At 39.8% G+C, this 288,358-nt stretch overlaps 7 protein-coding genes and 1 long non-coding RNA gene across 14 annotated transcripts; 5 read left to right on the top strand and 3 right to left on the bottom strand.

The window, feature by feature from the left end:
- Window positions 1–63,239: 63,239 nt before the first annotated feature.
- MIS18BP1 (MIS18 binding protein 1) lies at window positions 63,240–98,791 on the top strand. The gene is made up of 17 exons (XM_081314268.1): window positions 63,240–63,297; window positions 69,475–70,056; window positions 71,304–71,435; window positions 73,626–74,041; window positions 76,396–76,487; window positions 77,414–77,544; window positions 78,674–78,764; window positions 80,612–80,766; window positions 81,526–81,692; window positions 87,280–87,388; window positions 89,639–90,515; window positions 90,850–91,016; window positions 91,569–91,708; window positions 92,608–92,753; window positions 93,161–93,245; window positions 96,168–96,225; window positions 98,244–98,791. Exons 2-17 carry the CDS (start codon window positions 69,486–69,488, stop codon window positions 98,330–98,332), a joined length of 3,426 nt encoding a protein of 1,141 aa, XP_081170394.1. The 5' UTR covers window positions 63,240–63,297; window positions 69,475–69,485; the 3' UTR covers window positions 98,333–98,791.
- Window positions 98,792–103,359: 4,568 nt separating this feature from the next.
- On the bottom strand, window positions 103,360–158,027 carry FANCM (FA complementation group M; the record flags this gene model as incomplete). Its single annotated transcript, XM_081334263.1, has 23 exons — window positions 103,360–103,495; window positions 104,090–104,381; window positions 106,965–107,319; window positions 108,419–108,940; window positions 110,090–110,196; window positions 111,214–111,367; window positions 112,126–112,260; window positions 115,196–115,261; window positions 115,357–115,433; window positions 116,842–118,693; window positions 124,336–124,488; window positions 125,822–125,979; window positions 132,573–132,807; window positions 134,083–134,289; window positions 138,446–138,630; window positions 139,103–139,201; window positions 140,448–140,564; window positions 147,079–147,211; window positions 148,543–148,674; window positions 154,051–154,209; window positions 154,844–154,921; window positions 156,160–156,332; window positions 157,571–158,027. 23 exons carry the CDS (start codon window positions 158,025–158,027, stop codon window positions 103,381–103,383), a joined length of 5,961 nt encoding a protein of 1,986 aa, XP_081190389.1. The 3' UTR covers window positions 103,360–103,380.
- Window positions 158,028–158,678: 651 nt separating this feature from the next.
- FKBP3 (FKBP prolyl isomerase 3) lies at window positions 158,679–165,713 on the top strand. Its single transcript, XM_081331800.1, has 7 exons — window positions 158,679–158,896; window positions 160,173–160,274; window positions 161,801–161,908; window positions 162,688–162,823; window positions 163,399–163,466; window positions 164,499–164,596; window positions 165,501–165,713. The coding sequence occupies exons 1-7, from the start codon at window positions 158,795–158,797 to the stop codon at window positions 165,553–165,555; spliced, it is 669 nt and encodes a 222-aa protein (XP_081187926.1). The 5' UTR covers window positions 158,679–158,794; the 3' UTR covers window positions 165,556–165,713.
- Window positions 165,714–166,244: 531 nt separating this feature from the next.
- Window positions 166,245–190,996, bottom strand: PRPF39 (pre-mRNA processing factor 39). 2 transcript variants are annotated; one of them, XM_081331764.1, is made up of 14 exons: window positions 190,800–190,996; window positions 187,996–188,359; window positions 184,687–184,812; window positions 183,906–184,024; window positions 183,080–183,247; window positions 179,725–179,893; window positions 178,216–178,323; window positions 176,205–176,369; window positions 175,757–175,883; window positions 174,846–175,114; window positions 170,708–170,892; window positions 170,355–170,429; window positions 167,549–167,669; window positions 166,245–166,949 (listed from the first exon to the last, which is right to left on the bottom strand). In XM_081331764.1, exons 2-14 carry the CDS (start codon window positions 188,323–188,325, stop codon window positions 166,893–166,895), a joined length of 2,019 nt encoding a protein of 672 aa, XP_081187890.1. In that variant the 5' UTR covers window positions 188,326–188,359; window positions 190,800–190,996; the 3' UTR covers window positions 166,245–166,892. The 2 variants fall into 2 exon arrangements, with proteins under 2 accessions (XP_081187890.1, XP_081187891.1); XM_081331765.1 differs by lacking the exons at window positions 166,245–166,949; window positions 167,549–167,669; window positions 170,355–170,429 and adding an exon at window positions 173,756–173,870 and having other exon boundaries at window positions 170,707–170,892.
- Window positions 190,997–191,005: 9 nt separating this feature from the next.
- TOGARAM1 (TOG array regulator of axonemal microtubules 1) lies at window positions 191,006–235,448 on the bottom strand. 4 transcript variants are annotated; one of them, XM_081331731.1, is made up of 22 exons: window positions 234,253–235,441; window positions 230,457–230,508; window positions 227,977–228,111; window positions 226,650–226,940; window positions 224,699–224,961; window positions 224,025–224,257; window positions 222,584–222,684; window positions 219,906–220,067; window positions 219,078–219,176; window positions 218,307–218,482; window positions 217,038–217,194; window positions 216,187–216,264; window positions 215,347–215,506; window positions 214,955–215,060; window positions 211,318–211,553; window positions 206,173–206,331; window positions 205,052–205,178; window positions 204,268–204,383; window positions 202,802–202,991; window positions 195,294–195,513; window positions 194,015–194,101; window positions 191,006–193,503 (listed from the first exon to the last, which is right to left on the bottom strand). In XM_081331731.1, the coding sequence occupies exons 1-22, from the start codon at window positions 235,408–235,410 to the stop codon at window positions 193,250–193,252; spliced, it is 4,560 nt and encodes a 1,519-aa protein (XP_081187857.1). In that variant the 5' UTR covers window positions 235,411–235,441; the 3' UTR covers window positions 191,006–193,249. The 4 variants fall into 4 exon arrangements, 3 of the variants coding, with proteins under 3 accessions (XP_081187857.1, XP_081187858.1, XP_081187859.1); XM_081331732.1 differs by having other exon boundaries at window positions 215,347–215,500; XR_014026982.1 differs by having other exon boundaries at window positions 193,267–193,503; window positions 194,015–194,165; window positions 234,253–235,448.
- On the top strand, window positions 222,789–226,656 carry LOC308670331. Its single transcript, XR_014026997.1, has 3 exons — window positions 222,789–222,848; window positions 224,221–224,330; window positions 226,599–226,656. It is a non-coding gene; the product is annotated as an uncharacterized lncRNA (long non-coding RNA).
- Window positions 235,449–235,937: 489 nt separating the features above from the next.
- Window positions 235,938–248,320, top strand: KLHL28 (kelch like family member 28). The gene is made up of 5 exons (XM_081331788.1): window positions 235,938–236,027; window positions 237,875–238,773; window positions 240,464–240,907; window positions 242,471–242,679; window positions 244,138–248,320. The coding sequence occupies exons 2-5, from the start codon at window positions 237,875–237,877 to the stop codon at window positions 244,299–244,301; spliced, it is 1,716 nt and encodes a 571-aa protein (XP_081187914.1). The 5' UTR covers window positions 235,938–236,027; the 3' UTR covers window positions 244,302–248,320.
- A 944-nt stretch (window positions 248,321–249,264) lies between these two features.
- Window positions 249,265–263,116, top strand: LOC308662532 (thioredoxin-related transmembrane protein 1-like). Of its 3 annotated transcripts, none has more exons than XR_014025223.1 (9): window positions 249,265–249,450; window positions 251,263–251,378; window positions 253,277–253,322; window positions 253,630–253,758; window positions 256,327–256,372; window positions 257,475–257,576; window positions 257,665–257,734; window positions 258,946–261,394; window positions 262,746–263,116. XR_014025223.1 is itself a non-coding variant. In XM_081318454.1 (9 exons), exons 1-8 carry the CDS (start codon window positions 249,275–249,277, stop codon window positions 259,110–259,112), a joined length of 852 nt encoding a protein of 283 aa, XP_081174580.1. In that variant the 5' UTR covers window positions 249,265–249,274; the 3' UTR covers window positions 259,113–259,138; window positions 259,466–262,653. The 3 variants fall into 3 exon arrangements, 2 of the variants coding, with proteins under 2 accessions (XP_081174580.1, XP_081174579.1); XM_081318454.1 differs by lacking the exon at window positions 262,746–263,116 and having other exon boundaries at window positions 258,946–259,138; window positions 259,466–262,653; XM_081318453.1 differs by lacking the exon at window positions 262,746–263,116 and having other exon boundaries at window positions 258,946–262,653.
- The last annotated feature ends 25,242 nt before the right edge of the window (window positions 263,117–288,358 follow it).

The raw sequence follows: 288,358 nt of genomic DNA, 5'->3' as shown, positions 1-288,358 counted from the left end.
GCACCTGAATAGAAAACAAAGCCAGAAAGGTAAGAACCTCTGGCCCAGATAATTGGTACCAAGGGGTGTCTTAGAAGTCACTACCTGGTGGACTGAGCACTCTAGTCTGGCCACATGTAGGTGGAAGAGGAATGGATGATTCTAAGCTTGCTCTTGACTCACTAATTCTTGAGAACATTAAAGAAATGGAAGAAAATGATGAAATCAGTGAGGAGAGTAACAGTGATGTAATACAACATAAAGAAAGTGGAAACACTGCCCCAGTAATAGAACCGGATGTTCCAAAGGTGGAAGCTTCATCTAAACAGTATGTAGATCAAGAAACACAATCTGATAGCAAAGTTAGCATTTTCAGACGAAAAGAATTAATAGACCAAAATGATCAAACATGCACTCCTCCTACCTATGGAACCACTAGTATAGACTCCTTTAGAAAACAGTCCAAAAACAGCCAACAATTTGAAACTCAGGAACAACAAATCTCAGGCCAGAAATCCCGCCGCAATAGTCAGAAGCTACCTGGACAGGAATCCCACCATAGCACTCACCTCTCTGACCAGGAATCCTGGCATAGTCAGCATCTCTCAGGCCAAGATTCCCGGCGTGGCAGTCAAGTGCTACCTGGCCAGGAATCCCATCGCAGTAGTCAGCACAGTCAGCATCTCCCATGTCAAGAATCTCGGCGAAGCAGTCATGTTAGTCAGAAGTCTTCTAGAACACAACCTATGAATGAAGCAGAAACAAAGGAACATCCAACTTGGGTCAGTCAAAGGACAGGGAAAGTGATGAAATGTGAAAGCCAGCAGACAAGTAGAGTTTGGGAGTTCAAACCACTTGCTGATATTCTTCAGCCTTTTAATCAAGCAGTTCATAAAAGCAGAAGTATAAAGAAAGCAGCTGCTCACATTTCTTCTCAGCTTGTAGGGCAAGAAGCAAGGATCAGCAGCCAAGAGCCAGGGAGTCAGACTTCACAACAGGGTACTGAACAACCAAAAGAGGTTGTGTCTTGGATTAGCAAAAGAGGAAAGTTAGTAAAATGCACAAGTCAGCAGACAAGTAGAATCTGGGAACATAAACCCCTTGCAGAAATCCTTTCTAAACAACAGGCACAGAGCATCAGAGATATTAGAGAAAAAGTGATAACAGAAGATATGGTTCTTCCCAAGGAGCCAGAAAAAGAACAGACAGAAATAGCTAAGACACATCTTATTAGCCAGGAAAGCCAGAAATTTCAGCAAGATGGTCAGAAAATAAAAGGACAGGAATCCCAGCAAGTCAGTCAGGAATTAAAAGGAAAGGAATCCCAATATGACAGACAAGTAAAAGATTTGATGGCTGCAGCTGGAAAACTGGCAGATGTAACACTACAGACTGACAGCAGTGTGAGTATTTTCAGACGTAAAGAACTGATAGACCAAAATGAACAAACAGGTTTATCTTCTGGCAGTTCATCAAGCAGCAGAGGATCTATGCAAAAGTTTGTAGAGGAAAGACTGCAAAAAAAATCCCAGGTCAGAACTCAAAAGGAAGGGCAGGAATCAAGACATGGCAGTCAAGATATGGAAAGTAAGAAGTCACTGCCTATCACTCTAGAAGCCAAAGTTCAGGAATCCAAACATGAAGAGGAAGAATCAGAAGGTCTAGGATTTGTGGATGACAGGAAAAAAACAGATGCTAAAGTTCAGGAGCCTTCAGCAGCATCTGGCATTGTTTCTGATGAAAAATGTATCCGGGTAATCGGAAAAAGTGGTACACAACTTAAATGTACAAGTCAGCAGACAAGTGAGAGTCTGTTCAAAGACTATCTGATAGAATTATATGGTTCGGTTCCTAAATGGAAAAAAAGTCAGCCCCCTGAGAGAAATGACTTTCTGAGGGAAGATCAAGAATCAAAAATAAGAGCAGAAGTACAACAGCACCTCATGCCAGAATCCAAAAAGAGCACCCAAGAGCCAGTCTTGCTAGGATCCAAAAAAGCCAGCCAACAGTTGGAAACCCGAGAGTCGAGAAAGAGTCTCCAGGAGCCAGAGGTGCCAGGGTCCAGAAAAGTTAGCCAACAGCTGGAAGCCCGAGAGTCTAGAAAGAGTATCCAGGAGCCAGATATGCCAGAATCCAGGAGAGCCAGCCAACAGCTGAAAGTCCGAGAGTCCAGAAAGAGTATTCAGGAGACAGAGGTCCCAGGATCAAGAAAATCTGGGCAACAGCTAGAAGCCCGAGAGTCCAGAAAGAGTATCCAGGAGCAAGAGGTGCTAGGATTCAGAAAAGCTAGCCAACAGCTGGAAGCCCGAGAGACTAGAAAGAGTCTCCAGGAGCCAGAAGGACCAGGATCCAGAAAAGCCAGCCAACAGTTAGAAGCAAGAGAGTCCAGAAAGAGTCTCCAGGAGCCAGAAGGACCAGGATCCAGAAAAGCCAGCCAACAGTTGGAAGCACGAGAGTCCAGAAAGAGTCTCCAGGAATTAGAGGTGCCAGGATCTAGAAAAGCCAGCCAACAGCTAGAAGCCCGAGAGTCCAGAAAGAGTCTCCAGGAGACAGAGGTGCCAGGATCTAGAAAAGCCAGCCAACAGCTAGAGCCCCGAGAGTCCAGAAAGAGTCTCCAGGCGACAGAAGGACCAGGATCCAGGAAAGCCAGCCAACAGCTGGAAACAAGAGAGTCTCGAAAGAATCTCCAGGAGACAGAAGGACCAGGATTCAGAAAAGCCAGCCAACAGCTGGAAACAAGAGAGTCTCGAAAGAGTTTCCAGGAGACAGAAGGACCAGGATCCAGAAAAGCTAGCCAACAGCTAGAAACAAGAGAGTCCAGAAAGAGTCTCCAGGAGACAGAAGAACCAAGATCCAGAAAAGCCAGCCAACAGCTGGACACCCGAGAGTCTCGAAAGAGTCTCCAGGAGACAGAAGGACCAGGATCCAGAAAAGCCAGCCAACAGCTGGACACCCGAGAATCCAAAAAGAGTCTCCAGGAGACAGAAGGACCAGGATCCAAGAAAGCCAGCCAACAGCTGGAAACAAGAGAGTCCAGAAAGAGTCTCCAGGAGACAGAAGGACCAGGATCCAGAAAAGCCAGCCAACAGCTGGATACTCGAGAGTCCAAAAAGAGTCTCCAGGAGACAGAAGGACCTGGATCCAGAAAAGCCAGCCAACAGCTGGAAATAAGACAGTCTCAAAAGAGTCTCCAGGAGACAGAAGAACCAGGATCCAGAAAAGCCAGCCAACAGCTAGAAACAAGAGAGTCTCGAAAGAGTCTCCAGGAGACAGAAGGACCAGGGTCCAGAAGAGCCAGCCAACAGCTGGAAACAAGAGAGTCTCGAAAGAGTATCCAGGAGACAGAAGGACCAGGATCCAGAAGAGCCAGCCAACAGCTAGAAGCTCGAGAGTCCAGAAAGAGTCTCCAGGAGCCAGAAGGACCAGGATCCAGAAAAACCAGCCAACATCTGGAAGCTCAAGAGTCGAGAAAGAGTATCCAGGAACCAGAGGCTCCAAGATCCAGAAAAACCAGCCAACAGCTGGAAGTTCAAGAGTCCAGAAAGAGTCTCCAGGAGCCAGAAGCACCAGGATTCAGAAAAGCCAGCCAACAGCTGGAAGCTCAAGAGTCAAGAAAGAGTCTCCAGGAGCCAGAGGTGCCAGGATCCAGAAAAGCCAGCCAACAGCTGGAAGCTCATGAGTCCAGAAAGAGTCTCCAGGAACCAGAAGTACCAGGATCCAGGAAAGCCAGTCAACAGCTAGAAGCACGAGAATCTCAAAAGAGTATCGAAGAACCAGAAATGCTAGGATCCAGAAGAGTCAGCCAACAGCTGGAATCCCAAGAGTCCAGAAAGAGTCTCCAGGAGCCAGAGGTGCCAGGATCCAGAAAAGTCAGCCAACAGCTGGAATCCAGAGAATTTCAAAAAAGCATTCAAGAACCAGAGGTTCCAGAGTCTATAAAAGCTAGCCAACATCTGGAAGCACAAGAGTCTCAAAACAGTATCCAGGAGCCAGAATTTCCAGGATCCAATAAAGTTACCCCGCAGCTAGAAGCTCGTGAGTCCTGCCAGGAGGCAGATGTACCAGAGTCCAGAAAAGTTACACAGAAGCAATCACAGCAGAGTAGACAACTGTATTTAGCTGATTTGACTGAACAAGTAGGTGCCTCTGAAAGCCAAGCAACTCTACAAAGATTCACTGGTTATTTAGATAGGGAGAATAAAGCTTTGCAGACAAACAGCATAATTTCTATAGAAGATGGAATGTGGCTAAACAGAAAAACAGGCAAGCTTTTGGTAAGTCACACTCAACAAACCCAAAATACCTCATGTCTGGCCCCTAATAAAAGAGCAGCAGAGGATGGAAGAATGGCAAGTCCATTTGGACCTGGGAGCCCTACTGAAGGAGTAGGGCTTCAGTTTGAAGAATTAAATCAGATCAGTACTACAGATGAGGAAAAGACAGATCAGGTCCAGCAGCAACTTTTATGCAAAGAATCCCATCCTGGTAGTGAAGACGTTTCTGGCCAGGACCAGACCCCATTGGGGAAAGAACTTGAATCTGACATCCAGCAAGCTTCAAGTCAAGAACTGCTCAGTGACACACAGAACCCACAAAATCTAGAGCAAACTGAGCGAGAAGAACATGAGTACATAGATGATGTTGAACAATTGCTAACTCAGCACTTGAGTGAAGCAACACTAGAAAGTATAGCAACTGCTGAAGGAGATGATATATCTCTACTGACATATAGCGCTGTTTCCTTAGAGGAAGGATGCTGGGTCAATAAAAGAACAGGCAGAAAAGTGGTATCTCAGAATCTGCAAACAGAAGAATCTTTATTTCAGAAACATGAAAACACAGAGGAAACCCAGAATGGTGACAACCCACCAGAAGACGGCATGACTGAAATAAGTGACACAAGTGGGTAACACATGACAACATAAGGAGATGAAGGAATGGAGAATTATCATGATCCCTAAGGCTACTATAACCAGTGAGTAATTAACTCTTGGCAGAGTGATAGGCAGCACTGCCTTTTCCCTAAAGAGACGAATGGTATTGGAGATTTGCTCTGTTTTATTTTAAAAAATTACAAAGTGTATGGAAAGGGGATACTAATATTTTAGGGGACATATTGGGTCTCTTTCATCAGAAAAGCAAAGATATAGTCATGAAGAAGCAGACTTAAAATAGGATTTCTTTAAGTAGAATAATTATCCTTTGGGGATGGATAAAATATCACTGCAAGTAGATCTGTAAAGATTTAGCTAATTTTCATCAATTAAAAAATTGAAACTACCCCCACACACACATACAAAAAAAGCCTTACAAAATATAGTGCAAATTGTAGAATTTTAGATATGAAAAGAGTGTTTGGTAATTTCCTCTGGAATTATATAAAATATACAATTATATTTGCATTATGCAATTTTTACATAATGAAATATGTGAACTGTTGAATAAAAACTGAATCAAAACATCAATTGACATAGGTTGCATTGAAATGTGTTGCTGATTCCTATGAATTTCAGCCTATGTAAAAATCCTTCAAGGATACTGGAGAAGATGAAAGAGAGGGGAAAAAACAGCCATAGATATGGAAAAGAGCCCCATTTATAATTAATGTACATCACTCAACATCTGTTCTATCAAGAGGGGCTGAACTATTGTCCACAATGGCAGATAAGGCAGTGGTCAGTGGTCCTTCAAGGCTGCAGGCATCAGTGATTATTGGTATAGTGACAATTTAAAAATAAATACAATTGTTTACAATTATTATGTTTACAATTATTATCATTGTACAACCTAAGGGAACAATGGACGGGGAAGAGGATAGCAGAGAGTTTTCATCATCCTCATTTTTATTGATGTATAAAGTATAAATATAAATAAAAGTAGATCTCACCACTGAGTTCAGGACACCCCAAATCCCTAATTGTAAATGTCTGAATGAACCATGTTAAACAGCTTCTTAAATTTCAGTAGAGAAGGAACCAGCCTGAACTCAGGACTACCCAAAGGAGCCAAGCAGAAAGTGCTCCAATCCACATTTGGTGATGCAGAAGATTCTATCTGTATCCTCAGACTCCATAGGTTGAAAGAAATCCCAGATGACCTTGTAAGATGTTTCCCTGATTATTTCATTAGATTGCTCAAGTAGCATCTAATTCAGAGCAAATATAAGTAATTATATTTTATAAGAATCTGTCAAATGAGTCACAGAAGCATGTAGAAAGGTCTTCTGGCTAATTCTTCCACAATAGATTGTAGGTTATCCTCAACAAGGTTGATAAAGGAGATTCTGCAAATGCTTTCTGTACCACTGTGGTATTGGCACAAGCATGAGATACACCTGTATTTAATTATGTTCACTCATAGTCTTCTCCTGTTATCACTTTAGCCATATTTTTTGTTGCCCAGACAAGGGAGCACTTTGGGATTAGTGAAAAAGAGAGACCATTTAGGAGTAATCATCTACAGTATTTTTGATGACTTCCATGGTAGAACTAAAAGGGATGTGGTGGCTCAGTGGGTTAGGATGCTGAGCTTGTCGATCAGAAGGTTGGAAGTTTGGCGGGTCGAATCCCGAGTGCCGCGTAGTAGAGTGAGCACCTGTTACTCGTCCCAGCTTCTGCCAAAATAGCAGTTTGAAAGCATGTAAAAATGCAAGTAGAAAAATAGGGACCACTATGGTGGGAAGGTAACAGTGTTCCGTGCGCCTTTGGCATCTAGTCATGCTGGCCACATGACCACGGAGATGTCCTCAGACAAGCGCTGGCTCTTCGGCTTTGAAACGGAGATGAGCACCGGCCCCTAGAGTCGGAAACGACTAGTACGCATGTGCAGGGGAACCTTTACCTTTACCTTTTTATGGTAGAACTAGCTGCAATATACTGGAAGAATCCTCACTGATCTAACTGGATTCAAAAGGCACTTGGAGTTGACCATTCAGAGGTATCTGGAATTCTGAGATCTATGAGAGATGTTTTACCTAAAGTGAAACCAACAGTTCAGTTTTACATGAAACTAAAAAAAACAGCATAAATTTTAAGACTGACAATATTTATTTTTATTTTTTTATATTTTTCCCCACTTAAGTCCCCCAACAACAAAAACAAACTAATTTGGTTTTGGAAAAGCAATGAGTTTCAAAAATTGTACAATGTACAACTTCTTTTTTTATTACAAGTTTTATTGGTTTTCTTAATATTTACATATACATGTATTTGTGAAGCAATATGGTGGTTGGGTAGTCAAAAGTAACAAATAACAAATTGTTTGTAAATAGTTCAGGTTGCATCAATAAAGATTCCCTCTCTGATTCCCTTAGTTTTCACATAGTTAAAGTAATCAAGTTAATACATTTCTACTTGTGACCTAGTCAATTAACAAAATTTTCAATATAATTTCACTAATACATATCAAAATCCTGTTTTTAAGTTTTACCTAATTGCAATAAAATACTCTAAAGTAGCCTATAATATACAGAAAAAAAGCTTAATTTTGGGGTAACTCACAATTCCCTATTTCAATAAAGAATAATTCTCTTGTCTACAAAACTTACGTTGTTCATTACAAAACATTCTTATGATTTACCAGTAAAGTCTAGTTTTCATCTTAACAAATCACCAATTATTAGAAAAATATTTTTTGTCTTAATCGTTCAACAATTATTAAAATACTATCTTTTGTTATAAGATTCTAAATTCTATGTTGTTGTTGTTGTTAGCTGCGAAGTCGTGTCCGACCCATCGCGACCCTATGGACAACATTCCTCCAGGCCTTCCTGTCCTCTACCATCTTCTGGAGTCCATTTAAGCTCACACCTACTGCTTCAGTGACTCCATCCAGCCACCTCATTCTCTGTCGTCCCCTTCTTCTATTGCCCTCGATCTTTCCCAGCATTAGGCTCTTCTCCAGTGAGTCCTTCCTTCTCATTAGGTGGCCAAAGTACTTGAGTTTTAGCTTCAGGATCTGGCCTTCTAAAGAGCAGTCAGGGTTGATCTCCTCTAGGACTGACCGGTTTGATCGCCTTGCAGTCCAAGGGACCCGCAGGAGTCTTCTCCAGCACCACAGTTCAAAGGCCTCAGTTCTTTGGCGCTCAGCCATTCTTATGGTCCACCTTTCACTGCCATACATTGCAACTGGGAAGACCATAGCCTTGACTATACGCACTTTTGTTGACAGGGTGATGTCTCTGCTTTTTAGTGTGCTGTCTAGATTTGCCATGGCTTTCCTCCCCAGGAGCAAGCGTCTTTTAATTTCTTGGCTACAGTCCCCATCTGCAGTGATCTTGGAGCCCAGGAAAATAAAATCTGTCACTACCTCCATTTCTTCCCCATCTATTTGCCAGGAATTGAGAGGGCCAGATGCCATGATCTTGGTTTTCTTAATGTTAAGTTTCAACCCAAGTTTTGCACTCTCCTTCTTCACCCGCAACAAGAGGCTCTTTAGTTCTTCTTCACTTTCTGCCATTAGAGTGGTATCATCTGCGTATCTTAGGTTGTTGATATTTCTTCCGGCAATCTTAATTCCAACTTTTGATTCATCTAGCCCTGCCTAAATTCAAGATTTTACAGGATGCCAGGGAAAGAGGGGGACTCAAGGCGCCGAATTTGAAATTGTACTATGATGCGGCTGCTTTGACCTGGGTTAGTGATTGGCTTAATTTAACTAACAAGAGAATACTTCATCTTGAGGGATGGGATTTGGTATATGGATGGCATGCATACTTGCTTTATGATAAGAAGGTAGACAGGGCTTTTAAATCCCATATTCTTAGAAGTGCTTTACTGCGTGTCTGGAAAAAGTACTATAATAAGTTAAATTATAAAATACCGATTTGGGGAATTCCTGGACACGCGATAGAGGGTGTATCTATGGGAGTGAGTATGGATATGGTTTCTTATAAGGAACTACTCAAATTGCAAGGGAATGATTGGCAACTTAAATCAGCAGAGGAGTTAAGACAAGAAAACATAAATTACTCTTGGTTTCAATATACCCAATTGAAAGCTAGGTGGAAGTCAGATCAAAAGGTTGGTATCACAATTACAGATCAAAATTTAGTAAAGCAAATTAGAGATTCAAAATGTGCACATATAAAGAGGATATATAATGCTTTAATTGAATTGGATTTGGAAACGGAATTGGTTAAAGATTGCATGGTAAAGTGGGCACAAAATATTCAGGAACCAATCTCGTTGGACACCTGGGAGATAATTTGGGTTAGAAATGTTAAATTTACCCAGGCTCAAAATTTAAGAGAAAATTTTTACAAAATGTTTTATAGATGGCATCTGGATCCCAAGAAGTTGTCCAACATGTATCCTAATCTGCAGTCTAAGTGTTGGAGGTGTGGTAGCTTAGAAGCTACCTATTTCCACATGTGGTGGACTTGTAGAAACATAAAAGCCTTCTGGATTAAAATTTGGTGGAACATTCAAAAGATTTTTAAGAGGAAGATAAAGTTTTCCCCGCAATTGTTCTTACTGGGTATTGTTGTAAATTGTGATGTCAAAGAGACTAATCTGATGTTGAATATGATAACGGCAGCACGGTTACTGGTGGGACAATATTGGAAGAAGGACAATCTGCCCACGGTAGAAGAATGGGTGTTTAAAGTTTCTAATCTTGCAGAAATGTCCAAGATTTCTGCTTATTTAAAGGATCACTCACAGGAGAGATATATTTCAGTTTGGAGGAGATGGATAAATTATATTGAAAACAAATATGGGACCAAAAAGTTCCATTTAGCTTATGAGTAGAATTTAGTGGGATATTGTTATTGTTAGTAGTTATGCTAAGAGAGAGTTAAAGCGCAGTACGAATTTGGTTGATTGTATATTGTGTAAATTTTTATTTAGAATATGATTGTTGTAACTATAATCCTGTATTTAGCTCTGGGAAGTGGGGGAGAAGTGGGGGGGTTGGGGTGGGAGGGATTTGGGGATATATTGTAAAATATTGTAAAACTCTTTAATAAAAAAAAAAGTTTCAACCCAAGTTTTGCACTCTCCTTCTTCACCTGCAACAAGAGGCTCTTTAGTTCTTCTTCACTTTCTGCCATTAGAGTGGTATCATCTGCGTATCTTAGGTTGTTGATATTTCTAGCCCTGCCTTTCTCATGATGTGCTCTGCATATAAGTTAAATAGGCAGGGCGACAGTATACAGCCTTGCCGGACTCCTTTCCCAATTTTGAACCAATCAGTGGTTCCGTGTCCAGTTCTCACTGTTGCTTCTTGACCCGCATATAGGTTTCTCAAGAGACAAATAAGATGGTCTGGTACTCCCATCTCTTTAAGAACTTGCCACAGTTTGTTATGATCCACACAATCAAAGGCTTTAGCATAGTCAATGAAGCAGAAGTAGATGTTTTTCTGGAACTCCCTAGCTTTCTCCATGATCCAGCGTATGTTGGCAATTTGATCTCTAGTTCCTCTGCCTCTTCGAAATCCTGCCTGTACTTCTGGTAGTTCTCGATCCACATACTGCTGAAGTCTTGCTTGTAGGATTTTAAGCATGACTTTACTAGCATGAGAAATGAGTGCAATGGTGCGATAGTTTGAACATTCTTTGGCACTGCCTTTCTTTGGAATTGGAATGTAAACTGATCTTTTCCAATCCTGAGGCCACTGTTGAGTTTTCCAAATTTGCTGGCAAATTGAGTGTAGCACTTTTACTGCATTGTCTTTTAAGATTTTGAATAGCTCAGCTGGAATACTGTCACTTCCACTAGCTTTGTTGTTGCTCAGCTTTTCTAAGGCCCACTTCACTTCACATTCTAGGATGTCTGGCTCGAGGTCAGTGACCACCTCATTGTGATTATCAGGAACGTTAAGCTCATTCTTGTATAGTTCTTCTGTGTAATTTTGCCACCTCTTCTTAATCTCTTCTGCCTCTGTTAGGTCCCTGCCCTTTTGGTCCTTTATCATGCCCATTTTTGTATTAAACGTTCCCTTCATTTCTCCAATTTTCTTGAAAAGATCTCTGGTCCTCCCTATTCTATTGTTTTCTTCTATTTCTTTGCACTGTTCATTTAAGAAGGCATTCTTATCTCTTCTAGCTATTCTCTGGAATTCTGCATTCAATTGGGTGTATCTTTCTTTTTCTCCCTTGCCTTTCGCTTCCCTCCTTTCCTCAGCTATTTGCAAAGCTTCCTCAGACAGCCATTTTGCTTTCTTGCATTTCTTTTTCTTTGGGATGGTTTTGGTTGCTACCTGTTGTACAACGTCGCGAACCTCTGTCCATAGTTCTTCAGGCACTCTGTCTATCAGATCTAATTCCTTAAATCTATTTGTCACCTCTACTGTATATTCAACAGGGATATGATTTAATTCATACCTGAGTGGCCTAGTGCTTTTCCCTACTTTCTTCAGTTTAAGCCTAAACTTTGCAAGGAGAAGCTCATGGTCTGAGCCACAGTCAGCTCCTGGTCTTGTTTTTACTCACTGTATAGAGCTTCTCCATCTTTGGCTGCAGAGCATATAGTCAATCTGATTTCTGTGTTGACCATCTGGTGATGTCCATGTGTAGAGCCGTCTCTTGGGTTGTTGGAAAAGAGTGTTTGCTATGACCATCGTATTCTCTTGACAGAATTCTATCAGCCTGTGCCCTGCTTCATTTTGCACTCCAAGGCCAAACTTGCCTGTTATTCCAGTTATCTTTTGGCTTCCTACTTTAGCATTCCAATCCCCCATGATGATAAGAACATCATTTTTTGGTGTTAGTTCTATAAGGTGCTGTAGTGCTTCATAGAACTGGTCAATTTCATCCTCTTCAGCACTGGTGGTTGGGGCATAGACTTGGACTACTGTGATATTGAATGGTTTGCCTTGGATTCGAACTGAGATCATTCTGTCATTTTGAGGATTGTATCCCAGTATTGCTTTTCCTACTCTTTTATTGACTATGAAGGCTACTCCATTTCTTCTGAAGGATCCTTGCCCACAGTAGTATACCTGATGGTCATCTGAATTAAATTCACCCATTCCTGTCCATTTTAGTTCGCTGATACCTAAGATGTCAATGTTCAGTCTTGTCATCTCTTGTTTGACCACGTCCAGCTTTCCTTGATTCATGGATCTTACATTCCAGGTTCCTATGGAGAAAAAATCTTTAAGCATCGGACTTTCCTTTCACCACCAGACATATCCACAGCTGAGCGTCCTTTCGGCTTTGGCCCAGTCGCTTCATTCTTTCTGGCGCTACTAGTACTAGCCCTCTGCTCTTCCCCAGTAGCATATTGGACGCCTTCCGACCTGAGGGGCTCATCTTCCAGCGTCATATCATTTTGCCTTTTGGTACTGTCCATAGGGTTTTCATGGCAAAGATACTGGAGTGGTTTGCCATTTCCTTCTCCAGTGGATCACGTTTTGTCAGAACTCTCAGCTATGACCTGTCCGTCTTGGGTGGCCCTGCACGGCACAGCTCATAGCTTCATTGAATTACGCAAGCCCCTTCGCCACGACAAGGCAGTAATCCATGAAGGGGATAAATTCTATAGTATAGTTCAAATTTTATTCTAAAAGCTTAATTTTGTTTTCCTTTAAAGATCTAAAACCTAGATGTAAAATCAGTTTATATATGACTTGACAAATATTTAACACATATATCTCCCTTGCTTCTTAGCTAATAAAGAGAGAAAGAACCTGTGGCTCAGGAAGTTAAAGCAACTGCCTAATATATAACCAGCCCAGGTTCGAATCTCAGATAAAAAGGGTATGACTAACTGATGAGAACATAAGAAGTTCGAAATGATCATATTAGCCTCCCTAAATTCTTTATTAGCAATTTGAATTGTTGTTAGTTGCGAAGTCGTGTCCGACCCATCGCGACCCTATGGACAATGTTCCTCCAGGCTTTCCTGTCCTCTACCATCTTCTGGAGTCCATTTAAGCTCACGCCTACTGCTTCAGTGACTCCATCCAGCCACCTCATTCTCTGTCGTCCCCTTCTTCTATTGCCCTCAATCTTTCCCAGCATTAGGCTCTTCTCCAGTGAGTCCTTCCTCCTCATTAGGTGGCCAAAGTATTTGAGTTTTAGCTTCAGGATCTGGCCTTCTAAAGAGCAGTCAGGGTTGATCTCCTCTAGGACTGACCGGTTTGATCGCCTTGCAGTCCAAGGGACTCGCAGGAGTCTTCTCCAGCACCAGAGTTCAAAGGCCTCAATTCTTTTGCGCTCAGCCTTTCTTATGGTCCAACTTTCACTGCCATACATTGCAACTGGGAAGACCATAGCCTTGACTATACGCACTTTTGTTGACAGGGTGATGTCTCTGCTTTTTAGTGTGCTGTCTAGATTTGCCATGGCTTTCCTCCCCAGGAGCAAGCGTCTTTTAATTTCTTGACTACAGTCCCCATCTGCAGTGATCTTGGAGCCCAGGAAAATAAAATCTGTCACTACCTCCATTTCTTCCCCATCTATTTGCCAGGAATTGAGAGGGCCGGATGCCATGATCTTGGTTTTCTTAATGTTTAGTTTCAATCCAACTTTTGCACTCTCCTTCTTCACTCGCAACAAGAGACTCTTCAGTTCCTCTTCACTTTCTGCCATTAGAGTGGTATCATCTGCATATCTTAGGTTGTTGATATTTCTTCCAGCAATCTTAATTCCAACTTTTGACTCCTCTAGCCCTGCGTTTCTCATGATGTGCTCTGCATATAAGTTAAATAGGCAAGGCGACAGTATACAGCCTTGAGCAATTTGAATAATTTACACAAATAATGAGCTGTCATAAGTTGTGACTATAACCTGTGGATAGCCTTGAGTTAGGCCAAGCAAGCAAGTTAGGTCAAGTCATTTGAATAGCAAGGCATATTCAAATGACTTGACAAATATTTAACACACACACACACATATACATATACATATACATATACATATACATATACATATACATATACATATACATATACATATACATATACATATACATATACATAAGATTCCCCTTAGTCCACCAAAAGAGATTTTTTAAGCTCTGTCCTTGCAAATCCCAAAAAAGAGATAAGTCTAAATTTTTAAATCTAACTCTCGCCTTCCTTTTGTGCCAATCAGACTTCCATCTTAGTACCTTTGAACGCTAAATTGGAGCATATAGGATGGGATAAAAAAATAAAAGAAAGAAATTCTTCTTATCTTATTTTTTGCTTTTCTTTCAGAAAATACTTCACGGCATGCAACTATCTGTTTTACAGTACAAACTGAAATCCAAGCAAAGACCCAATTCCCTTCTCTTAAGCTGCCACCCAACAGCAAAATCAACCACAAGAGAATGTCAACAAGAATTATCTCACTTTCTGCTAAGCTCCAACAGCAAGTTCAAGCATTAGGTGTCCATCATCTGAGAGAAGTGACTGCTCAACACAAAGGACATGCTTGCTACTTAAAACTTCTCAGTGTTGATACTCTACCCATTTATCTGCAGTGTCTGTCCAAAATATGTATGTAAGAATGAGACGAGAGAACAGACCTACTTCAGTCAGGTCAGATTATCTATTTTAAGAACTCCTTACAAATAGGAAGATGAGGGGGCAACAGCTGATATACATGTTCCACCTAAGTCTTCTGCCAAGAAAGAGATTTCTGTTCTATCTCCTTTTCTAGGTGCCATAGAATTTTAATAGTTTTAATTTATTGTGTTTCTGAGTTGACTTTATGGTTGGATGATGGAGGGAATTGCTGTTTCCCCTCTTTTTACATAAGATCAGTCTCCATCACTGCCTCAGTTTAAGAACTACTCTTAAGCAGGAGTTCCTGGTGGTGTTTTCCACTGGAATTTTATGCAAGTGTGAGACACTTTGGAGGCTGACAATCACTGGAGAGACCAGTTGCCTAGATGCCTGCACAGTTCCATAATTTATACCATCACAAAATCTAAGTCAGTGCCTTAGTCCAGTATCCCATCTGTGAAAAAAAACCTCATAGGAAGTTTCTTCTCTTCCAGAAAAAAACCCAAAAGGCAATTCATTTCCCTCAAACAGAATGAATATGACCAAAAATACAAAACAAAACTATAAAGTAACTTTCAGTACAGCATTAGATTTGCTTCAGTTGCTATAGGGGTTGACTCTTCTCTGTGGGTCCAAACTTTCTAGGTGGATGTGGTCTAGCACTGTTGATGACTTTAGACCCTTTAGACCTTCTGTATAGTCCTGCTGCTGCACTTTGGTTAAAGCCCTAGTAGGACTAATTTATCAATGGTCTATAAAAAGGGGAAGGAGTGTCATTTTTATTATATAATGCAAGTAATAGTAAATTGCAATGTTTGACATCAACTGACCATTGCATTTGGGGGATTTTTAAGATTGCAGCCTTAAAGCATGGGTCAAAAATGAGTCAGCAAACTCAATTTCTATCCAAAATCATCACCATGTCAGCTTCTGAGGATGGATATCTGACCCCAGTAGAAGAGGTAAGAAGTAGAAGCAACTGGTTGTCATCAAATAATTAGTATTTCTTTGGCCTTTGCTGGAGTTCAGGTGGTTGCAAGTAATATTTAGAGTTAGGAGAAATTAGCACTTCCTTCCATACTGAATTTTGCTACTATTGTATTCCGCTGATGATCCATAAGAGTAATATATTTAGTCTGGAGATTGCACAAGTCCTGGGAGGAACTAAGGAAATATAGTGGTTGACATACCTAACTACTCCTGGAGACTGTAGCTCTTACAATATCCTCCACCACTCAACAAACTGTCCTTAGGAGAAGAACCTTCCAAAATGTATGAAACTCTGCATTTTTAAAAGCAGTATCCATGGTAGGAGATACTGACCACTTCTTTCCTTAAGCAGAGGGCAAGCATCTCAAGCAATAGAGATTGCAAAGCTGGAGGATAGAGAGGTATGTTATGCATCTTATATTATATCACCTAAACCAACTTGCCGCTCTATGTGACAAAGGACCTTTTTCTGCTGCTAGTCTAGATGACATGAGTACATAGAAAAGATTAGAGGTATCTGGACTTTCACTTCAGATAGACAAATACTTCGGGCCAGTTCTGCATAGAGAACCTATGAGTTTAGAAATTCCAACAAATTTGATGTGGACCAAGTTAAGGATACCATGTTGCTTCAAGAACTGCTAGTTATGATATGTCTTTGATGAGATAACCCAGGGGTCTTCAAACTTGGCCCTTTTATGACTTGTGGACTTCAACTCCCAGAATTACTCAGCCAGGCACGCTGGATTCAACTCCAGTGTTGAATAAAGCCTGACAATGCTATATCACAAACATTCCATTCTTATGACAGAATAGGCTATGCTAAAATAGACCTGAATAGTTCAGGCCTATAGGGGGCATTGTGGCTTAGCAGTTAAGACACTGGACTGTCAACCAGAAGGTTGGCAGTTTGAGGCCCAAGTACCATGTGACAGGATGAGGTCCTGTTCCTGGCCCAGCTCCTGCCAACCTAGCAGTTCAAAAGCATGCAAATGCAAGTAGATAAATAGGGCTCTTCCTTGGATTTGGGAAGTTGTTGGCCAGCACTCTAGAGATGCCATGCGGAAGATATCTTCACTTTTTTTTATTTTTTTTAATTTTAATTCCATTTATATCCCGCCCTTCTCCGAAGACTCAGAGCGGCTTACAAACTTAGCAGTAGCCTTCATTCTATGTATATGCCTGCTTATTAAGGCTTTCACATAACCCCCAAGCGGCATTATTACAAAGTCAGCTTAATTGCCCCCAACAATCTGGGTCCTCATTTTACCTACCTCGGAAGGATGGAAGGCTGAGTCAACCTTGGGCCTGGTGGGATGCGAACCTGCACTAATTGCAGGCAGCTGGTGTTACTTAAGGAGGCATTAGCCCACTGCTCCACCAAGGCTCTGTTGATAGCTCACATTTGCTTGTCCAAGAGAAGCAGGATTTTAGATCTTTCTGTTTCCATTGTTTAACTGGCTGGACAAATATATAGCACCCCTCAGGAGCATTATACACCAAATATGTATTTTCCCAGCGTCTTGTGCCAACAGCATGAACTCAGGAACAGATGCAGTTGATGTTTTTAATGCATGCTAATGCTTCTGTAGACAGGTTTTAATCAGAGTTTGATATCCAAATTCAGAACTCTCCATAATCCTGGTGGGTAGATGTGGTTTTAAAAGAGCCTTCTATTGAAACTCACCCATTGGAAAAGAAGTCAGAATTCACTGGGGAAGTTTCAGGATGTTGACAGGCTGCAGAAACTGCTCACTCATACACCATCTAGCCCATGAATCATCAGATGAGGCATCACTAAACAGGTATATTCTGAATTTCTCCCCTCTTTTATAACATACTGCAAAACTATATTTGAAATTCACTAAAGGCCTGACTCACTTTCAGTGGCATCTGAGTTTACCTTTACTGTTTTGTTTTGTTGTTGTTTTTTTAAAAAAATACACTTTAAAGAGAGAAACGCAACAGTATTTCAAGCGGTTATAGGTGGTGTTCTTTACCTGACTTTTTTTTTTAAAAAAAAAACCTTATTAACCCAAGTAGTTATAAATGTTTGAAAAGTATTAGTTATGCTATTGCAGAAGATCTATTAAGGGCAACGAGGTGATAGCCCAATTCCAGAAGATAAAATAAATGTTTTTGTATCTTCTGCTTATGGACTGAGTACCAGGAGGGCGTACTTACTAGATGCCAGATAAATCTTGTTGCCGTCTTGTTGCAGCCAAGATATGTGAATGAAGTCCAGGTTTCACACAATATAACAACTAAGCATTTAGCATTGTTATAAGAGGCCGAGGGTTCTCTGTCAGAACTAACTTAAAATGCTATCCACCAAACTTTGAGAATGTACATCACTCTGCATCAGCAACAGTAAGTTAGACAAAGTATGACACTGGATCCATTGAAGAGAGAGGGAGAGAAAGAATATGAGGGAAGATACTACTTTAAAATCTGAACAAGTTCTGTAAATACAACTTGGTTGTCTCTGGTATAGTCTGAAGACCAGATGAAGATGACCTTATGTGGAGTCAGCATAAAAAAAGAGTTTCTGGATGCCATGGTTAGGTGTGAATGAGGAAAGGCCCTTAGGTATATTTTAGATAACCTCAGTTGTTTAAACTAATTCAGGCTATCTCGGAAACTGAACAGAGAAAAGATAATCTAACAAAGCTGAATATAGTCTCTTTCAAAAAATGTCCCTAAATATAATTAGTCCTCAACTTACGACCACAATTGAGCCCCAAATTTCTGTTGCTAAGTGAGACATTTGTTAAGTGAGTTTTGCCTCATTTTTGTGGTCTTTCTTTTTGCCACAGTTGTTAAGTGAATCACTGCAGTTGTTAACTTAGTTACATGGCGGGTGAAACGCATCTGGTTTTCCCCTTGATTCTGCTCATTAGACAATCACAAAAGATGGTTGCATGATCCTGAGATACTGCAACCATCGTAAATATGCGTCAGTTGCCACATGTCTGAATTTTGATCACATGACCATGGGGATGCTGCAATGGTCATGTGAGAAATGGTCATAAGTTGCTTTTTTCACTGCCGTTGTAACTTCGGTCATTAAATGAGCTGTTGTTAAGTCAAGGACTACCTGTATTATGATGCAGCAAAGAGAAACTGAAGATTGTTACCAGATGTGAGTTGTCAACTTTTTGATAAGGATTATGAGATTCACTATATTTACAGAACTTCACTTCACAATATCCTCCACCTTTCTCTTATTTTTCCTAATTTCTTTTCTGACATTCTGTTCTTCCTATCTATGCACAGAGAGAAATTCCAGTAATTAATATGCCTCCTTCCAATCACAACACACATTTCAAAAGGAAATTGATGCCGTTTTCTGTATGGCGATCAGCTAAGCATAATCTTATTTTATTTATTTTATTTAGTTGCATTTGTATACCGCCCTTTCCCTGAGGACTCAGGGCGGTTTACAGGGAATTAAAAAATCCAACATACAAAAGTTAAAACCATATTAAAAAATATTAAATTGACCCTGTACACAATTAAAACCCCAATTAAAAATTTCTCCTCAGCCTGGGCCCGAGAGCTCAAAGAGCCAGGTCTTCAGGCCCCGGCGGAATGATCGGAGGTCGGGGGCAGTTCTCAGCTCCACCGGCAGCTGGTTCCAGAGGGCAGGCGCTCCCACTGAGAAGGCCCTATCCCTGGGTGTCACCCGCCGGCAATCTCTCACCGGCGGAACCCTGAGCAGACCCTCCCTGTGGGAGCGCACTGGGCGAAGGGCGTTTGATGGTGTTCCCTCAAATAACCCGGACCCAGGCCATGTAGGGCTTTATAGGTAATAACCAGCACCTTGAATTTCACTCGGAAGGCAACCGGAAGCCAATGCAGCTCGCGGAGTAGAGGTGTTACATGGGAGTATCGGGAAACCCCCATTACAACTCGCGCGGCCGCATTCTGCACCAGTTGAAGCCTCCGAGTGATCTTCAAGGGCAGCCCCATGTAGAGAGCGTTACAGTAGTCCAAACGGGAGGTCACAAGCGCATGAGTGACTGTGCGTAGGGCGTCTCGGTCCAGATAGGGACGCAACTGGCGCACCAGGCGAACCTGTGCAAAAGCCCCCCTGGTCACGGCTCCTATGTGATCTTCAAAATTGAGCCGTGAATCCAGGAGGACGCCCAAGTTGCGAGCCCTATCAACGGGGGGTAACACCTCACCCCCCATCATTAGAGGTGGAATAACTTGGTTAACCCGAGACGCCGATATGCACAGCCACTCAGTCTTGGCGGGATTGAGACGAAGCCTGTTTCTCCCCATCCAGACCTGAACCGCCTCCAGGCACCGGGACATCACGGAGAGGGCATCACTGGGTTGGTTCGGGGTGGAAAGAAAAAGTTGGGTATCATCAGCGTACTGGTGATACCCCACCCCAAAACCACGAATGATCTCGCCCAGCGGCTTCATATAGATGTTGAACAGGAGAGGTGAGAGAACCGACCCCTGAGGGACTCCACAAATGAGAGACCTCGGGGCGGATCTCTGCCCTCCTGTCAACACCGACTGCGAGCGGCCCTGGAGGTAGGAGGAGAACCACCGTAGAACGGTGCCTCCCACTCCCAACCCCCTGAGACGCCGCAGCAGGATACCATGGTCGATGGTATCGAAAGCCGCTGAGAGATCTAATAGGACCAGGACAGAGGAGCAACCCCTGTCCCTAGCCCTCCAGAGATCATTCACCAGCGCGACCAATGCCGTCTCCGTGCTGTGTCCGGGCCTGAAGCCCGATTGGTACGGGTCCAGATAATCAGTTTCCTCCAGGAACAGAGGGAGCTGATGCGCCACCACACTCTCAACAACCTTCGCCAGAAAGCGAAGGTTGGAGACTGGACGATAGTTGTTTAAAACAGCCGGGTCCAAAGCAGGCTTCTTGAGGAGGGGTCTCACCACCGCCTCCTTCAAGGCGGCAGGGAAGACACCCTCCTTCAAAGAAGCAGTTATTACTGCATGGAACCAGCCTCGTGTTCCCTCCCGAGCCGCATAAGCTAGCCAGGAGGGGCACGGATCCAACAAACAGGTGGTGGAGCTCAGTCTCCCCATGATCCTGTCCACATCATCAGGGGAAACAGGGTCGAACTCAGTCCAGATAACATGCTCAAGACCGCCTGATTCCTCCACATCAGACTCTGCCCAGTCAGAGTCCAAGCCGGTCCGGATCCGAGCGATTTTGTCCGTCAGATGATGACTGAACTCCTCGGCTCGTCCCTGCAAGGGATCCTCCCTCACCTCCTGGTTAAGGAGGGAGCGAGTCACCCTAAACAGGGCGGCCGGGCGATTATCTGCGGACGCGACAAGGGCGGCAAAGTAGTTAGACTTTGCCGTCCTTATCGCCGCAAGATAAGACCTTATAAAGGTTCTTAACTGCAATCGGTCGGATTCGGATCGGCTGGATCTCCAACCGCTCTCTAGACCTCGTCTCCGACGCTTCATCTCCCGGAGCTCCACCGAGAACCATGGAGCCCAACGGGATCTGCGCCGAGTCAGAGGTCGCATGGGTACAACACAGTCGAGTGCCCTGGTGGCAGCCGTTTCCCAGGCCTCCACCAGAGCCTCGACTGGGCTGTGGGTAAGGGTGATAGGTATCAGCCCAAGCGCCCTCTGGAACCGGTCCGGGTCCATTAGGCGCCTGGGGCGGAACCACCTGGTCGGTTCCGCCGCCCAGCGGCGGGGGATGGCATGACGGAAAACCAGCCTCAGGAGGTAATGATCTGACCATGACAGAGGGGTGATGGACGGAGAACCCCCTCCCAGATCATCCAACCACTGTCCAGACAGGAACACCAGGTCGAGAGTATGATCCCCCTCGTGAGTAGGGCCCTCAATAACCTGGGTCAGGCCCATGGCTGTCATGGAAGCCATGAACTCCCGAGCTAACTCCGACGACCCCCCCAGTGATGGCAGGTTGAAGTCACCCAGGACTATAAGCCTGGGGAACTCCACCGCCAACCCTGAGAGGGTGTCGAGCAGCTCAGGCAGGGCTGTTGCCACACAGCTGGGCGCCAGGTATGTGAGCAACAAGCCCAACTGAACCCGAGGACCACATCTCAAGAGGAGGGATTCACTCCCGGCCATCTGGACAATGGTGGCCTCCCGGGGACACAAAGTCTCCCGAATAACCACTGCCACCCCACCACCCCTGCCCTGAGCCCGTGGCTGGTGCAGCACCCGGAAACCTGGCGGGCATAACTCGGTGAGAGGCACCCCTCCCTCCGAACCCAACCAAGTTTCCGTGATGCACGCCAGATCCGCACATTCCTCCTCGATCAGATCACGGATGAGGGGAGCTTTGTTAACTACGGATCTAGCGTTAAAATAGACCAACCTGAGCTCAGGGGCCTGATCACCCTCATCCCCGGGTAGGAGGGTGCTAACCGGAGGGTCGGAGCGCGCCACCGCTCGGAGATAGCGGGGGCGCGATCCCAGATGTTGATATGGCCCTCCGCGCAAACACCTGCTGCCATTCCCTATCGCCGTGGGGATTTGAAGCCCCACCCCCACATTCCCAGAACCAGCAGCCACCTCCCCCGACCCCGTCCCGTCAGGACCTCTAACAGGACCAGACTGAGTGCCGGTTAAAGATTCCCTCCCTACCCCCCCCTCCCTCCCCCTCCCTAACCTCTTAAAATAACCGGCTAAAAATTTTATCAGGGGCCTCTTAGCATGTCTTGACTCGAGGCCCCTATCTAAGCCCAGCCACCTCTCGGAATCCCAAAGCTTGGGATCGTCATTAAGGGGAGTATGGAAACAGGCGACAGGTCGCGCCCATGAGGCAGGAACTGCCCTAAGGGCATACAAGTCCGCTTCGGAGTAATAATAAATCATACTGCGCTGAGATAGTCTTTTAGGGCAGATGTTGTGTCCAAAGGATCGCTCAATGATGGTGTATAGATGGTAAAAAGTCCAGTAGGCACCTCTCCTAGTCTGCAAAGCCATCTCAGCTCTCACCTGAGATGGAAATCCAAGGGACAACCTCAGTCGTCCTCTCACTCCGGCTGAGGAGTCCAATCAGGAGCAGAGAGAGAAAAGGGGATCCTGAGCCAGGGCCACCCCAACTGGTCTCTCACACCAGTGAGGTGGTTACTGGCCAGTCCAAAATCGTCCTCCCACCACGGTCCGGTCCCAGCCACACTGGACTATCAATAGGAGGGATCTTAGTTCCCATCAGGCATGGAGCTAGCCATAATGCCTGCCTGTCAGCCGGAAAAATAAGAACAGGCAGGCCAGGCCTCTGTCAATCCTCGCATCTCCGGCCAGCGCCACCAGTCCGGGGGGGGGGAAGAACAGGAACATTCTTTCCCAAGCACCCATCCGCCAGTCCAGGCAATCTTCTAACGGCGGAGAGAGGCAATCCCAGCAGATGTATTAAGTCCGGGAATTCGCCAACATGTCCGCCGGGGCCGATGACCAGGCCCACCATCTGCAGCCACCATCCGGGAGGAGAAAAAGGCTCCGCGCCGCCAAAAACGGCGCCAGCCAGCTGGTGATCGTAAGAAGATCTCTGACCGGTGGGGATCGTCGCCGCTGCCCCTCCGACAAGCAGAGGGTATTCACGGCGAACAGGCAGAAAGAAGGAAGGCAGGGCAAGGCGTCCCGGACTTCTCGGCGCCATAGCGGAGAACAGCAGGTCGGCAGGCAGGCAAAGTCTCAAACGCCGCAGTTCAAATCAGAAGCCGCTAGCTGGGGGGGGGGCTGAGCACCACAAAAAAGCAGCGCCCAGCAGCTGTTTTAAAATCCCCCCAATCCCCAGAGACGCCTCGGCAAGCCGGCAGAAGAGGGAAGCAAGGAAGGCATCCCGGACTTCACATCGCTGTCGCAGTGCTCAACGCCATAGCGAAGCTCGGCAGATCGGCAGGCAGGCAGTTCTCAAGAGCCGACAGTTCAGAGCAGCAAGCTGACAGTTCGGAGGGGGGGGGGCTCAGCGCCACGAGGAGCAGCGTCCAGCAGCTGTTCCAGAGTCTGCTGGAGTGATGTGCTAAAGGTGTCTGACAGGCAACAAAAATAAATGTGCTGCTTGGTTCTGTATTAATTTTTCACCTAATTTTCATCACCACAGGGTATCAGATTTGTATCATTCACTGGTACCCTGTTTCTTGTCCTATGATTGGTGTCAAATTCTTTGCAATTCTATTTATGGCAGTTCTTAAATTCCAGATGCTTTCAGATTACCTGTTCTGTGTTAACTGTTTTTTCAGGAATCCACAAAGAAAACACATGGATATCTAGCACAAGGTCATTTACAGCCATTAAATATGAACCAGAAAACTTTACATTTATTCAGGAAGTCAAAATATGCACGTTTCTGATTACCTGAGTTGATACAACAGACTTAGTTCTAAAGCCGGTTTAGCAAAACACCATTCACACAACATGCTAAGCCCAAACCAATAAATTATATGTCTGGTTCCAATATGCCCTATCATAATGCTTAACCAAAAACTCCCCAAATCCATTTTAGCCTAATTTAATGTATTCTGTAAACCTGTCACCTCATATTATGGATATGTGTATAGGGGGAATTACTATTTTATTTCTCCTTGGAGCTAAGGGCAATTATTTCTTATCTATTATTATTGTAAGTATGGCACATGATAATTAAATAAATCATTCTAGACCGCCCTACTGACTCTTACTCTTGAAAAAAGTATTGAACCAGGAAAGTAGAGTCAACATTGAAAGCAGGTTTGTTTGTTTGTTTTTTCCTGGAGAACAATACAGGTTCCATATTCTGGTGACTATAAGAGAGGCTGAGGGAAATATGCTAGAGCACAGGTGTCAAACCTGAATGTGTCACATGAGGTATCATGACATATCACAAGGTTTTTTGCCTTTGTGGAGCTGGGATGAGTGGCCTGCAAATGATGCATCTGGCCTTGGGCTGCCATTTTGATATCCATGTGCTACAAGGACTATGTGAGCTTACTACAGGAAATATCAATTTCCACTCCAATGATAGAATCCAAATCCTAGATCCTGGTAGATAGATTGTGGATGACTTGGGGCTCATGTTACTGCTGATAAATGTCAGGTCTGTTGATGTCAGTCTTCTGAGGTAACCTAGAGAAAAAAACATGCACCCAGAAATACTAATTCTAGCTTTATTGTAAGATTACATTAATAGAATCTTGAAGTCCTAAAGTACATCTCCCCTCCCTTCCCCTTTACAGTCCAAGAAATTAGAAAATATCCCTTCTTATATATTTGCCACCCCACAGTCCTTCTACAAGCTCAGCCGCTGCTGGTATGATCATAGTCTAATCTGCAGAAATTCCACCTGTCTCCGTAAAGTAATTTTTGCATTCTATAATAAACTTGGTTGCTAATGAATAGATGACTCTGGCATATATTACTGAAACTTGGTTGTGTGAAAGTGGTGATATTGCCTTCTTGGAAATCTGCTCAGCTAGTTTTCAGAACTGGCAACAACTATGAGGTCAGGATCAAGGTACTAACACTAATCTTACAGAATGGTTTGTTTATGCCATTGTATAATGAGATATGAGGGACGCGGTGGCTCAGTGGGTTAGGACGCTGAGCTTGTCGATCAGAAGGTCGGCAGTTTGGTGGGTCGAATCCCGAGTGCCGCGTAACAGAGTGAGCACCTGTTACTCGTCCCAGCTTCTGCCAACCTAGCAGTTCGAAAGCACGTAAAAATGCAAGTAGAAAAATAGGGACCACTACGGTGGAAAGGTAACAGCGTTCCGTGCGCCTTTGGCGTCTAGTCATGCCGGCCACATGACCACGGAGATGTTCTCGGACAAGCGCTGGCTCTTCGACTTTGAAACGGAGATGAGCACCGGCCCCTAGATTCGGAAACGACTAGCAAGCATGTGCGGGGGAACCTTTACCTTTACCTTAGAATGAGATATGAGTAATGAGGTGTGAGCATCTGCATATTAAGTTAAAGTGAAAAGATAAGGCAAATATTCTGGTGAATCAGCTGACCTGCTACTCAGGTTAGCATGTTGCATGGTCTCAGTTTGATTAACTTATGGTTTGAATTGGTCAGACTCCCCAAATGGGTCAATAGAGATTAAGTATATTATGTGAATGCTCTTATGTCACCTAAAATCTTCAAATGTAAGAGCTGGACAGGACCTTGGAGATCATATTGCAATCCCCTGCCTAGTGTCCTGATAACTCATTCTTACATTCTTTGACCTAGTCCATAATTTCTATTTGACAACTGTTTTAGTGATAGTCTTTTGCTCCCCTAGTGAAATAGTCACAATAGTTATTTGCCTTTTCCTGTGAGTAAACATCAGTAGTTCCCTGTGAATTCATATCTTGGGATCAGTCCTAAGAACTAAATGGCAACATGGTGAAGCATCATTTTGAGTGAAGAGTGGCATAACACCTGACCTTGAGTTGCTGCTAATGAACTAGTTTAAGGAAGCAGCCAACTGGAAAGCTGTAACTATAATTTTCTGAAGATGCTGAAGATTCAAGGCCTCAGGGGTAATCTTTCATCAGTTTCTGGGATATAATTAACTGTCTACATTTAACCATGATTAATAGATTTCAGATTCCACAGGGATACCAAATTTCTTTTAGATGTCATGTTTTCAGAAGAGTAGATGTCTGCTTGAAAGGGGAAAAACACCCTCAAACAAAACCCACCAAAGTTGTATTAGTTTGTTTTCTTTTTGTAAAGAAGAACATATTCTGTACACACTTGCAATATGAAGTGAAGCAGAACCCAACTTCTATGATACTGGGTGCCAAAGGTCCTATAAAGGTCCTTCTTCTAACTGTTATTGAGTTTCTTGTAGGGATGAAGGGCCATAAATGCAAATAAAGCAAAAAAAATATTTCAATACATTCAAATATAGGTCTTTGAATTGCTGTGGCAACAAAACAGAACTGTGACTTTGTCCTGAAAATAAAAGAAATTATTTCCAAATACAGAGAAGTCCAGATTTCCCATAGGCTTTTGTCTCAGGTAGAATTGCAATGATCAAAGAACTATAGTTTTCTCTTTCCTGAAGCAGCACTTTTTTATAACCAAAGCTCCCCTGTTATATTTCTGCTCCCCCTCCCAATCCAACCAGCAAAAATGACCATGGTTCCCATGGGACATTTAATTGTTTAGACTATCAGAATTTCTCCACACCCCCTCCCATCTTTGTGGCAACCTAGAAGGAGCAAGATGGTTGCAGCCAGGTTTGTTGTAGAGTTGACAGTGTTAATGTAATTCTTGTCCTGTGGCAAGTGGATGTGAGTTGGCTGTGGCATGTTGGCTGTGGTGAGTTGTCATAAAACAGGACAGCCTAATGTAAGTCTCATCATACCATTGCGATGCAAGCTCCACCCTTCATAGAATGTTCCAACGCTGCATGCACACCCATAGATTGTAGCACAACAGCATAATACTGCTTTCATCTTCTTGACAAAAGCAACTGGATCCTATGCACAGTTGTAAACCTGCATTGTGTCGATGAAGATTCAGATATGTTCCTCTGTGCCTCCAGATAACAGGACTGGGAAAGCCCCTCTACTTATACCTGGACAATGCCTTCCAGACTATGGGGTCAATAGTTAACTCTGTTCCCAGATAGGAGGAATCCCAAAGCTTTATTTGGCAATGGGTATTTTAACTTATTGAGAGCACATCAGGGACACGGTCACAAAATATCTACCATAAGCAAAGTTTATCCAGTTTGTTCACAAATTGTAAACATTTTACAGAAAGCAAGCTAGTGCTACTCCTTGCTACATGTTCCCTATTACTATAGCCTACCCATTTTTTCTAGGCAGGTAAAAGGTAAATGTAAAGGTTCCCCCATACATGCGTGCTAGTTGTTTCCGACTCTAGGGGCCGGTGCTCATCTCCATTTCAAAGCCGAAGAGCCAGCGCTTGTCCGAGGACGTCTCCGTGGTCATGTGGCCGGCATGACTAGACGCCAAAGGCACACGGAATGCTGTTATCTTCCCACTGTAGTGGTCCCTATTTTTCTACTTGCATTTTTACGTGCTTTCGAACTGCTAGGTTGGCAGAAGCTGGGACGAGTAACAGGCGCTCACTCTGTTATGCAGCACTCGGGATTCGACCTGCCAAACTGCCGACCTTCTGATCGACAAGCTCAGCATCCTAACCCAATGAGCCACCGCGTCCCTTCTTTAGGCAGGTAAAAATACTTCCAAACAAAACACGGACCTCTAGCTAGCTACCTTTTAAAATATATAATATACACCCGGAATGTTCATGGGTAGAATTTGATTGATGGCATGCTAGTTTCCCATTAATTTATGAAATTATGGTTTCTGAAAAAAATTGAGAGAGGTAAGAGGATTTGCAAGCAGATACTTTGGTAACCAGCTTTGGTAACCAGCTTTGCAATACTTTGAAGCCCACAGGGTCACTTTTAAGCAAATAAGATGATAGAATTCTCACCCCCCCCCCAGGCCACCTACCATCTTGGTTTTTAGTTTTTCTGTTCAATTTTTTCTATTGGTTTCTAACACTTTTTAACTTTTTATTATAAGCTACCCAGAGTCACTATATCAATGAGATGGGCAGTATACACATTTAATACATAAATAAATCCTCCCTGCAAATTTCTGTTTGACATGGAATTTTAAACTGCAGCTACTTACTAACTAATTACTGTAGTTATATTTCTTTATAGTGCTTATCTCACATTTTTATTGGTTAAAAAAACAAAAAAAACAAACTGAAGCTGAGTGGGATGTGCATGTTACATGAACGACTGTTGAAAGCAAAGGGAAAACACTACAGTGGGATCCAGTTAGATTCCAAAAGGCTATGGAGAAGCACAACACGAATGGAAGAGCACTGCCTGAGAACAAGGACATTGGGATGGGGAAGCAATTTTACAATCCTGAAAAAGTCAGAAAGTATACAACTGTGTGATTTTTCTGATTCCCCCGCCTACACACACATACTCTTGTGGTTGTTGTTGTTAGCTGCGAAGTCATGTCCGACCCATCGTGACCCCATGGACAACGTTCCTCCAGGCCTCCCTGTCCTCTACCATCTTCTGGAGTCCATTTAGACTCACGCCTACTGCTTCAGTGACTACATCCAGCCACCTCATTCTCTGTCGTCCCTTTCTTCTCTTGCCCTCAATCTTTCCCAGCATTAGGCTCTTCCCCAGTGAGTCCTTCCTTCTCATTAGGTGGCCAAAGTTTTTGAGTTTCAACTTCAGGATCTGGCCTTGTAAAGAACAGTCAGGGTTGATCTCCTCTAGGACTGACCGGTTTGATCGCCTTGCAGTCCAAGGGGCTCGCAGGAGTCTTCTCCAGTTCAAAGGCTTCAATTCTTTGGTGCCCAGCCTTTCTTATGGTCCAACTTTCACAGCCATACATTGCAACTGGGAAGACAATAGCCACATTTTTGTTGGCAGGGTGTTGGCAGAGACATCACCCTGCAACACATACTCTTATATAAGAATAGGTAAAGGTAAAGGTTCCCCCGCACATGCGTGCTAGTCGTTTCTGACTCCAGGGGCCGATGCTCATCTCCGTTTCAAAGCCGAAGAGCCAGTGCTTGTCCAAGGACGTCTCCATGGTCATGTGGCCAGCATGACTAGACGCCAAAGGCACACGGAACGCTGTTACCTATTTTTCTACTTGCATTTTTAAGTGCTTTTGAACTGCTAGGTTGGCAGAAGCTGGGACGAGTAACAGGCACTCACTCTGTTACACGGCACTCGGGATTCGACCCGCCAAACTGCCGACCTTCTGATCGACAAGCTCAGCATCCTAACCCACTGAGCCACTGTGTCCCTATATAAGAATATAAGCACATAAACAATGTCCTGCTGGATGGGACCACTGGCCGATCTAGACCAGCATATTGTTCCCACTGTTTTCAACCAACTGCACAAAGAAACTCAGTAGTCTCCCAGAAGGTGGCCTTCAAAGACAGTTCCATTGCCATCCAGGCTAATAATATTTGTTTGTTTGTTTGTTCATTCATTTAATTTATATATTCATGCCTAAGGCAGAACTTGAACTCACGGTGTCTTGCTTTCAAGCCCAATGTCTGAGCTACTAGACAAACTGGTTGGCCCTATGATTTTCATCAATTAGTCCAACCCTTTCTTGAAGCCAGTCAAGCTGGTAACAGACACCACAACTTGTAAATTTTAAAGTTTTAATTGTGTAAAAAGAAAAACAAAATAAAAACATCATCCTTTTGTCTGCCTTGATTCTTCCAGAATTCAATTTTCATTGGGTGACCGCTGGTTGTAGTATTTTCAGAAGAAGAAAACAGCTTCTCCTTGTCCATTTTATCCACTGAATAATTTTGTACACTTCAATCATGTTTCCCCTCATTTGTCTTTTTCTTCTAGACAAGAAAGCCCCAAATATCTTTCATCACTGAGCAGCTGCTCCAGTCCTTTGATCATCTGAGATACTGTTGTCTCATCAGCCCTTCCTAGATATGAGCCAGACTTCTAAACCTGGATCCTCAAAACTCATTTCCTTGTATCTTGTTTTCATTAAGATTAGGTCAGAAAATTTCTTCTGTAGCTAAAGACAATTTATTCCAAAATTCTCATAATATGCTAAGACAACAGATGAGCAGTACAACAGGCTGAACTTTACACTACACGAGCCTAAAAGGTTTTGGGGTGAACCCAGCCAGCAATCATCCAAACTATCCATCTCTTTTCCATTACCTTCTCAGGGAATGAATTAGGACATTCTGTATGCAAAATTAATGCTTTAGCATTTTAATACTGTCCTTCCCTATACTAATGGTCTTTAACTGGGCTTCCATTTCAAAGCTAAAACTAAATGCTCACAATATGCAGCCAGAAGAATCTCTTTTTTTTGCTTTAATTTTCTGTGGTGAAAAGTTCAACATAATTGAAAAGCTGACATACCATATTGAATGAATGTTGACTGATCCTAATTTCAGTCTTTTTCCATTGTCCCAATGAATTTTCTTCTAGATTAGAGGTTAACTGTTTTGAGCTTTCTCTTTTGTTTTTCTCTCTACAAGCCTTTAAATAAAAACACTGATGGGATTTAAAAAAAAATCTCAGCTATCAAACAGGCATTCACAAAATCCTGAGTTCTATGTCATGATAACAATATCGAGATTAAAATAGATCAGCTCCCAATTAAAAATCATGGTATTTTATGCTGTATGGAGTCTGCGATTAATGAAAATGTTATCATATTAATACCCTGTGAATAAAAGGTGCGGAAAGCAGTTTAAGAAAATGTGAAACAAGCGAAAATAAAAATAATTTTTTGAACAGGAAGAGATGAACAAGATCTTGGAGTCCTAATGGACAATCACTTTTAATATCAGCTCAGCTGAATAGAATAGAATAGAATAGAATAGAATAGAATAGAATAGAATAGAATAGAATAGAATAGAATAGAATAGAATAGAATAGAATAGAATAGAACAGAACAGAACAGAACAGAACAGAACAGAACAGAACAGAATAGAATAGAATAGAATAGAATAGAATAGAATAGAATAGAATAGTTGGAAGGGACCTTGGAGGTCTTCTAGTCCAATCCTCTGCTCAAGCAGGAAACCTTATACCATTTCAGACAAATGGTTGGCCAATCTCTTCTTAAAAACGTTCAGTGTTTAAGCATTTGCAACTTCTGGAGGCAGGTTGTTCCACTTATTAATTGTTCTAACTGTCAGAAAATTTCTTCTTAGTTCTAGGTTGCTTCTCTCTTTGATTAGTTCTATCCATTGCTTCTTGTCCTGCCCTCAGGTGCTTTGGTGAATAGCTTGATTCCCTCTTCTTTGGCAATTCCTGAGATTTTGGAACATTGTTAGCATGTCATCCCAAGTCCTTCTTTTCATTAAACTAGACATACCCAATTTCAGCAACTGTTCTTCATATGTTTTAGCCTCCAGTCCCCTGATCCTCTTTGTTGCTCTTCTCTGCAGTCTTTCTAGAGTCTCAACATCTTTTTTACATAATGGTGACCAAAACTGGATTCAGTATTCCAAGTGTGGCCTTACCAAGGCATTATAAAGTGGTATTAACACTTCACGTGAACTTGATTCTATGCCTCTGTTAATGCAGCCTAGTACTGTGTTAGCTTTTTTGGCAGCTGCAGTATACTGCTGGCTCATATTTAAGAAGAGATTGGGCAATCATTTGTCTGAAATGGTATACTGTAGGTTCTCCTGCTTGAGCAGGGGGTTGGACTAGAAAACCTGCAATGTCCCTTCCAACTCTGATATTGACTAATGAAAGGGAATATTGAAAGCAGAGAGTTGGGATATGGGGTGTGTATGCTAATGACTTTGTTTGGCAGGACTCACTCACCAGATTAAAGATTGAACCTGCTGAGACTGGAATCAAAGGATAGGAGACAAAACCATTATTAAAATACAGGACATGTATTTTCCATATTTAAAGCTGAGAAATGAGTAGCAATAAGTCCATCACTACATAAGGGCAGGAGAAAAAGATTTAAGACTTAAATCCAGAAGTTCATATATACTAGATCAGATTGGCAGATTCCTCACTAACTGGTTTTCATTATAAGGGCTTCCTGCATCTACAGTAAAATTAGTGTTATCATACAGTACTTTGTCCTTTTCTATGCTAGCTTCTGAATTCTGGTTAAATTTCTATATTTCTGGGCATTTATTCCCATGTTCTGTGTGAAGCTCTGACATCATACTAAGCCATAAGCAAGCCATAGGCTATTAAACCTTGTCTTAGACATTCCAATGGCTAAGTTCATAAGGAGGAAAATCTACTGGACATATGCTCTACCCTCAGGCATTAGGGACCAGAAGAGTGAAATCCCTTTTCAGTTGTTTTGTTATGTTGCTTCGTTACCATTTCATATTTTCTGTTATATGGTTTTTTTAATTGATGATTTATTTTTAGGCTATACATTGTTCAGAGTCACAATGTTAGAATTGTGTAGCATTGTAAATTTTATAAATAAATTTGCAAACCTCAACTATTTTTATAGCCCTATAAATTCCTGGAGAGGTTGGAGCCAAATTTTCTGTCTTTGCTAAAGCATAATGGGACACAAAGCACCCATTTCATTCATTTCAAATTTGGCTAAGAAGAGGATGAGTATATGGTGAAACTATATGATACAGATGAAAAGAATCTAAGTTTCTTTATGGATCACAAGCTGAACATGAGCCAACAGTTTGACCCCATTGCAAAAAAATAAATAAAATAAATCCTAGTCTGCCTCAACAGAAGCACAGTCAAGAACTTGCTCTGTAAGGGAGATGGGCAATTTCCAAATTTGTGTGTGTGTGAGAGAAAGAGATTCTAGGCAACACATTTTAGGAAGGACAATGACAAATAAATATGTGCCCAACCAACACAATTAAGAGTTCTGAAAGCAAAAACAAAAAGGGGTGGGAGGGAGGCTGAAGGTGTGCAGTATGCTTTGTTGGAAATGTAAATTTAGTGGCACAGATTCATCATTACTTCTTACCTGCAGACCACAAGGTGGTAGTGGTATATTGATAGAGAATTTAGAATTTACAGTGTGTCCCTCTTTCACTCCATCACTCTGATCATTCTTTGTCTAAGAGATGGTTAATTTCAAGTTGTTTTCTTCAAACTTTTTCCCCAGGCATAAATGTATAGAGCCAATGCCCCACCCACCACACTCTCTTCCTGGTACAATATAGCTGGTTAGGTGCTAGTTTTTACACAACCCTGCAATACATTACCCTAAAATTACACTCCTTTCTTGGACAGTTATAAAATCATCTTCACTAATTATACACACATAGCAAACACTTTGATCTCTACCACGTCTAGCGTGGAGAAAAGGTAGGTGGGGGATACAAAATAATTGTCTTCAAGTACCTGAAGGGCTAATTGTAGAAGATAAGGCAGAATTGTTCAGGATTATTCTAGATGACTTGGCTTTTAAAACACAACAGCTTAAATTACAAAGAAGTAGATTTTGGTCAAACACACAAAAAAATCTAAAGAACAGACGGCCTGAGGAAGTGGTAGACTCTCACTGGAAAGGTTTAAACAGAGGCTGGATGGAGGATTCTTGCACTGGGCAGAGGGCAGGACTAAACTACCTCCAATATCCTTCCAATTCATATGTCCAATGTCTGTTGACGTTTTAGAGCACTTAATGTAAGCTACATTTACTGGTAGTCTTCAACGTATGACCACAATTCAGCCCACAATTTTTGTTGCTAAGAGAGTTGTTAAATGAAATTTGCCCCATTTTAGGACCTTTATTGCCACAGTTGTTAAGTGAATCATTGCAGTTGTTAAGTTAGTAACATGGCTGTGAAGTGAATTTGACTTCCCCATTGACTCTGCTTATCAGCAATAGCAATAGCTATAGCAATAGCACTTATATACTGCTTAACAGTGCTTTACAGTTATCTCTAAGCATTTTGCAGAGACAGCACATTGCCCCCAACAATGTCGGTCCTCATTTTACCGACCTCGGAAGGATGGAAGGATGGTGAGAATCAAACTGCTGGCAGTTGGTAGAATTAGTCTACAATTTTGCATTCTAACCACTGGCCTCCACGGCTCTAGAAGGTCACAAAAGGTGATCACATGACCTGGGACACTGCAACCATCATAAATAGTCTGAATTTTGATCACATGACCATGGGGATGCTGCAGTGGTTGTAAGTGTGAAACATGGTCATAAGTTGTAACTTCGAACGGTCACTAAATGTTATAAGTCGAGAACTACCTGTATATGTGCAAACTACCTATATATGGTTGCAGATCTAATTGCAAATTTGGGAAGATAATAGTTGTATATTCAATCCATCATCATCAGGAATGCCACCTTAATACAGTAGGTGAAAGGAGGCATTTCTGCTTTGAACTCATAATATGGGCCTACTTTACATTTTGAAGTAATCATTTATAGTGAACTTTATTAGCTATTGCTCTTCCATTTGTGATTCTAGCTCCTGTCTCTATATAGTTTCACTTGCAGCTAACTCAATAGACTGCAACCAATAATGGACAGTTATCCTTTTCTCTAAATTTTGCAAGGTAGATTTATACAAAAAAATTACATGCAAGTATTTGCATGTTAGAGAAAGTAGCATACAAAAATACATACAATTTATTTATTTAAAATCTTTGTATAGCTGCCCTTAAAATTAATTCTGACCACTTTACAAAGCAACACTGTATATACAATGATAAAGCCAGCAAGAATAAAATTAGAGAAAAGAAAAACCTGGTGCCATCACTGTGCTTTCCAGATGCAATCCAAATTCTCATCTCATCCTGACATCCCCCTTGTACACTGTATGGAAATCATGTACCAAATAAGTGTATGAGGGATAATTTCATATACAAATATATGCACATTTTAATGCATTCATACATTAATGCAGAAATCCAACAGAATAGTCACACTGATCCAAAACTGATAGGTTTGTTCATTCCGAACTGTCTTATTATCATAATAAGGTATGGCAATATATTATTTTTAAAATTCTTTTCCAGCACATGTCTATACCGTAAAAGAAGATACAGTCAAGAATTGCCTGACTGCTTAATTGGTTTTTTCTCTGTGAGTTCACCTGGATTACTGCCAACTCAATCAAAAATTGAGGAATTTTTTTTTTGGCACCATCGGTACTATTGCCCTTAGAGTACAGAAAGTGCTGTAGAATGTTACATTTTATAGCTCTTGGTTTGGAAAGCTTTGCTGGTAGGCAAATCTTGTCCCTGTCAATGAGATGACTTTATTCAACTAAAAATAGAACTTTTGTATATTATATACAAAGTTGGGCATTAACTCTGACTTGAATTAAAGCAGAAATGACCATCTTTTCCACGTCTGGAGATCTTGCTGGCCTCTAAGTTCTGTTCCATAAACTGTATTTTGTACAATCTGACTTCTAGAGGAGTGTCTTTCAAGCTTTCCACTGGTAAACAATTAGATAAACATTCAGAAAATGATGGCACATTCTAACAACAGTGGAACCATGATCCAGAGATGTGGGAAATTCCATTTCATTTGATGTATTCAGATAAGCTAGATAGCCTTCTTTCAGGGATGCTTCAGGGATGCTTCAGGGATTTCTGTAGTAAGTAGAGAGTTGGATTCAGTCACCTAAATGAGCACCTGCAACCACATGGTTCTCTATTTCTGAACTAGATATATCAGATATAGGTATATCAGATAGAAGCATTTGGACTTACAGCACAGTAACAGCTTAGAGCAGTATCTCTCAACCTCAGCAATTTTAAGAGGTGTGGGCCTCCATTCCAGAATGGCTGGGGACTTCTGAGACTTGAAGTCCACACCATCAAGGTTGCTGAGATTGAGAAACATTAACTTAGAGAGCTATTAATTCCCCTTCCCTCAATGGCATCCATGCTGCAGGTGGGTGGAGTCCCAAAAAGTTAAGATGGTAGTCACAGCAATGTAACTGAAGCCCTTCCCCTCTTTTTTTTAAAAAAAAATATGTGTCAACATTGCATACACATATACATTTCACTCATGCTGCCACAACCACTATCTTGGATGTTTTTTTTTTTTTTTGTACTCTTCTTCTCCCTCCCATGATTGCTACTATCTCTCTTGCTTTACATTATAGATCAGGGGTAGGCAGAAACTGGGTCCAACACATTACTTTGAAGGTATATATGCATGCATGCATAAACTTATGTAAATTGGGGTGGGAATAGCAGTCACCTTCAAAATAAAAGCAATGCAGTTGTATTGCATGCATGGTGTATACTTATTTACATTTCATTTCTAATTTCCAGTTTTATTCATGTGGGTGAGACATTATCTTTTCTATTATGGCCCAGCTCCCTCCCATCATGGTCTTGTGTCCTCCTCTTTGTTCCCAGGATCTATTAAACATTAGGCAACCTTATGGTTTCAGAGATTTTGGGTTATAGTTTTCATAGTCCCCTTGCCATTGGCTACAGCAGTGAGAAATGATGTTATTTGAAAGCCAAAGTATCTTGGAGTCATTAGTTTTCTTATGTCTGCATTAAAACCACTCATATTTTCACTTCTCAGTAAAACAGTGCATTCCAATTACAAAACAAAACCCCCATAATGAAGCAGCAAGCCACGTTGGGGGAAAAAAGTCTTTTGCCAGCCAACACCATGTGGTAAGTTACCAGGATTTGCAGAAGAAAATTACTGTGTCCAAAGTGCTTTTCCCCCCACTTAAAATAGAAAGTCAGATGCAAATATTTTAGAATCTCATTTTTGCAATTTAAACAAGGAGGCCATAAAAATTATGAATTAGTGTCATCCAATTCAGTATGCAGCTAAATCTTTCCTCAGCCAGATAACATTTCCATATTTCGACCTATAAAATGTAAACAACCAACACAATAAAAACAATGCCAAAAAATACTCTTTCCCTGCTCCATTTCATGACATGCAAGGATTTTTCTTTTCTTTTGCATACAGCTTAAAATTTACATGAGTAAGCAATAATTCAGAATAATCCAGGAAAATATACTGCCAAATCATTATACTCATCATTATAAAGCTAGCAAGGTGGTAACATAGAAGAACCCCAAAAGCCAGAAATAATGAGGGTGCCAAATACCTCCTGATGAATAATTCACTCCACCTGTTCTCAACAAATCTCTTCCAGCCACCTCTACTGCAACAGTGTGGAAGGAGTACAAATTGGTGTTTTCAGCTGTGAGTCTTATCTTTTACTTAGCTCATTTGTTTTCAGTAATCACTCCTAAGCAGTTAGGTTGTTTTCCAAGAGGAAACCCCAGCTAAAACCACAATAATGGAACATTAATTCATGTCCTATTTGAAGCTGCTAATCACCTTTCCATCCAAGTCAGCCTCTAAGATAGCCACTACCAAATTGTTTTAGCAAAGTTCTTTTACTTTAGAACAGGGGTATCAAACTGGAAGCCGGGCCCACCCCATTGCTGGCAATGGCAAAACTGTCCTGATACGTTGCACGACATCACATGACATCACGAGTTTGACATGTCTGCTTTAGAATAAAGGTCAGGATCTTAGAAATTATACATTAGCATTTTCCAATCTATGTCTTTCAGCTGATTTGCCAAAAGAGCTGACACAGTGCTAGGCTAGAGGGATAGAGTCAAGATCATGTGAAGTGTTAATACTTTATGATGCCTTGGTAAGACCACACTGGAATACTCAATCCAGCTTTGGCTGCCACAATGTAAAAAAAATGTCAAGACTCTAGAACAGGGCTTTTCAACCAGTGGTACGGGTACCACCTGTGGTACATTGGCACCTGGCAGGTGGTACACGACCATCCTAGAAAAGTGGTAGCAGGGAGAGGAATGAGCTGAACTGGTGGCAGCACTGCACAAGCCTGAGCGAGAGACATCTGGAGCTTCACGGCTGTCAGGGCTCAGCGGAAGTGCCAGGATCAGTGTCGCTTTACAGCTGATTGGTGCTTTTTGGGGCTGTCAGGGCTCAGTGGAAGCACCAGGATCAGTGCCAGGCTCCAGCTGGAGCTCGGCGCTGATCCTGGTGCTTCTGCTGAGCCCTGAAGAAGCACCAATCAGCTGGAAAGAAGCACTGATCCTGGCACTTCTGCTGAGCTCAGAAGAAGCGCCGATCAGCTGGAATGTTGCAGCATTCATATTTATGACAGTCACAGTGTCCCAGGGTCATGTGAAGTGAACAAAACCTGCTGTAACCACCCAGAAGATGGGGGGAATAAAAACCAAACACCCCCACCCCCACCCCTGCTGCCAATCCTCAACACAAATGCAAACAACAATGAAAACTTCGTATAGGAGGAAGAGCACCGCCGGGCAGGCAGGCAGGTGTATTGCTTGACTGTGGTTAGGGGGAGCACTTTTTTCAGTGCCATTGTAACTTCGAACAGTCACTAAGTGAACTGTTGTAGGTCGAGGACTACCTGTACTTCATCACTTTTTTTCCTTTTTTGGGGGGGGTCATCAAGGTTTTGACACCTTGCTAGGTGACTGGTGGTACTCAGATGTTGCCATATCCTAAAAGTGGTACAAGGGGTGAAAAGGTTGAAAAGCCCTGCTCTAGAAAGCATGCAGAGAAGAAGAACAAAGATGATTAGGGGAATGGAGTCTAAAACATATAAAGAATGAGAGCTGGAATTGGGTATGTCTAGTTTAATGAAGAGAAGGACTAGGGATGACATGATAGCAGTGTTCCAATATCTCAGGAGCTGCTACAAAGAAGAGGGAGTCAAGCTATTCTCCAAAGCACCTGAAGGCAGGACAAGAAGCAACAGATGGAAACTAATCAAGGAGAGAAGCAACCTAGAACTAAGGAGAAATTTCCCAACAGAACAATTAATCAGTGGAACAACCTGCCTCCAGAAGTTGTGAAGGCTCCAACACTGGAAGTTTTTAAGAAGAGATTGGACAACCATTTGTCTGAAATGGCATAGGTTCTCTTGTCTGAGCAGGGGGTTGAACTAGAAGACCTCCAAGGCCCCTTCCAACTCTGCTATTCTGTTATTCTGTTGTGATTTGGATGAAAGGTTGTAGCATTTCAAATCGCTCCATTGGCTGGGAATTCTTAGAGCTGTGGTCTAAGAGTTACTACAAAAGCTACAGTTCCTAAGACAATATTTTATCAAAATCATTATTTCCCATTTGACACTTGACTAACCAACAGTATTTATAGTTTTGGTCCCAAATGGCCATGAGGTTGAAATTATGTGCCTTGTCCACATGTCTGGGAAAGGATTTTATAAGATCAAAATATACCTAGTCCATTAAAAAAAACCCACAGCAATATCACATACAAATCTCTCTCTTTCTCCATTTTGGAATCTGGATTTCAGGATCCTACAGGTTGTCCACCCTCAGTCTAGGGTAATATTATTGTTAGCATTACAAATTGCAGATATTTGCATATCTTTGTTTGCTACTATCCATTACTAAGGTTCTACACCAGGGGTGTCAAACTCACAATGTCACGGGACATGTTCTGACATATCATGACTTCTTTTTCCATTGCCGGCAATGGGGTGGGTGCAATTTCACCATGATGCATCTGGCCCACAGACCAGCAGTTTGACACCCCTGTTCTACACCACAGTTAGTTCATTTGGTAGAAACTAAGGGTAGCTTTACATAATGTTTTCTTCAAGTTGCACACTATCACAGCCTTCTCCTTTCTGGTGACTCCAACTCTGCTAGAATTAATTTCCCATAACCCCCACCTAAAATGACTATGTTGGCTAGGAATTCCTGGGACTCATACCACTCAGAGTCTATATGAAATGGGCAATTAGACCTGTAAATAAATAAATACACCTGGGTGGTACCAATTTAGGGAGCACTCCCTGTGCTATGATGCATATACAAGACACTGTTAGTCCAGATGACTTTTAAAAATCCTTTCTTTTTCAAAGTGCTACAGTTCTGCTGCTTGGTAAAGAGGCCAACCATCAAAATGAGAAGTGACTTTCTCCAATCATCAGAGCCTCTGTAAGGACAGGCCAATAAGAAACATGCATCATGATGTCATGCTACAGACGATATTTCTTTTGTACTTGTAAGCAATACTGAAACAGAAGTATAAAGGGCAGAGCTTGTGTCACAGCATCATGACACATAATTTGGCCTTGGGTGCCATTGTGTTCAGGATTGGACACCTATGCCATCATGGCAAGAACTGGTTGTAGCTTAAAAGTTTAACATATTTACACTTAGATCACTACGACAAGGTACTGGGAGCAGCTTAGCTGTTCCAGTGCTGAAGCAGCATTTTCCCTCTTAAGCAGCCAACAAAACATGTGCTTCATCCATCATTTTATAGGGGTCCTATCAGGTGGTCCCCTAGGGCAGGAGTGGGGAACCTTGGCCCTTTCATGACTTGTGGACTTCAACTCCCAGAATTCCTGAACCAGCACGAATACTGTTGCCCACTTTCAGCTGATGTAGGTATGACCCCTCACCTCTGGTCCTTAAGTACTGTCTTTCAGAACCTTTGTGCTTTGGGCAGTGTGGCTCTACCCTATACATGTCAAGCTTGGGGTAGCAGGCAGAGTGAAAATGAAGAGAAAGAGCTGTCTCTCCTCTTTGCTTTTTCAACTGCAAGTTTAGTGCTCTTCCAGAAGAACACCCTACAGCTTTGTAAACATGAGTTTAACACTCTTTTGGAAAAGCATGAAGCCTGCGTTCAAAGCAGCCAATACAACTGCAAACAGGTTATGGGGAGGCTTGTCCACTCTGTAAAACAGCAAAGAAAGTATTAGCTCATGCATTCCCCCTCCCTCCCAATGTCTATCCAGTCGTTGTTTCAGCTGCCATGTAATAGGAATTTATTTATTTATTTATTTATTAATGGGATTTATATCCCGCCCTATCTCCCGAGGGACTCAGGGCGGCTAACAACAAAAAAACTTAAAGGTCTCTGTACAGTAAATTAAAAATAAAATTTGAAATAAATTAAAATAAATTAAAGAATAGAGTTAGAATTGTAAATATAATTAAAATCCCTGTCAGTCTAGGTCAGCCAGGTGGAAAAGGAGTTGCTCCAGATATGCCCAGAGAGAGGGTAGGTAAAGTTCTCCTTCCCCACCCCTCCTTTACTTGCCATCGCTCTCAGCTTCAAAACTCATAACCGGGTTGGGAGAAGTGATGGGCAAAGGGATGAGTTTTGACTGATGCTGTAATTGGTGAATAGAATAGAATAGAATAGAATAGAATAGAATAGAATAGAATAGAATAGAATAGAATAGAATAGAATAGAATAGAATAGAATAGAATAGAATAGAATAGAACCGAACCTTGGAGGTCTTCTAGTCCAGCCCCCCGCTCGAGCAGGAGAACCTATACCATTTCAGACAAGTGACTGTCTAGTCTTATCTTAAAAACCTCTAGGGATGAAGCACCCACCATTTCTGAGGGCAAGCTGTTCCACTGGTTAATTGTCCTCACTGTTAGGAAGTTTCTCCTTAATTCCAGGTTGCTTCTCTCTGTGGTCAGTTTCCAACCTTTGTTTCTTGTCCTGTCCCCTAGCGCTTTGGCGAATAGTTTGATGCCCTTTTCTTTGTGGCAGCCCCTCAAATTCTGGTGAGTGGCTAATAGCAATAAAAGCAATAAAAAGGTATGTGGATGACACCATGCGGGAAATGATACCATCCTCTGGTTATAAACCAAAATAGAAGGAATTGGGATAGAGCCGGGATAGCAAATATGGCCCCTTTGTGACCTGTGGACTTCAACTCCCAGTTGAACTCCACAGATCGTAAAGAGGCCATAGCTGCCCAGCCCTGTGATAGGGGCAGAAAAATCTATGTTGATATAATTTTGGCAGTCACACAAATGGGAGCCATACGGAGCCAAAGAGAAGAATCTTTAGTGTGCTTTGTGAACCTAGCTAGTTTGCTTAGATTATGATTCAATATACTATACCAACTCAAATTATGGATTTTAGTTACTAAATGAGGTGAGAGCTCAGCCTGTATCCAACAATTGTAATTGGATACACACACACACACACACAGAGAGAGAGAGAGGGGGGGGGAGGGAGACAGACAGACAGACAGACAGACAGACAGAGAGAGCAATCTTTCTTCTGACTAGAAAAAAATTTATGTGTCTCTCTTTATTACATTGAAATAAAATATAAAGAATTTGCACAAATAAAGTATTAGATGGTGTTGTATAGAAAAATGTATATATGAAGGGGGTTATACATTTGCAGGAAATATGCATACCAAATTCATTTGACAGCTATTTAAGATTTTTTGGAGTTCTTTTTTTTAAAAAAATGAGTCTTGAAGAAATTAGAACACACAGTAAAAATCTATAAATACATGTGATACTGACACAGACCAAGCTTTCCACTGATTCATACATCCCCATTCCTGCACTTGATTGGATACCAGAGTCCCCAGTCATGAATATTAAAAGCAACTTAATTTGGATGATTGAATATGATTACAGAGCTTGGCTTTTCTCAGGGCGGAATATGAGACACACAGCCCAGCACAGAAGAAATTCTGATGCAAAGGAATTCAACTGGACGTTAGAGAATAAATATGCCTAGTAGCTATGGCAACTCACACAGAGGTTATCCATTTCTCTTCTTGCCCTATTCATGCTTTTCAGCAGCTGCTATCAAAGGATCATTATTAAGGCTGCCAGAACTGGGCTGCAAAAATCCTGATGAGCAGTAGGTGACAGCAGAATTTTGGATATCTTTTTGATGCCCTCTACTGTTCATCTGGATTTTTTCAGCCTATATTTGGCAGTCTTAATTACTGTCAATGAATCATTTCCAGTTATTGCTAATACAGTTTGAGAAATATTTCCACTACAAGATGTTCAAATTGTTTGTCAAGACTCAGAATGAATTGGCTTCCATGCCAGGCAATTACAACAGGAACTTTTAAATATGAATCTGCATAGTGTCCATAGCTCAAAGCTGGGACAGGTACTTTGCATACAGGGATTCCACATTCCAGCTGAGATCAACTCATAGCCTTTTTAGTTTAAATGAAAATGAAAAATTTGCTGAACTACCACCATCTTGGTAAACAATAAGAGCTACTGGGACTTGTAGTACAGAAATGGCTTGGAGATTACAGGTTTCCCACTCTGCCTTAAAATTAGACATCTTTAGATATTTATATTTAATATTATCCAAACCCAGGTGAAGCATTTAATCTGTAGATAATTCCCATTTCTGGTCTTGAGACTGCAAGAGAAATCAGTAATCAAAAACTCACTCTAGCACAAAGTATGAGTGTCAAGAAACATAAAATAACAGTAATCTTTCAACATATTTAGGGAAATTACATAGTGCCAGAAAAATTGATAGCTGAAAGAAAGCATATTGATATTTTGCAATCAGGTCACTTTGAGATCACCTTTGCTAATGAAACAAAGTTGGATCAAGAAGTTTTGCTTTTTTCTTCTTCAAAGCTGGCAGCACAGTGGCTCAGAGGTTAAGACACTGGGCTTGTCGGTTGGAAAGCCAGGAGCCCAGGTTCGAGACCTGAGCACCATGCAACAGGGTGAGCTCCTTGCCCCAGTTCCTATTAACCTAGCAGACTGAAAGCATGCAAATGTGAATAGATAAATAGGTATCACTTTAGTGGGAAGGTAATAGCACTCCCTCACGTCATGGTGGCCAAATCACTGCGGAAATGTCTTTGGACAGCGTTGGCTCAATGGCGTTGAAATGGAGATGAGCATTGCCCCCTTACCATATTTCCCTGAAAATAAGCCCTAGCCTGATTCTTTGGGGTGGGGTTGATGTAAGCCCTACCCAAAAAATAAGCTCAGCGGTGGGCATGGCTAGCATAAGCAGTTGTGAGCGTTCAGGGGCCAATGGTGTCCAGCAGTAGCTCCAGCCTGCCGGCCCCTTGGCACAGAGCAGGTAAGTCTGCACACAAAGGCAGAGGTGAGGGGTAAAGTACTTGGGCGCCTATGGGGCACTTGGGAACTGAATGAAATGCTTCATTCCCAAGCATCTCATAGGTGCCCAAACACAGCTCCACCTCCTCCACCATCTGCCTCACCTCGTGGTGGTGGCACGATGTGGCAGGCCATGTGGTCTGCTGCCACGAGCGGCTGCAGAAGTGGGCTGGCAGTCATGCAGCCTCCTGCTGGATGCAGCTGTCAGTGCCCCCAACACAAGGCAAGGCAGGTGTTGGGGAAAAAAATAAGACATCCCCCAAAATAAGACCTACTGCCACTTTTGGAGACAAAAAATATATAAGACTGGGTCTTATTTTGGGGAAAACATGGTAGTCGGCAAAACCTAGCAGAGTAAAATCTGCAGGGACTCCTTTACCTTACTTTTTACTTCTTCAAAGCCATTGATATTTGGCTTAGCCCAGGAAATCCTAGAGAATCTGTAGCACAACAGAATTGGGGAATGGAAGGCCTCTTTCAATTTTCTAATATCAGATCATCAGGTCGTCCAAAATGCTTGACTGCTTATTGATATGAGATAATGGCAGACAGAAGACTCTCAGATAGTGACCACACAGAGAAGGAAAAACTTACTGCAGCTGTTCTACTGAAACAAAAACTTTTTTATTAAAGAGAGAGGGAAATTCAACTGTAAAAGTTGTAAAAAAGAAAATAAGAGAAAGTGACAAGTATTACACTATATAAAGCACTTTAAAATGCAAATAGAAAAATAGGGACCACTACGGTGGGAAGGTAACAGCGTTCTGTGCGCCTTTGGTGTCTAGTCATGCCGGCCACATGACCACGGAGACGTCCTCGGACAAGCACTGGCTCTTCGGCTTTGAAATGGAGATGAGCACCGGACCCTAGAGTCGGAGACAACTAGCACGCATGTGCGGGGGAACCTTTACCTTTTATGATATCCTTTAAATTAGATTTGGACAATCAAGGAAAGCTTGCTTTTAATTAGATAAAAATCCAGGAATGAAGGTCTGTCTCCTATCTATTATAAAACAGTTCTGCCGCTTTAAAAAGGATTATCTTTTTTTGTTGGAGCAGAGTTTGGGTTAATTCCATCTTCAGTTACCATTGTTAAAAGACTGCTAATTAACAGCAGTTTTTGCGCCCTTCTAGGATTATTTAAAATTTTCCTTTAATTCACGGAATTTTTTTAAAAAATGTGAAAATGTGCAGATGAGTTCATTTGCCATCAAAACCAAGCAAATGCTATGTTTGAATGAGCTTGTCATTTTGTTCAGATCCTTAGGGTTGCTTTGTTGATAAGAAACCATACTCCATTACTTATATATTGCCATGATTAAAACAGTTCTTTATTTATTTCATCAAATTTATGGAGCTGTCCAACTCAACAAACTGGGCAGCTTGCAATAAAAAACAGCTAATATAAAATTCCACAATAGCAAGAGCAGATAAAAATGACAGAATAACGATCTTCCCAAACAATGTAAATAATATTCATATGGGATATTTTGATATTGGCTTTTCAAAGTGAGGGAAGAGAAGAGACTAGCTGAGCGGACCTTCCTTCTTTTGGGGTGTGTGTGTGTGTGTGTGTGTGTGTGTCAAAATGTGAAACATCTAAAAGTGATGATGGACATGGAAGAATCCTCAAGTTATTTTTAGTTGTACAAACCGTCCTGTATGAAATATTAAAATGGTATATTTCAGTGCACATGAGTCCTACTTTGGTTTGTGTCTTATCTTGTACTTTCCATTATGCTATCTTCTTCCAGGGTAAAAAAAAAATGAGAAAAAAATAGTGCAAGATCAAATCTGGGTTGGTCACCAGGACCAGGGGTTTACTCTTCTGAGCTTTGGGATTCATGCTGAAGCCCATCTTTTGGGAACTTCTCTCTACTGGAATATGTGCTTTTGGCTATTCTGTGAGTCATATTGATGTGGTGCCTTCCTTTTGGTTGATTGGTGTGTTGGTGGCTTGTAATTCCCTGTTCTTTCTTTGTGCTGCCAAGCCCTCAGATCCTAAGTACCTGATACGCTGATGGTAAATAAGCACTCCTGTTGACTGATAAGGGGCCCATGGTCCTCAATGGAATTGCATCTACATGGAGGGAAGTGTGTAGTGGTGTGCCCCATGGCTTTGTTCTGGGCCCAGTACTTTTCAACATTTTCCTCAATGATTTGGATGAAGGGATAGATGGGGAATTCATTAAATTTGCAGACAACACCAAGCTGGCAGGAATAGCCAACTCTCCAGAAGACAGGCTTAAGATACAGAAGGATCTTGACAAACTTGAACATTGGGTGCTATCTAACAAAATGAAATTCATTGGTGAAAAAAAGTAAGGTTCTACATTTAGGCAAGAAAAACCAAATGCACACGTATAGTATAGGTAGTACCTTGCTCAATAGTAGTAACTGTGAGAGGGATCTCGGAGTCCTAGCAGACGATCACTTAAATATGAGCTGGCAGTGTGTTTCAGCTGCCAAAAAAGCCAACACACTGCTAGGCTGCATTATCAAAGGGATAGAATCAAGATCACGTGAAGTATTAACATCACTTTACAATGCCTTAGTAAGGTCACACTTGGAATACTGCATCCGGTTTTGGTCACCACGATGTAAAAAAGATGTTGAGAGTCTAGAAAGACTACAGAGAAGAGCAACAAAGATGATTAGGGGACTGAAGGCTAAAGCATATAAAGAACAGTTGCTGGAATTGGGTATGTCTAGTTTAATGAAAAGATGGACGAGGGGTGACATGATAGTAGTGTTCCAATATCTCAGGGGCTGCCACCAAGAAGAGGGAGTCAAGCTATTCTCCAAAGCACCTGAAGGCAGGACAACAAGCAATGGATGGAAACTAAGCAAAGAGAGAAGCAACCCAGAACTAAGGAGAAATTTCCTGGTAGTTAGAACAATTAATCAGTGGAACAACCTGCCTCCAGAAGTTGTGAATGCTTCAACACTGGAAGTTTTTAAGAAGAGACTGGACAGCCATTTGTCTGAAATGGTATAGGGTTTCCTGTCTGACCAGGAGGTTGGACTAGATGACCTCCAAGGTCCCTTCCAATATCATCATCATCATCATCATCATCATCATTATCATTATCATTATTATTATTATTATTATTATTATTATTATTATTATTATTATTATTATTATTATTATTATTATTATTATTATTTCACTGGCTATCTTTATACCTGCATGACCAATGATTTAGTTGCTGCGAATGTGTGTCCTTGTTCATTGCAATGTAAGGCTACCAATGAGTTTAGGTCTCCTTGTCTGACCGCTTGCTTGTGTTCTTCCATTCCAGTGGTTAGCTTCCTCCCCATCTGTCCTGTATAGTCACAGGGGCAATTCATGCAACATTATCCTGGGACATGTATATTTGCCTTTATTCATAAAAAAAGAAAACAAAAGGAATTAAAGGCATGGGGAAAGAGAAAGGTAATAGAATTAAATGTAAATTATACTGGTATCATTCACTAAATAGTACCTTACCTTTCTCTCCTTGCACATATCCTGGTGTCCACCATGTCATACCATAAATATATATTCTTTAAACTGTTTTTTGTTCGTTATTTAAACTTCTCACATCTTTTTTTGAGCATCTGAAAATGCAAGCAGTCTTTTGATAAAGATTGTAAGGATGTCAGAAAGACAACCTTAATTTAGTTTGGCTTCTTCACTGGTAATATTTGTACTCCCCCAAAAGTAATATGTTCAGTTAGCAATAAGATTTGATTTCCAGTAGAAATCAAATGAAGGAGCTGTGTTAAGCATTAAGTGCTAAGCATTTTGTTCACACAACATGCTAAATTCTACATATGGTTGACAATGCACAAATGTTATTGCCACATAATAAAGTATGTCTGAACATACTATGCCTGCCACATTTAACATACTAAGATCATCAGGGGTATAGAGACAAATAAAACCCCTTTTCCATACCTTTAAATGGTTCACGTACAAGGAAATCAAGGTAATACAGTCAGTCCTCATTTAATAACATTCATTTAGAGACTGTTCAACATTATGACAGCACTAAAAAGATGAATTACAACTGTGATTTATGACTGGTCCTTGCACTTATACCTGTTGTAGCATCCCTGCTGTCATGTGATCTTAATTTAAGTGCTTGGCAGCCATCGTGTATTTGCAACAGTTGCAGCATCCTGTGGTCACACGATTGCCATCTGTGACCTTCTCAGGCATTTTCCAACAAGGAATCAATTGGAGAAGTCCACAGGAGGTTGTAAGTCATGGTCACATGATGTCTCATTTAACGACTGTAGCTGACTCATTTAATGATTATGGCAAAAAAGGTGATCAAATCAGGGGTAGTTACATGGTGCCTCATCTAATGACCACACTGCTTAACAATGAATATTCTAGACCCTAGTATGGTCATAAGTTGAGGACTGCCTGTAGTATGCAATTGGTATTCATGTTAGGAAGTTTTAAGGTAGGGAAACTGTCACAGGTTCTTTAATGTACAGTATACCTAAGTGAGTGCGCACCAAAACCCAAGGTCCCTAGGCCTGACCATTCAATGTCTTAAAAGACTGTGTGGGGAACAAAGTGCCTTATATGTACAAAAAGTGCAAAAGCTAAGTATATAAGGCAACAGCATATATTACATTAATAAGAAATGGGCATGTTGTGTTAGGCATGTTTATAATTAACATAACCATCGCAATAGTGCTATTTTATTTATTTATTTGAATTTCTGAAACATATTTCTATACATAGCAATCAAAAGACTCTCAGAAAAAAGTACAATTTAAAACATCTCTGATAAAAAGACTAAACGCAATAAACTATACAAAGTCCGATTATACTGGGAGACAGATCTTACAACCAATTGTTGCTGAATAAAAATATTTCTCTTTATCTGTTGGTTCACTGGGCATAGAACTGTTACACCACAACCCTGGGCTCCCACAAAATGCTGAACTACCCACTTACCCAGTGCCCTTTTAGTCTAGTGTCACCTGTTGTGTAAACCCACCTTTTCGTATTATGATAATACTGTAGATCAGCGTTTCCCAACCTTAGGAACTTGAAGATGCGTGGACTTCAACTCCCAGAATTCCCCAGCCAGCTATGCTGGCTGGGGAATTCTGGGAGTTGAAGTCCACGCATCTTCAAGTTCTTAAGGTTGGGAAACGCTGCTGTAGATCCCTGACAGTGTCTTTGTGAAATTGGAAGTTTGAAGATGAATAGGAAAGGAATCCAACTAGGAAAGAAAAAGATCTCCATCTAGTGGTGGAGACACAAAATACCTCCTTCCACTCTACCCATTAGCTTGTTGCAAGTAAAATTCTTTTTATGGCACATTATATTATGCACTCAATTCTTTGCTTTAATACTCCTTTGAGATCCATACCCCTTTTCCCCTTTCTTTCTTGTTTGCAATTATACAGAAATAACATGCACATCGTAGATTGGAATAAGGGATCGTTCCTCATTGTACAGCCATTCCTTTGGGTTCTTGAAGCAGATACGTGGCAAATGTGTGGAGGTAAGAAAGGACCAGCACTTAACAGTTGGGAGAAGAAAAGGGCTGGAGTGAAGAAACAAAGTAGGGAGGAACAGGTGTCATGCCAATAGGCAGACCAGGATGTTCTGGTTTCCCTAGAATAAGGTAAAGGTAAAGGTTCCCCCGCACATGCGTGCTAGTCGTTTCCGACTCTAGGGGCTGGTGCTCATCTCCGTTTCAAAGTCGAAGAGCCAGCGCTTGTCCGAGGATGTCTTCCGTGGTCATGTGGCCAGCATGACTAGACGCCAAAGACGCATGGAACGCTGTTCCCACCATAGTGGTCCCTATTTTTCTACTTGCATTTTTACGTGCTTTCGAACTGCTAGGTTGGCAGAAGCTGGAACGAGTAACAGGCACTCACTCTGTTATGCGGCACTCGGGATTCGACCCGACAAACTGCCGACCTTCCCTAGAATATTTCCCTCCTTTTTATAGTTTATAGTTATAGTTATAGTTTATTTGATTTATATACCGCCCTTCTCCTTGGTGGGACTCAGGGCGGTTCACAGGGCATACATAAGAAACACTATACAAAAATTAAAAAGAATTAAATCCATGCCCAATTAAAACAGAAGTACAGATTAAAAACAATTAAAAGCCCATAATCCCCCATCAGGCCAGACCAGCTAATTCGAACAGATGGGTCTTCAGGCCCCGACGGAAAGTTCGAAGGTCTGGTGCCATCCGGAGCTCCACCGGCAATTGATTCCATAAAGCCGGAGCCCCCACAGAGAAGGCCCTCCCCCTGGGGGCCACCAGTCGACATTCCCTGACTGGCGGCACCCTGAGGAGGCCCTCTCTGTGGGAACGCACAGGGCGGAGGGGAGTCGATGCCGGCAGCAGGTGGTCCCTGAGGTAACCCGGACCCATGCCATGTAGGGCCTTAAAGATCGTGACCAACACCTTGAACCTCACCCGAAAGACAACTGGTAACCAATGCAGCTCGCGGAGCAAAGGTGTAACATGGGAGTACCGGGAAACTCCCAAGACAACTCTCGCGGCCGCATTCTGTACCAGTTGGAGCCTCCGAGTGGTCTTCAAGGGAAGCCCCATGTAGAGAGCATTACAGTAGTCAAGGCGAGAGGTCACGAGCGCATGAGTGACTGTACACAGGGCATCCCGGTTCAGATAGGGCCGCAACTGGCGCACCAGGCGAACCTGGGCGAAAGCCCCCCTAGTCACGGCCACTATATGCTCTTCCAAAGTAAGCCGTGAATCTAGAAGGACTCCCAAGTTGCGAGCCCTATCCACGGGGGGTAAGAGCTCACCCCCCATAGAAAGAGATGGAACATTTGGAATGTCCCGGGATGCCGGAATGCACAGCCACTCAGTCTTGTCAGGGTTGAGCTGAAGTCTGTTCCTCCCCATCCAGACCCGAACCGCCTCCAGGCAACAGTTTTAGCAGTAGCAATAACACTTAGACTTATATACTGCTTCACAGTGCTTTACAGCCCTCTCTAAGTGGTTTACAAAGTCAGCATATTGCCCCCCAACAATCTGGGTCTTCATTTTACTGATCTCAGAAGGGTGGAAGGCTGAGTCAACTTTGAGCCAGTCGGGATCAAAGGAATCAAACTCCTGGCTGTGTGATACTGGCCTGTAATACTTCATTCTAACTATTGAGCCACTACATCTCTTATAGTAACAGCACCTTATATATTCCTTCAAAGTGCTTTACAGCCCTCTCTAAGCAGTTTACAGATTCGCCGTGTTGCCCCCAATAATCAGGGTCCTCATTTACCAATCTCAGAAGGGTGGAAGGCTGAGTCAACCTTGAGATGGTCAGGATCGAACTCCTGGTAGTGAGCTGAATTAGCCTGCAATACTGCATTTTAACCACAGAGCCACCAAGGCTCTTTGCCTTCTAGACAGTCTGGACAGGTCTCTGCAGTTTTCTTGGCAAGATTTCAGAAGTGGATTGCCATTGTTTTCTTACCAAGGGCTGAGATTGACTAGCCCAAGGTCATCCAGCTAGCTTTGTGACTAAGGCAGGGCTAGACTCACAATCTCCCAGTTTCTACCCTGCTACCTTAGCCATTACGGGACAGGAAGGCCTCAAGGGACATTTCCATGGGTTCGCAATGGGTCAGACATGACTTCGCAACTAACAACAACCTTAGCCATTGTACTTAACTGGCTCTCTTCTAGCTGTCAAGCCCCATGGGCTTGCCACTTCAGGGAAGGGAAAGGGAGACAGCCGAGGGAGCTCGCGGTTGGACGGCAAGCTGCTGATGTCATTGCCTGATGACCAGGGAATCCCCCTCCGCCTGACCACCGAACAGCTGAGGCTCCCGGCTGCATGCTGACTGCTCTCTCTCCGGCCGCCAAACAGCTGAGGCTCTCAGCTGCATGCTGGACTGCTGGAGATGACGCTGGAGGGGGGAGGCAAATGCCAGCAATGCTGGTTTTAGGGACGGGCGCCAGATGCTGGCTGGTTGGATGGGGGGTGCAGCTAAGGGGATTGCCTGTATATAAGGCGCTGGGAGCAGGTCACTCCCAGTGCTGACTTTATTTGCTGTTATTTGTCATCAATAAATACTGGTCAGAACGTTCCTGCCTAGCAAACTACCTTGTTGACCATCATTTATCATTTGTGGAACCAGGGCTGGTAAGGACTCTGACACTAGCATTAGGAGGTATTTTTTGGATTTTTCTTTATCATTTTAGCTAAGTTTTAAAGCGGTTGAAATAAATTCATGAAGAAAGAGAATAATTTTACCGAGGGCTACCATCCATGTTACTTTAATGAAACTTATACTTTTCTGACATCTATCGTCAGCAGATTTCTTAAGTTAATGCTGTACTTTCTCTAAGGAAATAGCCATACAAGTATTCCAGGGCAGCACAAAGTGATGTCTATAATGTATTCCAAAATGTCTGTTGCTGAAAAGGGGAGAGTACTCTGATTTTTCTGTAAATTGGGATTATTTGTGATGTGAAGCAATCAGATGCAAATTGTGATTGTGGTGATAAGAACTCTTGCCTGAAGTCTCACAGATAAGATCAAAGCAAAGAACTTGGTAAAGTTCTGATTATTAAAAGATTTAAATATATTAACAGATTGATTTAAAATGTCTGAATGCTGCTGTGTGTGTGGGGGGAGTGTATTCCTCGGAAGTATGAGTGATGAACGTTAGGAGTGCATGCCAAGATTATATATATTCAAAGCAGAGTCACCTAAGATATGAAGGCTATTCCAGGTACTGGGCTAAAACAAGCAGTCATCTATATTGGGCAGCACAGCAGTGATAGAGGAAGATGTTGGGGGCAGATGATTACTTAGTGACAAGGCATTCATATTGTGTGGAAGAAGGTAATGATAAGTCACTCCTCTATTTTTATAAAGAAAATACATTGATAGAAAATATGATCGATTATACACTATTAACTGAGGGTCCCTGAGCTTTGATGGTGTTCAAAGAAAAATCAGGTCCAGTTCCAAGCTAGGGCAAAGGCACTGAAAATGGAGGCAGGCTGCAAGAAAGAAGGTCTCTGTTTATTTGGTAGCCAGAAACTTCAGTGACAGCAGCATGTTTCTGGGGTGGCTCACAAAATGGGGTTGAGAGTAGGTGGGTTTTTATACATTCTTTGGGGCTTTGTGATTGAGATGGCTGTTCCTGTGGAAGAATATGTCCTTTAATATTTTAATGGCTGTTGCCAGATTCCTGAGGGATCATGTAGGGGTCATGGCTAGCTCTTCAGGCAAGAGGGGAATTGCAAATCCTAGGTGTTTTGTTTGTCTGAGCTAATCTTGTCGATTTAGGCTCCCTGCCTATTGTGTTGCTTATTTAGGGTTTCTGGCTGTTCTTTGTTTAGGAAAAGTGTGGCCCAGCTTTCTGAATGGATGCAAAATATCCATTCCTAAAGAGTAGCATCTTCAAACTTCTGCTTGAGACTGTTTTCCTATAGCAGGAAGACTGGGGCTGCTTTCTGCCTTTGTTAAGATTTTTCTCCTCTTCTCCTTTAGGGAAAATAGTCTATCCTGCCTCTTTTAATATCCTCCAGAATATTTTTATTCTGGGGAGGCGGGACATTCCACAATGGCACCAAACGTGCTACTGAGGAAGAATTAAGGGAGAGTTCTAATAAAGGAGAATATTTATAGCTCAAGGTTGAAATAAAGGTGTTGTTTTCTTGCAGAATATCCAAGTTACTGGAATGGAATGCAGTCAGTAAACAAGAAGTGTGTATTTTTAATAGATATTTTATTAACTTTTTATTGTCACATATCTTTAGTGCTTAATAATGTGTTGTCTGGGTTCACATATTTAACACTGATAGTAATACAACTTCCATTTTTACTCTCTGTTCCACTTTTCTAGCCATTTATAAAAAAAATCCCATGTTTGAAAATATTCTGCACCTTCTTTCCCTTTCATTTTCAATGTAAGCTTATCCATTTCCACACAATCCAAAATTTTCCTAATTATATCCAAGAAGCATGTATTTTGTACACTATCCTTAATTTCACATGACTAAATAATGCTTAGGATCATCCAATGCAGATTAGAACCCTACATGAAAACAGAGATGCCAGATGTTCAAGCTGGCTTTAGAAAAGCCCGAGGAATGTGAGGCATTATCGTTGATGGACACTCAATAACCGAGAAAGCCAAAGAATACTAAAAAGAAGAAATCAATCAGTTGTGTTGATCATACCAAGCTATGGAATGTGCTTAGAAAAATAGGAATCCCAGAACATCTTATTGTCCTCATGAGAAACTTAGATAAACTTATATAGAGGTCAAGAAGCATGGCGAAACAGAGAGGTTGCAGGTTGTTAAAGGAGTGCAGCAAGACAATGGGCAGAGGGCTGCTAGAGAGTGGCTTTCTTTTCCAGCAAACTGATCAGCGTAAGACAAAAGTAGACTGAATGCAAAGCAATAGGACAGTTCCAGAGGCCTGTATGAAATCTGAGTGTTCTTGATTATTTTTTAAACAACTCTGTTCGGTCCCAAAGGCGTTTTTTTCAAATGACAACTGGACTTTCTTTTTGCTTGAAGACGTATCGCTTTTCATCCAAGAAGCTTCTTCAGTTCTTGGATGAGAAATAAAACACCTTCAAGCAAAAGCAAAGTCCAGCTGTCTCTTGAAAACGTACTTTTGGGACAACCATGACCTAAATGACTGAGAATCTCCATAAACATCTGATTGGATAATCTGTAAGTTCAGCTGTAAGATTTCCACAGCAGAGCACTTCTGAAGAAGCTTCTTGGATGAGAAGCGAAACTCTTCAAGCAAAAACAAAGAAAGTCCAGATGCTTTTTGAAAAAACACCTTTGGGACAACCATAACCTGGATGACTATGAATTTCCACAGACCACTCTGGTAATAATCAATGCCATTTTTATTGCACACAATCAATCAATAATTAGCTGACAAAGACAGATATAAAATAAGATTTCTTAGGGTTGAGAATTTGAAAAAAGGTCTTATTTTGTACTCCAACTTTCCCAATATGGTGCTTTAGACTATAAATATCTAAAGGCAACAAGTTAAGAATAGTCTATGCCATTTCTGAATCTAAAAGGCTTTGCCCAGCACTGTGATTTGAGCTTTACTACTTAGATGTTTTACTCCAATAGAAAAGGGCTTCAAATGGAGCAAATAAGTTTGGCCAACATGTTTGAATAATCTACTAAAGTGAATTCAAATGAGCAGACTGTCATTAGTCTGTCATAAGAGCTAGAGGCATGGCTGGCATTCCCTGCAGTATAATTTAATCTTGTTCTCGGCAGCTAATTATATGAACAAACATATCTTCCATTAACTCTGCCTGATAAACTGTTTTTGGGTGGATACCATCTGTAAGACAGGAGGCGAAATCCTGTTTATTTTTTTCTCTTTTGCAAAGGAAAAATAACTGTGTATATATGTAGGTGGTACAGTATCTTGCAATAGTCCATTATTCTATTTTTCTCCCTGAAGTCCAAGGGGATAAACAGAACAATGACAAAACTATAATAGAAACAGAACAAGTATCTGTGCAATTACAATAGTTAAACCACAATTTTTACATGCATCCAAGAATTATTTATGAGGGTTAAAATAATCTGATTTAAACTCAATTACAGCTAGTGACTGGAAAATAAGTATACCTGGTTCCTTTCATTGGCCAAGCAATAAGGCCAAGCTTGTGCTGCAGAGGGGGACACATTTTGAACTTGGCTGATCAAAAGCCTGGAACTTGTTGTTTTTATCAGTCCATTAATGTTTGTAGCTGTGGTTAGAACTGTTAAGGAGTTCTATAATAAATTTGTCTAATTAGGCTTAAAACAAACCTATCCAAGCATATACATAGATGTCTTCAGTTCACAGAGGGGTTAGAAAATTCTACCTAACTGAGCACAAATACTTAAGAAATCCCACATTTGAATGTTAGTTTTAACCCCTGCGTGAACCTATACTTTCATATCTCTGTTCAAGTATCCTTTTTACAGTATTGCTATATCTGATATGCCATATTTTCCTGGAGATTTTACATCCTAATAAATGTGGACAAATAACTGATTTATACATGTTTGTTCATAGATGGGTGTTTATATATACAAAGGCCAGAGACCACAATTTTAAAAAAATAGGCAGGACAAAATATAGAATCCTTGCTTATCAACCACAATTAGGACAGTAACACTGTTACTAAGAGCTGCAGTAGCTAAGTGAAAAATCACGTGATTGAGCTGAACTTGTCATTTCTGCTTCTGTCATTAAGCAAATGACTGCAGTCATCACATGATCATGATTTGTGACTTGACTTCTGTGTTCTCCATTAATTTTGCTTGCTGGTTGTGAAGTTCACAAATGGTGATCCCAGGAGTGCAGAAAGCTGCCATAGTCATAAATGCGGATCAGTTGAGAAGCCCATGAATGGTAATTACATCTATGGAATACTGCAAGAGCTGTAAATACAAGAATTGGTCACAGATGTGTTCCTTTTTTCACCTGTTGTAATTTTGAATAGTTGCTAATCAAGGCAGTAGGTAAGCAAGGACTATCTGTAAATAAATAAATGATTGCCCGTACACAAATAGGACTGGGATGGTATAAGACTCCTGCTGTCTCTTCAAGCCCTATGATTGTATGAAATCACACACTATCATGCAAACACAAAAGAGGGAAAGATTATGGGCGGCTCATTCAGCAAGCATAAACAGTATATATTCAATCTGTAATAATAATAATAAACCTTTATTGTCAAAGTACAACATGTGTACATTGAGATTAGCTGAGCCTCCCCCCGTGCTCTCTCCCCCCAACACACAGTGACAACAAACCCTCCATCCTACCACACCATGTGAACCAACTACACCACACACCGGCTTCCCAAGTCAATTCTGCATAAGATTATGTCCCATTTAAAAGCCTAACAGCCCACGGATAAAAGCTATTTTTCAGCCTGTTGGTACGGCTGGCTATATTCCTATATCTCCTACCGGATGGTAGGAGAGTAAAGAGATACCGTCCAGGGTGTGAGTCATCCCTGAAAATCTTCCTCACTCTTCCAAGGCAACGAGCCCTGGCGATGTCATCCAGTGGTGTCAGGGAACAGCCCACAATGTCTTGTGCTGTGCTCACTCAACTACAGTTTTCTTGGGGACTGGGACAATGGTAGCTGCTTTCAAGCACGATGGTACACATGCCGTTTGCAAGGAGATGTTAAAAATCCTTGTCAGGACCCCTGCTAATTGATCGGCACAATTTCTGACCACTATCCCCAGCACCCCATCTGGGCCTGCGGCTTTGCTGGGATTCACAGCCTTCAATACAGCTCTCACTTGGTGTTCACACTGGGTGAGTGGCTGAGAGTCAGAAGGCCGGCCAGCAAAGGCTACGGGGTCTGGTCTTTTAACCTCGTAGTGGGCGAAGAAGATTTTCAGCTCCTCAGCCAATGAGGCATCGGTGTTTGCCATGCTCCTTGTGCTGCCCTTATAGTTGGTTAAGTGCTGCAGTCCCTGCCATACTTGCCTCGAATCGTTGTTCGCTAAATGGTTCTCCACCTTTTGTTTGTATTGTTGTTTTCCATCCTAATGCCTCTTCTGAGATTTGCCCTGGCCTCTCTGTATCTGTCCCTGTCCCCCACCTTAAAGGCAGAATCCCAGGCTCTCAGGAGTGTTCATATCTCTGCAGTCATCCAGGGTTTACAGTTCCCGTAAACTCTAATGCACTTATCCGTTGTTACACTATCAGTGCATGTTCTAATATAAGAGAGTAGGGCATCTGTATATGAATTTAGATCTTGTTCTTCAAATATACTCCAGTCAGTGGTTTCAAAGCAGTACTGCAACTGACTGAGAGCACCCACTGGCCAGGTTCTGACCCTTTTTGTGACTGCCTGAGTCCTTTTCCTGAGAGGAACATACTTTGGGCACAACAGGAGTGAAAGATGGTCAGATGTACCCAGGTGGGGAAGAGGGAAAGCTCTGTATGCGTGTTTCAGATTGGAATACACATGGTCCAAAGTGTTCTTCCCTCTGGTGGAAACTTGCACATACTGTACAAACTTAGGGAGAACTGTCTTCAGACAAGCTTGATTGAAGTCCCCAGCCACGACAAGAACGCCCTCTGGGTGAGTTTGCTGCTGCCTGGTGATGACGTCATACAGCTTAGAAAGTGCCATGTTGACATTGGCATCAGGTGGAACATAAACAGTTATAATAATTACCACAGTAATTTCTCTAGGCAGATAGAAAGGCCTACATATAACAGTCATCAGTTCCACATCTGGGGAGCAATACGTGTGTACCAATCTGCTGTTAACACACCATTCACAGTGTATGTACACACACAGTCCTCCTCCTTTACCCTTCCCAGAGCGTTTATCTCTGTCAGAGCGGTGAAAAACTCGGCCTATCAACTCCACAGCTTCATTCGGTATCTCTGAATGTAGCCAGGTCTCCGTGACAACGATCACACAGCATTCCTGGAGAGGCCTGCTTTCTGCTAACTGCAGCTGTAATTCGTCAATTTTATGGACGAGGGATCTGGCATTGCTCAGAAAAAGGCTCGGCAATGTTGGTCTAAAAGGCTGCCTTCGAAGTCGAGTCAGAATCCCAGCCCTGCAGCCACGTTTTTGCTTTCGCTCCTTTCTCTTTCGCTTACGTCGTCTCCTCCCCAGCCCGAAGACAATCTATGGAGATCCTGGAGGCCTCGCTATGCAGTTCGGTATGTTTTGTGACTGCTGAAAAATGTCTCATTGACTTCACTAACTCTTACTCCTCAATCAGCACATTTTAGTCCCGATCTGTGTGTGTACTACCTGCATTCTCCTATCTTTTCTCTCCCTTGATACTGGGGAAATTGTTTTTCTCCATTTAAAGTCTTCATTGATTGAGAATTTTGTTTTTTCCCAAGCTCTTATTTGCATGGACAGCTTTCATGGGTACCAGCAATTAAACAGGAACACTGTTTCAATTGGATAAATTGGCTTCTCTTTCTCCCTTTTTTTTTTATTATCACAAATATATGTGAATAAATAAACCAGTAATAGTTGCACACAATGGCAGCAAACAGAACTGAAACTCCATGAGTTTGAATACATAGTAATTTCTGACAAACTTAAAAGTCATATTTGTAGAAGTCTTTTAGATGACATAGTATCCATTAATAAGGTGACCAACTTTTTTACAATGAGAAGGACACAAATAAATTGAAGAAAAAAATATCGTAAATAAAAAAACATTTTATTCATTGCAACAATAATACAGAATACACTATAATATGATAAATGCATAATAAAAACATTTGTAACAATAACATTTTATATTGTAATTATGCTTACATGCCTATTAATTATTATTTAAATGAGTACTTTTCCATAGAATGAATATTTTTTGTCAATGTATCATCTTCTAACAATATATTGGAAATATCTGAACAAGAAATATCCTTCAGATTAAATTTTATGGCAAGTGCTGCAGCTAGAGTATCAACATTCAATCTCGATTTCTCATTTTTCCAAAAATCATTAGCAATCAAAAAAACTCTTTAACTGCTGCATTAGTTCCAGGGCAGCACAACGTAAATTGAACAAGAATAAATAAATTTTCACATGGAATATGTTCATTTTTGAAATGGCTGAATATTTCCACCCATCTTTTATCAATTTCAACATGTTTATTTTCCTATTGTATTAATTTTTCAGAATTTAAAAATACATTCAGTCTTCTAATTTCTTCAAAGAGACAATTGTCATCTATTTTAGTGTCTGGCATTTCTTTAGATAAAAAACTCAACACAAGATTCAATATCTGTCCAATGTACGGTACTTGCGATGAAGTCAAAAAACACCATTCAAAACTGTTATTTCCTGTGATGTTTGTTTCAGACCATTCTTCAATATATTGAAAACATGTTTGGTAAAAATTCTGCGCTTCTTTGATAAACTTTTCCGTTAGGCCTGGATTTGATTCCTCTAAGTCTGACATTTTTCTTTTTATATCTAAAGGAAGAAATTTTTCTTTAAATAGAGTTTTATATTGAAGGATAAAGTCATTCAAAATAAGACTAACTTCTGTAGCTGAAATGTGTTCACCTTCAATCTTTTGAATCATTTTGTGAAAAAAATAGATGCTTGATTATGTACAAAATACATTAATATCTCAGATATTTCATTATTGAAAAATGATTTGAGGATTTTAGGACATTTAAATAATACGGTATTTATTATGGTATGAAATGCAAATGTTCCCTCCATTGCAGCTAACTGTTTTTCATCTTCAGAATAATTTGAAGTTTTAAAAAAAACTTGTTACTTTACAACTGGAAGTAGATGCATCTGATGATTGCTTATGTTTCTTGGTGGTCAAGTGTTTCATAATAGCTGCTCTGCCCCCAACTGCAATACAAAATTCTCCGCTGCAAATATTGCAGAAAACAATGTTATCTTTCTTTGATATGAGGAATGGAAATTCCTTATTCAATTTATCGTTGAAATGACATTTCCTCTTTTTTGATATTTCCATCCCTAAATGCAATTTAAAATTAAAAATAAAATATAGAGCTACACGAACGATGCAAGCACATTCATTATGAATAAATAAAAGTAATTAAAACTGAAACAATAACATAAGCAAATAAACTTGTAAATAAAATTATACATATTTGGAATTTATTAAATAGAATGAATTAAAACGTGAATTATTGTGCTCACCTGTGTATGATTGAATATTCACTGAGAAAGAAGTGAGTCTAATGCGACCCTGTGTGCTGTGTCATGTTTTGGTAAGAAGTAAACAAAGCCACTTGTGCGCGGCGCACTCTTGTGTGTGGCGTACTCTCTCAAAACAATTCTCCTGTGCAGAACGCATGCATCTCATAATCGTGTCTCACCACACTGTACTGAGCCTTGACGAATCGTCATGTCAAATACAAATACGTCACATCACACGCAACGAATCGGATCTGCATCGATCGAATATGAAGATTTACAGATTAGTCTTAAAATATCGAAAAGGAGGACATGTAGGAGGACACTTTTTGAGAGAGGACACAACTTACAGAAGGACTGTCCTCCCTAAAGGAGGACGATTGGTCACCTTACCATTAATTCTGAATTCCTGTGTGTGCAAACAGATTACACTGACTGATTGTGTGTCAAGTCATTTTTTATTCTTAGCAAACACAGAGTTTTTCTCCATGACATTTGTCCCTAATCTGGGCTTTCAGGTCTTTCCAACAGTGGACTCATTGCCTCTGTAACTGGGTTAATCCACCTTATGGCTTGTCATCCTCTTGTTTCCTTTTCTTTCATTTTTCCCAGCATTACAGATGTCAGTGCTGCTAACATCAGATGTTATTGCTTGACAACATAGGGAGATGTAGCCTTCCTTTAACTCATATATTATTTTTAGAGCTAGAATTATGGATGCTGGGGGGGAGTAGGGAGAATGCATCTCAAGACTGTTAGTAATAAGAGAAGATAAGAATTTGGTGGGTTGTTAAACAGAAGGGAAAGTTTGCATTTTAAACTAATTGGAGAATGTGATTAATGACATTAAATTAAGGGAGGGAATTGTGTTTGATAAGATGTGTTCAGGGGAGGAGAATTCAGATCTTGGCTTCTAATATGTAAGTGCCAAAGCTATGCGAGTATAATAAAATATTCTTTAAGGTAAACAATGCCTTGAAGTTCTTTGAAGTAGTGCATTTGTCGGAACATGACAACAGCCTTTTCCAGAGAACTAGCTCTTCACATAATGTGTCCAAAGAACAATAATTAAACAGATTGCATAGGTTTGTTTCTGATTTTTTTAAACTATGTGAAATTCAGTTTTCATTCAAAGAACAACAAGCGTCCTGAGAAACACCTTGTGGTATCTCTTCACTCAGCAGTATTTAAATGTCTTATAAGATTTCAGGAGAATGAAGCTTTTTAGCATTTACAAATAACAAGAGTTAAGATTTTGGCATTAAGCTCAAAGATTTATACCAGGGTGTCAAAAACTGCAGGCTGGATGCGTCACATGGAAGCCCCGCCCACCCCATTACCAGCAATGGCAAAACCATCCCGATATGTTACATGACATCATGTGACGTCGGCAGTTTGACATGTCTGATTTATACTCTTTTTCATATGATAAAAAGCCATTTGTATATATGATCAACCTGTTATGTGCCATCAAGTTATTTTTGACTCCTATTAACAGCCACAGTAGTTAGTTGATAAAGTATTGTTTGTGGTTTAACACAATGGGTAAAGTCAACTTTAAAACAAACTACAGGTAATCCTCAACCTACAACCACAACTGAGCCCAAAATTTCTGTTGCTAAGTGAAACATTTGTTAAGTGAATTTTACCCCATTTTACAACTTTCCTTGCCTCAGTTGTTAAGTTGTTAATCACTGCAGTTATTTAGTGACACAGTTGTTAAGTGAATCTGGCTTCCCCACTGACTTTGCTAGTCAGAAGGTCACAAAAGATTGCAGGACACTGCAATCATAATTATGAATCAGTTGCCAAGTATCTGCATTTTGAACACATGACCATGGGGATGCTGCAAGGATTGTAAGTGTCAAAAATAGTCATAAGTCACTTTTCCCATTGCCTTTGTAACTAAGTGAATTGTTGTAAGTGGATGACCATGTCTATGCTTAATAAGATGGATGAGCCAAGCACAGATTGAAGAAATAACAAAGACCCCAGGTAGAAAGTGGATAAAAGTTTCCTAGGACACACCTCCTAAAGCTAAAAAGTTAGAAACTGAAGTCCAGGAAATAGGGACAGCTTCACATTGGATATAGCAGCCCTAGGAACCCTGAGAAGAATATATTATCTATGTGTAGTACTGAAATGTTATAAGAATGATTGATTATACACGGATACAATTACCGATAGGGGAGAATATTTGTAGCTCAGGTTTCAACGAGCGGTCCTTGGTACTCTCTGAGCTTGGTTGTTTTCCTGTAGACGTTTCATCACTCAAATGATGAAATATTACCTAGTTTGAGTAATGAAACGACTGCAAGAAAACAACCAAGCTCCGAGCTGCCAAGGATCCTTCACAGATACAATTATTTCGTCCGATATTGACAAGATCTTTTCACCAAAGGTTAATTGCACGGTTTAACTGAAAGCAATAGTGAACTAACGAAAAACTAACAAGCTATGCATAGGGTTCAACTGGATGCAGAAAAATATAAGAGTGGTGAGGGTAACAGCTGGCTGCCATTCCTACTGCTTCTTCATTTGGTTATTGCGACGAGGCGTTGTCTTTTTTTTTTTAAAGGTTCGCCCCCTTGACGTCATCCGAAAGGAACCGCCCTAATCAGCGAGCGGCCTTCCCTTCGCCGGGCAGTCTTTGCCAGCCTCCAAAATGTCCCACCGAGCCACGGTCGGCGGCGGCGATTAGGATGACGTTAGCAAGCCTTTAGCGCGCATCGACCAATCAGCGGCAGAGAGGGGCGGTGCGCGAGAAATTCGAACCGTGTCGCGGTTGACGGCCGCGCTGCGAACGGACGGCCGGCCGAGCGAACGGACGGAGGGAGGGAAGGAAGGAAGGAAGGTAGGGACAGAAATGGCAACTCAGTGAGGGAGCTTTATGAGTGGGAAACGATTTTGCTGCGGGGCCCGCTTGCACACCGACGAAAGCCTTTTATTTTTTTTTGTGCCACCGAGCTCCGGATGAGAACGCTACTAAATCTCTCCGGGTATTGGCGGGAAAATCCTCCGGTGGGTTTTTTTTTTAAAATGTGATTTCCACCTATTTTTGATTTCCTATGTTTGGGGCTGGTTAAGGTAGGAGTGGAAGCCTCCACAAGTCTGCAGGGCACCAGGCTGGGGAAGGCTGCCCAGGGGAGGACTTTAGGGCAGCCCCCTGAAAAAAACGAGCAGCCTCTTTCTGCCGGGATTTGTCTCTGTTAGATTAGGGAGCGCTTCTATCTGTCAGGTGGAGATAAGGCTGCCGAGCTACGTGACAGGGCTATTCATCTTCATTTTAGCCATGGTCTATCCACTGCAGGGTGAAGGCCTCTTCCGCATGTCTCCAACCAATACGCTCCTGGATTTCCTTTTGCCAACTGGGCCCACAATACTTGCTGATGTCGGGTGTTTCATCTTGTTTTAGGGTCCCTTTCATGGACTCTTTTTATCAAGTGGAATCCATTCTATTACTGCCTTGGTCCGCCTGCCATCAGTTCTTCTTGCTGTGTGACCAGCCTATTTCCCTTCTTTTACTCTTTTGATTATGAGGATGAAGGTTTGTTCTCCCAGCTTGTGAGTTGGTTTCTCAATGTTTCATTACCAGGCTAGGTAACATCTTCCGCAGAGTTTTTAGCCGGGTAATGAAACGTTCAGAAATGACCCACAAGCTCGGAGAAAGAACCTTCGCCCTCATCCTACACCCGAGCTACAGATGTTCGCCGCTATTGCATCTCTTGATGATATCGTATACTTTCATTCTCTAATCCAGGGGTCCCCAATCCCCGGTCCGTAGACCGGTAGCAGGCCAGCACAAACAAGCAAGGCCCCATCCGTGGGATGAAGGCACCACACAAACCCACGCACTCTCCAGTCCACAGAAAAACCTCACCACGGAACTGGTCCCTGGGGCCCAAAAGGTTGGGGACTTCTGTTCTAATCTATGTGCAGGTCTTTGTATCTTGTCTTCTAATGCTGAGCACATATCTTTCTGTGGCTCTTTGCACCACTCATAGCTTTTGTATCAGTTGTGTGGTAGTGTCCATGTTTCATTGGCATATGTTAGAGCAGATAGCAGACCCTGATCAAAAACATTTCAGGCATGGGAGGTTGTTCTTGAAAATTATGCTTAGGGACAGGGATGTTGTAACCTGGTGATCTATCAATTGCTTTGGAGATCATTTCTTTTGGGAAGGTAGTTGCAAAGTACTATACATGCAACTTGATATACACATATATAAGTTTGGGGTCTTGTGTCGTAATAGGTTTATCTTGTTCCTCCTCCATTTCTCATCACTAGTGTCTTTACCACTCCCAGCCATATTCAGATAGTCCTTAACTTATGACCACAATTGAGCCCAAAACTTCTGTTGTTAAGTGAGCCATTGGTTAAGTGAGTTTTGCCGCCTTTTATGACCTTTCTTGTCACAGTTGGTAAGTGAATCATTGCAGTTGATAAGTTAGCAGCCCAGCTATTAAGTGAATCTGGCTTTCCAATTGATTTTGCTTATCAAAAGGTTGCAAAAGGTGATCACATGACCTTGGGACACAACAACAGTCATGAGTTAGTTGCCAAGCATCTGAATTTTGATTACATGATCATAGAGATGCTGAAAAGGTCATAATGTGAAAAATGGTCATAAGTCACTTTTTCACTGCTGTTGTAACTTTGAACAGTCACTAAATGAACTGTTGTAAATCAAGGACTACCTGTATACGATACATACAGTGATCAGTGAATATATATACATTTAGTGGACTTACTTTCTCAAAAAGTATTATATGTGATCCTTGGCAACCAAGTGGTTGCTTGCCCGTTTAAAAAGGAATAAACATGATACTGTTCTTGCTCTCTAGAATAATAATACAACAACAACAACAACAATAATAATAATAATTCGAGAATGAGAGGGTGAAGATCTTGTGGGACTTCCGAATACAGACAGATAGCCATTTGGAACAAAACACGCCAGATATTGCAGTCATAGAGAACCGAAGCGTACAGTTGATTGATATCGCTGTACCAGGAGATGCCAGAGTCAAAGAAAAAGAACTGAAAAAAATTACGAAATACCGCTACCTGGCCGTTGAAACTGTGCGATTATGGATGAAACATGTAACAGTGATACCCATTGTCATCGGGGCACTGGGAACTATGTCCAAAAACTTTGCAAAATACATCAAGAAATTGCAGCTTCCTGCAATAACTCCAGCAAAGCTACAAGAAACTGCGCTACTCAGAACATCTTATATTTTAAGGAGATACCTGGTTGATACCTAGGATGCTGGCAGCAACCCGTGTCAACCATTAGTGCCAGTCAGTTTGAGTGTTCAGTTGACTGAGTTTCATGTTTTGTGAATAAAAGTTTTATATAATAATAATAATATAAAAATAGTTGGAAGGGGCCTTGGAGGTCTTCTAGTCCAACCCCCTGCTCAGGCAAGAAACCCTATCAGACAAATAGTTACCCATTCTCTTCTTAAAAACTCACTGTTGGAGCATTCACAACTTCTGGAGACGGGTTGTTCCACCGATTAATTGTTCTAACTGTCACGAAATTTCTCCTTAGTTCTAGGTTGCTTCTCTCTTTGATTAGTTTCCATCCATTGTTTCTTGTCCTGCCTTCAGGTGCTTTGAGAATAGTTTGACTCCCTCTTCTTTGTGGCAACCCCTGTGATATTGAGAATAACTGTAGCCTTGATGCAGTTCCTTTGTATAATGAGTTGTTTTAGCCAATGGTAGCTAATATCAGAAGGAGAATGGTAGTGCTCACAAAAACCTATGCCTTTTAATATAATTTCTTACTTTGAAAAAGTATTATGAGACACCTGATTTTTGATGTAATTTCAGTAACTTTAAAATCAATATTGCTAACTTCATTTGGGTTTGCTAAAGTGCCTGATGGGTTGTTTATGCTGGTAGAGTGCAAATATCTGTTGCTTTTTTTTTTTACTTTTGCAGACAAAATTCATATTCTTTACATCATATGTATCCAACTTTTTGGCTTGTCTGGGGTGCACTGAGTGAAGAGAAAAATTGGGGGGCTTCATATTGTTGGAAGAAAGGTCTTCATCGTGGTTCATCCAAGCTGGGAATAAACCTGGCAACTGCTTTGGGAAGAAGGTTGTAGTTTATTGGAGAGGAGAACCAGACAGGAAGATGTCTGGCAGAAAAAAAGGGCTGACCACATGTAGGGAGTAGAATTTTGTACCCTCTGGATCCTTTTGTTTGGAATTGCTTCCTGTACCTGTTTGAGGCTATTTCCTGTGTCATGAACTTTTGACCTGAGTCTGAGTGGGCCTTTCTGGTATTCTGATGGTGATGGGGTCATCCTATTATGTCCAAAGTTCATGTCCTGCTTCCCTGGGGCTGGACTCCAATTTGGGTGAGGTATGCAGATTTTAGGTGTCTTTTGTCTTCTTAATCTCCCAGCTGGGCGCCTGCAGCCTTCCTGGATTTACATCTGCATTTGTACATAACTGGTTTCTGCTTGGGGGAAGGAGACCTGAGACTATTAAGAAAACTGGGCATGCTTTCCTGATTCTTCTATATCTTTTTAGGAAATATATTATAAAATTTTTACTTCAATAATGGCGGAGAGATTGAAAAAAATACTTGGTTGAATTTATATACCCAGATCAAAATGGCTTTTTACCAAAGAGACAAATTAAAAATAACTTAAGAGTGATAATAGATATATTGGAATACTATGAGCTACATCCAGGGAAACAAATGGCATTAATATTTTTAGATGCTCAAAAGGCATTTGATAATCTTGCATGGCAATTTATGATTCATCAATTACAAATAATGGACTTTGGACAGAATTTTATAAATATGGTAAAAACAATGTATAATAAACAAACAGCCAAAGTGATTGTGAATGGAATTGCACTGAGAGCTTTGAAATAAGGAAAGGCACAAGGCAAGGATGACCTCTATCCCCTCTGTTATTCATTTTCACTTTGGCAATTTTAAATCGAAATATAAGACAAGATACAGAAAGAGGGTTGGGGATAAAGAGTGAAACATATAAACTACAAGCATTTGCTGATGATTTAGTATTTATTTTGGAAGAACCCTTGGAGATGATCCCAAAATTGTGGGGGAAAATAGAACAATATGGTGAAATAGTGGGATTAAAAATAAAGAAAAAACTAGGATAATAGTTAAGAATCTTACGGATAAGCAAAAAAGCCGAATGTCAGAAGTAACAGAGGTACAGATAGTGAAAAAGGTAAAATATTTGGGTATATATTTATTAGCTAAGTGCTCAACAATAAAAGAAGATATTTATTTATTTATTTAGTTATTATTTATTTTATTTTATTACATTTATATACTGCCCTTTCCCGAAGGACTCAGGGCGGTTTACAGGGTGATTAAAAAACCAAGATAGAAAAGTTAAAAACAAATTTAAAAAAAAATTATATTTGTCCCTGCATAAATAAAACCCCAGTTAAAATAAGATTAATCCTCAGCCTGGGCCAGAGAGCTCGAAGAGCCAGGTCTTCAGGCCCCGGCGGAATGAACGGAGGTCATTCTGCTGCTGCTGCCTCAAGAGGGAAGAGCGTCGGGCGGGAGCCGGCAGGGCAGTCCTGCATACGCGCGCACTCCCCAGCTGCTAAGGAGCAGCCGGGGAGTGCGCACGTGCGCAGGACTGCCCTGTCGGCTCCCGCCAGACGCTGATTTTCCGGCGTATAAGACGACTGGGCATATAAGACGACCCCCCAACTTTTGAGGTGATTTTCATGGGTTAAAAAGTCGTCTTATACGCCGGAAAATACGGTAAATTGACAATGTCAACTGCGTATAAAAAAATTTGTATAAAATGTTTTATAGCTGGCACTTGCCTCTAGCAAAATTAGCAAAAATGTTTAAAAATGTATCAGGTAAATGTTGGAAATGTAAACATAATTTAGGTACATATTATTATACCTGGTGGACAATTAACAAAGTAAAGGCCTATTGGAAAAAAATACATGCTTGGCTAGAAAAAAATATTAGGAGAACATGTAGTATTTAATCCTGATTTTTTTTATTAGGTATAGTACCAGAAAAGATTAATAAGCAAAAATTATATTTGGCTTTACATATTATAACTGCAGCAAGAATAAGTTATGCACAATGCTGGAAGAATGAACGAATACCTTCAGAAGAAGAAGTAATAAAAAAGATACTGGAATGCATGGAGATGGACAGATTAACTATGAGGCTGAAAGATAAAGAAGAAACAGAATACTACCAAAGCTGCAATCTATTCTACAAATGGCTAGAAGAGAGAACCAAAGAGTAGGACTTGATTATGTATTAGTGTTTTATGAACCAAGATCACATGCTGTTTGAAAAACTAACATATGTATGTAGAGGAGAAAAAAACAAGCTTATAAAAAAAGAGAACTGGGCATGCTTTCCTGGTTCTTCTATATCTTTTTAGGAAATATATTTTTCTGCCCTTTTAATATTTCCTTCTCTGGGGAGCTGACTTCCCACAATATAAAATATATAATATAATTAATGTAGATAAAAGTTTACAATCTTGTGGGGCCACTTTACTAGCTGTCCATGGGCCTCAGGTTGGACATGCCAGCGTTACATCACAGATTATGTATTCAACACTTCTATGGACCGATTGCTGAATCTCATATTCTGGTGCAATTTCTATGTTGCAACAGCCTTAATATTATCAGATAGAAAATGTCATTTAATATTTTATAACTTAAATTTTCAAAATGCTACTTAGGATTTAAATTGTATAGAGTGTTATATATAGTGTCATTATACGGTACTATTATATGTCATTCACAATTTAAGCATTAAATAATTTAGGGAATTTAGATGTGTTTAGAATGGGGTATCACAGAGTTGGGTTGTCTTACTTTATAACACCTTTTTAAAGTGAAAATGTAGAGGAATACAGTTCACATTTGCAGATGTTAGACAATCTTTAATTTAAAAAAAAACAATAAAAGAGATTTTGGTTTTGGAGATGCAGTACTTTTTGAAAATTGAAGAATTTTAACATGTATTTTTCTTTAACAGGAAAGAAAAATATGTCATTGAAAGCAGTTTCTTTACAGAATATCCCTAGTGGTACACCTTTAAAGGATTTTGTAAACTTCTGGGTGAATTGTACTTTGGATTCAGCTAAAAATTCTCCTTCAGTGGTTCTTAATTGCCAAAATGTTTGCTCGGGCAAAGAGATTGGAGGAATAAATGTTTTCCAGTCCACTTTAATATCTTGCAATATGCATACGAAAGAGTTCTTTGACATCAGTGAAATTAAAGCATCATCTGAAGGAATCCTGGAACTGATTTCTTCATGTCAGAAAACTAGGCCACTGACAAGGAGTGTCATTCAAAAACGTAAAGCTTGTGAGTCATTACCCTTTGAATCTCCAGCAAAAATCTTCTCAAGAATGAAACAAAAAGCAGCTCTTGCCAAAGAAAAAAACAAGCCTCCAGAAGCTAAACTGTTGGACTCAAGGTGTACCACAGATTATACTCTTACTCCTGAAAGGCTACCTGCCTTACTACAAAGATCAGAAAAAATACCTATGCGTGAAGATAAACAAAAGACAAAGCTGGATGAGGGTTTTCTTGAAGAATCCAGTCTAAAAACAGGTTGGTTGTATAATTTCTTTCAAATTCCTTCTAGTATCATACTTAGATGTTTGAGATACAGTTACATAAATAGGGCTTCTATCTAATAGTGATTAGAAATTGGACAACCTGCTCCCTGCCTTATTAACTCAGACTTGCCTGCAGTGTTGATTGATTGATTGACTGATTGATTGAATTTATATGCCACTCATCTTGCTGTTTTAGGCGACTCTGGAGAGCCAACCCTATAGTAAAAAAATAGAAATATTAATATAAAAACAAATTTAAATTTAAAAAGGTTACATACAGAGTAAAAGACAATGGGTTTAGAGCGGAACAGGGGTGGCGCCTTCTCTGTCATTGCACCAGCCACCTCCAGCGTACAGCTTCTCCATCAGGGCCCAACACCAACTGGCTGAGCAAGGTTTTAAGGCTCTTCCTAAATGCCAGAAGGGTGGATCTCACCTCTTGACTAATGGGGTCTGCAATTCTTTGCCAGAACAAGTGGGATGGGTCAATTCCATTGGAGTACCTTAGACCCAGTCCATAAAAGGCTTGAAAGGTGATGACCAAGACCAATATTTTTGAATAAGCTGTCCTTTGCATTTCATGTACTGCCAATGACTTTTTGCTCCAACTTTCTCTTGTTAATTTTTATACACATAAAGCATGCACAAAGTTGGTTTAAACCAGTGGTCCACAACCTTTGTGGCTTGGTGGCCTGGCTGGAGGCAGGCAGAAGAGGGGAACCAGGATGTGCAAGTAGCTGGCCAGCGCGCACGCAGCACACCTCACATGAGTAATGGGTTGGCGTGCACGCAGCTCAACCGCAAATAAGAGTTGCATGCACATCCTTGCCAACCTGCCACTTATGCAAGTTGAGCTGCTTGTGTGCATGCATGCCACCCTGCCTCTCAAGTGGCCCAGTTCCCAATAGGCCATGGCCCGTTAGTGTAGTGTGATCCGGGAATTGGGGACCCTGCTTTAAATCACACTTAAATCTTTGTTTCCCAGCACCACTGCTTGAGAATAGCAAGCAAAAAGTGATACTCATGTAATTAATTAATTGTCAAATTATGTACTGGGCACCCCTGAGATCTTGTAGAAGAACATTTAAACTTCCTCAGCGATAACACTTGTCTATTATATTAGTTGCATTATTCATTGCTATGCAAATATTAAATTCCATGTTTTCTAAAATGTTATTTTCACTCTACCGGGTATTGAAAACTATTTGTCAGTGAATTTGATAGTTTTTGTCCTTTCAGTTTCAGTGACAAATTCTACTGCAGTGAACAAAAATATATGTACTGCACTAATAAATCCTCCATTTCTGGAATCCCCCAACAAGTTCTTCTCACGTGCAAAACGGAGGTTGCAGGAGGATTGGTCGCAGAAAGGTAATACTTTTTCTTAGGCGATGAAAAGCTTTGCATATATTTTTGTCTTGTAATTCTGTCTTCAATTTTTAACTTGCAAGCTTGTACTCGCTTTATAATTTTCTTGTAATTATAAGTTGTTTTTAATGACAACTTACATAGCAAACTGCCAAATAATTTGTAGTTGCTTTTATTCATTTACACATTATTTGCTTTTAGTTTTTAAAAACTTTTGCCCCATAGTATTCTTGTTCTGATTTCTAACTTATTTAATTTTGCTTTGTTTAATAATTAATGTTTAAATGTTTTCTACCACTTTTTTATGTTTATAAGCCACCAAGAGTCACTTGTCAGTATGATGGGTGGCATATAAATAGTTTACATACATACGTACATACATACATACATACAAGAATTGGTCATCAAACAGCATGATCACCATTCAGCAGGCTCTTTGTTAGTGATTCACACAGCACATTAAAACGATAGTTAGCTATCTCATCACCATCATCATCATTTTATTAAGAATTATGTAGATAAAAGATAAATGTAAAGAAAAAATAGGAAGAAAAGAAAATAGTTAAAGAAACAATCAAAACAGTAAGCAACTTGCAGTTTTGATAATGGTTAGAAACAAACTCATTATTGCTCCTCTGTCTTGATATTACAGAAATCTCTTCAACCCCTTATTTAGCCCTTTTTAAAATTGTTTCACTTTGCTTTTTTCCCCCCCAGAAAAATGTCCATAAAAAGTACTTGTTGTTTTGTCCCTTACCAAATAGGTTGGTTTTGCCATTTCTGCCAATTCTGGCACCTTTACAATTCATTCCACAATTTTGGGAGTTTCAGTTTGCCTCCATTTCTGTGCATATACAAATTGTGTTGCAATTACCCTATATAAAACTAGTCTTCCATCAGACTATTCTAGTTGGCTATACACAAATCCCGAAGAAAAGAGATCTGTTTTTCTTGTTATTGATCTTTAAAATTCTTTGTATCTTGGTATGTATTTGTATCCAAAATTTTCTGCCTTCTTCCCAAGCCCACCATGCATGGCAAAGTATCCCTTATGTTTTTCCTATTTCAAGCTCATTATTGCTAATCATTCCATCATGGTTTGTCCATATCCAATCAAGTCCAATTCTTTATTTGCATACATCTGATGAAGAGACTTTTCCCAGGGTAAAGCAATAACCATCTAACCTCATAGATATATCCTCTGAGAGAATCTAGAATGTGGCTATCCTAAACTTTTCCTCCCTTGCCCCTCTCCCCATCCATCTTAATTTGTTCCTTAATTTGGCCTTCTCTCTTGAATATACTACCTCCTCCCTGGAAAACTGGTGCTGCTACCCACTTTTTCTCCAGGTGCACATTCCATCACAGTAGTCCTCATTTAACTATGCTAGTTGAGATCGAAAACTCTTGTTAAGTGACACACTCAGAAGTTGAAAAACTATGACTTTGCTGCTTAGCAACAGCAGTTTCAGTGGTCCCAGTTGCTATCATTAGAAGACCACATTGGTTGTTGTGTGAGGCCCTCGCGTGATCACAACTTCCAACCTCCTGCCAACTTTCCCATTGACTTTGCTTGTGGGAAGTCAGCAGGGAAGGTGGCATATTATGATCAAGTGGCCATGGCACACTGCAGTGGTTGTAAGCCTGAGGTCTGGTTATAACCACCATTCGTTCAGCACTGAAACAAGTTTGAAGGTTGCTGACTGAGTGGTCCTTAGATTTGTACCGCCTGTATTTATTTGTAGCTCATCTATTGCCAAAGATACTAGATGGCTACCATCTGAATAAAACTCTTAATATTATAAATGTTGCAATAATGATTTAGCAGTGAGGGAAAAGCAAAAACACTCCAAATATCTCTAACCCTTGTTTGTATTTTGTTTTTACTTTATGTGGGAGTATGGGAACTATACAGGTTTTAAGGGATAGCGTATTCTAAAAGGATGGGGCTACTATTGAAATAACTCATGTCTGAGTCCTTCCTTAATATGTCAAACATTAAGGGATAAATAATTATCACTCCTCTTGACTCCAAACCACTACGAAGCCTCCTGTTCTAAAAGTTAGCATGGCTGAGGGGAAAAAAATGATTTAGGCATAACAACTGATCCTGAAACAGTAGTTGTCAAGTGAATATTTCCCGTAGGAGATGCTTCACTGTACTAAATTTAAAATGTCTGTCCTTACTTACAGCAAAGCAACTTTTAGTCACATCCTGCCCAACAAAAAAACTTAATAATTTTAATGAAGAATGCCTAAGTACTACTGTTAGCCAGAAAGAGAAGTTTATTGTGGAACCTGCTGAATTGGCCAGTGAGACTTTTACCATAATATCTAATCCTCTGATTGTGAGTGATGATCATAATGAATCTAGAGAATTCTTGAGGGAAGAAGCATCCAGAAAATGTCCTCAAGAAAAAGCAGTGGTGACTCCATCCAAAAACATATATGGCCAAAAAGCAGAAGAAAATATAAGTGTTTCGCCACAGAAATCTTCCCAACATCTGTGTGATACAATTTTTGCTACTCCAAAAGTCCATATACCAAGGAAACAACAGCATGATACCAAGGTGCTCTTGGATGAACCTGATACAGGCACAAATAAAAAGGTAGAATCTTTTTTTATTATTTTATTTTATCCATTTTTGTCCTGGCTAGCTGGAAAAACAATGCACACCAGCCACAGTTAATCACAACTAAACATAACTAAAGGGGTCACCACAACTACCTTTTCTTGTGTTACAATTTTTTTTTCACTATCTCAGAAAGGAGAATCAGTATGGGCGATGAGTGATTCACCAGGATATTTTCTGTTAACTACTTAATTGAGCAAATGAAAATGAGTCTGAAAAAGGTATTTTTGAGTGTTGAAGCAGATGAGTAAGCAATTGTTTTGCTATTCTAAAATAGCATCACTAGGCAGCTGTGGACAATAGATTACATTCTCAGCCCTAAGTGCAGCTTAATTTAGCTTAACATTTATTTTTTCTATTGCTCTTTTAGATCATAATTTTAGGGAAGAATAATTTTAAAGAGCCATAAATCTGAAAACAAATCTCTCTCTTTAAATAATTATAATTTTAGAAGAATCCTAGAAATTACTAGCATCTTATTTGCATTTATTTATTTATATTAATAGACTCCCAGTTCCCTCAAAGATGCAAGTCCACTTCTTTGTACCATTGAAGATCAGAGATTGAATAAATGATCCAGACTATATCTCTGCAATTTTTATTAAAAAGTAGCATCTGTTTTTTAAAATTGGTTTTGAATTTCTGTAATGTAATAATGGAGTTTTCATTTTTTTTTCGGAATCTCAGATTAATTTCAGAAATGTTTTGTTTTTCAGAAAAAAATAAATCTGTGAGCTTCAAGATTTTCCTGGATTCAGTCCTACTTTGGGATTGATTATAATGCTAAAAGATACATAAAGGGATGCATATGGCTTTGTACATATCATTCTCTACAAATCTTTGCTTGAGTGGTACAACTTATACATGATGGGGGTAAATTACTACACTAGCTATGCAAAGGGTTTTTTTCATAGATTCAGAAGAAAATACTTAATGTTTGGGTTCAAATCATATAAAAGATGTGCACATTTTAAATTTAAGTACCGTATTTTCCGGCGTATAAGACGACACGGCGTATAAGACGACCCCCTACTTTTAAGAAGTTTTTCAAGGTTTTTTGTCTTATACGCCGGAAAATACTTACATGCCCTGCCCTCCCTGTCCGTCGCAGAGGAGGCTAAGGCCCGACTGGCCCTGCTGGCCCTCCCACTGCTCCCGCGCTTCTGCTGGCCCCCGAGACGCAGCGTTTCCTGCTTTCCCCCCCCCCCCCAGGCCTTGAACTTCTCCCATTCGGCACAGGGCGGGGCAGCTCCGCCCGCAGCCTCTTTTTCATGTGCCGCTTCCCTCTCACCATCGGCCGAGGCGTGCTTGGCCCGGGCTCCCGGTCCCTCTTCCCGGCTGGCTTCCCGCCCTGCCCCTCATGGAGCTGGACTGGGTGTGCAGCCTCTCGGTGTGGCTGCTTTTCCTGGGCAGCCTGGCGGTGTGGCTCCTGCGCTTGGACCTGTTGCTGAGCCGGCGGCTGCTGCTGCGCATGGGGCTGCTGCCCCTCAGCGCCGCACTCACGGCGGCTGCCTGCTGGCTCGTCTCGGCCAGCACCGCCCGGCGGAAGCACAGCATCGGACGGAAGCAGGACTTCCCTGCCGGCTCCTGTCCGACGCTCTTCCCTCTTGAGGCAGCTGCTGCCTCAAGAGGGAAGAGCGAGCCGGCAGGGAAGTCCTGCAAACGCATGCGCACGCAGGACTTCCCTGCCGGCTCCACGCTCTTCCCTCTTGAGGCAGCTGCTGCCTCAAGAGGGAAGAGCGAGCCGGCTCTTCCCTCCTGAGGCAGCAGCTGCCTCAAGAGGGAAGAGCATCGGACGGGAGTCGGCAGGGCAGTCCTGCACACGCGCGCACTCCCCGGCTGCTAAGGAGCAGCCGGGGAGTGCGCGCGTGCGCAGGACTGCCCTGCTGGCTCCCGCCAGACGCCACCCACTGATTTTCCGGCGTATAAGGCAACTGGGCGTATAAGACGACCCCCCAACTTTTGAGGTGATTTTCATGGGTTAAAAAGTCATCTTATACGCCGGAAAATACGGTAGTGATCATAAATAGAATAAGTATGAATCTGAGAATGTCATAGAACAGAGGTCCCCAACCTTTTGGGCACCAAGGACCAGTTCCGTGGAGAGGTTTTTCCGTGAACCAGAGGTTGCGTGGTTTTGTGTGCTGCTTGCATCCCACGGATGGGGCTTTGTTTGTTTGTGCAGACCAGTTGTTGGCATGCCGCAGCCCAGTACTAGTCTATGAACCGAGGGTTGGGTACCCCATCATAGAACAGTCAGGTTATATTATATGATTTTGCAGTCAGGTAATTATGTCAAAAGTTTATAATCCACATTTTTTCTAATTTAGTTCTCAAAAGAAAAACAGATGATATGTATCAATCAATGGAGAATCAGAGTGATCAATAACAATACTGCTGTGTGTCTAGAAGGAAAACGGAAGTAAGTGACTGCTTTTCAGTTTTGTTCAAATATGTTTATATGGTTTTTAATCACTGTCATGGATGGTCCTTGCATTTAGTATAGTTATTTTATTGGACTTATTTCTATAAGTTTGAAGTTTATCTCTTGAGGAGTGTAGAGCAATTAAAAAAAGTTATAAATACAATCTCTTAATCAAAAACAAAGGAAAGCAAAAAAAGCAAACTTAAATGGAGCCGTTGTTATGCCATAAATTTAGCAGTGGACAGCTTTGTAAGAATGAAAAGTTGAGTTTGGATTGATTCCTTGATTTTCCAGGTAATGCCGTGGATGACAATTATCTCTTCCCCCATGTTATTTTTTTTGAACATCTTGATATCCAGCTCCCCCCCTCTTTTCCTTTGCAACCTACATTTTGTAAAACTAAAAAGATGGGGTTTAGGTACTAAATAAATTGTGGTAATTTTTACTGGGCATTGTAATGTAAATGATTGATTGACTATGATTATTAACTAAATTCCCTCATATATTTCTTTTATATTCAGTCTACGTTTCTGTTTAATCCTGAACACGTAACATGGCTTACAATTTAAGTTCCCAATTGTAAATTGAATATATTCTAGATATTAACTACATCTTGAATAGACTTACGTATTTATCAAAATTTATTCTGTCTGGTCCATCTTGTACCAGTTAAATAAAACAGCTTTAAGTCCTTTATAATAAATTCAAAAAATGCCTGCAAATATTTCTTCATAAGGAAAATACTTGACAGGTCTGTCTTATTCGCATATAAGAGACACAATTCCTAATAAAAAATGCATACATTGGGAAGTGGGAGAAAGAAATTATAATGGGCTCACATTACTTTTCTAGCTGGGATCCTAAGAAAGTATAATGATGAGATTAATTCTTTTCTAATTATACTATGTCATTTTTTATTTCAGAGATATGAAGGGTGTCCTCTGGCATAGCAATGTAATTGTAGAACGCATTACACACAATCAAGTCAAAACCTTGACAGGAACTATCTACATGTTAGAAGGGGATATTGATGAAAATAGCATGAAGAAAGAAGGTAAGAGAAAAGGAAAACCACAGTGACAACCTGGAATTTTTATAAGCTTCTTGGGAAGAAGGCTTCTGCTTTGCTGCTTCTTTTCCAGCTGTTTATGCTGACCTAGTACCCAAACTGTCCTTATACCAGATTACTAAATATTAATTTGTTTCAAATTATAGCTTGAATAAGTAATAGTGTTTGCAGGAAGGAGAATATCTTTAATATATCTATTGCTCAATTTGCTTAATGTGACTGTAAAATGATGGATGATTGAAATACTCATAAAAGCATTTTGCCATTCTAATTTGCAAGGGGTACAGAAATCTGTACTCATTTTATTTATGCATTTTGCCCAATGTGATCTAAGTTACTTTTCAAGCTGCTTCCATCTCAAAAAATGCTTTCTTTTTAAATTTAATGCTGATTGTATGATATCATCAGCTTGAGTAGTCTTGGATGTCATAATTTCTAAAATGCATACCGGTAATTTTCCTCTGTAGAGGTTTCCAAGATAACACTTGCATAAAAATAAAGGTAACCATTACAAAAAAAGACAGTATATAATGCAGATTTAAGATAGTTTAGGAATTTTCCTAAAATTCTTAATCCTGTAAGATTATCATTGTTTTGATCTCCTCCAAAGGTTTGAAAAATGAGTATAAGAAGCAGATGACAATGCTGCTAACATCAGGTGTTATTGCTTTGACAAGAGGTGGAAATGCATTCATTTTTCTCTTTTGCTTTTAGAGCTGATTGATGCTGGGAGGGGGGATGTGGATGAGAGTCCAGTTAGTCATAACACCAATTTCAAGTTGTGGGAATTCAAGGTTACTGAGCCCAGAGCTGATAACGATTTGGTGGGCTGGAGAGCTGTGGAGAGAGCCTGCTTTTCAAGCTAATTGGGGAATGTGATTTATGACTGTTAGTTGGAGGAGGGAATTGTGCTTTGCTACTTTGTGCCAAGGGAAGGGGAATTCAGTTTTTGGCTTGCAAGTATGTAGTGCCAATATTATGCTTCTTGAATAAAAGATTCTTTAAGGTAAACAATGCCTCAAAGTTCTTTTGAAGAGTTTCATTTGTCGGAACCATGACAGCACCCTTCTAAAACATAACAACTGTCCAAAGGCTATACCTTTGTTTCAAACAGGAATACCACCTAAATTCATAAAGAGGTTTGGGTCAGGAATCCCAAGAAATTGGAAAATGCTTGTTGATGATTTGCTTCATTATTTGAAAAGGTCAGTATCACTGAAAATGTTTCTGTTTTTGAGTCGTCGTGATAGCTGTGATTGTTGGTAAGGATTTTGGAATCTTCAAAATAGTTAAGAAAAAACTTCACTATAACTTCTGCAGGAGACATGAAAGGACCCCCAAACTGGGTGTCTCCCGGGCAATAGTAATGTCACCGGCTAATTCTTTCAACGCGGAAGCGCTAAATTGTGATGCAATTTAGTCTGTGGCTTCAGGTAGTTTGTACTAATTTTATCTTCTTTCCCTTGAGTAAATTTCTAGAGTATTTCTATTGACAGTTCCTCAATTTGCAATCAATAATGCCTCAATGGAAGGACTGGTTATCCTTGTCTGTTTGAAATAAGAGCAAAAAAAAAAGCCCCTTTTTCCTTTTGCTTTTCCTCTCTTTTTTTTTCTGTATTCACCATTTTCCTTTTTTTTTCCCTTGTTGTTGTTAGTTGCGAAGTCGTGTCCGACCCATCGCGACCCTATGGACAATGTTCCTCCAGGCCTTCCTGTCCTCTACCATCTTCTGGAGTCCATTTAGGCTCACGCCTACTGCTTCAGTGACTCCATCCAGTCACCTCATTCTCTGTCGTCCTCTTCTTCTATTGCCCTCAACCTTTCCCAGCATTAGGCTCTTCTCCAGTGAGTCCTTCCTTCTCATTAGGTGGCCAAAGTATTTGAGTTTTAGCTTCAGGATCTGGCCTTCTAAAGAGCAGTCAGGGTTGATCTCTTCTAGGACTGACCGGTTTGATCGCCTTGCAGTCCAAGGAACTCGCAGGAGTCTTCTCCAGCACCAGAGTTCAAAGGCTTCAATTCTTTGGCGCTCAGCCTTTCTTATGGTCAAGCTTTCACTGCCATACATTGCAACTGGGAAGACCATAGCCTTGACTATACGCACTTTTGTTGACAGGTTTTTCCCCTTAGATGTGAATTATTTTACTATTGCACAAAATTCTTCCATAATGGTTAAGTTTTTAAAAAGAAGATTCCACTTGAGAAGTTTATGTCCTGGTTTTGTAGCCAAAAGTTTGGTAAACTGTCTTCTCTAGCTACTTTAGGAAGAGACCTAGGAAACAAAGATGTTTCTCTATGGAGAGATGGATGAAAGCAGGGCTTGGAGTTACCAAAATTGCCACCTTCTGTTGAAGACAGCCTTCTAGAACAAATGGGGTTCTGGATAGGCATCTCAGGCTTTATCTGATTCCTTATACCCGATTTAAACAAACGACTTAAGAAAAGAGCTGCTGTTGCTGCAAGATACCAGTGTTTAAGCTGCTGGCCGAACATCAGAGCACTATACAAAAGTGGATGGAAGCATGGAGTAGCTATACCTCCCAAGATATTTCTGAGCATATTAATCCTAATAGTATACCTCCAGGATTTAATCTACCCCAACACATATGGGTGACATACAATAGAATTAGAACGACTCATGGGGTGTGTGCCGATTCTCTGTATAAATGGGGAAAGACACCTTCAGCACAATGTGATTGCGGGGCTCCCCGACAGACTATCCAACATATATTGAGGGAATGCACTAATAGAAGATACCCAGGAGATTTTAAGGACTTCCTCTGCGTAACAACGGCAGCTACTGACTGGATCTCCAAACTCGACATTAAACTCTGAAATGTTATTTCTGCTTTTCTCTTAGGTTTTATAATTGCTTCTTTTTAAAAAAAATGTTTTAACTGTTCTAACTTGTAAATATGAAGTGCTTTTAATTCTGTGTGTGACCAGCCATACGCTAAATAAAATAAACCAGTGTTTAAATGTTTTAAAGAAAATAAGAAATCTGCTTAAAAGATTGAGGCGATTAATACTACTTATGCAAACCTTTAAATCTTAGGAAAGAAGAGAGAGCATTTCCTGTAAGTGGTGATAGCAAAAAAAGAAAAAATGAATGCTCAGATGGACTGGATCTGCCCCAAAATAATGAGAGAAAATGTAAAATGAAAAACACCACTTATGATGTATTACCACTGCAAAATGATACAATATATGGTATGCATGTTCTTTCCTTTGTTTTTGGAAGATTTTGTTAGCAAAGAGTCTTTTCAAAAAATTCTGTTGTATTTATGATGTCCCTATCCCCTAGTAATTTCCTATGAAATTTAGTTTTGCTCACAGTGGGAAACAGTAATAAAAAAACGTGCAGACTTACAACCAAATTTTGGGCCTGACGACAATGCATGCTGGAGAAAGAATAATGCTGACCTAGCTGCATGAGACAATTTTACCTAAATGAGATGGTAGCAACCCGTAATTTTGTAGTATGTGTCTTTCTCTCTCTTCAGTCATGTTTGCTTAGTAACCATTTCACTTCCAATTTAACAGATTGTGGTTGCTAAATGAGGAAAGAATGTATTAGCCCAATTAATCCATTAACCTTGTTAGTACTATGCTCCATAGTATACAATGATGAGAATGGTATTCCATGGGTTGTGAAAGAGGTATATCTAGATTAACCTAATGTTCAAATGCAGGTAAGTTATATGGCAGGAAACAGCCTTTCAGATTGTTTTAAAAAACCCAAAATATTTCCATTACCAATAACTGTTGCTTTTATAGACTCCTGTTATTAAGTTAGTAAAAGTTGACTAAAGAGAATTAAATGTTCAGTAGCGCTACTTCACTTTTTCCTTGATCAATTATGAGGATGCTTCTAACTTTATGCTTATATTTTCAGTCCAGTACCTTATTACAGAGGCAGAAATTTGTTGTTGCTGAAGAATATTTTTGTGTGTTTGTTTTCCTTGTTAGGTATACAGATGAAAACAAATGATTTACAGAATGACTGTGATAAAAGTATCACCCGTAGTGGGCGGCGTATTAAGCCACCCATGCAGTTCTGGTGTGGGGAAAGGATACGTCTTGATCAGGCATTAAATGTCACTGTAACCAAAGGAGGTGCCAACTACTTATCACCTGTAAGATTTCTTTTTCTCCCTATATGTAAATTATTATTCTGGAGTGATGACAGTGATAGAAATTTTAAGCAGGTGCTTGTAGACATTTTGGATTCCTACAACTTGAGAATATTATGGATTGAAAAACCCATTGTTTTTATAATTTAACTTGAAAATAGTTATTTTCCCCGAGTCTAAAGAAATCAGTTGAGTAATTTGAGGGTGGCAAGTGGACCTTGTTGGTTTTTTCCTTGAAACAAAATTGCTTCTCATCCAAGAAGCTTTTTCAGTTCTGACTAAATGGTGGGGAATTGAATGATTTCTATTCTTTTCAGTCATTTGGTTGTTAGCTTACTCAGAAGGTTGTCATTAGCTCTCTGAGAGTCACTGAGGCCACTTAGAGATTTATCTGTATCCTCAGCGTCACTTGAATCAGAGTGCAAATGGATATGGGACCTTCTTAGGTCTGCTGAGAGGACTAGGTGGTAGACAGGAGATAGGTGATGTTATATCCCTCCCCCTCTGTTGAGAGAGGGCTGCTCAGTTTGAACATAAATGGCCTCTTTGACCCTTCTTTGAAACCAGTGATCCTCTCTGTCCTGAATGTGAACTTTGCTGTCTTCAAAAGAGTGCTTTGACACTGTGTGCTCAGGGGAGGGGAATCCAAATTTCGGCTTGACCATGTACGGGTGGAAGCTATGCTCTTTTGATTAAAGACTCCTTAAGGTAAATAATGCCTGGAGGTTCTTTGCATCTGTCAGAACCATGACACATGGCTAGGAAGACCCTTGCACAACTTTGTATTCTGTGTCAGTTGAGCCTGTTCCTGGATTGAGCCATTGTACTCGCAGTTCCTCATGCTCTAGACCAGGGCTTTTCAACTTTTTCACCAACTGTACCACTTTTAGGATATGGTAATATTCGAGTACCACCTAGCAAGGTGTCAAAAATTGATGACAAAAAAGTGACAAAGTACAGGTAGTCCTTGACTTACAACATTTTTCTTAGTGACTGTTCAAAGTTACAATGGCACTGAAGTGACTTATGACCATTTTTCACACTTATGACCGTTGCAGCATCCCCAGACTCATGTGATTTATGTTTGGATGCTTGGCAACCGATTCATATTTATGATGGTCATAGTGTCCCAGGGTCATATGATCCGTTTTTGCAACCTTTTGACAAGCAAAGTCAATGGCAAGGCTGCTGGTGGCCAAGTGCTAAGGTGGGATGTCCTTCAGACCCTCCCTCCCTCTTATTCCAATCTCCCTCCCTCCTCTCTTCCTTCCTGTTTCCCTCCTTCCCTGCCTCCCTCTTTCTCATTCCCATCTCCTTCCTTCTGAAGGAAGAATTTGGTAACCGCCCCCTATTTTTCCTCTTCCATATATTTATCAAACAAGGAAAAGCCTCCAGAGACAGAAAAGACAAGTTGCTGAGGGAACTAGCTTTAAAAGGTGCATTCCCCTTTAAGAATTAGCTACTGGCTAGAAAGGAAAGGTATGGAGCCGGCAGCTGTCACTAAAGCAGCCTTCCAAATAGGTCCATTCATAAGTAAACAAACGCTACAGGCAAAATCTACTCAGGACAAAAATACTTCAAAATTCCTTGCAGCAAAACTTACAGTTAACAATAGCAAAGCAATAGAATTAGAACCAGTAAACCCTCACCCCAAAATCCAACATGAGCCATCAGCTACAATACAAATTGCCAAACGCTTCTTAAGAACGCAAAGCCTGCATTGCACAAATCCCAGAACTACAAAGTCGCATAAGAATCCTTCCACTCTCCCAGTTTGTTGTTCAGCTGATCCAGAACCGAATTGCTGAAACGACACTTTCACTTCTGCCAATAAACATCTCTTGAGCAGCCGGAGCAGCCAGAGGCTTCCTCTCGCCTATTTCAAATGGCAGCACTTCATTTTTGTTTTTCTTTTCTCTTAAAGGAAAGAGAATGGCTGGAATGCAAGACCCCAGCTTTTTCTTCCTACACTTACTTCCTTTCCATTTCCCTCCCTCCCTCCTGCTCTCTACCTCCCTGTTTCTCATTGCCATCTCCTTCCTTCCTCTCTCCCTTCCTCCCTCTGTGCCTCACCTCCAGCCAATGCTGCCTTTCATATTCCTCATTTGAGAGTGACCCTCCCCCGCTGCATTTCTTGCCTGTTTGTCACTCACCTGGGTGTGTGCCTGGCAGGGATGGCTGCCACAGAAGTTGTAGATCAGTTCCGAGCCGACCTCTTTGATCTCCTCTCCTCTCTCCCCTCTCCTTCTTTTCCCTTTGGTGTAGCTCCAGTTGACTTTTCTTCCTCCCAAGTCTGCATCTTTTTTCTCCCCTCTCCCACCCAAACTGCCTCCTTTTATAGCCTCTCCTCCCTTCCTCCTCTTTTCTCTTCTGGGTTAACCGAATGTGCCGATCCTGGGGCCTTTGACTCGCCCCAACCGCCCTGCAGTTCCTGAGGATTCTCATGGCAAGTCCTGAGCTGCTTTGCTTTGGTTCGTTCCCTCCCCCACTACGTTTGGCTAGGCTGGGCAGGGCTGCATATCACCTGCCAGGTGCCAGTGTACCACCTGTTGAAAAGCCTTGCTCTAGACAGCTCACAGTGGACTATTGCAATGTGCTCTATCTGGGGCTACCATGGGTCTTTCAAATGCAGATGGATGCTGAATCTTGTCACAAATGCATACATAGTCACGTAGCAAGCACAATAACATTCAGAACATATGTTAGTTGTGTCTCAGTTATACATGTGGTTTCAGGGGGTGGGAATGGGAGGCACCGTTCTACGGTGGTTCTCCTATCTCCTGGGCCGCTCGCAGTCGGTGTTGACAGGAGGGCAGAGATCCGCCCCGAGGCCTCTCGTTTCTGTAGTCCCTCGGGTCGGTTCTCCCCTCCTGTTCAACATCTATATGAAGCCGCTGGGCGAGATCATTCGTGGTTTCGGGGTGGGGTATCATCAGTATGCTCATGATACCCAACTTTTTTTCTCCACCCCGAACCAACCCAGTGATGCCCTCGCCGTGATGTCCCGTTGCCTGGAGGCTGTCCGGGTCTGGATGGGGAGAAACAGGCTTCATCTCAATCCTGCCAAGACTGAGTGGCTGTGCATACCGGCATCTCGGGTCAACCAGACTATTACATCTTTAACTATGGGGGGTGAGGTGTTACCCCCCGTTGATAGGGCTCGCAACTTGGGTGTCCTCCTGGATTCACGGCTCAATTTTGAAGACCACATAGGAGCCGTGACCAGGGGGGCTTTTGCCCATGTTCGCCTGGTGCGCCAGTTGCGACCCTACCTGGACCGAGATGCCCTACGCACAGTCACTCATGTGCTCGTGACCTCCCGTTTAGACTACTGCAACGGTCTCTACATGGGGCTGCCCTTGAGAACCACTCGGAGGCTTCAGCTGGTGCAGAATGCAGCCGCGCGAGTTGTGATGGGGGTTTCCCGATACTCCCATGTAACACCTCTACTCTGCGAGCTGCATTGGCTTCCGGTTGCCCTCCGGATGAGATTCAAGTTGCTGGTGATGACCTATAAAGCCCTAAATGGCTTGGGTCCGGGATATCTGAGGGAACACCTGCTGCTGGCATCAAGTTCCCTTTGTCCTGTGCGCTCCCACAGGGAGGGCCTTCTCAGGGTGCTGCCGGTAAAAGATTGCCAGCGGATAACACCCAAGGGGAGGGCCTTCTCTGTGGGTGCGCCTGCCCTCTGGAACCAGCTGCCCACGGAGCTTAGGACTGCCCCCGACCTTCGTTCATTTCGCCGGGACCTGAAGACCTGGCTCTTTGAGCTTTCCGGCCCAGGCTGAGAGTTTTAATTGGGGTTTTTATATTTTTCAGGGATTTAATTTAATCGTTTTTAATTTTTGTATCGATGTTTTAAGTACCCTGTAAACCGCCCTGAGTCCTTCGGGAAAGGGCGGTATATAAATTCAATAAAATTCAAATTCAAATTTTAGGCCCAGTTTAAAAATGCTGGGTTTGGGCTTTAAGGAATAAAAGTTTTGGTTCATTATGTTTTTTTTTAAACTAAAACACAATTTTTTGCTAGTTTGCTCCTTCCACTTAGCTCCAGAAGGCTGAACCAATCTTGCATGACATCAAATGACTTAAATATTTCAGAAATATTTTTAATAGATATGCTTTGGCTTTCAAACATTCCCTGATACTTCTGAAGCCTAATTCTTCTGAGAAATGTTCTAATGCTGTAAATAAAATAAAATAGTGCTAGAATACTCCAGATGCAATGCAACCATTCCAAGGATGGAAAGTTTTGACTTGAAACATTTTGAGCACTTCTCTCTTGTAGACATTAAGAGCCTGAGCAGGAACAGTCTTTGAAGTAGTGGTCCCACATTTATAGCATGTTTTCCTCTGTAAATCTGGGGAGGAGGGATTGGAATTTTAAAGAGAAAGCAATAACACTATTGAGTTGCTAATTCTACTGAACAGTTTTAAAGAACTTATAACTTTGCTGTTGTTAGTGATGCTAATTTCAGTAGTTATTTTTTCCATAATTTTTGAAATCTTGAATATTACCTCAAACTAGAAACTGTTACCTGAAAGATACTGTATATTCAGATTATAAAATGTATAGTGCATAAGGCTTGAACTTTAAATGAACTGAGAGTGCAACTTCAAATCCTTAAATCATAAAGCTGGAAAAGAGCATTTAAAGCATTGACACTAAACCCCTCCTAAGTTCAAGAAATCAAAAAAAGTTTCTGCTTGAAGACATCCATTGAAGGGGAGACCAATAGTTCAGAAAATTTTAGGAAAATTCCAAAGTGTTACATTAGAAAGTTGGTATAACAATAGGTTAGAAAATGTGAGCTTGTCAATCAGAAGGTCGTCAGTTTGGCGGGTCGAATCCCGACTGCCACGTAACAGAGTGAGCACCTGTTACTCGTCCCAGCTTCTGCCAACCTAGCAGTTTGAAAGCACGTAAAAATGCAAGTAGAAAAATAGGGACCACTACGGTGGGAAGGTAACAGCGTTCCGTGCGCCTTTGGCGTCTAGTCATGCCGGCCACATGACCACGGAGACGTCCTCGGACAAGCGCTGGCTCTTCGGCTTTGAAACGGAGTTGAGCACCGGCCCCTAGAGTTGGAAACGACTAGCATGCATGTGCGGGGGAACCTTTACCTTTTTTAAAGAATCTAGTACTGGTCCTCAAACTGGTATGTGCAAAGACACCCCCTCTTTCCTCCCCCCTCCCCCCCTGCACACCGCTGCCGCCTCTGCTGGTCTGACAAGCTGGAAAAGTTGGGGAACACTGGGTTAGGATTTTTTCCTCTGTATTTTGTATTCTGAGTTGATAGTGAACAGGTTGTGGCCATTTAAGTGAAACAACCTCAGGTAGTTGAAGAATTCCTATCTATAATTACCCAGTTGTCTTTTTCTCAAGGCTAAATCTTTACTTGCAAGACAACTTTTATGCCCTGATAATACCCATTGCATTTCTTGCAATTTATTCAAATTTGTCTGAATCCCTTTGAAAGTATGGTATTAAGAAAATGAACAGAGTCCTGGAGGTGGAATTTGACTAGTACAGGATAAAATTGCACTTTTCAAATTAAGTTTGCTTATATTAGTTCTTTTGTTCCTCAAGGAAATGATCAGCACGCCATCTAGGAATAAGCAGACTTTCAAGTTTCCAAAGAAAAATGGTGAGAGCCTTTTTAAAGATCATAAAGAAGTGCCTTCGAACCAAGCAAAAGGTAGAGAAGATTTAAATTCACGTTATTCTTGAAATTATTGGTTCAAAAATTCTAATAGTGAACATGGTTCTTTGTGCCATTTGTAGCTTTTGTATCAATTGTGAGATTAGTGTTCATGTTTCGCTGGCGTATGTTAGAACAGGTAGACACACTGATCAAAAACTTTTCAGGCATAGGGGGAGGTTCTTGAAAATTATGCTTAGCTTGCCAAATGCCTGCCAACCACATTTACTGTAACACACCATTCAATTTCCTTTTTTATATCACCTTCCATAGAGATCCGTTAGCCAAGGTATACGTAGTAAAAAATATAAAAACATTAAACGGAGTATTGAAACTGAGAGTCAGACTATATCAAAAAAGCTATAAGAAGATGGTCCATATGAAAATTTCTAAAATGGGATGATAAGTCTGTAGCTATACTGATATTGCTGAATTCTTCATAACCAGAAGCCCCATCTGATGTGGATAATGAAACGAGATGATAGCCATTGTTAACAACCAGCAGAAAATAGATTCCCAGTTCTATAGAACGTTTAGCTCACTTTTATCAGTGTGGCTCAAATTGCAGATCTATCCTTTTTTTAGAAGGACAACATTGTTGCAAGAGAGTTGTGGAGAATTCATCTTCCCCAACTCCATCTGCTATAGTACTTAGTGATACAGCAGGCTGCAGCAAACTGGGATTGGAAATGCAATGCCCATAATCTGCAGTACTCTTGATGATGTGTCAACTGTTCAGAGTTTTAAGTGCAAACCTTTGCATGTGGATGGCCAGGACAGGTCTTCTGTCTTCCCAAACTAACTACACTAATCTTGGTGTGGCATTAAATTTACCTTGTCTCCTTGTACTGGGAGAGTTCAGTATTGGGGATGCTCAATTCAAAGTGATTTAAAAAGTGATCTTCTCTGTTCATCATGGTCTGTCTCAACAACTGTTTCACACTCCACATATCAATCCATGCACACACTAGATGTGATACTCTGGGTAAATTTGATGATCCAAAAGTGAGGAGTCCTGCACGTTAGGACAAATTACTCCCAGGTCAATGCAAGCCACAATAAAATGTTGGTTAAAATAGTCCAGGCCAGGTAACTGATGAGTAATGGGTTTGAAAGGGAAGACAACTGTCATTAAATCAAGACAAAACACAGTGCTGTTGATAAATAGGAAAGTGGGCTCAGAGACTGAAATTATAATTTTGGATAGAGTGGCACTGTTTTGAAACAGCACAGTTCAGCGTCAGGGCATACTGTGTGATCCTGAGCACTTACTGGACATGGTTGTGATGAGAATGGTTTCCATACATTTAGACATTACATGCCTGTGCAATCATTATTGTACCAGGCACATTTCACTAGTTTTCTATACCTTGGTGATAATGATATTATGACTATACAAAATACTCCCTGTAGGCCAGGCATGTCAAATTTGCGACGTCACGTGATGTAGTGCAACGTATCGGGACAGTTTTGCCATTGCCGGCAGTGGGGTGGCTGTGGCTTCCGTGTGACACGTCCAGCCCACAGGCCGACAGTCGATCAGATGGTCGGCAGTTTGGCAGGTCGAATCCCGAGTGACACGTAACAGAGTGAGCACCTGTTACTCATCCCAGCTTCTGCCAACCTAGCAGGGTGACACGTCCAGCCCACAGGCCGACAGTTTGACACCCCTACTGTAGGCTATGCTTGCGAATTGTCTGGAAGGTGCAGTTGATGTTAAATAGAATGATTTGGCTGCTAACCAATGAAAGAGATAGGGATTGCTTACCTGTATTGAAAAGATATTCAGTGGTTGCACAATTTGAACTGTTGGGGCTTAAAGGAAAGGATTACCCTCATTTTACAAATCTGTCTCAGTCCTGTTTTTAGTGCTACAGGAGTGGTTGTTTTGAAAATGCCCCCACTGTTTAACGCCTTCCCCTTTTTTGGCACATAAAGGATTTTCTCATATTCCAAGAGTAAGGAACATATTTCCTTGGAGCTGACATTTGCTCCCTCTTTTAGTACTTTTAAAAGGCATACATCTTTTGTTAGGCTCTTAGTGGTTAATTTTAGTGCAAAGCTTTTGTATTTATTTTTTGTTTTTAAAATGGTATGTTTTGCTTCTGCTGTTTAAATCCTCTCAGCTGCCTTGAATACCTGCAGAATAGGAAGGTGAAGAGGAAATTAATTCTATTAACAAGTTATAACTTCATTGATTTAGAACGTAAGCTAACTTTTATTTCCAACACTAATTTTTTTACCTAGGAAACATTCATATGAAATCTGAGAATATAACCAGGAAAACTGAATGTAAGCTGAAGGAAAAGTCACAACCCCTTATTTCAGACACTGAAGAAAATGACTCTGAATTAATCATTAGAGATATTTACAAAAAGAGAGCCACTGTTACGCTGACCCCTCTGGAAAAGAAAATAATGCGAGAAAAGCAGCACTCCAACAGGAGGCGCCGAAATGAGCTAAATGTGACTAAGGAGGGTGGACACATTGCTTCCTGTGAAAGAAACTTGGCTAATGGAGAGTTAAAGTGCCCCTTAAACTTGTTGAAACAACATCAACAAATTGAGAAAGTTGTGGGAAGTGTTCCTTGCACAGATGAAGATGAATCTAGTGATGATATCCCATGTATTCAAAGGAAAACACAGCCTTCTTTCAAAAGAAAAACATCCCACAAGGAATGTAATAATACCCAAGAATCATCCTGTGAGCAAAAAAGTACAGAGAATTGGATAGCACCTTCTCAGAGCAGAAAGACAAAATGTTCTTACTTTGGCCAGCAGGACACGCTGGAAGAATTAAGTAACAAGAGTTCTTCTCCTGACTTGGGTACCAGTTCTGAGCTAAGGAAAAGGAATAGACAAAAGTCACCAAAGTGGTTGAAGAAAGCCAGAAGGAATGCTGTTGCATCAGAGACTGAAAGTGAAAACAGCATAGAGGAATTTCCTGTGGAAGAAAGTAGGATAAAAATACCTACCAAGAGAACTAATGGTCACATTTCAGCTCGTTCAAAAGCCTGTCCTGTGACTGGAAAGCCGGACAACCAGAGAAAGTTAGGGAATGCTGTGGAGTCTCTTCCAGACACTAATGAAAACTGGACTGAAGAAGAATTGCAAAAGTTACACAGGCAAGTAGGGATGGTCTGACCATAATTTCCCCTTGTGCTGTCAGATGCTTTCTGTAACTCTGTGACTCACAGAGTTTTTCTAACGCAAAGATAACAAGATCTGATTCCACATTAGCCAACAAAATTATTTGTCAGCTTTATTTTTCTAATCTCCTACCCAATCCTGCGAATGATTTTCCTCCTTTACAAACTCCCAACTTTCTTGCAAATTTCTGATCTCTTCTCCTTTCTGTCTCCTCCCCTTTCGGGTTCTATATAGAGTCTAACTTTTGTAGCGTGAGCACCAAAGTTATAACATAATGTGCTTCACCGAATCCTTCATATTTTTTTATAGGGCGGTGGCATCTTTTCCTAAACACAAAAGTGGTTTCTGGTTGGATGTGGCAAAGACTGTGAGAACACGATCTGCTGAAGAATGCCAGGAAAAATACATGGCAGAGCAGGAAGGGAGAAAACACGCCCCAAAGAAGACCATCAGGCCTGGAAAAAAGGAAGAAAGAGGTACAAGTCTTGACCTCTTCCCTGTCTTCTTCCATGCAAAGACAGACACCTTTCAAGATTCCCGTTCTGGGAGTATGGAATTACTGGAATCTGGGTAGACGTTTAGCAAAAGCATAGCATTTTTCTTATTTGTTTAGGGGCGCAGTTGAATTTTGCAGAATTAGGCAAGCACTTTTCTGTTTTAAGATGAATAAAGGCTGGTTTTTGTTTTTTGTTTTTGGAATCTGTATTTGAGAATATTGGGAGAAATTTTCAGAATTTTGGGAAGAGATGCTCAGGCAAAAATAGGATGCTTATGTATATCATTGTTTGCTTGTTGGAAAATATGGCTATGTACGAACTGATTCTGTCTTTAAAATGGTTTGATGAACCCGTATGTGTATGGTGTTGTTTAAACACAATTAGTGTAAGGGCTGGACAAAATTCCAATCTAAAAGCGCAGGTTAATGAAAGTTAACAGGCTTTTTAAGTGGCTTCTCACCTTCGCCTACAATTTCCATCCTCTTGCAAAAATACAATTTCCATGTTAGTTTGTATCATTCTTGCTGGTAGATAGGGGAATACAGCAGCCGTTGGCAAAAGTGGGAACCCTGAAAAGGAAACAACAGATGCGGAACTTCCTTGAACAGATGCCCAAGGATAACCATGATGACATCTTTGCTTCATCACCTTTTCAAAATAAGAACACAAAAGTAAATATCGTATATGTTATTCATATTAGAATATCTCTACCAGTGATCCATCAAAAAGGGCTTACTAAGCATGGTAGAAATGATCATAAACAAGCTGGAAAGTTGTTTTCCTGGGCTTGGATGGTGAGAAATAAATTCATTCTTGATTTTGTGCTGGTCTTCAGAAATACATTTATAGGAATCATGGCTTATGTCTAGATCTTAAGATTAGTCCAAAATGTATATATCCTTACAACAGACATTTTCTAATATATCTGGCATCCATTGGGATTCTAGCTGTTGCAGAGAGTTACAAATACACTGTTAGTTGCAGGTAGCTAGTAGAAGAAGGTACAAAAGAAAGAAAATATAGAAAAATTGTACCCCTCTATTACTTTACTCTGTTTTTCTAAATGTTATTCTCCAGAATTCAGTCCATCTACAGCAGCAAATATTTGGTCCTTATCTGAGAAATTTTTTAAAAAAAAAAAACTTAATAGTTTAAGCTTTAAAAATAGTGTTGTAGTTTAATATTGTAGACTTATTAGACTAGGCATCTGTCTTTTCCATTTGCTTATGTTTTACTGACCTTTATCTGCTTTTGGGGCTTTTCCCCTTAAAAAATTTCACAATCATGAAACTCACGGCTTTACAGTTATTACCCTACTTATATAATTCCTCCTGTTGGTAAGACTCACCTCATGTATTGAAACTATATTACTTTCACATAAACAACTAAAAACTCTATCACCACCTTAATTATGGTTGATTTATAATAATTGCATCATCTTCTAATCAGGGGAAAAAATGAAATGGAATGTAGGCAACATGAGAAAGATGCTCTTGGTTGGGGATAATAGCATGGTAAACTTACAGCAAACAACTTCTCTTTCTGGGGATAACCAAGATATGATCTGTAGTTGCCGCAGTTCAACCTGGCCCCAGAGGAAGATGTTTTCCAGTTGAAAGACAGACATCCTATTACACCTACTTCAGCTATTTTCCCTTGGGTGAAGACACCCCAATGTGACCATGTCACTCCTGGCATGCTGGAATCTCTAGATAGGTAGGTACTCTGGATAGTTCTATTCATGATTTTAAACGACAAAAGTAACTGCCTTCTTATGAGCAGAACTTATTCTTGGTTTACTGAGGTCACAGCTGACAAGTGTGTAAAATTCACACGTAAATACACCATTCCAACAATAAAGATAGGAATGAGTCAAACAACGGGTGTTGGATTATGTGGACATTTAAACATTCTGGAATGTGCTGTTTTGGGGTGGGGGACAAATGTAGCAAGAGAAATACTGAAAAGGATATTGAACATCATCTTGGGTGGCTGGTAAAAATAAGTAGCTGGTACTGCTACAGCCTGTCAATAAGCAAAATAGATCTTGCTTCTTGAGAGTAAGCGAGACAAATTCACATACACAAATTCTCCATTGAAATTGTTTTTTTTTTAAATTTTAGGAAAACCTGGGAAAAACATGTCTTCCACATGCAAAACAATATCAGAGGCAAAGAACGCACATGGCTGAATGTAAAGAAGAAATTGGTAATGCCTTTTCTTCATTTATCATCTATGAAGACAAATTAGATTCCTACATCTTTTTTAAAAAATAATTCATGTATTTTTCTTATCTCCCTAAGGGGATCTAAAGCTATGCATAGGACCAGGTTATTTTCTCGGTAACTACATTTTTTCCCCCCTGAATAAATAAAAAATAGTTGTCAAATCCACTTCAGAAGCAAACAACTTTATTAGCAGCTAAAAATGGGAAATGGAACCTGAAAAAAATTAGAGAGATGAGGCAGTCAGGACCAAGGTTCTCAAGGCACTGGCAGATGTGATCTCAGAACCACTGAACTATATTTTCCAAAGATCCTGGAGCACTGGGGAACTACCAGAGGACTGGAAAAGAGCTGTTGTAGTTCCCATCTTCAAAAAAGGGAAAAAAAATAAATCCAGGAAACTACAGACCTATCAGCCTGAGTTAAATACCTGGGAAGATTCTGGAAAAGATAATCAAACAACAAATCAGCGAACACCTAGAGGCAAAGTCATTACTAAAAGCCAGACAAATCTTATTTCATTCTTTGACCAAGTGAGAAAATTAGTGGACCAGAGGAATGCTGTGGATATAATTTACTTGGACTTCAGTAAGGCATTTGATAAAGTAGATCACAATCTACTACTTGATAAGATAGAAAAATGTGGGTTAGACAGCATCACCACCAGATGGATTCGTAGCTGGCTGACCAGCTGTACTCAGTGTGTGGTCCTCAATGGAACTGCATCTACATGGAGGGAAGTGTGTAGTGGGGTGCCCCAGGGCTCTCTTCTGGGCCCAGTGCTCTTCCACATCTTCATCAACTATTTGGACGAGAAGATAGAACTCATCAAATTTGCAGATGACACTAAACTGGGAGGAATAGCCAACACTCCAGAAGATAGGCTTATGATACAGGAGGATCTGAACAAACTGGAACACTGGGCACTATTAACAAAATGAAATTCAATGGTGAAAAATGTAAAGTTCTACTTTTAGGCAAGAAAAATCAAATGTACAGGTATAGTATAGATAGTATCTTGCTCAATAGTAGCAGCTGTGAGAGGGATCTCAGTCCTAGTGGACAATCACTTAAATATGAGCCAGCAATGTGCTGCACCTGCCAAAAAAGCCAACACAGTGCTAGGCTGCATTAACAGGGATAGAATCAAAATCACGTGAAGTATTAATATCACTTTACAATGCCGTGGTAAGGCCACACTTGAAATACTGCATCCAGTTTTGGTCTCCACGATGTAAAAAAAGATGTTGAGACTCTGGAAAGAGTACAGAGGAGAGCAACAAAGATGATTAGGGGACTGGAGACTAAAACATAAGGAACGGCTGTTGGAATTGGGCATGTCTAGTTTAATGGACCATAAAAAAGGCTGAGCACCAAAGAATTGAGGCCTTTGAACTCTGATGCTGGAGAAGACTCCTGCGAATCCCTTGGACTGCAAGGCGATCAAACTGGTCAGTCCTAGAGGAGATCAACCCTGACTGCTCTTTAGAAGGCCAGATCCTGAAGCTAATACTCAAATACTTTGGCCACCTAATAAGAAGGAAGGACTCACTGGAGAAGAGCCTAATGCTGGGAAAGATTGAGGGCAATAGAAGAAGGGGACAACAGAGAATGAGGTGGCTGGATGGAGTTACTGAAGCAATAGGCGTGAGCTTAAATGGACTCCAGAAGATGGTAGAGGAGAGGAAGGCCTGGAGGAACGCTGTCCATAGGGTCGCGATGGGTCAGACACGACTTCGCAACTAACAACAACAAGTTTAATGAAGAGAAGGATGAGTGGGGACATGATAGCAGTGTTCCAATATCTCAGGGGCTGCCACAAAGAAGAGGGAGTCAAACTATTCTCCAAAGCACCTGAAGGCTGGTCAAGAAGCAACCGATGGAAACTAATCAAGGAGAGAAGCAACCTAGAACTAAGGAGAAACTTCCTGACAGAACAATTAACCAATGGAACAACCTGCCTCCAGAAGCTGTGAATGCTCCAATACTGGAAGTTTTTAAGAAGAGACTGGACAGCCATTTGTCTGAAATGGTATAGGGTTTCCTGCCTCAGCAGCGGATTGGACTAGATGACCTCCAACTTTATTATTATTATTATTATTATTATTATTATTATTATTATTATTATTATTGTTGTTGTTGTTGTTGTTGTTGTTGTTGTTGTTGTTGTTGTTGTTATTATTATTATTATTCAATCATTGCACAGTCAGCCAGATGTTCAGACTGGATTTGGCATTTTTGTCTATCTATTGAGTCCTTACCAAGGACCTGGGATAGGCAGATGTGGATGTTTGATGGTATTACAGATATCGTTGCAGGATGGAAGCAGTTCCTAGTAAGGCTGCCTTTTGCAATTGACTAATGGCGAATTTGTCAATGGCAATAGTGTTCAAGTGGTGCTGCAATTGTTTTGGGATTGCACCCAAGGCGCCTATTACTATTGGTACTACCCTTGCTGCTGCTGCTATTGTTTTATTATTAGTAATATTATTAGCCAACTAAGTTTCTTAATTAACCTCCTCAGAGGACCTTTGTGGCTCAGGTATGTTGAACCACAGATGCCCCTGTTCAAAAGGACAATTCATAAAGCCATTTCCCAGTAACAAGCTGTTTTGCTATTTAGTCACAGTCTTGAAAAAAATGGTTCTTGGCTGATTACCTACTGACTGACTAACCTAATCTAGAAACTTTAGCATCTCCTTCCTCTTCCTGCATATAGTACCTGGAAACGTTGCATGGCAGGATTACAGAGCTGGAGCATAAAATGCGTATTCCACAGCTTTAAGATTTATCAAATCTAAACTGCAGCCTAGTGTCCTTGGCTGGCTGGCTGGCTTGTTTTGCCACAAAGCTTTTCTGCAAGCTTTTTGTTTGTAGGAAGTAATATATCTTTTGTTTCCATCAGGCTGTGACAAGGTTCACTACTCCCATTTCTGGAAGAACAAATGTCTTTACTTTTGAAGGTAGGTCTCTTTCACTTGCTTTATACCACGTTGTCAGGATTTAGGATTAGACTTGGAGTGTCCAATATGGCAGACACCTTCAATGCAGTTAGTCCTCGGTTTACAGTTATACATTTAGTGACTGTTCAACATTATAATGGCATGGAAAAAAGTGACTTACAACTGGTCCTTGCACTTACGATTGTCATAGCATCTCCAGCGTCATGTAACCAAAATCTGAGTGCTTGGCAACCAGTATTTATTTATCACACTTTTCATGTGATCACTGTGACCTTCCCAACAAGAAAAGAAAAAAAAAAATCAATGGGGAGAAGCCAGATTCATTTAACAACCACATCATTCACTTAACGACTGCTGTGATTCGTTTAACAACCATGGCAAAAAAAGTTGAAATTGGTTGTGGCTCACTTAACAAGGGATCACTCCTTGCTTAACAATGAACATACAAGTCCCGATTCTGGTCATAAGCCAAGTTCTCCATCGACGGCTGCCACCGTGCCCTGAGTTCTTAAAAAATAAATAAATAAAATCATGTAACAAAATTGGAAACCTTCAGATTACAAAATAAAGGGTATTATCATTAATACAGATATTTTATGAATAGGCAAGCATGCTATTTGCAATTTGTTCTCAAAATTCAAAGTGTTTCTCGGAAAAAGGCTGGGGACCTCTGGGCTGGCTAATCACAAGAGCTTTTTCATTATCTTTGCCGAACGAAGGAAAGGAGGTTCTTGGCCTGATACATAGCAGCTTCCTCCTGCGAGAGGTTCCAGAGAAATTTCCGTGCATGATATATGAATATCAGGGTAGTACAGGTAGTCCTTGACTTGAACGATCTCAAATGAGCTCAGCATTTCTGTTGCTAAGCAGGACATTTGTTAAGTGAATTTTGCCCCATTTTACCATCTTTCTTGCCACAGTTGTTAATACAAATCAGTGCAGTTGTTAAATTAGTAACACAGTTAAGTGAATCTGGCTTCCTCATTGACTTTGCTTGTCAGAAGCTCGCAAAAGGTGATCACGTGAACCCGGGACACTGCAACGGTCATAAATATGAGTTTAGTTGCCAAGCATCCAAATTTTGACCATGGGGATGGCTCACTGGTTAAGTATGAAAACAGTCACAAGTCACTTTTTTCAGTGCCATCGTGACTTCGAACGATCATTTAATGAACTTTTGTAAGCTGAGCACTACCTGTATATCAGATGAAGAGCTGGAAGTAGTGGTCTCCAAAGGAAGGTGTCTGCTGCATGTATGAGCGACATTGCAGCATGCAGTAGTGAACACGGCATGCTTTGGGATTTGTAATTGGGAAGTATTTTCTTTTGCACCATTTGTTTGCCAAACCTTAACATGAAGCCAGCAGCCAAAGCAGCTCATGAGGTTCAGTGACTGCATAGTTTATTTATTTATTTATTTATTTATTTTATTGGATTTGTATACCGCCCTATTCCCGTAGGACTCAGGGTGGTTTACAGGGCAGTTAAAACCATGAATACAAAAAATTAAAAACAAATAAAACAATTAAATTCAAGCCCCAAGAGTAAATCTAAAACCCAGTTAAATTAACAACCCCACAGTCTGGACCAAACAGATCGAAGAGCCAAGTTTTCAGGTCTTTTCTTAGTTAAGAATTAGTTCCAGATTTAGGCATCCAATTTTACTACTTGTACTTTCCTGAGTATATTTCCCAGAGTGGGAAACCTCAATTTTAAATGCAGATATTCAGAAATCGAAATCCATAATTATGAATGCTTGATTGCGTTATAGTAATTTCTGTATATTTGTTAAAAGGTAAAATAATCAATCCTGACTCCTGGGATTGTGAATATCTACGCATATGATTTGTCATATTCTCTTTTTAACTTAATTGGTTTGGGGTGGGTTTTCATGCAGTATAGAATTTCTCTCCAGGGTAACTTGAGCCTTTCATATTGGCTATAAGATTGTATCTGAGGATGGTATTATATGGGACTACTTTGAATACCTGGTGTTTTTTTTTCTTACCTTGCTATAGATACAACTTCAGATGGAGTGAGGAATCTCTTTGAAGTGGAACAAGCAACACAGTCTGATGAAGAGGATGATATGTATTTTTCCACATAGCCAGTGGCTACCTGATCAAGGCTCCAACTCCATAGCTAAAAATATTTTTAATGAACTGCAACCAAATTGACTTTTTATTTCAGGCTGTTTTGAGTTGAATTAAGTTGTTCCCCAGTTCTGTATTCTCAAGTGTTCAGAATAGGGAAAAATCTACCATTCGCACTTAGCTTTCTTTTTTAGAAGATGTGATGTGGAATTTATGTAAAGAGATAGCTGTGGCAATTACCCCTTTTTAATGGAAGTAAAATAATGTTTTTAAAAGTTACTTGTACGATAAATGTCAAGAGCGTTGTTTGTAATAGCAAAGAATCTCTATGTTTTCTGTTCCAACAGCAGTGATTATGTAGTTTTGTATTAAACTTACTTTCTTAGTGCCTTTTAAATGTTTTTGATACCTTTTTAATTTGGCAATTACAGTGAAACTGGATACATAAAATATAACCACAAACATGTATTAGCCCAGTGTATGGTTAGTTTGTGTCTGGTATGTTGTGTGAACCAAGACCAATGAGTTCAATAAACCTGGAATAATACATTATGTAAACACAGCTACTCTATCAATGTATAAGCTGGTAGTACTACATTCTTAACAATTTAGAGAAGAGAAAACTAGTGAAATAATTATTCCGGACTTTCTATTTAAGGGCATACGGTTTTCTGAAATTCTGCTGCCTCTTCTAATGAGTCAATAATAATCATTACATATTTTATAACACACCGATAACACTCACCAGCATCTGCATACATATTACAATGTGTATTACAAAAACACTTTAAATAGCTACTGTACAGTACAAACAGCAGTGAGCCATTGTCACCGTAGGCAGTGGGACAGGGAGGAGGGAAAATAAGAATCAGTCCTCTCATTAAGCCTTTTCTCATGGTAGGCCTACTGAAAATAATTTTACTCTGAGTACTATACTGATGAAAGCATTACTGCTTGAAATCGGTGTACATTTAACACCTGTGATTGGTTCTCATATACCAGGGGTAGGCAACCTCGGCTCTTTTATGACTCATGGACTTCAACTCCCAGAATTCCTGAGCCAGCTATGCTGGCTCAGGATTTCTGGGAGTTGAAGTCCATGAGTCATAAAAGAGCCGAGGTTGCCTACCCCTGTCATATACCATAGGAATTAAATAACTTTCTTACATGGTAAAGAAAAACTTCCAGTGATAAGGTAGGGCACTAACTGAACTAAAATTATAGTCCACTGCTGCAAAAGCCAGAATGTCCAGGACAGCAAAGGAGCCCCAAGCTTTGCTGTCATCCACTTGTCTGAAATGTTTCAATCTTATTTTTTTTTTTTAGCCTTATCTTGCACTAGGCCAGGGGTAGGCAACCTTGGCTCTTTTATGACTCGTGGACTTCAATTCCAGCTGGCTCAGGAATTCTGGGAGTTGAAGTCCACGAGTCATAAATGAAAGAGCCAAGGTTGCCTACTAAGCTCTGCCTCGACTGAGAAATACTGGGTGAGACAGTGTCCTCTTGCAGTGATGTATTTATCACTGCCTGAATCCACCTGGAGGTCCCCATTCTGGAGGCGCTTGCCAGCCAGGAGGACAAGGATCTAATTGACGGGTACAGACAGTCCTAAATAACGGTTCGTTTAGTAACCATTTCAAAGGTACAATGGCACTGAAAAATGTGATCTAAGACCTTTTTCACACTTACGATCATTGTGACATTTCCAGGGTCAGAATGGTCAGAAGCTTGGCATTTGACTGATATTTATGACGGTTGCAGTGTCTGGGGTCCTGTGATCACCTTTTGCAACGTTTTTGACAAGCGAAGTTAATGAAGCCAGATTCGCTTAAAAAAATGTCTCAGAACACCGAAATTTTGGGCTTAATTGTGGTTGTAGGTTGAGGACTACATGTAGTTCCGCTGACAGCATCGAGGATCCTGTCTTATCTCATCAGGTCCAACAGGATCAAACTGTTCCCAGATAATCAGGCAAGGCCACTGCACAGGCATCTCTAATGGATCTTCCGCTCATTTGGATTCTTACTGAGAATATGTCTATTCTCTGATTTCACAGAATGAAACCTTGAATGCTGAAAATCTTTTAAAGCATGTATTAAGTAACCCTACATATTTGCTTACATTCGCAAACCCACAGATGTATACTTATAAGAGCTTTAAAGAAAAGTCTTTCATCATTTTTGGAGCAAGTTCTGGCTAAGCTAGCAATATTTACTATTAATGGCTGTAACAGTTCACTGACCCGGTAATTACACTTTGCTTCTAGGCAGTTTTTACAGTAAAATCTCAATGTTTTTAAAAACCTAAGGGACAGAAAAGCCCGTTAGAAACAGCTTTCTCTACACTACATAGCAGACCAGATGCCCAGTCCAATTAATTTTTACTTAATGAGAAAATTGCTTGTGGTTTCCTAATTTCTTTGTTCTATCTTTTCTGTTTTCCTAATGTTCTTAATGAGAATTTCAATAAGGCATTTAATAGTTAGCTTTTCCACACGGTGGAAAGAGACCTTGGGAAAAGAAATAGGCAAAATACTGAATTTGCAATTTGCTCCTCAAGCTGTTTATAATGAGGAAGAATGTATGGGAAGGAAATCAAGCCTTCCCACCATTTATAAGGGCAAATGGTTAAAAACTACCTTTCAAGTCATTGGCTGTTATTTCCATGTGCAGGACAAAAGAAAAGATATTGTTATGGACTCAATACACAATAAAATGTGGGGAAAGTTCCAGGCTTTTCAGATGAACATCCCTTCCAGAATGCCAGAGATCTTAAATAAATGAATGAAAGTGAATATATGTGTCTCGGGATAATGTTGCAGGATCCAATCTGGATTGGTCACCAGGACCAGAGATTTTGTCTTCAGAGCTTTTGGACTTGTGCTAGAACTCATCCTCAAGGAATTTTGCTGTGTGCTTTGGGCTGTTCTCTGTGTGGTATTTATATGGTACCTGTTGTGTGTAGCTTTTTACACGTAGATTGAGTTGATAGATTGCTATTAAGATGTTGGCTGTTGTTTCCTTGTGCTATCAAGCCCTCACCTCCTAAGTACTTAATAGGCTGGGGGTAGCCTCACATTGCAGTAAACAAGGACATACAGTACATACAATTTTGCAGCTACTAACACTGTTGTACCATCAGGCACAAAAACAGCCAGGGAAGTGATTGAATCAATAGGAGTGCTGATTTACCCCCAGCTTATGAAGGACTTAGGAGGTGAGAGCTGGGCAGCACAAGGAAACAACAGCTAACAACTTAATAGCCATCCATCAACTCCCAATCTACATCTAAAAACCTACACACAACAGGCACCATATAAATATACACAGAACAACCCAAAGCACAAAGAAAAGTTCCCCGAGGATGGGATCAGGGCACAAGTCCTAAAGCTCAGAAGACAAAACCTCTGGTCCTGGTGACAGACCCAGACTGGATCCTGCTTCTTAAATAAATAAAAAGATCCTTACCTCAAAGAGGTTGCTGCTTCCATCTGGATGCTAAAAAAGCAGAAACCAAATACAGCAGGGTGCCTGACTCTAGGAAACCCAACTGAGTTTATTTTCTTGGAATTCCTAGAGGATCGGTACACTTTGGAAGAACTGTCTGAATATTTAGGTGGCTTCTGTGGAGATTTGTTCCATAGAAGGATGGGCATTATTGAGAAGGAGGGAGTCTTAACAGCTTTGCCCGTCAATTCTCACTGGATGAGCAAAGTCAACCTAATAAATAAATAAATAAATATATAAATCTAATAAAATAAAATAAAATAAAATAAATAAATAAATAAATAAACTTGCAGAAGTGGGGCTAAGAGATAATAACCATCTCCTATTAGGAGCGTGATAAGGGCAAATGTAGTACATAGTTTCATAGACACTGCAGAAACACTGCAACACAATGATCTACACACTCGATCCTTATAAGACCAAGCAGGCAGCACTGTCAATGGTACGAAAATTGCTAAGAGATTCATCAGGACCTGAAGGATTACTCTCTCTTCCTGATCTTGCCAATTGAAGGTATGCTCCAGTCGCACAAGATCTAGTCTCGGAATTCAAAATACCTGCTCAGGAAGAGACGAAGCTCTGCAGAAGGGACACTAGTACAATAATAGCAACTTGTGTGTCCCCTAACCACTGATTCACTGCTGAGCGTACTTTCTTATTGCCACCATGGTTCTCAATAGGAATTTTAGAAATGTATTTTTAAAACTTCAACTTCTTGATCAACTTTGCTGATTTAGGGTGACTGGTAGTATCAACTAGTACCCTATCTATATTTCTGTAGTTTTAGAAGAAAACCAAGGGCACTCCCGCTCTTATAAAGATCAGTCAATGCAGTCTGAAGTTTGTTCTGTCAGTACATTCAAAAGATTTCCAAAGAAATTCTGAATGAAGCTGTTTTATTCCACGTTTAAAATTAAACCTTATTATGTCCATGTCATGCAGATTGCAGATATAAGGCAAGTGAAAGAGATCCTTTGCAACACACATGAGTAAAGCACTTTTGCCCCAAACCCATAACCACATTAACCAACCACAACCAAGGTTCAGGATAGCGGCTTCAAAGGCTTTTTCTTGGTTGTTTTCACAGCTTTCCAAACCATATGGCTTCTTCAACATTTGGAGGAGTGCTTCACTAACATGAATGTAGAACTTCAAAGTAGAACACTTTGAAAAGAAACTAATATATACATCTCCATAAAGAAGACAGTTATGTGCATTTGACAAATTCTAGCAATCCCTTTCTTTTTACCTCCTCCTCTCCCGAGTATATACAGTATAGCTGGAACAGGAGGACAACATGGATGTTTTTCATAGTATCAAACCTTTTATCTTTCAGTTGGGAAAAACAGCTGCCTTCAGAAGCAAGAGAAAGTGGAAAGATGGAGTAAGGAGCCTGTATTAAGGAAAGACACTGTCTACTTCTACACAGGAACAAGGCAGCTTGCAATACAGAAACTCGTTTTGTCTGGAATTTTATTTACATATCTTACACTGAAGGAATGTAGTAATAAAGTGCTTCTGTTTAAAAGGGATGTCCCACTTTGATTTATAGAAGGTCATGTGACAATCATGGGCAACATCTGAGTGTCAAAGTTGTAGTGGATGTAGCGGTATACTTCCTCTGCTTTCTGCTGATTGACCTGAGTGCGGCCTGCCATCTCCCTTGGGGTACTGGAAAGAAAGAAGGGAAATTAATGCTTCTCATTAAGGCACTAGTTGTAACCAGGACTCTTCAGCAAAAAACACAAAGGGGAAGAATATGAAAATTACTAGAACAGACAGGATAATCAGAGAGGTTCACAAGGTCTTAATGATAATTCCTGCCTGTGTGGTTGGCTTAAATGTTCTGGTCCTATAAATTCCTGTGGCTATCTCTATTTACATTTAATTTAACTTTAATCTAGGTGATCGCCCATCCTGACTCTGGATAGCATATAAACATCGTACAAAATAACATCAGAATGAATGACATACAATCTTTCTAAGCTATCAAAGCTTATAAACGCAAAAATACTCAACTAGACTTTGAGAAGAATGAGAGTCACTTTATACTCCACCCCTCAATACAACAGTTCCTAATGCATTAGCATTGGATGAATCATAAACTGTCAGATTAGAAGTTTCTGAAGAAAAAAATGGCTTTTACCACGACAGCTCCATAAAGTTGACAGATTTGAAAGTGAAAAACAAAAACAAAGAAAAATCAACCTATCTGCTTATATCCAACGAAGGGTTAAAATCAGAACCACCAAAGGGGAACTGTACCTGTTTGCCAACTCTTTTAAAGAACCAAAATGGTGGCACAAGGCTAGAGCCAGTGTATAGCTGACACAGGGAATGGTCAAATAGAAACGGAAAACATCCTGTCGGGGTCCCTCCACTTCTGTTGGCACATGGATGGCTGCATTCTTCCGCTGTTCCACCAAAGCTAGTTCCTTCAGCAAGTCAGCAGTTTCCACTTGGCAGGCACTGAAGAGCACTTTGATTCCTGCCTGGATGAATGCTGATAACATGCCATCATAGTGCTTGGTTCTATGGAACACCCTCCACGCCTCTCCTGAAAGATTGAAAGACAGAAGAAGTTCAATATTTCTCATGCAATGGCACAACACACTGATACACAAACAAGGTAATGATATTTTAGCCTAGTCTTTTGTGCAGGCCCAGTTCCTATGATTAGATTATAGTTCAGTTTATTATGTGAGTACGTAAAACCTGAGTTAAGCAAACCACAGTTAAGCAAAAGTATATAAAAGGAGCAACAGTAACCCAACACAAGATCAAATCAAATCAAATCTCAAACCAAATCTTATTATAACCCAAAGCCCATAAAATCAGTGAGATAAAACCTAGATGTATGCGTGTGCACGCGTGCACGCACACACACAATGTATGCATGTAGGTTTTATCTCATTGATTTTCTGTATATTTTACTAACAGTAAAATATAATGTAAGATATATAACACACAACAGAATCAGAATACAAAGTAGGGGATACAATAACGGTAAAATAAAATACAAATACCGTATATACTTGAGTATAAGCCGACTCGAGTATAAGCCGAGACCCCCAATTTCACCCCCCAAAACTGGAAAAAGTTATTGACTCGAGTATAAGCCGATCCGCCGTTCTGCAAGCCTCCGCCGCCGGCGGAGGCTGGATCCGCGCTCTGCAAGCCTCTGCCGCCAGCAGAGGCTCGATCTGCCATTTTGCAAGCCTGAATACACAGGAATACCCTGTGTGGCCGCGGCTCTCGGGGAAGCCCTGGCTGTCCGCTTCCTCGCTCCACGCTGCCATTCGGGGCCCGCGCGTTCCCCGGGCAAATCGCGGCGCCCAGCAGGCGAGGAAACACGCCCGCTCCAGTCGCCCCCCCTTCCCTCAGGAGACGCGAAGCAAGTGACCGCCCGGAGCTTACCGAGGACTTGCGCGCGGCCGAGGCTTCGGTGCTTCCAGGATCGCGCGCACCTCTCCCAAGCCGCCGCCGTCCGGAGACCTGCCGAAGTTTGGGGAGGTTTGGGGAGGTGCGCGCGCACCTCCCCAAACCTCCCCAAACGTCGGCAGGTCTCCGGACCTCCGCGCCCTGAAGCAGGCAGGCAGGGCGCGGAGGTCCGGAGACCTGTCGACGTTTGGGGAGGTTTGGGGAGGCGCGCACCTCCCCAAACCTCCCCAAACGTCGGCAGGTCTCCGGACCTCCGCGCCCTGCCTGCCTGCTTCAGGGCGCGGAGGTCCGGAGACCTGCCGACGTTTGGGGAGGTTTGGGGAGGCGTGCACCTCCCCAAACCTCCCCAAACTTCGGCAGGTCTCCGGACGGCGGTGGCTTGGGAGAGGTGCGTGCGATCCCGGAAGCACCAAAGCCTCGGCCGCGCACAAGTCCTCGGTAAGTTTTTTTGTTGACTGGAGTATAAGCCGAAGTGGAAATTTTCAGCCCAAAAAGTGGGCTGAAAAATTCGGCTTATACTCAAGTATATACGGTAAATAGAAAAAGTCAAAATCTTCAGCTACAAACAAAGTGAGAACAAATACAGCAACTTGAGAGAATATACAACTCTCTGTTAAAGTTTGAATGTCTGGATAAAAATACTTTCACAGCTTTGAAAAAAAATCAGGAATTATAGAAAAGGCACAACTCTAATGACAAAATATTCCAAGTGATAAGTCTGTCACAGAAAAGGATTTTATTCTGATCCACAATCTGCTCATCTCAGAACAACAGAATGTCAGAGTTGGAAGTGACCTTGGAGGTCTTCTAGTCCAACCCCCTGCTCAGGCAGGAAACCCTATACCATTTCAGACAAATGTTGTCCAATTTCTTCTTAAAATCTTCCAGTGTTGTAACACCCACAACTTCTGGAGGCAAGTTGTTCCATTGATTAATTCTTCTGTCAGAAAGTTTATGCTTAATACTAGGTTGCTTCTCTCCTTCATTAGTTTCCATCCATTGCTTCTTGTCCTGCCTTCAGGTGCTTTGGAGAATAGCTTGACTCCCTCTTCTTTGTGGCAGCCCCTGAGATATTGGAAGACTGCTATCATGTCACTCCTACGCCTTCTTTTCATTAAATTAGACATACCAAATTCCTGCAACCTTTCTTCATATGTTTTAGCCTCCAGTCCCCTAATAATCTTTGTTGCTTTTTCCTGTACTCTTTCTAGAGCAGGAATGTCAAACTGCCAGCCGATGGGCCGGATGCGTCACGACAAAACTGGCGCCCACCCCATTGCCAGCAATGGAGAAAAAGTTCCAATACGTCGCGCAACATCACGTGACTTTGCGAGTTTGACATGTCTGTTCTAGAGTATCAACATTTTTTTTACATTGTGGTGACCAAAACTGGATGCAGTATTCCAAGTGTAGCGTTACCAAGGCATTCTTACATGATCTTGATTCTATCCCTGTTAATGCAGTCTAGGACAGCGTTGGCGTTTTTGGCAGCTGTGGCACACTTATGGCTTAAAGAGGCACAGGACCGTGATGTAATTCTCTTGCTCCTTCCCAGTTTGTAATTCTGTTTCAAGTCCCACCTTCACCCCCTTGTGAAATATGGCTTTTCTTTCCTATTAACAATTAATCTCATAACTAGTAAATGTGAAAGATTGCACAGTTGAGTGCTTGTGGCAGACTTGCCAGGCAAGATACCAACCTGTCTTAATTCTTTCCTTCTCCACAATTATGCAGATCCTATCAAACTTGTTCTTCAGCTGCTGCATCCTCTGGACCATTTTACTCTGATGTGTGTTGTTGACCAATTCTGCCTGGCACTTCCTTTCCACTGCTAGACGGTTGCTGACAATATAATCACAGGAACCTAGAGAACAAATTTCAACCTTGACTCCGTGAACAGTTTTCAGGGTTGAAATAACTTCTGGCCCAGAGGAGATCTCATGGTTATCCACCAGAATGCACAGAGGTGCTGGGTTCTTTGAATTCCTTAGTGTCCAAGAGGAGGAGGAGGAAGAAGAAGAAAGTCCAGGAAGGTTCCCCAAAAACGTTTCTGGCTGCAAAGATCACGACATCGTATCAGTCAGCAGGCTTAGAACAGCAAATATCTAAAAAAAACACCTGGGGAACAGTCTTTTAGATTTGCACCGTGTCAATCAAAGTACCTATTTATTGCCTGCAGAATTATACAGCAAACACAGATCACAGTTGTCTATGGAGATTCTCAACCATCCAGATCGCGGTTGCCCCAAAAGTGCTTTTTCCAAATTTTAAATTTTAAAAATCAGGTCACAATTACTGATCAAAGAGACATTACTGGAAAAACATTTGGGATGTTGGGAGGAAAAAATATGGAAAAATGTCATTTTGAATTTAGGGTGGCTGTTCTATAATATTGCTATGGAAGAAAAGTTTAGTCATTCTCTACTTTAAATTTTACATCTATATATGTTCCTTTTGTTAAATGTCAGTATAACCTACTTCTGTAATCTCATAGATCCACATGGTTGGAACAGGACTTCAGCTTAAACAATGCCAATTAAGAACAGTCTACCTCTTATTTGGACAACTGTTCTCTGCTGAACCCTTACTCTTAGAAAATTTCCCCCACTTCATTTGGAATTTGCCTTCCTGAATTTAAATCTGTTATTCTATGCTCTGTGTTCTGGAACCAGAGAAAATAGTTTTTGATCTTTCTTTGCGTGACAAGCTTTCAGGTACATGACTGTACTATATTCCTCCTTAATCATCTTTTCTCAAGACTAAACTTATCTTGATCCTTCATTTTCTCTTTGTACCTCTCGGTTTCTAGTTCCTTGACCAACTTTGTTGTCATTGTGTGAACCTGTTTCAATTTCTTACCGTTACCATGGTATCTAGAATTGGATTTAACAGTCAAGGCTGGTCTGACTATTGCAAAATGAGGAGATAGACTAGCTTGTCTGACACAGCATACTATGCTAATAATACAACAGAATTAGTGAATGAGGAGAAATCTATTAAATCTTTTCCTGAAGGTTCTCAAGAGACATGTGGCAAAGGCTTAAACCAATCATTTTTAAAGTTTTTTCCTGACTCCTTAGTTTCACTATTCCAAGACACCCACAAAAGAAGCAGTATTTTTTTTTTAAAAAAAAAAAAAACAACAGTCTTTACCTTCAGCATAATCTGGAACTGTTCACCCACAAGCTCTGGTTTGCACTGATCTTTGCTTTGAGGATGAAAATCTGATTGTTCTGACAAACAAACTTTTGGATCCAAGCGCAGCTTAGCGTGGCTTTCCTGGGGTTTTGGAACCGAGCATTTTTGGTGCAGAGTCTGGTCCTTCGTTAAGGAAGTAATGTTACAATCTTTATCAGCTTTAGCACTGACTCGTGGTTCCATCTGCTCTTCGTTTTTATGAGTTTCCTCATCTTCACTAGAACTGTTAAGAAGGCGAACCCTAGTTAATCTCTTTGGGACGAATGGAGTTTCTGTTTTCAGTTTCACATGGCCTGCTTTCATTTTTTTCCTGTGCCGGGTTTGGTACTGTTTTCTCCCATTCACAAAGCTTTCTTCCCCTAAAAGGTCAAAATTGATGCACAGATCTTCACCACTGGAACTGCTGTTGGGGCTATCCTCTTCACTGTGCTCAACACAGAAACTGTCCTCTATGTAGCATTCATCTTGCTCTGGAATCTGAGAAGAAAGAAGACAAATCCTGGCAAATCCCTATGCAAAACTAACGGTTATAATTAGACACTATCAGTAATATTCTGGTTATACACTTTTCCTGGACATTACTGATCCAAATTCAGTTTTGGCACTTAAAAAACAAAAACAAAAAAACCTTACAACATACGTTCAGGATAGTTAAAAAAAACTGCCTGATTTCATTATGCGTCTAAAAGTAAATTAAAATCTTCAACATAAAAACTTTTCTTGATGCCTGGCCTATCTTCTTAGTAGTTCGTCCTCTCTCAGTGATGGAACTTGTACATTTATCCCACTTCGTTGACTTCTGACAGCTTAAAAAGAACTATTTTTTCCCCCTAGTGCTTATGTGTTTTTATCTAATTTTTGTCTGATTTCACAGGGCCTAAGGGTGTGTCCATGAAGTCATCAAGAAATGAGTCAGGGCTTTTATTTTGCATGTCAGGCTTTTTGCCAGTTGCCTAAGACCGAACAGGATTTGTTTTTAAATATGATTCTTAGTTCTCTTTAGCAAGATTTATTATGATGAGAGGGGTAGTGGCACAAAAATATAAGCAAGTATGCTAGCTTCAGTTGTTTCACTTTAGAACCAATTTATCTCCAGGTATATTACAGCATGGATTTTTTGATTCTCTTCCTATTATCTGATGAGGAGGCATTTATCTTCATACGGAAGATTGCAACCCCTGATGTTCTTAGGAATATTGTATTGGAATTTATCAGAAATAACCAGCACTTTGAGGTGAGTCCAGCAGTCTATTGGCAACCAATTACAACAACTGAAGTATCCATGTTACTCTAGACTAACAGATTTCTGCTGCTATCAACTGGGTCACTCTATTTTATACCTGCTATAGTTTCCTACTAATCTTTAAAATCCCGTGACCTTGTGATAATAAAGGTGTTACTTAACACTGACAAGCCTTAACAGCTCAGGTAGTCTTGTAAAAAAAAATAATCCTTAAAATATTCTCACTTGCGATAGTTGCATTTGGATTGTTTTATTTAATGCTTAGTTAATGTTCCTTACAATAAAAGAATATCTGGGCATTTCAAAGCATTTGCAGGTTCAGACCAATTTGTGATGTGGTTCCATTTATTACAGTATCACTTTCTTTGTCTGACTTTTTTTACCTGTGAGAAAACAGTTATTGGATTGTATTCTTTATGCACCATCTTATACTTGTTGCCAACAGCTGGACTGCGAACAGATTTCAGATAAACTGCCTGCATCTCAGATTCTATGTAGAGGGGAAAAAAAGACTGTCAGATATAAAAGTAACTGAAATTGCACTCAGTCTTGAGTTTGTTCAGGTGGAAAAAAAATCTCCACATAGTATAGCTTGTCCTCGACTTATGACCACAATTGAGCCCAAAATTTCTGTTGTTAAGTGAGACATTTGTGAAGTGAGTTTTGCCCCATTATACGAACTTTCTTGCCACAGTTAAGTGAATCAGTGCAGTTGTAAAATTAGTAAGATGGTTGTTAAATGAATCTGGCTTCCCCACTGACTTTGCTTGTCAGAAGGCCACAAAATGGGATCACATGACCCAGGGACCGTTGCAAACGTCATAAATATGAATCAGTTGCCAAGTATCTGAGTTTTGATCATTTGACCATGGGGATGCTGTAACAGTCCTAAGTGAGAAAAATGGTCATAACTCACATTTTTTTCAGTGCTGTTGTAACTTTGAATGGTCACAAAATGAACTGCTGTTAAGTCAAGGACTACCTGTATTTTTTTGTTGTCATATAAAAGCTATAACCTTTAGAAAAAATTGCCTTAGGGATTCATTGCAAGCCTCATTACACAAGTATCTCTGAGGGGTTCTGGAAGAGAAATGTCTAGCACAGGGGTAGGCAACCTTTGCTCTTTTATGACTCACGGACTTCAACTCCCAGAATTCCTGAGTCAGCATAGATGACTCAGGAATTCTGGGAGTTGAAGTCCATGAGTCATAAAAGAGCAAAGGTTGCCTACCCCATGTCTAGCAGATCAAGAGCAGCTTCTTTCCAAGGAAAGTAGCATCTGCCGGTATTGGAGAGACGAATTAATCAAGAATACAATGGAAATTTTAACTCTCCTACCTCCATGCACACATGTGGACAGTGCTATATCAAAGTTAAAAACTGGGAGGAGTGGAAATATGCTATTCATTATCTAAGAAAGTTATTCATTGGACCAGATGCTCAGACACAGATAAGTTCAAACAGAATATCAACTGATTTGGGGGTGGGGAGGATTTTTGCTACATACCATTTAAATCTTGAGTGATCTGCGTCTCATCATCAAGAAACTGAGTAAGGGAAGAACTCAATTCATCTTCCAATTTTACACTCTCATCAGATGAAATTTCCACCCCATCTTCAGAAACTTCTGCCTCCTCATCTATGAAGTTCTTGGCTAAATTCTACCGGTTGCAAAAGAGAAATCTGGATACAATTCCATTTCAAAGAATTCACTTTAGAACTGAAACATAAAACTCACTTAACAGATTGCTGTGAATTTCAATAATGGTAGACTGGCCAAAAAAAAACACTAAGGATCTGTTTCCTAGGGGCTTATAGTAAATTACAGAGAAGGCCATGTTTAAACTCCAGCTGTTGTTTCATGAATCATTCTTAGGATCCACCATGTTTTTAAAGTGCTTCAACTCCCAGCTGTCAAAGGTTCAAATTACTGAAATAGAAACTTATATTCACCAAAAGGAAAATAGGATTCTGACTCTTTAACATATACTACACTACTGTGCTATACAAAATCAATTAGTTGGTTGCTACTGTATATCAATATGTTAACTGCAGAGAATGTTCAGGTACTAACCTGCATGAATTAAGCTAGAGCTATCTATCTATCTATCTATCTATCTATCTATCTATCTATCTATCATCTATCTATCTATCTATCTATTGTGGAAAATTTGATTAAGATGATGGCTTACTCCATTTGTACTAAAAACCACCTTCCCCCAGACAACCATGTATTATGCATAATATGTTTAAAATGTTAGCACCAAAATAACTGTAGGACTCTTGCTAACCAAATCATGTTCATTCTGAATCATTCATATAATTCTAGAGGGGTTTTAATGTTACCAATTCAAAGGCAAAATATAGTAAGAAATAAGATATTCAGAGAAGTCATCTTAATTAATTGTAACATCCTTACCTTCATCAGAAGTCTGTCTCCTTTCTTCTGCCTTTTCGTATCTTGAACTGGCTTCTTGATATAGTTCTTTCTGTCATGAAACACTGGGCTTGATTTCTTAGCAAAATCTGTGCTTTCATCACTAGAGACATCTGACTAAAATGCAACATAATTGTTGTTTAAAATAACAACAAAATTAGTTTTTCCATTATAAAAGCATATAGTGATGCAGGCAGGTTTAAAAATTAAACATTTCAGATGAAACTAGAATTTTTCTTATTAGGAATTAGGGAAATTTAACTAGAAAAGGCTTGTGAACAATTGGTTTTATACAGATAGTCTTTTACTTACATCCATTTTTAGCAAAATTTCCAAATTACAATGGTGCTAAAAAAAACAACAACCCTTCCCCAGTCTTCACGTATCTAACTATTGTAGTGAACCTGTGGTTATGTGATCAAAATTCTGACATGTATTTATGATGGTTACAGCATTCTGGGGTCATGTGATTGTCATTTGTGACCTTCCCAGCTATATTCTGTCAAAATGACTGTGTGATTCACTTAACAACCAGTGATTCACTTAACAATTGAGCAAAGTTATAAAATCAGGCATGATTCACTTAATGGACGCCTCATTTAATAATAGGAGTTATGGTCCATTGTGGTTGTAAGTAGAGGACTATTTGTATATAGTAACTGCAGCAAGGTTACTATAGATATAATAATACTTACAGATATAATAAAAACACCAGTAATGGAGAGGATGAATTCTGAAGATGCTGAGTTTGCAGAATTGGTTAAACTGACTTATTTGATCAAGGAGGAAACTACAATTATTTTTATGAAAGCTAGAAACTCTTTATTGACTTTTTACTGAAAATGGATAAAAATAAACTGCTGATTTTGGAATTTATTCAGTGAAAAGCTTTGTTTGTGGGAAGAATAGAACTATGATATGCAATATGGGAGGTTGGGTATGTTAACTGCTATGTTTGTAACAGAAGATGAAATGTCATTCTTCAGATATCTTTCTTTTTGTTATTCTTCACTTCTTTTACTACTCTTTTAAAATTGTCTTCTATTTCAGCCGTTTCTATAGTTTTTAAAATATTTGTAAAATCTTCTTTTAATAAAAATTATTTTAAAAGGTAGCCTTTTCACGACAAGTTTATAACTTCCCTCATACAGGTAGTCATTGAGTTATGAACATTCACTTAGCGAACATTCAAAATTACGACATTCCCCGCCAAAACTACTTAGGACCAGGTCCCAAAGTTAGGTATGTTGCAACATCATAGCGGTCCTTCACACTTACGAACGACCGCAGAGACACTGCAACATGCTACTTTGGTGCCATGACTGAGAGTCCCGAACTTCCCATGCTCGCCTCCTTTGCGGCCTTGGGTGCTGGAGCCCTTGTCCAGCCAGGAAGAGAAGCGCCGGCCCGGCCCGGCCTCTCCCCTTCCCTGCTGAGCCCCAGCCTCTGTCACAAACAGGCGCGGCCCTGCCCTGCCACTTGCTGGAGTGCCGAACCAGCAACAGTAGAATTGTTTAGGAGTCCCTCTTGGAGTTTGGAAAAGGAGTGCTTTTGGCAAGAGAGGGGAGCAGGGCGGTGGCGTGCCAAGCTCTTCAGCTCTGTGGCACTGCAATTTTTGAAACCAGGGCGGGTTCGGCACTCCAGCAAGTGGCAGGGCAGGGCCGCGCCCGCTGGTGAGAGAGACTGGGGCTCGTCAGGGAAGGGGAGAGCCTGGCCCGGTGCTTTTCTGCCTGCTGGACAAAGGCGCCGGCAACCAAGGCTGCACAGGTAAGCATGGAAGTGTGGTCCTCTCTAACGTGGCACTAAAGGTAAATTAGCGGTTGGTGACAGGGTGGGGAGGAAAAGCCCAAGCAACTTGGGACCCCAAGGGGTGGAAAGAGGAGCATGGGGTCTCTCCATAGGTGGGGGGAGGCCTTTGGTGGCTGGACACATTGGTCTTGTCCCTGCACTAGGCCCCCATGGCCTTCCCCACCCTGAGATACTTCATGTGCACTTAAAAACCCGTGCATTCGATTAGCAAATGCGTGGGCAAAAGCAAGGAGTGATTGCATTCAAGTTACGCGATTCACTCCTACAAATTCTTGGGTTACGAATGTAATTGGCAGGCTCCATTACATTTGTAACTTGAGGACTACCTGTACTAAAAGCCAAAACAAACAATAGGAAGATTTTAGTCAGTCTATATCAGGCATATCAAACTCTCGACGTCACGTGACATTGCATGGCGTATTGTGACTTTCCCCCCATTGCCGGCAATGGGATGGGCGTGGTTTCAGTATGATGCATCTGGCCCATGAGCCGGCAATTTAACATGCCTGCTCTATATTTTAATGTGATGTTTAGACCAATAGTTCTGGTCTGGTATAAAATAACTTTCAATCTTGTGAATATTTTTTCCCCTGGACAGAAGAGAGATATGTGACACTACACATCCTCTTCACGACCTGTTTTCCTTGTTACCTTCTGGGCGGAGGCTCCGTGGTATCCGAAGCAGAACATCCAGTTTCAGTCACAGTTTTGTGTGTTATGTATGTATGCACTTGAGAGCAAGCAACTAAATTTCATTTTTAATGTGTGCCATTGTGCCCTCAGGAAAAAAAAAATGACAATAAAGGTTATCTGAATCTGAACTGATTTGGGGAGGGGGAAGGGAGGTGCCTTTGGGTCATTTTTTACTCTTGGCAACTCCCTGGACAAATCCATACACTTTTCATGGCAACATTTTAGACATGATTTGTCTTCTTCTTGGGGCTGAGAAAGAATGATGGGCTTTGTGTCTGAGGCAGGACTAGAACTAGAACTCTCAGTTTCCTGGTTTCTAGTCTACTGAGTATAACCACTACACCAAACTGGCTCTCGTTTGAGCATTAGAAGGCCTTGTATATTAAAAACATATAAAAACTAAAATATTCTGTGTTAGCAAATGAAGCAGTCCCACCAAGTTGATGGGCAACATAAAATTTAATTTTATTTATATACGAATATTCAAGCCAAATTCAGCAACACACATTTTAGGCACATTCTTTCTATACTAGTCAGAGAAGAAACTTACGGCAATGAGTGGACGTTTCCGTTTCTTGACAGCATGAATTGGTGATTCAAAGTCACAGTCACTAATCTAAGAAATAATGAATAAAGGAACATCCATTAAGAAGTCTCGGAGAGGAATATTTGATTTACTTAAAGTTACTTAAGTGTAGCTAAATTACTCACATCTGAAGTTCTCAACATTTTTGTTTTTTTCTTTTTTTTGTTGAGAGAAGAAAATTCTTCACCTTCACTGCTGTCTCCTACAGTGAAGAATTAATAATAAGAACCTGAATTTTTCAGCATACAATGAACTTGTTTAGACAAAAAAAATATATACATTTCCATTTTAAAAAATAAGTAAAGCAATTTCTTGTTTGCCAGAAATTCTCTATCAACACAAAGTCCAGGATAGTTAAGATAATAATAATAATAATAATAATAATAATAATAATAATAATAATAATAATAATAATAATAATAATAATAATAATAATAATAATAATAAAGTTGGAAGGGACCTTGGAGGTCATCTAGTCCAACCCCCTGCTCAGGCAGGAAACCTTATACCATTTCAGGCAAATGGCTGTCCAGTCTCTTCTTAAAAACCTCCAGTGTTGGAGCATTCACCACCTCTGGAGGCAGGTTGTTCCACTGGTTAATTGTTCTAACTGTCAGGAAGTTTCTCCTTAGTTCTAGGTTGCTTCTCTCCTTGACTAGTTTCCATCCGTTGCTTCTTGTCCTGCTTTCAGGTGCTTTGGAGAACAGCTTGGTTCCCTCTTCTTTGTGGTAGCCCCTGAGATATTGGAACACTGCTATAATGTCACCCCTCACCCTTCTCTTCATTAAACTACACATACCCAATTCCAGCAACCGTTCCCTATATGTTTTAGCCTCCAGCCCCCTAGTCTTGAAACCTAAGCTTAAGTTAAAACAATATTTCCCATCATGGGAACAAATTAAAAAGATGGGAAAGCATTAGTAAATCAGCTTTACTTATTGCACCTGGATATGACTGCTCTTCACATAAACTAGCCCTCTAGAACAAAGTAACATATTCAACTGAGTTTCTGTATTTTGTTTCTCATCTATCTTCCCTAATCAAGTGCATTATTCTTTATCTTGAGGAGGAAATAAAAATATGCCAACAGTTCAGTCTGATATAATATTTCAAAGGAACAAATCAAATTTTGGTTATCAATCTTAGGACAGCTTTAAAATATTTCCAACATTCATTATTTTACTTATAAATGCTTCTGTGTATATTTAAATGTACAAACCCAGCAACTGTACAGTCAGGAAATCTGCAGTAGTAAATATAAGTTTCTTATATATTCTCACATAAAGAAGATGCACCATTGGAAATTAGGATCACTTTAGCCAAAATAACAGTAAACCTTTATAAGTTTATCATATAGTGATTACATTTTAGCTGCATTACAGAACATCTAAAAGGCTAGGCAGATACTAAGCTGAAAACAGAATAAAGTAATGAGAGCTATCCAGCATCCCTAAAGCCCTCAGTCACTGGTTTCGTTATGCCTCCTAAAGAGTGCAGATGCTCAAGGATATAGCTGAGTCATTGTTCTTACACACACAGTCATGCACTTGAAATCTTAACTTCCACAGAAAGCCTGTTAAAATAATTTAGGTCTTCATTTTTGGTCTTACCAGGTTCATGGGATGGCAGATCCTCTACTCCAAAAGCTGATTTTGCCAAGACTTTAACTATGCTGGTGTTTACTTTTCTTGAAACTCTCATATGTGAGCTTTCTTGATTATTTCTAGAGCCAGAACCATGAGAAGTTCTAATATGTATCATTTGTCCACCTGTGGGTGTGGAACACACAGTTTTTACATGGTCTGGTGACTGATAAAATCTCCGAGTTGCTGGTGTGAAAGGAGATGCCAAAGAAATAGCAGGGTCAATCGCTGCCAGACCAGGATTGTGGTTTTGCAAGTTTAATGGTGTAGAAGATTTAGTCACATTAAAACATTCATTACTAGTATATTTATTTACCAAGCCACTATTTGAGAAAGAGGTTTCAACCTTATTGGAATGACCAGGTGCAGAGCTCCCCTTATTTTTCATGGAGTTCGTTTGCTCTAAGGCATCATCTTCTGACTCTTGAAAAGAAAATCCAAGATCAAAGTTAACAGAGAACAAATCCTCAGAAGCATCATATAGCTGTTCATAATCATGGGGATTTGCTTTGCTTCCATGATCAAGATCAGCAAAGACTTCTACTTTATCTTTATGTGGCGTCAATGATGTTATGGGATTTGTATTGCAAACAGAAAAAAGTTGGTCAGAAAAATGCCATTCAGGGGTTCTTGCTTTGTTACTCGGCATGTTACTTTGACTACACAAGCCAGGTAATTCTGAAGGTGCCCCCATTTTTTCAACTGATGGGTGACTATTCTGTCCATGATTTCCCAATAAATGTATAGAACAATCTTCCTCGAGGTTTACATTTTGTCCAAATTCTTCGCCTGTTTTTTCACAGCTTTTACCACTATCCCTTTTCAGGGAATCCAATGCTGGACCATCTTTTACTTTTGACAGTTTCTCCCCTTGAATTCCATTCTGTTCTTCAGTTTCAACTTCAAAAATGTCATCCCAGCTAAGATCATTTATACTGCTAATGAAGGTATCTGGAATATTATTCATTTCCAAAGGATAGGTATCCACTGAACACAATTTACTGTTGTTTAAGAGTTCACAGCTGTTCTGAGGGGAAATGGACACATTCTTAAAAGATACACTTTTCTCTGGAATATTGTCTTTAGACTTGCTGGAAACACATTGCTGTAATGAATCAAGCTCCATGCCTTCATTCACCCTCTTTTCCACAGAAGCAAACAATTCATGCAGAGATGGTGGGGACTGTGACAGAAGTCTTTCTACATTCGTCTGGATGTCTTTTCCCCAAGAAAGATTCTCATCAGCATTTGTTTCAGAAGATCTAAACAAATCAATCTCTGGCACTGGGAGATAAAATAAAGATGAAAGATACGAATCATCTGCAAAACAGCTGTAGCCAGAATCCACATGCTGTCCATTTTGTACACAATTTTCAGGAGCAGGATGAATTATTTTTGTTATAGCCTTTTCAGGATTAACACAAGTCCTTCCTTGAATACTTGTGTTGAGGGCTGCATCCATATTTTCTTGATTCTCATCTGCCAAACTTTTCTGTCCTGGAGCTTCAAGAAATGGTGATAGGCTTGTTGAGAAGCAAGCTGAAATGCTGCCATCCTTTTTAGCATGAACTGCAGTTTCTACATCAATCACCTGAGGTCTTTTTGAGGATTTAAAATTGGCCGCTTTAAACACTGACATACATTCTGCATCAAATTCTTCTAAAGAATATTTTTCTTTTGCTGTAGCTGCTGCTTTTTTCCTAGATGATACTTTTTCAAGAGTCACGGTCTCACACCTTTTCCTGATCTGAACGTTTGATGCATGAACATCTTCCCAATGAAAATAAGGTTGGATTGCCAGCTCATAAGCGCACTCTCCCTAGTTAAGATAATAAAGAAAAACACACATTTTATTCCTGAAATTTACAGTTACATTCTTTACCTTCTGCATTACTGGCATTCACTAAACTGCTGTTAAGTTTACAGAATGGAATTTGATAGAAAAGAGGAAGTTTGTGGTACATTCAATGAACCCACAATCATTTTGGGTAACTGATTTGAAATTCAAGGCCAATGCTGTCAACTTGAGCACACTGATTTGCCTCTTCTTTTTGAATGTCACAAATCAGAATAGAAAGAGAGAAGTTGCATCACGTTACTTTAATATAAGTACATGTAGTCCTTGAGTTACGACTATAAGGTAAGCCATAAGGGTCTTATCCAGCCAACCATGAGTTATCCAGCCATGGATGAGACTTCCAAAATTAATTGCAGAGATTTCAAATAGGCAGGAAATTATAACAATGGGAGACTTTTAGTATATCAATATTTTGAAGATAAACTTTGCCCACCTTGGACCTCCAGAAAAATTCCAAACATGCTCACAACTACAGTATCTGTTTTAGAAGCTAAAAGAAATTTTAAGTGGATCAGATATTCTTTGATTTAATCTTAACCAATAGGAAAGACTTAACTGCACTATTACCACATTCTCATAATACTTTCAGCTCTTAGTATGCAATTAACATCAAAAAGAACTTTAGGACTCCTAAATGCACATAAGTTAACAAATCTGGAAGAGGAAGGTGAAATACTTAAATTTCACATCCATTAGCATGACCCCAGAGTTGCTGAGAGTCGGATGGCATATGTACAAAAATGTGAAATAACTGCTGCCAGTTCTTCAACTGGTGTTGCCTTCATATTCATCGATTTCTTCCCAAGAATCTAGGATGTCATATTCCATCAACATAGTATATGTGTGGATCCAAGCGGTGTGGTCTTTTGTAACAGATGGAAATTTTCTAAATTATTATTATTCTCAATAATCAATAATCCATCCATCTAAATTCCATGGTAGTCTCACATCCAGCTACTAAACAGAATAAAACCTGCTTCGTTTTTTGAACTCAGACAAAGCCAATCAGGTGTTGCCACCTCCTGAATTAGACTGACAAGTTTTATTTTCTTAGATGTCCAGGTAACAACTTAATGATCCATGGCAAGATCATCCCTACTTTTTTGGATTGCAGTACTTTATTTAAAAAAAAAACCTTTTTAGAAAGCTTCATGCTTATTTTCCAAAATAGTTTAAAAAAACAGATCATATACCGTAAATGTCACAGTCCCCTCCATCAGCTTGCAAATTATGTAAGTTTTTTCTGTCTCTTCATTTAGTTGGACATTTAAATAATGGTGGTTATTTTAATTAGTCATCAATGAAATATGTGTCTGCTAGAAAATGGAAAGCTGTTTAGTTTCTGACAGTTTAATTTCCATTACTGAGTTAACTATATATATTCCCTATGAGTGAATCACAATGAATGAATCACAATATAAGAATCACACAATAAATACCCCATAATGAGAGGCAGTGTATGTTCATGTTCAAAATCAGTTATCTCAAATTTTCTACACAGTATGTATTAATATGAGCTGCTGGAGATATAATCTGATGAGGGCCTGACATTTTCTATTATCGAGCTTTAAATCAAAGAAATATGGGAACATGAGAATAGGGGAGATCAAAAGTACAATATACAGCAAGACACATTAGAAGTATAATCCATAATTCATTTTTAGGGGTGCTGCACAAAACATGCAATGAAACACATACCTCATGCTTATACAACCATAGAAAAAGGAAGTTGGGAAGGAGTGATCATCAATTCTGTCAGGTATCTGTCTAGTTTCTATTCCAACACATCCAATAAAACAGGGGTCTCCAACCTATGGTCGTGGGCTCTTGGCCAGCAGGATGCGAAAACAGTTGGCAAGTGAGCGCATGCATGGGCGCGCATTTCCCCACACTCCGCTAGCACCTGTGGGACTGATGGCGCATGTACACTGGCACAAATGGGAATGCTAGTGGGGGCGGTTGTCCACAGCCCCTTTGCACATGCACCACTAGCCCATGCAGTTTGCGTGGCCATACCGCATGCGTGAACGGGGCTGCTAGTGCCATGCCAGTGTGTGTGGCCCCGTGCGCATGCGCGCACACCCCCCCATTTTGAAGCTGGTCTCCTTCCCTCCGGTCCTTGAGCCTGGAAAGGTTGGAGACCTCTGCAATAAAGGGTCTCTCAAAGTAATTAGTTCTACTATCGAAACTGCTCTTAGGTTTTTTCCTAACATTCAGCTCGGAGCTGCCCTCTACAGCTATATATCATTCTAGAACCTTCACTTGAGTATAAGTGAAAACAGAAATGTCATCCTCTGACTGAAGCTCCTGCACGCACCTGAAAAGTTATATGTCCTCCACAAGGCTACCTCTACCCAGTTCCCTCATTTTCCCATAAGAGTTAGTTCTAATCCTTTGATCATTCTCACTGACCTAATAATAATAATAATAAAGTTGGAAGGGACCTTGGAGGTCATCTAGTCCAACCCAGTTGCTGCTCCAGTTTGTCTGAATTCTTCTTAAACCCTGGTGCCCTGGACACAGTACATGAGGTTAGGTCTGACTAATGCAGAACAGAATGAACTATTAGATTCCTGATTTGGATCTATTGGTACAGTCAAATACTGTATTGGTCTTTTTTTTTGGGGGGGGGGAACACTACTTAGTTTGGGTTCAGCTACAATTTTTACATGCATGGATTTTCATACATTCTCAAGCCAGATATCCTCTGTTGTATTTCTAGATTTATTTTGCATTAATAACTTTGCCTTTAACAACTCCACTAAATTTCACTCTAGTACTTTCAGTGTACCTCTGCAACCTAACTCTATTAAAACAATAGATGAATGAATGAATGAACCTTTATTATCAAAGTACAACATGTATACAATGATATTGGCTGAGCCTCCCTTCATGCCCCCCCACCCACAACTCACAGTGACAACAAACCCACCATCTTTGGCTACCGGTTGCTCTCCGGGTGAGGTTCAAGGTGTTAGTTATGACGTACAAAGCCCTTCATGGCATGGGTCCGGATTACCTACGGCAACACCTGCGACCGGCGTCAACGTCCCTCCGTCCAGTGCGCTCCCACAGAGAGGGCCTCCTCAGGGTGCCGCCGATCAAAGAATGCCGATTGGTGACCCCCAGGGGGAGAGCGTTCTCTGTGGGCGTGCCAGACCTCTGGAACAGCTTACCGGTTGAGCTCCGGACGGCCCCCGACCTTCGCTCCTTCCGGCGCGATCTTAAAACATTCTTTTTCGAACAAGCTGGCCTGGTCTGACGGGATGGGGTTGGGTTTTTAAAATTAGTTTTTAACTTAATTATGTATTGATTTTATGGGCATGATGTTTAATTGGTTTTTAATGGTTTTTTAATTTTTGTATCTGGTTTTTTATTGTGTATTGCCCTGTTCACCGCCCTGAGTCCTTCAGGAGAAGGGCGGTATAGAAATCAAATTATTAAATTAAATTAAATTAAATCTTGTTACACCATGTGAGCTAATTGCACAACGCGCCGGCCTCGCAGGTCTATCATGCATAAAGTTATTTCCTGTTCAGGAGCCTGACAGCCCATGGATAGAAATTGTTCTTCAGCCTGTTGGTGCGGCTGGCTATACTCCTATAACTCCTACCCGATGGTAGGAGAGTAAAGAGGTACCAACCAGGGTGTGAGTCGTCTCTGAGAATTTTCCTCACTCTTCCAAGGCAGCGAGCCCTGGCGATGTCATCCACTGGTGTCAGGGGACAAGCCCACGATGTTTTGTGCTGTGCTCACCACCCTCTGTAATATCTTCCTATCCGCGGCTGTCAAGCCAGCATACCAAACCACAATACAGTGCGAGAGGACGCTCTCTATAGTACACCGGTAAAAGAAGGTCATTAGCCATTGTTCTACCCTATTCTTCCGTAAGTCCCCGAGGAAGTGAAGTCTCTGTTAGGCCTTTCTGGCCACCTGGGTTGTATTAATTTTCCACATAAGAACTTCACAGAGGTAAACTCCCAGGAATTTAAAGGAGGAGACTCTCTCCACACAGCCCCCCCCGATGTAAAGTGGGGCAGGTTCCTCTCTTTTCCTCCTGAAGTCTAGCACCATCTCCTTTTTCTTGCTGAAGTTCAGGTGCAAGTTGTTCTCTAAACACCATAAGGATAGTTTTTGTACCTCCCCCCTGTACGCTGTTTCATCTCTACCTGTAATAAGACCCACTACAGTGGTATCATCTGCGAACTTAATGATTGCAGTGGATGGGTCGGACGATACACAATCATATGTGTACAGTGAATACAGGTAGGGGCTAAGCACGCAGCCCTGTGGCGAGCCAGTGCAAAACTTCAGGGAGGTGGATAAAACAGACCCGACCCTCACTGTTTGTAGCTGGTCCCTGAGAAAGTCTTTAATCCAATCACAGATGGAGGGGGGAGAAATTAAGTCAGTCAGCTTTTCAATAAGGATGCTCGGCAGAATAGTATTGAAAGCCAAGCTATAGTCAATGAAAAGCATCCTGACATAGCTTCCAGGTTTCTCCAGATGGCTTGCTACAGAATGTAAAGCAGTAGCTATGGCATCGTCTGTCGACCGATTTTGAGTTTTGCATCAGCTATAAATTGTATAAGTGTTGTTCCCCAAGCCATCATTAAAATTGTTAAAGAGTACCAGTTACAGGACAAAATACTAAGTATACCACATCCTCCCTCTAGTTTGATAAATAATTGGTAATTTTCACTATGCTATCAGAAATAAATCTTTGACAAGGCCTAATGCTTATTGTATCTGCTGTTAACTATGAAACCCCAAAAAGGTTAGGTTTCCCCCATTGCAGAGTACTAGAAGCTGCATGCTAAAGACCATCACAAAACTTAACCAGCACTGGAGGTTTTTAAGAAGAGATTGGACAACCATTTGTCTGAAATGGTACAGGATCTCCCGCCTGAGCAGGGGGTTGGACTAGAAGACCTCCAAGGTCCCTTCCAACTCTGTTATTCTGTTAACTAAAAATCAGAACATTGGCAAATGGAAAATAATAAAAGTGGACAGTGGAACAAAAGAAAGGTCTAACAACTTGGAGAAAAATATATTAGAGGTGTCTTTTATTCAAGGTACTTTCCTAAACTTTTCTCCTAAAGAAAACATATATGCTTTCCTGAAGTTTACATATTTAAAGAATCGCTTCTTTCTTTTTCTTTTTTTCTTCTTCTTTTTGGTATGTTCGTTTATTGTCATTGTCTTGAAGTCCTAACTGTATTATAGTTTTGGTAACACTGAAATCCAAAAAGTATGGAGGTGTTGTTTTTCTAGGAAACTCTTTTCCCCACTCTCATCCACAATATAATTACCAAAATAGTTAAAAGTCAGTGAATAACTTTATGAGTTATCTGACAAGTTAAACTAATTGCTGATGAAAAAGCTACCTATCTGTAAACTTTATTGCCTAAGCAATGACATCAGGCAAACGAATATGTTTTTAATAGGTTTCTCAACACCTTTTTAAAGAGACGGCATAATCTTCTTTGTCTACACAGAATAGTGACATGCTTTGGGAGTATTGTCTATTCCCGAATCCTATGTCACAGCCCAATAAAATGCATGTGGGAGCTTAGAAAGGAGATAAGGCTCCTTTTACTCACCTCTTCATGTCTCATTTGCTCTATCATGTCCATAACACTAATGAAGTGGAAGCAACGATCAGAGTGATCCACCAGATAGGTAGGGAAAGGCCGGTTCTGCCAGACTGTCCATTCTGTCAGTGACAGTTCATGAACTTCTTTAGTTTCCAATTCCTAAGATGTCAAAACACAAAGAAAATAGAATGCTACCAATGCTGGTCACAGCTCGGGCTTCTCAAAAGAATAATCCAAAATAAAGATAAAGTTAGCTTAGAACTAACTTAGAACTGAGGAGTCATGATGGCGCAGTGGTTAGAATGCAGTATTGCAGGCTAACTCACTGCTCACTGCCAGGAGTTCGATCCTGATGCGCTCAAGGTTAGCTCATCCTTCCATCCTTCTAAGGTCAGGAAAATGAGAACCCAGATTGTTGGGGGCAATATGATGACTCTGTAAACCACTTAGAGGGCTGAAAGCACTGTGAAGAGGTAAATAAGTCTAAGTGCTATTGGTGTTAGAAAAAAATATTTACTTTTATTTGTGAGAAAAATGTGGTTTTTTTCATCAGTAAACAAGCATTTTATTTTTAGCACTTTACTAGTTAACAAATTAAGAATGAAGCATTTGTTTCTCATATTTCACAATATTTCTAATTTTACACATATAAATCACAGCATTAGTTTATGTAGTTATAACAGCCATATAATTCCTCCCCTGTTCTGTGCTTTTCATTAAGTCTTGGTTCCTAATTCCTGCAGTTTCCTTGGCAAGATTTTTGAAAGCGGCTGGTTGCTTTTTTTCTGAGAAAATGACTGGCCCAAAGTCAACCAGCTGGTCTCACGCCTAAGGTGAGAGTAGAACTCATAGTAATATGACCTGCTGTCTTAACCACTATAATAAATTCCTGTCAATTCTTTCATTAGCCTATCACAAAAAGCAGTGCATTCGTAGGAAATGCTGATTTGTTAGATGGAAGTCAGTATTTATTGTAGAGATCTACAATGGAACATCCATATGTTTTTACAGACACTTTGATCCTTCATAGCGCTCCCTTGTGTAAATTAAATTTTAATTCTTTTTCAAGATGAATATCTATACAAACTTTCCCCAATAAGTGTACTTCAAAGATTTAGGGCTTCAAGGATTCTTAGCAATGACCATGCTGGCTGTGAATTCTAAGAGTTGAAGACCATATAAAATGAAGAACATTCAAATCAAAGAAGGATCAGACATAATCTTTTAAAGGTCATGTCTGATGTAAGTGACTGCCAAGGTCCTATATTTATTTTGTATTAAGTATCTGGCATTTTCTCCAATAATTTGAAGTTATATTTTAATATAATTGTTAAAGAAGAAAGTCTGGAAGACATGTATATTTTCTCTATATTTATATCAAAACATATATGCTGACAACAGCTCAAGACATTTTTCTTCAGGCTTAAGTACTTTTTTCATGATCTTCAGCCAGACCACATTAAATTAACCTGAAGCATATGTTTCAACTTACTGTTCTTGTATCTTTGCATTCTAATGTTACAAAGTGACTCTGTGGTATTATTGGCTTTTTTATTCCGTCACCAGCTTTTATTTTATATAGTCTATCCCATTTTTCATATTCCTCGGATGTAAGACACCAGCTTTCAGTTGGACTGGCTTGCTTTGTACCTGGAAAATATTTGGAGATAAGAAGAGAAAGGCAATTAGCATATTAGTGAGTGTATATGTACCAATTCTCTCAATGCCCAGTGCATCACTTGCCAGAAACCTCTTTTAGATACTATGGTGCTTAAAAGTTATTGACTCCTTTTGAATTTTCAATATTTCTGCATAAGTATGCAGAAGCTATATATTGCGTGGCAAAAGTATGCATACTTTTGCTTTCAGTACTTTGGACAGCAGTAATGGCAACTAAGCATTTCCAAAGATCAGTCTTGCAAATCAGCTTGGAGGAATTGTAGCCCAGCTTCTCCTGACTGATGTTGGTGGATTTGCCCACTTCATCTCCTTCCACTTTGTAATCTATTTCTGCAGGATTAAGGTCAGGAATTTGACTTGGCCATCGCAAAACATTATCTTTTCTCTGCTTTAACCATCATTTGGTTATTTGTTTTGGATCGTTGTCTTGCTGCATGTCCCGTTTTCACTTGAAATTCAGTTCAGAGACCCTGACATTTTCTTTTGGAGTTTGTTGCTACAATTCAGAATTCCATCAGAGATGGCAAACAATCCTGGTCCAGAGGCAGCAAAGCAGGCCCAGACCAGAATTCTGCCATCATCGTATTTTACATGAACACATGTAAGTTTCTTGGACTGGAATGCAGTGTTGGCCTTTTGCCAAACATAACACTTTTCATTAAGACAAAAAAAATATTTTGGTCTCATCTGTCTAGAGAACATTTTTCCAATAGCCAGATGGTTTACCCAAGTGGTCTTTCACAAACGGTGCATGGGCAGCAATACTCCTATTGGAAAGTTGTAGCTTTCTCCTTGCAACTCTGCCATGCACATCATTATTGTTCAGTGTTCTCCTGATGGTGGCCTCATGAACCCTGGTAATTGGCAATGCAAGAGAAGCCATTAGGGCCTTACACAGTACCCTGGGATTCTCTGAGAACTCCTGGAGTATTCCAGATGTTGCTGATGGTGTAATCTCAATTTGTGGAGTCCAAACATTTTGGAAATAGTTTGGTAACCTTTTCTATCTGGTGAGCATCAGCAACTGTTTTTGGACGTTTTCAGGAAACTCCTTTGTTTGAGCCATGGCTTTGAGCAATGACGCTTCCAAATATCTGTGTTGTGAAGTTCAGATTTCAGTAGTGAACAACCAGAACTCTGTTCTTTAAATAATTAACATCCCACTGACTGAAACAACTGACTCTAATATCCTCTTCAAATGAACTGATAATTCTAGAGGTGCACACTTGCCACACACAAGTATCAAGCTTTTGATCATTTTTTTCAATAAAGAAATAAACAAGTATAATGTTTTTGATTCATTTAATTGGGTCCTTGTTTTAGGACTTTTAGGGAGAATAGATCATATTTTAGGTTATATTTATACAGAAATATCAAGAATTCAAAAGTGTTCACAAATGGTGTTTTAGCAACATTGCACTTATAGTTCATATTCAGATTATTACCCAGGTATACCGGGTATATTCTATGGCGGAACCTGTGCGGGAGAACTGTGAACTGTTACAACCATATCCTCTCTTTCTTCATGTCTTTGGTTGGTTTATTTATTTATTTATTTAATTAAATTTTTATACCGCCCTTCTCCCGAAGGACTCAGGGCGGTTATATAGCAACATCAATTGGTTGGGGTTTCTTCGTTTGCTATGGAAGACTCCCTAGAAAAAAGCTGAGTGACTGAAGTAAGTTTTATGACTTGACCATTTGCTATAAGCACCCACACAAAATAAATTTTTCGAAGCACTTTCTATTGTATGATTTAAAAAAAAATATTTGTATTTTTCTTCTCACAAGCTCTAAAAAAATCAATATGAAAAAGCAACAGCTGCTTTTATCTTTATGGCCAATTTAGCCATAAGCAGGTCTTTTAAATAATGGTGTTTTGATATAAAATTTGCACTGAAAACCAGATAAACAAATGAAGCTGATTCAGTCTATAAACTTTTAGGTCTAATGAGCAGTGGAAGCAGTACCATAGGGCTACGGATGCTTTGAAATAATTTAGTAGAAGTACTTTGGACCTTACATGAACACAGTGTCTCTGTGCTATTCATTAAAAGAGGCATCTTTTTAAAGAAAGCTTGTGTTTGAGCCTGAAAAAAGATGTTGCTCATTTGTAAGTCTGATTTAAGCTGCTGTAGCTTTTCTCAGGCTCACATGGAGTCTGAGAAAAGATGTGCTCACTCAATTTTTCAAAACTACATTTCAAAATAATTTTTGAAGGGTATGTAGTTCTATTTTATTATACTCATCCACATTCATGGAAAATTATATGCATATAATTACACATACGCACACACACAGAGACACACAAAATTAGAGAATTATTAGAGATTGCTGAAACGAGTGATGATTCACACTTCAAGGACATGAAGTGGTATTACTTCCTCTGTTGCTATTTTTTTCTCTCCAAAAATAAGATGTCTTGTAGATTTTGCACATAACATAAGCTATTATTTATGCATAACCCAAAATTGCTTTTTTTGCAGTTATAACGTTTCATTTTATTTATTAAATTTATATGCCACCCACCTCATTGAAACAGCAACACTGGGTGACTTACAATATCATTAAAAGTAGAAATGTACTAGAAAGCAATTAAAATGAGAAAATTTTAATAGAAAAGCTATAACCTAGAAATGATGGATGACCTGGGTATCTTCTCTACCTGATCAGCCACCCACAACATAACAGGTCCCTGTCAGGACCCCAAGCCAAGTGGCAGAGATATGTTTTTAGGCTCTTCTGGGAAAGCCCAGGAGTATGGGCCTTGTTTCCAATGGGAGAATATTCACGAGAGCAGACACTACAGGAGAAAAGGCTCCTCTCTTGGACTTCACTAGCCAAAATTCTTTGTCTGATGGGATCTGAAATAGGCCCTTTCCACTGGAATGAGTGGGGCAGGCGAGTTCCTCAAATTTTCTTTCTTTTTTTTTTATTAAAGAGTTTTACAAAAACAAAATTTTACAATATATCCCCAAATCCCTCCCACCCCAAACCCGCCCACTTCCCCCCCCACTTCCCAGAGCTAAATACAGGATTATAGTTACAATAATCATATTCTAAATAAAAATTATGCATAATATACAATTAACCAAATTCATAATGTGCTTTAACTCCCCTTTAACATAACTACAAACAACCAATATCCCACTAAAATCTACTCATAAGCTAAATGGAACTTTTTAGTCCCATATTTGTTCTGAATATAATTTATCCATCTCCTCCAAACTGAAATATATCTTTCCTGTGAATGATCTTTCAAATAAGCAGAAATCTGAGACATTTCTGCAAGATTCGAAACTTTAAACACCCATTCTTCTATAGTGGGCAAACTATCCTTCTTCCAATATTGTCCCACCAGTAACCGTGCTGCTGTTATCATGTTCAACATCAAGTTAGTTTCTTTAACATCACAATCTACAACAATACCCAATAAAAACAATTGTGGAGAAAACTTTATCTTTCTCTTAAAAATCTTTTGAATGTTCCACCAAATTTTGATCCAAAAAGCTTTTATATTTCTACAAGTCCACCACATGTGAAAATAGGTAGCTTCTAAACTACCACATCTCCAACATTTAGACTGTAAATTAGGATACATGTTGGACAACTTCTTCCTCAAATTTTCTGGACCCATGCCAATAAGGGCTTTATATGTAATGACCAAAAGCTTGAAATGGACCCAGTAGCAAACTGGCAGCCAGTGCAATTCATGTAAAAACAGTGTCACATGTGACACCCGAGGGGCCTCCAGAACTGTCTGTACCACTGCATTCTGTATCAGTTGTGTCTATGGAGATTCTCAGTCATCCAGGTCATACTTATCCCAAAAGAAGACAAAAGGCTTAACGCTGAAGTTTACAGAAACCCCTCCCCCACACGGATCAGTATTTACGTTTTGATTCTCACCACTCACTGGAGCACAAAATGGGAATTATCAGAACCCTACACCACTGAGCTGAAGGTCTGCCTACCAGCAAAGGTGGTAAAGAAAAGGAACTAAAACACATCAAGGAAGCTCAGAACTTGTGGCTATCCCAAGTGGGCCTTCATCAAATCAAAAAGACCCAGCAGAAGCTCCTCCATAACAGACAAAGAAGAAAAGAAAAATAAACAAAGCAATGTTGTCATTCCGTACATTGCAGGAATATAGGAAAAGTTCAGGAGGATCTGAGGAGGCCAACAGAACATACGTGCACACTTCAAATCCACGAATACACTTGTCCACCCCAATGATAAAACACCCAGACACAAACTAAGGAACATGGTATATGCAGCACAATGCAGTGAGCCATGTGCAGATTTACACATTGGGGAAACAAAACAATCACTTCATAAATGCATGGCACAACATAAGAGAAGAAACCCATCAGGACAAGATTCAGCAGTCTATCTGCATTTAAAAGACAAAGGCCACTCTTTCGAAGACAGCAAAGTCCACATTTTGGACAGAGAGGACCGCTAGTTTGAAAGAGGCCATCTATGTCAAAATTGAACAGCCCTCTCTCAACAGAGGGGGAGGGACATGACATCTATCTCCAGTCTACAACACAGTCCTTTCAGCAGTTCCAAGAAGGCTCCACACTCATTTGCACTCAGGTGACCCTGGAGACCCAGATAAATCTCCAGGTGGCCTCAACCACTCTCTAAAGAATGCAAATGATTAGCTGTCTGCAAGAAATATAAATCCTTCCATTCCCTGCCATCCAGTCACAGCTGAAGAAGCTTCTTGGATGAGAAGCATAATGTCTTCAAAGAAAAACAAGAAAGTCCAGTTGCTTCATGAAAAATCACCTTTGGGATGTACCAGTTGTAGTTTCCAAGTATTCTTCAAGGGAACTCCATGCAGTGCATGCTCAGTAATCCAAGAAGTGTGAGTGTGAGAGAGAGGGTGGGGGAGAGGGAGACAGATAGATACACAGAAATTCCCAGTAGCAATTTCTGATCAGAAATGAACACAGATATTTGAAAATCTTTATAGTTTTCTGATTATCTCTAAAATAGATACTAAATCCTATATATGCAGAATGAATACCTGGTATACCACCCAAATTTCTCTTTACTGGCCATGTAGGCTGATGCTACTGGGAGGTATAGTTCAGCAACACATGGAAAGCAAAAAGGTCGCCTCTGCTATATCCAAAGGCATTAGGATAAACATTTATGTAATAAACACATTTTTCCCATCTGCATGTCTTCATTATCAAATGCAGTAAATTTCTGACTGACATAAATAATAGGATTACTATCACTGCCTTGCCTTGCTCAGAAACATTTCTGGGCTATCTGGTTGCTTTCTTAAATTGGCTAGATGGATAAAGTAAGACTAACGCAAGCTCACCTCAGCTACTGGTAAATAGACACAGTTTTCTTCATCATACAAATATTAATACTAAGCAATTTTGGCACAGAATTAGAAGATAGCATTTGCTTAAGGGTTGTTTTTTTAAAAAAAAGATCAAAAGATACAGTCATCATAGACAAATAGAGATAAACCACATTTACACATGGTTCAAGAGACAATAAAAAAGCTAACAAAGAAACAAAAAGACCAGAATATATCCTGTCCAGCAACCAGCACCCAAAAAAGCAGGGATTAATACCAGACAAATAACGAAGCAGAAAAATAATATCCTAGTGACAATATCCCTTATCAAGGAATTACCAAAGAGAAAAGCACATCCCCACTAACAATGGCATGGCATGTACTATGTGAAGAGACCAAGGTTGAAAATTTTCATTAGGTGAGATGTGCTATGCAACAATTTCACAAAGATGGGAATTATGTTTTGATACCTGTCACAAAAAAATCAGTAAAACTAACATCCCAAGGTATTCACCAAGCATTCTAATTCGACAGCACCATGCCACTCTTGGCTTGCTTAAAAATGGTATATTATTTTATTTAATATATATGGCTAACATTTATGGCTTATCATTCTGCAAGAATTTTTAATTAATTAATTAATTATAATTCAGAAGAGAGCTGGAAAGGGACCTTGGAGGTCTTCTAGTTCAGGCCCCTGTTCATGCAGAAGGCCCTATACCATTTCAGACAAATTTATTTATTATTTAGACTTCATAAATGCATGAAGAGTCTCTTCTTAAAAGCCTCCAGTGATGAAGCATCCAGAACTTCTGAAGGCAAGCTGTTCCACTGGTTAGTTGTTCTTGCTGTTAGGATGTTTCTCCTTAATTCTATGTTCTTCTCTCCTTGATTAGTTTTTATCCATTGTTTCTTCTCCTGCCCTCTGGTACTTTGAAAAATAAGTTGACCCCCTCTTCTTTGTGGCAGCCCCTCAAATACTGGAAAACTGCTATCATGTCACTCCTAGTACTTCTTTTCTCTAGACTAGCCAACCTTTGCAAAATTATCTAGATAAATAGCCATCACAGTATTTTTGGCAATGAATCTTGTTGACTATACAAAGTATGAAAGAACTCTTAAGTCTTGTTAACCATAAATCTGCCAATTGGTTACACCGGGCAACCTTCCTGTACCTTGTGTGAAAGACAGTTTTAGTTTGTGTGGCAACTCCAGCTCAGCCGATATCCTCTCTTACCTGCACTGGCAAAACTGAGAAATTTTTTTCGCCCCAAAACAAGGCCTTTCTTCTCCTTTGAGTGGGCTGTGGAAATGTCTTGCTCTTTCTCTGGAGGTGTAATCAACATACGGTGCATTTTGGGGTTTAGGCCTTCTGGAATCATACGTGGGCTGTGCTGGTACAAATGGAGGCCTTTATTTTTAGAAAGAGTTTTCAGAAGACTTTTTCTGTTGGATTGGCTTTGATTGTAAGTCTACACAAAGGAGAGAAAAAAATGGTACTTTTTTGTAGCAAAACGTTTTATCTAGTTTACTTATTCACAAATATCATTTACACTAAAGCAGGCTTATAAGTCTAGTTTATTATAATCCTTCTGCGTATCAGCTCATTATTAACCAATTTGCTGTTTTCCACATGCAAAGAAACGCCTACAGAGTATATTTTTCAATTTATAGTGATTTGATGACATTTTTAAAACTGATGTGATAAGTCAGAACTTATTTGAAGAACTCAGATTATGTTCTCCCACTATTACTCCATGTCTAATAATGCTCAGGTGAAGATTTTTAATATTTATTTACTGAATTTATATAGATAAAGGAAAGGAAAGTGTTGGCACAGTCAATATTCTTAATGAAACCTATGTTAACATTTTACTAAATGGCCTTCTAATGCACTATCCCTTAAAATGTTCTGTAATGTATGCAATTACAAAGGATTAAACCATAACCAGGAACTCCATAAAGCTTATTGACTGAAGAAACATAATGCAAAAAGAAGGTATCATTAATGTAAGGTAGTCAGGATTTATTGGAGCAGAACAAAAAAGCAGCAGCATAATTGTGACTCCAGCAACATGTTGTTAAAGATCATGCTGTCCACAATTACTCTAACTTCAATTCTTAGTTTCAGAAGTCTGATAGCAACGTTATTTTATAAACTTCTCTTTATTCTTACCTAAAGAAAAGAAACATCAAATCTCTTCTCCCCACATTTACTGAACTAATATTGTTAAAATAAATAATATTCCTTCTGGTAATTTATTTTTATTCTACCTTTATTATTTTTATACATAACTCAAGGTGGCAAACATGCCTAATACTCCTTTCTCCTTTTATTTTTCCCATAACAACAACCCTGTGAGTTGGGTTGTGAGAGGAAGTGATTGGCCCAAAGTCACCTAGTTGGCTTTTGTGCCTAAAGCAGGACTGGAACTCACAGTCTCCCTGTTTCTAGCTTGGTGCCTTAATCACTAGATCAATGGAAACAGGTTTTCTGGATATAATCCTAAGTGCCTCTAGCAACAACCGCTGTCCCAAGTCCTTCTGAACATACTACTGCAACCATCAGAACCATCACCACTGCTGCAGTGCTAGGATCTGCTAGTTCAGCTCTTACTTTCTCTCAACTTTATTTGGTGGCAAGACCTAGGATCTGAATGGAGTTTTTGGAAACATTCAGAACACTAAAATCCCTGTGTCTAGAATTTGTTAGGCAAAACAAACTTGGATCTGGAGACTCATCTTACTCGCTCTTCCCTTCCTTCGGAAAGAATGACAACAATGCGGCCTTGCCGTTTGCGTCCAGTTCGGCCCATTCGCTGCACTAGACGAATGGGACTTTTTTGAGCATCAAAACAAATGATGAGGTCCACTTCTCCAATATCCAAGCCTTCTTCTCCGACACATGTGGAGACCAATGTGTTGTAGCCACCCTCCCGGAAACACTTCACTACCTAAAGGAAAAGATAAACAAGGTTTAGCTTGATTCTGGCAATTCTTAAGAAAACAAATCCATATAGCAAGGAAATATTATGAGATCAGTAGATGTCATAGAATTTGGAATATGCATGAGATACAGAAAAATGAGGATTGTGTACCTTTCAAAGTAGAGGAAGCTATTTAAACTAGCAATAAATTACATGCAACAATTGAGGGGTTTTTTAGATAATAACCTTATGTAAACAGATAGGGTCAGTTTAAATTGTTCAGCTCTTCAGTAAATTTAGGAACTTTATCAATTATTATAGTGCTCTATTATAAAACATTTTGTTTTTTACACAATGCATTAGTAATTGATAGTAATCACAATCACAAAGATCCGAAGGAAGGGCTTCCGGTTTGCGTGTGCGGTGCTGGTGGACGTGCCGGGAGAAGCTCTCCCACTGCCGTCCGGACTTACTTCATTGGAGGACCCTGCAAAGGGTCAAAAGTCGCCCTGGAGGGGCGACCACCGAGAGGAGGCTAGTTCTCTGCGATCGCGGAAGGGCAGCAGACCTCCGTTTGATCCGGAGTTACTAAGCCATTCCCTGCCGAAAGCCAAAATCACTACCAAGCACAACAAAGCAATCTGGAGGATCTGGGTGAGACCTTACCCTTCTTACTTATCTAATCATTTTTTTCCTGTGGGACTTTCTTGAAAATTTTTCCCCCTCTTCTTGAAAACTCGGCAACTGCTTACTTGGGGATTTATAACCTTAAAGCCTCGAAAGAAATCAAATAACTAAGCTAAATAATTAAGCAACTTTATCTGCACCTCTGAAATTTTTGGGCAATTAAAAAGTTTTTATTGTCTATTACTACAGGGACCTACTATCCTGTTTACTGTTAAAAATGAACTAATTGGATAAAAGACTTACATTTTTCTGCAAAAGGATTGTACATACGATTGAGGACATCTTGTGGCAAAACCTGGTATAGCAAGTAAACCTTTTTTTACTTTGAGACCAGGCTTTAACAGATTTGTCCTTGACACTAACTATAAAGATAAAATTGGGAACACCTGGCACTGAAAACAATCTTTTGGAATAGTGGAGGAGGACATTTATTGACTTTTATTAAAATAGCTTCCACTAAAGGCCTATCTGTAAAATATTAAAGAAATGGAAGATTATATCCCACCGCTTGACTATAAACTTATACTTGATACAATTCTGGCAATGACTGCAGAAATAAAAGCTAAACTTAAGTCAAATTTGATAGCACAAACTCACCAAATGAGACTCTTACTTCAACTGATGAATTGACAATCCAAAAACGATCAGAGGATGAGGAATTCAACAACAAAACAGGGGACCTCAAACTACAAGTACAATCTACTGAGAGCCTCGAAGCCCAAACTTTGAGTTCAACTATAAAGCCTACATTCCAACAAGCAACAGAAGCTAAAGAAAGCAATACTAAGATGGAGGATGCCAAAGGCCTTCAAATACAGTACACCAAGACTTCAACCAACCAAACAATAATTACAACAACAAATATGACCTCTCACATAAGCCAGATGGATTGGAAAGAAGAAGAAGACCAGAGTGAACCAAGAACAACTGCACTACGCCAAACACGGAGACTGGATTTACTGGAACGAAAATTTAATGACTACAAAGGGGTCATTCTCTATGATCGATTGATAACTGGATGGTCTCCCTGGATTCAAACGACGTGTGTAGGAAGAAAGGGAGACATATTTGAGAAGCTAAAGGCAATGATATGGAAGCCTGCCTGGCACAAAAAGAAAGCTAGAATTAGACTTAAATGAATTTCTCTCTTTTTTCTGTTGTAAGTGTTAGGACTTGCAATAATAAAGCTTTTTTTCTTTCAATTGTCACAAGATATAAATTGAGTCTATATTTAGGATTTAGATCTTTAAGCGAATGAAAATTAGCTACAAATAATAAAACATACTTTTTAACTATAGATGAATTGTAAGGATGACAAATAGCATATCTATGTATTTCAGATATGATAATTACTATACAATGAATTAGATTAGCTATTAGAACATAACTTTGAATTTATTATAGAATTTGCAAAGTTATAATAAAAGATATTATTTTTTTAAAAAATGGATGAACTACTAAGATGTTAAATAGAATATATTTGTTGTAATGATAGAGCTAAAAAATTTTCTTAACGCGCAAAGGGGAATCTTTAAAAGATACATATTGATCTTATACTTAACTCCTAGACCTCTAAAGGAAAGTTAGCTATCAGAATTGACTTATATTACAGAATTTGGAAAGATACAACAAAATAATTTTCTCAATAATTAGTGAACTTTTAAGACCTTAAACAGAAAAATTTGTATAACATAAGAATGCACTGAAATAAACAATATATGTATTTTAGACAGGATAATTACTACATAATGAAATGGGGAAATGTGGGCTACCCGAAAACTAAGTTTTCTTTTATATATTATAGGCTAGATAGGATTATCTTATTCCAATTAGGTAAAACGTAAAAACAGGACATGGATATGTATATGTCAAAATATAATGAAAATTGTTCTAATTGATTGTGTTATAATTAGAAATGTATTAATTTGATTATGCTATCATAAGTAAGGGAATTGGAGAGGGAATTCTTGTTGATGTAACTTGACCTATCTACAAATGACTTTGTTATTTACTATTGTTTACTTTTAATTACCCAACCTCCATATTGCTTCATAAATACCTGGATGTAAAACTAAAAAAATCAATAAAACTTGTATTTTAAAAAAAAGATCCGAAGGAAGGACAGATATAATGTACACATTTACTTCTCTCACTCTATCTATGCCATTTTCTTAACCAAGTGAAGGTAGTTATAGTGTTGGTATGTCATGTGAACTCTCTAACCCAGTTGAAGACAGGGATAGATGGGCTAATTTTATCCCAAGAAGTCCCACAATAACTTTAACTAACTTGATGAACCATATTGTGCACAGTTGAGAATCTTAATGAAGCAATAACTACTTCCCCTGCTGCTGAATCAGAGACACTCATAGAGGACCCCCCATAAAACGACCTTGGCTGGGAATTATCTTATTTTTAGTTCTCAATACCTACAGGCAGAAAATGTTGAGAGCGAATAAGGCTCTTATGATTCTCTAAGGCAGAGGTCTCCAACCTTTCCAGACTTGAGGACCAGAAGGAAGGAGAGCAGCTTCAAAATTGGTGTGCGCGTGTGTGCGTGCATGGGGCCACACACAATGGCATGGCACTAGCAGCCCGGCTGTCGGCGAGTGCATGCACCCCCCCGGCGGTTAGTGGCCCATTTGTGCATGCGCAAATGGGCTGCACAAACCACCCGGGCTAGTAGCACATGTGCAAACAGGCCCATGCTAGCATTCCCATTCGTGCCCATGCACATGTGGAAACAGGGCCACAGGGACTAGCGCAAGTGAGGGGGAAACACGCGCCCACACATGCATGCACCGGCCAGCTGTTTCTGCAGCCTGCTGGGCAAGAGCCCACGGCCCGGTCCAGGGCCGCAGACCATAGGTTGGGGACCCCTGCTCTAAGGGGTCAAAGATGACTGGAGCACTATGTAATTTTAAACCTGTGTTCAATTTGGAGAGGGGTGCTGGAAGAACATGACAGTCACCTGGTCTCCTCTATGGTGATGGAAGAACTGTGAAAGCCACTCCCTGGTTTTCTGCATCTCTGGCACTTGGGAACAAGACAAATTCTCAAGGAGCAGCTAATATGTGAAACAAAGCTATGAAATTCTGCTTCTCATTAAATCTTTATTTCTATAGGAAGAGTAACTACTTTTTCTATTAAAAATAACTAAGAGGGAACAAGTTATTATTTGAAAAATGCAACAATCTGAAAAACACTGAGAGTTCCTCAGCCAAATAATGAGCACAAGCTTATAACTGTAAGCAGGGCAGTTATGTGTTCCTGAGTTTTATTCATTTCAAGTGAATTTAAATTATATGTGATTACAACAGTGGAACCCTGGTGAAATTAAATTTTATGCAGTGCAGCATGGGTATTGCTATATTATGAACCCATTTTTCTTGGCATCAGAAATCTGTTTGGGATGATAATTTACAAGTATACTAAGGATAAAATATGTTATACCATGCAGGACAATTTGTATCCCTCCCTCCTCCCATTTCATTACCTCAAGCTGTTCCTTCTGTGTAAAACCCTTTGTGCTTTTGCCTGTAGAATGGCCTACAAAGGTCATGACTCTCACAAGTGGGTAGTGATAGTTAAGCATCTCTGCAATTTCCTGAACACTGTCACGAAAGGAGGAGAAGATCATCACTCTGGTGTCTGCAGGTGTGACTGCAGATGTAGGCTGATCTATGTAATAGAGAAAGCAAACCAGTAAACTACACCTCAGTGAACACATATGGAGAAATTTGATACAAATTGTCACATGCACAATCTCCAGTTAATCAATTTCACTGACTAGCATCCTAATCAAGACTAAGCATCATGCTGGTAAAATGGAACTAGTAAAGTTAAAAAAGCATACAAACAAAGAACGTTTATTTTTAAAGGATAAATTGTGTCAGACTGAAAACTGCATATACTGGTAAACCAAATATTTAGCCAGAGTCTTTGAAATAAGGACAGTATAAAATGAATGGCAAAATATTAAAGAGCAAATACGGTAATTCATAATGCTTAAAAATCAAAGTAGAAAACAGTAGGGTACAGAATATAAAACCAACAAAACTGAATGTGTGTAAAAGTGAACCAGAGTGTTCAAGAATACTATTTGATTTCTTGTAACTTTTTTGTTAGCAGTTGAATTACATCCTATATGTACCTTGACTTTTTCTCCAGGATCTGAAATGTTGTACAACAACATCTTCTAATTTCTTTAATTTGGGATGACTATAAATGAAAGTCTTCATGCCTTCAGCTCCTGCAAACCCAAATTTTAATTTTAGATATAAAAATCTATAGACAGCCTTAACATTTTTTAAAAAAAAAACTCATCTGTGAAAAGTTACCCCTTCAAAATATAATAAAATTGTCTCCTTAATCTGGGGGGTGTCTTGAAACTTGGCCCTTTTATGACTTGTGGAATTCTTGGAGTTGAAGTCCACAAGTCATAATAGGGCCAAGTTTGAAGACCCCTATCTTAATCCTATTATTAAGCGAAAATCCTGTAAGATTATCAGTTACCTGAGGGACTGTCTTTTTCCAAGAGTCTCTACTCATCCAATGCAATCCAGCAGATTGGGCATGCTGCAGATCCCATCAGTCAAATAGTGTTGAACAATGGGAACTAGAAGATAGGACTACTCTACTGAGGTCCCGTTACAGAATATGTTAAGGGCCCTGTTTCTTGGTTTTACTGTTAGCCGGTTAACTATCTTTGTTGCTGTATGTATCTTCTGGATGTTTTTACTGTTTTATAATTTTAGAATTGTAAACATATACGGAGATTCTCAAACATTCAGGTCATGGTTGTCCCAAAGGTGCTTTTCAAAAGGCAACTGGACCTTTTGTTTTTTTTTTCCTTGAAAACATTTCACTTCCCATCCAAGAAACTTCTCCAGTTCTGCTGAATTGTAGAATTCAGTTGTTAGAATGTACAAATGAATTGTAAAATATAGTTAGAATTGTAACCAGCCCAGAGTCACTTGGACCAATTGGGCTGTTACAGAAATTTAATGAAGGAAGGAAGGAAGGAAAGAAATAGATACACTGAACAATTAAATATTTATAATTTATTCAGATGTAAATTTGAGATAGAGAGCTTCAGTTTGGTATAAGGGTTAAAGTAGTAGGCTAGAGACTGGAAGGTTATGAGTTCTAATGCTGCCTTAGGCATAAAGCCAGCTAGATAACTTTGAGGCAGTCACATTCTCTCCCCCCTAGGAAAAAAACACAGTGGTGAACAACTTCCAAAAATGTTGACAAGACGACTGATGGGGGAGAAATTTGTTAAAATAAGTAAGTGATATCAAATTAAAACCAAAATAGATACTTTTTAATATCTGAAAAAATAGTATATCCTTAAGCCACAATATTCATACTATATAAACACAGCCTTCATCAGGAATATCTAGGGGTATTTTAAACATATTCTTCAGTCCTTAGTAAAGTCACTTGTCATGCTGAACAAATAGCACTGCTGTATTTTGAGTAGATAAATTGCCAACCTAGTTCACTGATGTTACCATTTGATGAAGTTGAATCAAAAAACATGTTTTCAAGTTGGCTGTATAGCATCATGAATTCCTCATTACGCCCAAGTTCATTTTTGGCTCGAGTCGTTCCTTAGAAAGAAAAGTAGTTGAATTTAAAAATGTTAAACTTTAGATCTCTGGCTTACATAAACTGCACATCAAGCTAGACAGTTTCATAGTCTGCAATGAAAATTAATAGTAAAAAAAATCACAGATAAGTGTCCTGGTTAATGACTGCAATAAGTCTTCTCTCTCAGGCACAGATAAGAAATAATGTAGTATTACAACAACATAATTAATTCGGTTGGAAAGGACATTAGATATCTTTTAAGTCAAACTGCCATTGATGTAGCTACATCACTACTATAGTTTCCCTAACAGGTTTCCATCCTCATTTTGCCTGAATTCTTGTAATGAAGGACAGGCTCATCCCAATTCCCTACTGGCAATTATTCTCCTATGAAGTAGCCAGCATCATAATGAATTTCTAATTCAGATATTTGAAAATGACTGTCCCTGTCTTAGACTATCATGTCTAACACGACGTAAAATGTACTTCAAATACATACAAGATGTCTTTGAGATTACAAGGTATTAAATATTAGGAATATATAGAAATATGGAATATATATAATATTTTTAGATAATAAAATATATTCTGTACAGAAAATATATAGAAGACCATCTGTCTTCAGTGGACTTGAGTAAACCAAGTTAAACAGAATAGTACCTTTGCATTGGCTAGACACATTCTTCATATTCATGATGTGTGCCTATCCTTGTCTCTTTTAACACAATCCCATTTTCATTATACCTAGGTGGCAACTCTATCTACTACTCTGGTATCAAAAAAAAATCTCTAGAATGAACGAATATAGAAAAGGCAAGAATGAGACACAGACAAAAGACTTGTGATATGGACCTTATTATGCTAATTCTATCTTATTCAGCCTTATATTAAAAATATTTGGGAAAGCCTAAATATTAATTTTATTCACTGAATTCCAATTTCCTCAAGACCATCAGTCTTAGATCAGTTCACAGGTATGGTTCAAATCAGTTTTCCTCCCAATTAAAAAGCAGTATTTTCTATTTAGTCTCAGCTTTTTTTTTTTTTTTTTTTTATTGAAAAGTTTTAAAAATACAGTTTTCCTTTAAAAAACCCCCTTCCCCCTCCCTACCTCCCCTCCCTACCTCCCCCCTTCCCCCCCCTCCCCCCCTCCCTCCTCCCCCCCACCTCCCCCTAACCCCCCTCCCCCCCCCCGGACTTCCCAGAGCTAAATACAAGGTATATATATATAAAAAGGCAATCATAAACAACCATATACTAACAACTATAAATTCTAAAATCCATCACTCTCTAACTTATATAGGATCAAACAAAACTTAGCATTATTAAATATATATAGAAGACAAAATAAAAAAAGAAAAAAGAAAACGAAAGAAGACTTATTCAAATGCTAGATAAAACTTCTTGACCCTATACTTATTCTGGATAAACTCAATCCATTTTCTCCATTCCATAATATAATGTTCTTGCGAGTAATCTTTCAAATAGGCCGAAATCTTCGCCATCTCTGCCAAGTCGGAAACCTTTAAAATCCACTCTTGTATAGTCGGCAGTTCCTCTTTCTTCCAATATTGACCTATCAAAAGTCTTGCTGCCGTAACTAAATTCAACATCAACTTAAAGTCCACAACTGTAGCGTCAACAATTATTCCCAACAAAAAAAATTGCGGACAAAACTTTATCCTCCGTTTAAAAATCTTCTGCATATTCCACCAGACTTTTATCCAAAAAGCCTTGACCTTTTTACATGTCCACCATATGTGAAAATATGTTGCCTCTTCATCACCACACCTCCAACATTTAGGCTGATAATTCGGATACATACTTGCAAGCTTTTTAGGATCTAGATGCCATCTATAAAACATTTTGTAAAAGTTCTCTCTTAAACTTTGAGCTTGAGTGAATTTTACATTCCTCACCCAGATCTTTTCCCACGTGTCCATTGTAATAACTTCCTGAATGTTTTGGGCCCACTTTATCATACAATCCTTAACAAGCTCTGTTTCTGAATCGATCTCTATCAATGCAAGATATATCCGTTTAATATGTGCTGGTCCTTGATTTCTAATTTGCTTTATCAAATTTTCATCAGTCGTTGCAAATCCATTTTTTTGGTCTTCTTTCCACCTGGCCTGTAACTGAATATATTGAAACCAAGTCTGAACAACCTTCTCTTCTCGCAAGAAACTATATGATTTCAAGCACCAAATATTCCTTTCCAAACTTAAAATTATGTATAATCCTTCTCCCGCAAATGTCTCTCACGCCAAATATCTCGCAATTCCAGGTCATCCTTCATTTCAAAAAAAGATTTAGGCAGTCTAGCGTGACTTGGAATGCGTTTAAAGGCTCCAGCCTTATCCAACTGTACATCCATAACTCCATTCCAGTCCCCCATAAAAATAAAGGATTTATAATCCAACTGGGTAAGCTTTGTATGAAGTAAACTAAAAAAGTCAGCTTGTTGTTGATTTGGAGCATATAATCCAACTAAAAGCGTCTTTTTACCTTCAAACAACAGCTCGATCATAACATATCTTCCATGCTTATCTGCTTCAATTAGGTCCGCTGTTAAGGCACTTTTAACATAAACAACCACTCCATTTTTCTTATTCTCTGCAGAAGCAACAAATTGCGTACCCAGCCTCGAGTTCAATAAATACTTTTGATCCAAAACTCTAATATGCGTTTCTTGCAGGCATATAACATCTATCTTAAATTGTTTTAAATATTGAAAAACTTTCTTCCTCTTCTGCGGTGAGTTTAGTCCATTAACATTCCAGGTTAAAAATTTAGTTGCCATGTATATCCTCGAAAAGCTCTTGGACCACAGCTTTGATAGGACTGGTTACTTTAGGCCGTGCTCCTCCCACAGCTTGGCTATGAATGCGATGTGAAGAATCTGAAGACTTTTGCTGATCTTGTTCTTTTATTTTCTTTGCTCGTTTTAAAGCAGCACGCGTCACTCTTTGCTCTCTAGGATCATCCAAAGAGATTGTAGCTTGATCTCCTCCAGCACCATTTTCCTCTGTTTCCTCCTCTTGTTGTTCTTCTTCTCCAGATCCCTTTCCAGCTTCCAAGAGCGTTAATGAGGTTGCTTTTAAGACATTATTGTAGAAATCACGTGCTTGTTTCACAGTAGTCAGCCTATACCTTTTACCTTCATACATCACCATCAGCCCCTCTGGAATCTCCCATCTGAACCTTATATCTCTTTGCTTGAGCTCTTGCACAAGAAATGTATAGTCCTTTCTTCCCCTTAAAATCCTTGGAGGAATTTCTTTTAAAACCAAGACTTCTTGTTCAGCAATCACAACCTTAACATCATAGGCAGCTTGTATAACTTGATCTCTAATTTCTCTTTTTGCAAAATAAACCACCACATCTCTAGGCAACTTTCTCTGTCTGGCAATCCATGAATTCACCCGAAACACTTTATCCATAGCTGCTCTTATTTCAGATGCTGGCTGGTTCAATACCCCTTCGAGAGCCTCAGGGATCAGCTGCTTTAAATCTTCTTTAACATTCTCTTTTAAGCCTCTAATTCTGACAGCAAACTGCATCTGGTAATATTGGGCATGGCTTAACTCCCTTTCCAACTTGCCTCTTTCAATTTCATTCTCCCGTGCTTTTACTTCTAGTATAGCATTCCTTTGAGCCAAATCATCCACTTTTTCATCTAAATCTTCCACACATTCCGCCACTTTATGCACTGAAGTCAAAATGTCTACCTTCATCACGCTGTACTTCTGTTCCATCCTCTCTTCCATTCTTTCCTCAAATTTCTCCAATTTCTCCTCCATCTGTGCAAATTTATCAGCAATTGATTGATTAATTGATTCCAAAAGTACCTGGGCATGTTTATCCAAGGCATCTCGCAAATCCTTCGATGTCAGCACTTCAGGAGGGTGCAATGCCTGTAGTGATGATTGTTGCACCGGCGAGGATCCTCCACTCCGAAGAGTTTTAGAGGGAGGTTTAGCCGCCATCTTTTAATCCTCAATTATGACGCACTTTCAATTAAAGTTTAAAAAGTCCAACAAGTTAGAGAGTACAGTAAAATAGTCCTCTTCACCTTTTCCTCTTGTACCGCTCTGCCTGCTCCTTTAAATCATAGTCCTTTCATCAGGCAGGGCTGGTTCGCAGACGCCTGGCTCTGCTCCAGGAAGTTCGGAGCAGAGACGACGGCCAGCTGGGAGCAACCCAGGCTTCGGGGGAGTTCGATCCTTCAGCCGCCCAAGCTCAAAGCTCAGGCGGCCTCGGAGAACTCTACCCCTACCTGGGGCCTCACCCCCTCCTCTTCTCCCGAGGAGGGGGCTTCAATTTCGCCCGAACAGCTGATCGGCGCTGTTTCAGGCAAAAAAACAAACAGCTGAGCCGCGGGCAGCCAGGGGAGGCTGTCTTCAGCGCCGCGCCGCCAGCGGAAGTCATTTAGTCTCAGCTTTTTATACCCAAAAATAGTCAATGGTGCCTCTGCCAGAATGGAGGAAATATGTGCTTCTTCCCTCTGGTAAGAATAGAATAGAGCTGGAAGGGACCTTGGAGGTCTTCTAGTCCAGCCCCCTGCTTAAGCAGGAGGACCCATACCATCTCAGACAAGTGACTGTCTAGCCTTGCCTTAAAAATCTCCAGTGATGGAGTGCCCAAGATTTCTGGAGGCAAGCTGTTCCACTGGTTAATTGTTCTCACTGTCAGGAAGTTTCTCCTTAATTCCAGGTTGCTTCTATCTTTGATCAGTTTCCAACCATTGGTGCTTGTCCTGCCCTCTGGTGCTTTGGTGAATAATATAACCCCCTCTTCTTGGTGGCAGCCCCTCAAATACTGGAATACTGCTAGTCTCCCATATTTCTTCTTTTCTTTAGACTAGTCAAACCCAAGTCTTGCAGCCGTTCTTCGTATGTTTTAGTCTCCAGGCCTTTAATCATCTTAGTTGCCCTTCTCTGAATTTTTTCCAAACTCTCAGCATCTTTTTTGTGATATGTGACCAAAATTGGCTGCAATATTCCAGGTGTAGCCTTTCTAAGGTTTTATAAAGCAGTACTAATACTTCACATGATCTTGATTCTGTGCCTCTGTTATATAACCCAGTACTGTATTAGCTTTCCTGCCTGCTGCTGCACACTGCTGGCTCATAGTCAAGTGATTGTCCACTAGGACTCCAAGGCTCCTCTCACAGTTACTGTTTTAAAGCCAGGTCTCGTCCAATCTGTACTTGTACCTTTGATTTTTCCTGCCTAAATGTTAAACTTTGCTTTTTTCCAAATTGAAACTCATTTTGTTGGATAGGGCCCATTGTTCAAGCTTGTCAAGATCTTTTTGGATTCTGAGTTTGTCTTCTGGGGTGTTGGCTACTCCTGCCAGTTTGGTGTCATTGCAAATTTGATGAGTTCCCCTTCAATTCCCAATTCAATTCAAGTTATTTATGAAGATATTGAAGAGTACTAGGCCTAAGACGGAACCTTGTGGTATCCACTGCTTACTTCTCTCCATGCGGATGTAATGCCATTGAGGACTACTCATTGATATACTACAACATCCACAGCATTTCACTGGTCTACTAGTTTAGTCACTTTATCAAAGAATGAAATAAGATTGATTTGGCATGATCTGTTTTTAACAAACCTGTGCTGGCTACTAGTTGTAACTTTGTTTGCTTCTAGTTGTTTGCAGATCTGTTTTTTGATTATCTTTTCTAGGATATTCCCAGGTATTGATGTTAAACTGGTTTGCAGTTTCCTGGGTCCATTTCCCCCCCCCCTTTTTCTTGAAGATGGGAACCACATCAGCCCTTTTCCAATCCTCAGGTACTTCCCTGGTGCTCCAGGATTTTTGAAAGATGTGGTGCAATGATTCTGAGATAACATCTGCCAGCTCCTTCAGAACTCTGGGGTGTAATCTGTCGGGTCCTGGTGATTTATATTCATCAAGGTGGGATTTTCTTGCTTATTTTATTTTTTGTTTCTAGTTTGTCTTTGCAGTGGTCTTTTGGGTATGTTGGGCTACACTAGTTTCTTTTTGTGTGACGACTGATGCAAAAGTATGAGTTAAGCAGCTCTGCTTTCTCCCTTTTGCCTGTTATTTCCTTGCCAAGAATCAATTATAAAAACTGAAATCACTGTCAATATCTGGATCTTCAATGTTACTACATGGCATTTTTTTTTCTCTTAAAACATTTTGGTTTTTGTGGTGTTTCACTATTTTCCAAACTAAACAGATTTAATTCTGTCATTTCTTTTTTTAAAAAAAAAACGATAAACATATAAATGGGAGAACTTTCTGACAACTTTAGAAGCATTACAATATATAATATATTTCAAGTTAATTTATGAATTAGCAAATGTGAAAACAATGTTTTATTCCCCTATCTTCCACAAATCTAAATACATGTTACTTCTAATCAATTCAACTTATTACAGTCATAGACCAGTATAACCAGGGTTTTCTACTATTTTTTAAAAATATTTTAATTGACATGTATAATAAATCTAAATGCTCATAGTTAAGTTGAAATGGGGGTAAAACCAAATTCCTTACCTTTTGATCCATCCATGATTCCACGTAAGAAGGTATGTAATGATCTCATTCCCATTTGCAGTAACAGTTCGTAACCATGATACAAACTAATGCAAAGAGCAAAATCTCCTTCTATTGCACCTTGTTGCATTCTCTGGGGAAAAAAAACATTTCAAAATGATAGTTATACAGATTTATTTGTAACAGCAATTTTACTGTGATTCTATTTACAGTTTAAATAAATAATAAAGTAAAATAGACTTCCACCTAACTATCTAAGCACTTTTTATTCCATTTCAAGCTTACTGAAAAAAATAATAATCAAATGCTTTGAAGGCTAAAGCCAGGATTAGACTTCTCTGTCACCGCACATCAGGGAATGCATTTTTCTGTCATGCGGAGACGGTTGCATAACTTTTGCCTTTATACGTCTTGCAAATGTTCATTCTGACCAGGGGGCTTAAAACGATGTATAAATGGGATAGAAAACTGTAGTGAGAAAAATTCCATTTTGAGACAAATACTGCAAGAATTTGAATTTATTCAGATAAATGGATAAAGTCTTTATCCAAAGTCCAGAAAACTTTATATAGATTCCATCAGGTGGGCTTTTGAAAGAGTAGAGGGCAGCACTACATTACTTTTTTCTTAAAGGCAGTATGGGCACATCTTTTCCTTAAACACTGCAGAGCTAGAGAAGGAATTCTGTAACCCAATGGTTGGATTGGACATCCAGAAAAAAATATATTAAAAGCAGCGTTCCCACAACTTTTCTGGCTCAGTGGACTGCTGGAAATGGCGGGGAGGGGGGATGGTTTTGTGTGCTTGCCACTTTCACAAATGCAGCTTTGAGCATGCATATGAGTGTACTCCCCCACCACTTCGACGACCTGGTTTCAAACGGGCTGTGGGCCCCTGTATTACAGAACATTGGAGGTAGAAATGGGATTAGAACTTTGGTTTTAATTGTATGGGAAATGATTTACCCTGTGTTGCTTTCGTTATTTTGTGTTAACTCTGTGCATGCACATGAATGCTCCAGGCTAAAGGAATAACACCTGGACATTGTTTTAGACATTTCCGCCTTTTCAACTCCATTTTAGTACTTGGATTTTAGCATTCATGATAAATAACTTGGATTCTTACTGAAACAGTTATTTTAATTCTGAAAGGATGTAATCTAAGCACATTTCTCCCTGCTTGATTAGGTACAAAAAGGGAGGAAAGCAGAAAAAAAAAAGATCATCACATTATTTATTCTTGAGTGCCACTGTGAAAAAGTGCCAGGTGGTGGGTTTTCCTGAAAAGACTCTGAAAGCAGTAAAGGAAGATGTAATGTCAACTGTGAGAAAAGGCCTGAGACCTCCCCCCCTATGGGGAAGAGGGGCCAGTCCATCACATCCCAGATGTGCATTTGACTATGACTAATTACAAATCTGATTATACAGAAAGAAAACAAATAATATTCTTCTTGAGAATATGTACCTCAAAACGTGAAGCTGGGTTTTTCCTAAATTGATCTCGTGCTAGAATTATCTGATACTTTGTAAGAGCAGGTATTTCATGTCGTGGTAACACCTGGAGTCTAGTTAGTCGACCAGTAAAATTTTCTAAGACCTGCACATAAAACAGAAGACACAAAATGATTTTTTTCCATGTCACAAGTGGTTTTACATGGGAAAGAGAAACAGTTCTCACTATGAGCTCTCTTACAGCAGGCTGAACCAAGTAGAAGTCAAGTCTTTGAAGCAAGAAGTTATTCAGTCTCTTATATTTTAGTTGTTGACAAATTAGTGACCCACGTCAGCTTCCTGAATTTCTGCATGACCCCAGAAGGCCATTCAGAGACATGGGTGTCAAACTCACTGCATTACGTGACATGTTGCAATGTATCACAACTTTTTTTCGCATTGCTGGAGCTGGGCTAGACGCAGCCTCCACATGATGCAACCAGCCCACAGGCCAGCAGTTTGACACCCCTGCTTTATCAGAACAAATGACCAACATTTTTCAGTCTGTTGATAGTGGGGCACTGTGTGAGAATGATACTTTTGAGGCAGTATTAAGCCTCTGGAAGACAAACTATTAGCATTCTCAAATTTACCACTATTGATTGCCTGAAATTGCACCTACAAAATTCATGCATTTTGTCACTGAATTCCGATGGCACAAGTGGTGGAGAGTGGGTATGTTAAAGGCTGCATTCAACCTGCAATTAAATGTTAACAAGCTATGCACCCTGAAATCCATGAAATCTTCTGCCTGTCCAAAAAAATAAAATAAATTCATTTGATGCAGCTATTGTTTCCTTAAAATCTACACACTGCACATAAAATGTCTACCCAATCCATTCTAGCAAATAGGATAAATACTTCGTCTTGCGTAGAGTGACACAGCCAAGGGATTGAGAAGCTCTGCACCCCACAGCTGGTTTCGCCCTGCCAGGGGACCCTAAATGGGTCAAAGGTTGCCCTGGACACACAATGAAGGAGGACCCCCCACTGAACACGGAACGATGGTGGTTGATCCGGGGGAAGCCCTCCAACCCAACAGGAGAAAGGCTAGCCACACCTCACTGACTAGCCCAAGCTACCATCAGCCGAAGTCCAAAAGCACTAACCAGAACAAGGGTGAACAGCGTGCTTGGAACTAGGTGAGAATATCAATCTTCTCTCTCCTATCTTGTAACTGATTTCCTGGAAAAGATCCCCAAGAAGCAAAAAATCCTCCGAAAGTGAGAAGGGAGGGGACTACACCCCCACCCTTCCATAGACAGAAGCAGTGAATTAATGTTTATGGGGGACAGAAATATATTGAAATGAAGTTAATAATACTACAGTCTGGATAAATTTGAAAACTATGAAAACTGTTAATATTTTACATTTCAAAGTGTATTGATGAAACTATAAGAAAATAATTTTGTCTTAAAAGTTGGAAAATGAATAGATACTGATATCTAGTGGAGGATTAGAACATAACTATAGCTGCATTGACTCAGAAATTGGCAAGATGCCCAGAAATAGAAAAAAACTTGTTTCTTTGAACCTCAGTGATTTTTACTCAATTAAAAAAAACAGCTGGGAACAGAGGAAAGAAAGTACAACAGGACCATCTACTACAGAGTGAGAACTACATTTGTTTTAAAAACTGTTGACCTTCTGGGACTATAAATACTCACCAAGCTATCATTTCTAAGCCCAAGTATTGTTTGCAGGGGGGAAAAAAACCTTGACTCTTGGCTAATCTTCTAGGGGGGAATTTACTGGAAAGCTTTTAGTTGGCTCAACATTCTGGACTGCAATTCTGGCTGGTTGATAATTCTATGACCCCTGAACAGAAGAACTGTTATAAAACACTGTTTTCAATGATGCTTTGACAATTGGAAATGCATTGGATTACAATAACCATATATAAAGATAAGAACTATATAAGATTTGGTTGTTTGGATTTTAAGATTGGCTGGTTTGATAAAGCTAATCACAGAGACTATGGTACCGGTGAAAGGCTATTTGGAGGGGGGAGACAAAATGGATGATGCATACCTATCAAAAAGTAACAGGAAACCACACCTAATATTTCCTTCTGAAGGGCCTAGCCTGGAACATCAGAGATCTGCAGGAGCAATACTCCAAGACAAAGCAAATACTTTCCAGGAGGATGGAATGCTGTGACAGATTCAAATGGCAATGGTTTCAAACCATGATGAGATTAAAAACAAATTTGATGACATAAATGAGCACATCTTCAACCTAAACTTACGATTAAGAAAACAATAATAAAGAATGAACAAACAAATCAGATAACAGAACACAAACCAGAAGAAAGTGACTTAAATACTGAAGCTACAAATGAAGAGATCCACAACTCAACACAAACAGAAGAAAATTTACAAGATTTTGCCACAACAGTGAAAATGGAAAAGATAATTTACCTTTCAAGACTTCAAAACAAATTCGAGGATAAGAAAGAAGATCTAACAAAATGGATTATAGAGCTGCTAGGAGAATTGTTTGGGAGACAAAAAGAGTCCTTCGGGAGATAGGGCGGGATATAAGTCCCATTAATAAATAAATAAAAAAAATAAAAAGCGTACATCCTCAACTTGTCTTTCTTACTCCCAACAACACTTACAAAAATACAGGAATCCCCTGGCAAGCAGAACATACTGACTTGGCAAAAGAAAAAGGCTAGAGTTAGATTCAAGAGATTTGATTCAACTTACCAGATGGAGTACTATATGATTAAGCACTTGTTTGAATATGGTTAAAATAATAGATAAATTTTGGATATAAAGGGGCCCTACAGTAAGAGGGACAAGATATATAAGTAGTATAGTACTTTTTATATTATATGAAATGTAAAAATATTATGTATGTGATTGAAAAGTTTGGACTTTTTAAGGTAATTAATTTGAGAAAATTATGACTGATAAGAATGGCTTGAATACGGAGGAGAAATTAAGCTTAAATAAGAATTTTGAAAACAGGACACATAGTGACTTAATAAGATGACTTTTATAAATACAACTGAAACCCAAGCCAACTAGAAAAGATGTTATATATGGATGTTATTGTTATTTGTACAAACACAAGAAAAATGTTTATATCCAACCTTGTATGTATTGAAAATATTAAGAATTACATTTGTTTAATGTTGATAAAGGAGACCACTACTGGAAGAAGACAAGATCAAGGAAATATGCTATTAATTAACATATTGATTATGGAATTATAGAAATTAATCATTACTGATTGTTTTTTAAATATATGAACCCAGACAACATGCTGTTTACTAAGCATTAAAGATTGTTATCGTAAAAAAACCAATAAAATATATTTTTTAAAAAGGATAAATTCATGAATTTAGATGCCTTAGGACTTCTAAACAATAACTGGATTCAATCTCTTGTTTGGGAGAAGTGTTAGTTAAGGACTTAACTAAGTTCTGCTACATGTGCTCCCAGTCAAGGAAATGGAAGAAGGACCACATATGAAATTGAACAGGAAATTATAGGGTATTAGAATGGTATATACCAGGGGTGTCAAACTGCCAGCCCAAGGGCCGGACATGTCATCGGGAAACCACGCCCACCCCATTGCTGACAATGGCGAAAAAGCTCCGATACACTGCGCGACGTCACGTGATGTCGCAAGTTTGACATGTCTGGTATATATCGTCTACCTTCCCTTTAAGCTGTCAGAACAGAAAGATACAAATGTTATACAGATAATCAATTTATGACCACAGTTGAGACAGAAATTTCCATTGCTAAGCAATGCGATTATAGTGCAAGATATCACATGACCACATTGCTTAATAATCCCAATCCTGGCACTCCTAGTTACTGTCATAACCCCAGATGTGTGGGTGGTTAAGCAGAGGGAGGAGTGCTGCAGAGAGATGGGAAGGCTGGCATAGTCTGCATGCAAGATGAGGGACAGTGCAGTGCAAGCACAGGGATACTGGGGAAAGACTTTGCTGCAGCTCAGGAGCTTCTTGGGACACTGTAGATCTGGGGCTGCAAGAAACTGTGGAGCTGAAGCATAATGCTACAGCCAGCCTTGGAATCCTCAGCCACTCCAATCAGCTCAGCTGATTGTGCTCCATAGACCTTGCGGGCATCCAGCTGACCCTTGCCATTTTCCTGCCCCTGGTAACAAGTTATGTCCAACTTGACTATGATGGAATGAAACATAGTGCCCCTCCCTCCAAAAAAAAACAATAATCCAGACTCACTGCAGAAATTATTTATCCAGCACACAGTGTTCAGCTTCAAAGTGTACTGATGGTAATCACTAAACCCTGAAGCTCAACACTTCTCATCAGATGCCTGCCATAAAAGCCTACACCATTATTTTGACATAAACCTACAAAGACATAAATAAAAAGGACCCAATTATTTGAAAAGGTGCCTCCAACATTATTTAAGCCATACAATAGGATCAGTAGAAAAGTCCTGTTGTGGTTCCAAAGGTGGTTATGACTCACTGTATGCTGACCTGGAGTAAAGCTTTCTCCCTGGCAGATTCCCGGTTATAAAATTCTCTGCTGAATATACAACTTACTCTCTATTTTGCTTTAATCTTTGTTGGACAAGCTTATTTTTCCAGACACTTGCAGATTAAGAACTATCCTAGGACAACACTTTTGATTTAATTCTTTATAACTGTTGCACTCTTGGTACAATTGTTTCATTTTAATAGGAGTTCACTTTTTTTCTCCTCAAACTTTTTTTATGGAAGGATATTTTTAACATTTTGTATACCATTCTGGCTCCTGTAGGATGAATAGTGGTATAAAAAGAAAGTAATTAGCAATATAATAATTAAACAGTAATTAAATGCATTAACCAAAGCAGACTATAACTACAGAAGACAATAAATCTCATCGTTACCTTCCAAAATCAATAATGATTTTTGAGGTTAATGCTGAAGGTACCCTTAAATACTTGTCTGAGATTGTAATTTTAACAGAAATTTGTTTGTTACAAACCATTATAAAGCTATCGTAACTACAGTTCATTGTAATGCAATCTGCACAGGGCCAACTAAAAGATGAAACTGCAGAATCTCCAAATAACCTTTCTAAGTTCAGCACCTACTTAATTACAAAAATGTCTAAAGCCAGTTTCTGAATTCTTCGAAGAATAAACCCAACCTTTGATCAGACATGCTAGAATGACTTTAATGAGAAACTGCAGCAAAATGCAAACTCAATCAGGATAATTCACCAACTGTTAAGCATTCTATTGTCAATCTGCTTTAATTACACATGTCACTGTTCGAAGTTTTAAACTACTGAAAAATAAGTTCACAAACACATCAGTAAATTCAGTGTTTTATTTAACAGGCTCAATGAGCAGAACTCCCTTAGCAAAATGAAAAATAAATTTATTTATTAACTTACATTTCAAGTGTTGAATAAAATTTTACCCAATTCTTGCATGTTAATTCTACCTTCATTTTCATAATTCTAAAATAGATTAAAACTCACCCGTATGTAAGCATTCTGAATTTCAGTCAATTCTTTCCCAAGTGGAACAACACATTTTTCAATTCGTCGCTCATGAGAATAAGGCTGAATATCAGGAGAATCTTCAGAGCAAAGTTCTATGTGTGAAATTAACAGGTTGGTAATAACTTGCTGCACAGCCTGTTAAAAAAGTGTCAAAGTTATGTGCTGCATCTCGGTTAGGCTCATGTTAGCAGAATAAAAATCAGATATATTTCGACACAGAATTTCAAGAGTTAAAATCTAATCTTCAGAGTCTGTAAGTATTATAGACAGGCAAGATTAAATGAGGGAAAAATTCAGGTTGTCCTAACTGTGGGGTTTGTAGCACATATATTAAGATGCAAAGACCTAATTATCCAACACAGAATTGCCAATATCAGGCTGGCTGTGCATGTATGATTTTTAAATTTAAAAAATATCTTAGGATAATCTTGTGTATTTTTTAAAGTTAATTTTAAAAGCTTTTTCCTCAAAACTGGTAAAAAAAATACCCTAAACATAAACACTGCAGATGTCACATTCACAATGTGTACCAGCGGAAGATTCCGGTGGCTTCCAATATTTTACCAATAGCCCCTTATACGGAATACTTTGGGCCCTTCCCTCCTGTCAGTTGAAACTGTCAGCTGATAAAGAAATTGCATAAGAGAGGAAAACAGCTTTGCAGAACTGAGATGGGCATTCAAATATAGCGATTATTTTTAAAATCCACACAGATTATGTATGATTATTAAGAAAATCTAGGTCCCTTGATGAAAAAGAATTGACTCACCTTTGCATCACTGCCAGGAGTTGCACTTAGAGCCAAGACTCGAAACTCTTTGGTGTATTTGCATAATTCTTTCACGACCTGAAGGGAGAATAACTTTCATCACCACTAAGTTTGTTCTATTACATCCAAAATAATTCTGAGAAAATGCAAAATATGAACAAGGCAAACTCTGAATCCCAAATTAGTAGCATCTAACAGAAAATCAAAATTCAGTTTCAGTACAATAAATTTGTATCCTGCTGAGGTGTAAGCCTGTCTTTGTAAAAGTATGCTACGTGATAACCTCATAGACAGTATTTATTTTCTGGTTAAGCGTTTAAATAGTCACCAGCATCATGAGACTGCACTGCTGAACCTAAACTGCAAAATGGCCAGCTTTCAGTGAGGCAATTTTTGCAGTTATAAGAACCAAAAAAAGTGGAATGTTTGAGTTATAAACTCTAACTCAAATATTCCACTTTTTTTGGTTCTTCCTATTCTGACTTTCACTGTTATGGTGTTGCCAGAAATCGGAGTTTAAAAGATGAGATAGATAACATGTCTTCAATCAAAATAGCTGATTTCTCTTTTTTCCTTTTATTGCCCTAGGGCCAAACACTTTTTCTAGAAATTTTCTTCAATTTCTTTGCTAACATTCTATAAAAATTATACTATTTATATGATGCTCTTCTGTTATGTTGAAATGCAGAAAAAATAGAAAAAGATTAATCCCACATCAAAAAAGAATCTGGAAATAAAAAATAAATAGAAAAGAAATGCATTACTTGTGGTTTACTGGCTACAGGTAAAACAAGAGAGAATTGATTTCAGGTTTGCTACTTATAACCTATACAAGATTTTCTACCTGTAAGATGATATTTAAGAGCCACCTAGTGGGAAAAAAAATCTTGTGCCTGTAGGAGGATAAGTGGAATTTTTCAACTCTCAGCCCCAATTCCTGTTTTCTGATGCAGTCTTTTTCAATACATACACTGAAGTGTCTATATAAATATACAACTCTAAATCAATTCAAAATAGCCTAATGAGATTGTAAAGTGCTCATCAACAGCCGGAAGACACTTTATCTAATTTCTAGAGCTGAAGTTTCTTGATCAAATTTCAAAATCCCTATTTAGAAATTAGTGCAGAAAGAGCTGTTTTTCTCCAACTTGCTGCTTGGGAGAGAAAGAGAAAAAAGAATGAATGAATGCATCAATTTTTTACTTGGTCACACCCACCCACTGTTAGCTCCAGACTAATATGTGCTCCCATCTAGCTTGCTTTTTAAATAATAATATATTCAAAGAAAGAGTATAAGCTTGTTCAATCCACACTACCTGACAATATGCATGATTTCCAAGAGCTTTATGGGCTTCATCAATAACCAGGCATTTAATTTCTGCTGCTGGACATGTGCCACGAGAAAGATCATTTGCCATTATTTGAGGAGTGAGAAAGAAGACTCTTTTGGTGCGCCAGATTTCTTTCCGATCAACAATTTGGGTACCTCCTGAAAAAAAGATAAGAAAAATCTGTATAGCGCTGCTGTTTACTAGCAATTAATATGAAATACACATTCTAGCAGAGTTAACATTAAATGTATTCTCATATTTTAAAAATCAGCCTACAGATTTTTATATTGCTAGTCAGAAAAACATTTTAAGTGACAGCATTTCAGAATTAAAAAAGCTTATTGTATCCCATTTAAATAGAGTGATAGTACTGTACTGAAAAAAACTTGCATTTTGCATAATGTACAAATCAGCTATCATGAATATTGTCACAGATCAAATTCACGAAATTCAGTTGAATTATTTTCCAAACTAAATTCCACCAAATGTGTTGAATTACAAATCACCCAATGGTTGCACTAACTTGGAAATCAGAAAGTACAATTCAAATTCCTAGCAAGACTGATTCATTGATTCATTGCAAGCTATACTTGCTGTGCTTGCCTACATATTCACATATACTATATATACGCATTCATCTTGTAAAAAATATACTCAACAATTTAAGAATTCCCACTATGGAAGAATTTAATGGCTAGAATTAATCACATTTAAGTGTTTTGGATGCAAACAGTTAAAAATTAGCACATAAGCAGAAATGCAAAGAATCCATAAGAAAAAACTGAGAAATACCTGTAATAACAAGTATCACAAGCTTTTTCCCAAAATTATGCAACATTGTAAAGAAGACTGGATTTTGCAAATAAGTATCTAACATTTAAAAATAAATGAACAAGGATTTACCTTGTGCTGCTCCTCAAAGTCACAACTGTTACTCAATTTATTCAGTGTAGAGAAATACACACAGCACCCTTCAGCGTTTATTTTTTAAAAAAACAGGACTGCTGAATAAGGTACAAGACAACCACTGCAATGAAATCAATAACCCAGTCATAGCTTAATATATATGGGATGCCAGTCACAGGAATTGGGCTGCTTCTAAGCGCTGGTGATATCGATCCAACCGCAACTGACACATTAAAAAGGACAAAAAATAATCCTTTCGGTCTTGTTTCACTACTGGTCCGTTTCCGCTGATAAAAGAGGTGCCTTATTCTGGAACTTCTTTTCAACTTCATAATCTGTCCTACAGCTCTGCTCCCACCCCACTAGTGATCACATCCCACTTAGCTTTCCACGGAGCAGCCAAAGACACTAAGTCGGCTACGAGAACTGGTGGCCCGGGCGAAAACAAGCGCGATCCTGAGCCACATGCAGAGCGTAATCAAACACCCACCCGTCATCTCGGCCATATGCGCAGCGGGGATGCCGAGGAGGCGGGCGCAAGCCTCCCGTTGCTGAGCTACTAACGGCTTGGTCGGGGCCAGGAAGAGGATCTTGCCGCCCGGGAACCACCGGTAGAAATTGTACATGACCACGGCGGCTACCAGTGTTTTCCCAAGCCCTGTCGGCAGGCAGAGCAGCGTGTTGGCCAGGAGCGCTTCCCACGACGCTCGAACCTGGTAGGCGCGCTCCTCCACGCACTCGCTGGACGGGAACATCCACAGAGCGCCCGGCGCGCCTCCGATGAATCCCCGGGCACCAAGAGCGCCCGGCGAATCCGCTGCCTCGACCTCTATGGCTGCAGCCAACAGCACCGCCTCTTCTTCCTCCTCTTCTTCCACCGCCGGCGAAGGAGTCAGCTGCGCTCCCCATGCTTGGAAGAGCGTGGCCTGCCGGCTTCTGCCTTTCATTTCAGCAGCGCCTCCGCCGCCCTCCCGCAACTTCTCTCAATAAGTAACGACGCCATCTTGGCGGCCACCGAAAACCCCGCCAGCTTCGAGGAGGCCCATGATTGGTCGAGCCCAAGAAGGCGGATCAATCACGTGCTCTACTCTTGCACTTTTTTTATTCGCTATCAGAGAAAGGGAGGTTCCGACCGAGGACTGTTTTTCCCCATTTATTGTTGGAGCGCCGGGACACGCGCAACTGAGGCGCAGTCTGTTTCAACGAGTCACTTCCAAAAGTTTCTGCAAGAACTGCTAGAAATATTCACGCGCGAGCGTTTGGCTTTATATATATATATATATATATATATATATATATATATATATATATATATATATATATATATATATATATATATATATATATATATATATATATATATATATATATATATATATATATATATGTGTGTGTGTGTGTGTGTGTGTGTGTGTGTGTGTGTGTGAAGTAGGATTTTCAAGGGAACAACCAACTCTTGAGGGCAGACTACAATACCCAGCATGCAACAGGAATTGCTCCGCTCGTCTGGCGTTTGCGTCCACCCATTTACGTAACAGGAGCTTCTGCTTTCTCGGGTAGAACTACGTTACCCAGCATGCTTAACAGGAAGAGGCGATCGGAGTGGCGGGGCGCGCCAAGCGTGCTGGAATTGTATTTCGTGCTGTGGGCTAGTGAGGGGCCGCTGAAGCGTTCCCGGACTTTCTCCTAGTAGGTGCCCGCCTGAGGCGATGTAATGGCGGACCGCGCGCGCCCTTGGAGCCTGGAGGAGCTGCGGAACGAGGCGCTGCCCAAGCGGGAGATTGTCCACTTTCTGCAGGAGCAAGCGGCACACAGGGTGCGGGGTCCGAGGCGCGATCTGACGGGTGGGCAGGCTCCATTCATATGCCCATGCGGGCTAATTTGGCCAGACGATGGGTGCAAAGTTGCGAAGTCCCCTCTCCCCTTCCCGCTTTTTTCTTTTTTTTTGCTCTCGTTGCCCATTTTCCCTTGGTCAGGGCTCCCTCTTTCTTAACCCTGCCCCGCTCTTCGAAGCAAACCATGTAGATCTCTTCAGATGTGATGAGAGCCTTCAGTGGGATCGAGTTGTCTTTCTTCCCCTTTTTCATTTCACGTGACTGCGGCATTCCTACATGCCAGCCTTCCCACGCCTGGTGGGGGGGGGGCAGGAGGGGATAGGGATTGCTGGTTGATTCCATTACTGACGGGCCAGGATGGAGTAGTTTATAACCACAGATTGGTCATGCGCTAATTAATTCTAGCAGGTTTTTAATACATTGATTTTGTTGTTGTTATTATTATTTGTTGAGTGATCATTGGATGCCATTGGCATGCTTTGCCTTGAATTTCAGAGCATAGCAAAACATTAAAATCACCTGCTGTTACAGGCAATAGTCTTAATTTTTTGAAATGCAAAAAACCAGCTGCCCATTGGATGATGCATCAAAAACAAGACTAGGTCTTGGAGAGGGCTTCCGGTAGCCATTCATCTGTTATCTATGGTAATATGCAAGGCATTGCTAGGGGATTAAAAAAAATCCCATTTTTTTTTTCCAAATTGAAATAGTTTAGAAGAATCCAAGAAGCTTTCAGTTTAAAGTGCAAAGGAGAAAGGGGTGCTGTATAACTGAAAGCTTCCTTCAGTTATATAGTACCTTCTATTTTTAGTTTTAGCTGAACTAAATTTATGGATATTAAACCATAGGCATTTTGGGGGAAATTTTGTGAAACTGATTTGTTTTTAAATGTATTTAAAGCTGATGTACATAGCTTACTTACATTGCAGATGAATGTATTTTTATCTTTCATGAAATTGGCCGATATGAAAAATCCAGAGGAAGAGAGTTTAGTATTCTTTTCACAGTGCGCTTTATTCTTTTTCTGTGGATTGGGTTCTGTTCTGTAGTTTGCTGTGACCATCCTGAATGGAGTTCTTGGTATAGAAATCACAAGTTTTTGGATTTCAAGAGCAATAATTGGATTTATTTGATGCTACTAGAAACTTGACATATACTTCAAATTTCCATATTGTAAAGTGTATATACTATTCCAGCTCACTTTGCAATATAGGAAAACTTACAGGTAGCTGAACTAATCGTAAGTTTTGTTTGTAGTTTCTTGCAGAGCACAAGTTGCTTGGTCAGATAAAAAATGTGGCTAAAACAGCTAGTAAGGATCAGTTAATAACAGCATACAACCAACTCTTTGAAACAAAGGTAGGTTTTAATGCTTGCCTTACTTTAGCAGTGCTTTTTTTGTAAACTGAAAATGGATAAAAAGCTCAGTGGATAGATAGATCAAATGTTTTTTCTACAAAAGGTACTGTGCATCTCTACTTAAAAGAACCATGGACTTCTGTGCTGAAGAAATTATTGTCTTTATTCTTTGATTGTTGTTGAACTTTCTGCTTGAAAGAAAAAAAATGCAAACTGATTTGGGTTTTGATTATTAAGTAGATCATGGTTATAGAAATGACTAGTATTTAATATTTTCGATAAGTAAAAAGTTGATATTATAACTGTATTATGTATCTTACTGCACTGAAAGAAGTTGGAAGTCACTTTTTTCTTTTCTTTCTCTTCACTTTATCCACTCTTTTCTTTCCCCTTTTCTTTATTTCTATTTTATATTAAATAAAAACTTGTAATAAAAATATTTTTTTAAAGTAATTCTTGTTTAAATACCTATATGTACTGTTTCCAGTCACACTAGGATGAGTATATAAATATGGTCTAACTAGCTTTTAAAACTTGTGTTACATGAATGTTTTCTCCAGAATGTTATTTTAATTAAATTTCATTGTTTTATCTTGGATCTACTACTATATAGTACTGATACATTTTATATGGTAAGTCTATCATGACATTTTAGAGGAAGATTTTAAGATTGCACCAAGAAAATGTAAATGCAATGGCTTGAACATTCAAATATAATGAGTATGATTACATGCATATTATTCAATATTATAATAATATACCAGAGGATAGTAGAATAGAACAGGGGTCCCCAACTCTGGCCATGGTCCAGTACCAGGCCACGGCCCATTGGGAACTGGGCAGCACAAGTAGCGGGTGAGCAAGCGTGTAAAGCTGCATTTGAGCGAGTGATGTACTTGTGCATGAAACCATCCTCTCTTTCCCCTCCTCCACTGCCACCAGCAGTTTGCAGAGCCAGAAAGGTTGCGGATTGTTGGAATAAAAAAGAATTGGCAAAGATCACAAAGTATCAAGTTCTGAAAACTGAAATTGAAAGATTCCGGCAAATAGCTATGGTGGTGGTCCAAGTGGTTATAGCCATTTAAAAAAAATAATCTTGGGTGGCACTTAGAAAAGTTACGCATTGACAAAAAATTCATCTGTCAATTGCAAATGGCCACACTGCTTGGCTACACACATATACTATAATGATGCATTACAACATCCTAGATTCTTGATAAAAATATTAGGTTTACAAAGGACAATACCAGCTAAAGAACTGGCAGCTGTGACTTCACACTGTTGTGAACAGATATGCTCAAATAGCTCCTTTGCTAGGTGCCCATTCTTAACCCCCTTTGTCTAGAGTTGTATATTTGTTTTTATAATATTTACTTTTTAACCTGGATTTTATATACTTTGTTTGTACACTACCCAGAAATCTGTTCTGTGAAATGGGCAACTATAAAATTTGATTAATAAATATTCTTAATAGTATTACTAATAACTTCCTTAGGGAGATCACTAAAATGTATATTATTTTTCAGAGCTTTAAGGACACAGAGAGCACTGAACAAGTAGCAGAACAGGTAAAAAATATCAAGATTGATGAAAGCCAAACCAAAATGACAAAATCTGAAGAAGTTGTTGATGAGGTAAGTTGGGAAGTACCTCAATTATGTTTTTCAATTTCTGCTATGTGAGTAAATAAAAAAATAACATACAAATGAGAAAGGACGTAAAAAGAAAAACAATACACCTAGCATAGCTAGGATATGTAAGAACCAAGTTCTTTTGTCTATTGAAAATACTATAATTATAAAAAAATATTCTGCAAAATAGGTCAATACTGTATAACTGCTTATAGCTGTTTATGTTCTGTGATCGTGTCTGAGCTGGTTGTGACTTCTATTTTGCTCATTTGATCTTTTGGGAGTTCTGTCTTCTGAAATCAGTTGCATTTTCCATTTATGTAACAAAATGGTCAAATCAAGTTAAAATAAAATTTATATGATCCAGCTTAGTATTATATGTCACAAACCTCCGTATATATTTTTATGAATAAAGTTGTAGAAAATAACATTTCTGGATATGCGCACAAAATGATATAGTTCATAGTTTTACTCTCTTTGGGACCAGCTACAAAGCTACTTGCAAAGAATTTTCAGTTCAATAGTGATATTAATCTTAATTATTAATTAGCAGTTTTTCCAGATGCTAAAAAGATTTTGTTACAATTAAATATCCCCTCCCATAGAAGGGGAGATAGAATTCCTGTAAAATTTTGTAAAGTGTATACTTCTCCGAGTGTGTATGAAAAGGAAAATGGATGGTTTATATCCTTCTAAAAATACACTATACTGAACTTTGAACAAATCTCTATCTTTAAAATAATGAAGTTCACTGTTTTTGTTTCTTTCCACTTTCATTGCAGGCTTCCCCAAAATATACCAAGTCAATTCTGAAAAAGGGGGATAAAATCAACTTTCCAAAAAAGGGGGATATTGTTCATTGCTGGTATACAGGCAAGCTGCAAGATGGAACAGTTTTTGACACTAATATTCAGTCAAGTAAGTGCTTAGGTAGCTCTTTTTAAAAAAGCTGGCAAAGCTTTTAAAGATTCAAGTGGTCCTCATTGAAGGCAGGGTGATGGAGCTGCAGTGTCTCTCAAACAATAAATTGGAGCTGAGAAAGACTGGTGTAAACGCTCTACATTTTGCATTTGTTCAAGCCATCTTGGAAAGAAGACGGAAAAACTTTTAAAAAATATTTTTATTCCACTTTAATTTTTATAAATGTAATTCAAGGTGGCAAACCTACCTGATATTCCCTCTTCCTCCTATTTTCCCCACAACAGCAGTCCTGTAAGGGGAGGAATTGGGCTGAGAGAGGACGACTGTTCTAAAATCACTCAGCTGGCTTTCAGGCTTAATGCAGTACTAGAACTCAAGTTTCCTGATTTTGAGCCTGGTGCCTTAACAGTCTACACCAGACTACTAGAATTCTTGTGAATCAAGTCAGATCTTCCCTAAAGTGTATTTCGTACCCACAAAGAAAGAAGAAAGATCCAGATACTCTTAAGATTTGAATTTGGTTAAGAATTCCCTGTTAATCTAATACTTTGCAACCAAATCTTATCTTTCAGGTTCAAAGAAAAAAAAGGCATCGAAACCACTGAGCTTCAAAGTTGGTGTTGGAAAAGTGATTCGAGGTGTAAGTGTGCTAATGTGGGTGGCTGAGCGTATCAGGTTCTCATACCCTTTCATTATCAGAAAATAGTTTTGGCCCTGCAACTGTTCAGTCATCTGTCTGTTTCTTTCAATAAGAGGAGGCATTGGTATATGTGATCCCATGAGGCCTTTAGATTCTTCTATCCTGCCAGGAGTGAGAGAACACATTGGAAGTCTGCCCACATTTCCTGCATACAGAAATCTTGGACCAGTGTCCAACTGTCGTAATGACAGGTTTGGGGAGAGGGCTATGTATCGTTCATATATCACATGCAAGATGTGTGTCATGTATGTTTGTAGCTGTCACTTCTGATACTTTCCTTAGCTCTAGTTTTGGGTGATAGGAAGATTGTTTACTAGTTCTGCCTCGCCACCAAGGCAGAAGACTGCAATCTTCACGTTTGCAAATCTGTATTTATGACCTTCTGTGATATTCCAGTCTCTGGGTCCAATTGAATCCAATCTGTTTAATTTTCAGATGAATTTTGTAGGGCTGATCAAAGTATCTTGGGCCATTTCTAAATAATACCTAGCATACGTTGTGTGGAAATCTTAACAAAAAGTCTTCAGCAGCAGTGAGAATGAAAAAGAAATATATATTTTATATGACACTATTAAGACTAAAGGGACGCGGTGGCTCAGTGGGTTAAGACGCTGAGCTTGTCGATCAGAAGGTCGGCAGTTTGGCGGGTCGAATCCTGAGTGCCACGTAACAGAGTGAGCACCTGTTACTCGTCCCAGCTTCTGCCAACCTAGCAGTTCGAAAGGACGTAAAAATGCAAGTAGAAAAATAGGGACCACTACGGTGGGAAGGTAACAGCGTTCCGTGCGCCTTTGGCGTCTAGTCATGCTGGCCACATGACCACGGAGAGGTCCTCGGACAAGCGCTGGCTCTTCAGCTTTGAAACGGAGATGAGCACCGGCCCCTAGAGTTGGAAACGACTAGCATGCATGTGCGGGGGAACCTTTACCTTATTAAGACTAACTGGAATACATTTCTTTTCTAATTTTTCAGTGGGATGAAGCCTTACTGACAATGAGCAAAGGGGAAAAGGCTAATTTGGAAATTGAGCCAGAATGGGCTTATGGGAAGAAAGGACAGCCTGATGCCAAGTATCCTGCTTACATTTATTATTACGGAGACTGCAAAAAAATTTTTTTTCCTATACAACAATAGCGATTAAGAAAACGTTTTTTCCAACAGTTTTTTTTCCAACAGGTCCTCGGACAAGCGCTGGCTCTTCGGCTTTGAAACGGAGATAAGCACCGGCCCCTAGAGTTGGAAACGACTAGCACGCATGTGCGGGGGAACCATTACATTTACCTTTAGTAATTATATCATTGGGGAGGGAGGGTGACTCCTTAAATTGAAGCATCTAAAGATTAACAGGTAGAAAGGGAAAAATGGACATTGCTGGGTGGGTAGAGCATTTCATATTTTTGATTTATGCTTACATTCTCTTAAGAGCATTGCTTCCACAATGTCTAGGTATTTTTCATTTACGAACATTCATTACAGGTGACAATTGTGCCCAAAATTTCTGTTGCTAAGTGAAACATTTGTTAAGTGAGTTTGTCCCATTTTACAACTTTTATTGCCAGTTTTAAGTGAATCACTGTAGCTGTTAGTCAGACTGCTTTTAAGTGAATTTGGCTTCCCCATTGACTTTGCTTGTCAGAGGTTCGAAAAGGGGATCACAGGACCTCAGGACACTGCAACCATAAATATGAGTCAATTGCCAAGGGTCTAAATTTTGATCACATGACCATGGGGAATGCTACAATGGCTGGAAGTGTGAAAACTGATCATAAATCACTTTAGTGCTTTTGTAACTGAACACTCACTAAATGAACTGTTCTAAGGACTACCTGTACTGTTGCCAAAGCTATCTGAGTTATAGGCTGAACAAGAATAACACATGAAAAGTCATGCAACTTAGGAAAAAAATACACCCTTTAAGTAGATACATTTGCAAAACTATCTATTGCATAAGAATTTCCTTAACTTCTATTTCAGGATTCCGCCCAATGCAAAACTTTTCTTTGAAATTGAATTGGTAGATATTGAATGATGTATTGTCTCTTCAGTCGTGAATAATTGTGAACGCACAGTACTTCTGATTTCAGGGAAATGCAAATGTGGCCTTTTATCTGATAGATGGAGGAGTCAAAAGGCTCTTACTGCAATTATAGTACAATGTCTGTATTACTAAAAACAAGTTTATGTGTGGCTTTGACTGATGTTTTGTAGCAAGGACTTGCAGAAAATTATTATTAAGCACTTTGTACTGTCTATGGAAAGACAAGATCAGGGTTCCTGATTTGCTGGGTTATAATTTCCATCCCTTTCAGCCCAAATTACCACATTTTGCTAATCTATTTTAATTCTTGATTCTGAAAGAATGGAAGATCATATGTTTAAATCAGTTATCTTAATCTTGCAGGCATACATATCAGAATAGCAGGGCATAGGGTGGTTTTTCAGCTGGAGCATATCCAGTCAGATGTACACAATGTTGTATTTCAAGGAGGATGTTCTTACTTTGAAAGCAGATTAATATAAGAAAAGAGTACCGTTGAGAATTTTTGGATCAAATATGCACCTTGGCTTTTGCAACACATAGTAATACAGCTGGCCTACATGCAGAGTTTCAAAATCAATGCATAAGGGAAACTTGGAGCTGAATAGCAGTACAGGTGAAACCATCAGAAAGAAACCATTTCCAAAATAAATTTGACAAACAGCCCCCTAAGGAAAAGCTATTGTTCAGAAAAATTACACAATTTGATTTTATTACAAAAAGGCATTTTAAACAAAAAAACTAAACTTACACGTGAAAATTCCAATACAAAATCCATCCTAAGACAGTATGGTTCTAGTAACACACTTCATTTTAGTCACTCGAAGAGAAACCTTATACATTATGCATCCTCATCTGTTAACATTTTCCTAAAAGCTTGCAACCTTGGGTGCTGCAATTGTAAACTGGTAAAACCAAACAGATGCAGGAAAAGGGATGTGGGACTTTGAAAATATTCAAGCACAGTTTACTGCAGAAGAGAAGGAAAGTATTATCTTTTGGCTTGGGTAGTGTCCGAGATTGCTGGGGCAGATTTTGGTATTAATACATGTTAATTTTTGCTAATTAACTTTCCCAATGAATCATCAACACTACTTCATATAATCGTTTGATAATTTTTACTATTGAGAAAGTTAATTGCTAGACTTGAATACAGCAAGATACCAATATGAGTTTGTCACAAGAAAAATGTGAAAATCAACTCATTATACATGCAAAAAGACAAGAATCACGTGACAGTTTGTTTACATTCCTATTTCTTTCTCTTTTTCAAAAGAAAAGCCTTAAGAAAACATTGTGAAATTCCATTTGTCGTTAAATTGTTCTACTCAGGTTGAAGATGACTGATAATATTGTCCATAATTCCATGCATTTGAGTAATTGTACTGAAAGGGAAAAAACAGAAAATTAGTATCCTCTATAGTTAATGCTGTAAACTCCAGTGCTACCTAGTATGAAGCAGCTATCAATTATGAAAATAACTTGAAAACTAGAATTTTCAAGGTGTAAAATACACAAATAGCCCTTTCTTAATTTTGAGATTTGACAACTCGGTTGATAAAGCTGATGTCGGATTTCGGCAGTTCCATTGTTAAGTGAATCCTGTACAGTCACAGCATTCCAGAATTCCCCATTTGTGACCTACTGTCAGTTTCCCCACTGAGTCTGCTTGTTGGAAGATTGCAGATGGCAATCACATGACCTCGGGATACTGCAGCTGTGATGAAGGGCATGCCAGTTGTCAGGTATCCAAATTGCAACCAGAAGGAATGGTTTTAAGTCCCCACTTTCAGAACTGCTGCAACTTTGAAAAGCTGCTGAATGAATGATTGCCGAACAAGGATTACCTCTACTAAGGTATACAGACCCACTCTTGTAGTATTATTAAACTGGAGTACATTTTTAAAATAAAATAATTTCAGTTGGTAGAGACAGGTAGAATTTAAGAATTTAGTCCAAAAACTTCCAGATAAATGATGCTCACCTGATACCAGGCATTGTAGTTGTAGGCTGCCTGATTTGCTTGCATATCTCCATCTGCTACTTGTCCAGACATAAGACCTGCTTCATCACTGTGAATTCGTTTCTCATCTGGTTCTTCACAGCTGCAAGAATAGTTTGTGTCATTTCTTTATGAAGCAAGACCCTTGCACCATTTTTATTTTTTTTCCAATGAGACTATGAGGAAATGCTATACTTCCCTGCAAGCTGAACTTGGCCGTACATTTCCTATCATGTTGTAAATTGTGAAAAGCAGTCACTTTTAATCAAAATTCAGCATTGAAGCCTTTTTCAGGGACCTTCCTCGGATCTTGAGTAGAAAGATGGTGACTGATGGTCGCAGAATGTTGGCAGAACGTTCAAAGTTTCTCCACAGTGTTAGACCATTACTGAGTAATGAATTTTAAACTGAAGACTGGAATTCAATATCCTACACTATTTATTTATTTATTTATTTATTAGTTTTTATAAACCGCCCTTCTCCCGAGGGACTCGGGGCGGTGTACAGAGGAAGGAAGGTATACAGACCGAACAATAAAATAATAAGAAACACTAATGAACACAAACTGGGACCCCAATTAACGTTATCATGCCAGGCCAGCCTGCTGGAATAGGAAAGTTTTTAAGTCGCGACGGAAGGTACGGAGGTCAGGGGCCATCCGGATTTCGGATAAACTTTGTACATTACATATGTCATGCAACATTTAAAACAGACATGTCAAACTTGCAACGTCGCACAACATATGGCATATGCCGGCAGTGGGGTGAATGTGGTTTTCTCATGATGCATGCGGTCCACAGGCTGGCAGTTTGACACCCCTGATTTAAAGTTTTAAATGGATGAATGGGTTAAAACAAACTCCTCAGTTTTCTTCAAGAAAATAGATCGTTATTACCAATTCAGTTGAAGAAATAGCAGGCCTTTTTTTGAGTTGCAGATTTAATCTTAAATAACATCTGCAAAGAGGTCCTGATTATTATTTTTTCCTTCAACAGAATTAAAGATTGTATAGGTAAGGGGCATATTCAATTATTTACTTAAAGTGTCTTTAAAGTGTGAGCTGTTCTAGTCATATCAAATTGTTTACCAATCTGTGATAACATCAAGGAAATAAGTATTCTGGAAATGTGATACAGGTAGTCCTTGACCTAGGACAGGGCACTTAGGCATATCCAAAGTCCCAAGGGACCAACTTAACGGGCTATTTACAATCTACAAAGTTCTGACAGTGCTCCACACCTGTAGTCCACTGACTGCAGTTTGGGTGCATGGCAACCAGGCTGCATTTACAGCTGTTTGCAGTATCCTGCAGTCATACCACATTTTACAGCAGTTTGTCAAAAACCAGCATTTCTAGTTTTCAGCAATGCCACACCATAGCAAACCACTGATTTGCTTTAATGACTGTGGTCATTTGCTTAACGACTGCTGCAAAAAAGTCATAAAATCTAGGTCATGTGACCAACTTGTTTTACAACCGTCACCAAGTTATGACCATGATGGGCAGGCTCCATTGTGGTCTTAACTCAAGGACTACCTGTGCACAATTCCTCTCAATAAATATTTCATTTACATTTAATCAGCTCAAGACATTTAATAACAGTAAGGTTTCAAAAATATAACAGTAAATAACAGCTATATTTCAAAAATCAATCCAGTACTTGTAGCTACTTCTGCTTCATTGACTATGCTAAAGCCTTTGATTGTGTGGATCGTAACAAACTGTGGCAAGTCCTTAAAGAGATAGGTGTACCAGACCATCTTATTTCTCTCTTGAGAAATCTATATGCGGGCCAAGAAGCAACAGTGAGAACTGGACACGGAACCACTGATTGGTTCAAAATTGGGAAAGGAATCCGGCAAGGCTGTATACTGTCGCCTTGCCTATTTAACTTATATGCAGAGCACATCATGAGAAAGGCAGGGCTAGATGAATCAAAAGTTGGAATTAAGATTGCCGGAAGAAATATCAACAACCTAAGATATGCAGATGATACCACTCTAATGGCAGAAAGTGAAGAGGAACTAAAGAGCCTCTTGTTGCGAGTGAAGAAGGAGAGTGCAAAACGTGGGTTTAAACTAAACATTAAGAAAACCAAGATCATGGCATCCGGCCCTCTCAATTCCTGGCAAATAGATGGGGAAGAAATGAAAGTAGTGACAGATTTTATTTTCCTGGGCTCCAAGATCACTGCAGATGGGGACTGTAGCCAAGAAATTAAAAGACACTTGCTCCTCGGGAGGAAAGCCACGGCAAATCTAGACAACACACTAAAAAGCAGAGACATCACCCTGTCAACAAAAGTGCGTATAGTCAAGGCTATGGTCTTCCCAGTTGCAATGTGTGGCTGTGAAAGTTGGACCATAAGAAAGGCTGAGCTCCAAAGAATTGAGGCCTTTGAACTCTGGTGCTGGAGAAGACTCCTGTGAGTCCCTTGGACTGCAAGGCGATCAAACCGGTCAGTCCTAGAGGAGATCAACCCTGACTGCTTTTTAGAAGGCCAGATCCTGAAGCTAAAACTCAAATACTTTGGCCACCTAATGAAAAGGAAGGACTCACTGGAGAAGAGCCTAATGCTGGGAAATTGAGGGCAATAGAAGAAGGGGACGACAGAGAATGAAGCGGCTGGATGGAGTCACTGAAGCAGTAGGCGTGAGCTTAAATGGACTCCAGAAGATGGTAGAGGACAGGAAGGCCTGGAGGAACGTTGTCCATAGGGTCGCGATGGGTCGGACACGACTTCGTAACTAACAACAACACTTGTAGCTAGAATGAAAATATCTGTACCCATTCTCTGCTTTCCTTTTTAAACATTCTTGTTCCTTTAGAAGGGCTTGATGTTCTTCATAAGCATCCAAAAGCCTACGAAAAGGAAAGAAAAAAAGGAAAACCTGAGATTTGTACGACATATTCTGCAACAAACATAACTCCCAACACTGATGTTTTATATACTGCTTTCACTTTCCATCAATATAGCTGGATTTTGAAAGTACTATTATAGTAAGATGGAAAATAAATTTTAAGCTGGAATTTCTGGAGGTATTTATAAAGAATAAGCATGATCACCTTGATCTCTGTTGGCTACAAATGATTCATAAACCCAAAAATCAAAGGCTGTTATCACTAAAAATAAATCTCACTTGTTCACATCAAGGCCAAAATCTTCAAGAAATTCCACTTTGCGCTGAGAAAATATAATCCTCATTTTTATAGGCAACGTTCCATTAATAGCGCTGTCAAAACACAAAATGATGTTCTCCTCATTCTGCTTTAGATCTCCACTGTACTCGATTTCCAACAAATTGAGATACAGTTTTGGATTATCCTGTGGGGGGAGGGGGGGAAACACAATTCAAAGTCAATTTAAGTTCCCATGTATTAAACTCCTGTTATTTGAGAATGGCCTGGTTTGTATTTTAATAGTTAAATAGGTTATGCTTAATCTATAGGTTTCCTCAAATTTATAAATATACATCAGGTAAGAAACTTTGGCAATAAAACTGGAAGCATGATTTAAATCCTGGCTTACTATGTTTTTAAAAACTGGTGTTTTTAAATACTTCTAGGTACTACAACACAGAAATTGACAAAATATATCTAATTACCTTATGTAATTGAGAACTTGGCTGAATTCATAAATCTTATTATTTATTAAATTTCTATGCTGCCCATCTCCCAAAACTCTGGCAGCTCACAAATTTTAAAAAGAAAAAAAACACCCAAAACCAATACAATAAAACAAGGAAAAAAGGATAGTGAAAAACAGGTCACATTTGATACGCAGAAGGGGATTTTAAGGCCCTCCAAAATTACAAGAGAGTGGAAATCTTTACTAGTCTGGGCCATATTTTGTGCTATGTAAAACCAGGGGTAGGTTACAACCATGATTTACAACTTAACTATACAGTCATGGCCGAAATTGTTGGCACCCCAGAAATTTTTCCAGAAAATCAAGTATTTCTCACAGAAAAGTATTGCAGGAACACATGTTTTGCTATACACAGGTTTATTCCCTTTGTGTGTATTGGAACACAACAAAAAAGGGAGGGGAAAAAAGCAAATTGGACATAATGTCAAACAAAACTCCAAAAATGGGCCGGACAAAATTATTGGCACCCTTAACTTAATATTTGGTTGCACACCCTTTGGAAAAAATAACTGAAATCAGTCGCTTCCTATAACCATCAATAAGCTTCTTACACCTCTCACCCAGAATTTTGGACCACTCTTCCTTTGCAAACTGCTCCAGGTCTCTCTTATTGGAAGGGCGCCTTTTCCCAACAGCAATTTTAAGATCTCTCCACAGGTATTCAATGGGATTCAGATCTGGACTCATTGCTGGCCACTTCAGAACTCTCCAGCGCTTTCTTGCCATCCATTTCTGGGTGCTTTTTGACGTATGTTTGGGGTCATTGTCCTGCTGGAAGACCCAAGATCTCGGATGCAAACCCAGCTTTCTGACACTGGGCTCTACAGTGCGACCCAAAATCCTTTGGTAATCCTCAGATTTCATGATGCCTTGCACACATTCAAGGCACCCAGTGCCAGAGGTAGCAAAACAACCCCAAAACATCATTGAACCTCCACCATATTTCACTGTAGGTACTGTGTTCTTTTCTTTGTAGGTCTCATTTCATTTTCGGTAAACAGTAAAATGATGTGCTTTACCAAAAAGCTCTATCCTAGTCTCATCTGCCCACAAGACGTTTTCCCAGACGGATTTTGGCTTACTCAAGTACATTTTGGCAAACTGTAATCTTGCTTTTTTATGTCTCTGTGTCAGCAGTGGGGTCCTCCTGGGTCTCCTGCAATAGCGTTTCATGTCATTTAAATGTTGACGGATAGTTCGCACCGACACTGATGCTCTCTGAGCCTGCAGGACAGCTTGCATTTCTTTGGAACTTGTTTGGGGCTGCTTATCCACCATCCGGACTATCCTGCGTTGCAACCTTTCATCAATTTTTCTCTTCTGTCCACGACCAGGGAGATTCGCTACAGTGCCATGGGTTGTAAACCTCTTGATAATGTTGCGCACTGTAGACAAAGGCAAAGCTAGATCTCTGGAGATGGACTTGTAACCTTTAGATTGTTGATATTTGTCCACAATTTTGGTTCTCAAGTCCTCAGACAGTTCTCTTCTCCTCTTTCTGTTGTCCTTGCTTAGTGTGGCACACACAGACACACAATGGAAAGACTAAGTGAACTTCTCTCCTTTTTATCTGCTTTCAGGTGTGATTTTTATATTGCCCACACCTGTTACTTGCCCCAGGTGAGTTTAAAGGAGCATCACATGCTTGATACAATCTTGTTTACCCACAATTTTGAAAGGGTGCCAATAATTTTGTCCGGCCCATTTTTGGAGTTTTGTTTGATATTATGTCCAATTTGCTTTTTTTCCTCCCTTTTTTGTTGTGTTCCAATACACACAAAGGGAATAAACCTGTGTATAGCAAAACATGTGTTCCTGCAATACTTTTCTGTGAGAAATACTTGCTTTTCTGGAAAAATTTCTGGGGTGCCAACAATTTTGGCCATGACTGTATATAAAAGTGTGGCTTTTCAGTAAACCATGGCTTAGTAAATATGAACTCGGCCTAAGTCTCTAAGTTATGTAAATACATTGGTTATGCTCCTTGTGGAACTGTACATCAAAGTGCCAGGTTTCAAATTACAGCAACAACCTGAGGCCAAAATAATAGGCAGCTTAATAGTAGGAATGTTTCTTCACAGCTGAGCCAATTCTTTGGGAATATGTATCATAACAAGCCCTATCCTATTCCACTGAAGAAATTATCAGCAATTTTGCTATACCTAGAAATTAAATGGCTCAACTCAACAGACTATACTCCAGTAGGAGAAATCATACTATAGCAGAAAGCCTTTGTTCATTATAAATATACACTTGCAAGAACTGATTGATGTCTTGCACCATAATCAAAACATAGTGTTTTAGAACACCCTCCCTTTTTACAACCCCATGGTCCCTATTCAGGGTAAAGTCGAGGCGATTGGATTGAACTGAGCCTTTACTGATGCCCTGCTGCCTATGAGGAGTTTGCATTAAATATTTTTTCTTTGCACCCTAGGAGAGAAAATCTACCTATAACTGAACTCTCAAACTTCTGAGTGGGAGGCGAGCATTTTCACCCCTAAAGCCACATGGCTCTCAATCAAAACATGGTACATACTGAAAATATCAAGCCTTGGAAGCTTATATGTTTTGTCCATACATGGCTACATGTATTGTAGCATCTTAATGGAATCTTGTGGGTTCAACAAAAATCCACGATATTCAACATTCTTCTATAAAGACAAATATCAGAGAATAAATCAATGCCCTCTTCCCTGTGGCCGCTCTTCAAGTATTAGAAGACTGCTATCATGTCTCCCCTAAGCCTTCATTAGGTTAAACATACCTTGTTTCCTTAGCTGTTCATCATATGCTTTAACCTCCAGACCTCTTATCTTTATTGTTTTTCTCTAAACACTTTCTACAGCAAGGGTGTCAAACTGCTGCCCATGGGCCAGTTTCATCATAACGAAGGTGTGCTCACCCCATTGCCGGCAATGTAAAAAGCCGCGATACGTCACAACATATCATGTGACGTGTTTGACACCCGTGTTCTACAGCCTCAGCATCTTTTTTGTATTGTGGTAATTAGAACTGGATGCAGTATTCCTATGGCCTCAATGGTGCCGTATGGAGTGGTACTATCACTTCTCATAATCTTGATGCCATCCCTCTGTTGATGCAGCCTGGAATTGCATTGGCTTTTTTGACAGCTGCAGCACACTGCTGGCTCATACTTAAGCAGTGATCCATCAAAACCCCTCTCACAGTCACTACTGTTGAGCCAGGTATTTCGTATTCTTTGCATTTGGTTTTTCTTGCCTAAATGCAGGACCTTACTTTTCTCATCACATAATCCCGCTCTCCTAGGAACATTTCCTGCTATGTGTATAATTTACATTTTTATCTAGAAAACTGCATTGCTTCAGGTACAGTGATCTACCATTTTTGGCCACATGATACTGCCGAGATATGATATCACTATACTTTCCATGCCAAGTACTTTCTATGCCAGAATAATTTTCTTTGGAAGGGAAACCTAAAATTTAAGGAGAAATGGACCAGCCAAGCAACATCAGGTTAGAGGGACTGTTGTCTCCATACTGCAGCTACGTACATTGCAGTTAAAAGGAATCATCACAGTTGCCAGCTATAATGACTTCCTCCTAAGTTAAGATATATAAATGAAACGTCGGGAAATTACATACCTTGTCTCTATCAATGGCCTCCAAAAGAACTTTCCTGGCTTTTGGAAGACTCTTCTGAATTTTGAACAGGTGTCGAGCAAGTTTTACAGCAAAAAAAGAGGCTTCATAGTTTGATTTGGCATTTTTCACAGCCTCCTGAAGCAGATGTTCAGCTTCTTCCATGTTTCCATGTCTCCGTTCTAAACTAACTCTTCGTAACCGAATCATGGCCAATCCTGAAACATTCTCTTCAAAGATCTTCAGAATTCTTCTGGCTTCATTGATATTCCCTAAAAGTATAGATGGAGAGAATGTGTGGACTTGGAACTGCAAATTGACATGAGCCCATCAAAGTTTAGGCTATTTCTCTATCCCAACATCAAGATTATGCTTTGCCCTTTTGATGAAGAATATTATGTAATGCATATTAGTTAGATTTTCAGCAGTCAAGAATCTCTGCTTCACCGAGCCACAATGGGGTCAGAAAGAAGATACGCAAATTAAGGAAATCATAGGCACTCCAATTTAGCATTAACACAGAACCTCATGTCATTTGTTGAAATTTCAAAAACCTAATTGACAGAAATAGCCTTAATTGAATTTTAAATAGGCAAGTACAGGTAGTCCATGACTTACAACCATTTAATGACCATTCAAAGTTACAACAGCACTGAAAAAAGTGAGTTATGACCGTTTTTTATACAACCATTCCTGTGGCCCACGAGATCAAAATTTGGACACTTGGCAATTGGCATGTATTTATGGTTACAGTGTTTTGGGTCATGTGAACCCCTTTTGTGACCTTCTGACAAGGAAAGTCAATGGGGAAGCAACTGCAGTGACTCACTTAGCAACAATGGTAAGAAAGGTCATAAAATGGTTTCTCAGCAATGGAAATTTAGAGCAATTTGAGCCCACTGTCTCCTCCTCACCTTGCTGTTCTTCAAAAGCAGCCCAGAGCAAGTGCACCATCGGTTTCTTCGAAAGGTGTATCGTGCAGGCCCGGCTGTATACGTGCCTCACCCCTTCAATGCTGTGGTTCTCCATATACTTGGCATACTGCATTTGAAGACAGAGCAGAGACTGAATGATTCCCAGCTTACTCTGGGTTGCTAAATACTTGAGAGAACTGTAAAATTCTTGTGTTTTAAACCCATTCAGCACCTTTATTGAACCATTAGACTAGTTTCTGTAAGGAAGGACGAAGAGAGGCAACGAAGTTGGCATATGCAGCTGTCAAATCTGGTTGCAAGCAGACCATCTCCTAATGCAACAGATATAGTTATACATGAACAACATTCAAACAAGAGTACAGAAGGTTAGTCACTGATCATCAATGTTTGCAAAGAGTAGAACTGGCATAGGAGAAACGCCCCTTACTTTGATCCAGAATTCTTCATAGAGAGCACAGGAGATCACGCAACGCTCAAAAAGAACCACTACTCGTTCATGAGTTCCATTCTCAATCTCAAAGTCCAAATACTCCTTCCAGTTCTTCAGCTGTGTTTTCTCCAGAGGTTTAACATGAAAATAAGGTCGTTTTATCTGAAAATGACATGACATGGGAAGTCATGCAAACACACTGCATTTTACATTGTGTTCATTACAGTTATTAAGAAGCTGAATTATCTCAGCAAACCATACTTATTTTAATCCTAGCTAGTTTGTCATCCTTGAGATCTTTATTCTTTGTTTCTTGTTCCTTTAAACTACCCAGTCCCTGGGAGTCAGGGAGCATATAAATTTAATATTTTTTTAAAAAAAATATTACTTTTATAATCTTATATATTATCCTCAAATAAAACCAGTTTGTTTGTTGGATATATCATATCCAAATATATACAATTTAGATATAGCTTCTAAATTCTAAAAAATAAGGAAGAACAAGAACCAAAACAAAATATTGTGTAAAGTGAGCACTAGGTCCTCAGATATATGTTGTTTTTTACTAGTAGATTGTAAGCATTCACAAGGTGGTCAATTCTAAGAATATAATCAGCTAAGCACTATAAACAGCTTGTAGAGAAGCAAGGAAGTCCCTCAGAAATAAAAAGGTCCATGTAGACAAAACAAAATCATTATGTCTACAGCATTAATCTTTCAGAATATTGTGTACAATGGTAAGAATAAAAACTTAACTACAGAAAAAGAGAAGATCCCTTCTACAAAGACAATAAATGCCCAAATTTCTCTTTATCTTTGTTTTGTGCTTATTCTGCCCTAGCCAAATATTCTGACACACAGTCCGAATTCTCTTCTCCCTTGAATTTGTTCTATGATAACAAAATCCTTATTAGACATAAACAGTTGGGTATTATAAACAAAAAGCAGCATGCAGAGACTCAAATAAATAAAATATGCTTGCTGTGTTGACCTTGGCTTAGTAACTTGGCATACACAGCTGTGAGGATAAAGAGAAAAAATATTGGACATTTAAGGATAGAATTTTTAAAAAAATCAAATATGCAAATAATGAAGTATAACGATTAAGAACATGAACTTGTCTTTACTGTAAAGCCATTGATTAAAACGTGCTGACTGCAAGAAGCTAAAGGGAGTACAAAAGGATTTGGAACCACACCTAGGTTACTCAAAATTATGTATACTATTTATTTGTTCTCACTCGCCCATTCTGAGGGATCAGGCAGACTGCAATGAATCCCATTTAACTGCTAGTTCAAGATGAAACTCCAATTATGTCTTCAAGAAAAAATTATGCAAAAAACTACAGACATAATGCACTTAGAAAAAAGCATACTACTAGTGCTAGAGATGCAAGGGATAACAGAATAAATGTTGGAGGGGTCCTTGGAATTCTTTTAATCCAACCCCTGCTCAAGCAGGATGTTGAAATATCTTAAATGGTGGAGAGCATTTTAAGGGAGAAAAATCACATTGGGCCTTTGTGGCTATATGGAGTCACATATAATAAATTGCAAACATTAGAAAATGAGCAAAGATGTAAGTTTTTCCAACAAAGAAAATTAAACGCTTGAAGTGATACTAAAATAGCTTTTCAGACTTTTCTTTGGCCAATCAAAAATATTCAATGTTTTCACTAAAGTTGGCACTTTTGTTAATAGATATTGTTTTATAAAGCCACAAGCATACAGGTGATAGCTTCCTTTATAAAAAAATGGTAATGTGTTACTATATATCAAGCAAATGGAAGAGTGAAGGCAATGCCCTATCAACTGAATAGCACGGCAATATTATTTTCACTGATGTGTAGAAAAACAGAAATAGAAAAACCTAAAACTCTTTAAAGCTTCTACAAAGCCACTAGCAAGGGGGCAGCCTAATTTCTAGAGGAAGGCATTTTAATAATGCAATACCCTGACAGAAATTGTATGAACCCTCAGCTTCGACAAGATTACTCAAATGAACTTACCCCTTCTTCAAAAGTCCACCGCTTGCTAACTTCATGCTCATTGTGATTGAATATTTCTTGATGAATTTCAATGATTCTGTGACGCATGTTTTCTATTTCGGTGATAAGCTAAACCAAACATTGGGAAGCATTAATACAATTCAGGCAAAGAGGCATTTTTATTAGACATTTCTGAAACAAGTACCTACTCTGGATGGGAATAATAATAATAAAAAAAACTATTCTAGTGGACTGTGAAATATGTATTCCAATAGAACTGCTGGTATACATTACAGTTCCACATGAATAAAAACCCTAAAACTAACAATGACCTTCTAGTCCCACAGCCTTTGTTTATTAAAATACCTGACCACACATAGAATGGAAATACCTATCAACGCACTCTAAGAATCCTAAAGAATGATTAACGATAGTATTGTGCTAGATCAAGCATGCCAAACTCGCGACATCATGTGACGTCGCGTGACATATCGGGACTTTTTCCCCATTGCCGGCAATGGGATGGGTGTGGTTTTGGCATGACGTATCCGGCCCATGGGCCGGCAGTTTGACATGCCTGTGCTAGACCATTTGTCTGTGGCTAAAGTATACTAATAGGTAAACAAAATGTAGTTTCTTTCTTTTGGGTCCTAGTGTGTTATTATAAACGGTAAACCATGGTTTATGGCTTTACAAGTTTGGAAACCCAGCCATATTTAGCTTATTCAATATATCATGTTATTATCCTAGTGCAATATCTGAAACAGATATGCAAAAAGATGGGGAAGATGTTTTGAACTTGAAACAAAACATCAGGTTCAAATCAAAAATTATCCTATGGTTTTACCATAATTAATCCAATAGGAAGAAAGAAAACAGTACAGTAAAATCAGTACACCCTTCCACCACTAATCTTTCCTGTTCCATAAGTGACACATACATGTAGGGAAATGAAACTACATACCTCCACCTAAAGGTACTTGGAAACTTTCAAATAAAAGAACCAAAACCAGGCAATTATTATTAGCTTTACCTCACAGGGTTCTGGTTGTGCGCATGAGTGTGTTAAATACAGCTACCTGAACTAGTTTACCAGAACAATACAACTGTTTAAGACTATTTTCCTGAACTATATCTGCACAAGTGTTTGTAAGTTACTGATGAGTTTCTACATTAATATGTAGAAAAACTGTCAAGCTGCTTAAGATTGTGCACTGCAGCTGGACACCAAAATCATTATATGACATTTCAAAAACATCCAATGAAAAGAATGAAAAACTAAAAGCACCAACTGATTTTAAAGGCAGAAAGACAAAGAACTGGCATAGACAGAATGAATGAGTAAATGCACATACAGTACATTGGTGTTTCTGTACAAACGATTTACTGAATGTAACTTTTAATAGCACTTTCATCAACAACAACAAAATTCCAAACAGCTGACTAAATTATAAAAAACTGCTAGCACCAGAGAAATTGTCTACTGTACATTCCAAACTGCAAGCTTAATCAAAAATGCTGATTGCTTACTTTAGCAGGGTCAGTAATATCTTCAATCCCAGAAGGTTGGTTATCTCCAGGTGGTTCATCCTCCACATTATGACTATTGGCGGTAGAAGCAAGTTCTCTACGCAGTTGAATGAATTGTTCAGTAGAAAGAAGGTCTCGAGGCACATTATTCTGGACATGCTCTTTGAACCTGTAATATATCAACAAAAACAAGGAGTAGAAAATCTTACTATTTTATGTTCACTTCTACATAATTCAAGGTGAAATATTAGCTATTCCAAGCTTACTACATACACTCCTGAAGCACATACACAGTTGTGAACAGGTAAAGATAAAGCAGGTCAAACTTATACCTAAGTGAAACAGTTCTGAAAACATTCAATCTCACGATTTTTTTTTAAATTATGAATGTAATCGAGTTTGCATCTTCCAGATTACAAAGGCTTATTTCTTCTACCTTCTACATAATGAAGTAGCTGGACTCATTAGGTATTTCAACTGTAGGCAACCAAACAAGTTAGTAGGAGCCACTAGTTTAACATGAATGCCTTGGAGTTCCAAGAATATAAAATGAATTAAAATGGATAAAGAAAAACATAATGATCTTTAAATCAGAAAACATTAAAAAAGGTTACTCACAAGACTGAGTTTATCATTGGTTTCTGCGTATAACTTTATAACAACTTCTCCCAAATGAAGCTATGATGGGTTGAATTATAATTCTAACTTTCCTCAACTGGTATAGCGACTGCAGTACACCATTTTAGGGAAAGCTGCAGCTGCACAACTGGCCAACTAGAAATATTCTAGAAATCTAACACATATATCTTCTTTAACAGACTGGCAAATTTAACTTATTAAATTTACATATACAATGTAAGTTTTATTAATTAATAATGAACTATGTGGGATAGATCTAGTGTAATATCCATGTATCTTATGAGATTATTCCTTCCTTCCTCGTTCTCCCTGATTTTCCAACAAAATCTCAAATCTATTAAGAACATTTTGGGGGAAGAGTGGAATGCAAGGGTGCTTAGAAAAGCCAGGAGTTCATTTCAACAATATATTGGTAGACAAATATAGTTGGAAATAACACTCTTATCAGTCCTTCAGATCCTTCTATACAGTCCAAGAACAACTTAACCCTCTACAGGTCAGGGCAACCCGAGACCCTATATACTTTCTCATGTAATCTACTTCAAATACCACCCAAACCTACTCCCAGTGCCACTGCAATCTCATTAGATAAATGGATGCATAACCTCTTTGGGTGCCTTTTCAGCAATACTATCAACTTCTCAAGAGCTTGCCCAACAATTGATGTGCAGGCTGCTGGGAGTAAATTCCATTAGAAACTAAAACACATGAGATTAATAAATTTTTATGCTCTTTCTTTGGCAGAATGGGGTATTTTGTACCTGTTTATCACACATAAAATACTCAATACTTAAGTGGTCCTGGATTAACACCACATCCTATACCCAAGAGACAAAAGCCTTAGATAGTAACTTAACTGTTCTTAAGACTGTTTTGGTAAGAGTAGTAAAACAGTAGTGTTTTTAAAATGGTTAGGATAATACTTCAGTGTGAAAACACAGCTTATTACAGCTTCTTTATTATATTTTTATTCTGCCTATTATATAATTGGCCCACAGTTCAAGGAGGTGAACATATCTAAAACTTTTATAATCCCCACAACAACCTTGAGAGGTAGATTGGCCTAAGAGAGATGTTCAGTTCAGGAAAAAACTACAGAACAACATTGTGGAATCTGGTTCTCCTTGCAATGTTGCAAAAATATGACTGGAGAGAAGTTCAAAAACACTCAGGAAAGGAATTCTGCCTTGATCTGTCGGTCAGATTACATTACCATGTAATTGTAAAGATGTACCATACAATTATACTAACAGAAGAATACTACCCAACAGTTATAATCCTTATACCAGGGCTTTTCAACTGGTGGTACACATACCACCTGTGGTAGTTTGGCATGTGGCAGGTGGTACGCGACCATCCTAGAGAAGTGTAGCAGGAGAGCAGAATGAGCCAAAGCGACCCAAGCCTGAGGGAGAGGCAGCCACAGGACTGTCTGGGCTCCGCAGAAGCCCCAAAAGACAGCAGGGCTCCAGCTGATTGGCGCTTCCAGAAGCAGCAGGGAGCTGGAGGTGAACTGAAGAAAAAGGGGGGCAGAGGAGAGGACATAAAAGGAGGCAGTTTTGGCGCTAAAGTGGGAAAAAAAAGACATCAGGGAAAGAGAAGGGAACAGAGAAAAAGCTGTGGAAGGAGAGCTCAGCAGGCAGGGAGGAAACAGGGACACAGAAAAGCAGCAGCTATTGCTGGAAGAAAAGGTCCCCTGGTTCATTTTCTCCAGCCAGGAGAATGCAATCAGAGCTGATGAAATGAAAAGCCGAGAGACGAGCATGTTGGAAAGGAGGTTGGTTTATTTATTTCTGGATCAGCTGGCAGCTTGATTGGGTTACCATAAGGATTTTTCTGCAGTTTTTACAGCATTTTGTAATGCAGAGGTTCGGTTTGTGTGCTTTGGTTATTGGAATAACCAAAGGCTAGCAATGAGTCCAAAGTGTTGACTTCTGTAATTAGTTTTACCCCCTTATCTTGAGTCTGTCTATGGCTTTTAGAAAGTTTTCTTTGAAGGTAAACAGGCTGAATTTAAGGCTAAAGCTTTTCCCAATTGCCAGACCCTTTCAGTCTCGGATTGCAACATTGTGACACATGACATGCCCGAGGCAGCTTAAAGAAAAATAACTGGAGTTTAGTGTTTATTCTGGGAGCCCTTTGTGAGCCTTTCTTGCTTTGCCCTTGATTCCTGTGTCTTTAAGGGTACAGGGAAGGGATGGGGGGGGGTGCAGGGAGGAAGAAGAGAAGGAGAGAAGAAGAAGGGCTGACCAGCCAGCTGGTAGTGGTGGTGCATATTAATAAATATGGATAAATTCATCATACATTTGTCAGTGCAAAGGAAAAGTGCCACCGAAGAAATTAAAACTGGTACTTTTTTCTTTTTTTCTAGTTTGTAACATTTTATTAGATTATAGAATAAAATACAAAAATACAGAAGCAAATAGTAGAACACAATGGGGAGGGGGAAAAGGGGGGAAAGTGAGGGGGAGAAGGGAAAAAGAACAGACTTCCTCTGTTGCAGTAGAAGGAAGCATTAACATTGAACCTGAACTTTTTACTTTTCCATAATATTATACACTAGACATTTCTATAACAACTAATGAATCTAATCAGTAAAACTCAAAATTCCCCCCCACACACACACTTTTTTTAGTCACCAGTGGTGGTACTCAAATATTGTCAAGTGCTAAAAGTGGTACAATCTGTGAAAAGGTTGAAAAGCCCTGCCTTATACCTTTGGAAGTGATGACTATACAACTGTGTTGGAATCCCAAGAATGCGATCAAATATAGTAGTCACTGCTCGCAGGTTGCCTTCCTCATTTTCCCAATTGATATACATTTCCCAGAGTTTGTCTGAGCGGAAATCTGTCCCTGCAGCAAGCACTGCATGTTCATATGTCCTAGATTGTAAACATAATCAAGGAAGTTTTTCATTAGCACAAAATATAATCACATAATAAATTAGCAATATTTCATTTAGAAAAGAATGAAGCAAGCCACTGAGACATGATTTTTGAGAATTTAACAGAGAATATCTTTTAGATATTTAAAGCGGAATACAATATATAGTACAGCATTGTTTGTGACTGGAAAATTGGCAGTCTTACAACAAATAGCTTTCCTTAAATTAATTTCTGTCAGTATTGTGGAACTTCTTTCAGGCCCAAATAGGATATCACTGGCAAGCATGGATATGAATTATAATCTGATATATTAGACTGTTACTTATTTGTTTTATAAAAACACATATACCATGCATAGGATTTTTATTCACATGTATGTATGTACGTATGTATGTATGTGCATGTATATATTCAAAACTCCTATCTGGCCTTTAGTAAACTAGTAAACAAGTATACTTCAACCTTATACATCATCAGTTTCTTAAGACCGTGCTATAAATGGCATTTCTAATTTCAAGCTTCTATAAGAGGGAAGCAATGTGCTTCTCCTTCAGGCCGAATAATAAGGTGTGTTTTCATATGATCAAGTACAGCCTTAAGTACAATTCCACTATGCATGATATACACACATTAAGATTCTTTTCAACCAACTTACCCTCTAATGGTCCCAACAGTTTCTCCATCACTGGAATCCAGTGTCTCTTTGAGGAAATTTATATAATGAATCCAGAGATCAACACTAAGAGGTATCGCCTGAAGTCCTCTCCGATACACCTACAAAGAGAACACTAAATAGCTATTCTTTGAACCTTTAGGTAGATTACATGAGAGAGGCAACACTGTGTTCTCTGGTGAACCTTATGAAATACTAATGTACTGGAATTTTGTTTAAATAATCTACCATTACCATTTGGGTGGAGGTTGGCTAGAACATGGCAATGCTCTGATCTCCACGTGCGGAGTCTTGATCTTCAAAGCGCAGCAGTCCCTGCATCTGACCAGGCTGTGTGGGCAGGCTTTAGGGTACAGATCATAGGGCACAGACCCTTTAGAGCATCAATGTCAGCGTCTGACCAAAAATGCAATAAGATGTAGCAATGGTGACCAGAAAAACCAACCACAGCGTTTGAATTTTGTGAAATAATAAATGTATAATGTAAGTGACAGAAAAGCCCTGCCCTACTTGTTAAGCTGCAGTGTAATGCAGACGCTTGCACTGCAAAGCTTGACAAACTGTAGTAGAGGTTTAACGCACCTGCCAACAAAGAGAGAAGATATTAGCTCCAAAGGCCATAAGGAGTGACAAGTGTAAATAGAAAACCCTGTATGAAAGTGGCAGGTACTGGCAGCCAAAGAATGTCTTGCAGTGCAGTGGTTTGGTCATCATTTGGCTCACAGAACCCAAGAGCAACAGCTGCATAACTCTATATACATACCTCATCTGCCTGCTTCATGTTACTGTGCCGCTTCTCAAGGTCTGCATACTTCTTCCAATAGCCATAACAATAAGGGTAATGTGTGAAAAAACTGTCAAAGGCTTTCCTTGCAGCTGGTAAATGGTTCTGGGGGGAAAGTATACAGTACAGGATTTAGTAGTTTTAGACTACCTAGTAATTGGAGAGGGAAAAAAACCTAATTTGTACATCATCTGCCTTAATAATAGAATCAAATTATAAATCTCAAGGAAATGACTACAAAATCTACTTAAATATCAACAGCCCAAGATCCAAAGCACTATTACAGGTAGTCCTTGGCTTATGACGATTAGGACCAGAACCTCAGTTGTTGAGCATTCAGTTGTTAAGCTAGATACCCATGTAACTGTTTCATTCAACAACCATAACCCTGACAGCTGTGAAATGGCCACGCAGGTCATAAAGCAGAGCAAAAGGGCTACGTGCTGAAGGAGGGTAAGCAGTCCCTCCATATGTGTAAGGAAATTCCTGTGCTGGAGAAATAAAGCTTGGAATCTTCAGGATCCCAAGCTTCATTTCTCCAGCTTGCCTTGGGAGTTCCCCTACCCTCTGTGAGTTGAAAGGAATTTCTCTGGTGGGATGCAGAAAAGAAACTTAGATCGGAGATCTAAGCTTCATTTCTGTACCTTGCAGAAGGATGTCATCTGCCTACCATGCGCAAAAAGAGAACTCCTCCGATGGGGTGCAAATGAATCTTAAATCATGAAGATCTTAAGGTCCTTTCTGCACTCCACCAGACAACTTCCTTTCCGTGCACGGAGGAGAGCTGACATCATTCAGTAGAGTAGAAAAGAAGCTTAAATCTTGAAGATCTAAAATCCCTTCCTTCACCCCACTGGAGGAGTTCCTTTCTGTGTGTGGAGGACAGACTTGAAATCTGTTCATGGGGTGCAGAAAAGCAGCTTAAAACCATGAAGATTAAAGTTTAGATCTTCATGATTTAAACTTCTTTTTCTGCATCCCACAAAAGGATATCAGTTCTCCTCCAGGCATGGAGGGGCAACTCTTTTGGTGAGAGGCAAAAATAAAGTTTATATCATAAAGATTCCAAGCTCCATTTATGCGCCTCAGTAGAGTTCTTTTCTATAGACACAGGAGAGCCCCATAGGGTACAAAAAGGAAACTTAGATCTTCATGGTGTTCATTGAGTGGAGAACTGCAAATAGTCCTTTACAAGATTGAGGGGTGCTTGGTTAAAAGTGGGAACAGGATGCCAAGGCCTGAAATGCAGTCATGTGGTGGTGGGGGAGAAGGTGATGCTGTTGACACATCTGATGATGACTGGAAGTGTTTTACAGGCTGTAAAGCAACATTTCTGAAGTCATTGTATCTAAATAAATGACACTCATTTTACCAGTTGTAAATCAAAGACTACCTGTCTTACATTTTCTCTGAAGGAATCTTTGTTATCAGCAACCAGATTAAATTGGTTCAATTAAGGTAAAATTAGACAAATTTATTTTAACGAGTCATACTGCCCACTACTTTGATAATTTTCTTATTTTTGGAGAATATGGGATTGATTGGATCACCCAATCAATCAAGAATTATCTGCTATCCACAGGCAAGGCTTTAAATTGCTCTTCTAGATTCCACATGGTTCATCCAAACTACAATAAAGCCTCTATTATATTAATTAGGAAAGGAAGGAATATTTGGTATTGCCTATTGTCCAATAAATACTAAAGAATTTGTATCATTTGAATTTTTCATAAGAGCATTACATAAATAGGTACAACTGACATGACTCACATTATTTGCATAAAGTCTTTATACGTATCACCCCAGTTATCATAACATTAAGGAAATGTTAATATAAATTTAAATGCCTCGCTTGGTCTGTGAATGCAAAGGACTAGTCTGCAATTCCTGAGACGTCTGTACAGAAATTCTGAAGTTTGCTAAATATGGAATAGGTTAGATCAGGTTTTCACTGTTTTAAAATATACATGACAATATTCCATTAGTCCCAAATATTAAACAGACAGCTTTATTGTCTTATTTTCACATATGTAATAAAGAGGATTTAGCAGCTTAAAACTTTCTTAAGCAAATTAAACAAATGTGTATCAAAAAAGACCTTGAAACTTCAATGGATAAATTAGCTTCTTGGGATTCATAAAATACATTGTAGCTGTGCTCCAAATTCCTATACTTTTGCATTCTGTGCCAAATTCTTTTTTAAAATCCATAAAAATCTTAAAATTTTGTGCATATTTCTAAAACTATATTTTTTTCATTCCAAAACAATTCACAAAAAACAGCATGCAATTCTTCAAGGACAGCGATTGTTTAAGTTAACATATGCATCTCTAACACCTACATACAGAAACATCCTCCCTTCATACATATGGGGATATTTTAATTCCTTTTTGCCAGTTACAAATGAATAAGCCACTGAAATCCAACAGAATGGAGGACCAGGGACTTAATACATATATCCTAAGGGCCACAGGCAGTTATACTGTCCACTCCACATTTAATGGTCCATTCACTACTATCTTTCCTTTCTCCAAGCTTCTAGATTACCTTGCCCACATCATTATTATTGTCATTACCACTGCTGCTGCCACTCCCACATTCCGATTCTTTGCTATTATAGACATTAACTCTTTGCTTTCCAAACCAGTTTTCCTACACACTTTAATAAACTGAAAGAGCTACAGCCACTGCCCTTATTTCACCTGTAAAAGAGAAGAAAACTGCTGCTCTAGGACCGTTCTTCATCTTCTCTATACAAACAATCTATCACAAGAATTTTTGGATGAATACTCAGAATAATTTTCAGAGTGCTGAAACATTCACTCACAATGTAGGTGAGGAAGAAATCATATACTAAAGGAATCTTCTGCAGAAATGATGGGAAGAAGAAAATCAATATTTGGAAGTTGAATAGCCCTCGGATGTGTATTCATTTTCCTCTCAATTCACCCATTTCTTACATGTGGCACACAGAGCATTTTACAATTCTGAATGTGATTCTCCGTCTAAGACAAAACAACCACCCATGTTCAATAAGGAAGCCTATTTTCGATAAATATATTCTTCTTCTGAACTATAACTCAGAAGCATAAAAAAGTCAATTAATTTGTTTGAATATATTTTGCATGTTTTAATTCTTAATCTCTTTCATGAAGTATTAACATGACTTTCCTGAACTTGAGGGATGATATAATAGCTAGAATCATGAAATTTCAAATTTATACATTCATGTATTGGACAGCAGGGGGAAAAACACTACCCACTGGCCCAAAATATATAATTACTTACCTCTTGTTCTACATATTGAAGGAGGTAAACCCAACCTGTAAAATCTTGTGGGTTAGTTTCAACTACTTTCCAAAACTTGTCAAAGTCAGCAGGGAATGAATTTTCAGGATCAGAAGTCTTTACAGTTTCTGTATCCGGTATTTCAATGTCCTGAACAGTCTCTTCCTGGGAATTGGCAGCAGGAGAATTGTCAGGGGACTGCTCCATCTCCATGACACTCATGATCTCTGTGCTAAAGTCAGCAGGCTGCTCATTCTTGGCCTCAGTGTCCTTACCCATGTTCTCACTTTTCAAGCTGCTGTTGTCTTCTATATGTTCTGAACTCTGCATAGCGACTGATACCTTTTTATCTTTATGAAGTAGTCTGTAAATGAGAAAATGATTAGCATCAGTACTGTCTGCTGATTTTTCATTAAACAATACAGGCACCTGACTTTTTTAAATAAATGTAACATTTGATGGGAGTTAAAATAAGTTAGATGAATTAAAACTGAATGAATGAGTCAAGTCTTTCTAACATATAGACTGAAAGCAAAGTATAAGGAAAATATCAGAGTAAAAACCATTTTCCAGCCCATTTAAGCCTAACTAAACTACTCTGATTAATAAGTGACTAAAATTCTCACTGGAGTAAACAATAATGAATAATTAACATGTTACTTTAGCATACCTCTGTCATGCACAAATTACAAGAAAAATGAACATATTTGTATTTCATAACCTAAAATAGCCAAATAAAGTGCTACACTAATATATCTGGCAGTACTGTTTTCATTTCCCATTAATCTCTACCTCAGAATTCCAACAAAAAACAAATATTTTCATCTAAGCATCACCTTCTCTATTCTCAATTACCAGTCAAAACAAATAAATAAATAATGATTTGGGTCCTGTTTCCTCACCATCCTAGTCTCAACTGAAACAATTCCAAAAAATTCAGCTGAATGGGAGAGGCAGGTGGCAACTGAGCCTGTTGCACAAGAGATAACTTACTCATTCAAATCATTAGCAAAGATGCAAAAGGGCAAATCAGCTAACCTAATCTACAATTAAAAAGTGGCAAGAAGCTCAATCACATCTCATTCCTAAAGTTCATGCATCCGCTCTGATAATCCCTAAATAGTATAAAAAGGCTCAAGGGAAGCATTACCTGCTAAATTTAGTCAAGTTGGAACTACCTGATAGACTCTGATGTGGTATCCTCCCACAATGCTTCTGAATTCGTTGGTACTAGTTAACAACTATAATCAAGATCTTTCTAGATAACAAACAGAGCAGTCTTTAATTGGGATAATAGAATTATCCAACACTGGAAGTTTTTAAGAAGAGACTGGACAGCCATTTGTCTGAAATGGTATAGGGTTTCCTGCCTGAGCAGGGGGTTGGACTAGATGACCTCCAAGGTCCCTTCCAAATTATTATTATTATTATTATTATTATTATTATTATTATTATTATTATTATTATCTAAATTCCCAAAGTCATTCTGTAGGAAATGGACTTTAAGTGTAATACTTTTAGAACACAAAGAAACCCAAAAGCTTTTGAACATGTTTCCAGAGAGGTATTTAGGACTCTTTCAGCTTCTCTACATGTTCAAAAGCTTTTGGGTTTCTTTGTGTGCTAAAAGTATTACTTAAAATTGCACCTAGAAGCCGATATGAGGTGTAGAGAGCAAGAAAGAAGGCACAGTAAATGAATAATATAACTTTCTTCCAGCTACTTCTCACTTTCTTTAAATCCCTTCTCAAAGCCGATTTTTTTCACGAAGTCTTTCAAAACGCTTAGTTCCTATAAGGCATTTTAGGCATCTGCAGTTGAAAAGCCCCCTTAATTCTCCATATCGTTTCCTTTTTAGTGGCAAACCCACTGGCCATGACGCCCGTTCTCTTGTATCGCTTACTGTACTCTGACCGTTGAAAATTTACCAAGTCAGGTTTAGAAAAAAGAAAGTTATGTATTTGGCCCCTGATTAAGGAAGAGCAACGCAAGCGAACGCGGGCATAATGACGCCTTTCTCTCATGCCCTAAACCAGCTTTTCCCAAGCCCCTTTCTAAGCGTTGAGAGATTACAGCCCAAAGCCACATGGCTGGAGATCACCCGTGTTCAACACACACCGAAAGCGCCAATTTGGGCAAAGCAATCCTAGTTAAGAGAAATAAGGCAAGGGAGAAACTGAAGCTTCGCTGGTCATTCTGTTCCGGGGCCGAGGAGAAAGCAAGCTTTAGAGCAGGGGTCTTCAAACTTGGCCCTTTTATGACTTGTGGACTTCAACTCCCAGAATTCCTCAGCCAGCAAAGCTGGCTGAGGAATTCTGGGAGTTGAAGTCCACAAGTCATAAAAGGGCCAAGTTTGAAGACCCCTGCTTTAGAGTCTCCCGCCCTCCGGGTAACGACGCCAGAGCCAGCAAATTCCTTCCTTGGGATTTACGCTGTTCCTTCCACAAAGAGAAAAAAAGCTGCTTCCCTCTCACTTGCGCGTGCGCGCGCGCTTGGTACCCCCCCCCGGCACGCGCGCGCACGCCTTCGACCACCGGAGGAGGGGAGGGGGGATACAGAGCCGCCTCAGGCCGCGTCAAGCTCGAGGAAAGTGGGGAAAGAAACCCAACGATGGAGGGAAAATCACGGGGCGTGGGTCGGAAGGCGCGGCTTCACCTCTTCTTTCCTAGCTGCCAACCGCCTCGCCTCAGAGAGCGTGGATGGCGAAGCGGTTTCCTTCCCCCCCCTTTCTTTTTAACCTTTCTTCAGACCTCTAACGCGCACACGAGGAGGCTTCTCGTTCTTTCGCCCGTTTCTCTACAGACCTGGCGCGTGTTCTCTGCCATCGGTCCCGCCCGCTCAGCCGTCGACGTGACTCTCTGAGCGGCCTCCGGTCTGCCCGCCGTCCGAATGAGCGTACTACGCAGGTGCGCCAGATTCAAGGCCTCTTTTTTGGGGGCCCAATCTGACTTGCGCCGCCGGCGGGAAGAAAGAGGCGCATGCGTGGTGGGGCCCAACCGGAGACCCGAAAAACAACCCGCTGAAAGAACATGCACCGGAAGGAGTCCTGCTCGGCCTTCTTGCGTCGTGGCTGTTGCATGTCTCTCAATGAGGGACAGGAATCAGTCCGCGCGTTTGCTCTGGAGGTGGTTACGGGCCGGTTTAGACTTAATTCTTATCTCTAGTTAAGTCCTTATGGGTTACTCCAGATGTGGATGCTGTGTAATTCTAATCATGTTCAACTAAGATGGCGGCACAACTAGTCTCTTAAATTCATCCAAATGCCTCCTGTCACTCTACCCTGATAATGGCTTAATTTCTTTGGGAGCTGCAAACGGGCGATTATTTTGTTTGCTTCTGTGTGCAATCTGCGGAATTAGAGGGCATACCTGACATGGGAAAACACCGTAATTTTGATGCTATTTGCTGAGTAGATAAAAGGAAGGCGTCCTAAATTCTCTAGAATTTAGTTGTAACTAGAAAAGCAATTCTGAGCGTCTCTTGCACTACTGAATAATTACCTCGGAAACACGAGTACTTCTGCAAAGTTCAACCACTGCCAAAATGAAGGCTACTGCTAAGTTTGTAAGCCGCCCTGAGTCTTCGGAGAAGGGCGGGATATAAATGTAATAAAAAAAACAAAAAAAAACCAACTGTGCTCTTTTAAGACTTGTTCCTGTCATTGTAATGTACTAATTCTGAGTTATTGAAGAATGAAGTTATCTGATCACTTATTTATTACAGTAAAATACTCACTTTGCCAGAGGTTATCAAACTTGGTACCGAAAAATTTCATCTGTCCTATGCGGAATGACTTCAATTTTTATTTCCATTTACAGTGAAACATGCTTAACAAAGACAATTGATCAATCTCGTATTGAAAATGCTTGTAGATTACACTTAGGTGGTTGACAAGGGCCATTTCAAAGCAGTACATGAAGAATGGAGGCCTAGAGCAAAAATGGAAGGTTGATGGGAATCTTGGGGGGAGGATGTAAAAGAGATAAGTTTAAAGAACAAAAGAAAAATGTATGAAACACCATATGAATGTGATGGGACCAAGGACAGGAATGAATAGTATTGGTGAAAAAACCCTTATGGGTTTCCTTTTAATATTTGTTTACAATTTCTTAGTCCTTTGCTTGGCAAACTAGGAGACTTGAGTTCTAGTCCTGCCATAGACACAAAACCAGCTGGTTAACTTTGGCCCAGTCATGTCCTAGGAAGGAGATGATGGCAAACCACTTCTAAAGAATTTTGCAAACAAAACTGCAGGGACTTGTCCAGGCAGGCTCTGGACACAATTGAATGGAAATGTGTCAAGTACGGTAGTTAGAACATATTGTTTCAAAAACAATAATCTTCAAGACAAATCGGGAAAGGGAAATAAACCACATTATTTACAGAAATAAAGCCATTTATTTTTATAACTTTTTATCTTTAAGATGAATACAGTACTTGTAGGTTTCATATTTTGAGAGCACAACTGGCACTATATTGCTGAGGATTGCACATAAGGTCAGAAAAGTTAACACCTTTATAAATTTTGGACAGATAAAATTCAGTAATATTTTTTCACACTAAAATATGGAAGCTATATTCAACATGTGCCATCTCTTTTAAGACATGTTCAAAATCTGTAAAAAATTATTTTCTATAAATTTTGGTCAACATGCTTCATTAAAACCTTTTCCAAGTTTAACAACAATGTGCAGATAATTCTGCTCAACTGTCAAGCAGATGTAATACATCAACAGCAGCAAAAGCAAGCTAACACTGCACAATCATGAGTGGGACTGATTTTTAAAATAATTTTTTTCCACAAATATCAAATGTCTCTCCAAAGTCCCTCCACCCCTTTTAAGGCTATATGAGAAGACATGTCATAACATGATTTCATGATTAAAACTATTTCTAAATTTCATCTTTGTTAGTACACACGGTGCCATGCCACCAAGTCGAAAAGAGTGCAAAGAAGCAGAGTTGACTTTGCTTTCACAGACATCCAATCACGATTCTACAGAATCTTGGAACAGCACCAGGACAGGAAGTACATTTGCAAGTCTCATACTGATTTTGGTTTCAGCCTAGGACTTCAACTGGAAAAATAAAGTCCTAAATGGTTGGTCATTAAAAGCAGTCAGTCCAATTTCATTTCTGCATGAAAAGTACAATAAAGGCAGGCTGCTTGAAAATGATCCATTCCGGCCCATGTAAAACTGTATGCTGTTATCTAAAGCCTATAATATTTTTTATGTCCATGTCAGAGTCTGCTTCAGGTAGTTTGGTCAAGAAATTCCTCCAGAGTTCTTTTTATGTGTGGGGGCTGAGATGCAGCTTGGATCAACAGATTCTGACCCATTTGTGCAAAAAGTGCTTTTGACAGTTTAGCAGTGGCTGCCCGAATATTTCCACCAGCTCCAGGCAAGGAGCCGCTGTTTGTCATGTTGCCCAACAAATGCCATAAAACTACCAAGACTTTCTGCTCCACTGCATGAGGCTTCCGGGGATGCAACTCAACAACAAGTTCTGAATGCAGGAAAAGAACCAAGGAAGAAAGATTATTTTTCATGCAAAAATACAGCAAGATGCTGACTCTCCAAATTATATCCTAAAACTGAAGAGAAATTCTATCTTAATATAGTCTTTTTAAGAATGCTATTGTGCAAATTGAGAAGCGACTGTTGTGAAGTATGAACATACTGCATACAGAAAAGTCAAAGGATCTTCTAGAAGCATGGTAAATATTGGAAGAACAAATACATTTCTACCAAACAAACTTGTACCAATAGAAAACATCAGTATTTTGAATAGAATATTAACAGGCCATACTCCATTTATTTTTCAGTTTCCTGTATTGGCCATGAACTTCAAACTAAAACTATCTATTGCCAACCCTGCAATACAGAAACATTTGAATAAAGACTCTTGGAAAATACACGATAGATTTATTCAATATAGATCAGTCTTAAAGAGAAAAAAAATCACTGATGAGAAAAAAAAAGACATGAAGCATAAAGAAAACTGCTGAAAGCCTTACCAGCTACTTTTTCAGTTATGTCTTGTTTGGCTTTTCCATTCAGAAACTGGGCCTTAGTGCAGAATGGCTGGAGAAGCAGGTAATTGTCTTGAAGCAAAGGAAATAAGGACATAAAACATAGGATTTGCTTCAGGAGATTTAGCTCTGACCTCTAATAACAAGAATTTGGTATATAACAATAAAGATGAAACAGAGTTTGGAAGATGGCAAGGGGATAGAAAAATTTAGTCTCAAGTCCCAGAAATCCCAGTATAGTTTATTTAGTTTCACTTAACATGATGGTTTAATGAAGCTATTGTATGTTGTGAATTGCAATGTTTGGTGCTGGGTAGAGTGGAGAACACTCCTACATTTTCATTGTCTATGGAGATTCTCAATCATCGAGGTCATAGTTATCCCAAAGGTGCTTTTTTCACGAGGCAACTGGACTTTGTCTTTTCTTTGAAGACATTTCGCTTCTCATTCAAGAAGCTTTTTCAGCTCTGACTCCAGAAAAGCACCTCTGGGACTGCTTTTTCATTGTTTTTAATTCTGAATGTTAACTGAGAAACATGGCATTGCAGTGATATTACAGAATGGTTGACTATTTTTAAAATTGAGTTCTACTGTGGCAGTAGGGTTATAGAAAGTAGGCAACATTTTACCACTGAAATTTAAGACAGAGAAAAAAAAATAAAGGTATGGTATCAAAAACTGCCTAAAGTTCCCTAGGTGATCGAGGAAGCATACAAATAGATAAACATAAATATTGGTCACCATATTTCAGTAGCACAATTTAGTGTAATTGTGAGCTACAGAAAATAGGAAAATGTCCCCAACCAGTCCCACTTTAGCCATGAAAGCCAGCTGGATGACCTTGTGACAGTCATTCAGCCCAATCTCTTTAGAAGGTTGTTTTGGGGAAAACAAAATGTTTGCTGCCTTGAGTTATTTATAAAAATAAAGACAGGATTAATAAATAAAATCTAAAAAAAGCAACACATGGGCCAATAGTTTAATTTGAATAGACCTTTCTGACATAATCTACAAATTATCGGTAAGAAGAAGAAATAGGGGAGACATGATAGCAGTATTCCAGTATTTGAGTATTTTGCCACCAAAAAGAGGGAGTCACATTATTCACCAGAGGGCAGGACAAGAAACAATGGTTAATAAACACACATTTGTATTATAAGTGGATAAATAAAAATGCATAAATTCCAAATTGTTTAGTCCCCTCTTTTTTGCAACCCTACACCTTAAAGCTCAGTCTAGCAGATGAAAGAAAAAATCAGTTTACCTAAGTGTTGACAAAGAGCCTGGATGACATTGGTGGCAGCAGCATAGATGCCTGGATTCTTAGAATTCAGATTGTTATCAACCAAGGCAGGAATCAGCATGTTGATAACAGGAGATAGTTTCTCTTTCAACAGAGGAATCAATTGGTGCATGGTCTCTAGAGCAACCTGATTGACTTTGCTATTGGAGTCATGTAAGCGAGACTTGAAGGCATCAAAGATCTAGACAGACAATTACAAAATAGTTTGAATTATTTTCTTTGAGCAAATATATATTTAAACTGTCAAGTTTAAAATGTGGAATCCTATGGAAAAGTGTTCAGGTCCCAACTTTTCTATTAATTTTCAATGTAAACCTAAACAAGTGCTTTTTCTTTCATATATTGCTACACTAGTGAAATATCCTGAAGAATTGTTGGTCAGCCAAAGGATTGCAAACCCCTTTGCAAATCAAGGACATACAACTCATATATATGCAGTTTTTTAATACAAGTTTTATTGATTTTTTTTAATATTTACATATACATGTATTTGTGAAACAATATGGTGGTTGGGTAGTTAAAAGAAGAAATAACCAGTTGTAAATAGCTCAGGTTGGATCAACAGAGATGCCCTCTCTGATTCCCTTAGTTATTACATAGTCAAAACAACACTTCTAGTTGTAACCTAGTCAATTAATAAAATTTAAAATATATTTTCACTAATACATATCAATATCCTTTCTTTAAATTTCATCTAATTGCAATAGGATATTCTAGAATAGCCTATAGTATATAGAAGAAAGCTTAATTTTTGGGTAACCCACAATACCATCGACCATGGTATCTTGCTGCAGCGTCTCAGGGGATTGGGAGTGGGAGGCACGGTTCTCCAGTGGTTCTCCTCCTATCTCATGGGACGCTTGCAGTCGGTATTAACAGGAGGGCAGAGATCGAGATCGAGGCCTCTCACTTGTGGAGTCCCTCAAGGATCGGTCCTCTCGCCTCTCCTATTCAACATCTACATGAAACCGCTAGGTGAGATCATTCGTGGTTTTGGAGTCGGGTATTACCAGTACGCTGATGATACCCAGCTTTTTATTTCAACCCCAAACCACCTCAGTGATGCCCTTGATGTGATGTCCCGTTGCCTAGAAGCAGTTCGGGTCTGGATGGGGAAGAACAGGCTTCAACTCAACCCTGACAAGACTGAGTGGCTGTACGTACCGGCATCTCAAGATATTCAGAACATTCCATCTCTTTCTATAGGGGGTAAGTTATTACCCCCCACAGATAGGGCTCGCAACTTGGGAGTCCTCTTAGATTCACAGCTTTCCTTGGAAGTCCACATAACAGCTGTGACTAGGGGAGCCTTTGCCCAGGTTCGCCTGGTTCGCCAATTACAGCCCTATCTAGACCGAGATGCCCTACGTACGGTCACTCATGCACTCGTGACCTCTCGTTTAGACTACTGCAATGCTCTTTACATGGGGCTGCCCTTGAGGACCACTCGGAGGCTCCAACTGGTACAGAATGCAGCCGCGAGAGTTGTGTTGGGAGCCTCCCGATACTCCCATGTTACACCTCTACTCCGTGAACTGCATTGGCTCCCAGTTGTCCTCCGGGTAAGATTCAAGGTGCTGGTAATGGTTTTCAAAGCCCTACATGGCATGGGTCCGGAGTACCTTAGGAATCACCTGCTGCCAGCGTCAACGTCCCTCCGTCCAGTGCGCTCACACAGAGAGGGCCTCCTAAGGGTTCCGCCGTTCGGAGAATGCCGTCTGGTGGCTCCCAGAGGGAGGGCGTTCTCTGTGAGCGCGCCTGACCTATGGAACCATTTACCGGTTGAGCTCCGGATGGCTCCCGACCTTCGCTCCTTCCGACGCGATCTAAAAACATATCTGTTTAAGCAATCCGGTCTGGTCTGACGGGTTCTGTTTTAATTATTGTTTTAAGATAACTATCTTCTGCATTTGGGCAAAATTAGGGTTTAATTTGTTTTCAATATCTGTATTTGTGCATTCTGTTATTTATGTCACTGTTCACCGCCCTGAGTCCTTAGGGAGAAGGGCGGTATACAAATCAAATAAATAAATAAATAAATTCCCTATTTCAATAAAGAATAATTCTCTTGTCTACAAAACTTACTTTGTTCATTACAAAACATTCTTATGTTTTATCATTAAAGTCTAGTTTTCATCTTAACAAATCACCAGTTATTAGAAATATATTTTTTGTCTTAACCATTCAACAATTATTAAAATCCTCTTATATATATAAAATTCTAGATTCTATACTATAGTTCAAAAGTAACCACTTATATAGTCTATAAGTCATCTTAACCGTACATAAATTATTAAAATACTATCTTTTGATGTCATTCCAAGTTCTATAATATCTAAAGGCTTACTTTTGTTTTCCTTTACAGATCTAAAAGCTAAATGTAAAATCAGTTATAATTTTTAGAGATTCCCCTTAATCCATTGAAAGAAATTTTTATAGTCTATCTGTAGGAATCCCAACAAAGAAACAAGTTCAGTTTTTTAAATCTAACTCTTGCCTTCCTTTTGTGCCAATCAGTCTTCCCTCTTGGCATCTTTAAATTCTCAAATGTATCTTCCTTTCTTCCTAAACCCCTTATTTGAATCCAGGGAGCGTATCCAAATGTCAGTTTTGCAAGGAAGATGTCCCCTTTGTAACCATTATATTTTTGCTTTAATAATTCAGTTTTTGATAATTGATATAATATAGATGTCATTAAATCAGTCAAATCTTTTTGTTCTTCCAATTCTATCTGGGTTAGGTAGAAAGTAGTAGCTGATATTATGGTTGTCATTTGATTAGTTGAATTCTCAATATAGTATATTTGAAGGCCTTTAGTGTTTTCACTCTTGGTGTTGCTTTCTTCAAGTGCTGTTGCTTTTTGAATTTTAAGTTTTGTAGTAGTTTCTGTGGGTTGCTTTTGTTGTTCTTTGAAATCTCCTATTTTAGTGTTAGTTTCCACTTCTTCTATTTGGTTTTGGATTATCTTTTCCTCATTTAAAGTCAAAATTTGATTTGGCGGCTTTGTCAGATTTTTCTTGCAGTTTCGCTTTAATTTGCTCTGTCATTGCCAAAATCGTGTCCAGTATCAGTTTATAATCAAGTGGTGGGATGTATTCATCCATTTCATTGTTGTTTGCAGCTAAATCTTTCATGGAGGCTGTTTTAATAATAGTCAAAGATTTTCCACCTCCTGAAGAGTTGTATTCAGTGCCAGATGTTCCCACACTTATCTTTAAGCATAGTGTCAAGGACAGCTCTGTTATTCAGTCAGCTCTCACAACAGAAAAAGAAAATTTACTTGCTGTACCAGGTTTTGCCACAAGATGTCATCAATAACATATAACATGCAATGTAAGAATTTTCTTTTTTTCCCAAATTAATATAGAACTTTTGTAGGATTAGTCCAATTTTTTTCCTTAATTTACAGTTTAGAGAGAAAATAGGATAGTGGATCCCCAGCAACAAATAGAAGCTTTTTAGTAAATACAGATGAAATTGCTTAATTTCTTTGCTGAATTAATTGAATTTCTTTTGAAGCTTTGAGGCTTTAAGATTTGTTCCCAAAGTAAATATTCGCCGTTTTCTCAAAAAATGGGGATGGAGATTTTCAGGAAAGTCCCACAGGAAGATGGTTAAGGGAATAGGAAAGGTAAAAGCTCATCCAGGTCCTCCAGATTGCTTCTTAGTGCTAGGTAGTGCTTTTGGCTTTCGGCAGGGAGCGGCTTAGTGATCGGCCATCTTTATGGCCGGTCTCTTCTTTGGGCCAAAGGAGATGATCCCAAATTCCAGCGGAGGGCTACCGCCCTTCCGCGATCGCAGGGAAGTCTTCCTCTCGGTAATCACCCCCCAGGGCAATTTTTGACCCTTTTCAGGGTCCTCCAAAAAAAGAAACAGATGGCAGGAAGCAGATTGTTCCTGTCCGGAAGCGCCACATGTGTGAACCGGAAGCCATATATAAGCAGTTTTAACATTCTTTAAGCAATATACTTCTTTGCTCAAGAATACCTAAACCCCCCAACTATTAAAGGAGTTTAAACTCCAAGAGATACTCAATCACTTAAAGAGTATCTGACAAAGAAATATCACACAAAAGTAATAGAAAATAAACAATAATGCTTAGGATGATTGATCTGCTCATTTAAGGCAATTCATTTTGCAATGTGATAGCATGGAGTTAATAAAATGCATGATATATGGACATGGTAGAAATAATTTGCAAGAATAGAAATATATGGATAAATACTATGACTGGTGCTGGACTAAACTAGATTTAGCCAAATTTCTTTTTTATTTCTTGATTTCCTCCCCCCCCCCTTTTATGTCTCTCTCATTAATTTTCCATGAATGACACATAGTTTATATAATGTTGCTTACATAGAATAATGCAATATTTATATTTATCTTCCACATGATAGTTATTTTACTTCACTGCAAAGCTGACAAGGAGTGATTCATGCAGCTATCATTTTCTGTATAAGCACAATACCGCAATATGTACATGGAAAATATTGACCAATTACTCATGAATATCTTATATTATGGTTTTACCATAAGTTAAAAACTGTAGTTAAATCTGTTTTCTGGCTTAATTGAGTGTCTTATAATATGATTTGAATCAACACAATTCTGTGAAAGCGATGTTTAAAATGTTTGTAAAATTAAACTTTATATCAGAATGTTTATAAAGAGACAACTGAAATATTTGTTATTCAGTATTTTAAGTTCCAACATGCCTGGAGGTTTTGAAGAAATAAATTGTGGCTCATTTGTACAAGATGATGTAATGAAAGTTATTTAGGTTGCCTCTGAAACAATGAGCTTGAACTCCCTGTCTCGATAAAACTAGTGAGTCATTTTGAGTAACATGAAACTATTTTCCTACAATCATAAATTAATATAACAAAAAGGTTTACTGTGTGTATTGAACACTTCAGATAACGTTTGGGGAATGGAGTGGATTGCAATGATTTTGCCATTGGAAGTAAAATTGATCTACAATAAAATCATGATAACTCTAGTCCATATTATTCCAACTCCTGAAGATATGTTTGTTTTTCTTGGCAATATTTCTAATATCTAGAATCTATCAGGACACAAGAAGCAATACAGTTTTTGGAAGTGTTCTGTTTATCATTTCCAGGCATCTCTTTCTTTATTTTGTATTCTCACCAGGGCTTTTTTTCTCATAGAACGCTCAGAACGGCGTTCCGGCACCTTTTGGGGAAAAAAAACTTTTCAACAAGCTGTGTTGAGATTGCCAGGAGCACGAATCAGCACGTGCTGAGAAACGCCGATCTCGCGCTCCTGCAATCTCCCTCGCTCGATTTCAGCTTCCCTTGCTACAAGAGAAAGCAGGCTGAAACGGAGCGAGGGAGATTGCCAGGAACGCAAATCGGCCCATCTCACTCGCGCTGCTGCAATGTCCCTCGATTCGTTTCAGCCTGCTTTCTATTGTAGCAAAGGAAGCTGAAACCGAGAGAGGAAGATTGCAGCAGCACGAGATCGGCTGATTCGCATTCCTGGCAATCTCCCTTGCTCCGTTTCAGCTTGCTTTCTGCAAGAGAAAGCCAGGCCGCAGGGCCGCCTCGGTGGGTACTGCTCTAATGTAGTGAGGGAAGGACAAAGAGGGAGGGAAGGAAGAAAGGAAGGAAAGAAAGAAGGGACAATGAGAGAGGGAGGGAGAGAAATAGAGAGAAAGAGAGAGAGGGAGAGAGAAGGAGAAAGAAAGAGGGAGAGAAAGGGAGAGAGAAGGAGAAAGAAAGGGAGAGAAATAGAGGGAGAGAGAGAAAGAGGGAGAGGGAAACAGAGGGAGAGAAAGAAAGAGGGAGAGACAAGGAGAAAAAAAGAGGGAGAGAGGGAGAGAGAAAGGGAGAAATAGAGGGAAAGAAAAATAGGGAGAGAGAGAAGGAGAAAGAAAGGGAGGGAAATGGAGAGAGAAAGGGAGAAATAGAGGGAAAGAAAAATAGGGAGAGAGAGAGAAAGAGGGAGAGAGAGGAGAGAAAGAAAGAGGGAGGGGGAGAGAGGGAGAGAAAGAGAAGGGGAGAGAGAAAAATTAAATTAGTAACATGACTGTTAAGTGAATCTGGTTTCCCCACTAACTTTGCTTGTCAGAAGGTTGCAAAAGGTAATCACATGACCCTGGAACAATGTGACCATCATAAATATGAACCGATTGCCAGGCATCCGAATGTAAATCACATGACCCTGGGGATGCTGCAACGGTCATAAGTGTGAAAAATGGTCATAAGTCACTTTTTTCAGTGCCGTCGTAACTGAACAGTCACTGGGCGACTGGTGGTACTCGGACATTGCCTTGTCCTAAAAGTGGTGCAATGGATGAAAAGGTTGAAAAGCCCTGTTTTAGTATACTGGTGCTATTTGGTTCAGAATATTTTTTTCTTGTTTTCCTGTTCTAAAAACTGGGTGTGTCTTATGGTCTGAAAAATATGGTAGTTCTTGTTTTGCTCAGCAGTGCAGGTTGATCCCTTTCCATCATCCCACCCTTCCTTTCCTCACACAGCCTGTTACTTGACCACAAAGAGCTGTTGCCCAGCACATTAGATCACAATAAATTACTGGTTGACCTCTACCTTCTGGAGTGTTCAGTTTCTAATTTTATGGCCTGTATCAATCAGATTATTGAATGGTGTCTGAAATGCAGCCATCTAACACAGAAATCCAAGCCACATGGAGTGGAGCCTTAAGAGCCAGACTAGAGTTTACAGATGCTCACTTTTCATAAACTAAATCCTTGGCCAGGAGGCAGAATCATGCATCTCCTTCCTTGTGATCAGAGTTACTGATAAAACACACTGCAAATACACAGATCTGGGTCAGTAAAGAATCCATATAGATAGTCTGATGGTATTTCTTATTTCTTTGAATCCACAACTATTCTTTGAATTGGACAGCATTTCACATACCTGTGTCTGATATTATTACAGTTATAAAATAGACTGCTGTCACTAAATAATTATATGAGATTCTAGATCTATCAGCCCAGTTCATCGCAGGTCTGAACTCCCATGCAGTGAAAAGGAGAGGGGTTGCAACTTCTGTTTGTAGTTATCCACGTTTCTGCACACTGAGATAATTGGCCATCGTACAAATACAGAGCCTATCATGCTTTTATATTTATATATGGAACAAAATGTATGTTAAGAATTGAATATATAATTGTTTAATTATATAAATAAATATATAAATAAAATTATATAAATAAATAACAAGATGAGAGTTCCGGCACCTTTTTTTTTTTTTTTTAGAAAAAAAGCCCTGATTCTCACCATTATTAATTTGAGGTTTCCTGCTGCGACTATGATTCTATCTACTAGGTTAATGATTTACTTATCTTTTCCTTATACTCATTTGTTTCTTGCATTTCTATTATATTTTTCAGAGTAAATAGCATAATTTATCACCTACGTGATTTCCTGCCAGTTCTAGAGAGAACACTGAAGGTTCTGTTGTGACCTATATAATATTACCTTCACAATGTTCGCAACAACAAGGTCTTGATTGTTCTCTGTGTCTTCTAAAAGTTGTTTAATTCCATTAATTCGATCGCGAAAATCTTTTGCATTCAGTAAAGTGGTTATAAACTTTACATATTCAGCATTTTCCAAAGCATTGCGCGGGACTAATTTCCTGGACTTATCACGTATTTCTCTAATCTCTCTGTTGAGAAAATAATGACAGCATTCTGTAATAGTCCAATCATGGATCTTTCTTTATACGTACTGTATTAATTTAAGAGATTTAAAGTTATTAAATTTATTAGCTTCTAAAAGGTTACAGAAAAAAAACTGAGCTCTTGGATCCTACAGAGATCAGGTCAGTTATAACATTAGTTTCATGTAGGCTAGTAACCAAATCCTGAAAATTTTTATTTGTAACATGAATACAAAGAAATGTACCAAAGCTGAGAGTTTAATGCAACAATGACTGATATAAAAATTAAATGAAAAAGAGGGATTCAGAAATTATCAACTGCAAATTCAGAAAGGGAAGCTCAGGACTAGGTTTATACAGTCTCAACTGTAGTATTTTTCATTGATTTGGAAAATATTTCTGTCCTGCAGATCATTTAATTCCATTAAATGAAATATCATCTACTGCTATTTTGAAAATAATTATATTTCTTGGATGATTTTTTTTTACTTAGGTGTAAGCTTTGCTTTTATAGAGTGTCAACGGTGACAAACCAGTTTTTTAAAACCTTTCAAGTACTAATATAAGAAAAATGTTATTTAACATTTTGGATTCTCACAAGCAAAATGCATAAAAATGTGACAATTTAGTTATTAAAAAGAAGCAATCATATTGTCAAGCTACAAAAACACACGCACACTATGCCAACCATGTCGCTCCATAGCTTGCCAACAGACCAAGGGGGGAAGAGTGGTGATGGAATGCACAGGTGGATTCTAACCACATGGGAATCAAGTTTGTCCAAGAACTGTTACTGCAAGCAGAGATTTTCTTCTCACAACAACTGTCCGAAGACTAATTGGACAATGTGTCAAAAGGGGAAGGAAGATTTAGTCTTTTTACTTATTGTTCTGGTGCCATATTGCCAGAGCTGTTTTTCTATTCATCAATGCCGGTATGTTGTACTCAATAAAGTTTTGCATTCAAGATTGGAACGTCTCGGCTGTGCTTACTTCGTTGGGATCACTAGCTAAAATCCCTGACAAATATCATGCACATAAGAAGGAAGTTCTGAAATGTTAATTTTGTATTTTCTTTTGTTCCAATTTTTCTATTCCTAGTTTACAAACACGCTCTGTGTTCAATTTTCCACTTACACTGAACAAGATCAAGTAAAACTCATCCCCATTTATATATAGCAACTGTATAAATGTTTTAGATAAACAATATTTTCTTTTAGATTTGCAACAACTGAAAGATGCTATGTGGATGGAATCTTTGAAGCAGGAGGGCACAACCATACCTGTCACTAGCACTAAGTACTTTGCGTGACATGTTTGATCTTGAATTGTCTATGTTGCCAGTATGAGAACGCCTTCCTTTGGCTGAGGGTGTAACTATTGGCATCTCTCCAAGTCCCTGAAATTATGTAACAAGAATAAAAAAATATTTATTTCAATTCTCTATATGGCCTCATATCTTCATTTGTTTCTAATACAATAACATCAAGAAATAAGGACATGTTTATAAAATAGGGGGAGGAGTTGCCTCAAAAAACTTGTAAATATGTAAACACAGGAGAAAGTAGAGGAACGGAGAAAATGTAAATAAATGAAGAAAGTTCTGATAAAAAGATTTTACATTGCTTCTGATAAAAATAGGTTTAATGAAAACATTTAATGTTTCTTCTGTCCTAAAGCAAAGGACTTAATGGACTCAAAACTTATTTTCAAATTGAAATTCAAGCACTATAAAACATGGGGGCCAGTCTTAATAGATCTCCAAGATTAACACATTCTAATTAAATAACAAAAGCATAACTAACTTTTAAGTCAGGGACTGCAAAAGACATTACTTGAGAAAAGTTTCTCATAGAAACATAATAGCTAAAGAGGAACGGGAAAAAGAACTTTAAATTAAATCAAAAGGCAGGGAGATATAATGGTACTTAAAATACTGCCCTTTTCAAACATAAATATTGTAAATTTATCCACATCATAAAGCAGCATGTTCAGTTCATTATCACTCCCCAAATAGGAATTTGTGGCTTATTATTCCATTTTATTTTGGAATTCTTTTTAACATACCTTCTGACGCAAATTGCTGACTGTCTCTTTAACATAAGGCAAGTCCTTTGGCAGCACATGCTTTTCAAGCATTTTATCAAAGTCTGTGTGTGTCATCAAAGTGAAAAGCATCTTTCGACCATAGTATCTACAAACATCACAAAATAAGTTTTATAAATACTCATGAAATTAATCTAGATTTCTTTTAAACCAGATTCTTTTTCTAAACAAAATAAAAATGCAATAAAAAGAAAAGGAAGAAAATTATATTAACTGAGCCTTTCAGGGTCTGGCAAGTTTTATGTATTAGAATACAACTGTCATCCTTCATACTAAATATACTTGCTTTAGGATGCAGTTATAGTCATAAAAACCTTGGAGGATTTGTTTGTTTTTCCTAGATATTCCAGATTTCTGCTTTCTGGAGATGCCAGAAAAGAGAAATATGGAATATCTAGAAAGAAAATATGAAGCAACATACTAACCAAATGTGAGTGATATTTGATTCTCTATCTTTCTACCATTCTTGCATACTTAAAGATCAATGGACATATGTCACTATTTACTAGTTTGTGAAATGAGAATAATAAGTCTCCAAACAAAACTGTGAACACACATAGTATCAGATGTAGGAATTTATACTTTAGTTCCATAAAAAATATATGAAGATGTTATTTCCCATAAATACAATGGCTTAAGCAGAAGGACTTAATTCATTAATGTGAAGGGCTAAAAACCAAATATGCAACGACTTTTAGCTGTTAAGCAATAACTTTTCCTCACTGAGACTGGAATGTCTCAGTTTTTGTCAACAAAGTTTTCATGTCTCCTTGTATGTAAAATACCCCATAAATGAGGCATCCAGAATGGAGAAACAAAAGGCCACCTTTTATAAAAATCTAAGTCAGTAAGAAACCTACAGAAACTTAAATCAGTGTTTTGCTGTATGAGATAAATTTTCACACCTGAAAATCCCATTTGGGATTCTTTGTTTTTCTTTTATTTATCATGCCCTCTTGTTATTTCTTCAAGATTTAAGAGAAGCTTTCATACAAAACAGAGTCTAAAACATCTTCATGTCCTTGATTATTTTCAAAAAATCATGCCATTTAGCATTTCCCCTCACTTATGCATCTGCACACCTTGTTTCTTGTGAACTATCCTGGACAAATTTGGCCACAGCAGACAAAATCTTGTCAGTTATATCCTTAATTCCAGACAATATACGTCCTGGTCCCATGTGCTCTACAACATCTGACAAATGTTGGGCAGCACATCTTCTTACTGCTGTATTTAAGTGGCTGGTAAGAATAAAAAGCATATACAGTTTAGAAAAATACACCATTATTATTTATTGCAACAGTGATGCTGAAAGACTTTTTGAAAATTCCTATGCATTTTACTAACTGAATCAAGATAACAAAGGCATAAAATTTATTTATTTTATTTATTTATTTGTTTTTATAAACCGCCCTTCTCCCGAGGGACTCGGGGCGGTGTACAGAATAAGGTAGGTATACAGATTGAACAATAGTGAAAAAACAATAGTAAAAACAAACTGGGACCCCAATTAGAGCTATCAGGCCAGGCCGGACTGCTGGAACAGGTAAGTTTTTAAGTCGCGCCGGAAGGTGCGGAGGTCGGGGGCCATCCGGATTTCGGTTGGCAAGCTGTTCCAGAGGGCTGGCGCACCCACTGAGAATGCCCTCCCCCTGGGGGCCACCAGCCGACATTCCTTGAGCGGTGGCACCCTGAGGAGGCCCTCTCTGTGGGAGCGCACAGGACGGTGGGGTGCTGACATTGGCAGAAGGTGCTCCCGTAGGTAGTCCGGACCCATGCCATGTAGGACTTTGTATGTCATTGTTAGCACCTTGAACTTCACACGGAAGGCAACTGGAAGCCAGTGCAGCGCACGGAGGAGAGGTGTGATATGGGAGTATCGGGAGGCTCCCAAGAGTGTCCGTGCCGCTGCACTTTGCACCAGCTGAAGCTTCCGAGTGGATCTCAAGGGCAGCCCCATGTAGAGAGCGTTACAGTAGTCTAGGCGAGAGGTCACAAGGGCATGGGTGACTGTACGTAAGGCATCCAGGTCCAGATAAGGCCGTAATTGGCGAACTAGTCGAACCCGGGAGAAGGCCCCCTTGGTCACAGCTCCTATGTGATCTTCCAGGGAGAGCTGCGAGTCTAGGAGGACACCCAGGTTGTGGGCCCTATCAACAGGGGGTAGTAACTTGTCCCCGATGTTAAGGGATGGGATGTTCTGAGTATCCTGGCTTGCCGGTACGTACAGCCATTCAGTCTTGTCCGGGTTCAGTTGAAGCCTGTTCCTCCCCATCCATTCCCGGACCGCTTTCAGGCAGCGGGACATTACATCGAGGGCATCACTGATGTTGTTTGGAGTTGAGATGAAAAGCTGGGTGTCATCAGCATACTGATGGTACCCTACTCCAAAGCTGCGAATGATCTCGCCCAGCGGTTTCATGTAGATGTTGAACAGGAGAGGCGAGAGGACCGACCCCTGAGGGACTCCGCAAGCGAGAGGCCTCGGGGTCGACCTCTGTCCCCATGCCAGCACCGACTGCGAGCGACCCTGGAGAAAGGAGGAGAACCAATGCAGAACCGTGCCTCCCACTCCCAGTCCCCTGAGGCGTCGCAGCAAGATACCATGGTCGATGGTATCGAAAGCCGCCGAGAGGTCTAATAAGACTAGGACAGAGGAATGGCCCCTGTCCCGGGCTCTCCAGAGATCATTCATCAGAGCGACCAATGCCGTCTCCGTGCTGTAGCCCGGCCTGAAGCCCGATTGGTACGGGTCTAGATAAACCGCTTCATCCAGGATCTGAGGAAGTTGGTGCGCCACCACGCTCTCAACAACCTTCGCAAGGAAGCGAAGATTGGAGACTGGACGAAAGTTATTCAATGAGGATGGGTCCAAGGTGGGCTTCTTGAGGAGAGGTCTCACCACCGCCTCCTTCAAGGCGGTGGGGAAGTGACCCTCACTCAGAGAAGCAGAGATGACCGCCAGGAACCAGCCTCGTGTCCCCTCTCGAGCTGCATAAGCCAGCCAGGAAGGGCACGGGTCCAGTAAGCATGTGGAGGAGCTCAACCTCCTCATAATCCTGTCCACTTCCTTAGGAGTCACAGGATCAAATTCCTCCCAGATGACGTCGACAAGACTGTCCATGTCTTGTTCTTCCAGCTCAGCCCAGTTGGAGTCCAGGCCGGTTCGAATCCGAGCAATTTTATCCAGCAGATATTGACCGAATTCCTCGGCTCGACCCTGCAAGGGTTCCTCCCTCACCTCTTGGTTCAGTAGGGAGCGAGTCACCCTGAACAAGGCAGCCGGGCGATTATCTGCGGACGCGATGAGGGTGGAAAAGTAGTTGGATTTTGCCACCCTTATCGCAGCGAGATAAGACCTGGTGAGGATTCTTAATCGCAATCGGTCGGATTCGGATCGACTGGATCTCCAACGGCTCTCTAGGCCCCGTCTCCGACGCTTCATCTCCCGGAGCTCCGCGGTGAACCATGGGGCTCGCTGGGATCTGCGCCGGGTCAGAGGCCGCAAGGGTACAACTCGGTCCAGAGCCTCCGTGGCTGCCTTTTCCCAGGCTTCCACTAAGGCATCCGCCGAGCTGTGAGCAGGGAGTGCATGTGCGTCCCCAAGCGCTGCCTGGAACCTATCAGGGTCCATTAGGCGCCTAGGACGGTACCATCTGGTTGGCACCGCGCACCCACGGCAGGGGGTGGCAAAGGGGAATTCTAGCCGCAGGAGGTGATGATCGGTCCATGACAGGGGCGTAACAGTCGTGGCACCCCCACCGATATCATCGCGCCACCGTCCAGACAAGAACACCAAGTCTGGGGTGTGGCCTCTCTCATGAGTCGGTCCAGAAATTATTTGCGACAGGTCCATGGCCGCCATGGAAGCCATGAACTCCCGAGCCAGATCGGACGATCCTCCCAGGGACGGTAGGTTAAAGTCGCCCAAGACCATGAGTTTTGGGAATTCAACCACCAACCCTGAGAGGACATCGAGTAGCTCGGGCAGGGCTGCCGCTGCACGATTAGGTGGTAGGTATGCCAGCAGCAGGCCCAACTGCGCCCCCGGGCCGTATCTCAGTAGGAGAGACTCACACCCGACCATCTGAGGGACGGTGGTCTCTCGCGGGCTAAGGGATTCCCTGATGATAACTGCCACTCCCCCGCCCCTCCCATGGGTCCGAGGCTGGTGCAGCACCTGGAAACCTGGCGGGCAGAGGTCAACCAGAGGGACACCACCCTCTGGGCCCAGCCAGGTTTCCGTGATGCAAGCCAGGTCCGCGTGCTCGCTCTCCACTAGGTCACGAACAAGGTGAGCCTTGTTAGCTACGGACCTGGCATTCAGGTAGACCAGCCTTAGCATAGGAGGTTGCACACCTTCCCAGATATCTGGAGCTAAATTTAATTCATTTGGCTAGTAGCAATGCAAGACTCTTTATGTAATAGATCCATTCCAAACCACACAATTCCAATTTAAAATGCAGGTATGTTGCAGCAAAAGGCAGCTAGACAAGGTCTTTTTTGGACATTAAAGCTAAGGAAATATCTTAAATAAAAAAGAAGTAACAATAGAAGAAATCGTGCTAATTAGCATGCTTAAATATTTTCTTGTGCAGCCATCACTCGCTTACATCTTGCCTTTCCACTATGGCTTCCAAGATGGATGACAGAAACACTTAAACCAGCTTATGTACAGTGCACGAAGGGAGTAAAAATAGTTAATTAAAGACATAAGGAAATATAGGCAAATCTAGTTTACACCTGAACCATCTACTCTACCTTTTCATCTTTGATTCTATGATTTCTGTACACTGCTTCATACATTTTTCTTTTTCAAGAGCTAATCAATTCTATCCATCTATTTTATATATATATATATATATATATATATATATATATATATATATATACACAGTATATATATATATATACACACACACATACATACATATATATATATATATATATATATATAGTATATATACACACACACATACATATACATATATACATATATACATATATACATATATACATATATACATATATACATATATATATATATATATATATATATATATATATATATATATATGTATATATGTATATATGTATATATGTATATATATACAGTATATATATATATACGGTATATACACACACACACACTTCACCATAACTTTTTAGGTACTGCTCAATCACTTTTATAGTTTATTCTCATTCATCTAGCACTCTTTCATTCTTGACCCTATTTCTTCTTCTTGTACCTCACACACTTCTTGAGTATGTCATACCTAACTTCTTATGTAGCCACAAGCAAAGACACAAAAATAAATCAGCTCTTCACTAAAATTGTAAGATAGGTGCAGACTGTTTCTAGCCTTTACATATTATGGGCAAGAAAAAAGGTGGAACTGTTATTTTCCTATATTCCTGTTTAGTAAATATTCTGTCTAACAAGGTATATAAATTCATCTAATTGCTCATTTTTTTCACTATTTAGGTACAACTTATAATTCCATTTTCTGTGTTAAACATAGCTAACTTGGTCTTTGCTACACAAATTTTCAAATTCCAACTTTTCAGTGGATCATACAATCCACTGCTCACTGCATATCATTCATGTTTTCAGACAATAAAATATCACTTGTAAGCAAAGGTAAATACACATTCATATTCACATTAATAAATAATAATAATAATATCCCCAACCACCATAACATTATCTTCATTACCAACATTCTTTATACATTTAACCTGAAGTATTTTAAACAATCAAGGGATTATCACACATCCTTAACTTACTTCTTGTTGAATTATCCACTAATCCATTCTCATGCATGCATTACTTCCATGATATATTGCTGTAATCACATTCAGCAACCTAACCTCGAAACCATATAAATGCAAAATATTCCATAATTTGAACAGATTCAGTTTAGCATATGCATTCTCTAAATCAAGAAATGTATATTTTATTTTTTCCCATTCATACATTTCTCAATGTCTCAATCTGGAGATAAAATGTGGTCTGCACACTTTCCAGTTGGCATAAAGCCACATTTTACTTCTCAAATTTGCTCATTTTCATCTCTCATACCTATGTTTAAAGGAAAAGAAGATTCAATCATCAGAACTGCAACAGGCTGAGCTGAATTCTGATAATGATTAGCTTGACAGTTCTACCTATTTTATTTTAAGCAGAGTCAAGAAAGCCTCTGAAAGGCCATAATTCAAAATTCTACCTTTGACCTCCATTGATCAGAGAAGAAAGAGCACGTGCAGGAGTCACATTATTAACCATAGCTTTCAGTGCTTTGTCAACGTCCTCCCTAATGAAGGTGTTTGATTCCCCAGCCTTATGCAAAAGGACTTTAACTGTATTATCTAGTTCTTGATCCATGCTCTTTTTCAGGTAGTTGAATAAATCTCCTAAACAAACAACCGCAGCTCGGGAAACAACAGAACGTAAATTTTTCACCTACAAAAAAGAAAAAAGGAAAAAAAACCTGAATCAGCAACAATTGGCAAAACACTACTGCTGATTTTGAATCCCACCCTATCCCCCATCAAGCCATTACATTACATAGAATATGTGTATACAACCAAGTTAAATGAAATATCACAATAATTGCTATAATATAGCACATTACACATTAAGCTGGTGTATACACACACACACACACACACAAACAACAAATATATGTTTGCCAGATAAATTTTACAAAAATGTAAACCCAATGTGCCACTGTTATGAAAAAGGCAAACTCACTGTTGTGAAAATAAGCAAATGCTCCCTATAATTAAAAAAGGGAAAATCTATTGTGTGACAAACTTTAGAATATATAATGAGCTCTTAGATATCAGTTGTCAACAAATGGTATTAAAGTTTTAAAAATGTTGTTTTAACTAATATCCCAGAAAAGAACAAATAAAATGATCTACAGGCTGGATCAATTCTTGCTGGATAATATGAAGAGAAAGGTGTTAATTCCATTCATGTCTTTAGATTTCCCATATCAGTTTTGGTGATCATTGTAGCATAAGAATATTTGAATAGACCGGCTTTTGGTCTGTTCTAGCAGACAGCCCTATGCTTAGCAGAGCTTAGATACAGGTAATCCTCAACTTACAACCACAATTAAGTCCAGTTTTTATTAATTATTGTGATTGATTGTGATTGTTGCCCACATGGCCATTTCACTCAACAACTGCAATCTCAGCTCTCCTCATTGCAATCATTAAGCTATTGAGTAAGTCATTAAACAGATGGTAGGAAAGAGCTGCCTGCTGAAGGAGTGGGGGGGGGGAAGGCAGCTTTTCTCCCTTTAGTGCTCAGATCTTCATGATCTGGGATTTTCTCCAGTGTATTGCTGGAGTTCCAGCACAGAAGGGAACCAAAATCCAAGCAGGATTTTGGCATGGAGTGTTTTCAGCACTGGGCATTTAGAGCTAGTCCCCAGAAATTAGAAGAACCCTTTTCACCCATCCTTTTGATGGCAAAGGTGCTGCCTAACAGATTGATGGGGAATCTCTCCACCAAGTAGCACTTTTGCTCTCAACAAATTGGCTGGAAAAGTCCCTCCAAGAAGGATTCCCTGCTTGGATTTTGGGAGGGACTTTTATCAGCCAGCCCCTAGAAACCAAACGGATTCCTTTGGGCAGGAGGCAGTGGCTTGCAACCATTGCCTTTATGCAGTGGTGGGATTCCGTTGGTTCGCACCGGTTCGGCAGAACCAATACCTAATTTTTCTCTTGAGTTCAGAGAACCAGTTGTTAAAATGGCACTTGAAAAAAGCGGAGTCCTTGTGCACACCTGCCTCACACTTGCCCCATATCCACCCTGCTCTCCACGGCATGCTGCAGCCGATCCAAAGCAGATGGCCAGGCACCGAAGCACCACCAAAAACAGCAGAGTCTGTGTGCATGCCTGCCTTGCCCGCATCAGCCCTGCTCTCCACAGTGCGGTGCAGCTGATCCAAGCCGTGGAGAGCACGGGTGATGGGTGAGTGCGTAGCAGGCACGCACACAGACTCCGCTGTTTTCGGCGGCACTTCAGTGCCTGGCTGGCTGCCTTCGATCAGCTTCAGTGCGCCATGGAGAGCATGGCAGACGCAGGGCGAGGCAGGTGCACACACAGACTGTGCTTTTTTCAGTGGTGCTTTGGTGCCTGGCCAGCTCAGCCAATTTCCCTCTTTCTTCTCCCTGTTCCTCCTCCTCCTTTGACAACAGTGGGGTTTGGAGGATGATCAATCCCCATTCATGAAATGGCCGCCAATCAATTGCCGCACCGCCTCTTGGGAGTGCAACACCAGCTACTATTTCATAAAACTCATTATACCTTTGATGAAATACTACATTTTAATTCCCCCGTTTGTTACTTCAGTAAACAAGCATATGTAAAGAGGGAAAGTGCCAAACAACCAGGGAAAGTGCCAAACAAATGACAACCAGCTGTCATTTGTTTCAGCTTGGTGTTACGCCCAAAATTCCCTCGAGATATTATGAGTGTGCTGGTGTTCCCCAAAGGGTGAAAATAATAGGAAGTTAGGACACAATGTACCAATAGAAATATAGATTTCAAGGGTTATTTTATCGCCCATTTCAAAAGCAGTGAAAGAATGCCCACAACTTTCCCATAACAAACAGGTTTGTCATACACATCATTCAATTGTTTTTTGTCAGGCATTATTTAATATTTTTTCATTAATATTTTAAATCTTTCTTATAACATAATCTAGTTTTGTGTACCTCTTTTATTGTCCTTATTTAAATATTAAATACATGAAATAATAAACCACCTTTTGGTATATATATATATATATATATATATATATATATATATATATATATATTTAAAATGGTCATTAGGGCAGAGAACTGGTTGCTCAATTATTTGAATCCCACCACTGCCTTTATGGGGAAGTCAGCAGGGAAGAGTGCACATGGTGACCAGATGAGAATGAATGGGTTGCCAAGCACCCAGATCACAATCACATGACTGTTGGGGTACTGTAATGGCCCTATAAAAGCCCTTTCATTCAGTGCTGTTGGTAATTTCAAACATTTGCTGAACGAATGGTCATTAAGTGAGGACTATCTGTATACTCCTTGACCTATGATATTAACTGGAATTTCTGTTGCTAAGCAATGTAGTTGTAAAGTGTGAACGCATTGCTTAGCAATCTCTGTGGTCCTGGTTGCCATCATTAATCAAATTTCATAGTCATTAGATAAGGCTGCTTTCTGCTGGCTTCCCACAACCCAAACAGAGTGTGAGGATCTGTGTAAGCGGCATGGCTGGGTCCCACCATTTGTTCAGCAATGTCATAACATGGAATGGTTGCTGACTGAATGGTTGTACATCAAGGGTTACCTGTATATGCACACGAGGCTATAGCTTTAAGTTATAGATTTAGTAGAAAACATCATAAATCAAAAAATTAAAACCAAAATAATTTTGCTTAAGTTTGGTAGGCCAGAAATGCTACAAGAAAAATTACTTTATGAACCCTTTTCCATCTAAAGTCTCACTAAAATGAAGATATAGCCAAGCAAAAATTAATTGATTTTTTTCCACATTTATACATTTTTTGCATTCCCTTTCTGCTACAATAGGGATAGACAATCTTTGGAGGTCGAGAGTCACAGTTAATACATTGGGAAATATTAAAAGTTGAGGTCATCGGTCACCTTGTATTAAGACAATTAAGTTCTGGAAGCAGCAAACTTCATGAATAAAGAAAACATTTAGAATAAAATAAAGGGGATGCAAAAATTAAAGTACAAATTACAAAAAAAGCAACAAATGGCAAATATATTTAATTTTTCCCCTCCCCAATAAATGAGGTTGAGAACTGAAGAAACAGGGGAAAAACTTACTTCTTGCACAACAGCCAAGCTAGTTTCATGCAGCTTTGCAGTTAGAGCATCAGAGTGATAGGCAGAAAGGCACCTAATTGAATTGAGGCCCTCAATTTTCTTCTCCCTATGTTGAAACAAAAGATGAAATATGTATATTGCACAGAACAGACAAATAGCTCAGATTCATTTAAAAAAATCTCAATTTACACATTTTTATCACACTTCTAAAAATAAAAATAAGTAAAATCACTAGTTAAAATCACCAGTAAAAAAATGTAATATTTTACATTAAGAGTAAAATACTGTGGCAACTGCTTTTTATTTAATTGTGTACCACAGAACTTTTTCTCTTTCATCCCAAAGATGAAAATAATAATAATAAAAAAAAGATAAGAGACTGAGAAACATACCAGTCATTATCAGCAAGATACTGCAAGGCTTCCAAAAGAGTAACTTCAGGCTTGGGGAAAGGTCTCAAATCTGAGGGTTCCATTATTTCGGAACTGTGCGTAACAGATAACGTCTGATCCTTAAACGGGATTTGTGGACCTGGAGAGTCTTCACCTGCAACTTCATCCATTTGATTATGCAAAAGTGACCTAACTCTGTGATGTGAATAAGCCATTTATTTATTTATTTATTTATTTAATTTATTGTGTTTATACGGCCGCCCAATTCAGATGTGACTCTGGGTGGCGTAGAATAGCTCATCAAAAAAAAATATACCAAAGTAAACAGGACATACTGTTAAAAATGGACTACTGCAATAACAGAGCAATGAGAAGCAAAGTGTACTATAGTTCATCTGTTGGGGACTCTGCTTTTTCCAACCCAAACACCCAGGGGGAAAAAAATCAGTTTTTCACTGCCTTTCCAGAAGCCTACAGGATTGGGGCTGATTAAGGAAACAAGCTTCTTATATTGGCTGAAAATATATACTACCAGAACAATGAGAGTGGCAAAATCTAGAAGGGACAGACTGGGCTTTACTACTACTGTCCTGCTTAGAAATCTAGAGAGGATCTGTTTAAGGTCCCACTTCTATGAGAAATAAATGAGAAGGCAGCCTGGTCTTTGAAAAACATACTTTTCAGTAGAGCTTGGGCTCCTAACATGAGGAAGGCACAAACCTTTAGATATATTGCTAGTTCCATCCAGTGTTTAATGACAATTAGAAAAGCTTGCTTTTGTTAATGCTGTATTTTAGAGAGAGGAGAGAGAAGTATTCAATAAATAAATAAAATAATTACCTGAGTCTATCAAGATCAAAGGCTGTGCTTTTTTAATACTTGATGTTCTTTTCAACAAAGGACTGAAAGCAATATTTCCTTAAGGACCAAGAAACAAAAAAATAGCCTTTAGAATATTTCCATAAAGCTCTCTGTAAATGTTCTCTTTAACCAAGTACAGAAAGCAACATTTTCTACTAGATCTTAGAAAATTTTCAATCTAGATTCAATATTACACCATCAAATGTTTCCTCTTTTCTACCGGTAGTATCTGTTTTCCCACACTAGGCAAATACAATTCTTATTGTTATTAATAAATATACAATTGAATAACATCTTTTGTTACATTTTTCTCAAATTATCAATAATGTCAGTTTTAGATAACTTTTCTAACCAAAAAATCTCTTATTTGCATATCCATAGATTGAAGAAGTTAATATATACCACTGAATTACTAATGGACCCAGACAACATGTTGTGTATTAAGTATTTGACTGTAAAACTAGAATATAGATAGATAGATAGATAGATAGATAGATAGATAGATAGATAGATAGATAGATAGATAGATAGATAGATAGATAGATAGATAGATAGATAGACGGACAGCTACAGATGATACTGATTAATGCAAACAACAACAATCTGTTAGATTTTTATCTAACAGTCATGCTAAAAGTCAAAAAATTTTAACTGTATTCCTTATGGTATGTTTATTTGCCTGCACCAGCACTTAATAAAATCACCCTCAGAACTAGGAAGCAGCATTAAAAAGAAAAAGAAATCAGGAATACACCTTATGTGCATGCTACCTAAGATGGCAGTACTTTTGGAAACCATATTAAACAATCATTAAGGAAATAATGGATTACTGCTTTCATTTGTCGTATTTTCTGATTCACTGATCTTGAGTAATTCCCAAGGGTTGGATTCTTTTTTCCCCAGATCTCTAATTTGCTGGTGCTCCTTTTCTTCTCTCTTCTTCTGTCTCATCTTTTCTCGGGCAGATTTGGATAAGGCAATTTTCATCTGCATCAGAGAGTAAAATACAAACAGTACGGGATGAATAAAGAATGTAACACTCCAATGAAAAAGAACACAACCAACATTTATCCTCCTTTTCAGACACAAGATGCAAATTCACTCCAATATTTCACCTGGATGCTCTTAACTGCAATACATAATCAAGATTAATTATGCGCCATCAAGGAAGCGTCACTCTTAGCAATCACACAGATTTCAGCTATTTCAATTATAATAAATGCAAAGGAATTGCCCTTTGGTGGTATATACACATTTAGCATTAAATGAAAATGAGAGAAACCCAAACCAAGAATTCTTATGAAATGAAATGGAGTTAAGAATGAAATGATGACTTAATACGTGAGACTAAATAAGATATCCATCAACTGTCCTATGAGAAGGATTTTTTAAAAAAATGTTTTTAAATAATTATTATTGTTTGTCTAAAGATCGAAGGCAAAAGGAAAAAGAGATGGCAGAGGATGAGATGGTTATAGTGTCACCGATGCAATGAATATGAATTTGGACAAATACTGGGAGACAGTGGAAGACAGGGCATGCTATGGTCCATGGAATCACGAAGAGTTGGACATAAAAATGACTGAACAATTGATGTCTTATTATTTTTATATACCTTGTAACATGTATTAGGAATACTGTAATCCTAAATATAAGAATGTAATAAAAATGAATAAAAATGAAAAATAAATAGTTTGCATTTGTTTATTTGTTGGACCTTAAAATAAAACACAAGAAGATATATGCATTTGTTAATATGCTGCAGCAAACATCAGGAACTATATGCAATTCACTCGAAAGCCCATTATGACTTCTCTATATACATATGTATTTTTTGGGACATGCACACCATGAACACAAGTGATATAAAATTAATGGATGGCGTGTCAAATTGTATATTTCTGCTTTCTCATTTGACTATATTGAGATATATCTGACATCCTGAAGATACATGCTTGATAATTATATGACATACTTGGAAACTCATCCACATGTAGTCCCCACTCTCTACCGTTATACTACATTATGAAATCTGGGGGGAAAAAACATTATGCGAGTTGACTGTACTTTTTCTTAAATGATGGAATGACCATACTTACATCTCTTTCATTTTCCACATCTAGGCAAGGCGCAGAGTTTTGCTGCTGGACTGCTCTCCCATAGATGCCAGAAAGTGATTCCATTTTTGGTTTGAACGAAGGTGCATCTCCATTCTCCATGGAGAATATTATGGATTGACCATAGCTAGGAAGTGAAGAGGGGCTTTCAAACATTCCTGAAATGCACAATTCATTGGATTACAAAAAAATAAAAAAGGTAAAAGTAAAGGTTTGCTTGTCCAGTCATGTCCAAATCTAGGGCACGGTGCTCATCTACGTTTCTTGGCCAAGGGAGCCAAGTGTTGTCTGAAGAATTTTCTGTGGTCAAGTGGCCGGCATGGCTAGAATCAAAGCTTAATTTTGTTCCATATTTCTATGCAAGAAATTTAATTAAAACATTGTTTTAAAATGTAATCGTTTTTGGAACCGAATTAACCAAAAAGGAACAGTACCATGTCTCTTCGATGTGTATTAAGTCATTTGTCCTTTTTAAAATTTTTGGTCCTTTTTCAATATTTGGTCTTCAGCTAGCAGTGTGGAAATGCACACAGTGCACTACCCAGTAAGGTTCAAAGACATAGAACAGATTTTTAAATGTTTAATTCCTAATTGCTTATCCACAAATATTGCACAGTTCATCAAAGGCATATAAGAATCACTGCTCTATTTTGGGTATATCTGATGTTTTCTTGTAATTGCACTCTGATCATTTTCAATGAAAGGCAGGATAATCAAAGATATAATAAATGTATATGTAATTGTTTGAAATACCTTTTCCAACAATAACTACAGAGTCTTCTGACAAGGCACTCGGTGAAATGTATTCTAGACTATTCAACTGATGTAAACTTGAAGAAGGTCCTGTAAATCCTTTAAAAATTATAACAGAATTATGTTTTTTCCCAAATAAATATTTTTTTTTCTTCACAAAGTTAAAATAAATGAACTTTGACATGTCACTAATACCCCAATATTATACAAGCTTTTCACAATAAGACTTCTTGATATGAGTCAACTGAAAAAATCATCCTCTAAAGAACTGAGCAGCTAATTGTTTATATACCAGAGAAATGAAAAAGAAAACAAACATGTATTCAGTGTTTCTGCACTAAACAATATTATCCAAACAAAACTGACAGTTAGAACAATTAACCAGTGGAACAACCTGCCTCCAGAAGCGGTGAATGCTCCAACACTGGAAGTTTTTAAGAAGAGATTGGACAGCCATTTATCTGAAATGGTATAAGGTTTCCTGCCTGAGCAGGGGGTTGGACTAGATGACCTCCAAGATCCTTTCCAACTTTAATATTATCAATAAATACTACTACCTGCAAATAGCATAGCTTTTATTTTGTATGATTGTTTCCTCCATACTCTGAAGTTAATTTTAATAGAAAGCTGGATTCTGCTGCTCCTGATTTCTGTTTTACTTTATAAAACTATGGCATGCACTAATTACAGTAAGTGAAGGAAAGGAGTGAAAAGAGGTAAGGCAGATATGGTCTCTATCCAGAAAAGTAAGCAACAGATAACTGGGTTACAGCTCCATATCCTCCTCTCAATTCTTCCTCCAATTCTGTGACATCCATAATTACTCACCTTTTGTGGATTTACAGTGCATTTGATACTCTTTGCTCTGCCCTTTCAGACTGGCAGGAGACAAAACTTTCTGTTTATCATCTTCATAATCTCCTGATCCATTTCCACAGCTCAGATGCTTAACACTTACATAGGAAGTTGCCTTTTCATGAAACCTTGTTCCTGAAGGGTAAGCAAACATCATTGGAAAATTTCAAATATGGCACCTGTAGAATTATTTCACACAAATTCTGCCCAGTAGAGAGAATATCTTTTTATAGACTATGTGCACACACACACACACACACACACACACACACACACACACACAATCTCCTTTGTATTATACAGATGAAGGGCTACAGCATAGGACAGCACAATTTGTCTAGGGAAAGGACCACACTGCTAAATTAAAAATTCTTATGGACTGGAAAGAAATATCTGAATGCCAATCAGTCATTCTGCACCTAGCAGAATGGCAGAAGCACTGAACTTGTCAATAGCGGAGATGTTTTTTGGGCCATGGTGGCTGTCGTTTTATATCTAGTCCCCTAAACTGGGAGTAGAATTTCTGTTGCTAAGTGAAGCGCTTGATAAACAAACCATCACATGGCTGTGCTGGTTAGTGACAGCAATTCTGGCAGTCCTGTTTAGGAGAAAAACAAACTACACAAACTTCCTCCACTTCAATCTGCCTTTCTCTCCCATCTCTTGCCTTTTCAGCCATCCTGTTCAGCATGACTGAACTTTCTGCCACCTTCTTTGACTTGCCTCGCCTTCCCTGCCATGGTCAACCTCAAGCTCCCCAGCTTGCCTCCACCTCCCCAGCTGCCAGGCTCCAGGTGGATCTCTGTCCCACTTAAGCAGACCATTGCCAGCCAGGGATCACGTATACATGGTTGTTGGCAAGTCCAGCATAGGGAAGGCAAAGTGAAGAATACGATGAAGGTCAGCTGGGGGCAAAGGTGATGGCAGCATACAGTGGATTCTTCATCTTGGCCAAATTGTGCAGGGTGGCCAAAAGGACGGAGATGTGTGTATGGGAGAAAAATAGGCAGATGGGGGGAGTTAAAGCAGAGGTAGTTCAGAAAGGCAGAAGAATGTGATAGTGTGATGCTGTGATGGCCCATAAACATGGGCCAATCGCCAGGAATCCAAATCTTGATAATGTGATACAGAGACGTCATGACAGCTGCTACTTCAAGGACTATTCTTAAGTCCAGTTTTCTTCAGTGCTGTTATGGCTGAAACTCAAGGACTACCTAAATTATTTTTTAAAAAATGTTGACAGGCTGTATAAAGCTGCCTGCCATTGCACATTATACAAAAATGACAACTAGTCAGAGTGTAAGAAATGCACGGTTACTTTTACTCCATTCCACCTTTGTTTTCTGAACTGCACTTTGCCACACAGGGGCCTGGGATTCCTTATGGTAATTCAAGTCCCAATGATGCCTCATCACAACCAGTCATAACCCTTATTCACTTAGGAGCACGTGTATTTTTGCTACTACAGTGGTTAATCACAGGATGACTGAACTGTACCACAATAGATAATCTGATCAAACTCCTGGCTTGCTTAAAACTCGGCTAAACTCTGCTAAAGCATTTCAAACAGTAACCTTTTTATTGTCTAGATCCATCTAGTAAAGAGAAACATGCCACTTCGTGAGGCAACCTGTTACTCTGGTTAACAAATCCTAGAGTAAAATTTTTATTTATTTATTTATAAAATAAATAAATTTTCTGTTTATATTTATAAAATTTATAGGCCCGCACATCTTACCTCAAGATAACTCTGGTGGCTTACAATCATAAAAGAGAAAAACTATATAAACTAAAACATAAAGAAGTTAATACAACATTCCTCCAAACACCTAATGATATCTAAAGTTCCCTGTAGTTACAACCCATTGGTTCCGTTCTGCTCTCTAAGACAACAGAGAATAGGTCAACTCCTATTTTTATATACCAATGTTTTACATCAGACTGCTATCATATCTCCCTTTATTCCCTTCTTCTAATCCATTCTGAACATGTCTAGAGGTAGGTAGACCACTGGGAGGTAGTGTCAGTACTGCATGTAGTGGATTTTCACAGAAAAAGCACCTTTTCTGACGTTTCAGAAAGATTCAGAAGAACCTTTTCTTCTAAACGTACCTAAGATTATATTTTCCTTTGTACCTCTTGCACGATCAGCATCACACTTCTAAAATTTGGCTCTTTTCTCTTTGGGGATATGCCTTCAACTATTTTTGGATGACCTTGTCTATTCATATCTTCTATTTCTTATTCCCTATTCCTTGGTTCATTCAATCAATACTATTATGAATAATCCTAATTTTGTGCTACAGAAAATGCATAGCTTTCTTAGTAAAAAAAATTAATAAAAACCAACTGTGAAATACATTTAAAATTCTTTGGTAGTGGTTTTGACAGTTTTTTCAGTGATGTAGCACAGTTAATATTCTATCAGGATCCAAAAACTTGATATTAATGTACTCATCAAGTACAAGTACAGATACAAAACAGTAAAATATATGTATTAGTATGTGTCTACTTACGCATATATGTATGTATATGTATTAATATTTCATTATATTTGATTGAATATACTGGAGAGATATGGTATATTACAAACAACTAAAATGTCTTCATTTTACTAAATCCAATATTTCCTCCTATTCTTAATACCATACCTGCACTAGGATTCTGCTCCACAATAATAGAGCTTCGATTCCGTGCAGGTGAGAGCTTTGTGGGGCGGGAATTACTTCCAGGCAGAGAAAAGATATCTGATCTATTAAAACAGAAAAATATTTAAGATTAACATACACCAACTTTTTACAGACACTCCAATGCTGACTCTCAAGTTATTCTGAACAAGCTATCTGTGGATTGCACGGACAAGAAAAATTTAATTACTTTTTCAAAAAAACACTAAATGTAGCTGGCATCAAGATGGTAAGTTGAAAGAAGTGTTTCCAATTAGAAATTCAACAAAGTGAAAAAAGTGATCCTTTACTAGATTCAGCAGGATTAAGACAATGAGTTTTACACTTACTATTCAATCATAAAGCTACAATAGTTGCATTAATATGTTGTCAGGAATGTTCCCCTCCCTCTTGTCTAAATGGGAGGAATGGGGTAGGAGGGGGAAGAGTTGCCATGTAGACATTATTGGAATATTAAAATATCTAAATGAGAATTACAATATTCTTATCTTCAAAGTTGTAAATTCGGGGACCATAAGCTAAGTGTCAGATTACCTGCTTTGTATACACAGGTTAGATTGAAAATATCCCCATATGAAATCCTAAAATGTTGCTATTGATTAAGTGTCTATGGAGATTCTCAGTCATCCAGGTCATAGTTATCCCAAAGGTTCTTTTTCACAAGGCAACTGGACTTTCTTGTTTTTCTTTGAAGACATTTCAAATTTTTCTTTGAAAATATTTTGCTTCTCATATAAGAAGCGAAGAGCTGAAGAAGCTTCAGGGATGAGAAGCGAAATGTCTTCAAAGAAAAACAAGAAAATCCAGTTGCCTTGTGAAAAAGAACCTTTGGGATAGCTATTGCTTAAGGCAGACAAACTTAGCTGAATTAATCAACTTCCTCAGATATGAAGTTCATGATGTAAATAGCTACGCTTCACAAACAACTGATGATATTGACAAGTATAGCTTTAACTATCTCAGTTGCAGATAGTTAAACATTTTGAGGGAGTTTTACATTATTCCAAATCCAACAGACAATTCTTCAAGGCCAATGCATATACTCCAAAAGTAGCAAGTGTAGCCAAGACATTACTTTTTAAAATGTGAATTGTGTTTAATTAAAACTAAATTCTGCTAATTACCATCCACTCAATTATTTACTCAGGAGCTGCTAAAATTTGTTAACAAATATTAGAAACACAAATTGACCCAGAAGCGACTACGAGGTCTTAGAGCTGTGCTCTTCTGATCCAAATAGCCTAACACACTTCCAGATCATCAGTCCTCTCCAAGTAATTGACTGCTTGGTTGAAAAACAAACTAAGATAGCTAAACAACACTACAGTAGCTTAGAGGAAACAATAATCAAGCACAATCTTTTCTCCAAACTTACATATCATTCTTAACTTCTGAATAAACTTACATTGTTCTTAACCCTTGGGGGGCTGTAGAGAGCGGGGATGTTACAGATTCAAGACTATAGACTCCACTTTCGCTGTAAGAACTAGTACTTGGAGATGACAAGCAAGAAGGTGACTCTGAAGTTAGATCAAGCTTCAACACTGAATCAGGGCTTTCAAGATCAGAAGTGCTGCCGTTCAACTTTGCTCTCTTCTTAGCTGCACTATTTCGAAGAGACCGAAGAGAACTGTGCATCTAAAGACAAGGAACAACACATAATCCTGTAAAGAAAAGCATGAATCCAGACATCGTCTATTACTTCTCTGTTGTAAGACATTTTAATGAATAGCAAAACTATTTGGTTATAAGATTCATTTCCTGTTTTTCTTCTGCTTTATAGTAATTTCTATTTTCTAATACGTAGTACCATTCACTACAGCATTCACCTTGAGTTAATAAATAGTACTACAGCAGAAGGCAAGCAAGAACTCCAGAATCATCTGTAACATAATTTTCTAACAATGCCTGTAAAAGATAAAAATAGGTATAAATTACCCACTGAGTCACTTGATAGTGAGATGGGTGGCATATAAATTTAATAAATGCAACAAAAAGGGCAAAACATCATGTCAACCATGTAACTATATCACTTAAGACATCCATGAGAATAAACAGAACAGACACATTTACTCCTACCTCTTCCTCATCAAGCTCTCTTTCATTGATGTTTAACTCTGAAAGATCAATCGCCAATTTCTTATCCCTTTCATTTAGCCACATGTCTTCTAGTTCTCCATTCCTTCGTCCCATTGAACTGATTTCTGTTTTATCAGGCAAGGGGCTCACCCCCCTAGGGATTGGAGGCACTGGCTTTGTTCCACTCAGGCCTCTCCTTGAAGCTGGGGTCCTTACAAAGGCAGGTTTCAGTTGAATAGGAGGAGTATCTTGAGGCTTCACCTCTGTACGAAGAGATTTAAAGGATATGTTAGCAATGTGCTGCTGATGTCCTAATAGGAGCACTTACTGATTAGTACAGAATGGAATCACTAGATAGATACTGCATTATCTGCAACAGCTTCTAAAGCTCTCAATTAATTTGTTTTTGCTCTAGAACTGCCTCAAAGAACTGGGAATATCACCACACCACATCCAGCTCATTCAGTCATTGTACTCTGACCAGGCAGCCACTGTAAAAATGGACTATGGAGACATAAAATAGTTCAGGATTAAAAAACGCACTCAGCAAAGTTGCATCCTGTTACTTGTACTATTCAACATATACACAGAAATAGTTATGAGAAATGCACATTTGTAGGAATCTACCATTACGGTTAAAATCAGGAATATCAACAATCTCCAATATGCAGATAACACAACATTGCTTGCAGAAAGCAAGGAGGAAATGCAGTGGTTAATTCTGAGACTCAAAGATGAAAGTGAAAAATTTGGATGGCGCCTTAACATCAAGAAAACAAAGATAATGACAGTTGCAGAGAACACACAGGTCAGAGTGCAGATTGACAATGAGACTGTTGAAACAGTAAAGGAATTCATCTTCTTGGGTTCTAAAATCGACCAAAGTGATGGCTGCAGCCCTGAGATCACAAGGCGTATAGCAGTTGGAAGAACTGCAATGCCTGGCATGAATAACACCTGGAAGAATAAAGATATCAGTCTCACAACCAAATGCAGATTAATGTAATATTTTTTTTCAGTTGCTGCTTATGGCTGCAAAACACAGACTCTGAAAAGGGCAGACAGGATAAGGGTGGATACCTTTGAAATGTGGTGTTGGAGGTGACTATTACGCATCCCATGGACTGCAAAAATAACAAAGAAAGAAGTCCTAGAGCAAACCTCACCAAAAATATCAGTTGAAGTCAAAATTGCCAAACAAAGGCTGTAATACTTTGGTCATGTAATAAGAGCTGACACACTCGAAAAGTCAATCATGCTGGGAGTGATCAGCGGAAAAAGGAGAAGGGGCCACCCTAGTATCAACTGTCTGGACACTATAAAAGATGACACTGGAACGACCATGGCAGATCTGAAGGAAGTGGTGTGAGACAGAGGATAGAGATTGCTGATCCATAAAGCGGCTGAGGATCGGACATGAATGAATGGCTGACAACAAAGACAATGATTATCCCTAGACATCAAATGGAAGAGTCTCTTTAAACATGCCCTCCCTGAAACAAATGCTTATCGGTTTTTAAGTTCTGCTCCCATGAAATGTGTTAAATCCTGAGACTAGTACTTCTCTTAAAAACAGTTCTAGATAACTTTAAAGAAAATACAATAGACTAGAACAGAAATATATAACTGTATGGTTTTTATTTGTACAAATTCTTATAAAGTGGCTGCAAGCTAAAAAAATAGCATATCAGAATTAAATTAGCCTAGTATCACTTTTTGTCTGTCACAAAAAAATAAGACAAAACTGATATTAGATGGTAATTTCATTTATTAGTATTGACATAGAATGTAAATTACTGCCTTTGAAGAACAGTTGTTAAAGTTTAAGAGTGAGTTGATTGCTAATGTCTTTCTTACACCTACTTCCTTTTCCCCCCCTTTCTTGGCATCTTATTTCCAGATTTTGTGCACATTATTGGAAACAGCACAGATTATTACCAAGGATGGTTACCTGCTTCCTCTCCTGATATTGGGCTGGAAAACTTCTTCTGATGTGTAGGTTTTGGAAGCCCTTCAAAGCTCTTAAGAGGCCAGGAATTAGAGAAATTAACAGCATGATCTTGTGATTTCTTAAGTGAATCTGTTGGTGGAGAGGTGTGCTTTGGACTCTGCCTGGGTGATGAAAATGGGTAGGATGGAAGAATGAATGTTCCTTGGCTAGTATGACAGCCCAGGAGAGGAGAAGCATGCTCAGGTGGGCTACAAAAGGTCCGCTGAGGCTTAAAATTGAGGCTAGTACACACTGGAAAAGACACAAAGTAGACAGTTTGCATAAAATAATCCTGAAAAACAATACTATTGGCAATCGTGTCTGATCTTTAATCTGTAAGGAGAAGAGCATGGAAGATTTTTATTTGAGTTCCTAATCCTATCAAGCAGAAGTGTTTTTAGTACTTGTTAGTCCGTATATTAAATCAGGTTATGCTAATTTTTCTTTCCTGGAACATTTTAAGTGGGGGTTGACTCTTCAGATATTGCAGCACTACAAGTCTCATACTTACTCATAATGGTTAATCCTTATGGCAACTGAAATGTAGCAACATGTGGAATACTACAAACTGCATTTCGCTGATTTGTATAACAGGATAGATACAAGACTATTTAAAAAATAAGTATGTTTTTTTTATTCCTATTTATATCCCGCTCTTCTCTGAAGACTCAGGGCGGCTTACAATCTAAGCACAAATCAATGTGCTTAGCAATAGCCTTCATTCTATGTATATGCCTGCTTATTAGGGCTTTCACCGCCCCCGCCCCCCAAGCGGCATTATTACAAAGTCAGCTTATTGCCCCCAACAATCTGGTTTTCCCCACACAGGTTATAATGAGCAAAAATAACAAAGAGCAAAGTAAGCATTAAATTAAAACATAATTTAGAAATTTGAAGATTTAACAGAGAAGCAGACTAGAAACCAATCTGACATCACACGATATTCTAAAAACAGAACAGCTGCTTAAACTTAGTGGTTATGCTTATGCTTGGCACAGGTAAAGTCAATCTCATTAAGGATTTTACTCTGCAGTGGTGGGAAAGTTCTATAAGCAGTACCCAGCTAATTAGGCTAAATATCCAAATTTGTACAGCTTAATATTGTAATTATTTGGATGTCTAATGTAATCCTATTGTAGTTGATATATTTATGGACACCTTATTATTCACAAATGTGTCTATGAATATTAGAGCCCTTATGGAGCAGAATGAAGTAGAAAAGTAATGGGGAGAAGTCTACTATCAGTGAATGTTGAATACCATCCTGAGTAGTCATGCTATTCAATACCTTTATCTTGCCATGGACTGCTAAGTCCTAGAAACTGTAGGTCAGAATCCACACTGCCACTTTTTCCACAGCTATGAGAAAAACCAAGTAGATTGGATTTCCCTGAAATATGTGGCTGATGAGAGGCCATCACACCTTTCAAGCAAAAAAGTAAAGACAGTCAGATATGTTTCCATGTCCCATTGACAATGACAAGTTTAATTCACATTTTAAAATCTATTTTAGTGTAAAGAGGATGAAAGAAAGCTGTAAAAATCCACTCTCTGCATTATTTTCTAGCAAGATATTTTATACGACAGAATAATATATCTCATATAGAACAGAAAAAATAGAACCCTTTTCCCTCATAGCATATCAAAATATTACATTTGTTTAAAGATTCTTTTAATCAGATATATAGTTTCCAAAGTAGGAGATAAAAGGAATCTCCAATACAATTTTTCTATTGACAATATTATTTATTATATTTGTAATAACTACTCACTTTATTAAACTCTGCTTGGTTTACAAAATCAGAACCAATAAAAGCAATTAAATGCACATAATCACACAAACATGCAGCCCGGACTAAACCAATCAGAAAGATAATTGATATAAATACAATAGGTACGTGTGTGTGTGTGTGTGTGTGTGTGTGTGCGTGTGTGTGTGTATGTGTAGTAACCTCAGGCCTGGGAACAAAATCACGTCTGATCATGTGGATACCTGCTTTCTGACCATCATGACTTACAACTGACATTATGGTCATAAGTCGAGGAGAACCTGTATACCATTATAAAGATCTCATTCTAAACATTTTAAAGATGTTATGCAAAACATATCAGATTTAAATTTCCTCCCCAGTACTACTTGCCAATTTAAATTTCCAGCTTTCTGCCCTACTTAGCAAATTCAGAGCAAACTGCAAGAAATGTCCTTGACTAAATTTGTCTTATAAAACTACCAACTGATAGTAAACTTTTTGTAGTACTGCACTTCTAGACACCTCCATTTCCTTCCAAAGAGTGGTAGATAGAATTCAGTGACTTCTGGGAATTGTAAGCAACAAGAGAATAGAATACACAAGCATTATGTGATATGTGAATGAATACATTAATAATTATATAATTCATTGCATTTTAATATTTACAATTTCCAGTGGCCATTTATCACTCTAACCAGGATGTAAACAGGTGTTTTACAAAAAAGAGTTGCATAATAAATATAGCTCATGGCTATATCAATATACTAACTATATATCCCATATTTATTCCCATTCATCATCATCATCATCATCATAAAGTTGGAAGGGACCTTAGAGGTCATCTACTCCAGCCCCCTGCTCAGGCAGGAAACCCTATATCATTTCAGACAAATGGTTGTCCAGTCTCTTCTTAAAAACTTCCAGTATTGGAGCATTCACAGCTTCTGGAGGCAGGTTGTTCCACTGATTAATTGTTCTAACTGTCAGGAAGTTTCTCCTTAGTTCTAGGTTGCTTCTCTCCTTGATTAGTTTCCATCCGTTGCTTCTTGTCCTGCCTTCAGCTTGACTCCCTCTCCTTTGTGGCAGCCCCTGAGATATTGGAACATTGCTATCATGTCACCCCTCACCCTTCTCTTCGTTAAACTACACATACCCAATTCCAGCAACTGTTCCCTATATGTCTTAGCCTCCAGTCCCCCGATCATCTTTGTTGCTCTTCTCTGTACTCTTTCTAGAGTCTCAACATCTTTTTTACATCATGGTGACCAAAACTGGATGCAGTATTCTAAGTGTGGCCTTACCAAGGCATTGTAAAGTGGTATTAACACTTCATGTGATCTTGATCTATCCCTCTTCACTGGCCCTTTTTTATATCTATAAAACCCATCTACCATTTGGTCCAGTTGTCGTTCAGAGGTGGGGGTAAACAAGAGATATAGTATTAAAATCAGCTGCATTGTTTATTAAAACAAGCAAATCCCAAAGTTTTATTTTCTCAAGTTAAAATTTCAGTTGATTTTAATTCTGCATTTCTTTGGGATATTCCACGAATCATCTTCTCCTATATCTTTCTAGGCAATTTTTTTTAAAAAAAATGTTTTGATTAAATTAGCACACTGCAAAAATATTCTCAGATGTTCTAATAACTAGGCAATCAATGGAGTACATGTTCTTGTCCTCTCAGTCTCATTCTGTTTTAACTACTTAAATAGAATCCTTTCCCAACATTTTAAAGATGACAGCGGGAGTACTGAACAAAAAGGAAACATCTAATCCTTTTGAGCTATGACAGACAGCTTCAAAAATGATCCGTTGCACCAGACGTCAGAATAATTTAGCAGTACCTTGTTCTGTCTTACGCAGGCCAGACAACAAAAGAGCACAGAGGAGAGGGCAAAACAGGCAGCTGGGTGGCTGAACTCTTTCTGTACTGTATCATCTATTGTACCATCATGTCAGCATAAATGACTCTGATGTTCTTAAAGCTCTATACATACTTAGTATTTCACTGGCTTACCTTGAGGAGCTCTTAATTTAGGAGAGTGAAGAAAATCATTTGATGTCAAGCACTGGAACAGAAAGAAAAGGCAAATAGTACTTACTGTATAATGTAATTTACATCTTTTTTTCATTTGCAAAATTAAGAGGAAAAAAGTACACTGACTAGAATGTAGAACCTAGATATAGTATGGGAAACCATTTGAAGTTTTCAAAAAGGATATTTTAACTAAGTTGAGTTTTTAAAGCCTGATCATTTTTGATAGCCACTTTAGTCTGGCCATAACAACTCCACTCCTCCACTGTTCTTAGGACAGTGCAAATTTAATTACATACAGAACTGAAAGTCAACTTAAGAGACCATCTAGTTTACTACAAATATTAGCCTTTATGAAACTTTTTTAATAAAAAAAATCACAACAAAAGAATAATTTCTGTACCTGCTAATTTTCCTGTATTGGTCCGTACTGTTCCTGAACTCCTATGAACAAAGCTGACTGCACAAATTCCTTTAATTGCTGTGGGGCTACTTATGTTAATCTGTAACAAAACTGAGCTCATTGGAATGTACCTAAATGTAATTATTAATCTTCTTCAAATCCTGAGAAACCTTAGCTAAAAAAATTAAAGACTGTGAAAATTTTGTTCATTTACTTTTCTTTGAACTTATCCTAACTCAAATATTATTTCAATAATCAATATAACATACTGGCTTGACCATTAGGAAGTTATTCTGAATGGTTTAAGACACTTGCATCTTATGGCCTATTTAGAAAGGCACTGTTCAAAGTCAATATCAGTTTTACCTTTGTGTTATCTATTGAATTTGATACTGATCTTTGTTTTTTTTTTCCTTTTTAAATTATTTATTTATATATCATACTTATATAGCTGCCAATCTCACAAATATTAATAGGTCTGAAACAGATGAGGAAAATAAAAGAGTATGATCATTTGAAAAACCATACACTTGCAATATAGTGACATCACCTCCATTACACTATACAAAATAAATGTCCAGAGGTGAGGTCTAAGAAAGCAGGGGTCCCCAGCTCCCGGCCCATCGACCAGTACCAGTCTGTGGCCTGATAGGAACCAGGCTGCACAGCCGGAAGTAAACAGTGGGCAAGCGAAGCTTCATCTGCATTTGCAGTTGTTCCCCAGTGCTACCACCACCACCTCAGATCACCAGGCATTAGATTTCCATAGGAACGTGAATCCTATTTTAAACTGCACATTCAAGGGATCTAGGATGCATGCTCCTCCTCACCCCACCAATCCGTGGAAAAATTGTCTTCCACAAAACCGGTCCCTGGTGCCAAAAAGGTTGAAGACTGCTGCAATAAAGGATGGACACGTATAAAACTGCTTGATGAACAGAAGTGTACAGCAAATTTAAGCAGCAGCTTCAGCTGTTGATTCAAAAACTTTCAGAACGCTTTCTACATATGAACAATCAAACTTGATTAGCCATAATGGCTTGAATAAATCTATCAAATTCAGGGCCTGCAGACTCCTGAAAGGTAGTTGCTAAGTTCAAGTTCTGCATGGGGATCATTCATACTAGACATTTTTTTTAAAAAAAATGGGTCTGATCTAGCAATTCCTCTTATCATGGTTCACTAATTAATATGGAACACAGAAGTTGTTTCTGACAGCTTTCAATTTCTTTCTTCATGGCACATATTCAAGACATTGTGATTACACATTGTCAATTTTTGTTAACACCATGCTTCTATGCAGAAATTCAGAAGAAGGAAACATATGATAGCGTTTAAACCTCAACTAATCTCCATGGTAATTTAGCTTTCCATCAATGCAAATATTCCTTCTTACATACAACTGTTAAGTTCTGCATGAAAATAAAATTTGAATAGAAGAGCAGTGTTTGGGAGGATTATGCAAATACCCAAATCATGTGCCTGAAATTCATCTATTTGAGTTTTATTTGAGTTCTTAAATAATGTCTATGAACCACTTTAATCTGGCCATAACAATGCTATTCCTGTACTGTTCTTGGGACAGTTTCAATAGATACTGAGTCTTCCAAATTGTGGTTGATACAACCACAATTGTGACCAGAATTTCCATTGCTAAACAGGGTGGCTGTTCAGTGAGTCATGCCTGATTTTACGATTTTTTGCCATGGTTGTTAAACAATTGTTAAGTGAATCATGTGGTAGTTAAGCAAATCCAGCTTCTCCCATCAACTTTGGTAATAACGTGACCCAGGGATGGTGCAACTATCATAAAAACATGCAGGTTGTCAAGTGCCCAAATTTTTATAACATGACTGTGAAGATATAGTTCAAAGTGACACAGGAGAAAGCTCTCTCCTACATCTCATATTAGTAAACTGGTAGTTTGAGAACATCATCAAAAGGACCTCTCAGCATATCTTAATTGCAGAAAAAATTCTTAACAATAAAGCAAAAGGACTTAACATGAGTTCCATAAACAAGAAATAGTGCCCAGTTAGCAGCCAACAAGTGGTGCAGATTTTTCAGCATAGGCAACAATCCTCTCTAAATGCCCTATTTTCCATTTTTTTCCTTTTAATATCCACAAAATCATTAACATGACTGTGCAGCATGGTAATCATATTCAACAAATACATTAGAAAGTAGTAGCAAAAAGGATTAAATCAAGTGATCTGGAAGCTAAGTCCTGAGGGTCTGGGTGAAAGAATAAAATTAAGAGTTACGTCATTTTTAATTGATTTAATCATATCCCACCAATATTGCACTATGGCCCTAAAGCTGCCTGCCAACAATTAAACCACAATTATGCTATTACAGTATAAAAATGTGAAATCTTAAAAATATTACTTAAAATATAAGCCATACAGTATTAAGAATACCTAAAAGTAAATCATGGCATCTGGCCCTCTCAATTCCTGGCAAATAGATGGGGAAGAAATGGAGGTAGTGACAGATTTTATTTTCCTGGGCTCCAAGATCACTGCAGATGGGGACTGTAGCCAAGAAATTAAAAGACGCTTGCTCCTGGGGAGGAAAGCCATGGCAAATCTAGACAGCACACTAAAAAGCAGAGACATCACCCTGTCAACAAAAGTGTGTATAGTCAAGGCTATGGTCTTCCCAGTTGCAATGTATGGCAGTGAAAGTTGGACCATAAGAAAGGCTGAGCACCAAAGAATTGAGGCCTTTGAACTCTGGTGCTGGAGAAGACTCCTGAGTCCCTTGGACTGCAAGGCGATCAAACCGGTCAGCCCTAGAGGAGATCAACCCTGACTGCTCTTTAGAAGGCCAGATCCTGAAGCTAAAACTCAAATACTTTGGCCACCTAATGAGAAGGAAGGACTCACTGGAGAAGAGCCTAATGCTTGGAAAGATTGAGGGCAAGAGAAGAAGGGGACGACAGAGAATGAGGTGGCTGGATGGAGTCACTGAAGCAGTAGGCGTGAGCTTAAATGGACTCCAGAAGATGGTAGAGGACAGGAAGGCCTGGAGGAATGTTGTCCATAGGGTCGCGATGGGTCGGACACGACTTTGCATCTAACAACAACAACAAAAGTAAATTTAATTGGGTCAAATTTTTGGTAATGGTAGCATGAACTTCAGCTAAAAACCAGAGTAAATGGAGTTTGAGTCTTTATTCTTTAACACAATACAAACTAGTTTTCCCTAACCTAGTACTATCCAGATATATTGACTCCACATCCTTTCAGCCCTACACAGGAAAATCAATGGGAATCTTGGCTGGTGAAAGTTTTTGCCTGAAGACACCTGGATGACTCCATATAGACTGAAGAACAATTTAAGATTCCAGGACCATAGGATGATTTTACTTACTGGTTCACTTCCTTTTGCAAAGCAAGTTTGTTTCTCAGGTCGTTCGCTCTCCCAAGGCAGTTTTCCTTTCCCAGCACTTAACACACGCCGGGGACATACTGCGTGATCTGCAAAAGGGGTAAAAGACCCAGCAGTCTCTCCAGAGTAGCTGTGGGCACTCTGGATTCGGTTGCCTTCCAGGAGCCAATCTGTGTCCGCTCCATGAGGCAAATGAAAGCCGCGCCCGTTTGCTGAGGAAGGCAGGGGGACAGCGTACTCCACAAACCACTGGTCGGTCAGCTTGGGAAGAGTTTTTCTCGCCAACCGAGCCTGCACAGCACTCATGACTCCTTCGCAATTATCCTGAAGCTCGACCACGTCCACTGCCTTGAAGATCAGGCTGGTGCGACCGGGGCCCAGGGCCGAGGCCAAAACAGCAAAAGCCTCTAGGGCGGCGTGACGAACGCGGCGCTTGCTGTCCGCCAGAGCAGGAGCAAGTGCAGCCACCAGCTTGGGCAGCTCGAAGTCCTCGCTAGGGAAGGTTAGGAGAGCAGCGATGCAGATGGCCAGGACAACCTCGCGGACCCGAGAATTGCGATGCTGCAGGTGCTCAGGGCGCAGCAGGAGATCCAGCACGGGCTGAGGGCCGGCTGCCCGCATCAGACCCAGAAAGAGTTGATGGTACTCCTGACGGATGGCCAACTTAGCATCGCCTAGCACTTTAGCTGCGGCCGCCACCAACGGCTCCAAGCGGGACCGGCTCCCCGCGGCCGGGCCTAGGCGGACAGCCAGCAGGCGCAGCCCTTCTAGCGCACCCAGCGCCACTTTGAAGTTCGAGTCGTCCAGCAACGCCCGCAGCAGGCTGAGCAGCCCAAGGAGGCTAGGTGCGGGCAAGCAGGCCAAGGCCGCACCCGGCGCCTCTCCCAAAACCCGCTTTAGCTGCTCCATGGCGCCCACGCGGCCTCGGTAGTCCTGCTGGTCCAGCAGCCGCGCGTGCAGCTCCGACGGGACCAGCCCGAAGCGCAGCGTGGCTCCCGGTTGGGTCGGCGGCGGAACGCGGCCTGCAAGAAAAGAGGCGTCGGGCGCCTCCCATTGCTCCCCGCCTCCGCGGCCTCCTGCTCCGCCGCCGCCCCCTCCTCCGCCGGAGGCACCCCCTTCCTGCTCTTCCTCTCTGGCCATGCCCCACTCCAGGGCTTTGCCCGGCTGCCCCGCCAGCCCGCCCCGAGGCCGCCGCCGCCGCCGCCGGGCCCCTCACAGGGGAGCATCGCCGTCTCCAGGGAAACGCGTCACCGCTGCTACCGCCACCTCCTTCGCCGCCTGGGCCACGACGGAGGCATCATTGCGCGTGCGCATAACGCCCAGCTGGGAAGAGAACTGCGGCGCCTGTCAATCGTTTGATAGAAAACGGAAGATAAGCCGCGGAAGAACGCTCAGGCCGGCCTCGCGGGTAGAACGTTCGTAGGAAGCCTGAGCGCGCAATGCGCGCCGGGGTATGTAGTCCAATCCCTCACGAAACAGAGAAATAGAGCTGATGGTGCTATAATTATCTACACCTAGGGAAAGTTTGTTTTTGCTTTGTTTAAAATGTAAAATTGAAAGTGGAGTAATACCTCTCCTCGTGAACAGTGAAAAGGCTGCCGAGAGTCGAAACTTTTGGGGAGGAGTCTGTGGGTCTTTAGCGGAAATGACGCAACCAGCCGTTGCCTCTTCTCTTCCGCTGCGTCTGGCTGTGTTGTTGTGCCTGAAAGGAGCCCGCTGAGGCCCCCGGCCGCCCGGGCTGCAGTCCCCTGAGTCCGGTGAGTGGCCCTCCCCCGCGATGTTAATTGTGAAGGAGGGAATGGCCGAAATGGAGGAACTTGGGCCAGAAAGAGCGTTGCTCCATAACGATATCGAGGGGGGAAAAAAACAACATAATATGAGACGGAGGTGGGAAGGGATGACTGGCTGAGGGAAGTCCTTGTTTTTCTCCGTTCCTCGTCCTACTTCGCAAATGGGTGTGATGGGTATTTGCTAAAACGTTTTGGGCTCTTCTTCCCCTGGCAAGTTAAGGTGGCTTTGTCGTCTCTACATTCTCGCTGACTGCTTTCGCACCCCACCCCCAATAGTATTGGGAACTATATATTATATAGCTATATATTATATAGAGCAGGGGTCTTCAAACTTGGCCCTTTTATGACTTGTGGACTTCAACTCCCAGAGTTCCTCAGCCAGCAAAGCTGGCTGAGGAACTCTGGGAGTTGAAGTCCACAAGTCATAAAAGGGCCAAGTTTGAAGACCCCTGATATAGAGGTTTGTATTACTAGGCCTGAATGCAAGAATAGAAAGTGATTGACTTGGTTTTCAAATGAATCTATAGCAATTTCTGTAATGTCTAGTATGTTTGTCTTGAGACTAGAATAGTGGTGTTAAAGTTGATTTGCCTTGGACTGAGGTTATCATAATCAGATATACTCGCTGGAAGTTGCTGGTTTTCAAATGTAGGGGTAGATTTTAACTTTTAGGGGGGGTATAATGTAGGGACCTGTGGTGGTTCTAAAACATTCAGGTTTTACTAATTATTGTGATAAGTGTTTTTTTTAAAATAAAATAATCGCCAGAAATGAGTGAGCATTCCATAGTCATAAAAATTCATGGAGCTCAAAGATAAGGCACTTAAAAGTTTGTGTACAGTTTAATGATTTGACACTGAAAAGTTGCTTTAGAGCAATGGGAACATAAATGCAGCTCTATAACATACATACTGGTACTAATTTAATGACTCACTGTGTTGCTTTTCTGTACACTCTAAAACAGCTTTTTAGAATTTAAAGTGCTGCCCAGCTTAGATCACATACACCGAGTAGTATAAGAGAGAGAATACATAGCCATACTATGATTATTGTTTTATTGCTATCTTTAGGCAGGCTTGTTATTTTTTGCTTTATACTAGTAATGTTTCAGACTCAAATTTTCTATTTCAGTCCAGTTCTTTTTTTTTTAACTGTTATTCAAACACTTCATCGGTAAATAATTGCAAATAAAAGTAGTTTGTGTATCTGCGTACACACACACAGGTGTGTGTGTGTCTGTGTGTGAAAGGAATATAATTTGGATATGTAGACATATGAGAATATGAAAATCTCTTTACAATAGAGAGTTTCAGTAGTTCTATTCAAAAAGGTTGAGATACTCATACGTATTGAGAAAGATAAAGAAGCTCAGTGATTTTTTAAAAATAGGAATGATTTGAAATAAAATGCAAAGAGAATAATCTGTTGACATTCATAATCAAGAGAGAGGTATTCCATAATGTTAATATCATATTGGAAAACCAGTACATTCTGGTTCCATTCACTTCATAAAACAACTTTTGCAAGAGATTCCTTGAATGGACAAATCTGATTGGAGTACATAGGTACCAAGCCATAAAGTAGAACTTTAAAATTCACCTAGAAATCCATTGGTAACCAATGCAGTGTCTATAAAATTAGAATAACGTGACTCAAGTGGCTAATGCCTTTCAATAAACAGATTGCATTTTGCACCAGATGCAGTTGCATTGCATTGTGACAAGGGCACAAGTCCCTATATTGCTTTGAATATGTCAAAAGTATATTAGTTAAAAATTATGAAAGTGTGTTTTAAATTAAATTTATTTTAACAGATGGACCAGTCATCTCCAACCTATATGATTGCTAATTTAATACCCCTGCATTCAGAGCAACTCCTGCAAGGCCTGAACTTACTCCGCCAACACCATGAACTTTGTGATGTCATCCTTCGGGTTGGAGACGTCAAGATCCATGCCCATAAAGTTGTGCTTGCTAGTATCAGTCCATATTTCAAAGCCATGTTCAGTGGCAATCTCTCTGAAAAAGAAAACTCAGAAGTAGAATTCCAGTGCATTGCAGAAGCAGCTCTGCAGGCCATAGTGGAATATGCCTATACTGGGACTGTATTCATATCACAGGACACCGTGGAATCACTTCTGCCTGCTGCCAATCTCTTGCAAATCAAGCTTGTGCTGAAAGAATGTTGTACCTTTTTAGAAAGTCAGCTGGATCCTGGCAATTGTATTGGTATTTCCCGTTTTGCAGAGACGTATGGCTGTCATGATCTGTACTCGGCTGCCAATAAATATATTTGTCAGAACTTTGAAGATGTTTGTCAGACAGAAGAGTTCTTTGAACTTACCCATTCTGAGCTGGATGAAATTGTTTCCAATGACTGTTTGAATGTGGTTACAGAGGAAATGGTTTTTTATGCACTGGAATCTTGGATCAAATATGATGTGCAGGAGCGTCAGAAATTTCTGGCGCAGCTACTTCATTGTGTACGGTTGCCTCTGTTGAGTGTTAAATTTCTCACAAGACTTTATGAAGCCAATCATCTCATTCGTGATGACCATACCTGTAAACACCTGTTGAATGAAGCCCTGAAGTACCATTTCATGCCTGAACACAGGCTTTCGTATCAGACTGTACTAACTACAAGTCCTCGCTGCCCTCCTAAAGTACTCTGTGCAGTGGGGGGGAAAGCTGGACTCTTTGCTTGTTTGGAAAGGTGAGAAATAACAGCCACAACAACAAAAATATGGGTTTAAGCAGGCTTGTCTTGCTAATGTCTTCTCTTCACAAGTCAAGGTAGCTAGCAGAGCCTATCTCTGAGGAAAACTGTATAGGTTTTGACAACCTTCAGTTGCTTGTCTGGAATGCAGAAGCCTTAGAATAGCAGATAATTGACCAAGGAGTTACAATTTGGAATGTTCTTCATTTTGCTGCTGTTCTCACTGTCACAGCCTTGTAAAAATTATTAGCATTCCTTTAGTCCAGGAGTATATTTATATCTTAATCATATCAGTCTAATAATTTATCCCATTTACTAAAAAAGGAAAGAGATTTCAGGGTTTCCCCCCCACAATTAAGTGGTGGTAGAAATAAGAACAAAATTGAACTGCAAATCTAATTTCTATTCCATTAGAAGTATGAATGGTCTTATTATTCTTGATTGTCAACTGTTAGGGTTGTTACCACAACAAAGAACTATGTTGAGGTTCATTATTCTGTAATTAGTTTCATTGCCTAAAATTGTTAGCTGTAGAATGTATGATTGAGTTCATATCTGGAAAGTCAACAACCCACTTATACCCCTGCCTTACCTTTTGAGGCCTATATTTTACTTGACTACATTATCTCCAGATACTGAGTAGTAGTCAGTTTATTAATTAATCACCATGGAATGGATGCAGCTATTAGTTTAAATTCCCTTTCTTCCTGGTAATCCTTTTGCTCAGCTAAAGATTTAGGAGATCTTACAGAACAGATTTTGTGTGAGCTGCTTATACATTTAACTTTCTTTTGCACCAGCAGTAAAGACTATGAAGGATAGATGAGAAACTAGCTAGGATGGGCTTACTCTTCAAATTTTGCCCATTTAACAGAATCTAAGTTTATGTATTTACTAAACAAATTTATATAGCCACTGAACTCACACATGGGTGACACTGGTGACTTATAACATTTAAAAACACTTAAATAACCCATGAATAATTCCACTCCCATGGCAACAACAAAATCAAATCAGCCACTTGACTGCCTTTATCTCCATTGATGGACCATATTGTTAGGACTTTTCAGTTCCAGTGAGCAATCTTTTCATTAAAGAGGTGAGCTGTTTTTCAGAACAATAAAGCTCTGCTTTGATAAAGTTTGAGTGATACAACGTGTTGTGCTCCAAGGAAGATTTTGTGAAAATGTTCCCTATGTATTCTTGGAGCAAATCTTAAATGATTACATTCTTAGTTTAATTTCATATAAATAAATATTACAAGTAACATTATTTTTAAGATTTGTTATCCTGAATTTCTTTCCATTTCTTATGATTTAGAGACTGGTTATATACTTCACAATGAGCAGTGGTTTGTTTATAATTAAATGAATATACTACAGAGATCACACATAACTGTTAAACCACCAGCTATTATTTACAAGCCACAGTGACTTACCTTAAACATGAAGCCCAAGCCAAACCATATATGGCTTAACACAAAACAATAATTCAATTACAATGTTTTTGTGTGTAGGGGCCCGTTTAGAAGATGGTTCAGTATCAAGCAACTCAAACCAGCATTTTTTTAAAAAAAAATGTTTGAAATAAGAGACATAGAGTAAAAGTGTTTAAATTCCAATGGGGTAGCAGCTCTTGATATATTGAAATTCCGTTTTGCCTCATGATTGTTTTTTGTCTTCTTCAGTGTTGAAATGTATTTTCCTAAGAATGACTCTTGGATAGGCTTAGCACCTCTGAGTGTTCCTCGCTATGAATTTGGAATCTGTGCCCTTGATCAGAAAATCTATGTAATAGGAGGAATTGCAACCCACAAGTGTCAAGGCATCAGTTATCGGAAACATGAAAGCTCTGTGGAATGTTGGGATCCTGATACAAACACTTGGACATCAATTGAGAGTATGAATGAGAGTCGAAGTACTCTGGGTGTAACAGTTTTGTCACGAGAAATCTATGCCTTGGGAGGTTACGATGGGCAGTCCTACCTGCAATCAGTGGAGAAGTATATTCCAAAGGTGAAGGAGTGGCAGCCTGTTGCACCAATGAACAAAACTAGGAGTTGCTTTGCTGCAGCTGTTTTAGATGGAATGATTTATGCCATTGGGGGCTATGGTCCAGCTCATATGAACAGGCAAGTGCATGTTTAAGCTTGCAATTATATATTATTATTATATATTACATTTATTGATTTAATTTGATCACATTTATATGGCCACCCTCTCATGGAAAGCAACTCTGGGTGGTATACTGCAGAACAGAAATATGCAGGACCCTCTACCCTATTAATTATTCCCAGGGTAACAATGTCTTGTTTAATTCATGCTTTAGGTAATTTGTCTAAAGAATTCCTTGGGATTGTTTGCTAAATTATACTTGTGTTTTTCTTCAAAACCTGGGGAGAAGAAATTATATGTTTGGTTAGGTTTTAAATCATATTGTGGTATTTATTGGTCACGTGCATGCACACGTCAGAAACCAAGCGTTCATTCTAACTAAATGCCCTTTATGAGAGCAACTGGTTGATGATGTAAGATTAATTATATGATAATCCAGCCCTGTATAGTGCAACATAATTTCAATACTGTAGCCTGGGGTTGTGTTCTTGTGATAATAGTACTAGCCATATTTTTTGAAATGCCACATTTTTGCAAGTGTGTTGTGCAAATGCACTTGGGGCTAGTTTATTGTTGAGTGTGCTCTGTTAATCCAATTTTCTAAAATATTAGGGAAAGAATAATTAACTGTGGATAACAGCATAATGTGAACACAGTATGGTAATTTTTCCTATATGTCTGCTGCTTTAAATTAGAGCAAAATTTCCCCAGATTAAACACTTACAAAATTAGAGTCCAACTTGGTAACAACAGTAGATTTTACGTCATTTAATTCTAAGCCAATCCATTCTGTAGATTTTTAATAGGCAATTCTCATTTTAAAAAAGTTAAATCTGAAGTTAAAATTGTTCTAAAACTGAAGCAGAACTTGGTTATGTAAAGACCATTACAAACATGGAATAACACTGCTGCAGTATAATGTTCAGGTAAATCCCTTTCCTGTTGTAGAAAAACAATGTCACAGTATCTAGAAGAACATAAATTAGTATGTGATTTGTATGTGATTAATACTAAGAGTGCTTGAAAGTTCTGGAATGAAATGAAGCAGCCTCTGGAAGGGAGTATATTGCTGTGATTTATGGCCTGTTTGAAGGAAGACAGGTTTGTGTTTCCCAAATGCCAGGGGTTTTTTTGTTTTTTGTTTTGGTGGTGGTGGTGGGGGGGGGGGTTTGCCAGCATTATAGGCAGACCATTGGCTGCATTTTTTTTAAATTTTGGGATAACATTAGCTTGTTGAGCTATTTATGAGATCAAGAGAATGATAAGATCTAAAGTAATAATTCATATTACTTTAGAGAAGCAACCTAGAACTAGGGAAATTTCACCGAATACTTAAGCCATATTCAATCCTTTCTCTTCTTTTGGCCCCTGATTTCCATCTTGAATTTAGAGGTTTATGTGCTATCAAAATACGTTGACTATAATTTGTATTATAGACTATCTCAAGAGGCCATTGAAGCTGCATTCATGTGGGAATTGCAACTTGCTGGTTATCCCTCATGAACGCAGCTACAGTACTATCTTGTAGTAATCAGTAGAAACTCTTGTCATTAAATTCTGTTGTTTGTTTCCATCTGCAGTGTGGAACGTTATGATCCCAACAAGGACTCCTGGGAAGCAGTTGCACCAATGGCAGACAAGAGAATAAACTTTGGTGTTGGGGTTATGCTAGGCTTCATTTTTGTAGTTGGAGGGCACAATGGTGTTTCTCACTTGTCCAGCATTGAGCGGTATGATCCACACCAAAACCAATGGACTATTTGTCATCCAATGAAGGAACCCCGAACTGGTAATAAACTATTCAGTTTATTATCTAAATTGCTCCTGTTCAACTGAATTTTGTTATTCTTTTTTCACGTCACTTTGGGAGCAATTAAGTTTTATTTTAAACGAATACATCATTACTGTGTTCTCCCTTACTGTGCTATTTCTATGCAAATGGGATATCATGTAAGAATGCCCCAAAGTGCTATTCAGTTATCTTTTCCTATGCTTACTATGATAAACCAAAAAACCCTGGAAAAAGGAAGAGAGAGATTTACTTGAATAGCATTTATATCATCAGAACTTTAAGACACAGATAAGCAAACTATTTACAACCAAAGATTGCATTTCTTTTAATGAATCCAACTAAGCTGATTTTTTTTCCTTACTCCTAGTAACTTCTATCATTCTATCCTCTTTTTGTAAGGCAATTATGTGTTTGGGAACTACTCCATATTTTTGAATTTGCAAACATAACTTTATGCTTGTGCTGCAGAATCACCCTTATTTCCATCCTGCTACTTTATTATTTGGCTCAGGTGTTAGGGTCGCAACAAATCACAGCGAACTATGAAGCACAGTCTGTAAAAGTAAATCTTCCTCTGGAAATAGCACATCCTTCTCTCCCTCTTGTCCTGGCAGCTAACGGGTATGGTGCAGGCAAATTTTGCAGAGTCCAAGGGGAAGCTAAGCTTATGAAGAGAATAGGCACGCAAGAGAAATGACTGGAGAAGGATGATGTCAGGAATAGATGGCTGTCCTTGCAAGGTCTCTCCCCTAATTCTAAATGTTCACAGCCGAATCATTTCTGGAGAGACAGCAACCACTTACTCACCTGGTTATCTGGGAGCAGTTTGACCATGTTGGACCTGAGGAAGTGGACAGTGTCCTCAGAGCTGTTATCACAACTGATTGATTATTTATTAGATGCTAGAGAATATGGCCATTTCAACTCGTATTTTCAAGGATAAACTGGTGCTTTCTTCCTGAACCAAAACTCTTTATGGGAGTAAAAGCATAACCTGGAGGCCTAGGTTTTGTTCCAGAAAGCATCTTTTGCCTAACTCATTTTCATGATATTAAAGTAATATTTGCCATTTTTATTCTGAGTTTCCTGTACTATCGTCTTTTGCTAGGCTCCATAATAGAGAAGGGCAGTGAAGAGATGAGTTGAAGGGAGAATTTTATGGTGTTCCTCTCTCAAGAAAATATCTGACCTTTGGACATTTTCCACCCTCCATATTACAACATTCATTATGATGATTAGGTTTTTACTTACCTTTTTTTTATACATGTAACTAAAAATGGTGAACATATGTAATACTCCTGCATCCCATTTTCCTCATAACAACCACAAGTTCTTTAACACTTATTTAAATTATGGGGTTTTCTGAGTTTGCATGTTTTTCCCATGAAAAGGACTTGATTTTCTAATGTTAAATATATATATACATGTGTGTATTCTTTTTTTCTTTCCCAATAGGAGTTGGTGCAGCTGTAATTGATACATATCTTTATGTAGTTGGTGGACACTCAGGTTCGTCCTATCTTAACACTGTACAGAAATATGACCCTATATCTGATAACTGGCTGGACACTGCTGGTATGATGTACTGCCGTTGTAATTTTGGCTTGACTGCACTTTGAAGAATACCTTTGAGGACACAAGTAGCACTGAAGATGCCTGACCTGTACAAAGCAGAAGCTGTATTTCTTCAAGATGGGAGAAAGGAGAGATGACTTAATTGTAATGCAAACAGGTGAACCCCAAGCAAGAATTGGATATTGTTGATAGGAAAGAAATGGAAGGAGGGAATATGGAACTGTCTTTCTAATGGGGATCCAAATTGCATACTGTTATTGACATGAAATAATCTATCTTTATAAAAGAAGCACTGTGTTGTCTGCAATAGGCAAATAAATTCCCAAACTCAGAGCTTTGATCTTTCTCTTCCTGTGACTGGCATAGGTAATATTGCTAAAGGGGTGGGATCATTTGACTATGTTGCACAATCTTAATAGATGTCTGTCTCCATATTTACATAGAGACCATGATTGCTTCACATTTTTTATGAACAGTTAAAGGGCTGCCTTTTCCCTCCACCCATTACGCAGGTTTTGTAAATATCTGATACTGTAATTTGTTTATCTGCACTTAATACGCCTCCTTCTTTTGGGGTGGAGGGGTAACTTACTGGAGAATAAGAATGGATAGCTATTTTCAGCTCAATGCATTTAAAGTTTTATTTTTATTCTTATACTATTTGGATGTACTGTCTGTACATCTAAAAGGTAACCCTTCTCGCCCTTTATCTGAAGACCTACAGCTTATAGGCTGGTAGAGAAAGTCCGTGTGTCTTGGGTTTTATTAAATTAATGTGTAATGATATACCAGCACACATGTAACTGTTTCAAAAAGAAATATCTTCCACCTCTGTGCATAAATTTATGGTACGTAGCCCACAAGTGACTACAAAGAATGTACAACCAAATTTTCAGTGTATTGACTGACATGGTGCTAAACAATTAGATTGTTGAGATTGCTAGAAATATTAAGAGGGATTGATTGAATATGTACAGCATTGGACTAAGACAAAATTTTGAGTAAATACATTTTTTTTGCCACTGGTGATCCACAGGATATGCCAGATTGAAATATAACTATTTTTCTTCCCTATTGCTGTGAAATTATCAAGTTTTTCTTTTGCTAATATTTCTTAGATGAGCATGTTTGGAGAACAGAAGTCTGAACAGATTAGAGAATGGAGGGAGTATTGATTTCCTTAGAGATAGTTCTCTTCCTTAAAAAGTGAATTAGGTAACAATATTGGATAGTTATCCCTGCATTCTTAACAGTTCCCCAAACATTGCTTTGAGCAGTTCTAGAACTCAGCAGAACTTTTCAGTTGTGGTTGGATTGTTCTGTAATTGGACAATTCCTCTAATAAACTGAAATCTGGTCATTGATCATCTTGAAACCCACTGTTAAGGTTCTAAGAGAACAAAGCATGAGCTTATCTTTTAATATTATTTCACATAGATAACAAACTGTTTCTACAGTTTTCTCTTTCAGGTATTTTTCAATGTATATTTCTGTTTTGTCGAAAGAGTTGTACTTCGGTTTATTCTTGTCTTGCCTTTTCTCTCTTTGGAAGTACATCTCTCCTCATCTCCCTTTAGCACAATTTTTGGTAGTGTTCACAAACATGCAATAATAAGATGTGTGGCTGACCTGTATTTTGAGCCTTTTACTTCTATCTATATGAAAGGGGAGATTGTGAACTAGAAACGTGTGCTCTGTAATAAGAATGGCAGCTAAACAAGCTGCAAAAGCTCTTCTTCTTCCATGAGCTAATCAATGTTGTGATTAAAACCAGAAGAGCACACTTCTTAAACTACTTAACATCATTTTTCTACCAACACTTGAAGATGTTATCAAATCCTAAAACCTATTTGTTCACTTAAGCAGAGTTTTGAAGCAACTATGAAACAAGCAATTTGTAATACGCTAGTTGATACCTGTTATGCAGCAATAATAGCATAATGCAACATGTACCTTGATTTTTTTTAATGCATGGAATTGTGTGCTTAGGACATCCTCATTCATTTCAGTGAAACTCATTTGAGAGATCTGGATTCTGAAGAAGGCAATCATGTAACAATAGAAGCAATTACTTGTTGTGGATCAATGGCTATTCAATTTGCATTCATAAAAATGCAAAGTTAAATTGTTTTTCAGTCTTAGGTCTTTCTTCAAGCTGCCTTTGAATTTAGAAAAATATATTGATACTTGATAGTTGTTTGAGAAGGTACTCAGTGAAAATCTGGGAATCAAATAAAACAGCTCTGAACAAGGAGAGAGAAAGAAAAATGCTCATGGAGAGGAAAATACTAAAAAAAACATAGCTGAAGGATTTAAGACACTTTCACCTCTGGTTATCTGCCTTGTTCATGCATGGTTTGCAAAGAATCCACTCAAACTGCTTTAACTGGCCAGTCTGAACATCAGGGTTGAGGATATTTTTTGCTTTTGTTTTAAAAAAGGGAGTGCAGTGACAACATTTGATATTCTTTAGCAGCCCCTTTGGGTGATAGCATGTACCCAGTAAGAAGTCAATTACTCTAAATATAGCACTTTTTGAATTATTAGTAATCTCCAGGCGGTTTGAGGGTAGCCCTTATTGTGCAGTTCAACTAAGGACATTGTTGATTTATTTGAGTCTACCTTAATATTTGTCCATAAGGAGATTTGGTTGATTGCTTTAATTATGTAGACCATCTGTATTAAAAACAACTTAAGGCACAAATAGCTATTTTTAATCACAATTAGATTAATTCACTATTGCAGTAGATACTATCTCTGTAGCAAATACAGGGAATAATATATTTAAATGAACTCATCATAGTCACTTCTCTTTCACCATTCACTGAACTGCTCAAGTGTAGATAAATTGGACAACCAATTTTAACATTTGTAGCCTGCAATAAGCTGCTTATAGCTCAGCATTACAGAGAAAGCTTTTCCTAAAATAGTACCTACCTTAACATTCAGTTCCACAAAACCATTCAAGTGACTTACTTAATGATTAAGCAAAAGCACTTTAACATTTCCTGGCTGTTTGATTTGGAAGAAAAATAACCCACAGCTTTGTACATACGTAATATAGAGTAGCATTATATACATATGTAATACAAGTAATCCTCAACCTTACGACCACAATTGGGATGGAACTTCCATCTCTATGTGAGGTGGTTGTTAACTGAATCATCCCCAATTTTATGATCTTTTTTGCTGTGGCCATTAAGCAAATCACTGCAGTCATTCTTTGAAGCTGGCTTGCCCCATTGAATTTGTCGGAAGCCAACTGGGCATGTCTCAGATGCTGATCATGTAATCTTGGGATGCTGCAGCCATTGTAAATAAATATGGGTTGCCAAGCATCCAAATTTTGAGCATGTGACCATGGAGACACTGCAACAGTCATAAGTATGAGGAGCGGTCATAAGTCACTTTTTTCAGCACAGTCATCACTTTGGTTACTAAACTAAGTTAAGGAGTGCCTATACTCTTGATTGATGTTCATAGGTCTTAAAGTTGCCAAGCTTGGGGACCCCTGAGCTAGAGTGTAAGATTGGAGCATTGCAGTGGCTAAATATTTTTGTTATGTGGCAAACCTAGGCAGTCTTCTATTTCTATTTTTTTTCTTCTCTATTTTTTGTTCTACACCATCTACTAAGGCTCATTTGTTAACTCCTTCCATTCTATGACAGAATATGAGCTCACTCTCCTACTTGCCTTAAATTTTTCACTGATAAAAGAACAGAGAAATAATTCCTTTCTTTGCCTTACATGCTATTCTCTGTTTTCACTTCTCTGACCCAATTCTATACCTTCATGCACAATAGTTTTTAGTAGGATTCTGACCTTCACAGAGGGATTTATTTTGGATGTTAGGAGACAGGTGTTGTTGTTTTATGTTTGCATTCTCCTACCAGCAGAGTTTCATGTTCTTTCTCTGCCATCCTTCTTTACAAAGATGGTAGTTGAGTGGGAAGCCACTAGATAATTTTCTCCTTTGTTTGCTAAATGAGGTCATGTTCTGTTGTTGCTACAGTATTTCATTTGAATGTGCACTGTTAATAAATAAATTTATGAAGGCAAAAAAGTTTGGTTGTATTTCTTTAAAATATCTAACTTGATTATCTTCATCTTTAAATACCACAGATAAACCAGAAATACTCTTTAGCAAACACTTTTATTTCAATTTGCTAAACCAAATTAGATAGTAATCTAAGGATAACTTACTTGCCTGTCCCTAGAACGCTGCATGACATGATATTCAGCTGCAATTGGCCTTGTTTTTGCTCAGTATCTGATTTTTTTTTTGGGGGGGGGGTATTATTTAAAAATAAGCAATCAATCAAGTTAAGGTCCCATTTACACTTGGGAGAAGGAATTTGGAAAAGGAATTCGGGAGGATTCTGAAGCCATTCCATTTCATTAGCCATAACCAGGCAAAAAATACCCTATCCACCGATGAAGAAATGTTATACCTACCCATTTAAATAAAGGAAAAATACGGGAAAGATTCTTTCTAAAAACGTGTTTTATAATATATTCCTTTAAAAAGAAAAGTGAATCGTCATAACGCAGGGGTCGGTAACCTCGGCTCTTTTATGACTCGTGGACTTCAACTCCCAGAATTCCTGAGCCAGCTATGCTGGCTCAGGAATTCTGGGAGTTGAAGTCCACGAGTCATAAAAGAGCCGAGGTTGCCGACCCCTGGTCATAACGGTTCTTCATTTTAATTTGGTTCTGCAGCTGGGTCACCTTGAAAAGTCGGCGAAAGAGTGACATTGAGTCCGTCAAACTGTGAAAGCCGCTCCAAAGCAAGGGGAAGCAGAAGGGAAAGGCGGAGGGCGGGGCGAAAGAACTGAGGCAAGCTGTGATGGGTTCGCTGTTCTTCAAATCAATCAAGGGGCGGGAGGCAGGACCACGGGCGGCGGAAGCGAGGAAACGCACGCGCGCCTGGTCGTTTCACAGGGATGAGCCGCCCCTTTTCCCGGCATCCTTTCTGATCGGGTTCCTGGCACTCTGCCGAGACGGAAGTAGTCCTAAGATGATGGCGGCCGTCATTCATCTCCGTGCTTCCTCAGCGAGGTCTGCCTGGATAGCGCTCGCCTCCGCGCTGCTGCTTATAGCGCCGGGTCTCGCCTTGGCTGGGAGGAATCAAGTCAAAGTCCTGACTGACGGAGCGTGGCAAGAACTGCTGCAGGGCGAGTGGATGGTGGAATTGTGAGTCCTCGAGGGCGCAGAAGCAGCTTTGTTCCCCAGAAGTGTCCTGGGAATCGTAGGATTGGGAGGGACCTCAAGGGTTCATCTAGTCCAGCCCTCAAGAAAGGAGAACTCTGTATCTGCTCAGGGCTACTCCGCTCCACCCTTCGCTAGTCTCCTTCGCTCTGTTTCACTCGTCCACCAGGGGAACAGAGGCTGTTCTGATCCTCCTATCTCTTCCTTGGAGCTACCTATCTAATGATCGTGAGAAGTGTTTGTCAATCTTGGTTACTTTAAGATGGGTGGACCTCAGCTCTCGGAATCCCCAGCCGGCTGACATGCATATGTATGCATGTTGCCTGGGGAATTCTGGGAATAGAGATCCATGCATCTTAAAGTAACCAAAGTTGACAGATGTGGGTCAAGGGGAATTTTGTACCCTTGATTTGGTAATTCTTTGGTGGAGGGGAGTTTCTGCCTACTATGTCTGAGTGAGAGGAACTCTGTTGTTTCAAGCCAGCCACTGTTCTGCGGAAGTGAAAGCAGAAGCACATAGTTCGAATTTTTGAATGAAACAAAAAATGAGTAGGCCAAGACTGGTGTCTTTCAGTGTGTTAAACCCTAAAAGCCCTGTTTTCCCCATGTTTTGTTTAGTGCAATATATCACATTTTTCTCCCTCAACTCAGCCACTGCCGATGTACTGACTTGTGCATCCAGTCTAGGCAATTAAGAACAGGAGTCCCTGCCTCCCATCAGCACCATCCTATGTGCTTCCCCCTCCCCAACTCCCAATGGTTTGTGACTGCAGCAAAACAGCTTGTTGGTTCCATGCATGGACCAAAATATGAGGTTTTTTATTTTGCACAAATCACCTAAAACTGTTTTGTGCTTGAAGTAGTTAACGTACGAAATGTTGTATACATCTCTAGCACTTGGCTGTTGAGATACTCCATGAGTGCGCAAGAGCATTATGCCTCCTATTACTGAATTATTTTAATAAGGTTAATTAATTGTCATATGAATAAAGATAATGTAATAAACAGTCATATGACATGCCAAAGAATCCAGTGAAGTCAATCAAGGTTTTATGACTGCAAGCTGCTTTGTATTAACTGAGTGAGAACCTCAATAGTTTGTTTACTCCAGAATATTACCTCTGATTGGCGGTAGCTGTTGAAATTCTTGAGCAAAGAGGCTTTTTTTAGCTATCACAACTTTATATTCATTGAATTAGATATAAGTAAAGGTAAAGGTTCCCCCGCACATGCGTGCTAGTCGTTTCCGACTCTAGGGGCCGGTGCTCATCTCCGTTTCAAAGCCAAAGAGCCAGCGTTTGTCTGAGGACGTCTCTGGTCATGTGGCCGGCACACGGAACGCTGTTACCTTCCCACCGTAGTGGTCCCTATTTTTCTACTTGCATTTTTACGTGCTTTCGAACTGCTAGGTTGGCAGAAGCTGGGACGAGTAACAGGCGCTCACTCTGTTATGCGGCACTCGGGATTCAACCCGCCAAACTGCCAACCTTCTGATCAACAAGCTCAGCGTCTTAACTCACTGAGCCACCGCATCCCTTGAATTAGATATGCCAGAGAACAAAGTAGAAAGATTTTGTGTGCAGGGCATAAATTCTTCCCTTAAAATTATCCCTTTTAATCTTGAATATTTCTTATGCTGTAACCAATTTTGCTCTATTGTCATAGTCAGATGGTAGGAACTAAAGTTTCCATAAATCATATTAGTAATATATAGCAAGTATATACCCCCAAATACCTGCAGTTTTTATTGTCAGATAAGAAAGAAAATGCTATGGTTACATGGCATTTATTTTTCAGCTATGCTCCTTGGTGTCCAGCCTGTCAGAATTTACAACCAGAATGGGAAAGTTTTGCCGAATGGAGCGAGGATCTTGAAGTGAACATTGCCAAAGTGGATGTAACAGAGCAGCCAGGTAAGTTGTTCTTCCAATGTGAATTGAATAATGTAAAGTATGTTTTATTATTTTAGAGTAAGTTATGCACAGTTGCAAGCTTGAGGTGCCATGGCTCAGTGGCTTAATAACACTGGAGATGGTCTCTGCTGCATTGGTTCAAGCCCTAGCAGTGCGTGGTGGGGTAAACTCCCTCAGCTTCTGCCCATCTTGCAGTTCAAAGGGATATTCTTTAGTAGATGAATAGGTACCACTTTGGTGGGAGATGAGTTGAAGCAGGCAGTGCAGGTGGTCAGATTTCTGCTGTCTCTGAACCTTCCTTTCCATTTGTGAAGCAATTCCAGAGGAGGGAGGGGCACTCAGATGCTGTTGCAGGAAGAGCCACTTATCTTTCTGGTGTGAAACCAGCTTGCCCTCCTGTGGTGCACCATGGGAAGTGTGCAAGCATTTACCTGATAAGAGCTGGTAAATAGGCAGACTACTATGCAGTAGCACTGTAGTCTCCTGGTGAATATAATAATGCCATATAGTAAATAATAATAATAATAATTGCAAGGTTTTTCTCCAACCTGAAATTTGCCTTCAATACTTTTATTTATTACTTACTTATTCAACCTATATGCGGTCCATAGGGACGCAATGACTCAGCGGTTAAAGATGTTTAGCTTACCTGGGTTGACGACCCAAATGCTATGTGGTGTGGTGAGCTCCAATTACGTATCCCAGCTCCTGCCAACCTAGCAGGTCAAAAGCATGCAAATGCAAGTAGATAAATAGGTACTACTTCAGTGGGAAGGTAACAACATTCCCTGTCCCTTGGCATTACCATGGAAGTGTCTTTGAACAATGTTGGCTCCCTGGGCTAAGAAACAGAGATAAGCACACACCCCTCCCCTAGAGTTGTACTCGACTGGATAGGCAAAATCTTTATATGTTGCCCATCTTTTCTGGTGCCAACAGTAGGCAACTTACATTAAGTATATTCATAATGCAATTGTATGTAGCCTCAGGCTTTTTCCATCAGATAACTTCACACTAGGATCCTGATAATTCTTCAGAAACCTTTTGGGAATTTCTTAGAAGTAAATTAATTTTGGAAACTCTTTCAGGAGTCAGTTTGGACAACTAGTGTGCCTGCATTGAGGGTAAATAAAATAGTATTATGAATTTTCTACTTTATCTTTCTGAATCATTTAATTAGTTGACAAACTGATGAGGAAAGTTTTTTTGAAAAAAATCTTTTAATGAGATATATAATTTTAGCAGTGAGAATTACGGTATATGTGGAAAGTTTTGCATTCAAAATTATTCCTCTGTTGTGAACTATGTAGCCCAGTGCACATGGAATAGGAACTCCCAATTTTATTTGTGATATAGAAACAATGACAACTGTTGATTTGCTGAAACATTATGTGATCTGCTATTGTTCCAATTTTAAAAATAGCATGATATGTTCCTGGGAAAATGGAATAATGTAATAGCTTGGTAACAGAATATAGTACTTCAATAGCTTATTATGAGCTGAATAGGGTAATGACTGATAACATGGTTGAAAATTGAAACAATTTTATCCTCTGGAAAGTTCTGAGTTTTGAAATTTTTTTTGTCTGCCTGTTGAATTTTTCATTAAAATAATATAATATATAAGAAACAGATGGTTTTTACTGATCAAGTTCTGGGTTATGGCTGTTGGTAATATATTGTTTATAGGATGGTAGGGATGGGATGGGTTGGTGTGGTCTTCAATAATGTTACTTGTAACCTTTATCTCTTTAAAAAAAGTCACCTGCAATTGCATGCATAATTAAAATGAGGAAACTTAATTTGAGCAAAGTTAATGCATTTGTGACTGATTACCTTGAAATACATCTACCATAACAAACTCTTAACCCTCATTTTCTCTCTGGATCTTTATATAGGACTAAGTGGAAGGTTTGTCATAACAGCACTTCCCACCATTTACCAGTAAGTACTTGAAAACCAACTGAGTTGCTATAACTCCTATGACCAGGAGTTTTAGTCCCATGTCCGGCATGAAAGCCTGCTGAGTGAATTTTGGCCAGTTGCTCTCTCAGTTTAACCCACCTCACAGGGTTGTTGTGGGGAAAATAGGAGGAAGGAATGTTAGATGTTTGCCATCTTGAGTTGTTTATAAAAGTAATGAAGGCGGGATATTAAATAAATAAATTAATCAGGTAACCTTGTCTATAGTGTTGTTAGGTGAGAAATTATGAGAATTTTAAGTGCTTGACCTGGCTCTTATTTTGGACAGTTGTAAAGATGGAGAATTTAGACGGTACCAAGGTCCCCGAACTAAAAGTGACTTTATCAATTTCATCAGTGAGCAAGAATGGAAGTCTGTTGAGCCTATTTCTTCATGGTTTGGACCATCTTCATTTCTGTAAGTATCAGCAGGAATCTTTCTGCTCCCTGATAGGCTTGGGAAACAAATGCAAAAAAAACTTGAATTCTGACTTTAGATGAATCTAGTTAATTTACAGATGATGACTGTAGTCATCAGCACTGATTTAGGCAAGTTACCTGGGAAATTTTAACCCTAGCTGTCTTCCTCCCGCCCCCATGTATTATGTGTCCTACCAAGTTTAATCAATTATGAAGCTGACACCAAGTTAAGATCTAAACCAGGGGTCGGCAACCTAAAAAAGGAAAAGAGCCACTGGGAACCGGTTCCATCACAAATTAAAAAAAGTGGGAGCCGCGTGCGTGTGTCTGCCATTTTTAAAAAAATGAGATGGAACCGGTTCCCGGTTGCCCGACGGCGACGGCCCGTCTGCAAAGCTGCCGCTTTCGGCAGCTTTGCAGACGGGCCGCGGCAGCCTCCTCAAAGAGCGGCGCCCCTGCCCATTCCGGGAGGTGCGCGCGTACCTCCGCGCAAACGGGCAGCGGTGCCGCTCTTTGAGGAAGCTGCCACGGCCCGTCTGCGAAGCTGCCGCTTTCGGCAGCTTGGCAGACGGGCCGTGGCAGCTTCCTCAAAGAGCGGCGCCCCTGCCCATTCCGAGAGGTGCGCGCGCACCTCTCCGAACGACCGGAGTTGCGCGCGCACCTCCCCAAACCTTTGGGGAGGTGCGCGCGTACCTCCGTGCGAAGGGGCAGCGGCGCCGCTCTTTGAGGAAGCTGCCGAAAGCGGCAGCTTCCTCAAAGAGCGGCACCGCTGCCCGTTCGCGCGGAGGTGCGCGCGCAACTCCGGTCGTTCGGAGAGGTGCGCGCGCACCTCTCGGAATGGGCAGGGGCGCCGCTCTTTGAGGAAGCTGCCGCGGCCCGTCTGCGAAGCTGCCGCTTTCGGCAGCTTCGCAGACGGGCCGCGGCAGCTTCCTCAAAGAGCGGCACCGCTGCCCATTCGCGCGGAGGTACGCGCGCACCTCTCCAAAGGTTTGGGGAGGTGCGCGCGCACCTCCACCCATTCGGGGAGGTGCGCGCGCACCTCTCCAAATGGGCGGTGCCACTCTCCATTTGGAGAGGTGCGCGCCCACCATTGCCTGTTGGAAGAGGTGCGCGCGCACCGGGCGGCTGGGAGCCGCAGGTTGCCGACCTGTGATCTAAACTAATGATTTCTGAAAACAGTTATGATCTTGATTAAGTCTAATTATTTTATATTTTCATTCTTTTTCTTTTAAGATGCTTAGGGTAACAAAATAGGTTGTAGGCAGTCATTCCATTTTATTCTGCACTGGTCCATTGCTACCTCATGTGCTGGGCCCAGTTGTGAGCGCCTCGCTTTATAAAAATAGAATAGGATCAGAGAAAGAAAGTCAGTGAATATGATCAGGGGACTAGAAATCTTTTGAAGAGGAGTTGGGTGTGTTTAGGTTTGAAAAGAAAAGATGACATTTGAATTCTTAGCTGAGGTTAGAGTAGCAATAGCAATAGCACTTAGACTTATATAGCGCTTCACAGTGCTTTACAATCCTCTCTAAGCGGTTTACAGAGTCAATATGTTGCCCCCAACAATCTGGGTCATTTTACCGACCTCGGAAGGATGAAAGGCTGAGTCAACCTTGTACACTATCTTCAAGCCGTATCCCCAATGCATTAAATAAGTAATTCTGTCAATAAAAGACATAACTTTAATTGGGTTTGTGTCCAACTCATGCTGGCTCTTATTGTTACATTCCTATCCACAGCTCACAGATATGTTGTTTAATAGTCTGAGGATCCCACCCAGTAAAACATCAAATTGGGAGATCTTTAGTTTCCTGTGCTGTCTTCCTCCCCTTGTTTGAAGATAGGGCCATTTGGTCTCCTGCAGTCTTTGGGATGGGACCTCACCATTTTTTCCAGGAACTCTGCAAATAATTTTGCCAGTTTTTTTCAGTGCCAAGAACATAATTCATTTGGCTTTAAAGATTTGAGTTCATTTAAATGTTTCTCCTTGTATATCTGAGTTGCAGTTCCTTTATCTCACCAGTAGCAAAATGATAGCCAGCAAAGGCTTTGTTTCTCTTCAGAGTGAAAACAGATACAAAATCTTAATTAAGATAGTTTGCCTTCACTTTTTTTACCTGTTACTAATTCATCCCCCTCTCTTCATAAAAGAATCTATCATTTCTGATACATCCCCCAATTTTGTTGTTTTGGGAACTTTTTGCAAGTCTCAAGTTCATTGTGTGACTACCATATTTTCTCCTTTGATTATAGGGCTTTCCTATTCAGCCCCCCCTTTTTTCTTTTCAACATTGCAGAAAACTCTATTTGTTTCTACATTGATTTCTTTAGCTGTCTTCCATTTTTTCTTCCATTAGGAATCATTTACAATTAGGTTTCACTTATAGTTGAACGTGGGAATTGATTACGTTGCAGTCAGATGGAAATTGCATGAGCAACTTTAATAGAAGTTAAATGCTAAATCCCAAATGGGCTGCTTAGATCACTGAAATCCACTGAAAGTTCTTTAATTGTAAATTTTATTGTTGCCTCTTTGGTTATAGAATTACCCCTTATTTCTTTGCAGGATGAGCAGCATGTCTGCCTTATTTCAGCTTTCCATGTGGATTAGGGTATGTACCACATCATCCTCAGAAGGGTTAGGGATGTGTGTGTGTGTGTGTGTGTGTGAGAGAGAGAGAGAGAGAGAGAGAGAGAGAGAGAGAGAGAGAGAGAGAGAGAGAGAGAGAGAGAGAGAGAGAGAGAGAGATTCAAGGTGCTGGTGATGACCTATAAAACCCTAAATGGCATGAGTCCGGATTATCTCAGGGAGCACCTGCTGCCAGCATCAGCCTCCCAGCGTCCTGTGCGCTCCCACAGGGAGGGCCTCCTTAGGGTTCCGCCAGTTAGGGAATGCCGATGGATGGTTCCAAGCGGGAGGGCATTCTCTGTGGGCGCGCCTGCCCTATGGAATGAACTGCCGGTAGAACTTCGGACTGCCCAGACCTTCGCTCGTTTCACCGGGACCTTAAAACTTGGTTGTTTGATCTTGCTGGCCTGGACTGAGGGGGTTTTAATTTTAATTTAATTTTAATTTTAATTTAATTTTAATTTGTTTAATTGTGGGCTAGTCTTATTTAATTCTATTTTAAAGTGTACTTATTTGTATTGTTTTAACTCGCCCTGTAAACCGCCCTAAGTCCTTCGGGAATAGGGTGGTATATAAAATCAATAAAATAAATAAATTAAATACATACATACATACATACATACATACGTCGGCCCAAATATGGGCGAAATCTTTTGCCTGTATCAGCCGAAACTAGGGCCATCCACAGGCAGCAAGTCGCAACTGCAACAATTGTTTGTATTAAATAAATTTGGATTGCTGAAGAAGAATTAAAGGGAGACTGATATAGCTATTTCAAACTTCTTTGTTCTCATCAGCCAGCCACACCCTTCTGAGATTCGAACCTGGACTGATTGCACATTAGGCAGTTGTTTTAACCTCTAGGCCACAGGATCTTTCTCACTTTGTCAGCTGCATCGGGAAGAGACGGGGGAGATATTTGGCCCGTATTTGGGCCGACAAGGTGTTCAAAATACTCTATATATGTATGTATGTATGTTTGTATTCATGCATGTATCTGGCGGCCCAACTCACTCGTGATTCTGGGCGGCTTAACAGAGTTGCTGTCCAGCTAATTTTCAAATTTGTTTTTTTCTCCCTTTCAGCAATGTCACACTTATTTCACAGAAAACCTTGGTATACCAAACTGGGGGTCCTATGCAATTTTTGCATTTGTAACTTTGTTTTCGGGGCTGCTGCTAGGCCTTGTAAGTAAACATTTCTCTCTGCACTCAGAATTAAAAGGAGAAGATAAAGCTTGAATGCAATACTGAAGAATGTTGGTTTTCGTTTCAGATCATGGTGTTTCTGGCCGATTGTGTTTGTCCCTCTAAAAAGCAAAGGCCACACCAGCACCTTCATCAGAGTAAGTATATTGCATGCCAAATGCATCTCTTCTCGAAGTGACGCAAGAAAAGGGACCTTTAAGCATTGAGCCAGTCTTGAAATTATCACCTGTTAATTAAATAATGGCACTTAACTTTTTTTTTCCTCTTAGCCCTGCCCACTTTTAACAGCACCACTCAGTGATCAAGCGTATCTCTCTACTCCATCTAGTTCTTATTCCTAAACCAACAAGAATAGAGGGAGGCAAGTTTAAGCAAACTCTCCTGGTTGCTTTAAAGGAGATAGAAGCACTATTATGTCTGTTTGGGTATCTTAAATAACGGTGCAAGGATTCAGCAAGAGTTGCAGAAGGTTTCTGATTTTGTCTGAAGATGCGTTAGTGGTTACTGAAGGGCAGATGAGAAGGGAACAGCTTCATCTAAGTTAGATAAAAATTAACTATTGACTTTCTGGTCCTAACAGGGTTATGCAACTTAAAACAGTGATGCTCTGTGGCCTAAAATTCATACTCCTCACAAAGAAGAATACAAAGTCAGAGAATAAGTAATGACGTTCTCTTGACTGGGACCCAACTGAAGAGCAAAATTTTAGCTTCACCTCCCCAGGAAATCATGAGCGGGCTTTAGCAAACATATCAGAATCTTATCCATGCAGTGGTTTAAATCCTGAACTTTAGCTTTTTCTGCATGACATCTGCAGAACCGGAATGTAATACTTGCATTAATGAAGCTAAAATCTCACAGAAATTTTGTTTTTAAAATGATTGTTTCTAAACTCAGGCTTCTGATTTAGTTGGATTGTTACCTTTCATAGTTCTAGCATAAGTTGTGCAAGTTGACTTTAATGGTAATTTCAATCCAACCTTTTTGTTAAAAGCGGGCAGCATGATTTCTGGGAACTCCAGAGATACTATTAAAGATATTTGACCAGAGTGGGTAGGAGTAGTCACTTTCATACTATATGTGCAGATTGTTCACCCTGCTTCTTCACTATCTAAAGCAGGGGTCCCCAACCCCCGGTCCGTGGACTGGTATCGGGCCGCGGCATGCCAGCAACCGGTCCGCACAAAGAAGCAAAACCCCATCCGCAGGATGCATGCAGCTCACAAAACCATGCGCCTTCCGATCCACGGAAAAACCTTTCCACGGAACTGGTCCCTGGTGCCCAAAAGGTTGGGGAACTCTGATCTAAAGAGATGAATGACAATGCTGAATTTTCTTCTCTTTTTAGGAAAGCTACCAGAATCTGCTCAGCGTTTGAAAAAAAAAAGTGAAGGACTTGACGGAGTCAATCTTGATGGTGGAATGGACCATGGAGATCCATGGTACCCTGTTCCTCCACCAAACCCAGTGAGACAACGCGTCGCAAAACCGGCTTCTGAAGCAGAACAGTCATAGCTCCTGCCATCTTCTGGAGTTCCTGGGTAGATACCTGATGTTCAGATATGCAGGTGGGCAGGAGAGGAAGGGGAAGTCCTGCCCTTCTACCTCCCAAGAAAACCCAAGGTTCAGCATCGTTTTGAGATGGTGAAAAACTGTTTCTGAATCTTCCAGTGGGACAAGTTTAAAGTGTGGTAATGGAAATGCTTTAGATGTCTCCCTGAGACAGGTCTGGGAGGTGCAAAGGGTTAATTTGCCGATGGCACAGTGAACTCCAGAGTTTGGATGAGTTCCCAGTCTGCAGTGTTGGGACAAACATTGGGCCCAAAAAGTAGATGATCCCTTCTGACGAAGCCTTTCTCTCCATACAGAAATAACCCAGAAGGAAAAAGCTCTCTTTCATTACTCGTTTGGATCCCAGCTCAAGAGGTTTGCTTTTCCAAGTACAGAAATACAAAAGGCCTTTTTCATTCTGACTAATAATAATAATAAACCCCTTCTAGCTAATTTTAAAAACCCAGGAAGATTTGAGGCTCAGATTTTTGAACAGCAGCTGATTCTCCCCCCCCCACACCCCAAAATTGGATCCCATGACAAAGAGGGTCGTGTGTTTTTTGGTGAGGTTATTATGTGAGAGGCTATTGTTCCAAAGCGAAAGAGCCCAAAGTATCCCTTTTGCCTGGCCTGAACTCCATCCTGTTCCCCAATGTTGCTTGATTACGCACATCAAGCTTCTTACGCAATTAATTGGCAGGAAAAAGAAGTAATCATGTAAAGTTAGTTTAGTTATCTTATTCCTAATAGCTTAAAGACTAAGAAGTTTATTAGATAATCCTGTAGGGAGGAATGCCTTTGTTAGCATAGTTGTCAGTTTCTTTCCCCCGATGAAATTTTCTGCTCAGATCTTTGAATAAATTTTCATTTTTATCAGTATTTCAGGACATATGGATTCTTGCAGCAACTTCCATCAGCATACCACAAAGCCAAGAAATTCTGACAGCTATCATTTTCTCATTTGTTTCCTTTCCTTTTAGTTCTGTTTCCTAAGACACAACATTCTCAGAAAGTTTTCTGACATTACCTTCTTTTTGTACCACAAAAAGTCACTTTGGCAATATTTTTGCTTAATCAAAATTAATCCTCAAGGAGGAAAACTCAATGGTCACTTGACATAGCTGGCTAGTCTGCCTTAACCACATGTTGACAAATTACATGTTTTACTGATTAGCTTAAAAAGCTTTAATAAAATAAGATTTTTTTTTAAGTTTGAAAACTTTTTTAAAAAAAAAACAAGATATTTCCTTGCAAAGGCAGTAGTATGTGGCCTTAGCTGATAAGTAGAATACAGTGCAATTGGCTTATGAAGCAGGCTTAGAGCAGTTTAGTTTTGTATAAAATAATCTTTTTTTCCCTTCTTAAAACTTACTTTATATTCTCACGAAAACCAGGAATTACTTGTCATTGTTTTCTGACCCCTGCCCGAGTTTCAATGTATTAACAGGGAACTCACAGATCATAGCATTGCTTGTTTTTCCATTTGCATTTTCTGTATGGGAAAAAAAAAGATTTCATGTTTTCTTCCAAAGATGTTAAAAATCAGGTGCTGGCCAGTAAGCAGCCTTCTCCTCCCCAGCTTGCTTGTGGTTTGCCTGTTTCCTTAAAAGTTCTTCCAGCCATTGGGAATCAGGTTCTTTGGCTCCTAGATAGGTGTGTTTGCCTCTGCCACAGAGAATTGACTCAGTTAATATTTTTTTCCCTCTCTACCCCAGCTGCGGTATGAATTTTTAAGAACGTTTTGAAAAATATCTTGTTTGTATTCAGCGCCTGAGACAAGGATGTGCAAAGACGTTCTGTTGGTCAATTTGTCTTACATTTAGCCCAGTCTGTGTTAATTGATTGAAACAAGCTTCTCAGGTGCCAGTTCTTGTCTCACAATGGCCACAAACTGGCAAATGGGACTTTCATACTGAAGCATTGAAGTTAATGCATCTCTGCTTTAACATGATCTATATGGAGAAACAAGTAGGTGTGCTTGAAAGCAGTCTGGCGTCATTCTCGGGGGAAGTGGGTTGTGCAGTCCAATCTATGGGAAATTGCTGCTAACCTCCAGGGCTTTCCTGCTAGCAATTCATCTGCTGCTGTTGCCCCTAAGAGCTCCACTGAATCTGAAGCTAGTTGAGGTTTTCTTGAACTGGAGATACTTCTCCATGCAGCACACATCTGGATTTCATTGTTGAGCTTCTCTCTCAACAATCTCTCTGGTCAGCACTTCCTCCTCTGAAAGAAACCTTCAGTGCAAAGTAAGTTGTCACACAATGGGGGGATAAAGTTCTAAGCCTACCTGTTCCTTATTGTGTTCTCCTTTTGCAAAAAGTTGTCTTTTTTACAGAGCAGGTAATATATAAGCAATCTAAAGTCAAAAAGTCCTTTCTTACAGCTTGTTCAACATTTGTGGGCTGGTAGTTAAATAACCTTTAAAAGAAATTCAGATACACAGGAGAGAAAGGGTGAGATGGGGTAGTGGTGGTCATGCTTGAGGACTATGCTGTGATGAAGGAATTATTCATCTGTTTGGTCTTTGAATAAGAGAGTTTAAAGAGAGACTAGCAGCCCCTTGTTAATTCTCCAAGAATGTAAAAGCATGTTCAGTATTCAGCTGTTAAGCCGATGTGTTCATTATAATTGGTAAGTGTTTTTTGTCCCCTTAAGGAAACATTTCCAAGTAATAAAGTTATCTCCATGTCTGGAATTTTATTTATTTGTAGCTTGATTGTTCTTTAAGGCTCACTTTTAGTATCCTCATTTGGATAGTTGAATGTACCATGTTTCCCCAAAAGTAAGACCTACCCTGAAAGTAAGCCCTAGCTTCATTTTTTGGGTGGTGGTGGTCCTAATATAAACCCTACTCCAAAAATAACCCCTAGTTTTGGAGTGAGGCCCACGGCTAAAAATCAAGCTGGGGTGGAGGGGTGGATCTGCCCCTGATGCCACGCTTATTGGTAGAGCTGCCACAGCCAGGCCTCCCAAACCCCAACACTTGTCACGCTGTGTGGCTCATTACGCTGTGCCATGCTTGCTGCAGGAAGCTGCACAGTGCTTCGGGTCGTTGCCTCTTCTTGCGGCAGAATGTTGCATGGTGCTTCATCCAGTTGCTGCCACTTGCAGCACAGAGCCTCGGGTCCTTGTGAGAGGCAGCAATGGTGTGAAGCATCATGCGGCCTGCCGCGAGCAGAGGCAACAGCGCAATGCACCACATAGCGTCCAGCCGCAAGTAGCGGCAAGTGGCCACTGCGACAGATGTTGGGGCCTGGGATGCCTGGCTGCAGTGATCCATGGTAAGACATCCCCCCAAAATAAGACCTAGTGCCTCTTTTGGAGCCAAAAATATAGAAGATGGGGTCTTATTTTTGGGGAAACACAGATAGTAGCAACTTTGAAATGGGTTACCTTTTCTTTTGACACAATTATCAGTGAAAAGGTTTAAAGTATCTCTTGAGAAATCAGAGCTTTTTGTAGCTTTCAAATAGTTGATTATTCTAGTTTTTTCATAGAATTAAAAAAAAACAATTATTTCAGTGCATGTGTCAATAATTGAAAGGCATACAATACACGTTTGTCTATTTGAAACATTTGTTTTACTCTACTTTCTAGTTGAAACCGCATGAGAAAATTTGGGAAACCAAGATTCAACTCTCTTCAGTTAGAAAATTTCTTGGTACCTTTCCACAAACTCCCCCACCTCCCATTATGTTTACTATGCAACTCTTGAAAGCAGGTGCATTTTTCCCAAGATTATACTGTAGCTGCAGAAGCAAACTAAGCACTGCATATTTCCTGTATTATTTCCAAAGTGATGCACGCCCTATTAACCATGTCAATAATCATACAGTTCCTCATTTGCAGTTTATTTTCTGGTTCGATTTGTGTCTTATTGATATATACAGTATTATACAGTGCAGATTTGCTGCATTGATTTGGCCCATTTTATTTCAAACTTTCCTCTATTTTTTAAAAAAAATCCTGTTTATGAAACTGTTAGTCAATTTTTTTTAATCCCGCCCTTCTCCGAAGACTCAGGGCGGCTTACAATCTAAGAAGCACAAATCAATGTGCTTAGCAATAGCCTTCATTCTATGTATATGCATGCTTATTAGGGCTTTCGCCCCCCCCCCAAGCGGCATTTTTACAAAGTCAGCTTATTGCCCCCAACAATCTGGGTCCTCATTTTACCTACCTCGGAAGGATGGAAGGCTGAGTCAACCTTGAGCCTGGTGGGATGTGAACCTGCACTAATTGCAGGCAGCTGGTGTTACTTAAGGAGGCATTAGCCCACTGCTCCACCAAGGCTCTTGGTGGATTGTCGTGTAAGTGTGTGTAAAACCACATACACCTACTGTATATAGACGTATAGAAACATACTGTACTTTATGTATTGTGATTAGTTTCTAATTGGTTCAAGAGTTGCTTCACAGACTAGATGCTATACACCAGAGGTCTCCAACCTTTCCGGGCTCGAGGACCAGCAGGAAGGAGAGTAGCTTCAAAATTGGAGTGTGTGCGCACCCACGGGGCCGCACATACTGGTGCGGCACTAGCAGCCCCATTTGTGCATGCAGCATGCGCTGGTGCCATGTGCATGCACGAACAGCCGCACACCCCACCCGGGCTAGTAGTGCATGCACAAATGGGCTTGGGCTGTGGACACCCAAGCCATACTAGCATTCCCGTTCGCACCCGCATGCATGAACAAACGGCCGCAGGTGCTAGCACAAGTTGGAGAGGGGAATACATACCCACGGGTGCATGCACCAGCCAGCTGTTTCCGCGGCCTGTTGGCCAAGATCCCACAGCCCGGTCCTGGGCCGCAGACCATAGGTTGGGGACCCCTGCTATACACCACTTAGATTTAAACCAAGCTAGCTTTCTGTCTGAAGGAATTTATGGTAAAATGTTCTGAGATTTGGGCTGTTAGTTCACATAGAAATTTAACTTCTTCACTGTGAGTGGAACATTTTTTAACTAAATCTATTTGAGGAGGATTAAAATTGTTTATTAACATAACATGTAAAGACATACCTCCCTAATATTCTTTTTTTTTCAACACCTCCGGAGTAGCTTGAAAGCTTAGCTATATACCTGCATAGTTTCTGCTTCAAGCTATGACCTAGATTATTAGTTATGTGAACCCATCCACTGTTGCTCAAGAACCATGATTTATGGGGCAGAATAGAATGCTTATTCTCAGTTTCCATCGAAATGCTATTAGGAGGCACATTAAGTACAGGATAGAGGCCAAGAAATTCATATTGATAAAATCCCCTGCCTGATTTTCCTTGACCCGCCTGCTGATGAAAAGATGGAATATGATGCTAATGCAGCAGGTGGCAGCAAAGCTCTGTAGCCAGGTGACATTTTCAAAAACAGATGCAAACAGATCGTAAGCATGTAATACCCAAAAGGTGACACAGCAGCTTTCCTAATGATCCTTGGGACAGGCAATATAAACCACAAAGTTTTGAGTATGTCATCAGGAATGAAGATAGGGGGGAATCTGATTATGCAAAAAGAAAGTCAATCTGCACAATTGCTAGGCAAAGAGATCAAGATGAAAGACAGGAAATGAACACATTAGACATCTGTAGCCTGCAGACAGCATATCATCCAGACTTGATGCCCTGCTATGAGTTTCTCATCTGCATCTAGTCTGCTACTGGGAATAAAAACTGCACTAGCTAAATTTGTGTGTAATCCAGTAAACTGCTTATTTTCAGATCTGTCTTCCCCTCTCTTATTTTGAAGTAAATCGGTTCTGCATCCAGAGCGTCAAACTCCTGCTGAGGAATGAATATCCAGGGCTTCCTTGCTCATTTGTTCATTTAATTCAATTAATATGCCCACCCATCTCAGCATGGTAGCTCTGGGCAGCTAACAATAGTTAAAAACACAACCAACAATAAAAATAAAATCCATAACTGACAGCCAAGATAAAAGAAAAATAAACTACGATGAATATAGCCATCTTACAGGCTCTAATTGACAATACAACTATAGCCATGTCCTTGTGAAAGGTCAATAGAGTTGGGCCAATCTGAAGTCTGGGGAGATGATGTTCTACAGGATAGGCACAATGACAAACAGGCTCTCTCCTGCCAGATGACATTTCTTAATTGACAAGCCATGCGATATGCCTCTGCCCGATATAATAGGACAGGTAGAAAGAAGGGGAGGTGGTCCCATATGTAACCCAGTCCTATGGCATGATGGGCTGTATAGATGAGCACCAGCACCTTAGATTTTTCTCCAGTATTTATTCCCAGTTGATTCCTTTTTGCTATAGAGCAAGCATTCTGAAAAGATTTCATTTATTGTAATAATTCATAATTAGGTAAAGGTTCCCCCGCACATGCGTGCTAGTTGTTTCCGACTCTAGGGGCTGGTGCTCATCTCCGTTTCAAAGCCGAAGGACGAGGATGTCTCCGTGGTCATGTGGCCGGCATGGCTAGACGCCAAAGGCGCACGGAACACTGTTAACTTCCCACCGTAATGGTTCCTATTTTTCTACTTGCATTTTTTACGAGCTTTCGAACTGCTAGGTTGGCAGAAGCTGGGACGAGTAACAGGCGCTCACTCTGTTACGCAGCATGTGGGATTCGACCCGCCAAACTGCCGACCTTCTGATCGACAAGCTCAGCATGCTAACCCACTGAGTCACCGCGTCCCTAATTCATAATTAGAAAGTCTTATTAGTACTATTAGGTGCTTGCTGGCCTGGAGCCTGATTGAACCTGATTTACCCAACTCGTAAATATGGACCACCAGTTGAGGTTGAAGTCATCCTCTGGATAAGTAGCTTACATAAAAAAATTAAACTTTTCTCAATGATCAATTTTCAAGAAAGGAGTTGGCTTTTACTGGTTTCAGTAAAATGACATGACATATTCATCAACTGTACCTTCCTTTGGGAACTAGATGGTCTGAATCTTCACTCGAATGTAACAGTACTTATCCAAGCAGCTGAAATCACGTTTTATAAGGACTTGGATGGATTGGATATAGCAACGCACCCAGTTTTTGATGCAGTCATCCTGAAAAAGTGAATGACAAAGGCTTCCGGCCTTTTGCAATATTTTGCCATTCAGCTATTTTTCAAGATGATCAGGACACCTTTCTATCTCAGCAGACAAAGGATGGGCTGGAGACCTCTATGATAAGTAACTTTGGGATAAGTGAGTAAAACCAAAGGCATTGATTTTCATTAGCATGTGCAGATCTTTAAAGGAAGCAGGACCTTTTCAGGCTTAATGATACTGTTCTACTTTGATCAAAGCTATTCATTCTTGCTGCTATTTTGTTAATATTATTAGATCATGTGTTGGATGTGTGCATGGAGGGAAGAAATAATCATCAGACATTCAAACAAGAAACTTGAGTTTTCTGTCAGCCCTTTGAGGTTGTCTTGATTAGGAAACAGACTTAAAAAGAAGAGTAGAAGTAAGCTTTTTTGAGATAAGCTATGGGTAGTCCTTAACTTATGACCAGCCATTTAGTGGCCATTTGAAGTTACAATAGACACCCCCCCCAAAGATACTTAGCCACCTGATTCCAAATTTTCCCCATGGTTACATGATCACAGTTTACGATATTTTGAATAAAAACATTGATTTCCTGCAAAAACTCTCCACAATGAACAATGGACTCAATGACCATGATGATGCATTTAACAACCATCACAAAAAGTCATAAAATCACATGATAACCTGCCTTACAACCACCATGACTTACATAATGGGCAGGCTCCATTAAGGTCATAATCTGACAATCTGTATGTTAATCTACCTGTATGTTAACATAATCTAGTTTTTTATTGCCTCCCTCTTATAACCCCCAGGGAACCATGGAGAAGCCAGCCTGAACTTCCTAATATTATCTATTTTCCCAGGGCTCAAGGAATATTTTTGCCCTGTTTGATAACAGCTTCTGAATATTTCTCTCCAAGTTTTACTAGAATGGAGCTTACACCAAGCGGAGTATGAACTGTAGCTTTCTCTTCTACAACTGGTTGGCAATGATGGTAGTTATAGTCCATCATTTCTGGAGGACATCAATTGAGAGAAAGCTGATCTAGATATGGAACTCAGTCAGCAGTGAAAGAGTAATAACATAAAATATGTGCTTGGCTGAATCACATCAAGAAAACAAGACCAGGTATTTGGTAACCTTAAGCCCCTAAAAAAACCAGAGGTAGATGCTGGTTTCAGCAAAACTGGTGCCCCGGCTTTATGGAACCAACTGCCGGTTGAGCTCCGGATGGCACCGGATCTTCGCTCCTTCCGGCGCGGGTTAAAGACCCATCTATTCGAACAAGCTGGCCTGGCCTGATGGGGGAATGTTAGGGTTTTAATGTTTTTATATTTTGATTGTTTTAATTGGGCAATAATTTAATCCTTTTTTTTAACTTTTGTATTTCTATTTATATGCCCTGTTCACCGCCCTGAGTCCTTCGGGAGAAGGGCGGTATAAAAATTCAATAAAACTAAAACTAAACTGTTGTAAAATGTGGTCATATGGCCATGGGACCCTGCAAGCTGCTGTAAATATGCTAAAAGGGCATTCACATGATTGTGGGGGTGGGGAAGGTGACCATCAGAAGTTGGAATCCAGATTGTAAGTATCCCCCAGGTAGGTTCATTGAAACTTCAAACAATGGCTAAGCAACCAGTCTCCCAGGCATAAGGAATGCTTCTGCCCTTGAGATCTTCACTAGATATGTAAATTAATGCTCCTGTGTCAGCACAAGCCTCAGGTATTCTATGCCAAACACAAATCTTTGCAATAGAAAGACCAAGTTCTGTGGATTATAACTAGCTAACAGAGCTACATCATGACAGAGGCAAGAGTTGACCTAGGAAAGTCTGCTGTTCATAGTTCGACCCTTTTCTCCATTAGTGAATTACAGCATTCATTACAGGGTAATCAGACTCTGGAATTCACTACCATGACAAGTGATGCAGGCTACCAGCTTTGCTGGATTCAAAAAATTTGGACCAATTCATGGAAATCAGGGATCAATGGCTATTTGCCCTTATGGCAATGTGACTACCTCTGAAACCCATGTGCTTGAAGTTGTATTCTATATTCTTAACATACAGCATTTTCATAATTTTGCTCAGTCATTACTAACATGATTTTAAAAATGTGTACTTTTGGCACAACAATATTTGGGAGATGCACTAAGTCTCTAGAGGAAAAATGACCTTAGGCATGTTGTTGCCGATTAATCTTTCAAGGCCCAACCCACAGCAGCAAGATGGGATGAATCAACATATTTTAGCCCCATCTCTCACCATTGCTCCTCACTGATGGGTTTCCACAGTTATTATAATTTGGAATAGAAATCTTTCAGCGCAAGAATGAATCATCACTCTCTTAGTGCTGATGCTCTGTAGAATGATATGGACAATGTAGATGTAGCCTGGAGGCAAATTCACACAACCATAGCAGCAATGGACTGAGTTCTGGTGTAAGTCATATTTCTGCTAATTGCCTTCTTTCCTACCCTGTTATATCTGCAACTCTCTGATGCATTTGGCAGACTAGATTGTCTTCTCTGCTAAGAAGAGGGGAAAAAGGAGACACTAATGAACAATGTGTTTCTTTTCCCACCATACAAAGCTTCTAGAACTAATCTGTTCAGGTTTATAAAATCCTAGACAGCCATGCCCCGTTGGATCATCATTTCAGAGATATTTCCTTTCCTAAATAGAGAAACAGAAAAACAGTAACAAAGTTGGAAGGGACCTTGGAGGTCATTCTAGTCCAATCCCCTGCTCTGGCAGAAGACCTATACTATTTCTGATGGCTGTCCAGTCTCTTCTTAAAGCATCTAGTATTGAGGTACTCACAATTTGTTCCACTGGTTAATTGTTCTCACTGTTAGGAATTTTCTCCTTAGTTCTAGGTTGGTTCTCTCCTTGGTTAGTTTCCAACCATTGCTTCTTGTCCTGCCTTCAGGTGCTTTGTTAAATGAGGGGCTGGTCTACTCTCCTGCCCCTTATAGAGACCCATCTGAGTAGTAAATTATTATCTGCCCCAGTTGAATACATCATGTTTACCAGTTGGGCTTCATCTCCTATCACCATCATCATCTGCAGCCAAAATAAAGGAGTTCAAATCCAACATAACTGGAAGGGCTGAAAACATGAGATATACATTCTTAGCCTCCACAATGGCTATCTTTTGCTTTCCTGCATAAGTGTGGACTTTCTTTGGAAGTGTTAAAGTGGTTGTAATTATTTTGGAGTAACTGTACAATCTCCCACACATGTGTGAGCCTCCCTGGGGTCTTGTGGGAGATTGATTGTTCGCAATCTCCCACAAAAGAGGGAAAGGAATTTGCACAATATATAGAGTTACATGGGCGATATTTTCATCTTGGAAGCAAGGGTTGCTTTTACTTGTTCATTAGGGAATGCACAGAGAAGCAGCATTTAATTAATCTGAGATTAATTAAAACTTTGCAAAAACAATCACCTTCATCAAAGCCAAGGTTTAAAACTTAAGGCGACTCGGGATACAAGTCAACATGTTGCAGTCTCCAAGGTTCATAGGCAGCCTCTGAATAAAGATTCATGCTGAAACCTCTGATCTTGGGAAGCAATTACCAAGAAATCTGCAAATGCCTAAGGCTGATGTTGAAGAAAGGAAGCACCCACAACTTCTAAAGGCAAAGGTGTTCCACTGGTTAATTGTTCTCATTGTTAGGAAATTTCTCCTTAGTTCTAACTTGCTTTGCTCCTTGATTAGTTTCCATCCATCGTTTCTTATCTTGCCTTCTGGTGCTTTAGAAAATAGGTTGATCCCACCCCCTCTTTTTTGTGGCAGCCCCTCAAATTTTGGAATGCAGCTATCATAGTCCTTTTCACTAGACTAGACATACCCAATACCTGCAACCTATGTTTTCATATGATTTAGCCTCCAACCTCCTAATCATCTTTGTTGTCCTTTCTGTACTCTTTCCAGAATTTCAACATCTTTTTATAATATAATGACCCAAACTGGATGCAGTATTTTAAGTGTGGTCTTACTAAGGCTTTATAAAGCAGTATGAGTACTTCACATGATCTTGAGTCTATCCATCTAATAATACAACCTAGTATTGCATTGGCTTTTTTGGCTGCTATTGCACACCGCTGGTTCTTATTTAAGTGATCGTCTACTACGACAGAGTTCCCCAACCTTTCCGGCCTTGCAGACTGGTGGAGGGAAGAGGGGAGAGGTGGTGGCTCTGCACAAGCAGCCAGCAAGGCCTGCCAATAACCGCAAATGGAGCAGACATACATGCACTCGCCCGCTGCTCATGCATGGGGATGCATGTGTGCTCGTCCACCATTTCCAGACCCCTGGTTGCAAACACCTCACAGCCCACTAGTAGGTCATGGCCCAGAGGTTGGGGACCCCTGCACTAGGACTCCAAGATCCCTCTACAAGTTATTGTTATTGAGCTAGGTTTCACCTGATCTGTTTGGTTTTCTTTCCTAAGTCTAAAACCTTACTTTTCTCTACACTGAATTTAATTTTGTCAGATGGAGGCCAGTGTTTAAGTCTGTCCAGATCCACCCGGATTTTGAGCCTATTTTCTGGGGTGGTTGGCTATTCCTGCCAAATTTAGTGTCATCTGCAAATTTGATGAGTTGCCTTTCTATTTCATCTAAATAATTTATGAAGATGTTGAAGAGTACTGGGCCCAAGATAGAACCTCATGACACCCCACGGCATACTTCCTTTTATTTTTGATGTAGTTCCATTAAGTACTACATGTTGAGTGTGGTTTGTCAGCCAGATACAAATCCATCTGGTGGTGATGCTGACTATTCTACATTTTTTTAGCTTATCAAGAAGTAAGTTTATTTTGTCAAATGCCTTACTGAAATCCAAGTATATTTTGTCCACTGCATTTTTCCACTGATTTAGTCACCTTGTCAAAGAATGAAATAATAATAATAATAATAATAATAATAATAATAATAATAATAATAATAATAATAATAATAATAATTTAATTTCTATACCACCCTTCTCCTGAAGGACTCAGGGCGGTGTACAGGGCAATACAATAAAAAAAATACAATGTACAAAATTTAAGAAGGAATTAAATAAGTAAGATTTGCTTAGTGTGATCTGTTTTTGACAAACCCATGTTGGGTTCTGCTTATAACTTTGCTTGCTTCTAGATGTTCACGGATCTGTAGCTTGAATATCTTTTCCAGGATCTTTCCAGATATTGATGTCAATTGGTCTGCAGTTTCCTGAATCTGTTTTTTTTCCCTTCTCTTTTTGAAGATGGGAATCACATCAGTTCTTTTCCAGTCCTCTGATAGTACTCTGGTGCTCCAGGATCTTTGAAAGATATAGCGGTAATTACAGTCAAGACCAGCTCTATTAGTAGGCAGAATTATGTCAAGGCCTCAGGCAGCAAATGCACCCTCCAGTTTCTGCTATTCTGGATCTGTTGCAGTCTGCCATATTGGATTTGAATGTCACTACCTGCCATCAGTGTTGAAGTGAGATTTTAGTGTCAGTCCAATCAGCTTGTGTACCTTGACTGAGGAGGGGGTGCCACATTTTCCTTCACTTTAAATTGCAAACTATCTGGATTCGAGTCTGAATAAGCTCTTAATTGTTCACCTAAATGCTACAAGCAAGTGGGTAATATTTGATTTTTTTTCCCCCATACTGTTCTCTTCTAGGAAAAGAAGGTAAGAGCCATAATGGGACTATATGCAGGATCTTCTAAAGCATTTGGTTCCATGTAAATGAAAATAGATTCAAAGAGGCAGTTCTATCACTCTTTCTGAATCCAGTTCTCCACTGGCAGTGAAATGGGTTATGTCATCTGCAAGTCCATAGGAAGAGTGTAACAATTGTAAGAGGTGATCCTCTTTTGCCCAGGAGTCCCTAAATCCTGGAATTACCCCTGGGCAGTATAAGGCACTGGAGAAATCAGAAGGTTCAGGCAGTTTAAATGGGTATAAAGATTTATTGTAAGCTTAAGCTCTCTACAAGAATCTGAACTACTAACACCCAAAGGAAATTGATAGATAACTAACGGCCAAAGGAAACTGTAGATAAGAGCCAATAGAATTCAAGGTGGGCTGGACTTAGATCTCTTGTGGGTGCAAAGGGACTTGTGACTGATGATGCATTTGAACTCTCCCTCAGGCTCAGCCTGATCATCTCCTACAAGCAGCAAGCATTCATCTATTAACCAATAGTTTGTAAAGGTGGAAAGATTGTCTGATTTTTGGAATAAAAAGGAATCCACCCCCCATCCCTTCTGATGACTAATTTCCCTGCACTATACTGCCAAACTATGTTTATGTGAACTGAGGAGAAATGTGTTTGGAAGAAGATAGATGAAAGTAACCTCCAGGTGAATTGGGGAAGGGGCTCACTCTTTTTAAAATATGGGACTTTATTCTCTCTCTCTCTCACTCTCTCACTCTCTCTCTCTCTCACTCTCACTCTCTTTCCCCCCTTCTCTCTCTCAGTTATAGCAGTCTTGTATTGTAGCAGGCATTATGGCTGATGTTGTAAGTAAGGGTAGGTGAACTGTCAATTTCAATTTCTGTGTATGTTGAAAATACATCAAGTTTGATTTTTTTGCTTTGAGTGAAATTTGCCTGAATTATGGTGCACAGCTCTCCAAAGATGGAGAGGATTATTGGTTTGGGTATAGGTTCAAAAATACAAAATTAGATTGTTTGTATCTGAATGGAAATCTAAATAAATTTCTCTCCCATCCCCATTCCTAGTCATAATTCACTTGGACCTTTTCATACCACTGCTTAATCAACCAATTGCAACAATTCCTTTGACATGCAGCTAAATGAATGTGTTCCAGGATATTCTTTTGAAAGCCTAATATTTCTTACTCCAAAAGACTTTGAAATATTTCCTTTGCCCTGACAGCAACCAAGACGTCTCTTCCTTTCAAGGAAAAAAAAGAAAGGTGTTTTGATAGTATCCTAGTATACTGGCAATATTTTTTTTCCGTTCTGTATTGTGCTAACAGGCACAATAGTGAATCTCTCAAGCTTGATGTATTAAATGCTTCAAAAGATACTTAGATGGTATAAAAAAAACTTAGTCCAAGACACTAAAAGCATCAAGGACTCCTCTTTGTTATCCAGAATTTACCCCAAACGTCTTGTTGCAGTAAGCATGCACAGTGTTTTAACTGTACCACAAGTCAAGGAGCATAAAAATCCATTTTGCCTCATGTGGCACAATATTCCTACAAGTGTCTCTCTGTAAGGTCTGACGGTATAAAAATGTAGCAATAGCACTTAGACTTATATACTGCTCCAAAGTGCTTTACAGCACTGTCTGAGAGGTTTACAAATGTCAGCATATTTTCCCCAACCATCTTGGTCCTCATTTTACCGACCTCAGAAGGATGGAAGGCTGAGTTAACTTTGAGCCAGTCAGGACTGAACTCATAGCAGTGGGCAGTATTGTGTAGTGGGTTCTGGAGAGAAGGAAGAACGCCGAGACGATGAGTACAGCATGGCAGATCTTTATTAGGTGGCAGTGACTGTACTGGGGAATAGGGGTTACCTGCCCTCCTTTTATCCCTGGCCAGGTAAGCAGCTGGCCAATCGGTTTGAACCTCTGTTTCCCGCCGAAACTGGGTTCCCGCCAAAACAGTTACAGTTCAACGCCCCCTGGTGGTGACTGCGATGTAAGTGTGTATGTGTTCTCTTCACCTGGATACATAACACCCCTCCCCCCTTAAAAGACAAAACAATCCCCTCAAACAAACGGTCCCTATTGACGCACATAGTCCAACAGGTACGCAGGTGGCTGATGAACCTGGGATGAACGTCTTAGGGGAACTTACCCCATGTCTTGGATGGCAGAGTCAGTGTTTGAGTCCTGGTTGACCGTTTCCGGTTGACCCACCCCAGAGTCTGACCCTGTGGCAGGGTTGTCGCTGCGGTCCTAGGCATGTTGCTGTCCCGGTTGAACAGGGCTTACTGGCAACAGTACTGGGTCAGTGAGGTCCTCCTCGGGCTCAGGTTCTATTGTTTGTCTAACTCCCCTTCTATCTTGTGTTTAAGCACAAAGGGGACTTTCTGGGGTTTAATCCTAATGGAGAGGATGCTGGGGTTTAGTTTAAAAGAGATGGGGGGCCCGGTGTACCTGCCTAGCTTGTTATCGAATATGTCTGCAAATTCTTTGCTGATGGATTTGATGCTGCTTCCCTGGGTCCTATAGATGCCTGAGATCAATATGCCTAGTGCCTCAAACCAGTCTAGCCCGACTAGACTAGTTCTCCGGCCCTCAACTACGATAATATCCAAGTGCCCTTGGAACTTCTTAAACCGCACTGAAAGGGTGGCTTCCCCCTTGATTTTTACTGGGGCATTTTGGAAATCGGTGAGGATAATGTTTGAGGGCCTCAATTTGACCCACTGCTTGCTCTGGCCGCAAATAAGTTTAAAAGTCTCATATGAGATGACTGAGACTGCAGAGCCGGAGTCAAGCTCCATTTTACATGGAATGCCCTGTAAATGGACGTCCAATTTAAATTTGGGTTTAAGTGGCTGGCAGGCCCCGGTCTGACAGATGGCCCTCTGGCTTTTGAAAAACCCTATGCTGGTCAGTTTCTGGGCCCCGGTACCTTTCCACCACGTGTCCTCCGGCTGTAGCTCGTGGAGGCCCTCTCCGAAACGGCTATGGCAGACCGCTGCGATTTGGCCTGATTTTCTGCAGGCCCAACACATGGCCGACCAGAACTTGCAGTTTGTGTGTGCGTGGTCTCCGCCGCATCCTGCGCATTTTGGGAAGGAAACTGTCTTCCGCTGGTTCTCTCAGCTTCCTCGTTGTCCTGTCCTCCTCCGAACCTGATCGATGCCAGTCTCCTCTGCTTTTCCGCTCCCACCGTACACAGCATCTTTGAGTTGAATGGATCCTCCTGGGCTGCTGGGTCCGGAGGGGGGGTCTGGACCACTTGCCCCATGCCGCCGGCCGCCTTGTTGGCCAAGATCTCATCCTAAGCATCTTGGAGGGTTACGTTGGGCCTTGCGAACAACCTCTGTTGCAGGAGTTAGTCACGTAGGCCGAACATGAGCTGGTCGCGCAACCTCTCATCCAGATTGGAGAACTTATAGAGGCGGGTGGCCTGCTGCAAGGCTGTGATGAACTCTGTCACTGATTTGCCAGGCAGTTGGATCCTCTGGACGAACTGGAACCACCAGGCCAGCTCGGACATTCGTGGCTTGAAATGCCCATTCAGCTTCTCAGTGAGGTCTCGGTATGAGATGGTCTCGATCGATGTCAGCGAGCACAGGCCTACAGCCAAATCGTAAATGGTGGGCACACTTATGCAAAGCAAGGCCACCACTTTCAGGCTGTTTTCAGCGATCTGGTTCGCCCGGAGGTAATTTTCGACCTGTCCCAGGATGTCGAATTCTCGGGGCTGGCCGATCCGTGCCATTTCTGCGTCCGGCTTCCGTGAATCCTGCTCCACTGATGTGGTTGCTAGCGTGGTGACTAGCCAGTCGTCGAGGGGGGGAAAGATGCCTCTTTCCTCCAGCAAGCGATGCTGTCCCCTAGTGAGTTTCAGCTCTTAAGGTGAAGCAGTATCCTACCCTCGTCACCACTATTGTGTAGTGGGTTCTGGAGAGCAGGAAAAACGCCAAGACGATGAGTGCAGCATGGCAGATCTTTATTAGGTGGTAGTGACTGTACTGGCGAATAGGGGTTACCTGCCCTCCTTTTATACCTGGCCAGGTGAGCAGCCAGCTAATCGGTTTGAACCTCTGTTTCCCACCGAAACTGGGTTCCCGCCAAAACAGTTACAGTTCAACACCCCCTGGTGGTGACTGCTATGTAAGTGTGTATGTGTTCTCTTCACCTGGATACATAAAAGGCAGAGCTTGCCTGCAATACTGCATTCTAACCACTGCACTATCACAATTCATGTAATTGTAATGGTTTAAGAATGATGAATTTGTCCTTGAAACATAAAACCAAAAGCCTCATGCAGAAGCTTGACTTGCCTAAAGGTTGGACTAGCTCTGCACTGCAGATACATATTTTGTTTGCTTGCTTGCTTTGTTAGGTTTATGTGCTGCCCATCTTGTTTAGAGGTGACTCTGGGTAGCTTACAAACATAACCAGTGATCATGAAAAGGATAAAGCAATAAATAACAACAATATTAACTTAAGAGATGGGGAGGGAAGGGAGCACAAAGTACACATGGAGAGGTGGAGGCCCTCTCTTAATCCGATAGCCATTTTCATAGTGATACCCCTGCATTGGGATCCCAAGCCAAGTGGCAGTCTTTAGGCCCTTAAGGAAGCTCAAGAGGGTGGGTGAGGGTCTCACATCAGAGGAGGGGGGGTATGATGTTCTAAAAGGCAGGAGTCATAACAGAAAAGTCCCTTCTCCTGGACCCACTTGCCAAAATTCCTTGACTGACAGGGTCTGCAGCATGCCATTTATGGCAGCATGGTGGGGTAGACCAATCCCATTGGGGTGAGACGGTTCCTCAGCCTGTACCTGTTTCTTTGTGCTAGTTTTTATAACTCTATGCCTTGGTTGTATGGGGCTGTACAAAGATCATTCAGAGTATGCTAGAACTATGGTTGTTCACATGAAACAATAGGAGTAGTTCCCTCACTTCAAGAAGAAGTAGTCACCATTTGTGGTGGGCATATGGGACTGACTTAATTTTCTTTTGGCTAAGTAATAAAGAGCAAATGAAGGGCAAAGAGTTATGAAGAGTTGAAGAATCACCCAAGGTAGCCAGAAAGTTCAAAGAATGTAAGAGAAGAGCAAGGATAGGTCTACAACTTATGGTACAAGATAAAGTTTCAAAGAATTGGTCATGGAAGCACCCATAGGATGCATTCCCATGTCTCAAATAGCCACAGTAGAAACATGTTATAGTAACCATTTTTTAATTAACATGTCCTAATGATGCTCAGTGGGAGCCACTTAAAATTGATTTTAGCTGTTCCCTGTTGTCCCAAGACAATGTTTGTTTTGGGTATGATCTAATATGCTTAATTGGCAATGTCCTTACAATAAGCTCAGAGTCAGGGGTGTGCACAACTCCTGATGACACCTCTTCAATCACTGGGTGCTACTTTCTATGGTCAGTTTCAAATAGGAAACAGATTGCACCGAATGTGAAGTTGGAGACAGGGAATCAGCACTGATGGGCTGATGTTCTCTGTGTTCAGCAATTGGCTTCTCCAGCTGAGCAGTCATTGGATGTAGCAGTGTCCACAGACTGGAACGAGGGGAGTGTTGTGATATTGCAATGCAAACCTTGTCTCTTTATCTGTGTTGCTACATCACATGCATCCCCCCAAAAGGCAGAGCTTGCAGTGTGATGACACAAAGCTGCTTTCATCATTCTGACAAAAGCAGTGTGATCCTATGAATACCACTTGGATGGAGGCACTCTGTATGAGCTGCAGACTCCCTGCCATATGGATGAAATCAGTGTAAAAGCATCAGTGATTTGCAAGGCAATAGAGATGAAAAGCAGCTTGAATGCAAAGCACTTTGGGAACTCTTTGCAGATCAAATGTGCTGTGTAGAGCACGCTTCCTAGTAGCAGCTCCACAGGGCCTCATCAGAAACAGGACTGTCCTATTAATTGCTTCCAGATGTGGCACATATAAACAATCAGGTAAGATGTGGAAGAGAAACTTGCACTGCAGTAAAACAGAAGGCACCTTCAAGGAACTGAATTAACCCAAGGAAATTATCACTTGTCTCTGCTGTTCTACAAAGTGTTTAAGAAAGTACTAATAAAACTGCTCAAAAAAGGGACTCTTCTGGCTTTTCTAAGATGGTGGTTCCAAAATGGGGGGATGACTCAGAAAAAGCCCCAGATATGAGCATCCACACAGCCTAATCTTCTTAAGCAGTGGGCCATACAATCTCTCTCTCTCTAAACAATAACACTTATTGGCAGCATTATACAAGGAGATTTTCAGATTTATGTTATTAAACTATTAGTTGCTTTTTAGAAAAGAAACATAATCTTGCATTCTGCTTGAAAACAGAATTGGGTACAGCTGATCCAAACCTGTCCTATGTTGTCCTTAAATGCTTGCCTCTGTTTCTTGAACTAATTAGTTTTCAAGCTCTTTCAAGGTGGACCGGAAGGACTAATCTGAGTCATTTGATACCCACTTCAACAGATCATTATCCCTCAGGTATCCTTAGGTTGCTGAAAGACCCCAGTTTGAGATTCGATTTGATAATTTAATCAACTCTTCCAATCAAAATGAATTTTTATTCATGATTGCCAGTTTGGGTGGAATCTTCCAATTCATCTGACCTGATACAGTATATCAAAAATTCTTTGTCTGATCAATCTCATGCATTTTCCTAAAGTAAGCACTGAATTCAGTCCTTCTGACTGTATGCTTGATAGAGTATAACACTACTGCCTGTGGAAAGGGCAACTTTTGATTATTACCATTTAAACATACATAAGATATGAAATGGCAACTCCATAAATAAAGGGTGAGAATGATATCCAGGTAAGGGATTCTTTTCATTGTGTCCCAAACAATTCCAAGTTTGAAAGCCTCATGATCACCTCATTCACTTGCAGAGCAAAGTCAGTCTCAGGGAGTGCAACTGTGGTTGAATGTGGCCTGGATTACCAGAAGGGAGGGGCTGCATTCCAGAGGGCAAAGAGGCAGCAAAGTATGCAAAGTTTGACTGGGAGGAAGAGAGTCAAAACGGCTCTTCCCTATTGATTCTCAGAATATTGCTATAGTGATGTAAACAGTTGCTTTGGTTTGGCATAATTTCTGTCTGTGGGTGAGGAGCAAAACAAATAACTCCTCAAAAGTAACACCTTGTGTTTTTCTTGTTTCTTGGGGCCTGACAATTATCTTGTGAAACTAAAGCAACTATTTGCTTTAGTTTATTGATATACCCTGGAAATCTCTAGGGAGGAGCCACCGTAAGTCTTTTTCTCCCAGCCAAACTTTCCATGCTTCCTTGCCTGCTTGCCCTCTGGAATGCAGCCCCTCCCTCCTCGGAATCCAGACTACATTCCACTCCAGCAACAAAATAGGACCAATTATGGCAAGCCCTGCCTCATGATGATCACTGCACAAGTTCCCCTTTACTCATGACTCTGTTGTGGGCAGGACTTGTCTAGTGATGTCACTGTCCATGCTCAGACATTGTGCAAGTTAATCTGATTCCTTGCTGTTCTGGTAAAAATCAATCCAGGCAGCCTGGTTTCTGTGATAATTGTCAATTCTGATTGGCATCTTATTGCAAGAAAAATTAAATAATCTTTTTTGAGGTGAGGTCACTCCCTGCTTGGATTCCGCCCCCCCCTCAGAATTACATTATGTCACTAACTTCATTGGCTGTGGTGTAGAGGAACAGAGAAGAAACCAAAAGAGAATTCAGAGGGAAGTGCAGCGTTGTGTGAGGAATGAGCAAGGAGAAACACAAATCCTGCTGTAGTATCAGGTGGATAGCTGGGACTGTGCGGGTAGATTACACTTGGTATGCACATTGGTATGCATTTCAAGTCACATTATTCACAGAGGTCATGGTGGCAGAAGCTTGAGGGATTTCTGCTTGCCTCTCTTTCTCTGGGGACTTTCACAGATATCCCTGGGGAACTGAGAAGTCAGTGGCAAACTCTGCTTTTCTGTAGTACAGAAAGCAGATGAATCTGCATCACGTTGAGCACAACTTAATAACCATACAGGAAAGGACTGGAAATCATCGTCCAGATTAGAAGCTGATTCGGCAGCTTTGGAAGCAACCTGAGTCTGCAATTGGAAGGGAGCTTGGCTGTCAAAGCGCAGTGTGCTAATTTTCATTTAACATGCAAAACACTTCGGATAAACTCTGACCCACTTTCAGCCCATCCATTATTCATTGGTTGCCATTTAAAACAAACCACTTTCAACATGATCCGCCACATCTTTCCCTGGAAAGGCAGAGCAAAAAAGGTCAGTGAAGCCTCCTAGGCAACTCCTGCAAGCAGGATTGTTGCTTGCTGCATCAGTAGCTCAACAGGGCTTAGCTGGAGTGGAATTAGGCAGATGCTGCTGGCAGTGGATCCCACTGTCAGGAAGTTCCAGATACAGGTAGTCCCCGACTTACAGCCACAAAGGAGCCCAAAATTTCCACTGCTACACAAGACAGTTGTTAAGTGAGTTTTGTTCCATTTTACAACCTTTCTTGCCACCATTGTTAAATGAATCACTGCAGTTGTTAAATTAATAACACGGTTTGTTAAGTGAATCTGGCTTCCCCATTGAATTCGCTTGTCAAAAGGTTGCACGATCCCAGGACACTGCAACCATCATAAATACATGCCAGTTGCCAAGTGTCTGAATATTGATCATGTGACCATGGGGGTGCTGCAAGGGTCATAAGAGTGTAAAACGATCATAAGTCACTTTTCTCAATGCTGTTGCAACTTCAAATGGTCACTAAACAAATGGCTGTAAGTTGGGGACTACTTGTACTTCCATCTTCACTGGTTTGACCACATTGCATATATGTTGGCTGTAGCTCTGTCATCCTTCCTTTGGCAATCAGTTCAGATTCAGAGTATTTGCAAAGCAGCACAGTTTCTGAGTATTCAAAAACAAGCCAGGAATAACTCATAGAAATTGGTTAGCCTAGTGCAGTTAACAAAATAACAGAATAATTTATTTATTTATTTATTTATTTAGATTTATATACCGCCCTTTCCCGAAGGACTCAGGGCGGTTTACAGGGTATTTAAAAGAAAATAATACAAAAGTTAAAACAAATTAAAAAAGATTAAATGAAACCCTGAGAAAAAATAAAAACCCAGTTAAAATTAAAAATTAAAAAATTCTCAGCCTGGGCCAGAGAGCTCGAAGAGCCAGGTCTTCAGGTCCCGGCGGAATGAACGGAGGTCGGTGGCAGTCCTAAGCTCCACGGGCAGCTGGTTCCAAAGGGCAGGCGCGCCCACTGAGAAGGCCCTACCCCTGGGTGTTACCCGCCGGCAATCTTTAACCAGCGGCACCCTGAGAAGACCCTCCCTGTGGGAGCGCACTGGACGAAGGGAGCTTGATGCTGGCAGCAGGTGTTCCCTCAAATATCCCGGACCCTCGCCAGAATAAGAGAGTTGGAAGGAACCTTGGAGGTCTTCTAATCCCTAACCCCCAGGCCGTGGGGCCACGGCCTATTTAGAAAAGAGCCATGCATGTGTATCAGCCTGCCACTCATGCAAGTTGAGCTGTATGCGTGAGTGCTGGCCCACAATTTGTGTGGCCAGGTTCCCTTCTCCTCCCCTAGCTGGGCTACCAAGCTGCAAAGGTTGGGGACCACTGTTCTAGTTCAACCCCATGCTCAGGTAGGAAACCCTATATCACTTCAGACAAATGGTTGTCCAATCTCTTCTTAGAAACCTCCAGTACTGGAGCACCCACAACTTCTGGATTGTTCCACTGATCAATTGTTCTAACTGTCAGGACATTTCTTTTTATTTCTTGGTTGGTTCTCTCCTTGATTAGTTTCCATCCATTGCTTCTTGTCCTGCCTTCAGGTGCTTTAGAGAATAGGTGGAACCCCCCTCCCTCTTCTTTGTGGCAGTCTCTTAGATATTGGAACACGGCTATCATGTCACCCCTAATCCTTTCTTTCTTTTAAGGAAGTGAAATACATTCTATCATTGAATCATTGATTGGATGGCTGTAATAGTGAATCAAAACAGTCAACCTGTTGGAAAAGAGGGTAGAGTGTGGCTCAAAGAAGCTACATGAGAAAAACCAGTCTGTCAGAGTACTGAGAGCTTTAGCAGAAATGCACTATATGTAGTCTTTGCTTAATAACCAGTCACTTATTTAAAGTTATAATGGATATCACCCAGAAAACGAACCATTTTCGAAGTTCTGACAGTCACAACAAACCTGCTGTTACATGATCACATTTGTGGTCCTTGGAAACTGGCTCACATATATGGCCATTTGTAATGTTCAGCAATCACATGACTTTTTTTGCTGGTTTCTATTATTTACTTCCAGTTTCCGGCAAAAAAATGTCCATTGGGGAAAACGGATTTGATTAATGACCACCACATTCACTTAACAACTACTCAAAAAAAGTCATAAAATCAGACAGCTACTTGGTGACTTGCTTAACGACCACCACAACTTACAACCATAATTCTGGGCTCAATTACAGTTGTAAGTCAAGGACTATCTGTAGCAATTCTGACTGGTTCTTCTGCAGGTTCCTATCCTTGCCAGCATGACAGTCACCACACTACCTTGACATTCTTGCAACGTGGCGACATCAGCCAAGGATGCTTAGGAACAAGAGTACATTACTTTGCAGGACAAATCAAAAGAGTCACAGAGTGAGACAGAGATTCTATCATTTTGAAAGGAGAAGGACAGAAGATCAGTCAGCCTTCTTTCCAGTTCATACAAACATGCGGCAGTTTCAGAATCTCAGGTTCTAAGAATACTCAAAAAGCACCAGATTCTTTTTTTTTTTTGGCAAAACAAGATTTGAAAATATATTCACTGCGTGGTTTGAAACCTTTTATATAGAATATAAAAACCACCACCAAATTTTGTAATAATATGAGAATGACTCCTTTCCTTCTCTCTCTCTCTCTTCTTCTTTAAAGGTAGCTCTGCAAAACTCTATAGGTTTTTACTCCTGAAACAGGAGTAGAAGATAAGTTGCATTCTGCAGGAATCTGCAAGGATTGTTTTGATGAAAGGTCCAGATGTAAGGATCAGTTTAGGAAACCAAATGAGTTAAGGGAAAAGATTCTGCTTTTAAGGCTTCTTGGCTTCCTCTTTCTCATCCCAACCTAACTGATAGGGGTCCTGATGTGTGTGTGTGTGTGTGTGTGTGTGTGTGTGTTGTGTGGGGATGAGATGCTGCATAGATCTCCTGGGCACCCTGGACAGGAACAGCTTGCAATGAGTCAGGTTTGCATACACCCCATTCAATAGAAAAAGCTGACTGAAAGACAGAAGCCCTGTTCTCTTTTAATGAGCTGCCAATGTAAACCATGATCATGATCATAAACCAGGCTGTAATGAGGTTGGTGTCAGTATGGAGAACAGCTGTATCTGCCAATGTTTGAAAAATCCAGCAGTGGGAGATGTCATCTTGTTTTCCTTTTCCTCCTAGTTTTGAATTGCCTGTGCTCTTTCCATGCTGTTTGAGCAGTGATGAAAAGAAACAAGAAAACAGGAGAGATTATATGTTCAGATTGCATGACTAAGTAACTTAAAGGCAAAACCTTAGAAGACAGTATTTGTAGCTTAGAGTTAAATTGTGGGGTCCTTGGTGCTGTCTGAGCTTAGTGGTTTTCTTGCAGATGTTTCATTACCAAACTAGGTAATATCATCAGTGCTGGTAGGGAGTAGGGTTTGCTCTCATTTTATATACTTTTATTTACATACTTTTATATACTTTAATTGCACAATACATGGACAGGCCTCATTATAGTTTCAGCTGGGAGGCTGTGAGCATCCTAGACTAAACCAAGTCCCAAAATACTAAAAAATTCCTGTAAGCCTGGCACACAGACAAATTGACCATCAGACAAATTGACCATCAACAGGCACATAAACATAAACGGCATTGACATACCATTCAAAAAAGACAAAAAGCCAAACAACAAAAACAAATAGACCAAAACACCTCCTCACCAGCAATCAATACCTCGATGAGCAGAGATTAACATCAAGATTAACATTATACCAACAATCAAGAAGCAAACAATATCCCAATCAAAAAACTGCCAAACAAGGTAACAGTAAACAACAGTTCAATCAACCAATCAAGGAACCATAAGTCCATTCCCATCAATAATGACAGGGCAAGCCACTAAAATATAAATTGAGAGCATACCCCACTCCCAACTAGCACTGAAGATGTAACCTAGTTTGGTAATGAAACATCTTCAAGAAAATCACCAAGTTCAGAGAACACCAAGGACCACACAGGCAAAACCTTTTAAGAAGAATCTTCCTATCATACTCTAAGCTAGAAAAGTAAATGAATTTATTGCTAAATATAAACACTATTAATTCTGTGCAAATTCTGGAAGGATAGATAGAAAGATAGATAGATAGATAGATAGATAGATAGATAGATAGATAGATAGATAGATAGATAGATGATAGATAGATAGATGATAGATAGATAGATAGATAGATAGATAGATAGATAGATGATAGATAGATAGATAGATAGATAGATAGATAGATAGATAGATAGATAGATAGATAGATATCCCACCTGCCAAGTCTGGTTGTGCAGTCCTCAAAACAGGCCAATTCCTGGGAGGATGATTGAACAACAGTGGAAGTATATGCCAAGAGTATGTAATTTCAGTAGAGTCACCCAAGGTATGAAGATCATTCCATTTGCCCAGTTAAAATAAGCAGCCACCTATATTGAACTGTAGCAATATAGGAAGATGCTGTAGATGATCACTTCAATGTTAATAGCAAAGGCATTGTTTCATACTGTGTGGAAAAAGGCAGTGGTAAATCACTTCAAGAAAACCACACAAGTAAACAATATAAAGCAATTGAAAATTATAGTGCCAGAGGACTTCCAGTTTTGCGTTGCGATGAGATGGGACTCAGGAAGACAGGGCTCTGCCTTCTGCACCCATTTTTGCCCTGCTGGGGGTCCTAAAAAGGGCCTAAAGTCACCCCAAAGTGGTGATGAAGAGGAGGGGTGCCTTGTTGATCATGGAGAAATGGCGGTCTTTCTGTTCGATCCAAGGAAACCAGCAGGGGAAAGACTGGCTACATTCCTGTGGCCGGCCATTAGCTGCTGATAACCAAAGAAAAAAGAACCTATCAACACATCATAAACAGCAGGCATGAGAATATTGATCCTTTATTTACTATTTTACAACTGAATTTCCTGGGAAAGGCTCCTAAGAAGCTAAAAACCTCTGAATGTGAACGGAAGCGACATTTTAATTTTATGGGGTCAGAAACGTACAATAATAAAGTGGAAGTAACATAAAGCTACAGTTTTGATACACTTGAAAACTGAGATAACTGTTAAGATTTTCTCTTTGAAAAACAAAACAAAATATTGAGGCAAAATATAAGAAATCTGTCCTTTGTCTTAAGAGTGAAAAATGGACTTTGTTGAATGACATCTAGTAGTGGATTTGTGTTCAACACTATAATTTGCTTCCTGGCTGCTTGGTGACTCCTAGCTTGGGAGAATAGCTAGCAATAAAGGAAAATATTTTGGCATACTTAATCACCCTGACCTTCTTGGATAAATACCTACTAAGTTTGGACATTTAACCTCAAGAGTTAGTGGAAGAGAAAGAAAAATTTGACCTTGGACTACGCCTGGATGGGAGAGACTTTTGACCTGTTTTCAGGGAGGTGGAACATTTCAAACATTTTGAACATTGTGGATTACAACGTTGCTTTACTGACAATTTTTGGATACTTGAGACAAAGGATCACTATAAAATATTGCTTTCAGGACTGGACCTATACTCTGGAATCTATTGGATTATAAAGGCTACATATAAAGACCAGAAAACTAGAGAAAATTTTGATCTACTCTTACTGAGACTGGTAATATTAGAGAATCTCCAGGAATGATGCTTCAAGGAAAAAAAAAACACATTTCAGAAGGAAATATACTCTATACTACAACTAATTCACCAAAAAAATTGTTTCATACAAAGAGGACATAAAAAGAAATCATAATGAGACTAAAACCAATTTAGATAATATAAATGAGCAAATCTCCAAATTAAATCTACAACTAGAAAGTTCCCAGATAACAACCACAAAGTATGAGCAAATAAACCAGAAATCAGAAGATGAAATAGAGGAAATGGATTTAGAAACAGAAGAGATAAAAGAAGGAAAATATAAATGACCATATACAAACAAAATACTGCAAGACTTAGCCATAACAATGAAAATGCAAAAGACCCTTTACCCTGTTAGGGGAAATGTCACAACCTGGGAGACAGGAAATGAAAAGAGAAATTGAGGGAGAAAGAAACTGGGAGTTACTTAAGGAATATAAATGGGCACAACTCCCCCCCCAAAAAAAAATACTCTACCTAAATTGTCTTCCTTATGCCAAGCAACCTTCACAAAAATAGAAAGAAAATTCCTGGGAGATCTAATTGACCCTGGCTTGGAAAGCTACTTGGCAAAGAAAGAAAGCAAGAGTCAAACTTTAAAAAAAACAGAAGATTTGACCCTTTTAGAGGGGGCATTATATGTTTAAATATTTGTTTGAATAAGTTTAAAAGAACAGATGACCCTTAGATACAATTAGACTTTTATAATGAAAAATATGATTTAGAACTAAAATAACATTTTTCTCTCTCTTTTTTGATATGGGAAATATGTAAATAAGAGGAGGATTGGTATGAATAAAACTTTTAGCTATATAAATGTAATAAATATTGAGAAAATTATAACTGACAAAGATATTTCAAATACAATGGGAAATCAAACTTTAACAAGAGCACAAAAACAGGATATTGATTTATGAATTGATATAATTGATTTATGAATTGATATTATTGTCACTTCTATGATACTAGTAAAATACGATGAGGATGCTTATATCTAACTTTGTATACATTGACAGTAGCAAATATTGTAATTGTGTAATGAGAGGAAAATGGAAAAAATATTGGGAAGAAAGGAGGATCAGGGAAAAAGTACTGGATTGTGTAGTACTGAACAGATTTATATTGAAGACGTTAATGTTAAATATCTGAACTCAGACAACATGTTGTTTACTAAGCACTAAAGTTTGTAATTCTTAAAAACCAAACAAGGATAAGATTGGATTATTCTTATCAGGACTGTACAAACCCCCTTCTCCCTTCTGTGCTGTGTGACTTGACTCAACCTACAGGTAGTCCTTGATTTATCATTGTAATTGAGCCAGGAATTGTGGGCAAGTCATAGTGGTTGTTAAGGTATCACCAAGTGACTGTGCCTGATTTTACTTTTTTGTGGTAGTCATTAACAAAAAACAGTGGTTATTAACACAACGCTGCCATCAGGTTGTGGCAGGAGCACATTTTGCTCTTTATTCTGCTACAAAATAGGAAAACACAATGCTACTTTAATTCTGCAATAGAAAAATGGGAATGAAATAGTTTGAAGCATATCAGTTCAGGCTGGATACCTTATTTAACAAAAATGTAAAATGCTTTTCCCATTAAATTCTTTGTTTTTAAATGGATTCTTTTGACCGCAGCACATAGTTAACGGATGTTTGCCACAGTATTTCTCAAAAACAAACAAACACATTGATGCTACTAGAATATGATAAAACAACAACAGCTACAGTCTGATAGTTAGCCCATTGGTTCATGTAGACTAGCCTTGCTGACCCAAAATGACATCAGAACTTTAAGGTTTCTGGAGAAAATAAATTATTGGTGGGGTGGGGAAAGAAAGGCTCCAGTTGTTTCTTTCACCAAGCTGCTAGAACATCCTGTTTCCATGTACTTCTTTTCCAAATGACATCTATATCTGTAAGACCAGTATTAATACCTTTAGCAGATCTTTAGTATCTGCTAAAGACTGTCGATATTTTCATCTTCAATTTTCTAAGGTGTCTTGCTAGAGGGAGTGTTTTCTCACTCCTTTCCTCCTCTCAGTTTTTTCATGCTTTCATGAGTTGGTATGATATATTTCCACCTGGAACTGAGTAAATACACTCATTTTTCATTCTACTCTACTCCCCTTCTTCCTTCATTGAAGGCCATTTCTCTGAAACTGTTGGTGCCCATTCCAGCTTAAACCTGTCAGTGAGCAGATAAGAAACTGTGAACCTAGGAAACATCTACACAGCTGCTCTCCTGGTAGGCTTTTGGCTCCACTCTGTGTATAGAGTTGGGTCGTGTAGAGCTTTCGAAAGGATTCTGAAACAGTGTGTGGATCCAAATGTAGTAGATGCCTTCAGTTCTTTACAACAGCCATGTCTTTTCTGAGGTTCCTAGCTGGAGATGCAATTGCTTTGAAATATGGTAATGAGGACCACTTTTGCATCTCTTTAGTCTCTAAACCTTTTTTTTTTTTTAAAGAATCACTATGGAAGGCATAGCCCTAATCTAGACTGAACATCATGAGATTGAGCCACAATTCCATGTTTTGCCTAAATTTCACTTTAAAAAGAGTAAGTTTGCAAAATGAATGAGCACAATGGATTTTACAGTTAAATACATTTT

The sequence above is a fragment of the Vipera berus genome (genome assembly GCF_964194415.1).
Source record: "Vipera berus genome assembly, chromosome: 1".
NCBI classification, from domain to species: Eukaryota; Metazoa; Chordata; class Lepidosauria; order Squamata; family Viperidae; genus Vipera; species Vipera berus.
The sequence above is the reverse complement of the archived record's forward strand: the minus strand, read 5'-3'. Positions and strand labels throughout refer to the sequence as shown.

Coding starts and splice junctions, on each gene's coding strand:
- MIS18BP1 (XM_081314268.1), top strand. CDS start 69,486: ATGTCATTGAAAGCAGTTTCTTTACAGAATATCCCTAGTGGTACACCT. Junction 74,042..76,395: donor ATACAGGCACAAATAAAAAG/GTAGAATCTTTT, acceptor TTTCTAATTTAG/TTCTCAAAAGAAAAACAGAT. Junction 78,765..80,611: donor TTGCTTCATTATTTGAAAAG/GTCAGTATCACT, acceptor TTTAAATCTTAG/GAAAGAAGAGAGAGCATTTC.
- FKBP3 (XM_081331800.1), top strand. CDS start 158,795: ATGGCGGACCGCGCGCGCCCTTGGAGCCTGGAGGAGCTGCGGAACGAG. Junction 161,909..162,687: donor CTGAAGAAGTTGTTGATGAG/GTAAGTTGGGAA, acceptor CTTTCATTGCAG/GCTTCCCCAAAATATACCAA. Junction 164,597..165,500: donor AAAGGACAGCCTGATGCCAA/GTATCCTGCTTA, acceptor CTTCTATTTCAG/GATTCCGCCCAATGCAAAAC.
- PRPF39 (XM_081331764.1), bottom strand. CDS start 188,325: ATGCAGAGTTCAGAACATATAGAAGACAACAGCAGCTTGAAAAGTGAG. Junction 178,324..179,724: donor ATATTACTGACCCTGCTAAA/GTAAGCAATCAG, acceptor TGTTTGGTTTAG/CTTATCACCGAAATAGAAAA. Junction 175,884..176,204: donor ATGAAGAATTCTGGATCAAA/GTAAGGGGCGTT, acceptor CTTCAAATGCAG/TATGCCAAGTATATGGAGAA.
- TOGARAM1 (XM_081331731.1), bottom strand. CDS start 235,410: ATGGCCAGAGAGGAAGAGCAGGAAGGGGGTGCCTCCGGCGGAGGAGGG. Junction 195,514..202,801: donor TTGTTGCGAACATTGTGAAG/GTAATATTATAT, acceptor TTGTCTGTCTAG/ATCTTTGATGCCTTCAAGTC. Junction 194,102..195,293: donor GGCTCTTTGTCAACACTTAG/GTAAACTGATTT, acceptor CTTTGCTTCAAG/ACAATTACCTGCTTCTCCAG.
- KLHL28 (XM_081331788.1), top strand. CDS start 237,875: ATGGACCAGTCATCTCCAACCTATATGATTGCTAATTTAATACCCCTG. Junction 238,774..240,463: donor CTCTTTGCTTGTTTGGAAAG/GTGAGAAATAAC, acceptor TGTCTTCTTCAG/TGTTGAAATGTATTTTCCTA. Junction 242,680..244,137: donor AATGAAGGAACCCCGAACTG/GTAATAAACTAT, acceptor CTTTCCCAATAG/GAGTTGGTGCAGCTGTAATT.
- LOC308662532 (XM_081318454.1), top strand. CDS start 249,275: ATGATGGCGGCCGTCATTCATCTCCGTGCTTCCTCAGCGAGGTCTGCC. Junction 257,577..257,664: donor CGGGGCTGCTGCTAGGCCTT/GTAAGTAAACAT, acceptor TTTTCGTTTCAG/ATCATGGTGTTTCTGGCCGA. Junction 257,735..258,945: donor ACACCAGCACCTTCATCAGA/GTAAGTATATTG, acceptor TTCTCTTTTTAG/GAAAGCTACCAGAATCTGCT.